The sequence below is a fragment of the Equus caballus genome, chromosome 18 (genome assembly GCF_041296265.1).
Source record: "Equus caballus isolate H_3958 breed thoroughbred chromosome 18, TB-T2T, whole genome shotgun sequence".
Classification (NCBI taxonomy): Eukaryota; Metazoa; Chordata; class Mammalia; order Perissodactyla; family Equidae; genus Equus; species Equus caballus.
The window spans coordinates 49,505,865-49,772,687 of NC_091701.1; the positions used below are offsets into that span (position 1 = coordinate 49,505,865).

Here is a 266,823-nt window from a genome sequence, read left to right on the forward strand (position 1 = left end):
TCTCTCCAGTCGGCTTCACGAGGGAAAAACACTGGATTGTGAAATTTCAGAAGCAGGTGGGAGCTTCAAGGCCATTCCACCCAGCAACTTCCAACCTAGGGTATATAGACTTTTCAAGAGCAGAAAAGGAGCTCTTTGAATTATTTTCAACATTTTTAAAAGCTGAATTGAAATGGCGTGCTTACTCTTTAATAGCATGAGCTAACACACTTGTCGATACCAATAGTCAGTTTATTTGTTAGTTCAACAAATTGGTTAAGCACCTACTAGGTGTTAGGTACTGAAAATACAGATATGAATAAGGTAGAGGAGCTGCTGGCCTACACAGAAAGTTACATTCTGTAAAACTTACAAACTTTTAGTCCATAAAAGATGGTGGCTAGGATGAAGAAAGAAAAGTAATCAGTGATGTGACACAGAAAAACAGAGAGTGGAAACTGCTTTAGGCAAAGTGCACAGGCAGGACCTCACTCAAACTGCTAACTCGTTTGACTTAATTAATAACAAATGGAAAGCAAAGTAATTGTTAGTCAATAAACACAGTCTTTTGATAAGTGATATTTTTCGAAGCATGAGCCACGTGGAATTAATAAAAGCGGTCTTCCTTTATGGAAGATTTTAAAACACTAATCTTAAATCCCTCATTTAAGAACACAAAAACCAGGCAACTTGTTGAGATCACATCACTAGTTTTTGGCCAACCTGGAATAAGACTTGGGTCTCCTCCTGCCTGGAGCAGGGCTCTTTCCATTACATCATGCTTCAAGTCACAGAGAGGGACCCTGGTTAGAGATGTGGCTCTGGATTGAAGCCTCCTGGCTCTGATTTTGGGCAGGCTGTTCTAACTCTGTGCCTCAGTTTCCCCCTCCATAAAATGGCTGTGCTAATAACAGTACCCTCTCAGGTTGTTGTACACATTAAATGAGATACTATGTGCAGAACCCTAAATGCAGAATATCATAAGGTAACTGCCCAGTAGACCAGCTATTAGGCCTGGGTTCCTGTGGAACCTGGTCTCACAAAGGCCAGAAACCCAAAGTGCTTTCCTGAGTGGCTCGCAGCAGCCCTGTTGGGTACACAAGCACTGTTAACTTTTAGGGATTAAGTGGCATGGAAAGAGTGGGGCTTCTCTACCTACATCCAGGGGAACTTTCAGTAATGCCTCATTTTTCTCTCAGTAATCTTTCTGGAACAGCATGAGGTTAACTCCTCAGATGTTTTTTAAACAGCATTTGACCATTCTATTCAATTAAGAGCTTCCATCAGTCCCAGGAGGTTAGAAGAAAAAAGTCAAAATATAAATTTAAATGGCACCTTATGGTGACCAGAGCAACATCACACTGTTGACCCCTCTGCACCACCCTGTGAGTGGGCAGGATAAGGATGTGCCCATGAGATGGGTCACCTTTCAAACTGGAGGCTCAGGATTCGATGGGAGGATTTCTTTCTTGCCTGAGCCTTTGACTTTTTTCCCCACTGATTTACTCACCTGACATTTATTCAGCACCTATTAAGCACCAGGTTCAATGGTGGGGGCTATGGATATAGGAGTGAAAGTTAGTCATTGTCCCTGAGACACTCATACAGGGTAGGAGAGAGAGAGAAGAAAAAGGATGATTAAAATATGCAGCAGGACTAAAACAGAGGTGAGCTTAGAAGGTCTGTGAGAGTGCAGCCAAAGGGCATGCATCCCGCTTGATTAAAGAAAGACCCACCCAGGAAATTACGAATAAGATTTAGGATGGAGTTAGCTGTCTGAGCTGTTGGACACCATCCATTTTGAGGCAGAGCTCAGAAAAGTCACTGGAACTTCCTTTCACATTTTTCTGCTTCTTGATTTTCCAGGAACGAGCGCCTTGCATGGTCGGCCTCAGCAGGAGGTGTGCCACTAATATTCAGCCTGTCCTGGTAGATTTATTTCTCCACAGACTAAATCAAAGCATTGGTTCATTATATATTTAAATGCTAATGACTTGTGTAAAGAAAAGGTTAATACTGGTTGGCACAGCTAGTCAGGGCTGGCTTGGTCCTTCACTGGGGGAGAAGCCAGCACCCAACTGGGGAAGGAGCCAGTCCAGCACAAGGAGGTCCCTCATGTGACCAGAGCCCTCTCCTCCAAGTGTTCTTGTTAAGTCGCATTAGTGTTAACAGAAGGTAACACAGTAACACACAGGGGCCGGAGCTGATTTATCTGCCTCAGTAGAACATGAGTCACTGAAGGCTTCCTTTGGACAGGAAGTTTTGATGAGAATGAGGAAAAGTTGTATACTAGGAAGCTGTTGGGCTGGAAAGGCCAGGTGGAACACGGGTGGAGAGGGAGTTCGGTCTGGGTGGGTTCTGTAGGACAACCTATGTTGGAACTCAGTGTGGCATACGATGCAGAGTGCAGACCGAGTTAGGGTCCTGGACCCGACACTTAATAGCTGTAAGACTCTGTACAAGTAATTTAACCTCTCTCACCTCAGTTTGCTCATCTGTAAAATGGGGATGATAATAATAATCCAGGTCATGGGGCGGTTTCGAGGATTAAATGAGTTAGTACCTGGAAAGCACTTAGAAGAGGTGTTGGCACATAGGAAACATTCAGTAAATACCTGCTATTATTATTGTTGCAACACAGTACAGGTCACTTAGAAGCAAGCCACAGAATTAAAAATGAAGGAAGTAAAGGCAAATTTTTCCTAGGTCATGATCTTGTGCCAAAGCATGTTGTATTACGCTTTATATTTTACAGCATCGTCCTGTCTATTGTCTCAGTTTTCTGATCTATAAAATGGTGAAAGTGGCACTTCCCATATAAGGCTTCAGGAGGGTTAAATGAGATGCTTCATCAAGTGCTCAGTAAACGTCAGCTGTTCCTATTTGGTGCTAATCCCTGGTACCTAGTAGATGCTCATTCAAACATTGTGGAGTGAATGAACAACTATTATCCTTGTGAGAGCTCTATGGAGTTTATTTTCTCCATTTTTTTTTTTTTTTTTTTTAGATAAAGAACTGAAGTTTAGAGAAACACAACAGCTTGTCTAAGGTCAGCCGGATAGTTAGGAAAGAGTCATGGCTCCAACTCTAGTTAATTTTCCAAGATACCAAAGCTGACTGCTAAACCAGGACTTGGTGGCCATTTGCTTAAGCTAGCAATATTGGTGGCTTGACAGTCTAAACACCACAGCCTCCACCCATTAGGAGAAGTAACTCACGTGGCCTTGAAAGGTGACTGGGGCATTTCCTGCTGGGTGGGGCTGAGTTGAGTTGTGGTTCCTGCCATCTTTTCATGGGAATTAGAAGGAAATACCATGCCTCAGGGATTTTCAAAGCCATTACCGGCAGCCTTCTAAAGCCATCTTGGAAAAACAAAAAACAAAAAAAGCCCCAGATGTCAGGTTGATGATTAAAAATTCACGTTTAAAATTTTATATGTGTTTTACCACAATTAAAAAATAAATTCAAGTTTAACTTTCCAAGAATGGAAAATCATGATTCATTTATTTTCCCTCTAGGTTCATTTGTTCTTTAATCAGAGACCACTCACGGGCCTGGCACGTATCACAAGTCAGCAGGACACCATTTGTTCTTCACAGGTGACTGCCTGCTCCTCCAGCCAGCCTCACTCTCTGGCGAGGGGCCCTTCATGTGCCTCAGGAAATTCAGTGCGGGCTCGGGGCCCCGTGAAAGTCTCCTGCAGCCCTGGATCTGTAGACGATCCCCCAACGGCAACTTTCAGCCCTGAAATTGACAGGCAGCCTTTCAGATACTTCAATAAAAGGATTTTCTAAAACACTTCTCTCTGATACTCACCTAGAGAGGACAGCATTTGAGAATAAAAATTATGATGCTATAACTGAATCTGCCTTCTTTGAAGCTGCTATAATGAGCTTAGAACTTACTGAAACAGCTGCCGTGAGTTTCAAATGAACTAAATTCCAGATGAAGACTGAAGTAGAGGTAAATCATTGAACCACAGCACTTAAAAGCTAGAGGAGAACTTAGAGATAACCTTTTCTGGCCCCTTCACTTTCCAGATAAAGCTGCTAATCTGGAGGAAGGTGAAACGACTTACCCACAGTCACATGGCCAGTTAGAGCTCCGCTTGCTCTGGGAGAAGCACGACTGGCAACCAGCCGTTTACACAAGGCCATTGGTGAGGGCCAAAGACAGACACATGGACTCCCTGCCCGAAGCCTTGGTACTACCGCCATAATGTGAGCAACCGTTTTCTGTGCTGCCAGCAAAGCCTCCATTGCCTCCACCGAATGTATCTGGTCCCTTTAAGGTTTGGAAAATATCAGCCAGGCACTTTGCCAAGAACAGCTCAAGGTTACTTATCTTCTAAAATGGAAGTACGGCTCTCAAATGCTTTATTCTTAGAAGTTTCCCCAAAATAAAAACATAAAAACTCAACAAATGAAGATGTAGAAGCAATACATACACAACTGCATGCTTGCAAATGGATCGCATCCTACCCGTCTTGCAGTAAAAGTCTCTTTAGTGTCAGGAAGCCTTGGGACTTTCCAAAGTCTACTATTCCCCTGGCCGCCGAAAGGCTTCCTGAGGTAACGACAGCCACAATGGGGCTAAGGAGAACTAACAAATAGAGCATAATGAAAGAGAAGTCCCACGGAGTTGAGTCTGGAAACACGGGAAGGGACTGAAGAAGAAATTCCTACATCAACTTGTTCTTTGTCAATGAAGGTCTGGGTGCTAGACACTGGGAATTTTGTGGACGGCCCTAGCCCTGGCTTGTTGAAATGTGGATCTGTCCCCCATGCTGGGACCTGAATATGTACTTTACCTTTCTCCGCCTTGGTTTCCCATCTTTCGTGTTCAGGGCTATTTATTGCTTTCCCATCGCCCTTAAAGGACAATAAAATGAGACTCAATATTTTATCATCTCTACTCTAGCCTCACTACAGGCAAGGTACGTGCATTCTCCCAAAGGGCTGGATAAAATCTTGACTACCCCCATAACATCTTTCACTAAAAAAAAATAAAATAAAAGATTAGGCACTTCTATTTAGATTTGTAGTTCCAACCCTGGCTGTACATTAAAATCACGTGAGGAGCTTTTAAAAACATGTTTCCTCTTTTTAAAAACACGTTTCCTCTTTTTAAAAACCTCTTCCCTTCCCCTCCACTTAATAATCACAGCTACCACGGATTGAAGGCTTGCTTTGAGCCAGGCATTGGGCTGCATCCGCTCTTTATATACCTTTCCACATTGGACTCACACAGCCAACCTCCCTGTTTTATAGAAGCAGCAGCTGAGGCTCAGAGATTAACGGCAGGAGGATGGTCTAGCCCCCGTGATGAAAGTAATTGGTTGCATAGTTGTTTTTGTTGACCTAAATAAAGAGGTAAACTAAGGCAAGCTCAAAAAGATAAGTTTATTTGGGAATAGCAGAAGAATTGCAATTCAGGACAAGCAAACTGTAGCAAGCTACAGGCAAGTCCGTTGAGGGTTTGGGGCAGGTTGTATTTATGGGCAGGGAATGTAAAGAGGTGAGAGCCCAGTTAGAGTCAGTTAAAAGTAAAAACAAACGGAGACCAGCCTCAAAAACTTTCCCAGCAGACGAAATCAGTCCAGTCACACAAACAAAGCTCCATTCAGCCCACTTTGTGAGACTAACCCGACCTAGGGCATCTCCCGTCCATGCCTCTGGCAAAACTTCACAAGTTGATATGAGGCAACGTCTGATCAACTCCCCATCATCCAAGAAAATTCCAACACTATCAGTTTTCTGTAAATCAGGCATTTACAGGAAATCCTTAAATTTTGTCATTCCGAGGGCACGTGCAAGAGATTCTTCATTTTATATCCTCCGGTTCCATTTTAGATTGAAATTCTTTCACATCATCTTCGCAAATGACTATCATTAGGCAACACTAGTTATCAGAGGAACAGGAATATGTGCCCTTTTCTCTGGTCTGCGTAAGCCAGGGACAGCATTCAATGACCGGCCATATTGTAGCTCAATGGGGCTCAATCTAATAGTTTCTAGAGACCTATATGATTTGTTTCCTATCACTTATTCCAGAATATCATGGACACAAACAAAGTAAATGCAGACGATTATTGATTTTCAAAGAAAATGTTCTGGATTTACTTCCCAGAAGGAGTGGTCCAGAATTGGTGTGACCAAAAGCACTTAAAACGACAAGGGGTCAGCAAGGCTGGTAACTTTCCAGAATTGACACTCCCAGGCACTTTTTTTTTGTGATCCACCCCTTGCAGTGGCTGTGGTGAGGGTCACTGGTGGTGCGAAGCAAGACTCTCCCACGCTGGCCTTCCTCCCCGGAGCGTTAGAGATCTTTCACAATACCAGCACATCCTGCTGCCTTTTAAGCTACATTTGTGGCCACCACATCCTGTCCTCTATGCTTTCAAGCCAAGTAGTATCCCATCTATCAACTTTAGACTGCTTGCTCTCCCCAAACACCTGTGTCTTTTCCTACCATCCCGTTTTTGCTGAGGCTGCCTCCCCTCGTCCTTGAACTCCTTTGCTGGCAAAATTCATCTTTCCAGGTCGAATCTGAAGATCTGTGATGAGCGTTGCTTGGTCTTCTGTTCTCCCACACCACATCTTAATGGGGTTGGTTTCCTCCACTAGACTATGGGCTCCCTGAGAGAATTGGCCACAGTAGTGGGTTGAAAAGCACCAGGTGGGTTTAAATTCTAGCCCTACCACTTACTAGCTGTGCGACTTTGGGAAAGGTATGAAACCACTCGGTGCCTCAACTGTAAAATGGGGATAATGGTACTTACCTCATAGGATTCTCATGAGGAGAAAAAGAGAAAAAACACAGGAAGAGCACAGAACTGAACCCGGCATGAGGTAAACATGCCACTATTATTATTTGTATCCCTGGTGCCTAGAAGACAGGGAAATAGGAATATTGAACTGAGTGTGATGGTGGCAATTTGTGAATGTGGATTATTTGGGTCCTGGGGGAAGAGATTCATGTGTGATGACTGGACAAGTACAATTGAAGGATCTGAGTATTTAACTTATTCAGGAAATTTTCAAACATACATGAGAAGAGGGAGAATAGTATAATGAACTTGTGTACGCAATGTCTAGCTTCAACGATTACTGATTGTGGCCGATCTTTCTGTACCTATATCCTGCTCCTCGCCCTTTCCCCAACACACACACACTGGGTTATTTCAAAGCAAATCACAGATGTAAAGAAAGCAATTTATACTTTTAAAGGAGCTTTCAAACAGGAAAAACATAATCATATATTTTCATTACTACTTGTGGCTTATGACCGAGATGAATGCAAAGGGGAAGGTTGAAGAGAGGCTGTGAGGTCGAGGGCAGCCCAGGGCTCCAAGCTGCAAGTCAAGGCTCTTTCCAGGACATCTGGGAAAGCTTGTGCATCTCCAACAGCTTCCCCAGAGCCCTCCCTCACCGAGAGCCTAACTAGTTCTTAAACATCTTTGAGCTAGCCCGAGATATTCCACCTCAAAAAGCAAATAATAGTGGTTTTTTCCCAATTCAGAGAAAGAATCAAGTTAATGGATGGAATTCTCAATTGAAAGTCTCACATATTTTCCTGAAACCCATGGCCTCTGCATCCATTTGTCTGCAACCGAGTGCTGGGAGACCACAGTGAATAAACAAATCAATAGTAAGAAAAAAAAAGATCAATGGGAAACCCCAGAAACAGCAACCAGTGTGATTTGACAGCTTGCTGTGGACACATCTGCCTGTGGTTGTGACTGCGTATTGTGCGGAATAATACATGCTCTACTAGTAAAACTGCTCTGCTTTATGTGATGAAATGATGAGCACCATCAGCTTTTCAGTCCTGTAATTAGCGACCCGTCTCTTGGGTGCTCCTCCACCTGGCAGAACTCCCCAACAGCTGCTCCAGCTGTAGAGAGCGAGGCAGGGACAGAACTGGGGCTGGCAGAGCCCACCAGGAGGGGCGACGTGTGTCTCTCACGCTCCAGTGCCCAAGTGCCAGCATATGGGAGAGGACGGGACACAGCAGCAGGCTTTCTGGTTCCTTTCTGGGGTAGACTCAGAAATGAAGCTAAGCAGGAAACTAATTCTCATAAAAGAAACTCCCCAGAATAATTTCTTATTGAGCTTAAGACCCAAGACAAATATCACAGCTGGAAATTACAACCCTTTCCAAGCACAGGTGATCTTGGCTCGCTTTTACTCCTGGTATTCACACTTTCTCTTGGCTCACATATCCCAGAGTTAGGACATCAGATACACCCCAGTAAAGCTCAAATCCCAGTTCTGAACAAAACCCTCTCCCGCTGTGACCATTCTTGCCGTCTTCAGTCTCAGCATGAGCAGCAGTGTGATCCCTCAGCAGTGGGTACTTATGCTAAACTCTGAAACACAATTAGATCCAAAATGGGGAACTGGGCTCAGGGCCTAGGATGTAAGGAAGGAAAAGGGGAAGTGGAAATTGACTTTGAAAGGCAATTAAGGGGGCTTCCTGCCCAGAGTTCAGGTGGGAACCTAAAGGAGCTTACTCTTCTCTCTGAGATCACCCCACTGGGTCAGTCAGGGCTGGGTGTGCTGTAAGTTCCTCCCCACCTCCCCGAACCCTGGGTATCCTTGGTACCCAGGTTGCCTCACATTCAAAGCCCCAAGCTCCGCACAGCAATATACAACTTATTCGTGACCTGGGCTTCAAAAGCACACAGAAGTCTGATAAAATACACATTTATTAGAAATTTTTCAGCAGCATCATTTCCATTTGCTTTTCTAATCAAAGTACATTTCAAAGTAATTACAATAAGCCTCAAAATATGAGCAAGAAATATTTTGAGAACTCAGGAATAAAATAATCAGTAGTATATGTTTCATCCATCCATCCATCCATTCATCCATTCATTCATTGTTTTAAAAATGTGCAATATTAGCACTGAGAGCCAGGAATGCTACTTAGCATGGAAACTGTATATTCCTGCCATGGTTCCCGTGGAGACTATACTGACTATTCAAGATAAGAGCTAGGCTCTACAGTATATTCTGATACAAATGTACAGATCTAGCCAAAAGACATAAAAAAGGCTCAATAAGAATGGTTTCCCTTTCTATTCATGTTCAACTTAGGAAATAAATAGTCATAATAACGATATTTTCACATACAGAAACAAAACTTAGTTGAGGCTTTCCTTAACCAGTGTTTGTTTTGCACCTTACTTTATGAAGACACAGATTTGGTTTTAGTAATTCAGCTACCGAGCTCCAGTTTCTAGGATAGGTGACCACCCGAGATGCCAAGGCAAGGAAGTAAATTGCCCTACAGCCCATCAAGCGAAAGGGTTCATTCGATTAAATACAAACTCTTTGCAGGATACTTGCACTTAATGACAGGGTATGTTCTCACAGACATTGCAAATAGCTATGTTGACTTGACAGCTAGAGAGAGAACACACAGGAAGCAGAGTGTAGTGTTTAGACAACACAAACATGCAGAAGAGTGAGACTGAATTGCTTTTCTACCTTCTGCATTATCTGAGGCATCTACAGTCAAATCCCAAAGTCTGTACAACACACAGTGCTCTCTATCAATATGCCTATTAACCGGGTTACATGAAAGAGTGAACATTAATTAAGTGCTGATGCGTAAAAATGGACCCAAGAGTGGGGCCTGGATCCCTTTCCTGGATAATTCTATAGGAGACATGAGTGGTGCCTCTTCTTCAGACACGGCTAAAGGCCCCAAGTCAACTCCTTTCCTCACTGGATCATTTACTGCAATGATCACCAACCAATTCAGCAGATTCTTTTATTAGCAAATTTAATGATGTGATAATCTTTCCAAAATTTACAAATGTACAATATATTTATAGCCTTACCTTCAGATATCTTCAGTGCAAAGATATACATATAGTACATGGTGATAATTATTTGTAAAAATATGAGACGGCATAATTAAAAAAAATAAAAAAGACACGCAAGGCATAGTTTCCACAGGCAGTTCCAGCTACAGGTGAACAGGGGAAAAATATTCTTTTTTTATTATAAAGTACTGAATGTTAACTTTTTTCCATCTGTTTGTAAAAAACATATGTGCAAAAGTGTGTTTCTAATTGTTCCCTAGCTTGCTGGCGTGGCTATACCTCAGAGTCTTCTCTAACAAGGTTTGCAGTGTCTTTAAAAGTGTCTTCCGTTGCAGTGTAGGTTGGAGCTGAGCTTCTTTTGGAAGGGATTTCGGCAGCGGGAGAAGGTGATGGCAGTGGGACGACAGCGGTGGGACCACTTTCTTTTTGGTCGTCGTCCATCTAGGACCACAACAAAACATGAATCAGCCATTTATTCCCCCAACAGGAATAGTTTTGCGTGAAGAAGACACATCTTTGCCACTTTGCTCAGAATAATCTGAGTGTATGTCCAATTTAACCAGGGAAGTTATTTCTAAGAAAGGATGCTGATGTCAAGAAAAAAATGTGAAAAATTACCTCTGCATAGATTGGATTTTCGAAATTGGTAGTTTGTTTTGGTTTTCGTTTGAAGATATTCCATTTTGTTGCCTAGATGAAAAAGGAGAAATAGAACACCTTCAGGAATGGAACTTTTTTTTTTTTCTGGTGAGGAAGATTTGCCCTGAGCTAACATCTGTTGCCAATCTTCCTCTTTTTGCTTGAGGAAGATTGTCTCTGAGCTAACATCTGTGCCAATCTTCCTCTATTTTGTATGTAGGATGCCGCCACAGCATGGCTTGATGAGTGGTGTATGGGTCCACACCTGGGATCCAAACCTGCGAACCCCAGGCTGCTGAAGCAGAGCACACAAACTTAACCACTACACCACCTGGCCAGCCCCCTACAGTTTTCTGATTTAATCTTCCCAACAATTCTGTGAGGGAGATGCTCTTATTATCTCTATTTTACAGATGAAGAAACTGAGTCACAGCAAAATTTTTATAACTAAATTGTAGGTAGAAGAGTAGGCAATGACTATAGGACTCAGGGGACGTAAACTGAAAAGTCCAAAGAGAAATCAACCTAGACTATGGTGGGTGGCTCCTCTCTTGCTGAAAAGTTGCTCATGGTGGCAGTGCTGGCCACAGCTCGGGCTGCCACATGGAAACCTTGCAGGAGACAAAGGCATACACAGTCTGCTCTAGCAGGTAGCTGAGAGAGCCCACATGTCTTCTGGGGTATCTCTTGCTCTGTGAGTAGGAGGCCAAGATGTAAAGGAGAGGGGAGTACACGCCTATAGGAGAAGTAGAAGAGGCCATTCTCTTTAACCTCTATTTAAGTGAGCACCGACTCTGTACATGGCCACCACCAAGAGGGCGATGAAGACATTCAGGTCAGAGCCCGGCCTCTGGAAGCTTATACTTGAATGGGAAAGGCCAAAACTCTTCAAAGTCATTGCTTCAGTATAGAATGACTACTTGCGGTTAAGCAGTTATTACTAAGAGAAATGGTGGTGACTCATCTTCTTGGGAAACCCAATGCATTTCAATGAGACTTTCGGAAAATGACAGAACTGAGTCACAGGAGTTTATCTTTTCACTTTGAGTCCTTTGAGTAGATTGACTGATGAAAGATACATTTGTGAGACTCCTTGGCACAGTAATGTCAACCAAGGGTGATCCTCACCGAGTGCGTCCACTGCTGTCAGCCACTCCTGCCGTTATCTCACTGCCCAGGAGGCAACAGACACAGCAAGATCCCTGGGTATCCAGGGAGGACAAACCTTAAGAAAGTCTCAGCCTTGAATGATTAAAAAAAGTAAGAACAAGAACCAACGTACTGCAAAGATGGAGGTGAGAAAGAAAGGGACTCTAAGTGGTGCAGATCTGTTCCCCTTTGAAAGTCTTTCAGCGTGCAGTTTGTTCCTGATGACTGCTGTTCAGGTCAGAGGTTGTGGCATCCCCACCACACTCCTCTTCCTGCTCAGCTGGGAGAGAGCCCTGTCTAGGCAAGAGCATCACTAGACTCCAGATGGACCAAGAAAAAAATGTCAAGAATATAAAATAAATCTGGCACTGCCTTGGAGTTGAGTCAGACTTGGGGAACCACAGACCTGACATTCAAGTATTCTAGTGTCTGTGGAAAATCAGTCCTCAAGATCCATTTTCTAATGTAGCTTAAATTAAAAAAATTCAGTCCCTTGAAAAATATGAAAGTGAAAATCCTTTCTAAGACAATATTCGTGTGTGTGCACGCACTCGTATGCATGATGGGAGAAGGGCTTACTAAATGGAATATGAAAGGTGGACAAAGAGACCTTTGGTATAAGATCTTCTTATTAGCATCTATTTAGTTCAACTTTTATTTTGACCCAAAAGAGCAGAACAGGAGGCCCTGAAAATCCAATATGACTTCCAAGGTAACTTTGCAGATGCCAATTCTGCTTATAGATTAGCAATGTGAGAAATGAGGATTGTATAGATGGTAAGATTTCTAACTACCCTTAGACATTTGTTGCTTTACATTACTTCACAGAAGGAGTCAAAGAACCCTAAACTGAGACATCTCAGATCCTACTGTTCTCAGCTGGGAGTGTGTGAGTGTGCAGGGGGATGGTTTCTGGGATCACAGTGCATCGGAGGAGACATTCCTGAATATTAACATGTGCTGCAATGCACAGGATACTTCTATACCACAAAGAACCGCCCTACCCAGTCTAGCACCCAGAGGTAAAATAGTTTTCCCAGAAGCAAACAGCTAGATCTGGAATAGCTTCATATGTGTCCATTAAAACTAGCTGTATATTATCCATCAATACAGTTTTATATCAATTTATTGAATTTCTCTCTGTAGACCAAATAGCCTACAAATTGCAAAGGGCCTGCAGTCATGGTAGAGAAGCTCCATCCAGTGGCCCTTTTTTCTTTTAATCTCCATTGTTAAACACTCTGCCTGGCACAATGAGGGCAACAACGGTTAAACGGTTAGATGGATGATGAACACACGGATTGATGGACAGAGGAAGAGCATATGAATTAGTGCCATCTAGTGGTGAACATAGGTAGCAACATTACAGCTAAGAAAAACATTATCTAAGGGAACAATGATGTACACAGTACAGAAATCACATTACACAGGGAAGGGAAAGGTCTTCTATGTGTATTCTTGACACAGTAAGCTCTTTATTCACATAAAATCATTCTTTCAAAGTAAACGCCTCTGGTGTGAAGAGGCTGCAGAAATCTGTTGCCCTTCTATTCCTCATGGTCCCCCATGTCACAAAGGACATCATTCCCATCACAATCTTAGAATGTAGCTTTGCTTTGTGGAAAGTTTTTCAATTTGTGATTTTTTTAAATTATCTTTATTAACTGCCTATGTATCTGGGGATCTGTGAGCCTATCAGGGTCTTTCCTAGTTTGCCGAGGATTAACAAACCCAGCAACTCCAAAGTCCTTTCCAAATCCCCTATCATTTCAGCAGTCAGCCAGTTACCTGAGTTCCATCAGCAGTTGGAGAAGCTGGCTGTGTGTCTGGAACTATCTCAGAAGGGTTTATGGGACTTCCATAGTTCCTGTTATCCACATTTCCGGATACAGTTACCTGTGCGCATATTGAAGGCTGTTATCCAGTTTTGAAATGATTTGGTAATAAATAAATTTGCTACAAAGTTTCTTATCAACTCTTTGGTCCTATTTACCACCTCGCTGTCTCACAGACATGGTCAGGCACCATTTTTACTGTAGGAGACCCACCTGGTGGCCCAGGACTAAACACCACTCCCATTTCCCCAAAATCAGGAGCACCAACCACTAAGTCATCTTTCTCATGCCTGAATCCTGGGAGGCAAAGGCACCCCCCACTGGTCACACTCTCACTTAGTAATAGCACATTCCACTGTGTTCTCTATTTCCCCTTACTCCCACTGTTGACCATATTTTTGGATAAAAGATACTCTGGTTGTATAGTGGCAGCCAAATCCTAGAACAGCATGAGTTATTCCTAAACTCACTGGCAAATTGAGAATCTTACCTCTGGATATTTAGAATAAAATTAGCAATTTCAGAGGACTGCTTAAAAGAGGTTGAATTTTTGAAAAAACAGGCGTAATGGAATAAATACTCTTCTAGACATTTTCTGTAACATTCATAGGATTCCAAGGTTCCCACTCGAGCCCAAATTACAATGGATATATAATTAATAAATTACAGAGTAGAAATTCACTCTTTTTCCTATATATCCTGAGAAATGCATCGTTAGGTGATTTCATCATTGTATGAACATCATAGAGTGTATTGAAGAAGAACAAAATTTGCCAGCCCCAAAACATATGTCTTTAACATGAAGATTATTTTAGGCTGATTATTTTTAAGAAACAAAAGACTCAGGAAGTTTTTCTTGTTACCTCCCCCTTAAGTGCCTAAAAGAATTAAGATAAAAACACCTGTCTCAGGAAGTAAGCTATCACCTTAGCACAACATGAACTAGATGGTGGACAGGGAGGAACCCAGACAGCTTGCTTATTGAGCTCCCTTCTGTGTTCTTCTGTTTCTGTGTGGCCAAACACTTGTTTTCCAAACATTTGCTCCTTTTCACCTACCTGTGAATTGCCTTCCTTTCCCTTTGAAGTCCCTGGCTCTCCCCACCCCCAACATCTTCTTTTCTCTTTAGCGGAGGACAGTATTTTTTTTTTTTGAGGAAGATTAGCACTGAGCTAACTACTGTCAATCCTTCTCTTTTCACTGAGGAAGACTGGCCCTGAGCTAACATCCACGCCCATCTTCCTCTACATTATACGTGGGATGCATACCACAGCATGGCTTTTGCCAAGCGGTGCCATGTCCACACGCGGGATCTGAATCGGCGAACCCCAGGCTGCCGAGAAGCAGAACATGTGAACTTAACTGCTGTGCCACCAGACTGGCCCCTGAGGATAGTATTTAAGGTGAGACTTTTGGCCATTTTGGTGAGTTATTCAATTTTCCTGAGTTTCTCCCATGTACACGTGTTATTAAACTTTTGTTTGTTTTTCTCCTGTTAATCTGTCTCATGTCAGTTTAATTCTTAGACCAGCCAAAAGAACCTAGAAGGGTAGAGGAAAATTTCTTCCTCTCCTGCAGGACTTACAGAAATCTAGATGGTACTGCCTACTACACATCTCGGCTATATGGTACTAATCTTATGAGACCAACATCATATCTGCGGTCCATCATTGACCAAAAGGTCATTATGCAGCACATGACTGTATTTTTACCATTCACCACTTCATTTCTTTTAGAACTTGGACATGTGTTTATATATATGGCCTCATTTTATTTCAAGTGAAAATGCCAAATAAAATGTCATATCTATTTCATCATGTGATTAAAGTTTTGCTATCTGAATATCAAAGGATCAGGCAAAATGCTTTCACGATTCAAATATTTCTGGTCCTAAGAAAGCCATTCATAAAATAAACACTTCTATCATATATTAAAATATGCCTTAGCATGTGAGTTCAAAGGAAGTTTAGGTGTTAGCAATGAAAGCGAATTTCAGTGAGGCTGTAGTTATTCCGGCAAAGGAAGTACAGGCCAACAGGTGACAGGCATGGGGAGTGGTGTTGGAGCTATTGATCCAGACCTAATGAAAGCTCTTTCCCTTCATCCCTTCTCCTCCTCATCTTCACGCTCCTCTCAAAGATGAGTGAGTAATAGGGCCGTACCAAAGGAAATACAGGTAACTGCCTATCAACTTCGGAGAACTTTCTACTTTTCTGAACAGTATGGGAAAGACTAGCATAGGGAGGTCACCTCAGATCACACCCTTATGATACCAACAAGAACCCAGAGAGTAGACCCACTCCCAAAAGTCTCTGCAGAATGACCTGATGATCATTTGCTCATTCATTTCACAAAGGTTTATGGAAAGCTTGTGCATACCAGGCACTGTGTTTGCCAAGCCTCTGAATGGACTCCTACCTCTTGCTCTGACCACTCGGAAGGAAAAGGCTCTTGGTCAGTGCCCCCAGAATGGTTGTCAAACCTCAACAACTGTGCAACAAAACAGGATTCTGATCATCTTCACGTCTCTTTTTCTTGGGTCTGTTACTGCAGAGAGTGAAGCTGAGGAATGGACCACTGTGTTTCCTTCCATTTGAGGGAAGGTGAGGAGGACCCTGAGAGGACATTATTCAATGGAACAAGATCCAGCAACAGCAGTACTTGAAGGAAAGGACTGCGTGATTCCTCACCTGAGTTGGCTGAACGACTTTGACAGCACTGTCCTTCTCCTTGGCTGTATACATTGGGTTTTCAAATATTATGGGCTGCTTCCCCATCTCCATAGCAAAGTGTTCACTCTGATGGGGAAAAAAAAGATCATAATGTACTGACCTGGTTCACACACAGAGCAACTTACCCCCCTCACACCTGGAGGTAAGCTAGGCACTATGCTAAATTTACCCAGAAAGAACGTGCAACAAAAAAAGCCAGCAGAGACCCAAGGCCTCCATATGGCAAACCATCATGTAAAATAACATGAATGCCCTCGTTCACTAGCACAAGAAAAGAGAAACACTCTTCCTATATTTGAGTTCTCCAAAATAAGTCACCTGGGGACTGGGGTTGGACAGAGAAAAGGATGTGATGGAAGAAGAGCAAAGAGAACAGGGAGGGGGGAAAGAAGAAAAAATGGATATTATTGTATTTTCAGGCAGGGGAAAAATGAAAGATTTGAGGGAAAAGCAAAATACTGAAAGCGATTCCCCAATACTGATTATAGAGACTATACATGTCTCCTCATAAGGTATCAATTTGGTCCTCACAGGAGGTATTATTATACCCACATTACAGATGGGAACAGTAGGGTCAGAGAGACCAAGCTCCATGCCTATTACTACATAATTAGAAGGTGCCAGAGTTGCTATTTGAACCAACCACTAACTCTAAAATCACTGTTTATTCCATCACTATCCATCAGGGGGAAAATAGATGAGACTAGTAAACACTTATTTTCATCCTCCTCCCTTTAAATATACAAAAAGTCACCAAATAAAAGCAGAATATTATGCACTCTCTCTCCTACTCCCTAAAAAAATAAGACTAATTTAAGATTCCAGTTAAACTTAAGACTGTTTATGATTCTAATTCAACAGTGTGGCTTCAAGCAGAGACAAATTTTAATTTTACTACTAATATTTTTAGATACGTTTCTGCAACAAATCTAATGTTTTCTAACTTTGTCTGTATAGTGAAGACTATTCTGAGAGGCATACAGTCTTTCGCTTTTTTTCTAGGTTAATTTTATTCTTAAAGTGTTTCTTTTATAAAACAGTAAAAATGGTAACGTTCAAATAGTCATTTTGAAGCCACACTCACCATCACCATTGATCTGTCAATAGCAGATTCAGGCCCAAAACCAGACACTCCAATATCCATGTTAACATCCGCCCCTGATCTGAAGGTCACTCCATTTCCATTTTCCGAGGATTTGACAAGACTGCTTAAGCTGCAAAGAAGTAAATGAAAGTCATTATTTTTTTAATAATCTTTTGCAATAGTACTCTTTCCTCCATATCGCTAAATCTTACTTAAATGAAATGCTCAATTCACACTCTGAATTTACACATCAAATATGGTGGTAAGTTCTCTTAGCCACCTGGAAGTGTTAAAGCACGTTCCCAAATGCTTGAGATCTAAGACAGGGCCAGTTTGGGACTTGCAGGAATAAAGTCTGGTCCATCCCACAGCCAGCTCTGTTCTCCAGTCTAACCTGAATGCCCACCAATAGGCACCAACCATTTGGACTATCAAACGTGCTTTGCACTCAGGCTTCAAAGAAGCACTTGATTAAGAAGTTGTGATTTGAAGGGACTGCTTTCAGTTCACTACTTTTTGTGTCTGCAGAATAGGTGAACTGTGTAGTGTGCTTTTTTTTTAACTTAAAAAAAAAAACTAAGTTATTCACATGGGCACATTACACAGGTTGCTAAAATCAATATTCTACATAATGAAACTGACCTTGGCAGCTTGGGCAGAGCAGGCAAAAGGGAGCCGGTTCTCCTATAGTGGAAAAAGGCTAACATTGCCAAAGCTCCAATTATGATGATCAGGATGACTGTCAACAGCACGGCCACCGCTGCCATTGAAGAGGGGGGGAAAAGCGAACATATCAACATGCAGAGAAGGAAAAGAGCCAACCGACTTAGCAGTAGAGGCTGGGGTCCACAACCATTCATTCTTCAAAGACTGGGTTAAACAGAACACAAACAGCATTCAATTTAGAGGCTATGAAGTATTTTCAGGTTGCTTATGTTCTCAAAACTTACTTGTTCCTGGAGGGACGCCTTTTGAAAGCCCTGCTTCACAATATTTTCCCATGTAGCCACTCAGACACCTGAAAATAAAAGAAGACTTGTTCACGAGCTGTCGCCTTCTGAGGCTTCTACTGCAATTTTGTAAGCACACCTTGAAGGAGAGAGAGGTTCGACTGAGTAAATTACACGTTGAACAGACAATGTATCCTGTATGACTTTTGTTTATTCCACCAAGAAATAAACAAGCAGAAAGAACAGTAATTTGACTTTGTGGAAATTCACTTTCAGTGGAGTAGCTGTGACGCCTACAGGGTCAGCCTCATCAAAGAAAACCTATTGATGTGTTCTCTAATCTATGGAATTCTGCCTTAGAGAGTAAAAATGGAAACCATGATTGTGTTCTTTCCTTTGATATGTTTTCATTAAATTTTTAAAAGACCTCCATTCATCTTGCTCTGTGATAAAGCTTTCTCAATAATTCTTTTCTTTCCAAATCGTAGGCCCAGTCTCTGCTCATCATGAGTGCCTCGTACTGAAGCAGCTCTGCTGCCAGCTGCTCTCCCACAATCCCATTGTAATTAACCATGCCAGGTGTGTAGGAAAATGCAGGTGCCGTTTCTCTAACTCCTTGCTCCCCAAAGCGTGGCCCACAATTCTGTGGCATCTCCCGGGACCTTGTCAGAAATGCAGAATCCCTGTGCGTGAGGTGGGCATTTGACCCAGATCTCAGGAGGTTCTTAGGCACATTATAGTTTGGGAAGTACTGCTTTAGTTCTCTATGGACTCCCCCAAGGGAGGGCAAGCTGGTTAAGATGTGAAAATTAGTGAACAGGCAAGGTTCCTGTACTTGTTTTTCTAGCTACTTTAAGGTCTTGAATTCCCCCAGAAGAGGCAAGGGCTACAGCTTGGACCTCAACATTTAGACTTACTTGCATTTGGGGAGGTCATTCTCATCAAAATAGCAATTTCCTCCGTGCATACACCTGCATGGGGGGGGCATCATGATGGGACTTTCGATGGCTGCAGAAAGGGAAAGCCATGCATGTGTTAGTCAGCCATACTCAGCAAAGCACCCATACCATGCAAACCTGCTTCAGACCCAGGGGAGTGGGGGAGGGGGTGGACGGGGAAAGGCCAGCTAATTAGTCTTCCTATCAAAACATTATCTTCCCCTTAAGTCAGATGAATTTCCTTATCAATAAGGTCTTGGAGAGTAACATCCATTTGGTGGAAAGATCGAGACAGTTTATAGCATCCCCCACCCCCAAAACAGTGGAGAGATGCTAGACTCTAGAACATACGTTAATAGTTAAAAGAAACTTGTGGTAAAGGAATCTCTTAGGACATTCACGTCCTCATTTGAAGCTGTCAGAATTCTCCGCTGTGAATCCAGTTAACATCAAGAATTCAATTTAGATGCACCTCAAACCTCAATTAAAGGCTCTGAAGCATCAGCGATCCCTCCATCAACAGACAGACACATAGATGCAGATACACAGATGCTTAGTGGACAGTCGGGTAGAGATCGCCTCATTTTTAAGTCCTACAAAACTGTGCTTGCTCTGGGTCCCTGCTCCAGCTCAGCCCCCACATACTCTCTGGATGTGCCTGAAGGGTCATTCGTGTTTCCATGTCTTACACCTAGAAGATGCTCAAAAAGTATTTATCCCGCCTGTGTTTATTCAAGGTGTTCGGATACGCTTCTAGCTCAGTCCCTCAACTTGAGTCTCTACTCAAAGTTCACTTGATCAAGGGGCCTTCCAGGAAATGTCTGTCTAAAAAGGCAACCGACTCCCACCCCACCCTCATCCCTCTTACCTGCTGTAGGTTTCTCCTCTTATTTTTACCACCTAATGTTATATATTTATTGGGTTCTCTATTTATTGTGCTACTAGAATATAAAAGCCCCACAAGAGCAGGGTATTTGTCTGTTTGCTCCCTTCTGTTATCTCCAGCACTTAGAACAGTGCCTAGCACATAGCAGGCACTTAATAAATACTTATCAAATTAATTGATTAATTGATATACCAAACCGAGACCGTATATGGAATGATTACCATCATTAACGTGCTTACTTTGGTTAATGTCTTTTTAAACAGAAATCTTAATATGATCCACTTGGCAAAAAATGTAAATGAGGAAGTAGATTAGATGACAACTTGCACAACACGTCTCCTTCAACATGAAATTGTAAACAAACGTCAGAACGATCCATCTACAGCACAGAACGAATCTCAAAAGCTTGAAATTGTCCTTTTGTTCAAAATATCGCTAGGTATTGTCATCTTGCCAATATTTCCCCCGTGGCGCTAGGATGAGAGTGGGGATAGGGGAAGGGAGGCGGAGGAAACAGTTTTTTATCCCCGATTTCATTCTCTAAACCTCCCAACTTTTCAGGCTGCCTGGGAAGTCAGAAAGTGGTGCCTTGTTTAACCACTTGCTCCACCTGGTGGTAGAAGGTGGTTAAGCCTCTTCATTTCTCTGTTAACTAAAACTGGGGGAAGGCTGCTAGTGAACCACAGGATGATTTTTTTTTTTTTTTAACGTGCTTATCAAGCATCGGATCCTAGTTAGGGACACTATTTATTCCCCATGGCTTATTAACTCCTTAATTTAAGAGTCACTGAAGAAAGGTCTTGCCAAGAATAGATCATCCACAGCATTTGGGATGAGAATTAAACCACTGCTTCCTTATTCCAGACCTCATCTCCCAACAGCATAAGGCACCTCCTGAAATGTGGCCCTTCTTCAGTTGTCAAAACTTTGAAATGAGCATGTGAGGAAAACATGAACTCCTCTAGCCCTCCCCTCTGTACTTCATAAGCCCCCCACCTCAGGAACCTGGTTCTCACCTCGAGGAACTCCTGATAAGGCTGAATGGATTCTGGGGTGACAGGAATCCAGTATGGGGAAGAGAAAGGAGGAAGAGCCCTTATAGAAAACTCATTCTTCAAAATGTCTTTACAAAACAACATAACAGATCTTAGCAAATAATTCCCAGAAAGCCCTGGAACACAAGATCTGTTTGGCCCCTCACTCAGCTCTGTGCATATTTCCCACATCTCTCCTCTCTCCTTCTAGCCATCCCCACTCTATTCTGTAAAGAACCCAGCAGGCAGGGCTCCTCAGGCTCCTGAAGAATGGGAAGCACAGGTAGGGAACTGACTGCAGAAGGCAGAGTAGCTCTCCCAGGCCCCATGGCTGCCCAGGCAGTGCTCCTACCTGCATTACACTCGGTGATGCTCCCCGCTATAAAGGTGGAGCCTTGGGGACAGGCACAGCTGTAGCCTCCAGGTCTCAGGAGGCAGAGGTGGCTGCAGACCTTTTTACAGCGGTTGGGTACTGGAAAGCAGATAAGAACAGTGGTTAGGTGCTGAGGAGGAAATGAAAACCCCCAACCAAGGATATGCCCATCAACTGAGCTGTGCACCGGCCAGGTGATAGGAGAGACCAGGCAGCATCCCAACACTCCTAAGCCATGTGCAGCTTGGACCTGGCTACTCACCCTCATTTAAACTACCGTCCCCTGCCACCCCACCAAGTGGCACAGTCTCTCCCTGTGCCTTCCATGCCACTCATTTTCTACTGGCATCGCTTATTTCCTCTATTGCCCTGGCAGGTTTGGAAGGTAGGTGTGTGTATGATTCACTGAATGACCTCAAAAACTAATCAGTGCTAAGCAATCTGAGATGGTTCAAAATACCAGCAAGAGCCCATTATTACATCAAGATTTGTCATTGCCCAAATTCGGATAGCTCATAATGTGTGGTCCCTCCAAAGCATACATTGGACGTGATTTCCAGTCCCACCTTCCAAGGAGAACTTTTCCTGGGCTTCAGTTTCCTAATTTTCAAGATAAGGGAATTTAGAGCTATGATTATCAGAATCACCTGGGAGCTATTCACAACTATTGATGCCCAGTCACAGAAATTCAGATTTAAATTGGCCTGGGATGAAGCTCAAGTATTACTGTTAAAAGCTCCTTAGGTAATTCTAGAGTCTTCTGAATTCTACCTTAGCATATATTATGATTTATCCAAGGAATAAATGATCTCTAAATTGCTTCCCACACTAACATTCTGTGATCCTGATACTCTGTCATCCAAAATATAACCATAGGCAAGGCATGGCTATAAAATAACGACAGATTCCAAAAGCCTCACTCCAAATCTGTGCCATTAACATTTCTTCAGCTCTCTAGAGCAGAGCTTTTCAAACTTCAATGTAATAAAAATCACCTGGGGAATCTGATTCAAAGGGCTAGGGTGGGGCCTGAGGGTCTGCATTTCTACCCATCTCCCATAGGATACTAGTGCTACTGGTCCACACTCTGAGTAGGACCTGGAGCAGGGATTCTCAAAATGTGGTCCCTGAACCAGCAACGTCAGCATCACCTGGGAAATTGTTGGAAGTGCAAATTCTTAGGCCACCTCAGGCCTGTTAAGGCAGAAGCCCTTCAGGTGGGAGCCAGCCATTTGTGTTCAACAAGCTCCTAGATGATTCTGATGTATCCTAAAAATTGAGAACTATTCGTCCAGAGTAAATGCTAATCTGCCACAGCTGGGCTGGGTCTAGGGCCTACACGGCATTCAGTACTTTCCAAAGGGGGCCCAGAGCATCAGCTGGCTGAGATGCTTTTCAGGGGATGTCTCCAGATCTTCCTCTGCCTGACTCCTAACCTGCTCTCTCTCCAGGGGCCAGAGGGGGCTCACCCGGTGTATTGTGCTCTCCCCTCCTGCCTTTAAAACTGCCAAGCATGAGAGCCACAGGAGCATTTAGGACACAAGACCTATTATATTGTGGAGTCCCGAGTGTTTTGGAGAGGGGGCTGGAGAATGGCAATCACTACCAGCAACATAAGGGAGAGAGGACCTAGAAAAGGTGTTTGCCGCCAGTATAACCCCCTGGGAATCTCAGCTCTGGGTTCCAACTAGCCAAGGCTGATCAGGGTCTCCGAGTATCAGTGGACTCAAGGGGACCTCAGGCTCCACCTTGGTTTCACAGAACAGGGATAGAAATGGAGGTGACTTGTCACACACGGCCAAAGAATTCAGTCTGGAACTAGGTATAATGATGATTGGAACAGAACAGAAAGACCCTGAGATTTGGGGTTGAATGGAATTAAATTTAAAAATCATGTCTGAGTTTAAAACTCATCCTGTGGTTGTGTGACTTAGGCACACGGGTTACTAAATCTCTCCTATCCACAGTTTCCTTATTTGTGAGAAGAGAACAAAACCTCTTTAAATAGTTTTGGAGAAGATTAATTGAAGTAACAGATGTCTGGGTTAACACTGAAGAGAGAACCTGACACAGAGGACTTAGTCCATTTCCTTCCCTCACTTCAAAAACTTCCCTTCCCTTTCAGCTTACTCCACACAACGGTGAAGGATGACTTAGAACACAGTTAACCTGATGAAGGAGGACTCAGAACTAAGAAAACGAGAAAGAAGGGAGGGGGCAGAAATGCATCTGACTGACAATTTTAAACTAAGGCTCACGTAGCTCAGGATAACTTGACGAGCCTGGGCCTTGCAAATGCAAGAGTGGGTAAGACTTCTGATGTCCATGAAACCCATTTTGTGACCTGTTAACCCAACTCACATTTTGCAGAGGTCTGATGACTGCTGGATTCTGGAGCCTAGAAGTACGTACCCATAACTCCAAACCCAATGAAGACTGAATTTTTTTTTTTGGCTGAGGAAGATTTGCCCTGAGCTAACATCTGTTGCCAATCTTCTTCTTTTTGTATGTGAGCTGCCACCACAGCATGGCCACTGACAGACAAGTGGTGTAGGTCCACGCCTGGAAACCGAACCTGGGCCACCAAAGTAGTGTGCACCAAACTTAACCACTAGGCCACTGGGGCTGGCCCAGGATTGAAATATTTTTACTTCATATCTGCTGGTACTGCACACAATTTCATTCACCCTCCAGTTTTATCTTTCTTTGGTCAAAATGGTTTAAATACACACACACCTCTTTCATGCACTGAGAGATCAGCAGATTATTATCCACTACCATTTTCCAACAATAGAGCCATTAATTTGAAAGAAGTTTTCCCCAGATAATAAGGAACATTGTCTTCCAAGGTTGGCGATTACCTGATTGATTATATCTGTACTGCTGAAAGATTCGAACTTGAGTGAGCCAAGGATTCACTACCAGCATTTTCTCTTTCTCATCTCGCCCAAATTTATCCTGCTTCCATACTTCTCCTTTATCCTTAGATATCCAGTATAACTCGCCCTCGAAGATATCCAGACTATAAGGGTTCACTGCTGCTTACCCCCAGGGGAAAAACAAAACAAAACAAGGTTATTGAAAAGAAAATACCCTAGCCCCACTTTTATGTCAAATGTCACTCTGCTTGAATTAATCCCTAATGCAACGCCTTGAAATCCCAGAAACATTCAGGAAGACTTTCTGTACATGTGACTGCGAAAGTGTCCTGCCTGGGAGATCAGGATGACAGAAATTACACTACTGGCTGACCTCAATTATAGTGGACTTCCTCAATTTCAAGTTGCTGATTTTATTTTATTTTTCATAAACAATTTGTATGGCAGAGATTTTGTTTTTTTCTTTGAACATAAGACACCACTTAGGAAACCTGCTATGTGCTGGATTGTTGCAGTTCTGCAGAGTCTAGATGAGAAAACAAAATGCTTCTCTCCTTCTAGACATTTCCAGTTGGACAAAATAAACTATCTAGCATATTAAAGACTAATGTGTCTAGAAGTGGCTAGACATGGATTACCATTGGCACACACGAGCGCCATCTCTGTCCAGGCAACCTCACAGGAAACTCAGTTATTTCAATATCTGCTGCTGAGAGCACTTAAAAAAAAAATTATGTAAAAAGAACAAAAAGGACTTAATTATTGCTAATGGGTCCATTTTAATTTAAATCAGCAGCTAGGAGTCCAGCAGAGTGGTTTCTAACAATATAAACCATTTTCTAAGATCAGGGATCCTTCTTGAGAAAATGGGCAAAGAGAATGGGAAATATATTAATCGATCATTTAATATATTAAATTCTAACCTGCATTTACAACGGTTCTCCTATCAGTCCCATCATGTTTCATGGTTTCAATAACGTTCTCCTTGAAGTCACTCCAGTAGATCTGGTCATTGTTCAAATAATCAATAGAAAGGCCAGTTGGCCAACCAAGGTCCTCTTTAACCAGGATGATCCGATGCTGCCCATCCATCCAGGCAGACTCGATTTTAGGCTCTTTGCCCCAGTCAGTCCAGTACATAAGCCTGTAACAGAAGGTTTTCCCATTGCAGCTTCATCTAGTGGAGCTTCTCCACTAAAGCAGAGCACGGACTTCCAACAGGGAAATCAGCTGGTTTTCACGGAGTCCTGGGTACTAAGTGATGCTGTTTTTACACTTTACAGAAGACAGGGAAAGAAAATGGGGAGCTGGTGCATCTGTGGTCTACCCTTTCTGAAAACTAGACTTCCTCAATAGAAATTGGCCAGCCCTGTCCAAGGATATACATTCAGACCCTTTAAAACATATAATTACAATTATTGAATGCCAATGTGTGGGAGGCAGTGTCCTGTGTTTGGGATGTAACAGAGAACAAAACAAAAATTCCTACTCTCGTAGAGGTAACATTCTAACTTTTTAAAAATGTATTATTTTTCACCCAGTTAATACTTATGTGTAGAAGAATCAAGTAGACCAAGGATTGCACCACTTCAAATACCTAGAAAGGACCAGGCAGGCAAGATAAACGAGTGGAGCAGAGCAGTTATGAACGTCGAGTGACGGGGAGAGCAAGGCTCTGTCTGAAAGGTCCAGGCAATAGTGCATCAAGGAAGGCATCCCTACCCAGTGTTATCAGTTCTCCTGATTTTTCAAGCCAAAAACACAGATATTTTTTAAAAAAATTTTAAATGTTAGCAACTAAGTAAAAAAAAAAATTTAAATAACTTAAAGCTCTGTATAGTTCAAGTCAAATATGTCTATGGGCCATTTTAGTCCACTAGCCACCACTTTATAGCCTCTAGTCCTAATCAGATATAGACCTAGACCTGATAGACCAAGAGGTCTATCCCTAAATTCCTAAATAGAATCCTTAAATTCTATTGAAAAATGCGTGAATTTTAGACAAGCTGGACTGTGGAAAAAATGTAGCCAGAGGACTTCCCCTCACACAGCATTGGTCTGAAGCCTAGTTGCTCCTAAATGATCTTTAGAGTATATTACAATTCTTAAAAATAGTCACAGAAACCACCCAAAAACAGTCCAAGAACAATTTGAGTAGAATGGGGAGAAAATAATGAAAGACATGTAATTTTTTGAGAATCCAGTGGAAAATATCTAGAACATTAAGATCCCTTCAAGTACTTACCCTAGTTTGGGATTCACAACCACTGCCGCTGGTTGATCCAGTTGGGTGGAAATCAGCCACTTTCTGTACCTTCCATCAAGTTTAGCCACCTCAATCCGTTGACTCTTGGCATCTGACCAGTAAATATGCCTGAATTTAGAGAGACAAAAATGTCTGAAAAGTCTGGACTGGTCACTTCTGGGAAGGAGGTTTGAAGATGAGAGCAGATACTTTGGCAGTTCTGGCCGGCAAGACAGCTACTCAAATACCAGTGATTGGAGCACAATCTCCCTCGCTCAGAAATGCCCCATGCCAAGGGGACATCTTTGGAAGGTTACAAGTGGAGGAATGAGGAATGGAGGAGACTCCTGCCTGATCAGGAAAAGCAGCTGAATCATCCAGGATCAGTAATGACGGTGGACCTCACATCTGGCATTATTATATGACACAGCCCTCCAAGTAGAAGTCTTAAGGCACTATTGGGTCAGCCCTTTAAATTCTGAATGCCCGTGAGTTGGCTTCCTCCTCAGCCAAGAGCCCCGTTGGAATCAACAGGAAGCTGGCATCCGTTCCAAGAATGAGTAGAAATAGCCTTTCAAAATAACAAGCTCAGCCAGGCCATCCTGCCCTTATTCCATCCCCAAGGCTGCAGGTCTCAGTCTCTCCCAAGCGGAAAGAGTTCCATCAGTTTCTAAATTCACTCATTCGTGAAGGCTGGGAGAGAGGTAAAACTTCAAACAAGAAGACAGATCTGCCATCGCCTGGTTGGTTTTCAGGAAGGAAGTGTTCAAGTCTAGAGTTTCAAGTTCTTGACTCTCTGAGGCCTTGTTTCCTGACAGAAAATGCTAAAATGAGTCTCCTGTTAGCCTGCGGGCACAGTGGGGACCTAATTAACTTCTTCAGAGAAGCTCAAGTTTTCCAGGAACACCAAACAAGTTTGTTAAAAGGTGAAAATTGATTTATACTGCCAAGACTCTGCATTCTCCCAGGGGGCAGCAGGCCCCTGAGCCTTCCCCCTCAAATGTTTTTCTATTATTAATTCATTTTCAAGGACATAGGCGATTCTATGAATGCTTGAGCTCTGATTCCAACCTAATGTAATCACTTTCTACAAATGTGACTCCAATGCAAGGCTCTTCCTTGAAGAAGGAGCTTACTGACTTTTCCTCATCAGTTTGTATTTCATGCATCTACTGATAAACCTACTTACGGTTCTTACTTAGGAATCATCCAAAATGTGTGGCTCTGGTCCCTGGGGATCTAGAAGGTCTAAAAAGAGCAGAATAGAGCCAACACCTCTACTAACAAAAAACCCGAAGATTAAACAGGAAAGTCAAATTTCCAATCGGTTCAGATGACATAGCCTGCTAAAAACACAAGATGTGGATTATTTCTCCCTGAAATAATTATCAGAGAGAAAATATTTCATCTCAACTGCTTTGCTGGGAGAACTGTGAGGCTGGCCCATTTCTTCACAAAATGAACAGTGCCACCATACTGAAAGTTAATTTTGGAATCCAGAACTCTGTTGGCAAAAATGCTCTCCTAGATATAACATAGATTCTTGACCTTGGTGCTTTCCCAAACTTTTCCATGGCACACAGAGAATATAGGAAATGATCATGTTTATATGACATGCTGGGGTAAGCAGAGATGGTTGCTGGGGCTAGAGCAAGACCAGGCAACACTCAGCTGCATCAGTGGCTGAGTATACCCATATCCAGGTCCAGCTTAATGCATATGCCCAAGCAAGCAGTAGGGAGCTCCAGCCAGGAAAATAGAACAGGCAAGAGGGGAATATGGCTAAACTAACCTTCCAACCCAGTCCACTGCTAATCCATCTGGCTGCGCTATGTATTTCAGGTCCAAGTTAACTTCCTGCACGATATTATTGTTTTCAGATTCGAAGTTGGGGATGTAGGCACGTTTGATAGCACCAAAATTAGAGCCATGTCCTAGCACAGTGTAATATACGACACCTGCAGAGACAAGAAACGCAGGTTAGCTTCACATCAAGAACATCAGGTAAGGGGGGAAGCGGGGTCTAATCAGGTGAAGTGCTGTACACATCTCTACCTTCTTATTGTTCCTATAATACTAATAATTCAATTACACCAATATGATCAAACTTCAAAACCAATCACACTTAAGCTATTAGCTACAAATGCTTCAATTTATAACTAATTGATACTGACTTAGTTGTCTCTATTTGAAGGTAATTTATTAAAATATATTTCAGCCAAGAGCCTATTTACTCTGTTTGGGATCAAGTTCTGGTTTCCAGCAATTCTACTTTTAGGAATTTATGCTTCAAGTACACTCAACTTGTGCAAAATGATACATACACGATGCCCACTACAGCAGTTTTTAAAAACCGAAACGTTATTAACAATGAAATGCCCATCCATAAGAAATAAGTTAAAGAAATAAACTGTGGCATATCCATGCAGTATAATACAGTGCAGTGCAAAAAGAATGAGGAAGCTCTTTACATCCTAACATAAAAATGTCTTCAATATATTGGTGAGAGAAAAAACGAGGATGCAGAACAGCGTGTATGGCATACTCCACTTTGTGTCTGAAAAGGGAGGGAGAATATATTTGTATGAACAGAATATGTATATATTTCCTTATAAATGAATAAACTATCTCTGGATAGTAACTGAATGGCTGGGTTCAGCAATGGGAAGGAGATGTTTCACTGTATATCCTGTTTTGTTTTTTTTAATATTGGACTATGTGAAGTATTATCTACTAAACCTTTTAAAAATGGAAACTAATTAGCCAAAAATTACAAAATAAAAAACTTTATAAAACAAACAAACAAACAAAAAGTTTTGGTTTCCGAAACAAAATGTATAGATAAACTAGGGGCAGGCTGTTGAGAATTTGAAACCATACACAATAACTGGCAATAAAGAAGCCAGAAGGATGAGAAGTCCTATTTTATGTACAGACTAAAGAATAGTGGACAGCAGGCATTTTTAAAAGCATAGGAAGACTGTGACTTTTAAGTAGTATACTTTCTTAGGTATATACCATTCTTGAAAAGCTTATTGTATTACATAACTAAGTGTGAAAACATAATAATAAATCTTACATTGCATAGTTATTGATAGTTTGCAAAAGCATTTTCACATCTTTTCTCTCTTTTGATCTTCAAAACAACTCTCAGAGGTAGGCAAGCAGAAAAAGATTACTGCTCCTATTTTCAGATAAGAAATGGAGATCCAGAGAATTGCTACAATTATTTAAGGTCATAAAGCTAGTGGATGAGGGAGACAGGCATAGAAGACAAGTTTTCTGATTCCTGCTCACTACCATCTTCTACATACCATTCAGAGCCATGAGATACTCAACGGCAAGCATTACTCAATTTTTCATTCATTGAACTAAATTTTTTGAGCACCCACCACATACACTGTACTAGATGTTGGGTCAGGTGCTGGGCACAAAGTCATAAATTAGACAGTCTCTAGTTCCAAAAAGCACATGGTTATGGGTAGGGAGAAAAATATGTGGACAACTAGCTGTAACTCAATGTAACACGTGCTTTAGTAAAAGCATGTATAAAGTGCTACAGGATCATGAGTGAGCAATCATGGGACTGTGCTGGGAGGCATTAAAGAAGATGTCACAGAGGAGGTGACATTTGAACTGGGTCTTTGAAGTTTGAGTAGAAATTTTCCAAGTGTACAATGGTGGCGATGAACAAGATGTGCATGAGCAAAGACAAGGAGATGAGCAAAAACAAAGGGAGAGGAGGTGGTCCCAAAAGGATAACCCCTGGAGACGGAAAAAGGTTTGGTGAGAAGTCAGGAAAGGTTGGCTGGAATCCATAGCCATGCTAAGGTGTCTGAAGCATGGTAGATAGGAGGGACTTCCTCTTCCACTCATGCAACAAAATTTACTCATTACAAAATAAATTCCCAAAGTTCAATATCTTATAATTCAATTAATATCAATGACAGATGCCAAAGTTCATACTCACTGAGATCTATGCCGTCGGGATCCCAGTCATAATCAATAGCCTGAATATGCTCCTCATCTTCAAGATAATCTGCGTACTTCTCAGATGAGAGATTATATTTTCGAATTCGCACATTTTCAGCCAGCAGGAACAAAGGAGGATTACCTGGAAACAAACAAAGGGAAGCTTTACTGTTTGAATTCTGGCTGAATTTTTTTTTTTTTTGGTATACAGTAGGATATAAAATAGCAGGAATCCTCTCCCTCTTTAAACAAAAATGAGTTTTTATAGGAGTCTGACAATCTCTGCTAATGAAGAGAGCTAACTATCCAACTGGGTTGCAAAATCCATAACTGTGGACATTCTCATCTCCATTTCAGGTGGAAAGCTAACATTTCTCTTAGGGATCTTCTCAGTTCTTTATTCTCTGTTGTCAGTGGGAAAAAGTTTAGAGCAAGGAAATGCTGAGACCCCTAGATAGCATCCTCTTTTCCGTTGATTTTTCTCTTTATTCACTGACAATAAAATAGACACGATTGTAGACATTCGGTCTCACAGTAGAAATGCAATATGTATAAGCTTACTAAAAGTATTCCAGAAAGTCTACATTCTTTACTCTGTCTTAATGACAGATTTTATGATTCTTAGAGCAGGTAATCAGCACCACGACCCAATTTAGCTTCTAGCTAATAACCAAAAACTGCTTGCTCTTGGTTTTTTAAAAATTTTTTTACTTAAAGCAGCTATGTAAATGGTGACTCATCCTGGGATGCATTATCTAGAATTATTTAAATTTAATTTACTTTCATAATGTCAATCAAATCCAATTTAAGTAGCTTTTGAAAGTTCATTTTATACATTTCTTCTATCTTGACATTATGTTTTATATGAATATTCTAATTTATTTCAGTTATCTTAGTTAAAAGATTTAAACCATTTTTAATTTGCGGCTTAATCACCAAGCCAACTGTTCAAATGCCTTTACCCTAGTTTTCACTCAGTGTCAAAAATGTTTGGACAGTAAAATATTTAAGTATGCCAATCAAATGTATGCTTTAAAAGTCCAATTTGTATGAAGAAACTGAACAGCTTTTTTACTCTTAATTTGAAAAATAAAATGCTATTTTCTTATCAAGTTCCTTAAACTCTAATACAAACTTAAAATTCAAATCTGTAAGATCATTAAGACCTATACATTTTAACTGAGATATGCTGGTTTAGGTTAGACCTCTGGAAATTTGGACTGTAAGACTTCTAATTTATAGTCTTTCTCTTTTGTCATTTCTATCTAATGCTAACTACTGCTTTCTATCAGGCCTGATTCTCAGATACTGGCATTAACTTAAAATGTAGAGCTAATGACTGAAGTTACGAATAAGCCAAGCTCTTTCTGTCTGTCATCAGTAGTCCATAAACGATATAAAAGAATATGTCAACAGCATCTTTGATTTGGCCCAATTGAGTGTGACTGTTGTTTGTGGCCCACCTTGGATTAGAGGGCCTCACACCTTGATGGCAGTGCAGTGGGAGCCAGAGGGATTCATCAACTGCCTTCCATTGACAACCAAACTATAGGCAAGTTTTCTTGTTTGAATCTTCTGGAGAGTGTCGTCTTGTCCACTTTCTGAAGTTTTTACCAAGGTGGACAAGAGGCTAAGGCCAGAATAATAAGCTCTATAACATCTAACTCTTGTTTTAATTCATATGTATTTGTTGGGGGATTGTAGTTATTGTTTTAATCTACCAGAGGAAGAGAAAGAGGAGACTGGATGAGTGTTGAAAGAAAAGTAACTGGTGAATTAAAAATAAGACTCTGAGAGTCTAAAGTTTGTTTTCCGGTATATTGTACTCCTCAGCATTTATTTCTCCGAAAGTCAATTAATCACGACATGAACCCATCATACCATCAGCTGCGCACCGTTTTCCATAGTCATCACCCATAGACTTGAAGCCTTGGGCACAGGAACATTCATAACTTCCTTTGGTATTGTGGCAGTTCTGGGGACAAACCCCAAATTGCTCACATTCGTTGATGTCTGTAGGCAAAATAAAACCAAATATGCAACATCTGCTTCCATCCATTCCTTAGAGACCCTGCTTCTATTTAAATCCACATTCATAAGCAATTAGGACCGAGAAGATTGCAGATGAAAATAAGCAATGATACCAACATTTGTGGAACACTTACCAACTTTCAGATACTGTTTCACATGCTTTTCATGTCTTTTCCTCATTTATTCTTCCAAAAAGATCCTATAAGGTATGGACTACTATTAAACCCTAAGTCCCAAAGCTGGTAAGCGATGAAGACAGAGTTTACACTGAAATAGTTTGACTCTGTACAACAGCAGAACAAGATTGCCCCTTTCAGGAAGCAGCTGTTGTGTTGTTGTTTGAAACCAATTCCCTTCTGCTAACTAGCTTCAGGAAGGGGAGTCATTGCTCTGGTTTTTCAACTGAGTTCTAAAGCTTCAGCTTCCAAAAGAACTGTTCCAGTCATCCGAGTATAGCACATAATGAGTTAGAAACAGTAAATTCAAATAATAAAAGACACTGAAAAGCATACTCATCACTTGCTCTCTTGATTAGATACCTTCTGACTCCATACCTTAGAACGCACTTACGTCTGACATAAGTAGATGCGTAATAAATATGTGTTGTTTAGCTTCAGATGAAGAAAGTTAGACTCGTGTTTGTTAAAAAAAAAATTCCATCTCACACATTGATACAATAAGCAGCCATCAGCACCGAGACCTTCATAAATCATATCAATTCCACAGACATTACAGATGATGGGCTATCTGCCCATTGCTCTGGGAGGCAGTGGTAACATAGCATGGAAAATAAGCAATTGGCATCCAAGTGTTTTGGTTTTTTTCATGACCCAAGAATTTAATGAGGAAAATAGATCTTGATACTTGCCATCATTGGTTATAGACATCAGGAATGTATAGCTAACAACCTCATTCAGAACTGATCATCACCCTCTAACATTAAATTACTGGTGTACCTGAGTATTTTAATGAACTAGAACCATGAGTTTAGCCCCATTAAGAGAATTAAACAGTGGTTTAATAAAAGCGAATGAGTGGAGAACCTAAAAAGTACAAGGTTCTCCTAACAGAAATTGGAGGAAATGTACTCTACCATCACAAGAGTTTCTGTCCAAAGTACTGGCTTTGAATCCAGGTCTACAGGTGCAGATAAATCCTCCTTCCTTTAATTGGGTACAATTATGTTCACATAGATTCTCAGCACATGATCTTTCTTTTCCTGTATCTGAAAAACAAAATTCCAGCATTACAAATGAAAGGTATAAACCAAGTCAGCCAAAAATACAGTCAGGTGGTGTATCAGAAGGAACACCTACCCACAGCCAACTATAGGAATTCTTGAGATGACCCCTTTCCATAACCCTATGTAGAGGATCAGGGGCCTCTCTATTCAGATATCTGGTAATGGCCTGAACGCCATTTACACAACTGTATGTAATGTTAGATCTTTAAGGCAATTTTCTCATTATACTCAGCACTGTCAGGCTCACCCTCAGAACATCCAATTCTGGACTCCAGGACTATGAAGCCAGAGGCTCTGTACAGCTGTCATCATCTGCTCCACTATCTTTAATACTAATCCTATTGTGTGTGTGTGTGTATGTGTGTGTGTGTGTGTGTGTGTGTGCACATAAAGGACAGTGATACAGGTTAGAACAAAGTAACAAATACGAGGAGACTATAAAGTTAAAGAAGAGTATAATTTGTCTGACACTGACCAACTGAGATGGATAGATAGATAGAGATAGAGATATAATCAAGTGTTGGCCACGTAATCGTAAGTCATACAACTGCTATTAGAACCATAAACTGGCATACCTGGAAAGGAATTTTGCAACAAGTACGTATCAAGGACTTTGAAAATATTCATACTCTTTTACCCAGTTATTCCGCGTTAATAAATTTTCCCTCAAGAAGGAATAAAAACTGTATGTTATAATTTATGTTTAAGGTATAACATTATTAATAATGAGAAAATTTTTGAAACATCTTGAATGTACATTTAACAATAGGAAATAAATTATGGTATACTGTATTTTATCAAATCTAAGATGCCACTGATGTACTATTTTTATGTAACACTAAAATAGAAAAACTTTAGGACTTACATACAACACGTTATCAATTGTAAGATGCATCCTGATTTCAGAGATGTTAAAATGTGAAAATAAATATGTATCTTAGAATCAATGTTATGATTATCTACATAATTAATTGCTGTGTAATCATTAAATTCATGGTCTCAAACAATACTTTAACATGGGAAATATCTAAAGTAAAAACGGAGAAAAAAGATTGTAACACTATTTAGTATAGAATATTTCTTTAAAATTTTTTTAAATATTAAGAAATATTTTTGCACATTTATGTGCAAAAAATACAACAGAAGTACACCAAACTTTAAGATTAGTTTTCACTTAGTGATGTGATTCAAGTGATTTTTACTTTTGAGTATTAATATATTTCCTGGATTTTATAACTTTTCTCATAAAAAAAATAATTCAACCAATAGTTTATTTTCGCAGAGCCCATATGAATGACCCTTGTTATCTCTGTTGTTCTGGTGTCCAGATGCTCCAGGGCAGACTTTTAATAGCTCAGACTCCACCCAGACACTTCATTTGCTCATCATTGCCCCAAGTTCTTGTCTCTGCCAATATCTGTCCAAACCATCTGCCTTTCATTCTTGTCATTCTTGTCAGTTTTCTTCTTTTATCCTGAGTCTCCATCTACCCCTAAACCTAGGTCTTACAGGAAAGCTGACAAAGATGAACATAGATAGCGAGTGATAATGGGGGTAGCGTTGGGGGTGGTGGTTATCTCCGTAAGGAATTCAAGCTTCATCTATCTCTCAAATGAAATATCCCTTGGTCACAGCCTTCTGAATATTTTAGCTAAAGAGACTGTGGTATCTCCTGGCTCAATTCTTTCAAATAAAAATATATTTATATCTATCTGTCTTCTACAGTAGGCAATGAGGTGAACTTAGTCACTTTTCAGGGTCTCTTAGGGTACAATGATGACAAAAGTATATGTAGTTTGGACTAAAAACACTGAGTTTCGAAAAAGAAAAATAACCACAAAATAAAGCACAATGACATTCAATGGAATGCTCCCCTTGCAGTTCATACTTCAAAGCCATATATGGCCCCATGGCCGAGTGGTTAAGTTCGCGCACTCCACTGCGGTGGCCCAGGGTTTCGCTGGTTCGGATCCTGGGCATGGACATGGTGCCACTCATCAGGCCACGTTGAGGCGGTGTCCCACGCACCACAGCTAGAAGGACCCACAACTAAAATATACAACTATATACTGGGGGGATTTAGGGAGAGAAAGCAGAAAGAAAAAAAAAGAAGATTGGCAAGAGTTGTTAGCTCAGGTGCCAATCTTTAAAAAAAAAAAAAAAAATCCATATACGTAAAAGCCTTATAATAAAGGTTTAGTCTGAGCTCTTAACAAGGACATATTGCTAAATAAGTCTATTAAGATTTTCTATTTCTTCTTGAGCCAGTTTCAGCATTTTGTCTTTCTAAGAATTTGACTATTTCACCTAAAGTGTCTAATTTGTTGGCATAAAGTTTCTCATAGCATTCTCTATCATCTTCTAACTTTCTGTAAGGTTGGTAATGACGTCTCCTATCATTACTCAATAAATGTGAACTATTTTTATTAACCTGAATAGCCTTGAGCCAGTCAAATAACCTCTCTGAGTCTCATGTGCGTAGTTAGGCTCTGTAATCTCCTCCCAGCTCTAAAATCTATAATATGATTAGAGGTCTCAGGAGGTAAAAATTTCTGGACCAAGTGCTCTGCTGAGTGAGGTGTACTCTTGTAAAGCAAGAGTCCTTAACAAGAGCAGAAACCACACAGTATTACGAGCTTCTTCCTCAAATTTGAGGACTTCTTTCGTTTGAAAACAATCAGCATTTTAATCCATATAACATCAGATTCCCTCAACCCAGAGATACTCTATTTATAAAAGAGACACTTTATATTCATTTTACGAAGAAAGAATAAGAACTACCAGAGAAACAGCAAGTCAATCACCTTTATAATCACATAAATCATATTTGCAATCTGAAGTTAACTTCTTTCCTTTATACCTCAATGCTGCTAGAAAAACAGTTAATATCTTTCCTTTCCTGATTTTAAAATATTTTTTAAAAAGCAAACATTTTTTAAAAAACAAACAACCTCAGTGATCCTGTTTAAAAGAAAAAGGAGAAGAAGGAGGAGGAAAAGGAAAAGAAAAGAAAGGCAAGTGGATTAGCAGCACCCAAGAATTGGTATTTTAAGTAAGAATTCTATGTCTCGGCCAAATTATTAGCCCACTGCAGTAAGACTGAAGTCCATATCACATTTCCACTTATCTGAAATGTGAATATCTGAAAAGAAATGCTGCTTCCATACCTAAATTAATGTCTGTGCTACTTGTTTCCTTTAAATAAACCCTGCTTTTAATTAAATGTAATTTGAATTAAAAAGCACTATAGTCAATTTTAAGCCTTTTAATTGGCATGGGCAGCTAAAAGACAAACCAATGTTTGACCCGAGCCCAACTTGGAAACACTCCAGACACCTGGAACCAATCATATATTAGTCTCTGGGCATCAGGACCCAAATCCACCATCCAGTTTTGCAAATCCTGTCATGTTCAAGCTTTTTAAATATTTAATTAACTCACTTTATTATGTCAAAAACTCCAAGCCTTGCTGAGAAAGTGTGTGAAATAAATGGCAAATCAATTCAATATGGCTGGGTATTCATCTTCCTTTGTAACCCACAGGAGAAAAGTTGCCGGGAAATCCCTGGGATGCCTCAGAAAAAAAGTGATTAAAGCCCAAGAAGTTGAAAGCACATGGAGCTAACTAAAGCAACTAAGTCACAGGCTCCTCGAGGTAAAAGAACTCCCTCCTTTTTCCTGTGAAGAGACTGAGGGCTAAAGACATCAGTACGCACCCAAAGTGGCACAGCTCGTGGCAGAGGAACTAGAGGCCAGCTCTCCCAGCCTGGAGTCACAGGACTGTTCAAATTCTGCCTCTGCCACTCTGTGTGACCTCAAGCAAGTTACTTGAGCTCTCTAAGATTTATTATTATAAAGATAGGCATAATAACAGTGATCCACTGGGGCTAAGCTGGGTGACAAATCAGATAACGTATGTGAAAGCATTTCATAGGAGCTATAAAGGACTATAAAGGTGTGAATTTTTAGCATGTCATTCCAACACTTCCATCACAGAATTGAGCTAGAATCATCCCTTGGTTATGTTCATCATCCTTTTCCTACACAAAGTCCCCCCTCTACTTTAAACATAAAAATAAATGTTCCTTCCAAGGTCCACTGTGACATTTCCATCCCTTAGACGCTCTTCCCCTAAGTGCCAAGGATACTGCATTTTGCTTAAGATGAAAAAATGTGCAGACTAATAGACAAAATACATAGCTTTAAGGTCCCAAGAGGCACCTAGTAAACTGAGAAGGGGATGTGCTCTGCAGCGAGGTAGGTGAGAGCTCAAATCCCGACTCAACCTCTTAATGGCAGAAAGACATGGCCAATATATTTAACCTCTAAGCCGGCTTCCTCACGTGTTTAAGAGAGAGCATGCATGCGAGAGAAAGAATACCTAACTCATAGGATCATTACAAGGATGAAATGAGATACCTTATGTAGTGTTTAGCACAACTTCTGGTATAGAATAAGTGCTCAATAACAGGTAGTTATTGGCTGGACTGCACTTCAGAGCACAAAATAAATTAAAGAGAAATATGTCATTATCAACTACGTTATGTTATTGCGTGCTGTCATTAGGTAAATCTGAGTCACTACAACAAAGTATGAACAAAGCATTTACTTACTGCAACCTGTTTCATCAAAATGGTCACCACAGTCATCAAAATCATCACACACCAGGTGCTGTGAAATGCAATGTCCATTGCTACACTTAAATTCATCTTCTTTACAAGGTCTAGGGGTCGGATCTGCACCTATAATTTAAGAACAAGTTAAAGTCAAACTTATTCTTCTGTGAAACAAGATGCTTCGCTCTGTGGCAGAGACACTTATTTCTCCCAAATAAGCCTGTGTTTCCCTGCATTATCCAGTCTCCCTTGCAGTTAGGTTGGGACCACGTGACTAGTTCTGTACAATGCATTATGAGTTGGAAGTGATATCGCAGGCTGAAGCAATTAAAAACCCACGTGCCTTCCTGCTTTGGCAACCTTGGAAGCCATGTGTTCAGGTGGCTGAGCTACAAGACGAAGGAGAGCTGTGCAAGCTGCATTGGCCTTCACATGAGTGATAAATAAGTCTCTGTTACATCACATCGCTGAGAGTTTGGAATTTGTTGGCAGCTAATATTAATTACCCTGGGTAATATATAAGTAGGGCACTTCCATAAGAAAACCTAAAACATTTGGCACTGGTTTCACAGTGAGGAGGCAAGTAATAAGGAAAGCGCTACTGGAGGCAGGAAAGACAGAGACCTGTGTTATGTAATGGCAAAGCATCTGGCAAAGCTTGGAAAAATTGGAAAGTAGACCACTTGCTTACCGAACTTCCAATCTAGGGAAAGAGACTGGAAAACAGAATGTTAGTAAGTGTGCATTGCTTGCCATTACCTGAGTTTGGCAAGATCTATAAGAAAGAGATAAGCTCAGGGAAGAACTGGTTGATTTACAAGTAGAAATTAAAGAAAATAAAGTCCATAAATTTGCAGCATGGGAAAAGCCAGTTGCATTTAGATCCCAAACAGTAAGAGTCGTGAGTTTAAAAGGCTTTGAGACACAAAGGCCCAGTAAAACCTCTTATTTGGATGAAATGACTGCCCATCAATTTTTCTAGATAGCCTGAATGTAACTGACAATCAGTTGAGACAAAGGTGCATGACGAACCGCCAGTCAGTATGCTTTTGAGAGTGAAAGCAGTACTATTAATAAAGCCACCAGGGCAACGGACATAAATCAGGACTGTCCTGGGACAACCTGTGTCACCTTATCCCAGTGGCATTTCAGAATTGCTGCAGACTGGTGATTGCAATGTCTCTAATTCTTTCTTCCCCCACGAGAATTATGCTTCCCCAGTTCTACCAATGTCTCCTGGGGTCAGGGGGCATAAATAAAGCTAGTCTATTAGTTTATGGGTCTCCAGACCAAGAGGAACCACATCTGGAACGGACGGCATGACTAATGCCTATGATCCAGAGTTCCAGATTTCAGTTACTGAATGGGACTATTAGTTACGTCCCTTGGGAAGGGGTTAAGGGTCTTCTAAGGATGGGAAGATAAGTGTAAGGAGATGTTTAGTGACACAAGGGTAAATTGTGGTAGAAATAATTGGTATTCACTATGTTTCCCAGTCTCCCTTACAGTTAGATTGGGGCCATGTGACTAGTTCCAACCAAAGGACTGTGACCTGGCGCAGCGTCTGTCACTTCCAGGCCCAGGAAGTTAAGAACCTGTGTGCCTTCTCCATTTCTCTCTTCTCCTGTCCCGGCAACCTTGAAGACTACGTGTTCCAGATGGCATAATTACAGGACAGAGGAGGGCTACCTGACCTTGATCAAACTTTACGTGAAGGAGAAATCAACCTCTGCTGTCTTAAGCCATTGAAATGTTACAGTTTGTCCATTGTGATGGCTAGGAGTGCTTTCTCTAACTAACATCCCGCTCCTTGGGAAGAATAAAAGTGTACTACCCCTTCTTTCCACTCTCAGATTTGACCACGTGCTACAATTGTCTTGCTCCATAAAAAAGATGAAATCTTGACATTTGTGACGACATGGACGGACCTTGACGGTATTATGCTAAGCAAAGTAAGTCAGACAGAGAAAGCCAAATGCCATCTGATTTCACTCATATGTGGAAGATAAACAAACAAACAAACACAGAGACGCAGAGAACAGACTAGTGGTTACCAGAGGGGAAGGGGACAGGGGGAGGGCAAAAGGGGTAAACCGCACATGTGTATGGAGAAAGATGGCAACTAGACTTTTGGTGGTGAACATGATGTAGTCTATGCAGAAGTCAAAATATAATGATTTACACCTGAAATTTATATAATGTTACAAGCCAGTGCTACCTCAATAAGAAAAACAAATACAAAAACAAAAAAATGGGTATTAAAAATGACAAATGCAATTCTATGCAACTTAAATTTTTTTTAAATATGTTTACAAGGCAATATGTATAATAGATTCCATATATACATATATCCCTAAATTGATATCATACACATGAAGATTTAAGGATGTAAATGTTAGCAGTATTTTCTCCAGGTGGTGAGATTTCAAATCAGTTTTTTATGTCTATCTGTATCACCTTCGTGTGTGTGTGTGTAAGCACATACAACCTTTTTCTAAATTTTTTTTTTTAAGATTGGCACCTCAGCTAATATCTATCGCCAATCTTCTTCTTTTTTAATTTTCTTTTTCTCCCCAAAGTCCCCCAGCACACGGGTGTATATTCTGATGTAGGTCCTTCTGGTTGTGCTGTGTGGGACACAGCCTCAGCATGGCCTGATGAGAGATGCCATGTCCCCGCCCAGGAACCGAATTGGTGAAACCCTGGGCCGTGGAAGCTGAGTGCGCAAACTTAACCGCTCGCCATGGGGCCAGAACCCTACCCTTTTTTAAATTAAAGAAAATTGTGTTTAAAAAATGGCATTAGTAACAGGGGAAATGGAAAGAGAGGAGGGGAAGGAGAAACCTGCTCAAATTTTTTTTTGAGGCTTTATTTCTGGGTTTTCATCCTTTTGTGCTATGCCTCAAATAAACCTATTAACAATGTTATATGAACTACAGTTTCATCTCCGACAAAAAGAAGGGGAGAGGGGTACAAACGTGAACACTGCAATAGTGTCAAAGACCTCCTGACACACAGCCCCCTCAGAGATGAGAGTTGGCCTTGAGCAGTCTAAGGCCACAACAATACAAGAGATGGAAAAGAGAAGATTCAGACATTTATCTAAATTTTCCCAGATAATATCCTTATGGGAAAAAAACGGGAATTGGAGTCAGGGAAAATAATTTTCCTAACAGACTCTTTCTGGGTAAATTCAATTGTCCAGAAAATTAATCAACTCTCTCCTTCAATGGACAGATTATAAAACATTCTCAAAATGGAAAAGCACAGATTTTTCAATATCTAAAACATTAAATGCAGCCTGTTTGAAACTTCTATCTTAAAATAATCCATCATTTTTCTCTTCTAGGAAATGAAAGTTCATTTTGAAGAAGGATATTAGACAAGCTCTGCTAACACCAGTGCTGCCTTACTTAGTGCGATCTTTTCATCTGGGCATTGAGAAGTTGACATCCCTAGGTTAACAATTAGTAACTCTAGGCTGAAGAGGGACCAAACCCCATCTTTGAAAATAAATAAACCATTAATTTGTAGAGTGACTCAACCAGTATGTAGTGTTTGTTTTCATTTTCTTAAGAGAAAAGAGGAAAGAAAAGCTTATTGAATGCTTAAACCAAGGCTAAAAATGGAGGAACCTGCCAACATCTGGCTCAAGTGAGATAGGAATAAGCAGGGAAGGGTTGCATCTGAGTCAATGTGTGTGTTTATAGAGTCTTGTAAAGAATTATGTCAGCAGAGATCTGCAGCCACAGGTACAGTGTGAGCCTCTATAGAACAAACTGTAATCCCAGAGGTCCATTTTGCAAACAGCAAACAATTTGGGGCCCTTAGTTTTCCCTTCTCCCTTTTGACTTTCGCTTACAGTTCTCCTTTTTCTCATCACTTCCATCTCCACAGTCATCGATTTGGTTACAGAGCTCATGACTATAAATACAGCGATTGTTGTCACACCGGAAACGGTTTGGTGATACACAGGTAACATTCACTGAAAGGAAAGATGGAAAAACAAAAGCACAAGTTAAGAGGAGAACATAAGTGTCAATATCTAAAACACTCACAAGCCAGTGCTAGGCTTGCTTCATTCATCCTTTCATTTGCTCATTTGATTAACCAATCCACAAATACATCTTGAGTATCTAGTACACACCACGGCACTGTGCTAGGCACCAGGTACAATGCAGAACAGGAAAGGTACAGTCCTTGTCCCCAGGGAACTTTCATTCTAGCAGAGAGGCAGACTTTGCAAATCAACCATTCAGTTACAACAGTAATATGAGCCACAAAGGAGATGTGCTATGAAAGCATCCACTGGGGGAGCCTGATGAAGATCTGGGGGAGGAGGGGTCAGAAGAGGCTTCACATGGGAAGATTCTGAGTCAGGAAGGAACATGGCAGGCATTTGGACCCAAATAAAGGTCTCTGTGGCTGACCACGGAATGAGGACAATGATGGCCATGAGGCTAGAGAGGATCATGAAGCTGGAGAAGCTGGCAGGACCACACATGGACTCTTATCCTAATAGCCAAAAGACCATTGTTTGTCCCTCTGACTGCAGTTGTCACTAAACCTCTAGAGCATAAGGTTTTACACCATGATGGACTTTCATTCCTGAATTCCCTCACCTCTTACATTTAAAGTTGATTTCTCACAATCAAACCCTGACTTACCTGTTGTCCAGAGTTAGATCTCTAGCTGATGCTTGTGCACCTGCAAGGAACCCAAGGGTAGAACCCAGCTCCCTTACTAGTTTGGTTCAGGGACCTGGTCCTCTATGCGTGTACCATGAATTTGGTAAACTGAACACACATACGTGTTCTTTCTTCTTCCACGTGGAGAACTTTAGCTGTTTGATTTTCCTTCTGCCTTTGCACCACACACAGGGAGCAAGAGGAGAGACTTGTAATGAGGTTGGTTGGAGTAAAAAAGTTAGATCCAAGAGCTGGTTGTTCAAAGTATTGTTTATAGGACTACTGCAAGAATTATTTGCTGTGAAAGGCAAGTGCAACATTATGAAACCGTGTTGGTCACTTTCTAATGTGGCTGTGTCTCTGCCTCTCCAAAGTTTAATTTTATTAGCTATAGGCACTTTGTCTTAGAGAGGGAAGCAACTTCCTGAGGACTTCTTTGAAAGTTACACTTGCTTAAGATATTTTTCAAGATGCCTCAAGTTAAGAACAAGACAAAACACGGTTAGTTCCTAACAAGAAAAGAGGTGGCAAGAAAAAGGTTGGGATGCCACTGTGAAAATATAATGTACGCTAATTAAAGTTCTCTGAAAGGAAGAAAATACTCTGATACAGTATTTTCTAGAGTCAAACCCCCAGGCTAAAAATGAGTAGCGATGAATCTAAGAAACAACGGAATAGGCGACGTGAACTTCAGAAGCAAATTGCAGCTGAGTCAGACTGAGAGATAATCAAGAGCTCCAGCAGGGATGGTTCTGGGGGTGATTTCTCCTGTGTTGAGGGCTTTTACTTACACAAAATTCTTAACCTTTAGCTTGCATCAGGACCACTTGGAGGACTTGTTAACACAGAGATTTCTGGGCCCCACTGCGAGAGATTCAGATTGGATAGGTCTGGGGTAGGCTCATGAATTTGCATTTCTAACAAGTTCTCAAGTGATACAGATTCAACCAGTAGAGCAATGACACTTTGAGAACTACATCCTAGTGTCTCTCCAATGACTCAAAGCATGTGGCTTTGATCAGGATCGAAACAAAACCCAATCAGTAGTTCTCAACCGGGAGACTAAATTGAAGCTAAGGAGCTTTTCCAATATATGTTTGTCCAGGTCCCATCCCTGGGGATTCTGGCTCATCACGTCTAAGCCTAGGGTGGGGCCAGGGCATGTGATTTGAAACACCTCTCCCCAAGTGGTTCTGATATATACCCAAATTGAGATTCACTGGTTAAAAAAAATAAATATGCATCATACAACAGAAGGGAATTAGATGGCCTTGAATTACAATGTAAAGGGAAGTGACTTTATAGATTAACTACTCTTGAAATTTCCTAAAGGTGTTCTAAGAAGCTGTAGGGGTTTGGAGGAGGTGCTTTGAGGAGCACGGAAAGTAGACCGGAGCAGGAGAAGTGCAACAGCTCTACCCCAGTCAGACCTCAACCACGACAGATCTGCCTCTATGCATGCACGTTGGATTTCCAAATAAGAGTTCTTTTGAACAAATTGTTTTCTAAGGCCATAAAATGTTTAAAACCATGGATGTTTGCCCAACTTTCCCATGTTCCAAAGAAAGAACTAAGCTAGAAGGCCAAGTAAAATCACAGTCATGCAGATCATGTGTCCAGTACTCAAAAAGTATACAAGTGCCCTACAGGATCACACGCTCCACATAAGAAACACAGATTTTGCCAGACAACGCTATTCCCATTCACTCTCTCTCTCTCCCACTTACAGCACAGATGAAGTTCTTCATCAGAGCCATCACCACAGTCGTCGTCCCCATCACATTTCCAAGATAACTGGACACAGACATGATTTTTACATTCAAATTCAGTAGCTGGGCAGTATGCACCATTGGGAAAGCGAGTGGCTGTTGGTGGGGAGAAAACATATTCAAATTATTAGAAAAAGTTACTAGTTTTGGAAAGCTAGCTAGCTTTCCATTTCTCCTTTATCACCTGCTCTTCCTTATTCATTCAGATGTAGTGTGGCCTTAAACTGTCTGAAATTCCGATGGAATATTTCTTAAGACAGTGGTCCAAGCTCAGTTTTCAATGACGTGAGTCATTCTGTGGATAGCACTGGACTTCCTCTTTATAGGCAAGTGCAACTCTTCAGCTGTATCAGCACTGGTTTTACCCATCATCCATTTATATAGACTCTTTAAAACCAGGTTTTAAGATGTGGCAACCATATCATCAATGATATCTGCCATGGATAATCATCAACAGTTAATATTTATTGAGTGATTCATAAAGATTAAAATGTGAATGATCATGTTGACTTTACATTTTTAAATAACTTTTCATATGCAATGATGCAATTCAGAAAACTTCTAATGCTGTAAATTCAGTACGTTCTAATACCCCATCCAAGTTCTTCATATCCCTATATTCATTGCTCAAATATCCTTCTTTTATCCACAATGTTTTTATCCAATTAATGATTTGCATAATAACTGATAATATACAAATACTTTGGTTAGTCCATATACTTAATATATTCTCTATGCACAATATTGTTAACGAAAAGCGCTTGAATGACTATTGTGAAATATATGGACATGGTGACTCAAATCTCGGGTGAACTGGTCATTATCAATGAATGCTGAAGAGAAAATACCTATGGCCTTTTAATCGAAGAAGTGGTGGCTGATGGGGGAGGTGGTTCAGATAAACAGTGCCACAGGTATCTAGCAACTTACGACAAGCGGCTTCATCAGAAGAATCAAAACAGTCGGCGAATCCATCACATTTCAGCTGATCAGGCATGCAGTGTCCACTATTACACTGAAAATACCCAGGATGGCAGGTTCTCATGTCTGAAGAGAAAAGATTGGCATTCTCAGAAGGCCTTTCCATTCTCAGACAGGCATTAGCTCCATGGAGTGTTGTAAGTACTCCATCACATTCCTGTCCACACCCCGTGACTGGCTCACAGCAAACCCACAACTTGTCGTTAGCGAGTAAATGAACTCTCAAAATTCACACCTTCCCTGTTAAGATATGGAGATGGAAGTACCTATTTCTCCACTATTAAATAATCTTTAGCTCTTAAGTTTTTCCTCAGAAATCTCAATCCCCCAACTTTGAATGTTTGCTGATTTTTCTCAGATCCAACCCTTAATCAGTCAAGAGTTATAAAAATTACTTGGAGTTTATGATTACTATTCTAATCCTGTGACCTCTACACCAGGGAGCTACTAGGGCCACTTTCTGGGGAATAGTAGGAAGAGCAATGTTTTTACTTTCTTTTGAAGGGCAATGCAGATTAAAGTCTGCTCCTAGGAAATCTTTAAGTTCAAATGAGATTTTTTAAAAATCTCTTGCTATTTTCCACTATTACTATTGATCTAGACTGCTATGAGTTAAAGATAAAGCATAGAAAATACAGAGCAGAAGGTACTGTTTAATGCTATGGTTTATATATTAAACAAATTACACAAAAATCACGTTACTCTAGAAAACCTTACAAACACAATTGAAGTACAAATATGCTGATCCTAGTACATGACTCTATGGAAAGCCTCTCAAAAAACTTCGACAGTTACCGCAATCCCGCTCATCTGAGTTGTCCCCACAGTCATCAAAATGGTCACAGATCTGTCGAGAGGGAATGCAGCTCTGATCACCACATCGAAACTCACTCTCTGTGCACTCTCGGGGGACTGAAAAGGAAAGCCACGTGGCCATCAGTGGGCACCAGGAATCATACACAGGAGACAGGCTTGTGAGTTAGCTTAAGTGCCCTCAGCACCCAACGCCCTCTTGTATCCCAGAGACCTGCTTGGGCAGGCTCTCCATCCTCCAAAAATAGACCTTCCACCTCAACTTTAAGTCTGTAAAGAATGGCCTTTATTAAGAGGTTTGTCCAAAGGTGATTTAATCTCAAGATAACTTGATTTCATGAAACTCTAGATAACCTCCTATAGGATTCAACATAAACTTTCTTATAAGCAATAAACTGCCAATTAGATTGCCCTTTTGTATAAGAAGTTTTTAGGTGATATTGGCAGGTGTAATCAGCATCCTGATTCTCTCAATTTTCTATTCTCTCATTTTTTACATCCAAAAGCTGACTAAAGTTAGAATGTATTTCTTTTTAGTCCCTCTGAATTTGACATATATCATGAGTCAATGATGTATGTTCAGGCCTAGGCCTCATTAAAGTTGTTTTCAAAATACACTCAATTATTCAGGACTAAGTATCTAACCTTTGACTGTCTTTCCAAGACCTCCCTGTCCAATTCCTTGTAGTCAGCACCTTCACTGGGAGAGAAGAACTAAAACCTGACCTGTCATTTGACCATTAGACCTCTTAAAATAGTCAGCTATTCCAGGAAGGATGACAATCCAAAATACAAGTTCTCTTTCATCTGCTATTAAGGCCATTTTGGGGCAAGAGCTTAAAAAGCAGGGTCTTTGGGTTAGCACCTTTCCTTTCTGTACTTCTCTTGGTCCTGATTTTCTGCTTCTATTCTATTTATTTTACTATATTTGCCCTTTATTGTAAGTCAGCTCAAGTTCTTTTTGGAAAAAAAAGTTGGGTGTAAACAAATTCAACAGACAAAAGACATACTTGGGCAAACATCTTCCTCCCAAAGCTTGATTATAAACATCTCAGAAGGAGATGCTTATGTCTTTAGTTAAAGAAAAAGTAGAAATGTACCAGTCAGCAGAAAGCAAGATGTCAAGTAGCTGTCGCCGTACCCTTTGAGGATGAATGGCATAGACAGTTGAACTAAGGACAAAGAGCAGACATCACAGCTCTGGGAGCACATAAGGATGAGAGAATCCTGAACTCACCACAGTCTTCCTCATCTGAGTGATCTCCACAGTCATTGTGCCCGTCACATTTCCAGCGAAGAGGGATGCAGCGGTGATTTTTACAGCGGAAATCTCCCACAGGGTTACACGTCATCTCCTCTGCAGAGTAGTCATTGCAAAGACTTCAGAAGCCAATGGTCAAGAAATACCAAAGTAGTACTGGCTTCCTTGTAAGACAGTCTGAGAATTATGCTACCATATTCTCAAAACTCCCAGAAAGAGGAATGCCAGCACTATTCACTGCCAAATTCCTCTTTTTGCTAACCTGAACCTATCCTAATGCTTGAAACTAGACCCACTCTCTTTTGTAGAAACTGTTCAAAAAATGAATTGGTATCTGGCTTGTAATTCACAACAAAGGCATAGAAAGGAAGTTAAGTGATGCCACCAGCGAATACAACATTTCCAACACATTGTCTTTAGCTGATTAGATTCAGTGTTATTATTAAAATAACATTATTTTCCTTACCTCTCTCCCAACTAAATCTAACACACATATTCATAGACGTTTTGATTTCAAGTTAGCGTATGCCTAATCTTGACAAATTCCATTAATTTGTTTGGCCTTTTATCCATAAATTCTTTCCTAGTTGCCAGAATGACTACAGCTGTCCAATAGATGATATGGAAAGTCAGAGAGACATTCAGAATATGAAAGTCTCCAAATAAAAAAATTCTGATTTTGAAATATTCTCTTTAGCAACAGACACCAAATCTTTTCTCTACTCCTCCTATCAATTTCTATCAGTCTATAAGATCAGACAAACAATTTAAACTTGTCAAGTATAAATAAGATTCTACCTTCGGGAGAAATTACACGTTCCTAATATCTTAATAATGTCTTCCCCACTATAGTATCCTTTGGGATGAGATTTTGGGTAAGATGATATAAATTAAACTCCCACAATAACGTGTAAAACGCTATAAAAATATAGCATAGTATTAGAAGAATCAATAGATGGCCCTTTTTCAGAGGTAAACAAAGAAAGATGACATGCAAATCCACTCTCATCCTCTAATAATGGCACTTGACACTTAAGTTTTCTTGTCCCTTCCCAACTCCCCTGCAGCCTCTCCTACCACAGCCTTGCTCATCACTGTTGTCCCTGCAGTCATTGAAACCATTGCACACAGCCCACTGTGGGATGCAGCGGTAGTTCGTTCTACAGCTGAATTCCGTATAGTTGTCACAGCGATGGGCAGCGCTCACTGAAAAGAGAAGAAGTAGCAAAGTCAGGACTAAAGCCTCAGTCCTGCCAGGAAATGCCACCAAAAGACATCTTTCCATTGTCATATTTAGCATGTGGTGCTGAGTAACAATTACCCTGTCACCAGCTAAATTGATTTTGGCAACATGTGTCTGTTTTAGGTGTGATCTGTTCACCAAGAGCAGAAAGATAGAGTCCTAAGTACTTTTCCTGGAAGATTGGCCCTGAGCTAACATCTATTGCCTCCTCCCTTTTTTTTTTTTTCCTTTTGTCCCCAAAGCCCCAGCACACAGTTGTATATCCTAGTTGCAGGTCATTCCAGTTTCTCTATGTGAGATGCTGCCACATCATGGCTTGATGAGCAGTGCATAGGTCTGCAACCAGGGTCCAAACTGGTGAACCCTGGGCCACCAAAATGTAGCATGTGAACTTAACACTCAATCACTGGGCTGGCTCCAATAGAGTCCTAAATTTTCTCACTATATCAGTACCACTCACTCATGTCGCAGTACAAAATTGGGGTGGGGGGTGCTGGGGGAGACTAGGTTTGAAGTAAAAAAAAACCTGGGTTGAAGTATCCGCTCTGCCACTAAACAGAAATGTGACCATGCACTTAAGGTGAGCCTCAGTTTTCTCATCTGTAAAATGGGAATTGGTAACACTCACCTTCCCTACCTGATAATGTTTCTCTGAGGCTCAAATGAGAAAGTACTAGATATACAAAATGTAAGTTCTTGTTGGCATATTCTGGACAGTTAGACATTCAATGTATCAAGAAAAGGAATCACCCACTTCAGAAAAAGGGTCTGGTTCAACCTACAAGCCATATAGCTATATGTTGCCTGCAGTGCCAGAGTTAGGAGGGAGAATCAAGAAGGAGTACCCCGTGGGGCTGAAGCAGAGGACTCCACATCCTCTCTCAGTCCACACAGAGGTTCTTTTTGTTTCCTGCTCCTGGTGAGGCCACGCTCCTCCCACAGGAACTTACTGCATTCCTGGATGGGCTCATCTGAGTAGTCTCCACAGTCATTGTCTACATCACACTTCCAGTTCTGAGGGATGCAGCGGCCATTGGCACACATAAAATAGCCCGGCTGGCAGATCCTCCTGGCACAGTGGGAACTGTCTTCATCTGAGTTATCCTCACAGTCGTTCTCTGAGTCACACTGCCAGGCTTCTGGGATGCAGCGTTTGTTGGCACACTGCCATTCATTGGACTCACACTGGTGATGCTCTGCAAGCAGGGTCATTTGGTTATCAGCCTCGAAGTTGTCAGGAACAGAAGCTCCTAATTTACACCAATCAATCCTGGAGAACTCGATGGTAATTTCTTTGTGGAGGATTTATGTCCTAATGCACTTTTATCGGCTAGTTAGCACATGGGCACTTATTCCTTTGACTATTACTGTCTCCTAAATTCTTAAATATCTTTTTCTTGCATGCAGTACTAGAGGATAAAAATTGAATCACTGATGGCCTACTAAATTCACCTTCTCCTGTCCCTTTTCTTCTAATGGACAATAGTTTCCAAACTTTGGTTTGTTGCTGTTGTTGATATGTTGTTTTTAGTTTGGAGGGTTTTTGGAGGGGAAGCTTTTTAAAAGTGGAAAAATAAGTAAATGCTACAAGAGAGAGTCTTTATTTAAAATGAGGGTGGGAAACCCTCATTTTGCCCTCAGCATTAGCTCTCAAGGAGGGTTCTATGTATCACATATGGTAAAGAACCACCAATATAGACAACTTATGATTTACCTCAACCATTTTCCTTGTAGAGACCTTAGAATTTCAAAAAATACTTTATAAAAATAGATATAGGATGAATTCTGAGTTTTCTCCTAGGACTTTGGATGGGTTTTTGGTTTACGATATTCAGGAATATACCCACAAAATAATGATTGTACACAATCAACTATAGAGGTGGGCAAAGAAGGCATAAAGCAATTCAACACACCACAAAGAATATGGTCTTCATCAGACCCATCAGGGCAGTCTTCGTGAGCATTGCACAGGAAGTGGGGGCTGGTACAGTTGCCATCCTTGCACTGGAACTGTCCTAACCGGCAGTAGCGCGGTGGGCAAATGGTGGGTTCATCAGAGCCATCTGAGCAATCTCTCTGCCCATCACATTTCCACCAGATAGGAATACACCTGCACAGAGAAAATAGAGCACTTCTCTTAGCGAAGCACTACGGGTAGAGAAGCAGGCAACAGCCATCTGGAAAGATGTCAAAACCGAACTCCAAGTAATGACATGCATGAGCTCTTTCACGGCCCTAGAAGAGGATCAATTAACCTTGGTTCCTGTGGTGTATTTTCAGAGAAAACATTAATAGATGAGACAGAACAAGTCTGTTAAGACCCAAATACATGCTGAAAAAATGCTTTGAATATGATGATAAAATTCCTGCCACAACAAACAGCGGCGTGTGTGTTTGGAGCCGTGGTTCTGGAAGCAGAGATTGGTTGGGACTGTCTGCTAAGGTGATATAAAAGAAACACTCATGTATTAGCTGGGAAGCAGAGGACACTCATGTTTGTTGAGAGCCTATGTGATAAGTGTATGCTAGATTCTTAATCTAAGATATCTATTTAATCATCAAAATAATCTGCCATTGAATCTTAGATGCTATGATTTGCATTAATGCCTCTCCCCACTCCACTCTGTGATTCATTCCCCTTAGTCATCAATGGCCTATGGCCATTGTTAGGGAAATAACCTGTGGCCATGTTTCATAGCAAACACAAATGATCAAAAGTAGATTTGAATGTGTACCTGGATCTCTGACATAGTAAGGAGCTATGCCAATATATGTGCGGAAAAGACAGAGAAATTCTATCACTCTTGAGGGCTATTTTTCAGTATACACTTACATACACTCTGGCCCTGACACTTAGAACAATTTGTTAAAAATTAAAAAAACACATGGTTTGCTTCCTCTCTAGAGATATAAAAACTTGCATACATAAGCATAACCATTTGGTTAACAAATTCCACCTATTCATGAAAAAATTATCTGAAGCTGGAGACTGAGAGTCTTGCTACATTCCAAATGAACCAAATTAATTAGCCAAAATCTTGGTTCATTGGAAAGCTCCCACCTCCTGAAGCCTTGAAGGTCTGTATGTCCAAGGGACAGAGAGGAATTGTGGAGAGAGAAGAGAGAACCTTACTTTTCATTGTTAGCACACAAGAATTGGGTGCTAGAGCACAGGGGCAGGCAGTGGGTTCTGTCATCCAGCCTGAGGGCTTGGAAGCTATCTGGACACTCACAGGTGAATCCCTTTCCTCCTGCTTTGATGAGGCAGAGATGCGAACAGCCACCATTGTTGGTACCACAAGGATTGTTCACTAGTGAAAGGAGAAGAAACAGATATGTTTATTCAGGTTACTAAGCACAAACGAGCTGATCACCCACCTCATCAAACTTATCACCTCTTTAAGAGTAAGAAAAATCCTAGTTTCATGCTTCTTCCAAGTCATAAATAGGACAGATGGTAGAGCTGTATAAGCAATCCTGTGCTTTGAGAAAACAGATGTATGTGCTGCCAGAAGTGAGGCATACCCACTTGTGTTTAGGGCTAAAAAAATAGCTGTTTCTCAAAGTCCTTAGAGAGGAGGTTGGAAACTTAGCTTACGTTCACGTGCCCAGAACCCAAGTTAAAGTTTTAATTTCCAGCAGATACTATATTCACTCATTTTAAGGATACAGGCAACAAAAGTATGGCCAAGAATGAGGAGGATGGACAAACTGAGCAATTCTCTGGGCTGCCACTTGGAGGGGAGGATTAATTGAATCCATCCTCTCCCCAAAGTGTACTCCAGACCTTTGCTAGATTACCTATAAATCATAAAATGGCTTTAATTGCATGAAAGGAAATAAAAGTTCACAAGCAAAAAAACACATTTCCTAACTTATGAAACACTGAAATGTGATCCTCTCAACATTATTACCTTCTAGAAAATGAAAATAACATATATTTAATATACAACACAATATCATATGCAAATAACATTTAATAAATCTTATACTGATTGTAATCTTCTTTTAAACATTTCTTTTAAATCAATCATTTCAATAGATTAATCTTAACATTAAGGAATGATTGTCAATCTCTTAGGTGTTATAATTTATTGTGGTTGTATAGGAAATCTCCTTATTTTTCAAAAGAGCTTTCTTATTTAGGGCTGAAATGTCATGATATTTTTAACTCACTTTAATATACTTCAGTCCTCCCACTAAAATAGATGAAGTAAATATAGAAACATGACAATTGTTAATTCTTATCAAAAAAAAAAAATAAAAAACCCAGACTGGTCTTTAAGAATAGAGCAAGCTTTAAGAAAAAGAAGAGTTATAAGCAGCCTTTCCCAGGAGTAGGAGAATGAACTCTAAAGATACTTCCATACCCTCAACTCTCAGCATATGTTTTGTAGAAAATATCAACAAGTAAAACCAATCCCTTTATAAATAATGACATTTATGCTTAAAAACACAAGAAAGGCATACGGAGAACCTAAAGCAACTGTGCCAAACTTCTGAATCGCCTACTCACCAATTGGCTGCCTATATGGATGATACACATGGATGTCAAATGGTTTATGTGTTGTGTTCACCAGCACCATCCTATCTGATCCATCATATTTGTTTCCCTTTTCAACTGTCCTTGTATTCCAATCTGTCCAATAAATAGTGTCTTCAAAAATGGTAATAGCAAAAGGGTGAGGCAGCATCCCATCATACACAGTGTGCCGATGGTTGCCCTCCAAATCAGAATACCTGAGGTAAGAGGAAGAAAGAGTTACTCAATGAAGATAATGCCTCTCCCCTAATGCCTTTAACGACAGATGAACTGACAAATCAATTAATACCATTCCACCTTCCAAAGGAAACTGAAGTTCAGATCCTCCCCAAAGTTCCTAGTCTTTAAATAAAATAAAAGCTAAACTTAACGTATATTTTGACTGAACAAAAGAAGTAAAAGTTTGCTTTAAAAAAGCGATGCTTAAAAGATAGGAATAGCCACAGGAGTTTAAACAATCACTAATTCCTAACCACAGCTGCTTTCCTGCAGATGGTTCAGCTGTCATAGGCTTATAACCTTTTACAACGATGTTTTCCATTCATCATCTTTTTGATATACTGGGATGAATCCCAAGTTACTGGAAGAAATCAGAGAATCACAATATAAAGCTGGAATTCTGCCTTCTCCTGAACACTTCTCAGAGGAGAAGCTGTTCTAGGAGATAGCTGAATTCTCAGTATAATCTGAGAGGAATATACTAGATGAGTCAAATTATAGGCCCGCAGGCTTAACTTTGCATACACTGGCAGCACATTTATTATTAATCATGCCCTGGGCACTATTGATGAATACTTCTCCAGGTGAATAAACCTCCAGAGGAAGTTCTCTGATTTCAAGATGGTACAAAGCATCCACAGCCAAATTTCCAGGTCCTCCTAGTTCCAACGTGTCATTCATTACTATGAGTCTATGTCAAATAATTGATATTTTAATATTTTTAAGTTTTGGAGCAGCCCCTAAAATTCAAACAGGAGGTAGAAGGAGCTAGCAACTAAGAAACTTGGTAATGTTAGCCATGCAATATTAAAAATATTTTCCAAAATATTATAATTTACAGTAACTTATAGAAGTCAGGAAAACCTGAAGACCTTCTTGGCCTCTGTTGATAAAACTGCAGGTAAATGACCAGAACTTAGTCACTATCTGCTTCTTTAAAAAAGTCATAGACCAGAAAGTAGTCTCGAGATCTTCCTTTTTGGTTCTTGCGTGATCCCGGTATAAAGATCTCAGACACACTTATTTTTGGTCAAGTGTAGAATCACAGGGCATAGCTACAAGGATTTATTTGCACATCCCAACAAGTACAAGAAATGGATTGGATGCTCTATAAAAATGTATTGCTTTACATAGTCTATGAAATCTATTTCTGAACATAGGCATTGCTACCCCTCCAACAGCTGATCAAGTCAACATGGCTACATGAAAATTAAAGTTTCATTCATTCTCAGATCACAGTGCCTGATACTATGCTTGGATTTTTATATGGTAACTTATTGCCTGAATTTTAAAATCCAGCTACACAAATAATCTATAACAGATTTTATCAAAAAGTGAACAGAATATTAACTAGCTAGAAAATTCCTTTTTGCTTCTAATGTGCCTTAAAACATTATCAATGCTGCCTATTTCATCAAACCTACTAAGCTTTCAAGACCAAGAACAATCTATAAGTCCTGAAGGACAACAAAAGTCCGACAAGAAAGTTGTTGAAGCTTCTTTGAATTCTTTGATGCGTCTATGAATTCAAAATAGGATTTTATGGAAAGCTAACTAAGCTCTATGATGTCCCTTCAAAGAGGGGATACATACACTGTAGGAAGGGCCAAGGATGTCACCACCTGAATATTACATTAAAATGGTACAAATAATCTGGAAGTAATATTCTACTTCTTCTGACCAAAGTTGGTCTCTACCTAAGAGTGAGTTAGCATCTGCTATGGTAAATTCTGCAAAGAGAACACTAAAGGATTGCCTTAGTATGTCAAATGAACCAGGACAAGTAAGTATTCCCAAAGCATCACATGCCAAAATCCTTATAACCTTCAATTTTCCAAAGTCTTCTTTCCTACTTACCCTAAACATATCTTAAAACTAACATCATACAACATGGTAACTATAGTTAATAATACTGTATTGTATATTTGAAAGTTGCTAAGAGAGTAGATCTTAAAAGCTCACATCACAAGAAAAAAATTGCAGCTGTGTGGTGATGGATGTTAACTAGACATACCGTGGTGATCATTTTGCAATATATATATATTAAATCATTACACTGTAAACCTGAAACTAATGCAATGTTATATGTCAATCATATCTCAATTTAAAAAGAAAAAAAAAAAACAACACTAAGATCATGAGGTAATTCCAAAAGGCTGAGCTCAAAACAGACGTTGGAGAGTAGCAGAGGCTGATGGCATAGCCGGGAGAAACAACCCAGTATCTTCTGCTTTCCAGGCCAGGGGTGGGAAGGAGTCCTCATCACATGTGTTAACTGGAAAGGATTCCGGGGAAGCGTCAGTTCAACAGAATAGGGCTCTGGGATTGATTAACAATGTCTGCCATGAGCATAGGAGGAGAGAGCACTAGCATGTGTGCCCAGTATTCCTTCTTTCTCAGTGGCATGTTCCCAAGAGAGCATAAGATTAGAGAACTTCAAAAATTTCTACACTGACTTTGGCAGCAAAATAAATTTAACAGAATGAAAGAAATTTCAAAGGCCTTTGAAATAGCTTTGCTGAATTAATGGCAATTCCATGCTTTTGAATGCAACAGGTTGTATATCTGGGTATTTTTTCATAAATAATTTCTTAGAAGACCTTACTGCAGACCAACTAGGCCATAACTAGCAGTGCCCCAAAATAAACATGTTCTAGTTGGTTAGTAATGTGTATTATCTTTTTTACAATGAGTATTTTTCATTGAACAGTATAATTTTTAACACACTTTTAAAAAATTATCCTATTACTAGAATGATTTAAATGCATTATCATATGAATAAATGTTAATACACTCTACTGCTACATAAAACGCTTCATTGTACTTATCAATAAATGCACCAAAGTATTTTAGGGAAAACCTTTTCAACACTTTTGCTCTTTTTCTTTTTTCAAATTCTAAAATCAATTAATCATATATTTGGGAGGGATGGGAAAAGTAAAGGGATAAAGAAATTAAGATGAGTTGAGCACTAAGCTGACTACCACAGGGGAGAGATTACTAGCTCCATTTTTGAGACCAAAAAAACAATAAGAAGTGAAAGTACCTGGATAAAAACCTAATCTGTATGATTTCAAAGTTCACGCTCTTTCTACTGCACCATACTATAGACCTCAGCGAACTGCCTATAAGCAGTGTCAGATAGAAGTGATCTTAGAGTGACTTCCAATACATAGGCCAGTTAGAAGCTGCATGGGAATAAAACACTGGCAACACAAGCCCTGGTGTTTGGAATCAACAGTTACCCAGTTTGTTTCATTCTTTTCTAGGTACGTACTCAATGTAACCCAGGTGAGCATCTGCCCAGTAGAGTAGATCATTGGTGTAATCAATAGTGATGCCATTGGGCCACACTATCTTGGTAGAGATAATCACAGACTTGTTGGTTCCATCCATGCCTACTCTCCCAATGTACGCTCGGCTAGCCCAGTCTGCCCAGTAGACATACCTGTTGGAGCAAACACAAAGGGTCAGTTCCTAAAGCCAAGAGAAGTCAGTAGCCAAAAGACATAATTCTTCTCCAATTAGAGAAACAGAGTTTACATTCTACAGAGACTCTGGGAAAGAAAAAAGAACTAATAGAAAATAATCTAAAAGAAGATGAGGTACAAGAAATCCTCAAGAATAAACATGATTAACTGGGGATTTCAGTAGATTTGACATGGAGAGTCCAGTAAAGGTGGGTTATTTTTTTTTAACCGTAATATTCTTTACATGCAGCCAAAACATGTGACTTGAAAGTGAAATGGTGTGTCATGGCAAAGAAAATAGAATAGCTGATGAATATCATTTGAACAAGCCATGTTTCTACCCATTATACTAAACCATTTAGCAGGTAGGAAAAGCAGAAGACAAATCCCAGCAAAATACTGGCCTTGAGATAACTACGTGAACAGCCTATTTGGTAACAAATGCAGAATTAGGGCAGTATAGAAGAGCCCAAGATTACAGGGAGACAATACCCATATTGAGGGTGAAGGACAATTCCTCTGGGATTTTCAAAGCACAAGGTGTTGTTGGCATCCACACAGTGCTCAGCCAGCTTGCGGCGGTATTGACCATTCAGCTCAGAGACAGACAGGCATTTCAGGTAGGTATCTAACCAATAAAGCTTTCTGAAATGGAGAACCAGAAGTTACCGATACAACCATTTTGCTTGTGAAATTGCATTTTTAGCCACCCAATTTCCTATGCAAGTTACTTTGGAATCACACCAACAGCTGTTAGAAGGTACTTCTCCCCAAGCAAACAAGGACAAGGGAAAATAGTTGACCTTCCTGCAATGGAAGATGCAAGAATGTGTGCTATAATTCCTACTTGAAAGTGATGCCACATAGGGAATTCTGGGGCCACACCTCACACAGGATTCTGGCTTTACTTTCTTCATGCAGCATAAGGCATCCTCCCTAGGCAATGCAAAGGCTTAGAGGAGCAGGGAAGGGGGAGTGAGAGCAATGAGTGTCATGAACTAGAGTTTAAATGGTCGAGTTGAGGAAACAGACTTGTCTGAATGTATCAGTGAGACTGCACAAAGAAACTGAATCACGGCATCCTTAGGATAGAGAAATCTTACTCCTCCCTGGCTCCACCAGACTAGGCTGGCAAAATGAGTTTCTTATCCTGTGCTAGGTTTTATTTAGTCAAACTTAAAAAGCTATAAAAATGTGTTAGAATCTCTCAGAAATTCCTACCTCAAGGATATTTCAGTTCTAAATATATTGCTAGTCAATAGGAGCCATTTATTTTCTCTAAGGCAGGGGTTCTTAATTGGGGTCCCTAACCTGACATCAGGGTAGCTTGGGCTTTGGGAGGTCTGTGAATCCTCTAAAACTGATGCAAAATTGTGTGAGCATAAAATGTGTTAAGTACTTTTATCCAGCAAGGGGTCCACAACTTTCACCAGAGACCTAAAGTGTCCATAACCTTCCAAAGAGTTCAATGCCTCTAGAATCTGAGTGTCATTTAGGCTCTGATAGTCAATTCCAACTGGAAGGAGAATGATTTCCCTTCCAAAAGGACCAAATGTCTCCTTGCAAAAGGTAAGCACTGATCCAACCATCCTGGGTGTCAGAATATTTAGCTTAGGACAGCAGCATCCTTATTAGGCTTGAGGATGAGGGAATGAGTATGCATAAATGTACAAGCCTTGCCAGTTCATTCAGCTGAGTAAATCCTGATGAATGAGATGGCCACAGTCTTGGATTCCATCAATGCAGAAGCAAAGAATAGCAATAATAATAGCAGCTATTTGTTGAATACTTACTAAATCTCAGACCCTAGGCTAAGGACTTTTTAAAACATTATATTATTTAAGATCACAACAAGTCTAGGAGCGGGTGCTATTATCATCCCTATTTTCCTGATGAAGCTGCTCAGGTCCTGAGGTTGTACAATTAGCAAGCAGGTAGAGCAGGAATTCAAGGTTGGCTACACCATAGGGCACGTCACTCTATTGAGCTTACTGCCAACTCATTAATTTCTCTTCATTCCACAGTCGAAAGACTGGCCTTGTCAGCAGACTCTTTTTAAGAGACACTCCATCCCCACTAATGGAAAAATTAAGAGGACTAAGAGTCAGCACAATCTTCCAACGTACATAACGGTGCTTTTAAAAACTAGTGTATCAAGAGTAAGGACTTTGGAAACAAAACACCCTTAGGTTAGCAGTGGCTATCTTTATTGATGTTGGGGAAATGTTTCCAATTTCAATGAAGTTAATATCTTAGAAATCTCCCCTACGCACTTAAATGTAACTGGGTGCTATTCTTCCTCTGTGTTTTAAGGAATGTTTAGCCTAGTTTTGCTCCTTCTTGAACATCTGAGAAAATACTTTGGTCATAGGATATTTTATCCTACCCTCAGCCTAGAGTTTCTTGCTCTAGCTTCCCCGCTACCACACATGTACCTAGTTCTCTCCTGTGGTCAAGAACATGCCTACATGGAGAGGAAAGTAGCTAAAATCCAGGGGAAAATATCATCCTACCAGTTTGAGGGAGAGAGGGCTGAATGACAATATCTCAGGGTTAAAATATTTTTTTCCCTGCATTGGAGCAAAGGATGGGGCAGGAACAGTACCATATTTAGTTCTCTTCCTGTAAATCATTAATCACTATGCTTTTTTACACCCAGTAGAGCCACTATAAATAAAATGCTCATATTCTCATAGTCAATATTTTATTCACTACTCAGCAGGCACTTATTGAGTCCCAGGGCAGGCCAGCTACTATTCAGGCAGAACTAGGAAGCAAACTTTCCACCTCCCCATTTTTGGATCTTTACTCTTAAGATGGTCAAATAGGGAAGCTGTGGAAGAGTCCTCTGTAGGTCTGGGCCGACTGCAGCAATAATATGTGGAGCACAAGTGCCTGCAGCTTCATGTCCTTTAACCACAAAGCCAACTACTTTATGCTGCCAAGTATCTGATAGATTCAATATTCAACAGCGATGTTAAGAGGTGTTGTTGATCTGGTAAAGTTCAATTAAAACACCACCTGCCACCTTAAAGACCCTCAGCTTCTAGAAGAACTATCTCAAAATAAAACAGCTTCAGTTTGGCTGTCCTTTATTGTATGACCAGCCCAGGCTGGGAATGACTAGCGTTGTAAGCAAGGCTGTGAACTCCAGGAAAGCAGGGGCTGAGTCTGTCTTGCTTACCTCTAGCCCCCACGTGCCTGGCACAGCCTGTAGGAGGCACTTAGCAAGCAGTTTTAAATGACTGAATGCACCAACGAATTCATGAATCACCCTTAAAATCATCTCTAGTTCACTGAATGGCCAGCAATAGCAGAGCTCTTTCCTCCTTTGTGATGCCCCCTCCCATAAAAATTATACCGTAAATTCTTAAAATCGCTAGATTTTAGATTCTGTGGTATCCTATTTGAATATTAGGTACACAGCAGGAAAAAAACATGCAGAAGCATTAAATATATCCACATATTAACTCAGGTTGAAAAGATCAATTCCCTGTTAAGAAGAAAACATGGTTAGAATATTTTTTAAAAAACAGAAAACTTTTTAACTTTTAAAAAGCTCTTTGGTGTTTTCTTACCTAGTAACCCAGTCTACAGCCAGACTTTCAGCAGCTGGTAGTCTATGGTTTATGACTGTCTCTCTGTTTGTTTTATTCAGAAACATTCTCTCAATGACTTTATTCTCTCTATCAATCCAGTACAGTCTCTTTTCTACTCGGTCAAAATCCAGGGCCACAGCATTGCCCAGTCCTTGCAAAATGAGGGAGTAATAATGGCCATCTGTAGTTAGATTTCTCAAATAGTAACGGTTGCTAAAAATGAGATAGGGCTCGATGTCACTGTTCTGCCGGCAGTTCTTTCCATTTGGTTCTCGAATGTAGCCCGGGGCACACTTACAGATGTAGGAGCCTATTACATTCTCACACTTCTGGCTACAGACAAAGGGTGTCTCTTTGCATTCATCAATATCATTACAAGTCCGCTTGTCAGACATAAGCTTGTAACCAGGATGACAAGAACAATAGAAACTGGTTAAAGTATCTGTGCAGTTTTGGTCGCAGCCACTGAGTGAAGCGTCATTGCACTCATTAATACCTGTAAGTTAAAGACAAGTATTAGAGAACCTAAAATGGCAGCAATGGCGGTCAGCCCCGTGGCATAGTGGTAAAGTTCATGTGCTCTGCTTCGGCAGGCCAGGTTTTGCAGGTCCAGATCCTGGGCATGGACCTAGTGCTGCTTGTCAAGCCATGCTGTGGCAGCATCCCACATGAAATAGAGGAGGATTGGCACAGATGTTAGCTCAGTGACAATCTTCCTCAAGCAAAAAGAAGAAGATTGGCAACAGATGTTAGCTCAGGGCCAATCTTCCTCATAAAAAAAACAAAAGCACTGAAAAACTAAAATGGCAGCAATGGATCCACGATAATGATCTATAGTCAGCACTTCCACTCTACATCATCAATCCTTAATGAATCATGCTGAAAGTAGACAGACAATAAGGGATTTCTAAAGGCCATAGATTACTCAAAAGTCACTGTTTTTCAAACTTTCTCCTCAACTTACTCTTTCACCAGTGGTTTGAATATCTAATAGAACTAACAAGCTTAAGTTTGACTTTGAATCCTATACCAGCCAATCTTCTTTTAAACAATAATTTAAAAAGTAAAATGGCAGGAGAGAGAAGGAAGAGCAGTACAAAGAGCGTGGCCAGTAATGTGCTGGTAAAACCGGTCTCTGGGGGAACAAAATGCTCTCACTGGTAGCATCTTCCATTTCAGTGGTGCAAATACACCATGACCAATTTCAGACTACCAGTGTGACATCACTGATCACAGATATACATTTGGCTCTCACAAAGTGGGATGAGCCATCCAGCACTCTACCTCTGGCTGGTTCTGTGACACATGGCCAAGCTCACCCAAAAACTATACACAGAGAGAAGAGAACACATTCTTACTAATTGTGTGTATTATAAATTCTACACTGGTTTGCTTGTGGAGGTTGGGGTGAGGGGGAGGTTAAAACTGTCCCCTTCAAACACCTGAGGATGAAAATGAAGAACAGGCGAAGGAATTCTAGCAGACGGACAGTCCAGGTAACAAGTCATTCCAAGCGTTCAAAGAGAATCAGCATTGTTTGCCTTGTTTAACAATGTTGTTAGGTACTGATGGCCTGAATATGCTCATCCTCCGTTCTCTGTAATGAACTGCCTAACTGACGAATTAGTCCAAAAATGTTTGTGTACTAACCTCATATACCAAGAAATCCTTGTCCTTTGGTAGACAAACAATAGTAATCTGGTAATTTTCTACTCAGAGGACAAACTGGAAAGTCATACAGAGTTGAGAATCCACAAGCAGTCTCCCGTTTTCCTTCTCCCAAATCTTCCGCATACTCACCACATCCTTTCTCGTCACTGTTGTCTAAACAGTCATCTAGGTGGTTGCAGACTTTCACCATCTCAATGCAGTTCCCGTTGTCACACTTGAACTGATGGGGGTGGCACGTGGTTTCTGGGGTGTGGCACAGGTGCTCCAGCTCATCAGAGTCATCTCCACAGTCATTTTCCCCATCGCAGGTGTAGACCTTATAAATGCAGATCCCATTCTGACAGGTAAACTGGTTCTCATTGCAGGTGGGGTAGGAGCATTCCCTCTCATCACTGTAGTCACCACAGTCATTGCGCCAGTCACATCTGTGTTAGGAGACCGAGTATCACTCTTGGAGAGGTTGACAACAAGTCTCAACTATCACCCACTTGGGGCTTTGCTTCCTCCTCCATCTACCTGAATGCCAGGTCGACTATTTCAATACCAAGATCATCACTGTCCTTAAGTCCTCTCTCCCCCAGAATCCTCTTCCACCCCACCAATCTCTAGCTCTAGATGAATCTAATATTTAGCATTCCATGCAACTTCCCCAGGTGTTGGTTGATACCATGGAAATGTGGGTCTAGAGCTATTAAAAATAATTGCATTCCTTTTTTTCCCCAGTTGATAAATTAATTAAATACAGCTTTTATAATTTTGTTGTTCATCAGATCTATTCATCGGATAATGAGACAGTTTATCAACACTGGCAATATCTTTGGTAGCCATATGATAGAAGTGCCCATACTCAAGTGGAAATTCATAGGGTAAGTACTATATATTATAAATGATAAGATTATTAGATGTGTCCTCCATGAACACATATCTTCCAATTGGAGTAATGTTTGCAGTAGCAGTCCTGTTCCTTCCCTTTTTCATTATAACACTCCTGCTACCTACCATGACATGTGAATGGTTACAGTGTTGAAAAGGATGGAAAACTAGTAGATTAGCATGGACAATCGGCAAAGGAAGGAGGCATTTCATAGTTCTAGGAGGTATTTGGGGACCTAACGTTCCCAGGCATCCTGAGGACATTCCTGAAATTCTGTGAGCCAGACTAGTCTTTCTTCTCTACATTATTCCAAGATCCCATGAAAGTCATGATTACTGAAGGGGGGGGGGGGGGAGGGCGGTCCTGCTAACAGTAACAGTACTCATCCTAAGTATAAAGGAGTCTTGGATGGGAACAACTAATGTTTGACAATTCGTAAAATAATTCACTACGGAAGGCATGGGAACTAGAGGCAGAGAATTAAAAAAACATTAAGATTTCAAAGTTGAATGTGGTCAATTTTACAACTGACCTGTGGTCAGTTCTTCTAATCAGCACTCCCACCCACAAACCTAGGGTACTTCCAATGTGATTTATACCAAAATGCATGCAAGTAACTGTAAAGAGAGCTGTGATCAAAGCAAGCTGGCTCAGCCCCATTTGGTCTCCAGATCATTTCCAAATGATTTGAGATACCAATGCTTTCTTTCCTCTAGTTTAGATTCAATCCAAGAGGAAAAAAAAGTCAATTAGGCAAGCAAATCACTAGGTTTTTAGACACAATTGCACGTCAGTATTCCAGCGAGCTGCTCACAACTCAGTCTTATCCAGGTTCTTCAGGAGCGTCAGTAATAAGCCCAGAGAGAAAAAGTCAATAGGAGAAATGACTCCTTGTACCATTCTATGAAATACAGGAGCACACATTCTGCCAAGCAAGCAAGAGGGTGCACATTAACAGCGCACTTAGTGGTGGCTACTGGCACTCCGGGCAAACAGAATTTGGAGTTATTTTAGACCCCATACCAGAAAAACAGTAATTTTTTCTCCTCTGTCATAAACCCTTGGCAAAAGCAATTCAGAAAGCTCACCGAAAAAAAGAAGAAGAGAGAGAAAGGAAATAAGGAAGGAAGAAAGGAAGGACAAGATGAATGAAATCCGTAAAAGTCTGGCAGGGCTGCAAGATCATAGTAATAATGTAGGCAGAGCTCAGAAAGCTCAGAAAGCTCAGAAAGGGAGTGAGATAACCTAGAGTCTGATCAAAATCAAGACCTGATATAATTCTATTCCCTAGATCCTATGTCTAGGTTTTCAGAATAAATCCGACTGATGGTATTAAATATTTACGTAATTCAGAAGAACCAAATTGCAGTACAAAGTAATAGAACTCTTGAGCAAGTAGGGAGAAAATACAGATAAAGATTTATTCCCTTCCACTTACAGAGAATAAAAATCTACAGATCACATCCATATCAGGTAAATATAGACTAAGCATATTTAAATGCAAGTTCACCACAAAAGGAGACAGCTCGGTCTCCCGAATGTCTTCAGGTTGTCAATACTCAAGCTACCACCTCTCATCAATGTCTACTTGGGCTTCATCAGGGGACGACTCATCCCACAGCAGTATATTTTCTAGACAATATTTATCTACTTCTTTAATCACTACTATTTTTTGGCCATAATGCCACATCCCTGCTCCTTTTGTAGCCTTCACAGGACATGATCTAGCCTTCTCTGACTTCCTCAGGACCACCGTCATGAACACATAGTTCTGTACCACACTATATGCCACCAGGACCTCAGGGCCTGTTGAGGAGCTGCCTGCCCCTACGCAAATGGCCCCAGAAGCTCTGCTGGCTGCTCTTGTGACGTCTTCCTATATCTTTTCCATCTCCTTCCCTAGCAGACTGTAAACTAACAGTTCTTGTTCTCTCCATATGTGTGTATGCCCTTTAACAGTCCTCGGCACATGCAATATCTCTTCTTATCTCCAGTTCCATGTATCCAAATGCCTCATACATATTAGGCATACCAAGAAGTCCTACTACATCAAACTCACCCTCCATCTTGAGCAGACTCCCTCCTGGACTCACTATTTGTGTTAATGTCCTCCTACTCTCCTATTCCATCAGGATTGAAACTTACATGTCATTTTCCTTCTCTATGGTCCCGAAATCCAAATTTGCTAAGTAGGGATAGTGAGAAGTTGGGGCACTAAAAAAGTATAAACTTTTTGAAATACTGCATGTGGAGAAAGTAATAAGAAATCAAACATACGAACAGACATTTTTCCAAAGAAGATATACAGATGGACAACAGGCACACGCAAAGATGTTCAACGTCACTAATTTATTAGGGAAATGCAAATCAAAACTACAATGAGATATCACCTCACATCCATCAGGATGGCTATAATTAACAGGATGAGAAACAATAAGTGTTGCACAGGATGTGGAGAAAAGGGAACCCTCATACACTGCTGATGAGAATGCAAACTGCTGCAGCCACTATGGAAAACAGTATGGAGATTTCTCAAAAAATTGAAAGTAGAAATACCACATGACCCAGCCAGCTGTCTCACTACTGGGTATTTATCCAAAGAACATGAAATCAACAGTACAAAGAGATCTATGCACTATGTTCACTGCAGCATTATTCACAGTAGCCAAGTCGTGGAAGCAACCCAAGTGCCCATCAACTGATGAATGGATGAAGAAGATGTGATATATATATATATATATATATATATATATACAATGGAATACTACCCAGCCATAAAAGAGACAAAATTGTCCCATTTGGAACAACATGGATGGACCTTGAGGGTATTATGTTAAGTGAAATAAGCCAGAAAGAGAAAGATAAACACCATATGATTTCTCTCATATGTAGAAGATAAACAAACACATGGATAAAGAGAACAGATTAGTGGTTACCAGAGAGGAAGAGGTGGGGGGGGGGGTTGGGGGGGAAGGGGTAAAGAGGCATGTATGTATGGTGATTGATAAAAACCAGATTATTGGTGGTGAGCATGATGCAGTCTATACAGAAACTGATACATAATAATGTACACCTGAAATTACACAGTGGGAAACAAAAAAAAAGAAATCAAACAGAATATCACAGGAGAGGTCCCCCAAAACTGGCAAGGTGTGAACTGAATCTGTTTGACCAATCAGTGTTCTTAGAATTTTAAAATTTGTTTCCAGCATTTAAAATCAGAATATTTCATATGAAAATCCAGATTTCCAATATCTCTCAAAAAAAGAACACTCTTGCATGATGCTGAGCAGCATTTGCATTTCTTATCTGGAGCATGCACTCTCAGTTCACCTGCCTTTCCTTGTGTCTCACTGACTCTGAGCCTAAGTGCCAAGCTCCATTTATCATCATCAAGTATGACGCTTGTTATTTTTCTTATAGCAGAGAGAAGTGAAGGATTTCTTGTACCCATGCCTCTACTCCAAGTGGAAAACTGAAAACTAAGAGGATCACTTGCTTCAACAAAGAATTTTCTTATATAATAAGCCCACTTCATTCATCTCCCTGGCCTTTTACGCAAGGTCACATTGTGCCTTTCATAAGTCCAAGGCACTTTTGCCTTCATGGGCCCCTTCCTCCATAAAAATATTTAAAACTATATTTAATGACTACACTGGTATAAAGGCAAATATATTAATATTAAATACTTTCTTTACCCTGAAGTTTCTTTTTCTTATTTAAAAAAAATCTAAACATTTTCATAAGCCACTAAAAGTACCATGGCACTAGGCACTGTGACCACCATGCCTAACAGATAAGTCCGCCCTGCCCCCATGGATATTTGAGGTTTTCTGGGAAATTTTTAAATCCCCAATTCACCTGTAAGAGTGTGGGACACACAGTCCATTGCTACAGGTGAACTCATTTTCAGAGCAAGACCTCCTGGTGCAATTCTGATGCTCATCATAGCCATCAGCACAATCTGCGTCGCCATCACAGACCCAAGATTGGGGTATGCACCTCCTGGATGGAGGTGTGCTATGTACACAGTGAAACTGAGAGCCGGAGCAGCTGCGATTCTCTGAAAGCAAAGCACACAAGAATCAGAAACATGAGAGCTCATCTACAGTCAAATTCATTCTGAACCATTATTTCTCTTGCTTTATGCTACTTAACAAAATGAGGGGAAAACAGGTAGACAAATTATGTTGCTATGGTAACAATAGATCATAATAAAAACACCAAAATTCCATTTCAATTGCTTTAGACCTTAGATTTTTTTTTCAAAAGGAAGAGATAAGCATTTTTGTTCACAAAGTATAATCACACAAACAATGTAAGATAGGCATTTTTATGCCAGTTCTACAGATGAGAAAATTGAAGCTCAAAATGGTTAACTAGACAGCTCAAAGTCATAGAAATTTCTAAAGAGCTAGGGCTTCAAATCTAGGGTTTTTTTCCTCCAAATTTAGTGCTTTTTCAACTACATTATAGCTATCACTTCAAGTAGAATTAGGGTATACAAGAGTTGTCAGAAACCATGACACTGTTAGGAAAGAGATGAGATGCTAATACATAACCATTAATGCCCGCAGAATAACAGAACAGATGTATTATTCAATCTCACTGTGAGTGTATGGGAGACAAAAGGAGGGAGGTCCTGGCGAGGGCCGGTGGGAGAAAGTACATGCTACAGTTCATGTTTGTGCAGCTGCCAACAACCCATTTTAAGGAATAGAGTATGTGTGGAGCTATGGCCCATCACCAAAGTCACAGATATATGAGATTAGATCAAATGCAAACATCAGGGAGCCATTGTTTTTTATTGTTCCACCATGGAAAGACGCTTCTAAGACACCTTAGCTAAGAGTTCCATGCTCTGTTGGTCTGTTTGTTCCATAATCCAATGAAAAGGCATAACCCTCCTCTCACCCCCTCCCCCAAATTAGGGGCCTAAAGTATTAGATGAAACTATGGGCACAGTTAATTACTACTCTGTTAAAGCTGCTATTAAGAGTGGCCAACTGAGATCTCGTCGTCTGCTCTGGAAAAGTAGAACATTATTTCCATTAGCTAAATGCAAGAGAAAAAGAATAAACATTAAAATCATTTCTTATCATTTTAAAGCATTTAAGCAAATGATAGCAAACAATTCCAGAGTGGAAAAATAAAGGTAGCATTCTATCCGTGTGCATTCAATTAAAGAGGAATCTGCCTGATAATCATACTCTCCAAAGGCAGAAAAGTAAATCGACTGAGTTTCCCCGGAATGTGACTCTGCTGAGGAATTAACTGGTTTCACTCACCACACTGGTGCCTTTCATCTTCATCACTCATGTCCCCACAGTCATTATCACCATCACAGATCCATTCTCTTTGGATGCACCTCCCACTGTCACACTTGAACTCATCGCTTAAGCATGTTGGTTCATCGTGCACTGAAAAAAAATTAAAAGCACTCTTGGTGAAGAGTGGTTTGCAGTCCAGAAATCTTGAGAGAGGCCTGCCATACATAGCCTGGGCTGTCTAGCAGACTGATTCAAATTCTTCAATCATATCCCTACATGTCCCTATTCAACTAATCAAGTTTTCTTAGGCCCACAAACCCAGGGACTCCTCAAAATTAGCCTAGGGGGAAAAGAAAATTTAACTATTAAAAATACAGCACAATGATATCAGTAAGGAGAAGCAGTACCTCTCATAAGCTGGTAAGAAAAGAGTATATATTGATACAGCCTTTTGAAGAGACATAGCCCCTTTGACACAGCAACACCATTTCTAGAAATCTAGTTCACAAGAATCTTCCCACACGTGCACAAAGAGTTTGTAAAAGGATGTTCATCCCTGTGTTATTTTGCGTAGTGAAACAACGGAAACAATCTAAATGTCCATCAGTTAGGAAAGGGATAAAAACACATGGAACATCCACACTTTAGAGTAATATTCAGTAATATTCAAAGGAATGAGGTAGATCTGTATTTGCTAACATGCTGACAAGACATTGTTAAGCTAAAAAAGAAGGGGGGTGGAGGGCAAATTGCAGGAAAAAATATATATATAGTAAGGTGTTTTAAAATCTACGTATCAGGATGTATAGATAAAGGTAAGAAGAATTCAAACCCACCCTTAATAGTGATTATCTCTGGGGAAGAGGAGATTGGAGAAAGGGCGAAGAAATAGGAATTATGCTTTTTTGTATATGTCTCATTATTTCTTTAAAACAATACATCTGCATTTTAAGAGAATGTATTCATATGTAGATTCTGTTTGTTTTTATTTAAATATGTCAGGCAGTTGGAACTAATTGCTCTCACTATGACTTTGGTTCCCATGGAAATCTTCATATTTTTAAAATTATGTAAAATAATGTGCATGGATATAGATTACAATTAGCAAAGGTAAATAGCAGCCTTCAAATACAAACAAGCACAACTGCCTCCAGGAACTGGAAGGTCCCGGGAAGTTTTTAGGAAACTCGGATGGCCATGGGACCTTACTTCAAAAGCTGGCACACAGACACAACAAGAAGAGGATGTGTGTCCATAATATGCCCCTCTTCCCCATGTCTATGATGATTCCAATCACTTTTGGATCCTCCTACAATGTTACGAGTTTGAACTCAGCCAAATTCAGAAATTCCAATTCAGAGTCAGTTAAAATTGAGTTCTACAAGCCAGGTACAGTATTAGGTGCATCACCAACATAATCTCATTTTATCAGCATCAATCAGCAACCTCCCTATCCTGGTCAGCAACCCACACAGTGCCCTGCACTAAGAGGTTCTTAATGAATGTCTGCTGAGTTGTTTCAGCATCTCAGCTGAAAGAAGGAGCAGGGAGAGGAAACACGCAGCAGTCATGACCCTAGTCTGTATCTGAAGTAGTTGGAAGAGGCTGTCTAGTTGCATCATAATGCTTTTCACGCTTGCTTACTCTCTTACCACAAGTAGAAGGTTCATCAGAGCCATCAGAACAATCTCTTTCTTGATCACAATACCAATGGATAGGAATACAGCGCCCAGAAGTGCACTGGAACTCAGTGCTGCTGCACGTCTGAGAGGCTGGAGGAGAGAAAGAACAAAAGCCATGAGCAAAGCACAAGCTGCTTCCCATCAGTATTAACAATCTGCCTATCTCTCTGAACTGTGTAATAGTTGCCAAGAAAGAAAGACTGAGCCTGGGACATGGGCTTATGTACAAGCTTTCCATAAGAGTATGGTAGAGAAAGAAGGCAGGCGATACTGCTCTAGTTTTCCAGAAGTTTTTTCTAGATTCCAGAAATCCAAAAATAAATTCTATTTGTTAGAAATGCCAAAGAAACATTTTTTGATGCATAAAATCACAAATTATGTGAAAGAAGACTTGGTTCTATGTTTTCTGCTATAACACAAAATTAAACAAATTCCATTGAAATAATAATTAAAAGCAAAAACAACAATATGGTCTGAGTTCACCCTATATACAACCTTTTAGCCATGCTACACCATAATTCTAGAGAGTTAGCAAAGTTCTGCTCTTATTTGTCCCTGTAATATATATGGGATCTTTATTTGAGTAAACGACTCTGCCTATGTGTGAACATTGATTCTTTTCTCACATAACCTTAAGAAGCTCTGGTCAGATGTGTTTTCTAAATTGTTATGTGGGTACAAACCAGAATCAAGTCTCTTAATTCTTCTGGTCTGCTAGGATCCCTTGCTTTGGCCCATGATATCTGACGACTTACCAGGGAAAATCTGGTAAGGAAGCAGAGGTGCCTGAAAGGTTCGCACTAGTTCCAATCTGCCTGTCCCTAGCTAATGGCTGTGTCCTGAATTCTGCTTCCTCTTGTTGCTGTTATTTCAACCAACTCCTGCCCTTGGACTGTAGCCTCACCTGGTGACAATTACTAAACTCTTAAATTACGCATCTATTTACACTAACAGTCTGAAAGTTATCAAGCTTAAGAAAGGCCTTTTAATTTCGATTATAATACAGGAAATAGTTTGATTGAACCAAATTGCTAAATATGAAATAAAAGTTTCTGAAATTCAAACAGACTAAAAAGATACAAAAATTCTTTCAGTTACTAACGGCTACCATAACCCTACTAAGAGTAAATATAAGGGCTTAATGTGCAAATTCTGCCTGGAGTTCCTGAAGACAAAAGGCCTTCAACTCTGAGAGAAATGGCTCTGCCATTGTGGAAGGTTAGGTATCAGAGCTGGTCTCTGGAAGAAATATTTGGATTCGGACATCCAGCCAAGGAACAGAGAAAAGGGGCTTCTTATGCCCCTTCAACCACATCCTAAATTAATGGCCTTCTCCATTTACTTACAAGGTCAACTTGAGATGACGAACTGAAATTAGCCCAAACACCCAGGCTGTATATCTTTGTATTAGCTCAAGACATGCAACCCTGGAACCACAGAAAGAGAGGTAGATTTATCTTACCACAGAAAATGGGACTTTCATCACTCATATCTCCACAGTCATTGTCTCCATCACACAAGTAAAGACGGGGAATACAAATATTTGTAGTCTGACATTTTATGTATCCAGGACGGCAAGTGCGATCAGCTTGAAAAAGACAACCAGATAAACATTGGGAACATACCCACCACATATATATCATAAAGAATGTCCATGCTAACAGATCTATTGCAGAACACAAACCACCAGAAGGAAGGCATTTTCAAAGCTATCACAGAAGCATGATCCATGACACTTATGTTACACCATAGATTCTATAGTAAAGAGATATTTCCAGCTAATACTGGGGGATGAAGGAGGGGAGTGAGGTTACTTTACGTTTAAATCACCTGTTTTCATTATTTAATAGTATCGACAAGAGTCCGACTCTTGGTTAAATAATCTATGACATATCCACACAATGGAGTAATATGTAGCTGTAAAAAGTAACGAAGAAGATCCCTATATGTTGATAAGGAAGAATGGTATGATCTCCAAGATATATTGTTAACAGCAGGAAAGCAAGATTCAAAACAGTAGGCTATCTTATGTGTAAGAAAAATGATGATATGAGTGTGTGTGTGTAGCAAGAGAGATGCTTATATCAAAAACAACAACTACAATGAAAAGATAAACTACTGAAAATTGTCACCCCTATGGGTAGATTCAGAATAGTATGGACAGAGCAGGGTGGAAAGGACAAGGATGAAAGACTTCTGTGACTGTACCTTGTCGCATAATTTTGACTATGGAACCATGTACATTATTTCATAGAAATAAAAACGGAAAAAGGAAAGTCATTCTAAAATTTGGAAATAGTAACAAATAAAGGTAACAGTAAATCAAGTTGATAACATAACCATACAGAGAAAAAAATTCAAATAATTCTAAAAACCAGTATTTTGACTGCCTATTCTTAGCAGGACATAATCCAAGAACAAGAAGGACCTAAAATCTTAAATTACATTTAGTAGATTTATCCGGGGCAGTACTATTTGTGTGGTTATTTTGAAATTATTATGGGCATTCTGAATTCACTGTAGAATAAAGCCAATAAGTAAATATGTCAACATCATTAGAAACCAAGATTTTAAGTATAACAGAAGAGACATGATTATAAAATCTAAGAAGCAAAAAACCTGTCATCTTAAATTAAAATGGGAAATACGACGTAATTTTTTTTCCTTAAAAATTGTATTTCCTAGGTCTATCCTCTAAAAAGGCCTAGAAGCAACAAAAACCATGTAGGAATGGTCACCCCAATACTGTGGTAATTTCTAAATATCACAAAAGGAATGAGGTTTCCTTGGATAAGTGGCTAATTCCAGGCCTGAGATAGGAAATATACAAGTCTGCACTATGGAAGACTAACCAGGGCCATGTTAGAATAACAGAAGAGCCAACTTAGCAGGGCAGCCACTGACCTAAGATAGGACAACTGAACACAAAAAAGAATAAATGACTTCACTGCATTAAAACACATCACATGTAAAAATCCATGGGTTTAATACAATTGTAAAAACAAAACAAAACAAAAACTTAGTGCTCATTGGTCACCAACGCATTACTCTGAAAACTGACAAAGGGAAAGTATCAAGCATTTATCCTGTAGAATTGTACTTCAGTGTAACAAATAGTTGATAAGGAAAATTTCTTCTTTATGGAACCTCAGCTAATAAATGTGGAAGGAATAACAGAATTTTAAAATGCCTATTTTGTAACCCTTAAAGAAATAATGGATTTATGAAACAACCATCCATGGATGCAAAAACCATTGCATTAAAGGTTGGTGGGGACCTCCTAAGGGAAGATTCAGGCTAACCTCTAAATGCAGTGATTAATTTCATCGTCACTTCAAGTGGAACAAACAAGCATAAGGTGCCTCATGTGCGATGTAACAAGAAACACACAGCTCCACCTATACTGTGCTCTCACCCAAAGAACTGAACCTAATGTAATCAAAACTCTACATCCAAATTCCAGTTAATAGGAAATAAGAGGAATAAAATAACAAATCAAATGGCTCAACTATGCAATTCGTCAAATCCAGAATGTGGGACATTCCACAGGACAAATCAATGGCATTAAAAATAAATAGTGAGGGGGCCGGCCCGGTGGCACAGCAGTTAAGTGTGCACGTTCCACTTCGGTGGCCCGGGGCGCTCGCCAGCTAGGATCCCGGGTGTGGACATGGCACCACTCAGCAAGCCATGCTGTAGTAGGCATCCCACATATAAAGTAGAGGAAGATGGGCACAGATGTTAGCTCAGGGCCAGTCTTCCTCAGCAAAAAGAGGATGATTGACAGCAGATGTTAGCTCAGGGCTGATCTTCCTCAAAATAAATAAATAAATAAATTAGTGAGGGGCCAGCTCAGTGGCACAGCAGTTAAGTGCGCACATTCCACTTCGGCAGCCCAGGGTTCACTGGTTCAGATCCCAGGTGCGGACACTGCACCACTCAGCAAGCCATTCTGTGGCAGGCATCCCACGTATAAAGTAGAGGAAGATGGGCATGGATGTCAGCTCAGGGGAAGTCTTCCTCAACAAAAAGAGGAGGATTGGCAGCAGATGTTAGCTCGGGGCTGATCTTCCTCAAATAAATAAATAGTGAGGGGGGGCCAGCCCTGAGGCTTAGTGGTTAAGTTCAGTGTGCTCCACTTTGGCAGCCCAGGTTCAGTTCCCAGGTGCAGATCTATACCACTTGGTGGTGGCCATGCTGTGGTGGTGACCTACATACAAATAAAGGAAAATTAGCACATATGTTAACTCAGGGTGAATTTTCCTCAACTGAAAGAGGAAGATTGGCAACAGATATTACCTCAGGGCGAATCTGCCTCAGGAAGAAAAAAAAAGTGGGCACTGTTGTGGCATCAAAAAGGTTACAGAGTTTTAACAACCAAAATCAGTGTATAGACCTTGTCTGAATCCTAATTTGAACAGACAACTGTAAAATGACATTTTGGGGATAAGTGAGAAAATTTGAATAGGGACTGAGTAGTCAAGGATATCAAATATGTATTGTTGATTTTGCTAGACATTATAATGACATGGTAGTTGTTTTTCAAAATGTCTTTATTGGTGATATGCATGTCTGGGAGTTGCTTTAAAATCCTCAGAAAAAAAGTTGAGGGAAATGGGTGAAACAGATTGACCACTTGTTGATAAATGTTGAGGCTGGGTGATGGATATAGTAAACTATTCTTTCTACTTTGGTGTATGTTTGAAATTTTCCATAAGAAATACTTCTTTTAAAAAGCATACCTAAATAAATATTGTGTATAACTCTACCTACAAAAGTGGCAGAGCAGGTAGATACATCCAAACTGAAAATATATTTGTACTTACGTTCTGCCCTTTTGTTTTCCCAAGATGCTAAAGTGCAAATGCCAGAAATTTTGGAAAAACAAATTAACTACAGGGCAATTTACCAGAAAAACTAAAGAGACAAATCTTTTCAGTCAACATTGTACTGTATAGCTTTTTGCACAACAAAGATTAACCACAACACATCTATGAAATAATTTTTGTCTGCAACTATTGTTAGAGCTTTAAAACAATTGAAAATTTTGTCAAATGAATTTTTAGTCTGGCAGATATATAAACCAAGGATAAAATATTTAAGGTTAAAATAGTCAATGGTTGTATGCATCCATAAATTCAGGTAAATAATTCAAATATTAGGTACAGTTGTTTTTAAAAATCATTTTGTAGAATGTATTAAAACAAAATTTATGTTTTAGATGAATACTTAGTTCTTTTTTCAGAAAGCCTTTCTTTCATATAAAAATTTCATCTCCCATGGTCTAAGACTTCCGACCCGAAAGCACAACAAATACTTAAGGTGAACTTACGGCAGTTTTTCTCGTCTGAGGTATCGTTATCGTGGCAGTTGTTTATGCCATTGCAGACAAACTGAAGAGGTATGCACCTTCTGTTACTGCAAGTAAATTCCGTGGTGGCGTTACAGTCCCTGAACAGGCACCCTGCCTCATCACTGTTGTCACCACAGTCATTGTAGTGATCACAGCGATAATGATATCGGACACATCGCCCATTGTCACAGGTGAAGGCTGTCAGAGGGCAGGTGTGAAACGCTAAGAAGAGGAAAGAACAGTGAAGAAACCTCTTGACTAAAGGATCACTCTAATTGCTAAAAAGATACAATCAAATAAAGTAGACACTTTGAGTTTACCTTCCAAGGCAAAAACAGCTGCAAAACGGACTGCTTGCAAAGTGAGACAACACTAAATTAGTTAGATTAAGCAAATATGTTGGATGCTTTTTTTGCAAATGAAGCATTTTAAGCAAATGAAAATGTCACTCCACTTCTCTATCATCTCAACCTAAAAGTTTACCTCAATCACAGAAAAGCATGAAAATATAATTTATTTGGGAAAAATAAAACTCTTAGCCCCTACACACTGTACTAGAAAAAGGTAACTAACCTCAGAACTTCCTGAGAAATGTCAGTATTTTACTCACCCTATTCTGATGGAAGCTGAATATTCGGAGAGATTTCAATAAAATTATTGAATTAATGATCCTTGAGCTATGAAGATTAATAAAATGCTAACAATCACTGATTGCAACCCCTAGCTCCATGCTAAGTCATACTTAGCATCACCAAGTGCCATGCTGTGTTTTTTATGTATTGTTTTCTCTTACTCCTCACAAGAATCCTAGTAATAGCTCCATTTTACATATGAGGTGTTTGAGGCTCAGAGAAGTTAAGTAACTTTCCCAGAGCTATACAGATTGTAAATGCCATAGCCAGGATTTGAATCCAGCACCTTTACTCTTAACCACTACAGAAGGGCTTCCTAATAAAGTATCATATGCTACTCCACAGCATATACATCAGCTTATATGTGATTTAACAGAAACGCAGTCTGGATTCTCAGAGTAAATGTTTTTCAGTTCTAACAAGATGCTTAGGAACAAATTTCAAACTTATTCATACACAGCAGGATTCTGTACCAAATACTCGGCATAAAGACATTGTTAGCTCCTAACAAAAAGCTCCAAGAGTCCAACTCACCACAGACACTTTCCAGCTCATCACTGCCATCACCACAGTCATTGTCGTTGTCGCATTTCCACTGCTCTGAGATGCAGTGCCCGTTGAGGCAGGTGAACTTGGAACTATCGCACCGCGTACCATTGTCCACGATGCAGTGCTTATTGTCGTTGGCCAGATACCACCGGCCCTCATGTGGACACTGGCACTCAGCACCATTTGGACCTGAAGAAGGGTAGGTGCAGAAAAAGAAAAAGATTTGTGGAGTGAACATTTTCTCCTCTAAAATAGCACTGGCAACAGCTCTGTATTAAATGTGCCATAAGACAAGCCATAGAAACTCTTCCCATCAACCTTTCAACTATATTCTGAGTCATTTTTCCATCAAAAAGAATAACCACCAATTTCTAATAAATGTGTCTAATTCACCCTAATCTTTAAACAACCGCCTCTCATCTACACGGAAACAATAGCCATGATTCTCCCTTCTCAGCAAAATCTGCAAAGCAATGATATCATATCAAAAGGCATATCTTCCTATGAACTTGTTGTTCTCTATAAAACACACTATGAAGCACATACTACATTCTAAAATATCATCAGAAATCTTTCAAGCTATAAATTGTACCTTCCAAGTGGAAGAATGAGATCCTTTTATAAGGAAGGTAAGCTCATTGACGGAATTTGTATTCAAGTCGTAAAGTGCGGTAGACAAACCCTCAACTTTCTTTCTACCTCCATCAAGCTTGAATTAAAAACGCCTTCATAAAAGGGCTCCATGTTGAATAGGAAATAAACCTGTCAGTCTTTCTCTCACTAGACAAACCCCCAAATCTATTTTATGAATTACTCTGAAATCAAGGAGAATTTGGATTCTTTTTTCTCCAGTTAGAGCTGAATATTCTTTCACCTTTTCCTAGCAGTTGTCATCATTATTGCTACTCTGCACGATTGTATCTTCATGGGCAATGCCTTACCTGGTGCACAAATATGGCTGCAGCCCCCATTAAACTCATCACAAGGATTACTGCACTGCCGTTGCTGGTCCTTCACAACAACACGAATACCCTCAGGCTCGAAGCTAAAACGTGTGGTCATTGCCATCTGACCTGACCCATCATATTTGTTAGCTCGGTAAACTTTTTTTGCAGAGAAGTCAGTCCAGTAAATATACTGGCCATAGAGAGTCAAGCCAAAAGGATGAAAGGTTGCGCTGACAATGACCTCACGTTCCAAGCCCGTTAGAGTGCTGCGTTCAATCTTCAGCCTAAAATGAAATTAAAAAAAAAATTGCTAGAATCCAGAAAGATTGAGTTCCTCAACTGGCAGCCCAATGCCTAGGCCTAACCATTGCTTTACATAAGCCCCCAACTTTCTTTTCAAGTGGAGCATATGACAGCAAAAACCAATATCTGGTTGGTGTAGTCACTGTAATAAACTCTTCTATTGATCCAGTCAAAGGCAATGCCATCAACAGCCCCTATATCTGGACATATGCCAACAAACACACATACAAAGCTGTTAGAGTCTCAATATGCATTTTAGAACCACTGGTGATGGGAGGTCTAACTTTGCTTATCAAACAATGGCCTATATAAATCATAGATTTCCAAATAGTAATATAGCCTATGAGTAATCCTACAAAAGAAACCAGGCTATCATTAGAAACAGGAGAGGAGCTGGCCCAGTGGTGCAGCGGTTAACTTTGCACGTTCCACTTCAGCGGCCCAGGGTTCGCCAGTTTGGATCCCAGGTGAGGACACAGCACTGCTTGGCAAGCCATGCTGTGGTAGGTGTCCCACATATAAAAAAAGTAGAGGAACATAGGCACAGATGTTAGCTCAGGGCCAGTCTTCCTCAGCAAAAAGAGGATGACTGACAGCAGATGTTAGCTCAGGGCTAATCTTCCTCAAAAAAAAAAAGAAAGAAAGAAACAGGAGAATATTATGAAATAATACATATAATGCATAGAACTCGGTCTTTAGAAAATGGTAGTTACTCAACAAAATATGAATTACTTTTCCCTTCCCATTTTCTTCATGACTTTTTTGGTTAGTAATTTACCAAGTACCTTGAGAAATTTACCTAAAATGATCCAAATTTAGACACAAAACATCATCGCTTTGTTTCAAATGAGAAAATAAAGAAAAGATGAGCTTCTTGGGTGCTCAGTGTCACAAGACCAAAATCATAAGATAATAAGCAAGAAAAGTTAAGATTCCTGACATGTAGACACCAGCCATAGCAAACAAAATCATTTCATCTCTTCAACTATTCCATTAGGATGATTGGAATGCGAGTAATTTCAGGGGTACTTGAATTAATATAAAACTAGAGTTGACAAAAATTTATAAGGAAAACATTATGAAATTGGCTGAGACCAAGCTGGCAGGAGAAAAAAGAATCTATTTGAGAAGATGACCAAAAGTCAAAGACTAAAAGAAAATGTTTTTACAAGACACTGAATACTTAAGTCCAGAGAAACCTTAACATCAGTGTACATTTAAAAGTCATTCACATTTTATGGTAGTTACATAGGGCCCACGGATTATAAATTGAATGATTATATTTGTAATTATAGTTGACATTAATTTATGTAGTAAAGCGTATTTAGATGCCCTTTAGTTTACAATTATTCAATTTCATGTTATAGATCAATTTTCACAGGTACATTCACCAAGCTAGAATATAGTTCCCAAAACTGTGATTCTACATTGTGGCCACATCTATATAGCATATTATATTTTTATGGCATTACGCAAATCCTTCTTTTTTGGAAGTGGGAAGAACTCTTCAACACCCACACAAATAACCAAAGACACATACAGACTGGCATCCGCCCAGTAGAGAAGGTCTTCCTCAGTGTCCAGAGCGAGTCCATTGGGCCAGACCAGGCTGCTGTTCACAATAGGTACCCGGAAGTTTCCTCCCAGTGTGGCTCTCTCAATTTTGGCATTAGTATCCCAGTCAGTCCAGTACATGTACCTAGTTATCCAAAAGGAGTCATAATTAATTCAGCACAAGGAACTTCATAATCCTTTTTACTTAAAGAAGAATGGCAGCATTCTTTAACTGCAAATTGACATTAACATGGCAGATGAAAGCCTACTCCATTCCTACCCACACAACTTGCCCATAAGGGATGTACTGAGTCAGAGCATTGATTCCCTAGTATGCTGCCAATCTTTCTAGCACCAACGGGAGTTCCTTCCCAGGTAAAGTCATTCATGCTCTTTCACCTTGAATCTGTAGCTACAGTGTTACAAGTCCATAAAACGTTGGCTCTCTATGAACATAAAATAATTTCCGGCCCCACTCCCTCCAGAAATAAGCAGACAGAAATATGATGAAAAGACCATTGCATACCCACGGCAAGGGTCTAACACAATTGCTCCTGGCTTTGAAACATGGGCTATCACGGTGCGCTTAGACCCATCCTCGGCCACAGAGTTAATTGTCTGGTTGGTGTAGTCACTGTAATAAATTCTTCTATTGATCCAGTCAAAGGCAATGCCATCAGCAGCCCCTATATCTGGACATATATCAACAAACACACATACAAAGGTGTTAGAGTCTCAATATGCATTTCAGAATCACTGGTTATCCACATGTGTTGATCCCTTTGTGTCTATTTCCAAGATAAACTGCACCTGGAGTGCACTTACCTGAAACAATGACAGTGGGAGAAACAATTCCTGAATTCAGGTTGACATAGGAAATCTGACTATGTCTAGGTGATAAGGAATGTGTGAAGTAGATTCTGTTATGTATGCTGTCATAATCCAGGTCCACAGCAATTCCTTCCACACTTATTGCTTGGAAAGGTGGGTTATGGTTTTCAGGGTCCAAGTATAAGCTTCTCAAGGAATCATCCATGGCAAACACAAGGAAATGTTCTGTTGGAATGGCACAGCTCTTGCCATCACTTTCCAGGGTCCCAAAGGCACAGCCACATTTTGGGGTGTGCAATTCAGGCAAAGCAAAGCAGAGATGGGAGCATCCACCATTATTTTCCAAGCAAGGGTTGTTGTTGACTGCTTCTGGTGACCGGGGCTGGACTCGCTTGTCAAAGATGGTCACATCTCTTAGCCAATTGATATTGTCCCTTATCACTGTTGGTAGCTCTGTGTTATCTGGTTCCTTGCTAGCTTTGAAGATTTTTTTTAAATTCCTGTCTACCCATATGATAGAATCTTCAAAAACAGTGATGGCATAAGGAGTTGGGTAACGACTGCCATAACGAATTACTTCAGATTCCTCTCCCTCAATATTGATCCTTGCAATCATATCTAAAGAATCATCAACCCAATAAATGTAGCCATTGTTATGGTCTACTGCCAAGCCCCGTGGTGTGACAATGCCCTCTGACACAAGCACAGTTCGATTGGTACAGTCAAGAAAAGAACGTTCAATCTTTGGGTTTTGTCCATAGTCAGCCCAGAATAGGTATCTGTTCTTGGGGTCTACAACAATATCCCTGGGCATATCCACTATGACTTTAAGGAGAACACGGCGGTAGGTGGTATTGATCCGCAGAACTTCTATCAGCGTTTCAGACAAAAAAGCATTGGTGAAATAAAGATTTCCTGCAGGAAAATGAAAGAGCATGCTGATGAGTGGAAAACCAAGAAGAAAAGAGAGGATGCCTTTTCAAATTCATAACAAAATATGTAAAGGTGGAAGTTTGGGTCAGTATATGTTGTCTTTTCCAAGATGATAAACAAATGTCTCAGTTTAGACTTATAAAAATATATATTTACTCTTAGGAACCAAAGAAATTGTTTCTTCAAATTTAAAGACAATATGCCTTTTTTCAGTCTCTAAAGCAGATTAGAATTCATAGCAAACATTTTACTGAAAGGTCTATTTTCCAGAATGTCCTTCCTCTCCTACCTGAATGTTTACCATCTAAATCTTCAAAAGACTCTAAATACACATTATCATGACATAACTTCTACTCCAACATGAGGAAAGGAGCAAAGAGGGAGAACTAGCAGCATCTCAGGTTATCGACATCATCAAATGCTCCTTGTGATTCGTATTAACATGAGGTCCTTCCCTAGTCTTTCTAATTAGTGTAGAGGTTTTCATCCCATGAACATTGTAAAGCCACTGAAACAGAAGTCCATTTGCCTTCGGGCATTAAAGAACAATGTAAATACTAGAATAAAAAGACCACAGTGCGAGGAGAAAATATTGAAAAGAGAATGATCCCATATTGATTCCATGTAGTCAAAAATCTGTTGTCAAACTATCAATGTACATCTATCAAGGTACATCTGTTTTGTTCCTATATCTAACTCAAAACTGCCTTAGAGAAATCAGGTCAACATGCAATACGTTACTGATCTCTTTTCATTACCTATCTCTAATTGCAACATATGTATATTCCAATCCTACAATCCAGGATTGGCAAACTTTTTCTGTAAAGGGCCAGATAGTAAATATTTTAGGCTTTGTAGAGCATACGGTTTCTTTCACAAGTACTCAACTCTGCCATTGTAACATGAAAACAATCATAGACAATACACAAACAAACGGGCATAGCTATGCACCAGTAGTACTCTACTCACAAAAACAGGCAGTAGGCTGCATTTGACCTAGGCCATAGACTGCTGACCCTGCTTTACCTACACCCTCAGAAATAATGTAGTAAATTTGTTAACGGGGATGGGATTTAGGGACCCAGTTAAAGCCTTATCTAACTATACTACCATACATACTATTTGCAATAAAATCTTATTATAGTACCGAGACTTTCATAATATAATTTAATATTTATATAATATTTACAAGTGATATCTACTTACCAAACTTGATAACACACAATGAAACCTATTTTTATATAATGGGATTATATTCTGAACTTTATAATATATTTAATACATTTGTTTCTCAGCATATCATCAAAAATGAGTGGTAATTCAAAATTAAGTGTGTGAATCAATATAACTAAATTAACGTAATATTGGATCAGGTCAAGCATTTCGATATAACTACAATAGAGAAAGTACCTAACACTCAAAAGTGATTTAGACATTAACAAGAGGAAGCAATTAAGAATTTAGCAACTAAAATTGCTGAGCTTGAAAATAAATGATTATCGCTTCATGGTTTACGTTATACTTTAATATCTCTTTCTCTTTGAAAATTTAGACATTTCCAATTTAGAAATTAGGTGCTAATCTAAGTGTGAAAAAGAACAACTCCATATAATTTAATGTTTCTAGTCATTTTGCCTACAGTTCTATGTTAATAATGGAAGAAAATAAGATAATCTATTATAAATCTGTCAACTGAAAATTTTATCATTAACTTAATAGACATATAGCTTAGTCTAAAAGCACAATTCAATTTATCTTAAATCTCAATATCTGTCTAGAAAAACAGATCTGTAGCATATATAATGTTATGCTAAACTTTCTGGCATAAAAATAAGATGATAGAGATGCAAACAAGAAAAAGCTTTTCAGTAAAATCACTCTACAGCTCACCTACCTGCCACCCAGTCCAGGGCAATACCCCGCACTCCATTTTCTCCTATCCCATGTGTAACGATGTTCATAAAAGCAGACCCATCTGGTTTGATTCTACGGATGGCATTATAATCTGCCACAGAGCTGCTAAAATCACACCAATAAATAAAACCAGAAGATACATCAACATCCACATGCAGTGCATTTCGTCCTGAAACATTTAAGAAAAAATCATTAAACAATGCTCTAGATGGAACTAGAACTTTTAAATGTCTGCCCTTCCTCTCAAACCTTCATTCTCAACCCCCTGCTCTGACCATGACTTCACTACAAAATAAAAATATTTGTTTCCCAGTTGAAACGAAAACACCTGCCCAGGAGAAATGGTTGATTATAGGTTTGGGGAGGGAAGATACGAGGTGAGCCTGGAACATTTTATTATACCAAAAAGCAAGAAAGCATTCAAACACTAACAGGATCGTGTCAAAAGAATAAAGGCAGCCATTTCAAAAAGTTCTTTCTGGCCAAAATGGGTCAACCAGATTACCAAAAGAGTAATTATGGTAAATGGTTACAACACATTGAATTAAAAAATAAAAACTTGAGTTCATGTGATAATAAATTATTTTTAAAGATAAACTTGGAAAGAAAGACAGCTCTCCTTTATAGAAGAATATTATCAATAAATGTAGAAGGAATGATAGAAGAAAATCACCATATTGCAATCCCCGATTAAATAATCATTTTAGACAAGGATCATCACTGGCTGCTCAAACCAATGGGTAAAAGGTATTTGGGGAACAAGATATTCACAGGGGGCCAAAGTGTGACCCCAAAGATTTCATACAAATTACAAAAAGAAAAATATACTGTTAAAAAGCAGAGATTTCACGGTGACCACCTTAACCAAGTGATCAAACTTAAACATCACTAAGACAGGGACAAGCTGACATTATGTCCTTCCTAATGAGATTCTGCATCAAGGACACAGCTTCATCCATGAAGTATTCTTGCCAAGTATGTTCAACCCCAATCCAATCAAGCAGTTAGACCTAACTTTCATTTTATGGGAAATTCAGGGTATAAACGGAATGACAGGTTAAATGACACCATAAGGAAATAATCAGACAAAATCCTCAATGTGAGATTCTGAAAGACCACAGTTGTGTCTCTTCAAAAATCAATATCATAACAAAAAACTGGGGCAACTACTACAGATTAAAAGAAACTAAAGAGACATTCCAAATACAATGCATGAATCTTGATTACATCTTGGACAGAACAAAACAATAGCTATAAAAAATATCCTGAGGCCAAGTGGAGAAATATGAATATATGTATTAGATGATAATACCCTTAGGAGCTGCATGCTAAAGTATATAGGGGTGAAGTGTCATGATATCTGCAATATATTTTCAAAAAGTTCATTAAAAATGTATGTATATACACACAAATACACTCCGAGAGATTGAGAGCTCAGATGTAGCAAAATGTTAACAATTGTTGAATCTAGGTGAAAGGTGTAAGGATGTTCCCTGTACCTTTCTTTGACCTTTTCTGCATTCGAAATTTTCCAAATGAAAGGGTGGGAGAAAAAAATTATTGACTTTATAATATCTTTACAAGATGGTAGCTTAGATCTTTCACTTTTTAAGATCAGAGAAGACAAAGACAATTCATGAGTACATGTGAATATGGTCATCAAGGAGGAGGGTGTGCGGTGCCAGAAGCACGCTCCTTTCACCATATGCAGCCCTGTCTCTTCCAACCATCTCTCCCACTCCTTCATTCCCTTCATCCTTTTTTCTCCCTTTTATTTCTGTCATCAACCTATGATACACTCCTTGTGATGCTAGTAAATGCTTAGTTCCTCCCATGGTTACACACACCTAGAAACCCCTTGGTTCATCCAGAAAGCAAGTGATCATTTTATATGTTCACAGTAGGCAAGCATAAAGTGCTGTAAAAATGTAGTTATTAAGGAGAGACTAATACCGTCAACTTATTTATTTTAACTCATCAAATATCTGTGAAAAAATCAGACTGTGGACTATTTCATTATTATTCTAAATAGTATACCCTCTACCCTACATCTCCATTAACTACTCTTTTGAACACCAACTCTGTAACACTTAGTGCAATCTCATGCTACACTCTATGTTGCTCTAGGCCTCTCATTCTCAATGTGGTCCATGCACCAGCAACAGCAGCATGACCTGGGAACTTGTTAGGAACGCAGATTTTCAAGACCTACTCCAGACTACTACATCAGAAAATGTGAGGACAGGGTCCAGATCTGTGTGTTAACAAGCCCTCCAATTCTGATACACACCAAAGTTTGACAACCACACAAGGCTGAGACACATTATTTAAAGGGAAAGACAAGCTTCATTATGTGCTGAATCCAAACATAGAGAAATGCTTTACAGCACCAAGGATTTCAACATGGCACCAGGTGGAGTCGAATCTTACTTATATTGGAGTTGACGTACCTTGGCCTGCCACTGGCACCATGGCTTCTGAATGATCTGACAAATCCAAGTTAAAGCCTCTGATTGCAGACAGCATCGAAACAACAATGAAAGACTCATATGGAGAGCAGGTCTGCTGATCAGGATTGAGTTTAAATCCAGTGGCACAGGCGCATGAGAACAGTCCTCCTGGTACAGGCAGGCAAATCTGCTGACAGGCATTTACGTTGTTGCTACAGCCATTTGAGGATTCGGCAGCATCTAAATGAAATCAAAATTAGTTTGCAATTTTTTCACTCCACCTACTTGCCACTCAGTCTCAAAGTTTTAAAATTGGGTCACCAAACAATTCATTGTAAAAATTAATCATAAAATATGGTATGTGAGTTAATAACCAAAAAACAATATTGAAGCAACTAGAGCTTATACTGTTAACACCATAAAGGTATTAAAATAGGACCACAACTATCATATAGCAATTAGAGAATGGAGCATCACTTGCTTTTATTCCATAAATCATGCAAGAATTAGAAGAATGAGGGAGGTCAGTATACAAACACTAATATATTTTTTTGCCCTCTTGACCTAAGTTCTGGCATTTAAAATTATATCAGTTTAAACACATGATCAACAACATGATGGACATTTGATTTAAGGTATGTTAAATAAGAATATGTAAAAGTTTTTTTCACAAGCAATAAAAATAAATACCAAATGACAAACCTAGGTTATAGGACAGCAAACAATATTCTTGATAATCTTTGTTTAGAAATTAAAAGCTATAAAATATGTCAAAACTATAAAAAATAAACTCTAAATCATAATGCTAACTTAAAGGGGCAAACCAAAAATTAGATTATCTCTGAAAAAACATGTGGAAAAAGGCAACACCTAAAAATATTCCTTTTAAGATTAAAAATTCTATCTGGCAAAATGCCTGTCCTTATGGAGATTACATTCTAATAAGCAATACAGACAATAAACAGCTAGATATGTCAGGAAGTACTGGGAAGCAAAAGCAAAGGAAAGAGTTTAAAGTGATGAGGAAAAAATGGGAATAAACTCACAGTGAAGTCAATCTGGCTTTTCAGATGCCAGGTTAGTCTTTGACACTCAGCCATGCTTCAGACATGGTTATTATTTTAAACATATTTTGGATAATTTCAATTTGCATGCAGTATATGTACATGGGTTTGTGTGTGGGCATGTGTTTATACACGTAAGTGTATAGACCTGAGAATATACATTGTAACAGCCATGAATGTGTATGTTTCAGTCGTAAACACTTACCACGTTTGTAATAAACTCGAAGTCCCCTCAGATGTGGAATATTATCTCTCAAGACTACTTTGTTGGCCCCAGTGTTCTTGTCAACTCTTTCAATGACCTCGTAGTGTTCATCAGTATAATAAAGAAAGGAACCATGGACAGCAATTCCCCAGGGGTGGGAAAGATAGTTAACCAGGATTGTTCGATCTGTACCATCCACATTTCCTCTTTCAATCTAAAAGATCAGAATGTTCGTTATTGACTGATTCATGGTAAAATAAGAGAAACATTTAAAACTAATATTCTCTCAATAATACTATTTCACATTTATATAGCATTCTATCATTTACAGAGATTTTTTTATAGCTATTTTCTGATTTGACAGTCACAACTACATGGAGCTGTAGGTCAGGCAATGTTCACTGATAATGAAGCTGGAGCTCAAATAAGTCAGTTAACTTCCTCAGGTAGCATGGTGAAGAAAAAGGGACTAAACCTCTTTAGTTCCTGCATGCGATATTCTGGTCCAAGGTACACATTTAATGCCTAACTGTGGGCCATTACACAGGAATTGACTGACCATGCCTGTAATATCATCCCCAACAATTTCTGCAATGGGGTTGGAAATGTGCTCCATACAAGCACAGAAGACAGGAAGACTGGACGGGGCAGAAGGTAGTTCTGCTCTATCAGAACAGGTAGTAAGCCTTACTCAAAATGACTGATAAACTGGAAAAGAACTCACAAGAATGAAGGTCCTAATGAAAAATGACAAGTCTACTTCTGGAAGAAAAACAAAATGTAGACACAGCTGGTTTGATTTCATTTCAAGAACTTGTCCCAAGTGCCTCCTCTGTGCCAGGATCTGAGCTGAATACAGAAGAGGTCTGACTCTCTGCCTCACTGGACAAGAGATCCCAGCAGGTATAACAGCAGGTTATGCCCTAGAAACTGACAGAAGTCCCAGAAGGCTAGAGCATAGGGAAGATAAGCTTGAGGGGAGCTGCTGAGGGAGTAAACAGGATCAGATTAGCTGACCAGGCTCAGCTGAAGTGTTTGGAGCTACTCCTCTAGGCTAGGGTTCTGGGGTGAGCAGTGATCAGACCTATTCGTTATAGTTTTATGAAGACAACATGTCTCTCTCATGAAAGCAGGGTTCAGTATCGAGGGCCATGGTCTAGTCAAGGCTAGAGAGAAGTGGCTCAGAACAGTAGAGGCAGCAGAAAAAGGCTGGGCCTGAGAAAAGAGGTAGAGGATGAAAGGCCAGGATTTTGTGATAATTAAAGAAGGACATAGTTACCAGAGCGAAGCAGAAATATGAGAGTTCTAGCCTAGGAGAACTCATAGAGGGTCACTCGGCTAACAAGCTCACAGATTCAGGAAGGCAGAGTAGATGTATAAATAAGAAGGGAGGGAGATGGAGAGTACTGTCTGGGACATGCTAAAGTGTATGGAGAAATGATACCGTGTGGCAAGAGCTTCCCCATCATTGCACACATGCATCAAAGTCTGCAAAGTGCTTTCACACATGTCACCACTTCAAAGTTTATCACCACTATAAGTACATATTAGGAGCGAAATCAGAACTTGTCGAGCTGATAATGAACTGAAAACCAAACCTACTGCACAATATTACAGAGAGCATCAATATCAAAGACAGATCTGAAATCACTACTGTTTAAAAATCAAGGAAGAGACTAGCACACATTCAATGCAACATCCAAAGCAATATTTTAATTGATGAATAATTATTATTGAGCACCTTCTTTGTGCCTAGTTCCAGCTTAGCTGCATAAGCACAGCGGTGAAGATAAATATTTCTGCAAATGAATGAAATTATATAGTTTCTGCTTCTTATTGCAGAATATGGTGAACTCAACCTTGGAGTTTAAAATCACCAGGAAAGGTAGTTTTCACGTACGCATCTACCATGTTAGGACATTAGAGAGTAATATGTAGCTACGAAGGGATGCTGAGCTCAGAAGCTTGCTATATAGAGGTTTTTTTAATCTCTACAATTGAGGAACCTAATGACCTTTTAAAGAAAAGCATTGAAATCATTAAAACATGAAAGAAATGGCTCTTAAAGGACAAATAAGAAATGAGGAAAGGAATTATTTTATCTTAAAGAAAAACAAAAGATAAAAAAAGTAATAAACAGTATTCTATTAGGAAGTATACATGTACTATAAAGAACTTGACTTCCACTCGGGCAAGATTTGCTCAAGGGAAAGAAGTTATTGGGAGAAAGGGCAATAAAACACTGAGACAAATTGCCAAGTAAGATTGTTCAAGAACCAATGCCAGATAACTCAAAACGATCAGCATCAGCTACACAAGCCCAGCAGTGAAGACCAATACACTAAAAGAATGCTCACAGGAGCCAGCCCAGTGGTGTAGTAGTTAAGTTCGTGTGCTCTGCTTCGGCAGCCTGGGGTTCCCAGGTTCAGATCCCAGGTGCAGACCTAACACCACTCGTCAAGCCACACTGTGGTGGCATCTCACATAAAATAGAGGAAGACTGGCACAGATGTTAGCTTAGTGACAATCTTCCTCAAGCAAAAAGAGGAAGATTGGCAACAAATGTTAGCTCAGGGCCAATCTTCCACAAAAAAAATAAAAACACAACAAAAAAAAGAGTGCTCCATACCACTCCCCTGCTGGTAACCGCCCAGTAGATTTTCTGTTCCTGGAGGTCAAGGGTGATAAACTCCACATGTTCAAGGTTCCCAGTGAAGAGAGTTTTTGAAGATGTGCCATCCATGTTCGCACTTGCAATCTTGGCAGGAACACCACTGTCAGTTCCTTGGTCTGACCAGTACAGTTTCCTACAACCATGAAAAACACGAGTATTTAATGAAACAGAAGATTTCATTCAATATTTAAAAGAAAAATGTGTATTTCTTGTCCTTCAGATGTGCACAATTCAATGGAGGAAGTCTGACATATCAATATCTTTCTACATACAATGTGGAGGAGTACTTAACCAGTGATCTATCAATGTCTGTATATTTCCTAGTTATTATTGGGGTAGAGGCCACTTAAAATAGTATCTAAAACACGAGGCTAGCATCTTCCATAGGTGGGTGCTCCTTTAGCTATCTCACCTCCTGCTACAGCCTCAATAGACAATCCTCTTAAACTCTTTTCCCCCAAGTCTTCAAACGCCTTAATTCCAAACATCTTTTTTTTGCACACCTCTCCCCCACCAATCCAATATACCCACCCCATGAACCTCACCTCCAACTCTAAACTTCTCTACCTCTAAGTTCTCAAACTCAGAAATTCTCTGCTTCAACCGAACTCTCCCATCTCTTCCCTGCTCCTATTTTATTTCTCCTATTGACCCTGTTCTTTGCCCTCAAAACTTGCCTGAGCTCCCAAACCTCCAGTCTCTCTAAGCCTGGACCTCATACCTAGCCATTTTGACAATATTGTTTATTCTCTTGACCTCCCATTGCACCTACCTTGCTAATTGCTAACGCTAAGTTCCTGCCGTTATTTTCTTTCTCCACTTCCATTCCAGGCTACGAAAAGTTTCTGGACAAAGTCACAAAACTCTTGTGAACTCTAAGTTCACTAAAAATTCATGCTACCTAACCTTAGCTGGGAAGTCTCATCCCTAGCTGAACCTGTTCTCCTAACCAGCCTCCCTGCCCCTGGCCTCTTCCCCTCCAATCCTGGCCAATCTTTCCGAAACACGGATTCGGTTCTATCACTCTCTCCCTCCAAATTCCCTATTGGCTCTTTATTTCTCAAAAGAATAAAGTACAATTCCTTAGCATGACATTGAAGTCCCTCCATGATTTGACAACAAATGACTTTAGCTGTCGTGTCTCCCACGTGGTCATCTGTCCCCTCCTCTAAGCCTCTGGTTCTAGCCGTCTACACAATCATGCTAAACACTGCCATGATTCTGCACATTCACTGCTCACTTGACCCCAAGTGCCACTCCCAGTTGTGACCCATTCTGCACCTACTGGAAGTCTTCTCATACCCTCAAGGTCCATCTCAAATGTTATCTACCCCCTTAAAGCTTCCCACATTCACTCAAAGTCAGAATGTATTGTTCATTCTTATAATGCTGTTTTAAAATGCCTGAGATTCTTGTTTGTAATTCATTTTAAGTGCAGTGTTATTAATTTGAAGAACATAGAACAAAACACAAATTATATCCTTCACATTAAATATAACTCAGAGTTATTTCTCTTTCTCACTGAGATCTATATTTTTCAAGTGTTGGCATATGAAATCAGAAAAGGTCCCAAGTTTGAAATCTTCCATTTTATCAGACCATAACATTGACAAGAATGGTGCTGGATAGAAGATGTCTGCCACGTATGAACACTCACCCATTAGCAGGATCAACAGTTATGCCAATTGGAAACCCAACTCCAAAAGCTGTCCCATCATTGGTAATCAGTGTTTTTCTGTATCTGACATTTCCTCGGAGTGTCAAAACCTATAGCATAAAATCACTTATTAGAACTGAGTTTTATAAGGGGAAAACGAAGAAAGCTGAGATGAAAAAGAACTTAAATACACAACAAATCAGGGATGAACTGGAAGGTTTGCGTGAAATTCAGATAATCCCTAATTGCACCTCAAGGCTATGAGGCAATCAGCTCAAGAGAAAAGGAGAATAAGAAAAGCAAAATCATCTCTCAAATTCCTATTTTCAATTCACCTAAGTTGCAAGAGAGGAAATTTATATGAATAAAAGAAAGATTCAAATGAGTGAACATAGAGAACCATTGCCTGAGAGAAATCACAAAAATGTCTTCAGAAAAAGATAAAAGAAAACTTCAGAAGACAAATGGGAGCCCCACAGCTTTCCTGCACTCCAGTGACTGGACCATAGCACCCAGTGGCCCATCAGTGAAAACCCAGTGGATCAAATGGTCCAAATTTACTCAAGAGTTACAGTGAGTTCTGTGCCAAGTTAACAGCCTGAATTAAAACACGTGAGTTCAAGTCCCTGCCTTGCCAGGTCTGACTGTGTGACCTGAGGCAAGTAAATTAACCTCTCTGAACTTAGTTTCTTTCTCAGTAAAATGTGGATGATAATGGCACCATCTGCACAGAGCTCACGGGACTGTGAGATAATACATGTAAAGCCTTCTGCACAATTGTGTTCAATAGATGTTTCCTTTTTCTTATTGATCCATTTATTGGGCACTTAGTATGTAGCAGGCATTATACTAAGCTTTATTGGATTTAATCCTCACAATAATTCTGTGAAATAGATACCATTATTATGCCCATATTACAGATAATGAAAAAGAGGTCTAGAGAGGTTTAGTGGCTTTCCCAATGTTATCCATTTTTAATTATTATTGCCATAATTGTTATAACCACAATGTTAACAGAAACCCTGAAACATCAAAGAGAAATATGGAATATTGGACTAGAAGCAGTTTCTCATAGGAACAAAGCTATTTTAACATGACCTTGAGACAATCAGAGGAGAAACTAGTAAAGAATTAGAAAATGCCTGTTGGTTTGAACAAAGGTTTTTCTATAAAGTTGCTTTTCAAAACAAATAGATTATTGTGTATCTGTGTTTATGTTTCCAACTCTGCCCCTCTCTCTGTCTCTATATGTGTTTTCTCTCTCTCTCTCTCACTTACACAGATAGACATACACAATACACACACACATACCCCACACCCTTCTTTTCTCCCTTACTCTCCTCTCTAAACTTTTCTCTCTCCTATCTGATATCTTTCTCTCCTACTCAGACTGGGATAATTTTTCTCTTTTCAATTTGCCTCTTTCTGCTGCAATTTCTCCCCTTTTCCTAGGCCTAAGGAACTCTTTGGTTCAAAGGAAAGTTCCTTTTCTTGTTTTTTAGAATATATCAGATTCTCTCTCACATAGCCATTCTGTGGGCTTCACTTTTCAGTTATAAAGTTGCTTTCAGTGAATGGGCACACAGCTACCCCTAGTGGAAAACCATTTCTTCAATGATCCTCTTTTATTTTCAAGTTGGAATTAAATGTGAGTTACTCTTATGCTGGAAGGGAGATTGCACAGGTAAACAGTAAGTGAACACTATTCCTGTGTTCTTAAGCAATCTAACATTCACCGGGAAGGGTCACAATTGGTGTCACCAAAGGAGAAAACCAATAAAAAACACTAAAAGGGCATTTTATCTTTGGATGATTATTCTCACAGGTCCTTTATGGATATTCTAACTATATTGATGATTTGAGGGAAACAGGACTCTGTATTAACAGGATACCTCAGTGTCAAGAAGCGCTTTCACTTACTGAGCTATTAACCCCATTTTACAGATATGGGAGCAGAGGCTCAGAGAAGTCAAATAATTTGTCCAAGTTCAAACACCCTGGAGTAGAGGAAATACAGTGCTGTCCCCAGTCGCAAAATACATTTTCAGATCTTAGGGTCTTTATTCAAGCGTTTTTCTCTGTCTGAGATGCCTTTTCCCTATTTCTTCATTTGGCAGAAATAAATATTGGTCATCCCTCAAGACGCAGCTCACAAATCCCTGCATATAAGAAGCCAGCCATTCTCCCTCCCGCCATTTTACCTCTGCCCCCAATCCCAAGGCACTTTATAGTCACTGCTTGTGTCACACTTATTATACTGGAGCAAAGATATTTATGTTTCTAGCTCTCAGATGTGTGAGCTTCTTAAAAGCATAAAAAATGGATATTTTTATGAATAATATTCTTCTTTAAATATCCAGGAGTAACCGTGAGACTGATTCATAGAAAGCATTTACTAGCGTTTGTTGAATGAATGAATAAATGAGCAAACAAGCCAGACTCAAAGCCAGGTCTTTGGACTCCAAAGCAAATTATCTTTCCTTTGTACCTCACTACATTGGGGCGCAATGACAAACGTTAGGTTTATGTGATTAAAGTGGCCTGACCAACACACACATATGCACACGCACACACTCAGTTACTCTTCAAGTGAAGTCTTTCCATTGTACTTGACACTGATGGAGGAGCATGTTTTCTGCTTTTGGAAAACTATCGGTCTAAAGGGAAGACCCCCATCTACAAAGCGAGAGACCAAGAGACGGAGCAGGAGCATCTAACGGTCATGTGGAATTAGGACAGCTCAGTTAGCGGGTGTGCATACTGGCAACATGCCTCTCATGAATGTTACCACTCCTGCCTGCCCTTGGGGATGTTGTGAGGACTGAAGGAGATGATGTTTGTGGAAGACCTTTGTAAACTGTAAAGCACCGTTCTGATGTTGGAATAAGCACCCCTCCTGTCGAATCTGCTCTAAATTTGCCACGTGACTGCTGTGTGCCTTTCTCATCTTCAGCATCTATCTTTCTGAATGCCCCAAAGAGAACCAACTTACTAGCTGCATGCCTCACCCTGAGCAGTGGATTGTCACTCTACAATCCCTCTCACAAGACCCTCCTTTTGCTTTAGGAATTTTCACTTTCCAAATTATTATCAATTAATAACCCCTTACATGTTTCAACCTTGTTGCAGAGTGGAGCAAACCAATACCAGTCAAGTTACTTCTGATTTACTTCATGTGATTTCATACCTGCACCCCATCTCAAATTTCTTCCGGGAATTAGAGTCAAAAGAACACTTATCACAAAGAGGAGATTATCAAAGGAATTAGACGCAAGTTTGTACTTTCTATTTCACTGTTAGAAAAACTACATTGGAGGGGTCAGCCCCGTGGCCGAGTGGTTAAATTCGCGCACTCCGCTTTGGCGGCCCAGGGTTTCGCTGGTTCAGATCCTGGCGTGGACATGGCACTGCTCATCAGGCCATGCGGAGGCGGCGTCCCACATGCCACAGCTAGAGGGACCCATAACTGAAATATACAACTACGTACTGGGGGGACAAACAGAAATAAAAAAAGGAAAAGAAAAACTGCATTGGAGCCATAGAAATATTTCCATCTTAGAACAGACGTAACCTATAAATTAGGTTTAGAACTGAAATAGCATTGAAGATTTGATGAGGAAAGATAGTGAAAATTCCCACTATAATCTTCCCTTTAAGCTGAATTTCTTACATAATTTTTTATTTGTGTTTTTATATCTTTTTATAAATTACCTATAATTATTTTATATGCATATGTTAGTATTGATAGTTAGAAGGAAACAAAATAGGGCAATAGAAAGTTCCAATAGTTTATAAGTTGGTTTTCTTCCTTAGCTTTAGAGATTTTGATACTTCTAATAAGTCTTCCTTTTGGCTTCCTGCTTAAAAATAATTTCAAAATCCATGAGAGCATTTCCTGAGAATAGATTTCGCATGAATCAGAAACCAGTGCTTGTGTAAATAGTATTATAGAATCATTACCTCAATTGATTGAGTTCCAGGATTGGTATAATATAAGTTTCTTGATATCCAGTCTAAAGCCAGGCTCATAGAAGACCCCAGCCTGGATAGAGGAACGAAGATTGTCCTGTTGGTACCATCTGTTTTCACTCTGTGAATTTCACCCTGGAAAGAAACACAAGGACAGGTGAGCTGTTTCAAGGCTTCTGTGTGAAAACACTTTCTTCACTGCAGCTACTGCCAGTTGCTGTGTTTCTTTAACACTCTTCACCTTTGGAGAAAAGGCAAAGGTTTGGCGCCATTGGGTGGGCTCATTGCGTATAATGGTAATGCCAGCAGCACTTTGAAAACACTGATAAGTGTGTCACAGGAGGACACAAGGATTTCCATTCAGGTTACCTCTGATATTGGCTACAGAGATTTCTTTCTTAACTACCACAGGGCAAAGAGTCATAAAATAACCTAAGTCACAGGTGTGAATCAAGAGGCCAGGAGTATATTTTACATAGACGTGGCAAGCAGTAAACACACAGACCTCTCCTCTCTTCCTCATTTGCATTCTCTTTGCCCCTTCCCCATCCTCACAGGTTTCTTCCCTAAAGGGTGAAGAAAGGGGCCCAATGCGAAGGCAGTTGGTGGAGTGTTCTTTTTATTCTGGAGGCAAAGATTCTGAATGAAGGCCCCAGTAGCCACATCAAATGCTTTCCTAAAAATTCCTTAGGGAACTACTGATTTTTGTCTTGAGTTATGATCATTTTTATGTTAGTCTAATATCTTCTACTAGTTTAAAACTCCTTAAGATCAAGCCTTGTTATTGTTTCTTCATGGCGTATATTCTGCAGTTGAAAGTAGCTAGTTCAGTGTAGGGCAAACAGCAAGCACTTAATAAATACTTGCTGAATGAATACCCAATAGCTTAAATGTGCTTATTATTCTAAAGCTTAAGAGTTTTCTGATCTTTGTTCCAGGCCAACCTCCCATTTATATCCCCCACTGAATCAAAAAACGTGATGGTAAATTAATTTCTGGACGATTTCTCTTTTATCCACCCAGCAAAAGTTTACCTATAAAAAGACAGCAGCATAGATAGGCTCTTGGAGAACAAGTCATATACTTTCAATGTTATTCAAAAAACTTACTGGATTCTCGACCCAATAGATGAATTGCTCTGAGTCATCAAATTCAACATCATAACCATTCATTATCCCTGCTATGGGAATCATAGCATCATTGCTCTTCACCTCAGGATTAAGGGAGATTCCAAAAATTATACTGTGTCTTACAACTATTAAGAAAGGTTCATCATCTGTGAAAATAGCAGAATATCAGTCAAAATCATATCCCACTATTCCCAGACATGGAAAGTAATGGAAGGCAGTGGATTATTACCATCTTATGGGATAAAATGCCACTGCAGCATTGCAGCAACAATATTTCAAACAATCCAGGGCCTTCTATGGGGTTTCAAGGAGTTGCTGGGTCATCAGACCTCCAACTCCACACACAATGATTCTGGGCTTTCCTAGGGCAGATTAGTATTTACCTTACTCTTCCTTAATTCCTTACTTACACCGATAAACCATCCATGTGCTAAGAGTCACAGTCAAGAAGTTCTTCCATTTCTACATGCAGACAAACCTCACTAACACTGAATAACTCACGGGGAGGAAAGTTGGATTTTGCAAAAGATATGAAAGAAAAATTATAGATTATTCTTGGTGAATGGCAGTTTTAAGTATGTTAAGAAAATAAAACAGCATTTCAAGGTATTGCCTAGTGTTTATTAGAGACTATAATATCTAAATAAATCCAATTTATAATCCCACCAATTGTTTTTTGACTAACGTCTGTCTTCCATACAAGATTCCAATTCCCAGAAGACAACGATTGTGTCTGATTTACTATTATGTCCCTGGAGTCTGGCATATAATAGTTGCCTAATAAATATTTGCTAACTAAATGAATGACCACATAAACGAATAAACAAATGGAAATATGTAAATAGTGTCTTCTAAATCTCACAAAGGTATCTGTACAATGTGACTTAAACATCCTCATAATATCTTGTTCAAACTATTAGTTCATTTAATAAGAGGTCCTTTTTCAAAGATAATCTTTACGCTAGCTTTTGTCCCCTTAACAAAAAAATCTAAAATAATGAAATTCAAAAGTGGGGATTTATTTTATAATTCCTCTCTGAGAAAAGGAAAACTTCCGAATGTGAGTTTTCTGTTATTAAGACACACATATGTAACATCTTAAGACAGAATATAAAACGATAAATCATTGCATAATTTTCACGAGCTTTCCATCACCAGCAGGATTATTTTGACACATTTTTCTTTACTTATTTTCACATCTCATTAGCTTTTCTTTATACCTGACATTTCTATTACTGAGAAATAACTCAGCATTTATTTACCTAGTACAAATTTGAAGTAAATTTTGCAACAATTAATGGTTTATATTTTACAAAATTCTACAATATATAGAATTTAGTCTTTCACAACAAGCCTGCAAAATTACTTTCAACTGAGGCCAACGAGATTTGCAGGGATTCCGTGACTTATGTGCCACACAGGATGCACCAGGCAAATATCACTTCACCTCATTTATCTCCTTGAAGTCTCATAACCCAGTTTGTTAGATACTTATCCCCCCTCCCCGCCCCACCAACTTTCAAATGAGGAAAGAAAAAATTAAGCAATTTGACCAAGATCACACAGCCAGGCCTCTTGGACACCAAAACCTATATTCTTTTTTTTTTTTTCTTTTTTTTATAAAGTTTTGTTGTTGTTGTTGTTGTTGTTGTTGTTTTTTAAGATTTTATTTTTTCCTTTTTCTCCCCAAAGCCCCCGGTACATAGTTGTATATTCTTAGTTGTGGGTTCTTCTAGTTGTGGTATGTGGGACGCTGCCTCAGCGTGGTCTGATGAGCAGTGCCATGTCCGCGCCCAGGATTCGAACCAACGAAACACTGGGCCGCCTGCAGCGCAGTGCGAGAACTTAACCACTCGGCCACGGGGCCAGCCCCGCAAAACCTATATTCTTAATCACTACTCTGCAACAAGTGTAGGCTGGGTACTACTGACTGAATATCAACCTACCACCCAATTCATTTGCTTTAACTGCACTAATAAAAACTGAAAACTATATTACGAGTTTCAGATGTACCTTGAAATTATATTGATATTTAATTATTTATTGATTATATGTTATAAATGCTCATTGGTTCCATAAAAACAAGAAATATTTCCTAGTTTCACAAGGGAAATTTTAAATTTTACTTACTCAAAACCTGATACTGCTCATTTTAATAGGTAATTTTCCTTTTGCTTAATTGGAGGAATTCTCAATCAAAGAACTGTTCAGGGCCTAAAAATCTCTGCATTTCTCATCTATCAAACAAGAGCCTTGGGGCCGGCCCCGTGGCCGAGTGGTTAAGTTTGCGCACTCCGCTTCAGTGGCCCAGGGTTTTGCCGGTTCCGATCCTGGGCGTGGACGTGGCAACGCTCATCAGGCCATGCTGAGGCGGCAGCCCACATGCCATAACTAGAAGGACCCACAACTAAAAATACACAACTATGTACCAGGGGGCTTTGGGGAGAAAAAGGAAAAATAAAATCTTAAAAACAACATGAGCTGATTCCTCCAAGGAGCTCTTCTCCTAAGCACTACTCAGCTCTACTCCTTCTCCAGCCATTACTCCTTCCTGGAGTTGTGTCACAGACCCTTTATCTGATCACCACCGGCATATCTGAGAGGGCTGACCACCAACGAATATTCGCGGGCAATGGACCAGAGGGTGGGGCATCATTTAATGCTGCACTGGCAGAAAAATGAGAGAGCCGAGGTGAAGGATGATGCGAGAAAAGCACTAGAAAGCACTAATAGGAGGGTGCATGAAAAGTTCTCTGTGAGAAACAAAAGAAGAAAAGTGATTTTATGACACTATAGACCTATAAATGAGCAAATGAGTGAAAAACACAGGCCTAGAGGAGCAAAAAAGGATATGGGAGGGCTTGTCATTCACTCAGCATTTACTGAGTGCCACTATGTGCCACAGGTAATAAGCATACATCAGTGAAGCCAGTGGAGCCTTTATCCAGTGGAACTTAGAGTCTAGAGGGCAAGACAAAATATCTGGGCCCTTAGGATTCCCGATGATAACAGCCGTAAAGGAGTAGGCACAGAAGCACCTGGGGTTGGATGGAAAGGAGTGCAGGAGGAGGTGGTAATTAAGCTGTCCTAAGTCAGTATGTCTCAGTCTTTTGAAATGAAAGATCATTACTTCATTTTTATTTTTCATGTCATGATCCCATTAAGATTAGTGTTAGCTGAGCAGAGCAGGGAAGAGATGACAGTCAGAAATTGGAAACACATCATAATTCAAGGGCGACATTTATGACTCCCAAACCTAGGTCCTCCTTAAGTTAGAACTTGAACAAACTGATCATCACTGCAAACTTGCTGAGAGTATGGGCAACGAGTGTTTTCTTCTTATATTTTTGTTTTTGAGGAAGATTAGCACTGAGCTAACTGCTGCCAATCCTCCTCTTTTTGCTGAGGAAGACTGGCACTGAGCTAACATCTGTGCCCATCTTCCTCTACTTTATATGTGGGATGCCTACCACAGCATGGCTTGCCAAGCAGTGCCATGTCCACATCCGGGATCCGAACCAGTGAACCCCAGGCCGCGGAGGCAGAACGTGCACACTTAACCTCTGTGCCACCGGGCTGGGGCCTGTTTTCTTCTTATTTTGCAGATAACCACTGAAGCAATTGCCTTGTGTCCCTCAGACTGAGTCCAAAACCTATTTTGGATTTGAGGTTTCTTATTTTAGGGGGTGCTGGGAAGATGGTTTGGTTTGAGTTTAGTTTGTTTATCTATTTGTTTTTGGCATGGTTGGGAACATATTTTCTAAAGGAAAAAAAATCCTACTTCATACAGAGAAAGCTCCCACTTTAAAATTTTATAATATAAAATTAGGAAAAATAGAAATATCCCATAATTCCCCTACTCAGCTGTAACCACTCTTGGCACTCGTGTGTGTTATCTTCCAGAATTTTTTAATGCATGGTTTTACATGGCTGATATTAGACTGTATCAGCTTTTTCACTTAACCTTGTCACATACATGCTTCCAAAGTTATTCCAGACACTTAGTAAACACTATTTTAAAGGCTACTGAACATGTAAATCAAGTAAAAAGTTTTCATCTATAAATGTTCACAAGTCTTCTAAGCTTCTTGTTGAAAAAAAATGTGCAACTATTTTTTAGTTCATATATATTGGCACTCAGTTACTCAACTGATGCTCAGAAACCAGTTGGGAAATACTGTAAAAGTACCACCTCAGGAAAGTCAGCCCATGGAAAAATCACTATTGGAATTATTTGTGACACATCAAAAGGCACTATTTAGAATTAACTCTTATCAATCACCACCAGATAGTAATATTGATTACACCAATCCCCAATGCACAGTCCAACAGTCTTTGTGTGGTGAAAGAATGCTTTGTATCCAAAATGTCTATAGCCCAGTTTAATCTTCTGCTGAAAGACTCTGAGGACACACTAAATTAAACAATGTCAACAAGGATTAGGTCCGTAATAAGTCTCTGAAGAAAAATGGTAAATGCCAATCCTTTTGTAAACATTACCAAATAATTAAAATCTTTCATCATGAAAGTATCATTGCAAAATATTACATGCTGAAGGAATTCAATTTTCAGTAAACCTTTATCTACATAATCTGTAAACACCGTAAATTTCCTGGATTGAGCATATATTTTCCATTTGAAAACTAAATTTCCTTCTAAATCAAGACTCTACTTTCTCTTACTTTAGGAATTATTTTATCATTAAACATTTAATTTTAACTTGTCTACAGCAATTTTTATCAGTATCAGAATACATTTACTCCACTGAGAAATGAAAGAAACTTGGGAGTTTAGAATAATTCATTAGATTTTTAAGCACAGGCGAGTGATTTTTTGGGTTTATTATACACCAAGTACATACTCCAGAAGAAATCTCTTTTTGGACTGACTACATCTTTTCCTCCCTTTCTTACTCCCTAATGTACTTAGTGTAACCCTCCATATACTCTTCAATCAACCCAGTAAAATATCTAGGATGAGATGAAGATTAAATTGCTCAAATTATCACTTATAATATTTCACACAGAGAAAACTTTCATTTTGAAAGTATCAGAACACTAAAGGTACTGAAATTGGAGTCAGAAGACCTAAGCTAGAACACTCATGGACTATTGGTTATGAGAATAAAACTTAGATAAGGAACCTGTTAAATGAAGCCATATACTAAGGTCAAGAATTTTTACTCCTTATGTGCAAAATTTGGAACATCCTATTATCATAGCTTGTCTAACTATAACGAGGTAAGAGAAAATGTGAGGTTAAAGATTATTGAATCACATGCATACATAATGTTAACTCCATATACAGAAAATATGTAACTGAAGTGCTCAATTAAATCAGCCCATAGAGCATGCACTCCACAGACACCTGCTGAATCAGAAAGAACACAGCACACAGTCAGCAAGTGCTTTAGAGCTTACATTGCTTCTCACAAACTATGGCAAGCTCCATAGGGCACACTTAAGGGGCACACTGTACCTCTCACGCATGTCGCAGAATCCTGAGAGAGACTCCATCCTGAAGGACAAACACAGGAGTAGAAGTGCGGCCCCTCTGAGGAAAGCAGACATAGATGGCTGCAGGGGGCAAAGGTACATGAATTTTCACCTGTAATAGAAAGAGAAGAAAACATTTGTGAATGGACAACCTCCCACATGAAACTGCACAGGAGGAAAGTATAAGGAAAATGTGGAATATTATTCAGCCATAACAAAGAAGGAATTCTTGCCATTTGCAACATGGGTGGACCTTGAGGGCATTATGCTAAGTGAAATAAGTCAGACAGAGAATGACAAACACAATATGATCTCACTTATGGGTGGAATTTTTTAAAAAATGAAGTCATAGAGAGAACAGATTGCTGGCTGCCAGAGGTGGAGGCTGGGGGTTAGGCGAAATGGATAAAAGTGGTCAAAAGGCTTGTACTTCCAATTACAAGAAACGTAATTTGTGGGGATGTAATGTACAGCATAGTGACATTAGTTAACAGCAACTGTATTATATATCCGAAAGTTGCTAAGAGAATAGATCTTAAAATTTCTCAACACAAAAAAACGAAAAGAAATTTGTAACTGTCTGTGGTAATTGGATGTTCACTAAACTTATTGTGGTAACCATTTCACAATATATACATATATCAAATCATTATGTTGTACATCTAAAACTAATACAATGTTATATGTCAATTACATCTCAATTTAAATAAATAAATAAATTTTTAGATGTGTAGTCATGCTGTTATTGTCCTCCCAGAGGCCCCTGGTATTTGGAAAGACAGTACGTAAAGTTACCTCTGTTGGTTTGGGGTTTTCCCTAAACTCCTTTACCCTTCTCTAGCATCATGCTTTCAACATAAAATTCATAAGAGGCATAAGGGGGAGGAGTGACTTGCCCAAGGTCACAGATTAATCCAGTCTATAACCGGATTATGAACAAACAGTCACTGAGTAATCTAGAGCTTAGTAATGGAAATACGATGCTAAATAAGATGTGTCTCCTTGCCTGACCTAAAAGAGATCTTTTTACATTAAATGAAACCAAGGTGTGTGTCCCCTATGTGACCTTGACATTTACCCACTGGTGTCCAAGTTTTGGATAGATGATAATCTTTCATTTTGCTGTTAATGACACCTTTGTGTGTCTCTGCTCCTTGAAAAAAGGGATCCTGTGTGTATACCAAGCTCACAGGACGTTCTACGGATCTGATACGTGCTTATTACATATACCTTGCTCGATTCATTAATCCTCTCATTCACTCAAAAAATATTAAGCCTTCACAATATACCAAATATCATTCTAAGCACTTGGAATACTGTATACACGAGGCAGATATTCTAACAAAAGGAGACAAAACTAAACTCATAAATTGTGTGATTTCACAATGTGATGGTAAAAAGCAAAAGAATTATGAGGGGGGAAGCTATTTTAAATGGAGTAGTCAAGGGCCACCCAGAAGCATTTGAGCAGAATTCAAAATGACATAAAGGAGCAACTCATGCAGACGTCTGGAGGAAGGATGTTCCAGGCAGAGGGAAGAGCTAGTGCAAAAGCTCAGAGGTGAGACATAGCCAGGTGTGCTTCTGGACCATAATGAAGGCCAATGTGGAAAGAGTAAGTGGGAGAACAGACCAGGGAGATAGCAGGGGCAGATTCTGAGGTGTGATGAGAAACCATTGCAGGGTTCTGAGAAGAGAAGATTAAGTGACTTATTTCCCCCTCCCACCAGAAAGAACACTACCAAGGCCAAATTTTTAAACCATCTAGCCACCCACACCATATATTCCAAGATGACTTGGAGTGGCCACAGCAGAGCACCTATAGGGCAATGGTGCTGTAATAAATGAGTCCTAAAAATAAGCTGCTTTAAACCTCAGAGTGGTAGTGGTAAAAGGATCTAAGGGACTACCCGGTCTATGCTATATTTGTCAGCTGAGGAAACTGAGACTCAGAGAAAAGTCACAGAGGCAGTAGCCAATTGCGGAATAAAATGACACACTTTAGGTCTGCTGTTGTTACATACGAGGTTTGAGTTTTCCATGGTAAATAAAAGAAATGGAAATGTTAAGACTGGGAATGGTTAGTAAAGAGGTAAGGAACATTTATTGCCCAAACAAACTGGTCCACAACAGTGTACATTTAGCATTCCCAGAATAAGTGTTTTCGAAGCTATTCCCAGGTAGGATGACTCTCTGTGTCACTTACTATGTGGTTGTTTCACTGGATGAACAGCAACAATCCCAAGGGGCTGGTAAACATTGTACATTATGACTGACTGGTTCCATCCATGCCACTTGTTGGCTTGAATAACCTGATGAGTAGCGCGGTCAGTCCAGTACACAGAATCTTCAAAGACAGTCAGGGCATAGGGGTGCCGCAGAATCTGTGAAGCAGGAGAGAACAATGAGACCTCGCCCAGAAATAAAAGCCAAGGTGACCAAAGTAGAAAAGGATATCTGCCCAAGGACATGGTTTCCTTTAGCATCTAATTATCTAATAAAGACTTAGGGAAGTCATTGTTCAAGAGGCATACAGAAAATATACTACTTGACCTGTACCCCACTCTACCACTCAGAATACTTTCACATACATGAATCATTTAGTCTTCATTTTTCCTCTGGAAAATTACACTGAGCATCCATTTTACAAATGAAGGGAAAACTGAAGCACAGAAAGTAAGGTGACTTATCTGGATCACCTATCTAGTTACAGGTTCCTCATCCCCTACTCCCAAACCCTAGCCCTCAGCCCATTATCACCACTCCTTATCCAGTGCTATTTCCGCCATCTTATTCTGCCACTCACTGATCCACATAAATCAATACAGCTTAGATGTCTATTTCCTGAAGGTAGGCAGGGCCTCCCAGAGTCTCTTCAAGCCACACAACCTTACACAACAGTAACAGCTCTTTGGTAAAAATACATATTTTCTATATTTTCCCATTTCACTTGTGAAAATAAACTCACCAGAATTTCCTGCATAAAAATACAAAATATATAACAGGCTATGATTTAATTGAGAAACGTAAATGTAACTAAATTTTCAATTTTTGCTTAACCTACTTTTTAAAGGTAGAGAAGCAAGAGATTAGCACATACAGATCAACTAAATCATACAAGCTATTAATCCTTCCTGGATGTGGCACAATCTGACCACAAACTAGAATAAAAATATTTATATTCTCTTAGTAATAAAAGATGGATTGGCCCTCACTCCTGTTAATATTTCCTGGATTGGCCTTATAATGTCTATCACACAAAAATTAATTTCTTAGTTTTCTTGTTACTCTATCTGCTTTCTACTAACTACTATCGTGCTTTTAGTTTAGTTTTCCTCACTACCAACTTACCAAATCACTGGCGATCACCTGCCTCCGATGCTGTCCATCATAATCACAAAAGTCTATGTAATCAAGATAGGCATCCATGAAGTAGAGCAGTCTGTTGGGGTAGTCAATTGTTAAGCCATTGGGCCAGAAAATCTTGTCCTGGACAATGACAGTGCGCAGACTGCCATCCATGCTGGCTCGCTCAATGCGAGGGTGATGTCCCCAGTCAGACCAGAACATCAGATGTTCACTGTGAAAAGAAACTAGTTAGAAATTGGAGGGGACATATTTCAATGTGGAAAATAACTGTCATTTTAAGTAATAGAACATCATGTTTATGCTCTGCTTAAGTAAATCATCTCCATTTCAGAATATATACACAGAGCTGATTAGTTCCTCTGTGTGTCACAAAATCAAACTGTAATCATAATGCAAACACAAGCCATCTGGGTGTTTTTATAATGTGCATAAAACATGTAGTACATTATGACATGGAAATGTCTCAACACAAATTCACATTTCTGTATGATCCACAAGAGCTGATCTAGAAAAAATCCATCTGCCCTTGTTTGTCTGCCCTATCATATTTAAGATAAGAGAGTCAATTTATTCATCATCAGAGATTCATCAAAAATTTCTCTGATGTTTAATACCCTACCACGTCTAGGAAGTCTGCATTGCATTGAACATAATTTCCCTAACTCACCATCCTGCAGGAAAGAATCTGTTAGAGAATCTAAATAAATTCAAGGAAAGAAGCCCTCAAAGCTTTCTAAGCACATAGGAGAATTTCTCTTTCTTCCTTTGAAGATCAGCAGGCAAAAGTTTTCTTCCTCACATGACGTAAAAGGGAGCTTTACTAAACAACACGAAATGAAGCAGGAAAATCTGGCTTTTTTGATGTATAACCATGAGGTATTCAAAGTTATAGCAAACTAGCCCATCTATGGAATATTACTCTATGTATTCATTAGAAGCTTAACTATATAATTCCAAAACAATCACTTCAATAATTGTATTGCCAAGCTAATAAATCCATGTGGTCTTAAAATAAAGTAAAAAATCAATTGCTTTTGTGTACTTTATGAAGAAGACTATTCAGAGAAAGGAAGGATAGCAACAACCGGTTGGATTCTTACCACTTTTAGAGAGATGTTTAAACAAGAGATCATTTCAAACTTTGTCACATGTGTATCAGCCACATAATGTTACCGTTATTTTTCCCTCATTATAACCGTGTCAAGGCAACATTAAAAAAAAAAGGTCATACCTAATTCTGGGATCTAATGCTAGTCCCCTTGGATTGGTTACGTTTTCACTAATCAGCACAGTCCTGTGGCTCCCATCCAGTTTACAGACCTCAATTGTTTCCAGAGCATAGTTTGTCCAGTAAAGATGGCGACCCACCCAATCTACCACAATGCTTTCAGTCATGGTGACACCACTGTCAAGAACCTAAGGACAAAAGTGAATAAGGAGTGAATTCTAAAGGGAATAGATGAAGGCAAACATGGAAATTATATGAAAATTTAGAATAAAGCATCTAACTTGTCCTATTATTGCTTGTGAGGATTAGAAAATGTTGTCTTCCCATGTGACTAACCACCAAATCAACAGTAGCGTTTTCCAGGAAAAATATGCAAGATTTTATATAATTGAATACTCTAGGATAACTCTACAATTGGGTTAGTGTGTAGTTTCATTTTGGTTTCAAAGTTTTGCAATTAAGCAAAAGCTTTACCCATTTGTTAAGCTGGCAACCCTATGAAAATTTATAATGTTCACATGCCAAAATTACTATCTTTATTGGTCAAGCAGCAACAATTACAAAATAAAGTTCTAAAGGGCAGAGGAAACATAACCATCGAGAGTCAAGAAACTGACTCTGGGAGATAGACTGAGAAACATAACTAAGTTAAAGCTAAGAAAAGCAACTCCTTAACTCCCCTGCACTTTTCCCTGCTCTCATCCACTAGAAAAAAAAAATGAAAAAGGGACCTCAGAGATTTTGTGAAGTCTCTGCATCATGTGACCAGGAATTCAGAATCATGGATCTGCCTTCAGAGGCCACATTTTTATCTGAAACACTCAGATTAGGAGTTATGAATATCCAGGCTTCTTCGGTGTGACGTGGCCAAGAGGGGAATATGAAACCACTGAGGACAGGGCCTTCTCTCACTGGTGAGGAATAGCAAATAGGCCCAAGACAGGGGAACAAGTCAAGCCAAAGGTCAGGAGAAATGTACTTACTACTTTTTTGTCTGTTCCATTTTGAAATGCACTCCAGATTTTACCCTGAGTTCCATCTGACCAGAAGACACGACCACTGACAGAATCAAAATCAATAGCTACAATATGAGAACCATCCTGGATAAGTGAATAGATATTGTGGACCTGGGAGGTGATATTGTCAGCAACAATTTGGTTCCGACTTGCCACAAGTAACAGCAGACTTTCGGATGCTGTCCAAGACGAAAATGCAAAAATGTCAATGATTTTGGGAGAAAACACAATTAAAGAGTCTCCTAAATATTTGATGTAATACTTTTGGTAATAGAATGAAGATGTAATTCCAAACTATAGTAATGGCAAAAACAAACAAAAATCTCTATAAGAACAATTTTAATCATTTCTTTGTTTATCATAACAGTTATCTGATTTTCATCAGTCTTTAAATTAAGCTTTGTCCAAAATATCTTTCCTCCTTGAATTATACTTCAGTGTTTGTCTAAATATTAATCTGGAGTGAACCATACTTGCATTCTTCCTGTTACTAGAGTTACTTTTATACCTTTGTTTATCTTCCTTCCTAGATTGTAGGTGTCTTTATAGCAGAAATCATGTCTTAAATATTTTTCTTTTCCCCCAGGCATCCAGCTGTGGCAGAGACTTCTAATTGTCCCCCAGGATCTCCTCTCCTCTTCTTCCTTTTTAATAATAAGCCATGCCAAGTTTTAACTTGGCACACAGCCATCCAGCTAGAGACATTTCTCTGCCTCCATTTCTGCCTGGAGTAACCATACGACTAAGTTCCAACCAACAGGCCGTGCGTAGAAATGACGTATCAAATTCCAGGTCCCATCCTTAAAAAGAAGCTTGCCTTCCACTTTCCCTTTCCCTTTCTTACTTTCTGAGGGAGGGCAAAGACTGGAGCAATAGCATTGGATCCCTACATGGAAGCTACACAATGAGGATAACAGATCAGCTTTACCCCCCGAATTATCTACCATCCAGACTCTTACTTGAAAAAACAGAAACTGTCTATTTTGTTTTAGCCTCCTTTATTTGGTCACTTTTAAAGCAGCTAAATCAATATCCTAATACACAGTAAAGTCACTTTCACATAGTAGAAACTGGATTAATATCAGTTGAATTGAATTCATTAAACATTATATAATGATTCTCAAATACAATATAGAAATTCTTTTTAAAATAATATAAAAACCATTTTGATATTATTTTAAATAATTTAAAAAATCATCTACCACCTGTATTTTTTAACCTCTATATTTATGTATATTAACTCATTTAATCCTCACAAGAAACTGAGATTTAAGGAGGTTACATAACCTATCCATGATTTGAGTCCATTTGACTCTTAACCAACATTGTCAAATGCCTACATGTGACATCTGATCTTAACCTCTAGGGTGTTCTGTTAAATTAGCTGGAGTTAGTTCACTTTCAAGTTCAGTCATTACCTGTAACTTTGCAGGTTCTCCCATCAGTGTCTAACATATATTCTTTATCACACCAGCACCGGAAAGAACCTCTCATATTGTAACAGTGCTGGCTACAATAGCCTGGAATCTCGCATTCATCTATGTCTTCACAGGTCTTAGAATCATTGGCAAGCAGGAATCCCAATGGACACAGGCATTGAGCCCCAAAGGGCCCTTGAATACACTGGTGTGTACAGCCAGCATTGGAATCTGAGCAGCTCTCCTGGTCTAGAATAAAGAAAGAGAATCATGGAAAAGTAAGGAATCTTTGCTTTTTTGGTTCACTCCATTGTGATATTTGTCAAACAGTCTCAGGCCACCTTGCACATAATTAATACCCAGGTAAGAGCTAAGAGCAACATCCACTTGGATGAGCTCTACAAGCTGTTCAGTGTCTGCTCTGATTTGCCTGAGGATCTCCTATCCTTCATATCCACAGGACTTGGACCACTTTTTTCACTGCATTCCTCTATTATAACTCCATTTAGTGAGATGAGAGAAACTTGGGGAAGTATTGTTGACATCAAGAAACATGACTGTCATTGATAAAACATACAAAAAGACCTAAATTACTTCGCACTTGCTTCCTGTCATTCTTCTACCTACACAGAAACAGAATATATGACTTTAACATTTAAGAGCAAGGGCTGGAAGGTCTATGAAAGTGAATAAATGGAAAGGGAAAGGCAATTGGAACATGAGACGGCATTGATCCACTAGAACGCCATCCTTCCTTACGTCAGGGACAAAACGGCAATGCCAGCTCATACGCCTGAGGATGTCTATTTCTACATTTGCTCTAAATTATTTACGAGAGTCATGATACAAAACATGCACTAGAAGGGGAAGTAAGTCAAAATGATTAGGACATTTTTGGCACAAACATAACACATATAAAATCGTAAGGATCTAAAATACTTTGCAATCATACCTGGCTGGGGTTCATCTGAGAGTGAGCATTGATTAAAAAGGAAAGAAAGAAAGGACAGTAATTAGGATTACATGCCAATCACAAGATTTTAATCACAGCACACACAAATCCCCGGACTTCATTTGTTTTGTGGCAAGTTCTGATTGAAATTAGAAAATATTAAAGTTAGAAAAACTTATGAGCACATTACCAACAGAACCAAATTTAATTTGACAATCTAACAGCCTCAAATTTTCTAAACAATGACATAAAAAGAAGTAAAAACACAGAACCAAGTGCAAAGGATTTAATGAGAAATATTATCCAGTGATGATTTATTTGAATTCCAGGATGATTATTCCTACACAGATTTGAATTCAGAGAGGAATTGAAATCCCTTCCTCAAAAGCTACATGGTGACTGTGACAATGGTGAGGCATAGCAGGCCACTGCTCAGAATGAATTTATGGCCAATAAACTGTGATCAGGAAACTTACTGCAAAGTGGGGACTCATCTGTCCCATTGGGGCAGTCAGAGATGCCATTACACACCGCACTCAGATTCACACAGACGCTATGTCCAGGGCACTGCCATTGCCCAACGGGACAGTGAAAGGCCTGAGTAGGGCAGTCCTTCTCATCACTCATATCCCTGCAGTCATTGTCCCCATCACAGAGCCACTCCTTGTAGACGCAGTTCCCATTGTCACAGAGGAAATGAGATGGAGGACAGGTTCTGGGGGAACAGCCCTGGTGCTCATCAGATCCAGAGATGCAGTCTCGGTGCCCATCACACTCCCAGCTCCCCGGGATGCAGGTACCGTCTGCTTGGCACTGAAATTCATCTGGGTGGCACATACCAGAAGGCCTGGTTGCTAAAAGAAAAGCATGGGGAAAATGGGCTTGCGAATGCAATTCATAATCTCTTTTATATAATTCCTCGGTTCAGAGGAAATGATTTTGGATCAATGGTAGATTTATAATAATGACTAGGACAAATACAATATTAAAATATAAAATGCAATAAGGTCTTCTCTATGTGGTACATAGAAATTTCAATATTTGTCTGATTTGTGGATATGACAACAAAGAAAACAGTACGCAAGACTCCTAAATAGAAGATAAGTTCCTGAGTCAAAAGAAAATTGTTTCCTGCATTTCTAATGTTCATTCTATTACAGATTAAATAATAAAATCTGTCTGTCTTTTTATTAAGAATCACCAGTGCAGGGCTGGCTCAGTGGCATAGTGGTTAAGTTCTCATGCTCTGCTTCAGTGGCCCGGGGTTTGCAGGTTCGGACCCCAGGCGCAGACCTAGCACCGGTCATCAAGCCACACTGTGGCGACATCCCACATAAAATAGAGGAAGACTGGCACAGAGGTTAGCTCAGGGCCAATCTTCCTCAAACAAAAAGAGAAAGACTGGCAACAGACGTTAGCTCAGGGCCAATCTTCCTCACACACACACACACACACACACACACACACACACACACACACACAAAAGAATCACCATAGCATTTCAACACAGCTTAAACAGCTTTGGTTACTTTGAATTAACGTGATTAACATCATCTGTTTGGATGTTACAATTTTCCCTCAAATGAATATACCCAATGAAACTCGCACACATTAAATAAACAAAAGTGAAAATAAATCTTTAAATCATTGCAAACTTTCCACTACTCATTGAGCAATACTTGAGAAATACATAAGAATCCTTCCCTATTTCACAGGGGTAAACCCAAACTGCCGCCCAGAAACCTCATCAGGCAACAGCAAGTTAGTGGCCATTGGCAGTGTAACTCCAGATCATCGCAGCAGCATTCCATGTTTTCAATGTGAAACAGGAAAATCAGTGATTAAGAATTTCTGAGTGCGGGGCCGGCTCCGTGGCCGAGTGGTTAAGTTCCATGGCCGAGTGATTAAGTTCACGCACTCCGCTGCAGCGGCCCAGGGTTCGGATCCTGGGCACGGACGTGGCACCGCTTGTCAGGCCACATTGAGGTGGCGTCCCACATCCCACAACTAGAAGGACCTGCAACTAAGATATACAACTGTGTACAGGGGCAGTTTGGGGAGATAAAGAAGAAAAAAAAAAAAAAAAGATTGGCAACAGTTGTTAGCCCAGGTGCCAATCTTTGAAAAAGAGGAAAAAAAAGAATTTCTGAGTGCTGTATAAACCTATAAAGTATGTAAGCATTTTATTTAACTTTTCTTTTTATGCATAGATTTAAACACTTCTGATTGGGGAGCAAAATTGATAGAAACCTACTTTTTATGATTCAAATATCATTATTCAAACAAATGACCACCTCTTGACATTTTTTACAAGTCTAAAATCTATTTAACACAAAAAGTGGGCAAGAATAAATCATACCCATTATAGACCTCCAGCCTGTGGAGATTATGGGTTCATCAGATTTATATCCTCCTTGAATCCTCAAGCTAGAAGGAATTTCTTTGCTCTGAACCTCCAAGAATTTTATCTGTATCATTTTTAAGGTCCTTGTAACTGTCTACCTTGCTTTAATTGTCTCCTACCTTCTCTAATTCTCTTACCAGACTCTAAGCACAAAAACCATGTATAGCATCTTAGCAGACGTTCAATAAATAATAACTAAAAAAATGAATTCATTAGTATCAATATCAAACACCATTCCATACCATAGCTATATTATGATTTGACCTCCCTACTTAGATTTTAAAGAAACCAGGGGCCGGCCCGGTGGCACAGTGGTTAGGTGCACACGCTCTGCTTCAGCGACCCGGGGTTCGCCAGTTCGGTGGATCCTGGGTGAGGACATGGCACCACTTGTCAAGCCATGCTGTGGCAGGCATCCCACATATAAAGTAGATGAAGGTGGACACTGAGATTAGCCAGGGCCAGTCTTCCTCAGCAAAAAAGAGGAGGTTTGGCAGTGGATACTGGCTTAGAGCTAATCTTCCTCAAAATAAACACATAAATAAAATTAAAAAGTAAAGAAACCATTAAAGTATCTTTATTATGGTAAGCCTCAAAAATGTGAAACCCACTAATTTGAAATGTCCCAGGAAAAACTAGTAGGGAGAACAAAAATATCTAAGAAATATTTAATCTACCTAAGAGACTATTTGAAAGTGCCCATGTATCCAATCACTTATTTCACATATTATAAATCATTATGTAGTAATAGCTGGTCAACTTTATTGCATGTTCCATACTGCATTCTTTTGAGAATACTTTGTAATTTAGGCTGTCTTCCTTCCAGTTTGAGTTAGAGAAAATTTGTGGTAATATCAATCCTAGTAAAAATGAAATGATTCCTTTACCTGAAACACGCTGGGTATATGGTACTTACAACAGTCTGTCTCATCAGAGTGATCAGTGCAGTCAAAAACACCATCACAGTGATACACGTTGCTAATACACCGATTCTCACTGGCACATTTGAACTGAGAAGCAGTACAATTAATAACTAAGAATGAAAGAGAAAAACATTAGAAGTTAGCTCAAGGAGAAAATGACTAAAACCGAGATTTTTCTAAATATGAATAAAAATAAAGCAATCCACTTACAACAAGCCTGCTCATCAGATCCATCAACACAGTCACTGTCCCCATCACAGACGAAAGATAGGTCAATACATCGATGCCCAGGGCAACGAAACTGGGTAGGTAGGCATGTCTCTGGAAGTTCTAATGTCACCCAAAAACAAAACCAAATAACAGTTTATTTCTTGTTCAACGTGTACCAGAGTTAAACTGAAAAATGCTAAGGAAATACGTAAGTTATCTCAGTTGTGCACGTGTTCAAAATTCCTTCAAATCAGCCACATTGCCAAAGTCAGCCAAGCAAGAGCACTCAAAGCTAGGACAGTTTTGGGAAACGGGAATAAAAAGATTACAGGGCAGAGTCAGAAACTGTAATACACCTTGAAAAATACACCACACTTAGAAAGTGAGCCTCACGGGCTTGGACAGGACTACACCACATAAATTCTATTAAGTCCATGACTCTACGCCAGAGCGAAGCAATGGAGCCCAACTAGGCAGCATGGTTGGCACGAGCCACATGCCTGGTAGCAGCAGTGTAGACAGAGATCATGATAACTGGATTTAATCCAAAGTCTAAGCAGAACAATTCTAAAATCCAGGGTCCTACCTTGCTCAAGAGATACAGCTTTAGAGCCAGATGTGTTGGCTGCCCCATCCACAACATGAAGTTATATTAAATACGGACTCATAGAATGTGAAAGCTTGAAGGAATCTTAAAGCTCATCTAATTCCAGAAGAAAAGTGACTTGCCTAGTCATGCAACTGAGATTAGAACTTAGTTCAGGGAACTTTCCTCCACCTTAAACTATTATTGCAGACATGAAAACAAACAACCTACAGGAAATCAGAACTGGCAAGATGAAAAGCAGGTGGGTAAGATTAACGGAAATTTAAGTGTTCTGTGCCTCTTTATTCTATTGCCTTTGTGCCTGTATAATAGGAAAAGAAAAACCAATAGCCATATGTCTAGATGTGTTTATATGATTTAGAAAAAAAAACAAATTTGTTTTAAATATCTGCATAGTTAGTTAAAGCATCTTTTTAAGTTTCTATCTGGATGTTAGACATCAGAGACAGTCTCTGTTTTGCTTCGACAAAACTCATTATTTAGGAGGACTCTAAGTTCCCCTGTCTTTGCTCTTATAGCATATCGATATAGGGATTGATAGACAGAATAGAAGTGGCTAAGATACGATGAAAATTGTGTAAGCCTTAGTGAGCAAGCCCTACTGATTGTTCAAATCTATTTAATAGGCTGACTTAGGAGAAATCAGTTCAAAACTTACCACAATCCTTTTCATCAGATCCATCCCCACAATCATTATCTGTGTCGCAGACCCAGTTCCTTGAGATACAGTGGTGGTTATCACAGGTGAAGGAGGATGCAGGGCAGGAAGTGGGGGTTTGGGTGGGGCAGTTCTGCTCATCACTGCCATCCACACAGTCAGCGTGTCTGTCACAGCGCCAGTGTCCAGGGATGCACTCTCCTCCGTGGCCACAGGTGAATGCTGAAGGTGAACAGGTGTTATCTACAACAGAAACAAATTGGTCATGAAGACACTTGTTTTTACAGCCTTTTAAATGAGTTCTTACTTTGTAAAGGCCTGATTCTTCTCCTTTTTCAATGGGAGCATTATACAAAATGGAAATGTGCAAGTCATTACATCATCATCATCATCATTGACTGGTATTTATTTAACAATTATCATAAAACAGGCAGTTTTCTGAGTGTTTTATATATTTCCTTCTCTCTTGCCCCTCCTAAGAATCCTGTTATGTACATACAATTATCTGCATTTTACAGACAAGGAAACCGAGGCTTTGAGAGTTTTAGGAATCTGCCCAAGATTCAAGCTCTCGTTGGTGTGATTCTAAGGCCCATCCTTTACTTCTAAGCTGTACTTCCTCCAATCACAATTTCAAACTCAGTTTACAGAAATCCTGAAAATACGTCATTTGAAAAATGCAAGTTGATAAAATATTCAGGCAAAAATCTGCACTTTTAGAAACAGAAAGATAATATTCAAAAGGAAGAAAATTTTAGAAATTTCAAAAAAAATGTACAAGTGGGCATTTCTATTTTCAAATCTATCACTCTTCTTTCTCTTCAAAAAGACAGGTTATTATTACTATTAATCTCATTTTAATAGAGATTTCTGAGATTTCAACTGTCCTCTATCTTTTTTTTTTAATGGAATACTTTTTTCTTCTGCAGTAGAATTGATTAAGCTCCAAACTTTACAGACTGGACTACCATCAAAAGAAAAATGTAAAGGTTAAAACCACCATTTCACCCCTAGTTCATTTCACACCAAAGAGGGAAAAAGGAATTTAGTCCACGAGATTTTGAAAAGGTGTTATTGCAAATATCTATTCTGTGATACTATTCTCTCAGATACTAAAGACTATATCCAGTTTATTTTGATTTGACTTTTTCGGGGACTTGACAAGATGTAATGACTGCATTGGTCCAAACAGACAATGTCAGAAAGAAATTTTATTGAAGATAGTCCAAATCAACACTAGAAATCCTTTGTAACATTATCTATGAATGGTATTTATTGTCTAGCTTTCTAACAGCCTTTGGAGTACGCAAACATCTGAAATTTTAAAAGATATTTTTTCCCATCGAGATAACCCAAGATTTTTTTTTTTAAAGCCCACCTCTCCCTGTTCTAGTCATCCCAGGAAGTATCTCCAGTGTATAAGCTACTTACTAGATGTGCCACATAGATGCTCATCACTGTTATCATGGCAGTCATCAACTCCATCACAGCGGTAGTAAGTAGGTACACATCTGCCATTGTTACAGGTAAAAGAAAAAGAGCCACAGTGCTCTATGGGTGGTTCATGGGAGGGGTCTTCCACACATGTCAAGTGATTAGAAGTCAGAGTCATTCCATAGGGGCAACCACAGACCCGCTGGAGATTTGGCACTGGGAAGCAGAAGTGGCTGCAGTCGCCATTCGGATGGGTGGGTCGATTACAGTAGTTAGAACCTGAAAAAGCAACGCCCTGAAATGGTGAGCTACGCATATTTCCATTAGGTTGATCACAGGTTTGGTTTGTGAAGAAAAATAAATGGAAAGGACATATTTCAGACCCAATACTAAAAGATAGCTTCCTCTTGGAAACCAACATGCCAAATATAACATTCGATTTAAATACAGAGAAGTGCTACAATGTGTTTTTCCCAACAACAGTTTTAGAGTTAGCAGAATTTAAGTCTTACACTATTAAACTATCTGAGTGACAGGAATATAAAATTTTCAGGAGCAATATATACTTTAAGGAGAAAAGGAGCCACCATATTAAATAAATACCTCCACGTAAAAGAACTTGGCAATCTCACTCACCAGTCTGGGTGTTAGCATCATATGATTTCACTTGCATTATCTTACTGATGCCACTTCGAATAACTGTCCTGTCTCCACCATCCGTTTTCCTGACTCGAACAATAGCACCCAATCTCCAGTCAGTAAAAAATAAGTAATCTATGAAGAAACACAGGTGATTAGTATTTTTCTCACAGCTCGCTTTTAAATCACTTGGGAAAATGCAATAGATTCGTAATGCTTCTTGCAAATGTGAGAAGCTTCTTCCATCAATATCTGTAATAGGTTTCTGCAATCATTTTCCATGACTTGTTACTCTCTAGAAATGACTCTTTAGAAGCCTATATATTTAATAATACTTGGTTCAGGCAAGCGTGTATGGAGTACTGTGATGGCATTTAATAGCAATTAGGTTTAGACTTTAGTGGTAAAAATAAAAATTTTAAAAATCTCAGGATTCTTCTGTAGAGCATTAGATGGTGTCTCATAAGACTGTGTTCTTATCCCAGCTAAAGCACTAACCTGCTGAAGTGCTCTTAGGCAAACACTTAACTGTGTGGGGGCTCATTTTTATAGTAAAATTAAGGAAATACACTAAATTACCTTTAAGTTCCCTTCCAGGTCAAACATTCCATATATGATCTCTTAATGAGAACCTTAAAAAAATTTTTATACTCAACTTTAATAAGAAGCTGTTGAGAAGGAAAAGTACAGATCCAGTCCAGAAAGGAACTTTCAGTATATGTTTGAGGATCAGGAAAACTATCCTCAGAAGTGTGCCTACACCTACAACCACAGCAATGTTCCATGAAGCTCAAAATAGTAAGATAGTTAAACAGTAAGATAGTTAGAATGAAAGATAGTTAGAATGTAAGAATCTAGACATTAAAAATTTAATCATGGTCCCTTTATACTAGCTACTGGAGCAGGAATGAAGACATATACAGAGTTTTCAAAAGAAAGAATTGAATCAAAGTAGATTATCTCTTTAACAACAGCTTAACTAACTAAAAATTCCAACTAACCAGAAAATGCCTAAGATGTCACACATTTTATCATTGGGCCAGTTTTCCTTATCTATGGTCTAATCAATGACTAATCAGTCACTCACTGAATCTTATCTAGACTGACTGGCAATCTCAGTCTCACCACTCACGAAGATATCTTACTAACCTTAAATAGATAAGGAGTTTAATAAACCTTTTAGTCCTGGGTGGTATGCAGACAGCCAAGCAGATGTAGCCTTTCATTAAGAAGATACATAATTTCCACGGTGTTGTGCAATAAAACAACTTTCCATAAGAAATTCATCATGAAGGGCAGTGTTGGAAGAAACAATTATTATTATTTTTGGAAGGTTGTGTTGCTCTCATGGGTGTGCGCTCAAATTTTTTTCATACTGATGAAACCAAAGATACTGAAACTGCATTTTTACCCAATCCCAAAACAGTCCAGCAAAGAGCAGAGAAAATTTAACATTCTTCTAATGTTCCAATGTGACAGCAAATAGTATGTGTCTGACATCATTAGTGAAAAGGGAGTGAATGAATTGGGGGAGGGGGATGAGTATAATTGACTCATCAAAAATCTCACAAGAGCATTTTTAAAATATTTTAAAATACCATGCACTCCTCCACAGATAAACAGAGAGCGGGATGAAATATGCACTATATTTACTAGCTATTCATTCCACACTATAAGCGTGTGAGAAAGTCTTTGATTTATAGTTAGTATCTAGTTTTTTAAAGCACTATGCTAATTATTCAGGGTAGGAGGTCTCAACCAGGGACACAACTATCACATGCACAGAGCCTTTGATGGATCACAAAATGGCAGCCCTCTAACTGGATTAACTATGGTTTGTCAAGGAGAACTGGGGTGGATTTCAGCCTCCCCTCATCCTCTTGGCCTGGCACTTTTATGCAGTGCACAAGCTATACAATCATTCACAGACACCCTGTTTTCAAGAATAAACAAACCACCTGTTTCATGGTGCCAGACTACATTCTTAATTCCAGTAACTCCACTGACAACAGCACGCTTACACTCAAGAGGGGAGTTGAGAGAAGGAAAACTGATATATTGGTGTGACGGTTGTTGCTGTAGTTTCCCAGAATTCCATGCTCCCAGCAATCTTTACTAGTAGCATTAAATTATTTGGAAAGGTTGATGAAAAAACAACTACATCTTGCTAGTCTTCATAAGCCATATCCTAACATTTCTATATAACAAAGATGATGTCAGTTACCCGACATTGTGACTAAAAAGTTTCAGAGACATCCAGTGAGTATAGAGTTGATGAATATGTATAATAGTTTTTCCACAAGGATTCTAACTAGGTTCTTGCAAACATCAGAGAACAAAACTCTGGGGCTGGCCAATGGCATAGTAGTTAAGTTCACATGCTCTGCTTCAGCAGCCCAGGGTCCACAGGTTTGGATCCCGGGTGCAGACCTAGCACTGCTTGTCAAGCCACGCTGTGGTGGCATCCCACATAAAATAGAGTAAGATTGGCACAGATGTTAGCTCAGCGACAATCTTCCTCAAGCAAAGAGAGGAGGATTGGCAAAAGATGTTAGCTGAGGGCCAATCTTCCTCACAAAAAAAAAAAAAGTTACAATAGTTACTGGAAACAGCTCTTGCTGTTTTATTCTTGAAAATGATGAAGGCAGTAACTTACTATTTCTTCCTGTGATATTTATATAACAGAAAATTTGGCATGTTCAATTGTATAATATGTGTAATCTACAAAGTACTATACCCATATAAGTTATTGATATTATTATTTAAAAATGTCTAAAACAAAAAAAATATTCTAATGGTCAAATATTCAGTCAACAAACCAAATGTTTTGCCTATACATAATAGCACCGTTTTAATTTTTTGTCTTCTAAAGTGACCAGCTTTTCTGGAATTGTGAGATTGCCAAATGAGGATGAATCTTTACTGTTACAACTTGCAAAGTATAAAAACAACACACACTTTTATTGCTTCAAAACATACCTTGAAAGACAGTAAGTCCAAATGGATGTGCCATCTGCGGTATATGGCCCAGGGCTCTTCTTTCTGAACCATCAAAGGTGCTGTGCTCAATTTTATCAAAAAAGGCATCTACCCAGTACAATCGTAAAGCACTAAAGTAATAAAATAGGGATCTGTTATTCAGAAACTAGCAAATTACCATTTACACTGAGGGCATTCAAAAAACAGTATGTTCAATGACACTTATTAAACAATGTTTTTAAAACTTAAATTATACTCATGAAAAAGTTTAAAGTTTGATGATCCCCCCCAGAAAGATATAGCTACTTTCAAGAAGTAATTTTCAATTAATTGTCTTAGAAAACTCGAAATGTTACCTTCAAGTTAGGAATTTTATTTTTCTCCCTATTAAATGAACATGTTCAGAATAATAGATAGTAATCTATGTTTAAAAAGTTAAATATATTTCTTCCTTTTATCTATCCTATAAACTACAAGGTTATTTACCCCGTTACCTTTTCCTATATTCCTAGATAGATAATCAATTTCTCGAGAACAATATCTTATACTTCAAAAATTCTCCCAGAGTGCACATAGACAACTATACATTTGTTGGTTAATTGACAAGGGCTTTCTATCCTCAACATGCCCCATGTAAAAATGACACATAACCTGCACTTCACCAATCCCTAGCCTACTTCTACTGGAGTTTGGGTCTTGCCTCCTCCATCTTGACCTTCCACGAGGTCCTACCATTCTACTTCTTCTAGCAATTTCCTCAGAATGTTCATGAATCCATTAGTTTTCATCCCAGTGGAAGCTAGCCAACCATGTTTGTGTTCTTTGTGTTCTTGTATCATTCTACATCCTTCTCCCATTGCCAACCAACAATGTAAAAATATCTGAAGGCAAGCAGTACCAGTTTCCTCACTCCTTCCTATTTCCACATATTGCCTCATGTCTTCCACAGTAAGTGGGAACTCAGCAATTTGGGATGATTCCTACTTACCCCCAATCAATGGCCAACCCATTGGGCCATCCAAGAGTAGTATTTACTATAGGTACAACGTTAGATCCATCACTCCAGGCTCTCAGAATTTTAGCAGGACGGTACCAATCAGAAAAGAATATATACCTAGAAAAAGAGGTAATAAATCAAAGATGTTAACACTGAGACAAACAACACGACTCAGAGAGGTTTAGCACAAACACAGATTCTCCAGAGACTTGCTGGAACTAATTTCATTTTCTGTATATGTTATTGGGCTTATACAGGAGAAAAAAAACCTGCTTATTAAGGAGATTTAGTGTACAACTGACATAATTTTTATTTATTTATTTTTTTGTGTGAGGAAGATTGGCCCTGAGCTAAGATCTGTTGCCAATCTTCCTCTATTTTGCACATGGGATGCCACCACAGCATGGCTTGATGAGTGGTGTGCAGGTCCGTGCCCAGGATCCAACCTGTGAACCTGGGGCCACCCAAGTGGAGCGCAAGAATTTAACCACTGGGCAGGCCCTGATATAATTTTTAACTAAAAGTTCAGTTATCAACATATAACCAAAGCAATAAATACAAATGCCATTAAAATGGGCATCCAAACCACAGGACCATCGTGTTGAACTTAGGACCTAAAACTATTGTCATCAAGTAGATTCATTAAAAAGACTCAGTTCAGGTTACATTTTAAATACTCCATGTTGTTCAAAGGAAATAATAAACTGTGAACAAGGAAACAGATTTTAATCCCTCTCTTTTTCTCTGGATCCACCAGATTGCTCTTTATTCATCTTCCACAAGGAGCTGAAAAATTTGCACTCAGCTTTACATCTTTGATGAAGAATGCATCCAAATCAACATAACTCTTAAACAATATCTTACCCGAGACATCTTTTTTATTCTGAGGAGTGACAAAAAGATAAGTCTAGGAAGAAAAAAAACTTCTCTTTCATATAAGCCTTAGGAACTAAAATTAGTCTTTTCCAAAAGGTAACTTTCTGAAATGTGACTTCATATTACTTTAAATGAAGGAGTCATTAGGAAACGAATTTTATGGCTTTTTAAAACCAAATCCCAAAGATTTAGCTTAAGATAAATTCATTAGAAAATCAACTATTTAACTGTCTATAGGGCAATAAAATTTCCTATCAATAATATCGTCAGTTTTAAAATGTTTCTTATATTATTTCACAAGGAGAAAAATAAAATATAAAATAAACACTCCAGAGGTAGCACACAGAGTTGTTAGACACACAGGCTTTGCAGTCAGACAGGCCCGGAATTCGAATACTAACTGTTGTTTAATAGCTGTGTGTCCTTGGGCAAGTTACTTTATCTCTCTGAGCCTCAGATTCATTATCTCTAAAACAGGTATTATATATACCTGGGTCACAAACTAACTTTTGGATTAGATGAGATTATATCTGTAAAGTGCTTACTATGTGTCCTCAGTGAATTGTTTTAGTGAATTACCAGTCATCTTTTTTTAATTACTATTCCATTCAAATACAACTACCTAGCTCAGACTTGTTCTAAATAAACATATTAGCTATTAAACATATTTAAATAAGGAAGGTAAGAACCTGAAAGGAACAGTGTGAACCATTCTGTCTCTTCTTGTCCAACGCTACCAATTATGGAACAGTTAAACAGAAAACTTTGTCTATGGTCTGAAAGACTTTTTATTCTGAAAACTACTGAACAAATTTGCTAAGCTTTATATCAACGTATTAAATCAAGGAAAGAATCTGAGTCTCTCCTGACAATTCTGCTGCATATTCATTCCTTCCCCACTGAATCTGTAGCACATGCTTTGGTCCTCTGCGATTGTGGAAAAAACCACACCCAGTGAAGACAGGGAAAGCTGAAACTAAGGAGAAAATTTTTTTTGAAGGAGAGAAAGTGGTTACTCAATCTTATGCTAAAGGGATAAAATTTAAGGTGATTTCAATTTGTGTAGTTCAATCTTCTATTTGCTGAACTTGCCAAATCCCTACGGCATTACTTTTCAATAATTTTAAAAGACGTGAACATACTCACCCAGCAATAGGATGAACCACGATTGATCGTGGGTTATTTACATTCTTGATTATTTCACGTCTCGATTTATCAGCCAGCCTCATGACACTGACACTCTTGTAGGAAGCCTCTGTCCAATAAAGATTCTTTGAAATCCAGTCAAAACTCAAACTTTCGACACCTTCCACCATGGACGCTGTGACAACTTCTCTTCCTATGAGTTAAAATATGGACACGGTTTAAACTCAGCTCACTTTATGAGACATACATTTTCCTGATACTACATATTTACATTTTGTGTCAGAATTAGAGCATATTTCATTAATACATGTGGAATTCTTTAAAAAATAAAACAACTGTAAACTGCTCAGCAACAACATCAGATAAACTTAGAATCTATCCATCCCCGCCAAAGTTTGGATCTCAAAGAATAGATATGATGCTGATAAATAGAACCAGGAGTGGTATGGCCTGGATTTACTCCCTTGTTCAACCTTCCAGAAAAAATTCTTATTGCAGAACATCTGAAGAAAAGATACCTGAGTTCACATACTCACAAACACCACCCACAGACAGCCCTGATAAGCTGACACCGCCAGGTACGACTAGGGGGTAGCTCTGAGCTCTGAGCTATTACGCCCAACCCTCTCAGCAGTCTTTCAGAGCCACAAAGTTGCCAAGTTTGGAAAAGACCAGCAAAGATGCTAGAAAGAAAATCAGAACTGGTACAGGAGAAAAAAAGATTACTTTCCTCGTTCTGAAATTTTTATGCCTTTTCGCCTCTTTTTTCTTTTTTCACTAAAGAAAATCTGAATCAGAGTATACAATCACACCTCTTTCTTTTGAAGTAAGAAAAACAATCCTAGTACTTTTTCCAGTCATTTATTCAGCAGATTGTAAAAATAAAGTCCTCTGTGTGCTGGATATCATACTAGATATTTAGGAAACATAACATTGCTAATAGTATTAACAATAATAGCTTATATTGAGCCCTTACTATGAGCCAGAAACTGGCCCAAGTACTTTCCATGGATTCGTCCATCCCCATGACAGCTCAACAAGTAGGTACTATTATCCTTATTTTACAGAGGAGGAAACTGAGTCATAGAGAGGTGAAGCATCTTGAAAGAAGTGTGGACACTGCCTTCAAGGTATTTATAATGAAGTAGGAAAAAGAGGAGGAGGTAATTAGGTCAAGAGTCAAAAATAAAAGAGTAATGGGTGCTGTGATGGAGGTATGCACAGGATGGGATGCGAGCAGATTCCGAATGGAGCATATGGCAAGTTTGAGCTGTGGAGAGGTTTCCCAAAGGAGGTAACAAATTGGGGGCTGTAGGAGAGCAAAGACTTGGAAGTGAGAGCAAGAGAGATTAAGAATTCTACATGTTCCAGAGCTTGGCTGAAGATTAATGAGTTAATGACAGAGGGTAAAAGAGTGGGAGAAGTTCAGGGGACCACTAGATTTCTGGGGGTGACGGGAGGGAGAGGAGGAAGAGGTGAGTGGTCATGCTAAGGCAAGACATCTGTGAGAAATGGTATAAAGGTGTCCATTTAGACATATTGGTTTTGAGGTGGTTGTGGGATATCCAGGTGAGAGATCCAAAAAGCACTTGGCACTATGGGTCTGAACCTCAGAGGGAGAGCTTGGATAGAGATTTTTTTTTTTTTTTTTTGAGGAAAATTAGCCCTGAGCTAACTACTGCCAGTCCTCCTCTTTTTTGCTGAGGAAGCCTGGCCCTGAGATAACATCCGTCCGTGCCCATCTTCCTCTACTTTATATGTGGGATGCCTACCACAGCATGGTGTGCCAAGTGGTGCCATGTCCACTCCCAGGATCCGAACCCGTGAACCCTGGGCCGCCGAGAAGCGAAACATGCGAACTTAACCGCTGCGTCACCAGGCCGGCCCCTGGATGAAGACTTTTATCATCACCTGCAAGAAGCCTTCCCTGATCTTTCCCTCATCCCCCTGGCTGAGAGGAAAACATTCAGGAAACGCTCTAAGTCTCCCCACACTAACATATAATTGCTATATAGATGGTAACCGAAGACATGGAAGGTACAAAATTATGTAGAATAAGAAAAGAGGACAATGTGGAACACTAGAGATGACAGTTATGTACAGGACAGGCAAATAAGAAAAGACCTCTTGGACCGGCCAGGTGGCGCAGCAGTTAAGTGCACACATTCCACTTTGGCAGCCCGGGGTTCACCGGTTCGGATCCCGGGTGCGGACATGGCCCCACTTGGCAAGCCATGCTGTGGTGGGCATCCCACATATAAAGTAGAGGAAGATGGGCACGGATGTTAGCTCAGGGCCAGTCTTCCTCAGCAAAAAGAGGAGTATTGGCAGCAGATGTTAGCTCAGGGCTAATCTTCCTCAAAAAAATAATAAATAAATAAACAAATAATAAAAAAAATAATAAAGTTTCCCTAATACAAATTAAAAAAAATGAAATTTAAAAAAAAAAAAAGAAAAGACCTCCAAGGAACACTAGAAAGAAAGGTTAAGAAATAGAAGGAAATCCAAAGGAGTGTGTTGTTATGGAAGAAAGCATTTAACAAGATGATCAAAGTGCCAAAGATAAGGACTAAAAGTTTATAACAAAGAGATTGGAGGTGACCAGGTGAGAGGTGTTTCATGTGACGTGGGCTGATTGCGTTGAGGTGAGGAATAAGTGAGAATGTGGAAGAAGGGACAGGAAAGTGCTGACCAACCTTTCAAGATGCTTGTCCATGAAATCAAGGAGAGAGGGCTGTAACTAGAGATGGACATGGAACGGAGGGTGGGTTGAATGTCTTTTAGGATGGGAGAGACTTGAGCATATCTGATGGGGAATATTCAGTAGAAATAGAGAAGTAGGAGAACAGAAAGGATAGAGCGAGTTCCCCGAGGAATTTTGACTTTAATTTGGTTTCTGACAACTCATTTTTTGCACAAGTACGCATTGACACAATATTCTCCCTCAAAAAACAGAGCAATGTAATACATTCCTCGCCAAAGCATAGAGTTTACCCACTGACAAGAAGAATTTATTAAAAGGCAACTTGCCCAGCATGTGGACGTGAAATTGACTAAAAGAACACGATGAGAGGGCTGGCCCCGTGGCCAACTGGTTAAGTTCACATGCTCCACTGCAGGCGGCCCAGTGTTTCGTTGGTTTGAATCCTGGGCGCAGACATGGCACTGCTCATCAAGCCACGCTGAGGCGGTGTCCCACATGCCACAACTAGAAGGACCCACAACAAAGAATATACAACTATGTACTGGGGGCTTTGGGGAGAAAAAGGTAAAAAATAAAATCTTTAAAAGAAAAGAAGAACATGATGAGAATTCCAGTTGCCAAAGCAGAAGGAAGCTGACCTGTGGAGGCGCCCACAGGAGACAGCCTGCATGTGGCTTAGAAACCCAATACTGCCTTTTGTGAGAGCGAAGACTGACTGGAGTTCTCCAAGCTCAGTGGACCTAATTCTAGACCTCAGAAAAGATGCACTCTGCAAAACAGCAGCTTGACCACACGTTTATCTCCTCTTCCCTCCAAACTCTATTAAAATGACAGTAAAAGAACAGCAGATGAGAGATTTCCACAAAGTTTGGAAGAGAAAGGGATGAGAAAAGCGGCAACTCTCTGAGGAGAGGGGAAGAGAAAGCTGCAAACTAAGTGCTGACAGAGGGGAGACCCACACCCACACATGCAGAAGCCTCAGCATATTTGCACACAGGCACCAGGCTCTGAAAAAGGCAGGGGCAAGGGACTAAGGGGTTTAGTTAGTTGTTATCAGGAGGGATTAGACTCCCAGGTCCCTCCCAGATCCTGAGCATCCCGGCCACTCCCCTCTATCTCCCTCCTCAAAGAGAGGAGAGATTTTCTTCTCTGGAGGAACTGAAGCAGACTGACTGTGGCCTCAGGACAAAATGCACAACTCAGGGGTAGGATGGACACAGAACTAAGTACAGGGGCATTCTGTGAATACTGATCTGGAGGGTTCTCCCTGTCCTCTGTTCAGCTCCCAGAATACAGACAACCAGCTACTCCCCTCTTATTCCCCACCCCAAGAAGGAGAATGGAAGCATCTATTAAGGAGATGTTGACTATCTCGAGAAAACATTTACTAATACTGACGTTTGGGAGCTCCCCAACAAAAAGGCTGCCTCATCCACTAAAATCCACCAGCTGACGAGATCCATTCATATCTACGGACGTTCAGCTTTTTATAGCTTTGCCCTTAATATCAAACAAGGGCCAGAGAAATTTGAAGAAAGCTTCCTTCATGAAAAAGAAAGTTGAAAACAAACCAAAAGTAAAAAGAAACCCAAAGGAAATGGAAACAGAGGAAGATTAATTTTTTAATGTAATTTATATCTTCATAGAAACAAGAAAAGATATTGAATTTATGAATCAAGAACAGGTTTTATGAAAAAAGAAATAATCATAGAACAAAGAAAGAGCTCTTCAAAATTGAATATATTACAAATAAAATAAAAAATTCAATAGAAAAGCAGAAAACTAAAATGACAAAAAATCTCACAAGAAAGTAGAACAAAATGATAGAGATGAAAACGAGGAAAGAAAAGATAAGAAAAAAATAGGTGATTAATCTAACATTTTACTGTTAAGAATTACAGAGAGAAGAGAAAAAACAGAGGCAAGAAAATCTCCCAGAATAGAAGGACATAAATCTCAAGATTAAAGGGATAACAAAAAGATTCTAAAAGTTTCCAGAAAGGAATGAACACAAAATAACATCAATAGCAACCAAAAAAAAGTCATATACATTGAAATGGTTCTCTGAAGGGCATAGCACTCTCAAAACTGGATACTAGAAGACAGTGGAGCAGTGTCTCCAAATTTCCAGAGTAAAATTACTTTCACCCTATACCCAGCCAAACAGTTAAGATGGAGGGCAAAATAAAAAGACTTTCCGACATTCCAAGACTCAAAAAATACACCCTCCTACTCCTTCTTCTTAAGCCACTATATAATGTGTTTCACCAAAATGAGGAAATAAATCTGGAAAGAGAAATAAACAATGTGCCAGAAAGTGGAGATCCAGCACAGGAAACAGGGAAAGGGAAGTCAAAAGACAAGGGCTGTGCACCAGATCTAGAGAGAAATGAGTCCCAACTGGAGCAGGAGACAGAAGTCTCCAGAGAAGAAACAAATTACAGAGTGTTTGCATTTGATAGATAGATAGATAGACAGGCATTTGATAGATCTGTTGGATCATTTGGGAAAAATATATAATAGCTATATAGAAAACTAAGCAAATGAAGATGGGGCAATTACTAACTCCAGAAGTAAATCAAAAATTACTCAAAAAATGTCATCGCAGAATAGTATTTGGCTTAGCAGTGAACAATATTTATATTTATATTAGGTTAATAATATATACACCTACTATTAATTTAATAAAAAAATTACAGTCTAGCTTTTTAGGGAGAATATGGGGAGAGAAGTTGGAGGAAAGGAATGTCAGAGAGCTAAATCTTTATCTATAACAAGGAAAAAAATGTCTAAAATGACAAATTGAGAAATAGTAATAGAACCAAAGTGTTTAGAAATATGAAGACAAATAATGGAAGAAACAGCTGAAAGAATGGAAGCAATTACCTTGGAGAGCAGGTCTGGGTTGGGGGCAGGGTGGAGCAGAGTAATATGGTTTTGCATTGATAACAGCTAAAATCATAGCTAACATTTACTGAATAGTTACTATTTTCCAGGCATTTTACATGTATTAACTTAAAATTCTCCCAACAACCTTATGAGCTATGTAGTACTTGTATTATTATTCCTATTTTACAGATTTAGGAACTGAGGGATAAAGAAATTAGGTAACTTCCCCAAGATTACAGAACTAGGAAATGGGAGAAGCCACGATTCAAAACTAGGCAGGCTAGCTCCTGAGCTGGACCTCTTAGTTGCTGTGTTATATTGGCTGCCAATATTTTTACAACTGCAGACTAGTCGGTTGTAAAAGGAAAGTACTGGATTATGCCATCATCCAATAAAGTACCCAATGGTAAAGTGTGACTGGCTATAATTTATCTTCCTGTGATGATTATGAAGATTTTAAAGGAATTCCAATCAATTAAAAACTTACAGTAAATGCATATTTACATGTAATTCATGTCTTTTAAAAAATTATTATTCTTCCAAGTCTAGCATTTAGGTATTCCAGCAACCCTAAAGAGAGGTCTTCCATTGGATCAATCTGGCTGCTTGAATATGAGGAACAGGCTCTAGTCAATTAATCCATTAAAGGCTTTCATACACTTGACACTCCTTTTATGGAGTGTTGACTCCTTGTATATGAATATTTGTCATTGTTAAAAACGCACTCTCATTTATAACTTATTTTGAAAATAAAGGAAAAGCATTTGCTTTAACTCAACTCATAAGAAAAGCAATAGATTTCTTTTCTCAATCTAAAAGTATTTAGCAAGCTTAGTAAAGGAGTCTGCTTACGAAGTGAATGCCAAGTTTTACTGAGCAAATTCTTACTATTATTATTGAAAACAGACAAAACATGCAAAAGCCATTCTTACCTGTGCCATCAATCTTTTGTTTAAAAATCATGTCTTTTGATGTATCTGAAAAAAAGATAGTGCTCTCCTGGGCATCAAAATCAATCCCAACAAAGGAAGAAGGATTTCCCGTCATCGGAACCATGACATCCTCCTGGGTGGAGAGGGTGAAGGGGATGCCACGAACAGCCACTTCCGATGAAAAGATCAGGAACTGCTTAACAGCTGGGGGAAAATTACACAGCACAGTCAGCACAGCAGGGTTCTTGCCCTGTTTGAATTCCATCCATAAAGCACATTTGATAATTCTGAAATAGAATTAAATCTGAAATAAATCTGTGGAAAACATAGTTAGAAATAATAGGAGGAAAGATAAACAGTTATGAAGGTGATTCAAGTATTACAATCTTACTTCTTCCTGAGAAGCTTAACCTTAAGACTGATTTATATAAAAGACAGTGTCCATATACTTAATTTCTTTTTTCTTTTTTTAAAGATTGGCACCTGAGCTAACAACTGTTGCCAATCTTGTTTTTTTAATATATTTTTATTTTTTCCCTCTTCTTCTCTCCAAAGTCCCCCAGTACATAGTTGTATATTCTAGTTGTGAGGGCCTCTGGTTGTGCTATGTGGGACGCTGCCTCAGCATGGCTTGTTGAGCGGTGCCATGTCTGCACCCAGGATCCAAACTGGCGAAACCCTGGGCCGCTGAAGTGGGGTGTGCGAACTTAACCACTCAGCCACGGAGCCGGCCCCAATAAACTTAATTTCTAAAGCAGTATTAACTGGACTGCATAGTAATTGCATCAAAATTCTCAAGTTGGATTAACTTTTGTATAGAGATCTATACAGAGAATCCTACTGCAGTTTTTGAAGTATTAAGATCAGTAAAAGAGAAGAATTAACAGCAACCAGTAAATTATTTAGGAAGACATAAAGAAGGGAAAAAAGGAAGGAAACAGGAAAGGAGTGATGTTTAAAATCAAAGAAGGAGACAGTGACAATGTGTCAAAAAGGGAAAGATGAAGGAGTTATACCCAAGACAAAGATAAAAATTGCAGAAGGAGTTTAAAAGTGAAATTATTTGATAACGTAGTGTTAATTTTTTAAGTGAGGGTGATTTTTATCCGAATCTAGGATGACCCACAAAGTTAACAATTCATCTGAGTTAGAATAAGACAATTTACATAGTAAGACAGAAGCAGCCAGAATTTGTCAAAAGTATTAAAAAGGAGAGTTGTCAATGTGAAAATAAGAGAAACAAATATCGTAGGAGTGGATTTCATCAACGGCTGAGGCTGAGGCAATAGCCTACTGATGAGTAGATGTGTAGGCAATCGAAGAGGAACAGGGGAAAAGTTTACGGTAAAGAATGAAACTCAGACCATAGAGGCAGAAATAAAGAGAAAGTCTGAACTGAAAAGAGAAAAACTAGACAAGGAAATGAGCCATGCCAATGCTTAGGAGTTTACTTTGGAGTATAGCAATACAGACAAGTGGGATCGAGATGTAATTATATGACTCAAAGGGCAAAAGTGGCAGTTTAGGAGAGGTCAATAAAAGTGATGGGAAGTGTTTCCTGGTAACATTAAGGCTTACATCTAAAGAGGAAAAGGTAAACACAGCACAAAAAAGAACTCAAAATTAAACTCTATGGAATTTCAAGAACACAGTTGGAAAAGGAGACACAGATTTCAGGAAGGAGACAAAGGGGAAAGGGAGACCAATTAAACAAAGTCCCAAAGGAGAGAAATTTATGTCTTCAAACACACCTCTGTATAAAGGCAGGGAGTGGTGCCTACTGATGAGGGCAGCTAGTGGGCTACCAAAAGCTTATTCCCAGTGAAGAAGCCAGACAGGCAGCTGGCCCCATCCAAGAACAGCACATACCCCTGTGCTGCCCGCCACAAAGTCAGTCCCAAACCAATTCCTTACCAACGCAGTGGCGTTCATCTGCATCCATGTCAAAGCCGAGTGAGCACTTGCAGCGGTAACCCAAACCATCATTATCTGTTCTGTGGCTGAGGACACAGATCTGTTCACAGCCCCCATTGTTATCTCCACATGGATTTCTAACTGGAGGAAAAAATGAACACGGTTCAATCTCAATTAGAAATGTTTAATCATCTAAGACGTGAAGCCACTTTGAGCCCTGTAGGGGTAATAGAATAATGGGTTTGAAACTCAGAGACATCATTACCAGTTGTTACTGTATAGGTCCACATCTGGCTGCACTGGCTCTCCCAATTTCATTGCAGCTCTCCCATCTACTCTCAAACTGGTGGTGGCAAAAAATAAGATGCCCACAACTGGATAATTTGGGGGGTTCCTTTTCCCCATAAATTATGCCAGACTCTGTCTGCTAACCTCAGTGATTAGAAAATAACCGAAAAACACTTTAGTGCTATTTTACCATTCGTAAGGTATAATAATTAATTATAACTCACTGGATGCTTACTATGCAAGTAAGCCAAATTATAATCAGTGACTCTAAGAGGTAAGTAATATTATCTCAATTTTGCAGAAGAGGAAACCCAGTCTCCTAAAAAGGAGACAACTTGCCCAACATTATTCAGCGGCTAAACAGCTAAACTAGGATTCAGATGCCACTCTGATTCCAAAACCCTACGTCTGCAATACAAACCAGTTTATACTTCCAAAAACCACCCTTGAAGCAGGGACCTCAGGAAACTCACTGGATACAAGGCTGCCACAGCCAAAAACGTTATATCCACTTTTGAAATTGTCTTCTTAGCCTTTGACTTACTCTTTTTTGTTTGTTTTTGTTTTTGCGGAAGATCAGCCGTGTAAAATAGTATTTTTACCTTCTCAGGTGGACTGATTTTGGGAAACAACAGCCAGATGTCATTCTCAGATAAATAATAGAAATAATTTGGATGATAAAATTGGGCAATATTTTTGGTCAAGGGCAGATGTGGATTTAGTAGCTCATGAACTGACTATTCCAAATAGAGATTTCCAAAATGTTTTCAGATACAGTATTCATTTTCGGATACAGTATGTTTCCCAAGGATGACTACGTTGAAGGATATTCATCTGAACGTATCAGTTCTAGTGGTTGGGTTTTTTTTCTTGAAAAGTCAACCTAATTACTCTATCGTTTTTCTACATCCTAAAGTCACACCCATCACTTAACATGACAGTTTTAAAGTGAAATCTGTCTTTCTCTGAATTACTGTTCACTAACAGTAAGCTTTCTACCAACATAGTCTAGTTTGCTGTATTTCTTTGATGCACAAGCAAATACAGAAAAGAGCCATACACAGTCCAGATAGTCATACAAACCAATAACAGGTGCCATACATATACAACAGAGATGAAGAAAAACATGGCTATGACACTACCTAAAATGAGCACTTAGGCATGTCATTTTCTTCTGGGCCTCAGTTTCCTCAACTATATTACAGGGTTGAATTAGGAGATTTTTTTCCCAGTAGAATGAGGATAGGTGCTTTGGTCTGGTTTCTTTGCCGTTCTAAACTTAGCATCTAGACAGGTTGGCACATCACAGATGCCAATAAATATCTGGTAAATACGTCTCTAAGTGCCCTGAAGATTTGGTATTTTAACTCTGAAATACATCAACTTCTCCAGAACGCCCATGATCTCCAGAGCCAATTTCAGAGGGTTTAACCCTCTAGATAATTCATCATACATTGGAGAATGCCACCAGATCTCATGAGATCTGTCATCACTAACTTCCTTAACTTTGAGAAAAGCTTTCGACCAAGGCCAGCACCAAGTAGGGTTTCCACTGCTCTGGGGCATACCATAGGGCTGCCTGAGAGGATGGTAAACGGTCACTCCAAAGGGCCTCAGGGAAGTCCGGTAGTAGGTTTCTGGGTTGGTCTCCGTGAACTTGTTTGCCTTCATTACAGCCATCTTTGTCCAATCGGTAAAGAACACATTGTCTTCAAACAAGCTTATTCCGAAGGGATGAGGAACAAGTGAGCCTCCATGAACTACTGTCTTCCTGTTACAAAAGATAAACAATATACAAATTTTTGCTTTACTTTAATTAAAGGTGGAATTTGTTCAAGTAAATGCCTGAAGAGGTAAGTAACTTCTTATTACAAACATAAAATATATAGAATACATTATAAGATGCAGGTATATTTTTATCTACATTTGATAAGAGGATTTTCATGTTGTCTCTTGGAAAAGATCCTTGAAACCTAAATTCCAGTCCCAGTCCTAGATTTTTTTGAAAATTACTGTCTCGCCTACTCCTCATTCTTTTCAGGTTCCCCAACATACAAAAGGGCTAAGGTGTGACATCTCATTTTGAAATCCATAGGCGAAAGAATGTAACAAGGGAGTGGCAGTCTGGTGGAAGATGGCTCCAACACTTACCTCACACTGAACCACTGAGTATTTCTCAACAATTAGGGAGCAGGACAGTGAGTGATAGAGTTCAACCCACAGCAAACACACAGACCTATTCCCAACGTCACTCTAGGGAGAGCAAAAAGCAGTGCTACACCACTATGGCTCTGCTTGATAAAATCGTCAAGCACCAACCCAATTACAAAATGGGCAGGGGACATGAACAGACATTTCTCCAAAGAAGATATACGGATGGCCAATAGACACATGAAAAGATGCTCATCATCACTAATCATCAGGGAAATGCAAATCAAAACTACACTAAGATATCACCTTACACCTGTTAGAATGGCAAAAATATCCAAAACCAAGAGTGACAAATGTTGGAGAGGCTGTGGAGAAGAAGGAACCCTCATACACTGTTGGTGGGAATGCAAACTGGTGCATCCACTATGGAAAACAGTATGGAGATTTCTCAAAAAGTTAAGAATAGAAATACCTTACGACCCAGCCATCCCACTACTGGGTATCTATCCTAAGAACCTGAAATCAGCACTTCCAAAAGTCCCATGCACCCCTATGTTCATCGCAGCATTATTCACAATAGCCAAGTCATGGAACCAACCTAAGTGCCCAGCAACTGATGATTGGATAAAGAAGATATGGTACATATATACAATGGAATACTACTTAGCCGTAAAAAAGGACAAAGTCGTCCCATTCACAACAACATGGATAGACCTTGAGGGTATTATGTTGAGTGAAATAAGCCAGACAGAGAAAGACGAACTCTGTATGACTCCACTCATAGGTGGTAATTAACATACGGACAAAGAGAACTGATCGGTGGTTACCAGGGGAAATGGGGGTGGGGGGAGGGCACTAGGGGTGAAGTGGTGTACCTACAACATGACTAATAATGATGTACAACTGTAATTTCACAAGGTTGTTAACTATCATAACCTTAATTTAAAAAAAAAAATCATCAAGCAAGCACAGCAGTCAAGTGCTCACGTTCTGCTGTGGCGGCCCAGGATTCGTCGGTTCTGATCCTGGGTGCGGACATGGCACCACTTTGCATGCCATGCTGTGGTAGGCGTCCCATGTATAAAGTAGAGGAAGATGGGCATGGATGTTAGCTCAGGGCCAGTCTTCCTCAGCAAAAAGAGGAGGATTGGCAGCAGTTAGCTCAGGGCTAATCTTCCTTAAAATAATTAATTAATTAATTAATTAAATAAAGGGGGCTGGCCCTGTGGCCAAGTGGTCAAGTTCACATGCTCTGCTGCAGTGACCCAGGGTTTCGCCAGTTCAAATCCTGGGTGTGGACGTGGTACCACTCATAAAGCCATGCTGAGGCAGCGTCCCACATGCCACAACTAGAAGGACCCACAAATGAAAATACACAACTATGTACTGGGGGACTTGAGGGAGAAAAAGGAAAAAGAAAATCTTTAAAAAAAAAATCGCCAAGTGATCATACTTGTAGTGGTGGCACAGAGTGCCCAGAGTTGCTTAAACAGAAGAAAACAGAAGTAGAAGGTGCTAAGCAGGGAGAAGAAGTCAACTGTGACTGCCATGACGACATCTACATAAACAATAGGCCACATGAAAAAAGTGAGGTGGAGCATGGTTCATAAGACAAAATTCATTTTTTTCTTTTGGTATAATAGAAAGACCTCAAAGAAAAATCTTAGTAGCCCCTGAAAACTAAAAAATACAATAGATCTGTAAGCTCTAAGAAAATACTTGAAGATACTAAAGCTTGAAACACACTAACGGTGAAAAAAACAAACAAACCTAAGGTGGCAAGTTAGCACACAATTTGACACTCAATAATGACATGGTACATTAAGATTAGAGAATGGTTTTCATTTTCAGTTAGCAAATTCCAGAACCCTGAATGCCGCCTGCTGCAAAGCAAGAGGCAATGACTTTATTTCAGCTATAATCATGAGCTTTAATATCTCTGACGTTTCTTCACAGCCAGCGAACCACTCACAGACTTTCCGAAATTCCATTTGTTTTTATCTTTTACATCCTACTTGAACTTTAGCATAAAAATATTTACACTATGTAATACAATGCCAAAACACCTGTGAAAGAGAAAAACATCCAGGCATTTATTTTCATTAAATTAATTCATATTCTCACTATGGGAACCAGTTTCAGTGGTAAAAAGTCATAGTCTTAATACCCAATCACTTCATTTAACCGAGGAGTGATTGTTATAAGAATATTGGGAGAAAGTTAAAAAGCTAAAAGAACGTGTTCTTTGGAAATGAACCATAAGGGATCCAGAGAAAAACAGAATCAGAAGTGAATGAAAATATGTGAATCATCTGGGAGTGGGGAAGGGGTTGGAGAATCTAAATCAAAGAACAAATGCTCTAGGTAATATTAATGAGTGTTATTATGGAACACAAGAAAAGTTAACAGAACTCAGAGCAGGTCACTTCACACACACATTAGGGCAAAAGTCATTCAATCTATAATGTCAACCAACAAAGCACCACTTTAATTCTGGTCCTTCGGTATCCCTCTCCGTAAATTTTATGTACTTTCCCTTAAATTATAAAGTTATAAAAAAAATACTTCTGGGGGCCAGCCTAGTGGCATAGCAGTTAAGTTTGCACATTCTGGTTCAGCGGCCTGGGGTTCACCGGTTCGGATCCCTGGTGTGGACCTACATATGCACTGCTTGTCGAGCCATGCTGTGGCAGGCGTCCCACATACAAAAAAGTAGAGAAGATGGGCACGGGTGTTAGCTCAGAACTAATCTTTCTCAAAAAAAAAAAAAAAAAATACTTCTGGGGCTAGCCTCTTGGCGAAGTAGTGCTTCACTTCCGTGGCCTGGGGTTCGCACAGCATCCCACATACAAGAACTAGAATGACCTAAATCTAGGATATACAGCTATGTACTGCGGCTTTGGGGAGAAAAAAGAAGAGGAAAATTGGCAACAGACGTTAGCCCCACCAATCTTCCTCACCAAAAAAAAGAAATACTTCTTACCTTTGAATCCCATCATAAGTAACAGTCTCAATGTAATCAAAACGGCAGTCAACCCAGTAAACACGCTTTGATACCATATCCAGAGTTATCCCAGCAGGCCATCCCAGCTTCGTTTTTACCAAGTCTTTACGGTTGGTGCCATCCATGAAAGCCCTTTCCACCTTAGGTCCCCCAGAAAGGCTCTCCCAATCTGAGAAAAATAAATAACTACAAAAGAAAAACAAAAGACAAAAGAGTCAGTTTTTCACAAGTTTACCTAGAAAATATTTTTTTAGATTGTGTGTTTGGATCAATGGAAATTTCCTCCAGTTCATTAGAGAACCATGGGGTATAAAAAAACAGAGAAATGAAAAAGTATTAAAAATCAGAGAGTGTGAGGGCCAATCATGAGAGTCAACAATTCCAAATAGCAACTATTAAAATGTACTAATATGGCAGCCTAAAAATTCATATCTACCTTCTTAACTTTCTCCCCTGTTCCTTGGCTCTGTCGTTTGCTTCTCTTTTTTACACCCAGGAAAACTTAACAAATACATTTTAAAACAAGCTACCAAGCCATCTCCCTCCTTAACTCCCTCATTCTAAGGCACTGTCTGGAGAACATAACCATCATTTTCAAAGATGGGCAGCTGATATCATGAAATAGAAATGAATAATCCCCATTCACCAATACTTAAATAGCCTCAGGTACATCCAATAGTCCTAAGACCCAACTGTGAAAATCTAGGAGAAAGCTGGTCTTCTGTAACTCTTCTCAAATGTGGAAATCAGGAAAATTTGAATTTACACCTGGAGAAAAGTTAGCATTATCAATCATGTTGGGTTGATTCACTCTGAACAACTCGTAATGAGGTATTAGCATTGACATCTCAATCCCAGTCTATAAAAAGAAATCGCTAAAAAGGATAGTTCCAATCTTCTTTCCCCTCTTTAAAAAACTTTACAGCTAATTTATGTTAGAGTAATCATCTTAATAATGGTGAAACAGAAGTAATGTTTAGTTGTAACAATATTATTAGATTGAGTCAGAACACAGAGTCCAATCTCTCAGCCAGGCAAATCTGGCAAACGCTAAGAATAAAATTCATATCCCAAAACACCACATATTCTTATACACCCATAGGTGTGTTTGGATTATATATCCTCAAATGGGATTATATTTAGCCAACTCCTTTAAGCGTCTGTGAATAGAGACATAAAATAAACATGAGTTCCAGGGGCCAGCCCAGCAGTGCAGTGGTTAAGTTCACACGTTCCGCTTCGGCGGGCCAGGGTTCACCAGTTCAGATCCCAGGTGTCGATCTACACATCACTTGTCAAGCTGTGCTGTGGCAGACGTCCCACATATAAAGTAGAGGAAAATGGGCACGGATATTAGCTCAGGGCCAGCCTTCCTCAGCAAAAAAAGAGAGGAAGATTTGTGGCAGACATTAGCTCAGGGCTAATCTTCCTCAAAAAAAAAAAGAAAGAAAAAATAAATAAACATGAGTTCCAGAGTATAGATCCTAAAAGAAATCAGGATTAACCTTCAATTAATCCCGTTGATGTTTTATGTATAAGGGGAGAGATAAAACTCCAAAAATACTGGAATCAGTATGTTTTCACATCACTTACCCAACAGTTGGGTCCAGGGCAATTCCTCTAGGATGCCCCAAGTTTTCAGTGATAAGGATAACCCGCTGGCTTCCATCCAAATTTACCATTTCTATGCAGTTGACCCTGGTCTCCACCAAATAAAGTTTATTATTAACCCAGTCCACAGCTAGATTCTCTGGATCATCGACAGAAACGTTAAGAACTTCTTGGATATGTAAACCATTAACGTCAACTGAGAAAACCTGAAAGAAAAACAAAAATGTTATACTTAAGCATAACTAACTGGGGCACTGTTTTCTTATGCTTCATTCAGTGTACCTATCTGTGCTGTATAAATCAGTCATCTGGACTAAAAAAAGAATTTCACTAAAGATTTGCTCTTTTTACATCTTGGGTTACTGGGAAAAAATGTTTCTTTAAAAGCATGTTAGGCAAATATAAAAAATTAGCTTTAAAAAAAGCCTGTAGTTTTAATTCTTAGTATTATCTAAAGTTTAATTTTAAAATGTGGATTTTTTTGGTGAAGGAGGTGGTGGTGGTTTGTTTTGATTTTTAGCTGTAATTAAATCAGAATTGCTGGGGCCAGCTCTGTGACCAAGTGGTTAAGTTTGCACGCTCCACTTCACTAGGCCAGGGTTTTGCTGGTTCGGATCCTGGGCGCAGACATGGCACTACTCGTCAGGCCACGTTGAGGCAGCGTCCCACATGCCACAACTAGAAGGACCCACAAGTAAAATATACAACTATGTACTGAGGGATTTGGGAAGAAAAAGCAGAAAAAAAAAAAGAAGAAGATTGGCAATAGTTGTTAGCTCAGGTGCCAATCTTTAAAAAAAAAAAATCACAATTGCTAATAATACAAACTCTCAATTTTTAAAAATTTTATGCATTATCACTTAACTGAATTAGAATTTTATCATGGTACAAGGAAATGCAAAAGGAAGAAATAAAACTCCATAACTGCTTAGGAGTCTCCAAAATGTGTTTTAAAAATCTCCATTGCATTACTCAAAGTCAAAATTAAATCCATCACACTTTCCAAATAAGACAGCATAATGAAATTTTGGCTGTTAAACAAAATACTGTCAATATTTGTTATCCAATCCTCAATTATGGTTCCACTTAGAAGATGCAGGTAAAATCTGATTTTTATCATCCAGGAAAGCAAAGTACTTTTTACATTTAAATGATCAAGTTTCAAAAATTACTAGCAAATATCTATCCAGTTTTGAAGGAATGTCTACTATTTCTTTTAATTAGGCTTTTGGACTCCATTTCGAATAAAATTAACATTTACTCAAGGCTAATCCATATAATAGACTGCTTTGTTTAATAGGGCACATGTAATAGTATAGCATGGAAAAGGTGCTGATTAACATACAATATCTCAAGGGCCTTTTTTGTTAGAAAACAAAGGAACTTTCCCCTCTACTCCCCCCAAAATGGAAAGCTATCAACACTTTGTGCTTGGGGTTCTATCAGCTCCCAAGCTACACTACTGAAATTTCTATTTACCTTATCTTGCACGGTGTCAGTCCAAAAGACTCTGTGCAGGTGATAGTGAAAATCCACACCCACAGCCACTCCATGATTTTGAGACTGTACTAGCATCTCAAAGGTCCTTCCATGAATATCACCAATTAGCAAATCCCGACCATTGGAGAAGATAACGGAGGCCTCCCCAGCTAAAGGTGAAGAAGGAAGGTATTATCACTCCTTCAAGTGAACAAAGATGATGAAATAGCTTATAGCTGATACACTTTCTGCTTTTTCAAATACTTCTTTCTATGTTTTCTTATTTGATTCTAAAATAAACTTCTGAGGCAGACATATAGCTGCCATTCTACTCATTTTACAGGTGGCCAAATTGATGCCCAAAGATTCTGAATGACGTAGCCAAAATCACAGTAACTTAGGAACAGAGTCTGCCAAGAATTAAGTGTCCTGACTGCTAGTCCAATGCACTTTCAATGGCACCGAGGAGAATATATCAGGTATTTTCAAGAATCTTGATGATATGGGCACCTTATCCAAGAGGCAATTTTATATTGTGTAAAACACAGATCACACTTTAAGGATTACTGGGAAATAAGTCTGGGAAAAACATCGCAATGGTGGATCCAAATCTGCTATACATATATAGTTACAAGCACACAAAATGAATAAGATTATTCATCACAGTCTTGTTTGCAATAGCAAAAGATAAGAAATGATATTAAAGTCCAACAGTAAGGGACTACTTAAATAAATTATATACACCCAAAAAATGGAATACTATGCCACTAAAAAAATAAAAAGAATGAGGAAGAGCTCTCTGCATTGACACAGACAGCTCTTGAAAATACACTATGTAACATTAGCAAGATGCAGAACTATGTGTATAGTTTACTACCATATATGTAAAAAAGAGTTGAATAATTGTATATTCTTATTTATGCATTTAACAACTGCTAGAATTGAAATAAACCATGATTACCCAAGGGAGAGGGGAAACGGAAACTGGGCAGAGACAGAGGGAGACATTTCACTATGTATCTTCTTGTCACTTAAAATTTTGAATATATGTATTATCTATTCAAAGATCAATAAATTTAATTGTTAAAAATCAGCTGTACCTAAAAGTTAGTACACAGCAAATCAGGTATTTCCACACGAAAACAACTAGAAAATGAGCCATTCATCAACCAGTGATCAGATAAGTTTCAGAAGGCCAGCAAAAGCACTTCAAAATCAAGTGTGCAAAAAACAATTGGAAAAAGGAATAAACTTGAGACCTTCTTACCCAGAAATGAATGGTGAGAAAAATGCTTTGGGGGGGCCCATCTTTTTTCACATATTTTCTCCATGACTTTTCTCTACTACAGTATTCTCAGATTAATTCCACAAAGCATCCCAGAATGAGGGCATTCTCACAAATTGTAACACAAATTTAGTAGGTCCATTTTGAACCATCCCTAAACTTTGCATAAATGATGCCAAAATTATTTCTATCGATTCTTGTCACCTATGTTTACGGTAGGCAAATTAATTAAAAGTTAAATACCCAAATAGGTCAAATTAGGCATAACATTTATTCCATGATTAAATGTGGTAGATGACAAAATAGCCCAGGCCCAAAGTGAACAAGCAACCAATAAAAGAAAACTATTAATAATGGTCATCATTAATACACATATTGGTCCCTAATAAAGCATAAAATTAACGTTGACCCATTCTTCCAGCAGCAGGTGCTCCTCCTGATTTGTTATGATAAAACCCTGCTATCTGCATAAATGCTGATATTTCTTTTATTATCTGCTATGGAAGGAGAATATTAGTCAGAAGCTTACAATTCAGAGATACAAGGGTCATTAATTTACTCACAAGAAGTGTTAGCTTTGCAATGCCGCTGATGCTCCAAGATATAGCCTTCTGCACAATGGCACTGGTGATGGCCAACTCGGTCTTCACACATCTGGTCACAAATTCCCCATATCTCGCAATCATCAAAATCTGCCCCATGGAAAAAAAAAATAACTGTAATCATGTTTACCAGCATTTCTTGAGCACTCTCTGAAAAAAATCTTGGACAAGCTGCACAGGAATATGGTGATGCCCATGTCTAAACAAGCACAGATTCTAAGCATACAATAAAAAATTCAGAACAGGCATCTTCACACCAGGAAAACCTAAGAGCACTTAAGCAGCTTTATAAAAATCGACATGAGGGATAACTTTAAAGAAGATGCACAAAACGGCTTCAATTCATAGCCCTGTGGTATTGCATCTCATTTATTACTGTTGATTTACAACAGATCTGAATTTTCGTGTAAACACTTCCCTCTAAAACTGTGCTTTCCCATACGGTAGCCACTAGCCCTCTGTGGCTTCTTAGATTTATATTTATATTAACTAAAATGAAATAAAATTAATAATTCAATTTCTCAGTCACATTTGCCACGTTTCAAGTACTCAATTGCCACATATGATTAGTGGTTACCATACTGGAGAGGGCAGAGACAGAACATTTCCATCACTGCAGAAAGTTCTGTTGGATAGTGCTACTTCAGAATAAAGTAGGACCTGCCAGAAGACACAAATCTGTGACGACAAGAAAGTATTTGGGAAGATCTATTTACCCAGCTGCCTTTCCTCTGATGTCAAAAAGTCATAACCAAAATTAAATTAAAATTATTTTTAAGACATGAAAAATGTCTTCTCTTCTGCTTATTCATTCACTTATTACTCATTCATTTAATGTGTTTATTCAAAGTCCAATACATTCAATACAATTGATGTATAAATAATACAATACTGGGAGAAAAGAACAACATAAGATATAGTCTTTCTTAAAGATTGTAAAGTTTAAGAGGTACAGAAATTGTCTTATCCTTGGTAGATTGGTACCAAATATTTTGTTTGACCCTCCAAGTTCACATCCATTCTTCACCTCCTTCACCCTGCTCTCTTCCCTGGGAAGAGGACCTCCACAGCCTATACTGACAGGATTCCCATGACTTCAGGCTAGCAAATTCCCAAGTAAATTATAATGCCTGAAACCACTGTACCCTCAGGTCTAGAATTCTCCAGAGATCTAGGATCTGATTACATTTGCAGCAAATGTAGGAGTTGTAAATTGGGTTCTACCACAACTGCTGGATGGCCCACCATCTCATGACTCCCCAACTAAAGAGTGCAAGAAAATCCTGGGATCAAGCTAATGGTTCCAGTTTTCCTCCAGACCAAGTATAACAACATGGGCCAGCATAACTTTCTTTCGAAGGACTGTGACTAGCCAAAGAAAAAAACCAATCAAATTTGGACATAAAAAGATAAAAGGACATGTGGGTGAAAATAAAAGGACTTCATTGATCTATCTCTTCCACGCCCTCACCTCACCTCAGCCTTGAGAAAGTGCCAACTAAGGCTTCGCCTCAGCAGGAATGAAAGTACAGGACATTCGCCCTCAAACTCCCAGAATGTCATGACCTCATTTTGAATGCAAGACCAATAAAACTACGCCTAAGGGTCTGGAGCCACCCTGGGAGCAGTAGTTCTGATGTTAAACAGAAGAAAACCAAAGGTGGGGAAGTCATAACTAGGAATTCTGGGGTGCAAATGCCCTTCCTATCACCTGGGCTACAAGTACTTTCAAGGTTTGAATGGGTGTATAAAATCACTGCCACTTTTAAGGACTGAATAAAATTATACTCTCCATTATGGGGAAAAATGAAGGCTAATTAATATCCATCATCAACCAAAGTGAAGACTAGAAAAAAGAAAGAAGACTTGAGGCTCTTCATGACGGTAGGAAAGGTAGAGGAAACTGTCTAACACACTGCTTTACAATACCCCCTCCCACTCCATTACCTTTTTCTGTTTTTCTTTCTTTTTTAATCTTTGTCCCCTCCTACCAACAACACTGCTTTGAAAATAATTCAAAAACCACTTTTTAGCTTAGACCCCCTCGGACTCCCTCTGAAGCATCTGGCTATGTGAAATCCCACCATGCTGAATGACCTTCCTGCCCTAACTCTGCACCACAATGTCATTCCGTCAACAAACAGCATGTCCTGTCAATCAGAAACAATAACCCCAGTAAACTGCTTCAGCATGCCACAGAGGCTCCACAGCCAGGTCAAGACTACCAGGGGCACATGAATGGTAGAAAGACACAAGATTTCGTGTCAGGATTATTCAATTTTATTCTTGATTACCACTGAGGCATTCACTGGGGAGCCATGTCTAAGATGATAAATGTTGCGTAGGTTTCCAACACCTGAAGCCTCTGAAATGAGTCAGTCATGCAGAGGATTAGAGCCATACAGAGAGTATTGGTTGAATTGAAATGCCTGAGAGAGCAAACCAAAACAATTCCCCTAAAAGCTCAGCTGAAACAAGTGTAACTGGTTTTATAATGTCATGTATTGAAATGGAGTTCTCCTTAGAAAAAGAGCAAAATCTAGCCTTCTTTGAAATCAGTGTGAAATAAATGTTAACCCGGCTTCAAAACTCAGGAGCGAATGATAGATTCTTGAAGGACAGAGAAGGTCACAGAAAAGGTCTCTGCAGATGTCAGGGGGCCTCACATTCACAAAGGCCCTCAAACATAGACTTTTGAGCTTATCTCTAAATGAGGTTATCTGTACTAAAGTCCCAAGCACATACCAAAGGGATTGAAAGATGCTCCTAATGGAACCAAAAACTAGTGTCCCAGTATCAGACCACACTACTTCCAGTGTGCTATGAAGTGAATGTGTTCTATAAATTCTGAAATTATCTCGTGCACAGAATAATACTGTAATTTTCTATATTACAATCACTAACAGGTTAAATGTAAAAACTTGTTATGATAGGGCTGGCCCCGTGGCTGAGTGGTTAAGTTCGCGCGCTCCGCTGCAGGCGGCCCAGTGTTTCGTTGGTTCGAATCCTGGGCGCGGACATGACACTGCTCATCAAACCACGCTGAGGCGGCGTCCCACATACCACAACTAGAAGGACCCACAAGGAAGAATATACAACTATGTACCGGGGGGGCTTTGGGGAGAAAAAGGAAAAAATAAAATCTTTAAAAAAATAAAAAATAAAAATAAAAATAAAAAAACTTGTTATGACAGTTTTTCATTTCTTATGGGCTGCAAAAAAATTTAAGTGGCCTAGACCTCTGACATATAAGAAGCTCTAGACACTTGGAAATATAACCCAAACCTCATCACAGATTTAGATATTAGAAAAGATGTTGGAAAATGTGCTACCTGGATTCCAGAGTGAAAAAAAAAAAGACTGAGACCAGGTTATGGGGCATCACAAGACTGAACTAGGGATTCTGAAAGAGTAAATCACTTTTACTGAAAAGACTTCATGGCCTATGGAGTTCCAGTGGCCAGGCAGCCCAGCCCCACCTCTTCTTTGGAGATTGAGAGAGAGAAAAAGAGAAAGCTGAGGTAATACTGAGAATGTGGCTTCTGGTATTTCTATGGGAATTCCTTTTCTACTAAAAGAAAGGGAAAATGCCTAGAGAACTAAAAGACTGGAAAAGGGATTGGCAGCAGGGTGGCAGTAAAAGGGAGTGGAGAAAGAAGGCTGACATTTGCCAAAGACAAAGGAGCAGCCTCACACCCACAGATGAGCACCGATCTGAGAAAAATGGGATGCTGCCCTTGCAGCGATGCCAGGAAGCACAGGCAGGGCTTTCAAAGTCAGAAAGCCACCTAACAAATGAAGCCATTCATGTGAAAAGTGTTTTTAAATTACCTGAATCTATTCCCAGTGTTATGATGATGATGATGACAATGATGATAAAACACAAAAAGTGTCCTGTAATCTCATTTAATGCCAGTTTCAGATCATAATGTTTTATTTCTAAAATGTTTTGAAATTTGGGGGCGTTCTTTTTTTATTAAAGGTTGGCTGACCTGAGCTAACATCTGTTGCCAATCTTCTTTTTTTCTCCTCCTCCTCCTCCCCCTCCTCCTTCTTCTCCCCAAAGCCCCCCAGTACATAGTTGTACATCTAGTTGTGAGTGCCTCTGGTTGTGCCATGTGGGACGCCACCTCAGCATTGCCTGACGAGCAGTACCATGTCCACATCCAGGATCCGAACCAGGAAACCCTGGGCCACCCAAGCAGAGCGTGCAAACTTAACCACTCTGCCATGCGGGCGGCCCCCAGGGGCGTTCTTAAATAATTCAGAGTTCTCTCTGAGTCTTTAGGATCTCTTGGGTTGACTTGCATAGAGCACTTGATCTTAACATGTCCTGTTGAATGTAGTTACTTAAGAGGAGCAATCTGATCATAGGCAAACGTTGGGACATGGTCATGATGTTAGAAACCTAAAATTACATACTTTGAACACCACAAAGACAACCTCAATTGGATCGCTTTACCAGGTAGAAAAATCCCGTTTTTCTTGGCATGTGACACATAAATGAGCCCCATTATTATAATTCTCAGTAACACTGAGATATAGACTTTCTCAAGAGATCCAAGTTTAATTCATAAACCAGAATTGATTTCTGGGATTAAAAGATTTACTGGCTATGGGTAGTAGCTATTAAGATAGACTATATTTAATGAAGTATAGTTAAGTTGAAAAGCATGAGCTCAGACTAAAGACTAAATAACTTCATTAGGTTTATCCAAATTCAATATTTGGGTCCAAATTATAATAATATTTTATAAATAATTTCAGAAGAAACACTTTTCTAAAACTATTTCTTATGTATGCCATGTTTACTTTTTTATCCAGAAAGCCCTGAAGAATCTCAAATTTCTAAGGATATCAAAAGAACACATATACACTGAGAAAATTCTGAATCATCTATCTTTTAGAGATCCATAAATGACCACCAAACTTAATTTTAATGAATCATTTCAGTTGCCTTCCAGATGCCTTTTCCCAACACAAGTAAAAGCAAAGTTTTTTTTTTAAACCTCTATGGTCACTTCCTGTTAATATGTCTGTTGTTCACCTATCAAAAATTAGAAAGAAGGAAAAAGAAATCAGAGAATTAAAAATTCATTGTTCAAATCATGAAAACCTGAAAATTGATGCTACTTGGCTATGTCTAATTGTTCCATCATAAGACCCCATCGTAATCATAGTGGGATGCAAAGCTGGCTCACATCAGAATCATATATTCCCCAGTGGGAGAAATAATTCTTACAATTCAGATAGGAGAGATGTGGGAAATATTTGGTGCGCTAGTGTCTAGTTCAAGTCCAGCCACTAGCTGGAAGCAACATGATAAGCTTTCGTTCTTCTTGAATATTAGCTTTACGTAGAGGTGAAAATCAGTGGGATTAACAACCAGCACAGCATAGCCACTAACTAGCCAATGTAGTCAGCTGAGCAGTGACCTGGTGATCCTCTGCTGTGTCAGGTTAGTTAATTGCTGGATCCTGGGGAGATTTGAACATCCTGGAGAAGAGCCAGGGTAGCAGGATAGGGTACTTGATGGGTTCAATAGCCGCATGGAAGTATTTCAGTATTTAACAACTAGTATGGCCATACCAACCCTGCTTCCAAATACTTAAAAAGAAAACACAAAAGACTACCCTCCATCATCGGGTAGTAGACAGGTATACATGTAGCTAGTAAACTCACTCATCACAGAACTCCTTTGCCTTGTGAATCTCACAAAAGCTTCTCAGAGTTAAAATTTTATATTGTCCAGGTTTTCTGTGAGGACTGTGTTGCTTCTTGTTACACAGACCGTCACTCCTATCCACAAGTACAAAGTCCTTGATGTCAGAGATCATGGAACCCTTCAGTGCCACAAGCATGTGATGAAAGACCAGGCGCTCCGACCTGTCACTTACCGACACAGTTACGAGTGCTGTTTTGGTCGACAATAAAACCTGAGGGACAATAACACATCCCTCCATGCGGTGACATGTGGCATTGGTACTCACAGCCCAAGAGAGGACACAAATTCACATCTAAACAAAGAAAAACACTTTGTTGAATGAATGGTGACCTGTAGATACGAGTGATTTACCTATAAAGTAAGAGCTTCTTTTTTCAAAAGTGAAAGCTAAGTAAACAGAGTAGAACCCCAGGAAGTTTGTCACCATTCAAGCCATACTGCAATATTATGCAATAAAAGCTCAACTCATATTTAAAAAAAGAAGTACTTCTAAAGTTATAACTGTACGCAAGCTGAAGTCATCCTAAGTGCTGTTTATGGAAAACTCAGGTCATAAGCCTATCTTTGTGTCTACCCAGTAGAAGGTGCCAAGAATTCCCAAGTGACTGGATTAAGAATAACACTAAAACTGTTAACCATGGCTAGCTTCAAGTGGTAGAATTTTCAGGTAACTATATTTTTTTCTTTCTGTTAATTTTTATTTTCTAACATTGTACTATGACTATATAGCTCTTGTTAATCTTTAAAGCTTTTTTGAAAGGGCTCCCAAATGAAATGGCAAAAGAAAAGTCATAGAAGTCTCTGCATATTTCAATATTGTAAGTTTTTCCAGAAAAAAAAAATCTTAGGGTTACAGTTACATGGCCACTTCTCGAGAACTACTACCTAACTTAGAGAGGGCACTATTGATGGAATCAAGGGCATAAACTGTATTCTCTTGCAGGATAGTCAGCTATCCACAGAGTTGATGGGTTGATGGTGGGAGAACATTCTACAGCCACAGAAAAAGGGGAAAAAAAGAAAAACTAACTCAAAGTATATATCATAGGAACTAGAATCTTCTTTTTTGAGTATAGGCAGACAAAGCCTTTTTCCCTAAGTATAAGGCAGGGAATAAAATCTCCCGAACACCTTTAGAGTCATCAAAATTGCCATTATTTCCATTAAAACCATTCTCCCTGGGAAGGGAGGGAGGAAGCCACAAAAATTTTGAAGCTCCTCTCATCATGAGATGAAGTCTATTTCCTCAGTCCATCGATTCTGGGCATGGACAAGTGACGTGTTTTGACCAATAAGAGAGTAAGCAAACATGAAATAAGCAGAGGCTTAAAAGAGTTTGTGCACTAGAGTTTGCCCTTTCTACCACTGTGTAAGCAAGCCTGGACCAGCCACAGCTTTTATTGCAACATCCTGACATGTGAGTGAGCCGGTCTAGACCAGAAGAACTACCTAGCCAACCCACAGAACTATGAGAAATAATACGTGTTTATTGGTTTAAATGGACTGTCTTGGTATAGTTCATTATGCAAACATCAACTGATACTCTCTGTATTTGAGAATCTGTTATAGAAAAACAGAAACTTTTTTTTTTCTTTTTGAGGAAGATTAGCCCAGAGCTAACATCTGACACCAATCCTCCTCTTTTCGCTGAGGAAGACTGGCCCTGAGAACATCTATGCCCATCTTCCTCTACTTTATATGTGGGACGCCTACCACAGCATGGCTTGCCAAGTGGTGCATAGATCCGCACCCGGGATCCGAACCCGCAAACCCCGGGCCGCTGAAGTGGAACATGTGCATTTAACCACTGCGCCACCAGGCTGGGCCCCAGAATCATCTTTATCTGAATGCTATCCAGATAAATTTCCATACTCACCACAATTTTGTCCTTGAGTGATGTTGCTTTCATCTTCTCCTGCTGGACAATCCAGAGTCCCATCACAAACTTTTCCAATTGGGATGCATTTTCCAGACCCTGGACAAGCCCATTCACCAGGGTAACATTTATGAATATGATGAGTACTGCTTTCTATGGGGAAAAACAAAAGAGAGAGTTACAGGCCATATGAGAGGTAGAGCCAGCTCTTTTTCAATCAACGGTTAAGAGAGGATATAGATCAGGTAGACAAGAGAAGTCTACAAATGACCTATAATTTACAATAAAATTGTGGTTTCTAACTCTATCACTGGCCTTTTATTGAGATTCCAAGGAGTGGCAAAATGGAATTATTTAAGTTCCACTCTTTGTAGGGCAGGCAATCCTCAGCCAGGTAATAAGAGTAAGATGCAGAAATGGGCTTGAATTTGATCAACAAACTAGATTCATAACTCCTAGGAGAAGACTCAGTTATTTAAATCATGAATGATATAACTAGGACTATCAAGGTCACGTCAAGATTCCTGAGTTTTTACTTTGTTTTTGTATTTTTTGGTTGTTTAATTCATTTTGTTTGTTTACTAAAACGTCAACAGTGTAAGAAAACCTATAACCCAAATGTAAGAAGAATACTTCCTGGAAGACGAAAACGTGACACCAGGGGATCTTCCCAGAACAAGTATCACTCTTATTATACCTGGGGCTGGAACAGTACAGGGAACTTGTTTTATGGTGTGGGTGTTAGTAATTTCTGAACTGTTGGAGGTACTGTTAATGATAACAGCAGAGTGAAGGGGATGGATATCATTGGCAATTTCCTTCTCACAGAATCTTTAAATACTTCCCTGCATAGCAGCCTCTCTTCTGACTACCCATCCCTAGCTCCCTCTCACATGTTCCCATGTGGCCTGTCTTCCACCTCTGGATGTCAGTGACTCATTTGGAAACCAGAATTTCAAAACAGAATGAAACTGAAATGTTACCAAAGTTCCAAATCATTTTTAAAGGTTATAAAGTCTAAGACAAATTATGTTTTTCCCTATTTTTCCTCCTTCCCAGCCTACTTCTTTCATAAGATAAATCTACTTAAAGTAAACAATCTTAAAGGGAAAAAGTCAGAGTGGGCTATAGAAGGGGGAGAGACTGTCCTACCTATTTGCCTTAATGATAGGAGGGAAGGGATTATAATTTATGCTATATTTGAGTTCTAGGTCTTTTTAGAAAAAGCTAGCGGAGACATTTGCTTCTTCTCCACCCACTAAGTCCCTTAAAACCCAGCCAATTCTGAGACTTGCTTGTCACACAGATAATTTCTTTTCTTTTTTTTTTTTTTTTTGAGGAAGGTTAGCCCTGAGCTAACAGCTGCCACCAATCCTCCTCTTTTTGCTGAGGAAGACTGGCCCTGAGCTAACATCCATGCCCATCTTCCTCTACTTTATACGTGGGAAGCCTACCACAGCATGTCTTGCCAAGCGGTGCCATGTCCGCACCCGGGATCCAAACCAGCGAACCCCAGGCCACAGCAGTGGAATGTGCAAACTTAACTACTGCACCACTGGGCTGGCCCCTCACACAGATAATTTCTAACAAGAAAAGTAGGAAAAACAAGTTCTGGCAGATACTTTAAGAAAATGCTTTTCAATCAGAATCTCTTCTCCTCCTTACCACATCCATCTTCATCTCCATTATCTGTACAGTCATCCTCTCCATCACAAACCCAGTCTTGACTAATGCAGTAGCCACTGGGGCAAGTGAACTCGTTGCCTCTGCAGGTCTGATAGGCTGGAAGAAAACAAGAGCTGCACTCCAAAGACACAAATCACTTGGAAAAAAACAAAGTGCTCACCTCACTGGCTAAACTGAGATTCTAGAAACTGAAATTTCTATGTCAATTTATCCCTTCAGTATATTGACAAAAGTGAAAAAAAGGAGGAAGTGAAAGAAAAAGAACAGGAGAAGAAACAGAAGATAAAAGCAGCTTTGGGTCCTGGAAACAAACTCAGGTGCCAGGCTGTGTTTCTCAAGATTAAAAATAATACAGTATTGCTATAGGTTGACACAGAACAGAGAATGCAGACTGATAATGCCAACGTCCAACATTCTCTTACTTTACCACAAACACTGTAATTGCTATCTAGAACCAAATGATTCTCAGTCACCTATTCCATGATGTCACACTCTCTTTAAATATGGCCACTGAAATAAGCCCAGGTGCCAGAAAGGAAATCAGGCATGGCTCATAGAAAATTAGGGTGATATTGAAAATATTTAACAATCCCTAAGGCATGGGGAACAACCAATCAAAAGAGGTGTGGAGAAAAATCATACATTCTAGTAAATAAATGACCACAAAAACCTGCCAACTTATTGGAATTAGCCTCTCACAGAGACTTCAAACTACATATTCCACCAAAGTGAGTCCAGAGGTGGCAACAACAAGAGAGAGGTGGTTGCACTGCAGACGACAGCATGGAAGGAAAATTAGAGTCAGAGTGAAAAAAAGTGGAGGCAACAAAAGGCACCTGCACCACACTGAAACTCTCTTGACCCTCCAATTTTAACATGCTAAGAATTTCAAAATAAAGAGGAGAGTTAGGACCACTGCTATTAGGGACCTTCTTATCCCTTTCAAGTCCTTCTCTCACTCTACTATCGAGGGTATCAGACTCATTCCCGAGGTACGGGTAATTTGAGAGTCCAATGATACAGTACACCCTGTATCCTTGTAGCCTAAGGAAAGAATGCAAACTGTCCATCAGCAACCCTTCAACGCTACACAGATCCTCAGGAGATAAAGGAGCCCAGGTCCAGCAACACTGCTGAGGTTCATGCCACGGGCCCTAAATAATCTTCTGGCTCCATCTGCCATCAGATAGTAACCCCTTTGTTTGAAAAGAGTGGTACATTGGTAGGAAAGGAAAAAAAAGCACTCCTAACAACATGACTCAGCATAAGGAAATCACCGTACTGCAAGAATTTTCATCACTGCCGTCTTCACAATCATGGTCATGGTCACAGAGGTAAGCATGAGGGATGCACTCCCCACTGCCACATTGAAACTCGTTCTGCGAGCATATCTTAGCTGGGACACAAGGTTAAGAAGAGAAAGAAAAGAGAGAATTTCAATTCCACTACAGCCATTTAATCTCATAAGAAGATTCTGTCTCAAGTTTAAAAAGAGATTCTGATTATGCAGTAGTATGCTGGTAAATGTTTAACAACCAGTTTTCCAGGAACAAAAAGGCCCTAACTTACAGTGTTTGCCAATTTCCATGGTGTAATTACTCCCACCATGACTGACTTCAAGCTACCCACATGAATTCACTGAACACAAACTTAAGAAGAACTGTGCATAATTGGCCATTATAAGCCAGCTTCAGCCCACCACTGCACATCCTGTGCACATTACTTACTGCAATTGTTCTCGTCAGAGGAGTCTCTGCAATCAGCTTTCCCATCACATACTTGACTAATGTTGTAGCAGGCTCCATTGGCACAAGTAAGCTGTGTACACGTTGGGTAATCTGAAAGAATGGAAATAGTACACAAACCTTAAATTAAGAGATTCCTTCAACAAATATTTCTTGAGTGACTACTAGACACTAGACACTAAATGCTGAGCGTATACTGGTAAACAAAAAAGAGACCTGGTCCCTGGCCTCATAGAGATTACAGTTGGATAGGGGAACGAAACATTAATCAAATAATGACACAAATAGCAAATAACAAACTGGATTGTGTGCCAATGGGGGAAGTATAGCGCACTGTAAGAGTGCATAGCAGGGGGGTCTGGGAGCCCAGGGAGGTCTCCCCTGAACAAGTGACCTGTGAGCTCAGAGCTGAAGAATGAGAAGGAATTTAACTTAGTTCAAAATGGAACCTTCTTTTACACAATACAGACAACATCGCAGGAAACTAGTGTCCCACCACACATGCTTTGGGAAATGAAGGGCCATTTGCTAGTGAGTTATCACAGGTGAACTTTTTAGTTAAAAAGCTTTTTAAAATATTTTGAGGGGCCAGGCCTGTGGCCTAGTGGTTAAGTTCAGGGCACTTTGCTTTGGTGGCCTGGGTCTGGTTCCTGGGCATGGACCTACACCACTCATCAGTGGCCATGCTGTGTTGGCAACCCACATACAAAATAGAGGAAGACTGCCACGGTTATTACCTCAGAGCAAATCTTCCTCAGAAAAAAAAAAAAACTGAACTTCTCTTTTATGGTCTTTTAATACCCTTTTTCTCACAAGTGTGATATCTTTCTTGGTCTGACTATTTCTTTTCATTAAAGATTGTTTTCATAATGATTCTCAGATTGTCTTCAGATTTCTTTTTATTAAAGGTATGTCTTAGCTAAGATCTCAAAGACCAGACAGCACAGTCCCACTTGGAGGCTCAATTCTGCATTTAAGAACCTAATTTGAGCTTTTACAGACATAGATACTTCAGATAAGTCTTTGGATAGTCCCAACGTTTCTTTCAAGGAGGAGCAGTGCACAAAATTCTGTGCTGAAACTGTATTAAACTTGTCCCATGTTAGCAACTTGCACTTTAAAAGAAGAGGAATTCTCAAATGATCTTTTTCCATTTTTTGTATAGTGAAGGAATAAGCACAAATATTCTCATCTCCAGCAGTTCAAAACTAGTCTATTAAGTGTCTTTAAATATCTAAATTGCCAAAGTTACATATAGGCAATCATATATTAAAATGGAAGGCATTTTAAAATTGCTGATTAAAATTTTTAATTTCTTCTTAATTTGATTTTATTTTTTAATGGTCTGAGAACCAGCCACTGCTTAGGGTTACTGCTGTCTTTTCATCATTGAGATGGTATGCATCGTAAATGTGCCTTGAAAGGCTCACACAAGTCTGTTTATTAATTCTCCTTTCAAGAGATGCAAGAGGCCAGTTGAGTCCGGTAAGCAGTTCCCTTCTGCTTGTGTGCAAGATAGCACCTAGAGTCAGTATGTTATCCAGCCTTTTAAGAGCATCAGCAAGCAGGAGAGAAATCTTAGAAAACTCAGCTCTTTGCAATAGATACCTGTCAGGAGGAAAATTTATTTGGGCTTAGACTGTGACTACCTCATTCAAGATGATTAATGTAGATATGAAGGATCTGGGGCAAATATGCTGGGTGGATCTTTTGCTGTCCCTGCAGTGCTTTTTTTTTTTTTTTTTTTTTTGAGGAAGATTAGCCCTGAGCTAACATCCACCACCAATCCTCCTCTTTTTGCTGAAGTAGACTGGCCCTGAGCTAACATCTGTGCCCATCTTCCTCTATTTTTTTGTATGTAGGACGCCTGCCACAGCACAGCTTATCAAGCTGCACATAGGTCCGTGCCCAGATTTGGGCCAGTGGACCCCGGCCACCGAAGTAGAGCGTGCGAACTTAACCCCTATGCCATGGGGTCGCCTGGACTCCATCCTGCTTTTTGAGAGCCAGTGCCATAAAACTGAAATGGGAAGAACTAAAACAGTATCTACTGACCTAACTAAAAGTTTACTGACACGGCTCATTCTCCCAAGAAACAACAAGGCCAGCTTGATGTCGTCAGGGAGAGTATTGGAATGGTCAGAGGTCAGCAGTTTGACACTCAGAATGAGGAACGAACAGCTTTCTTGTCTTCATCCACGTGATAATGAATCTCTCTCAGTCACCCCAGGACCTGCCTCAACCCTTGCACACTTTCTGGTCTCTTCTGTGCACAGCTAACCAGAGGCATACGCCCATAGGAACAACTGCACACAGAGCTCCCTGACTCCACTAAATACTGAAAATATTTGGAAATCTGTTTCCAAAAGTTTTTCCCCCTTTGTAGACCCACATAGAGGGAATGGGTCCAAATTGTTCATACTGAGCAAAGTAAGAAACGAGCAGATTCTATTTCCCTTAAAGATTTTAATTGTTAAAGATGTTAATTAATGAGTTTCAATCTACCCTAGGAAATAGGAAGTCACAATACTTTGAGATTCAGGGATATCTAAAATCTTATTTTTTCGTTTATTTGTGTAACCTTGTAAACTTTCTCCCATGGAGCAAATCCATCATGCAGCTAAAATGTCCTGCAGGATCTAAGTAAAGGGAAAGTATAATAAGAGAGGAGACAATACACAAGAACACCAGAGAAACTCATCCTTCTAAGTTTTGTCTTAGTGGAAAGATTGATGAGTAACTATTCACTAAGTCCCAGACCTCTAAAGTTTACCTGACAACAAAAATGAGAGAACACCTTGGCTCACACCACCTCTCCTCTCTCCCTTCCTTACTTTCTCCAAATTGCAAATGATACATGCACAGTTTTGTTACCCCCAAACTGGGAGTTTCCCCCAAATATACATATTAGATTGGTGCTCGAATATTTAAAAAAGGGGTCGGCTCTGTGGCCGAGTGGTTAAGTTGACACGCTCCGCTGCAGCGGCCCAGGGTTCGGATCCTGGGTGCGGACATGGCACCGCTCGTCAGGCCACGTTGAGGTGGTGTCCCACATCCCACAGCTAGAAGGACCTGCAACTAAGATATACAGCTATGTACGGGGGAGTTTGAGGAGATAAGGCAGAAAAAAAAAAAAGAAGATTGGCAACAGTTGTTAGCTCAGGTGCCAATCTCTAAGGAAAAAAAAAGAAAGAAAAGGAAGATTGGCAACAGTTGTTAGCTCAGGTGCCAATCTTTAAAAAAAAAAAAAAATTTTTTTCTCTGCTAATGATTTGGTTTGGAGCAAGAAAGCTCCATGCTTTGTTTACATGATCAAGGAGGATGTGGTTTGAGGACCTCGTAGACCTCCCAGAATGAAAATCATTCACAGCAGAGTAAGATACAAATAGTAGACACTACTCTTTATCATCGTGACAGGAAGGCCATTTTCAGAATTTGACAAAACAGCCAAAAGAACACAGAAAAGAAAAACTAGCTGATTATAAAGAAAGAAAAGTCATCTTAAAGGTAGATTATGAAACTTAAGCCAAGATTTAAAGGAAAGCAAGAAGTTTCTGATACAAGTCCTGCCCAAACACCTGGAACTTTCCCAGGTCCCAGAGCCATCCTTTCCAAGTTAATCTATGTGACTCTGGTTCCAAGGTAGGCTAATCCAGTCAAAGGAAGGATTTACCAGAAAAAGCTTACTAGTTTGGACACAAGCACTTAGTTGCAAGTACTACCCATAAAGTTAAATAAGCAATAACAATAATAATCATCAATGACATGTATTGAAAACTTTGTGCCAGAAACTTGTCTAAGTTACTCAGTATGTATGAACTCATTTCATCCTCTTAACAACCCTATGAGCTGGATACTACTATTACTCCCATTTTATAGATTTATATTTTCTAGATTTTATATATGTGCCTCTCAGAGGCACAGAGAGGTTAAGTAATTTGAACGAGGTCATACAACTGGTGAGGTGAAGAGCCAGAATTCAAATTCAAGCAATCTGGCTCCACAAAGCATGTTTCTAACTACTACAACAGATACAGCTACTGCTTATAGGCTTCAGATAAGTAATAAAAAGCAGCAAAAAAATTACAGAAGAAAGAATGAAATTGAATGAAAGGAAACAGAAAATTTTTAAAAGATAATATGAAAAGAAAGAGAACAAGTAACCCAGGGGAAAAAAAGGTTTCCTTTCTTCTATTCAGTTTCCTCTTCCACTTTGGGAAGTCTAGAGAAGTGAGGCCAACTTTAGATTTCAGTAATTTATGGCATATTCTACTAAGGACTTCAATCTGATACAATCTAGGAATTCCAGGAACCCTATGCTAGGAAACAGCTTTCCAGGACTCCCAGGACAACAAGAGAGTCAGCATCAAAAAAAAAAAAAACAAAACCAGACCACAAGTAGCAGGGGATCCACCACCTACACCTCAGTCAAACTCAAGTCCCTGAAAAGACTGCCACCAAGGGAATATACAGGGGGACATCGGAGAAGCATTTTCTGCCTCTTTCCAAAAATAATTTGAAGTACCTTTAACTAAAAAACATATACATAAGATTTATAAAATGAAAATAGCAATTCAGCACCTTGGAAAGAGAAAGTAAATATGGTCATCCCAGGAGCTGGGAGAATCAGACTAACGTCCAGTTTAGTCTGAGCAGGCTTTCAGGAAACTGCAGCCAAAAAAGGAAACATGTTAAGTTATTTAGTTTTTCTTATCGTGCTCTCTTTGAACTACTGGGTCTTAAGTCCCAAATCCCCATCCATGGTGACCTGATCTTAGACCTAAATTAGAAACGTGCCTGAGATGCCTGCTCCAAAGAATGTGGATCTCTAAGCCCTCCTTCTTGCCATACTCAGAAGTATCACCAAAATCTGCAAAGGAGGTAAAGACTGACGTAGCTTTAAATTCTTAAAAAATAATGAAAATCTCACATTAGCTCCACTATAGAAGTAATTGGGCAAGAAGATGGAAAATTGTGCATCAAACGCTCCGAGGAACAGTGCGAAGAAGGAAGATGGCTTCTCATGGGTGAACAAACTTCTGTGACGTGCACCAGACTTAGTGGTACTGGTTCTATATAGAAGGAGTTATGGCGCTCTATGTTTTTATTTAGGGCCACAGCACCTTGGTCTCATACTTGTCTCTTCCTTTTGGCTATCCCTAGTGACTCATCTGGGCAGAACAAACAGGCAATGTCCCATGGAGGAGACAGGAAGACTAGCTGCAGCCCAGAATCATGAGAGGGACGACCTTCGAATCACAACTAGAAATGGTGTGGCTCAGTCCCCCTGCTGGGAACCTGCCCCCAGATAATCGCGCACTCATCAGCAAACCACGGCTGGATGAATGCGAGTGTCCTAGAAGCCAGTTATTCTATAGAGCGCTGCCTTCCTCTTCTATTCAACATACATTTTTTGAAATCCACCTTCTTAGACACTGCGCTAAGAATTGGATAAAGTGATAAAATTACAAGTGAAGTAGAAATTCCCGGAGCTTTTTAATATTTTATTCAGCAAATAATTATTGCACACCTATAGGAGTGCAAGGTACTAGAGATAAGGTGATGAACTTCATGAAATCCCTGCTCTCGTGGAACTTACTTTATTTGGGATAGTGGAAGGATAGACATTAAAATAAATGTCACCTAGAAAAAAAATGTTATGGAAATATAGCAGGGTAGAATGCTAAAGAGTGACAGTGAGGAGTAACTCTTTGATAAGGTGACATTTGAACAAGAACTATTAGGTGTAGCAAAACCTAATGGTGGCATTGACAAACATTTCTTTCCAGAGATTGGTGGAGATGAAGGACTCTTTTCACTGAGTTCAAGAAAGAAAGAGAGGGAATGGAGACAGGAATTAAAGACAATTCTAAGTGACTTTGTTGTGAAAGGGAGCAGAGAAATTGGGCAATAGCTGAGAGGGCTCTTAGGGTCTTTGAAAAGATGAGAGATAGAATGTACTCGTATGATGGAGACTAAATAAGAAAGTTTTCTCTTTCCTCGAGGTTTCAGGGCTCTGAATCCTACCTTAATTGTAAGAATGCTAAAAAGGTATGTCTGTGATGTGATACGGAAGATGCAGCCAGTCTCTCTGCTTCTTTCTTACCTGAAGTAGAAAAAGGATAATAAGATCAAGCCTCACAGGGCAGCTTAAATGCGGAACCGAGTTTGAAGAACAATGTGTTCTCCATGTTTGACATGAGTCCAGAGAACAGTTTTTGCCAGCATGTTTATTTCCCTCCAACTGTTCCCTGGTTGGAGTTTCAGCAGTTAGACATATAAAGGAAAACGTGTAAATTCTAAAGTAAAGAAAGTCTGTAGAAATAAAACTTCAGGACAAAGCAGCCCCAGTTACAGGCAGACCAAATACTGCTGATTACCAGCAAGAAAGCCTTCATTGTAACAAGGATTTTACCCTTTCTGTGGCATTCCTAAGGAACAAAAGAGAAGTGCTGCAAACCAATCACAATTAGCAATAGTTTTACTCACACTAAAATCATTCTAATGTGGTATTTGATAAAAACAAAATAATCTGTTTACTTAACCGGGAAGAAAACGTACTATTTTTGAGCAACTGAAAGTCACTGCAATATATTAATTGAATGGCTCATAATTACTGCATTGTTCTGATGTTTATCTTAGACTCTGCATGAGTGGGTTTTCCTTGATGCTAATCCCATTAGAAGTAAAATGGACCGCAGTTTTGAATCTCTCTGTTCCTTAAAATAAGTTAAGTGACAACGTGTTTAATTACAGGTGCCGTTTTACTGATGTCCAGATTAAAGAGTAAAATAACTTAGAGAAAATGAGTTTTCACCTTTTTCACAGCTTTTAATATATATATTCAGAAATAGTTCTCAAATAGTAGAATAACTGAAAATAACTTATGCATATAGGAACACAGCAGACAAAAAGATAAAACATTAAGAAACATTCGTACTACACCAAATTTATTTCAAGGATAACCTTTTTATTGAGACCTTAGTACCCTTGCCTTTCCACCATCTCACCCGTTCTCTTCCCTCCCCTTTCTCTGTCCCCCCAGGAGGACTCTTACATATTATTCTTTGTTCTATAAAAGGAATGTCTGGAATGGACACAAGGTGCTCTATCTGGGAGCTCAACGTCTTGATCTTAGAAGCTTGAAAGGGCAGGGACTATAACATAGGAAGGGATCTGATCTGACAGGCAGGACTATGAAGTACAGAGTCAAGCTTCCTGCTCCTTTTGAATATTTGAGGAAAAGAATCAAGTCCTTGTTTGGAGCTTTTCCAACATCCATTACTATATTTAAGTGGTTTCTAGATGCTTCATGCATTAAGACCTGTACCTACAGACAATCTTATTTCTGAGAAATAGAAAAATAAAAGTCATATTCATAGGCTGATTCTAAGTTTGCCCATAAATAATGATTCCTATGCATCAGGACTGCAGAAATAATGGAATAATGAGTCATGTCTCATGAAAATGATTTCTGGGCAAGCCTTACTTAATCCTTCATCATGTGGGAACACTGTCACTTAAAACAACTAATAAACAGTTGCTATAGATCTGAAGTGACATGTAAAATAGTGAAGTACCTCTATGGCTAAATGGACCTCACTAACAATCTTCAATGGCTGCTAACATCACAAACAGAGAGACGGTTAAACATTGTGTGCCTCCTAATGCAAATACATACCTTTATATACAAAGTGTTGTTGCCCCTCTCCCCCACCCCCACATACAAATCCTTGCATCTGTTCAAGCCAGTAGACTAGTGCTATTCTCAGCTGGAGCAGGGGAGGGAGATTGTGCTCCTGGAGGACATTTGACATTGTGTGGAGACATTTTTGGTTGTCACAACTGGGAGGTGTTGCTGGCTTCTAATGGATAGAGACCAGGGATACTGTTGGATACTCTACAAAGCACCAGACAGCTCTCCACAATAAAGAATTATCTGGCCCCAAATGTCATTAGTACCAAGGTTGAGAAACCTTGCTCTAGATCTAGCTACCAATTTCCAGGAAATACAGGAAACAGGAGAACATGTTAAAGGACATCAGGGGATGCAATGAGCAAAACCCACACTGTAGGAAACTCCAGACAAGTGATGGTTCTTTCAACCAATAAATTGCAAGGGGTAAAAAAAAGAAATGGAAGGCAAACCTACACATTGAAAGACAGCAACCAATTCCAATGTATACATTTTATTTGGATTTTGATTTAAATGACACTAAAAATCCATAACAAGACAATTGGGGAATTTTTAAAACTGACACTATCTGATTATTTTAAATAACAGCTGTTGACTTTTTGGTGTGATCATGATATTCATATGTTATGTTATGTTTTAGTCCTTATATTTTAAGATAAATACTGAATTATTCAAAGGCAAAATTATATGATGTCTGGGATCTGCTTCAAAATAATGGGGAGAAGAATAAAAAGATATAGGTAAGACGAAATTAGCTAGGAAATGATAATTGATATAACTGAGTGATGAATACAAAGGGATTCATTATACAATTCACTGTGCTTCTGCTTATGTTTAAAGCCTTCCATAATAAAAAGCTTTAAACAATAATTTTTAAAAATAACAAAATAGTTAAGTAAGTTTCAGGCAAAAATAATTTGTAAACTTCCATTACTAAAGAAAGTATTCTGAGGGCATGGGCATAGGGTTTAGGCCTGTGTTAAAACCCTGGCTCCTCCAACCTTGCCTCTTGACAATCTTTATAATCTCTGGAAAGTGGAGAGAGTCATCATACCCACCTTGTAGTATTGATGTAAAAATTGCATGAGATACTGATGGGTGCCCCATGAATGGCAATTCCCTTCCCCACTTCTCACAAGAGCACCAAACAAAGAAGGAAAACAAAATGAGTGCAATCCTGCCCCCACCCCAACTACTTTGATCTAGGCCATTCATTTCTTTCTTGTACGAATTTGGCTGTGGCCAGGAGATCAAAGCACTAACAAGGAAGGATGAAGATTCTTTTCTTAACTTCCCCTGACTTATTAGATTTTTTCACTCTCCTCCATAAACAACACATAGCAATAAATAAACAAGGTAGTGACAAATAGGAAAGAATACTTCATTGTAAAACCCCCTTACATGTGTGAGATTCACTTTAGGGCCATGAACCCTGAAGGATTCATGACTTGTATGATTCCAGAAACAATGAGCTATAAATGTGGTTCTCTTTCCTAAACAAATCCTTGTTTCACCAATTACTTGTACTTAAAAAAAACAAAACCAAAAAAACACTTGATTAAAAATTCCTGCCCAGATATTTCATAAAGCTCACTTCCTTTCCTTCATTCCTTTCTATAACAGCTGCTTGCATGCTCATACCCTGCCAGCTTTTTTCCAGAAGTTCCACTGGCAGTCATGAGGCAGTTGTACTGGTGACTTTAGACTTGGCTGCAGAATGTTCACATGGAATAAATCCAAACAGTCTGTTTTGGCTGCCTTCTATTTTCCCAAAAGTAGCATTTCCTTCAGTCTCATTGCATTTGCAATAAAGCACTCATTTTTATCCACTTGTAAATTAGGAATAAAGACACAGGCTGTTGGCTGGTGGCACAGGCCTTTGGGTCTCTCTTAAACTTGTACAAGGTAAAACTTTCTCCTTCTGTAAATAAAGTCCTTCATGAAGACCAATCACTACACTTGGAACCAGAAAACAGGTTGAGCCCTGGCTCTGCCACACATTACACAACCTCTACCTTTTGCAGTTTTAGTTTCTTTATTCATAAGAAAGTATAATAACACCTGCTCTATGTCCTAATTGAGGAACCTAATGAGAATAACAACTGAAATTTATATAAGGCTTTGAAGTTTACAAAATATTGCAAAATATAATATATGATTTACCAGTATTATTAATCAAAAATATTTTCTTCACTTGCCACAATGAAGTATCTATTGTTTGCTTTACAAAGTACTGAAAGGAGAGTCCTTGAGTCATGGACCTTCTATTTTGTGACATCCAGACCCATAAGACCATCTCTAAAATTGACAGTACTAAGTCCAAATTATCTGCAAAATTTCCAAAGTGAAAGGAGATCCAAAACAGAGGCAACATAATCTCTCTCAAAAGAGAATATTTAAGTCAAAAATTATACCACAACAGAACTGTACCAGGAACTCTGCTAGGAAATGGAGCTACAAAGACAAATAGCACGGAATCCTCTCAAAGAAAAATAACATCCAAGGGAAGAAAGCACTGGAGAAGTGTAGTTTTTTAAAATAGACCATGTGATCATGGTGTGGATGCAGCATGAATCTGGACAAGTCTGGGCCCAGGTCTTTCCTGTTCACATAGACAAGCATTTCTTCCATTAAGAGTACAGTGTGAACAGGACAGTGAACAGAGTACAGTTTGAGCAGGACAGTACTGGAACAATTTGCTCATAACCAGTTTGTGTTAGCTCCCACACTAGGCATGGCACTATATTGCGAAGTGTAGCAAAGTACACAGAAGATGGCTCTTTCATCAAGAAGCATAAAATACATCATTTGGACCAAAGGAAGGAATTTGGAAACAGTCCAGAGAACTAAAACTAAATCAAAATGATCAAACAATAGGCAAAGTGTCCCATGAGAATAAGCCAAAATTTCAATCTTTAGTTGAGGACATAATAACTAAGAAATTTATGATCAAGACTTCTAAGGTATACGAAATCTGTCTACCGATTATTGGAATACTGGAATACTAAAATAACTCCTTGAAGTTTAAGAGCAAAGGAAAAGAAGTACCATTACTTAGCTCACAGGACACTTATGAAATGCAGTATACCAAAACAAACGTCAGGAAAAATGCATAAAAACTCAAGGGAGTTCTGGATAAATTCATAAATGATAGACTTATAAAGACTTTTAAGAGAAACTGGATTTTGGGGCATGTCTGAGACTTAAGACAGAGTTAGATGGACATTAGGACTGACACAGTAGAATAATTTCTTTATTCTTGTATTCTAACAATTTTATATAAATCTCAAGAGAGGCAGATTACTCTTTACTAATTTTTAAGAAGTACATCACACACCATAATTGCACTCTCTTTTTTGGTTATGGCAATACTTAAACATTATACATAGAATACTGTGATTTGTATGCCTTATCATGTGGTAATCAGGTACAAACTGATGTAGCATGCTGCCACTGTAGAGAAAGCCATTTTCAAAATGTAACAGTTTCCCAAAGGTAATCTGGAAAATATAGAGTCCATAAGAGCAGAAAAAATAATGAGACATTTGATCTACAAACTTAGCATAATAATGTAATAAAAGCTAAAATTGACCAAACTGGATTTTGTACTCAATGTATTCAATGACCTTTCAGGATTCTATGTTAATGTTAAAAGTTTCCTACTTCAAAAAATACAGAAACTTGATGTGCTAAGGCAGGACACAGTTAGTATGCCTTGCTGAAAATAGACTCCTATCAGAACATCACCTCTAATCCACAAAAGAATCTGCCAAGTGATTTCAATAACAAGAGGCATATTGTAAGCGTTTCTGTCCATCAACAAATCTAACAAATTGATTAAAATGCCAAAGGGACAAAGGTGAAACCAAATACAGTGCAAAGACTGAAAGGGACTCACGGCAGTCTCTCTCGTCAGTTCCGTCTGAGCAGTCTCTCGTGTGGTCACATCTGAATTCATTCGGGATACATTCACCACTGGAGCATGTGATCTGATCGCTTGAGCAGGTTGTCCCACCTGTGAAGGGGAAAAAATATGACTTTATAATTACTGCCAAGTGCAGACCAATCCACTGACATTTACCAAATATGAATGAAGAAATTTGAAAGCAAAGGCAGGTAGAGCATATATTGAATATAACGTTTACAGGGTCACAAGGTAGAGTACCCAGCTACCCCAAGGTGGAGAGCTTACAATGCAAAAGTAAAGGTATTATTATCAGGGTACTGTCAAAATGCCCATAGAATCATATCAACACTCAAGCACGTTAGTGTACACAATTATATCATCAACATGTGTTGAGAATATAATATAGATTGAAAACCTATATGGTAAAGAGAATGGATGAAATAAGAATTTTGCAGATACAGGTATTAATCAAGGATTGGTAAGGTCCCCTTCACTGAAATCTTTGTTTAAACAAGAAGAAAATATGCCAAAGGGTTAACAATGGTTATTTCTGAGTGGTAGGAATATGGGTGATTTTATTTTTTTCTTTAGAGTTTTCTCTATTATATAAACTTTCTATGTTGAACACTTGTCAATTTCATAAACAGAAAGAAAAAAATTTAAGCTAGCTTGATTTTATCCTATGTTGATTAGGGTAGGTGAAAGCAAGGCATCAGTAGTTTATCAAATTCGCCTCTGGATAAAACAGCTAAAATCAAATGAATTGATGTCACAAGCATCACATGAATGCTATTCTGTAAGTCTGAGACCGGAATTACCATGGGATTTTTTAATTGTCCACATAAAAAGAGAAGCAGTTGGGGAAAATTTGATCCACTAAAAAGTAATATAATCATCAAATGGAAGATGAAATTTTCCCCTGAATTTTTACGGAGTTTCCTAACTTTCACCACTTAGGTTCAGCAAAATTTGGCTTTCTGATGAAATTACATATCTGTTAAGGGATGTGCCATCTAAACTTAACAAGAAAAACTTTTCTAAAAGAAAAGTGGACAATGACAGCAATAGAGTTAGCAATTGAAATTTCAAACATAGAAAGACTACCATACGATAAGATGTAAAAAATTAACCATAATTACTACGCTTTTCCATGTTTAATTGACTACATCTTTCTTGTCACCTTGTTCCTTCTTCCTGTTTAACTAATAAAATGGTTTCATTATGAATGTGTCATGTAATTCTTGAATAGCAAATAAAATTTTCCCAGTCAGCCTATGTCTGACACTTTCAAAGTATGATTTCATATTTTCTCCCAGTACCTTATATCTGTGGGTTAAATTTTACTTCTATTAATAAACTTAGAATAGATCAACTTTTCTAAAAGTCACTTAAACATCTGAATTCTTCCCAAAGCAGAGACAGTATCTGAATAAAGTTAAAAAGATTACTACTTCCTCATTAAATTCCCATATAATTTATTAAGTATGTATTGCCAATTTCCACTTAAAATTAAAGAGCTTTCTTTTATTACTGAAGAGGCAAGTCATGAATAGTCCTAAACAAAGTATGAAAAGAAACTAAATCAAGTGACAATATTATTTTAATTATCTTGGCTTTCTTCTTAAATTCAAGCCCAAATCAATTCTATATATGTACTTAAGATTTCAAAGGGTGTATGAAGAAGCAATTAAAAGCTCATTCAAACATAGAGAAATGACAAATTAAAATTATATAGTTCCACCAACCAATCTAATGCTGGAATTCACTTATTCCTTTGATGCATAAACACCTATTATGGGCCTATCATGTGTCACAAAGTACACCAATGATGAGATTATAAAGATGAATAAGGCACAATCTTTACTTTCAAGGAGCACATATTTTTCTGAGGGAGACTTTAAGAAATAATGGAAAACGATAATGAAAGTGAATTGTAGGCACACAAGGAATTATAGAGGCATCAGGGAGAGGTGCCTAAGTCACTCTGGGATGAGAGTACGGACAAGGATAGCTTCCTTAAGGAGGTAACATCTCACTTGGGTCTTAAAGGAGAAGCAGCCATTAGCTAGGTCAAGAGGAAAGAAGGACTGTCTACCAACAAGCATTCAGGCAGCATGCACAGAGGTGAAAGGCTGGACACAGCATGGTATGCCCAAGGGATCTACAAGCACTGCTGTGGCCCCAAATGGACATCAAGGCGGGAATGGCAAGTGATAGACAAGGAAAAATAAGCACCAGTCACACCTTAGAAGCCACTGTAAACCATGTTAAGGAATCTGAACTTTCTCCCTCAAGTGGTGAGCTACCAAAGGGTTTTAGTTAGATCTTTCCAGCATCAGTGTCAGGGAGAAGCTGAGAAGGCACAAAACTAGATGCAGGGAGGCTAGCCCAGAGGCTGGTGCAGTCACCGGATGAGAGATGTTGGTAGTGATGGCATACATGGGAAAGAGATGAACTTTAGAGATGTTAGGCTGGAGTTTTGGTGATTTAACGTGGGCTGCAAAAGAGAGGAAAGAATCAAAAGAAACTTCCATCTTTCTAGCTTGGGTGCCTAGGGGATTGTGGTATCATTTTCATGCTACTTGAGTACATCTTTAACGTCACCTACAGCCAGCTTTTTTTCCATCCAATAAAATGCTTTCACTCTGAAATATGTTTCATGAAATTCTAAATTAACAGGGAAAACAGCCTCAATCTGCCTATTTCTGATAGTTTGAGACTGATTTTGTACTTTCTGCTAGTACTTTATAGTGGGTTAATTTTATTCCTATAATAAAGATAATACATGTAGACCAGCAAATATAGAAGAAAAAGGTCTATATTTTCCCCAATTCAAGGGGGAATATGATTAACTCCACTTGGGACACCTTGAGTTTGAGGAGTCTTGGAGTATCCAACAGGCAGTTGAATATACGAGACTGAAGTGTAGACAAGATGAATGAAGTCACTGCTCTTCACAGATTCACAGTCTAGCCCCATCCTGTTCCCACTGAGTATCCACTACCTGCAGGTCACCCCTCATTCCCCTGGGACCTTTGAGAGGCCAGCCAGAGAACGCCGTAGCCTAGACAGATTTCCTGTCAACAAGGATTTCTTCTTGCACCCTACTATGCCTAGCACTTTTCCTTCCTCCCTTTAGGACTTTCGAGCCACCATCCCCCATCTCCCTCTTTCAGATCTAGTGGTCTCCTTTTGCCACTCCACCTCAAATCCTGACACATAACTGGACCTTATTGGATATGTCAGCCTCCTGATTGGCTTTGAGTAGCTCCTGTCCATGCCTTCCTCAGGACTGCCATTTGTCACCATCACCACCCTCCACAGCCCTACATGGTGCTCAAAGATACCAACAAATGTTTTCTTTCTTTCTTGAGTGCCACATAATCTGAATTAAATACTGAGAACCTATCCCCTTTCCAAATCGCTGGGGTATATTTCTAATTCTTCAGCACATTCACTCTTTCAGTATCGTCCGACCCCTGAGTGAGATTGCTGGCATACGCTCCCTTGTCATTTAAGGCCCAACTCAGCATTTCTAAGGAATCATTACATTGTGTTTTGCAATTGTAACAGGTTATATGTTAGGTGTCCAAAGAGCCAAAAGAAAATTCCTCCATAAACACTCACGGCAATGCTGTTCGTCTGAGCCATCCTCACAGTCGTGCTCATCGTCACACACCCAGGAGTGGGGGATGCATAGCCCTTCACTCTGACACTTGAACTGGCCTGACTGGCAGGAGGAGGGAGCTAAAACAAACCAGAAAAGCACTCATGTCAAACATCCATCCTATGACATCAATAAGAAATGCTTAATTCAAAGGAATGTACATCAGCTCCTGCTCAATACATTTGATAGCAAATAGTAAACAACCCTATACCAGAGTCTGTGGACTCTAACCAGTGTTCACCATCAAATAATCTGAGTGATGTCATCACAACAAACTGATAATACATACAAAGTTATGACAAAAAGGTATTAAATTAAATTTATTTAAATAAAAATTAACTATGAGTTTTATTAAATTAGTTTAAATGTTTTGTAGTAACTAATCATAAAGCATCTTGATGAATTGGAAAACCCATGAGATCTGGAAAAGAAGGCCCAGAATCAAATAATTATTATTTCCACAATTTACTTGCTTTAGGATCTTTGGCAGGTTCTCCGAGCCTCAGTATGTGCATCATAAAATAGGGATTGTATTTATCTCATGGTTTGCTATAAAAAATAAGTTAAATAATGCATGTGAAGGTGCCATGTAATATTAGTTGCTATCACTATTGTCATTGGTATTGTTGTTATTATCATTGTTACAGGACATTGAAATGTAATAACAATCTCTGAAGAGTTGTTGGTATAACTGTTCATTTATTCCTTCATCCCAGAATACATTGTTCTTGGCTTTCTGGTCCTGGTATTTAATCTAAAATGAACTCAGTAAGCCCAGAGGAGGCAAATACATAGCACATGACCATGTCTCTACACATAGAACTACTCCCTTGCTTAAAGCGTGGTTCATAGACTAGCAGCATCAGCACCAGCTGGGAGCTTGTAGAAATGCAGAATCTCAAGTCCACCTCAAACATATGGAATCAAAATCTGCACTTTAACAAGCTCCCCAGGTGATCCATTTGTGCACAAAAGTTTGAGAAGCACTGTATAGGACCTATTCCCCACCTTTCTCTTATTTTCAAATACATCATTATCCAAACAATACACCAAAGTTTGTTCTGTTGTGCCATAGGATGGTCAACAATTCAAAACAAAATTAATTTTTCACCTGCTTTCTTGGTTTTTGGATGATAACCCTTGTCTGTTCACCTATCGGAATGAATGACATGGGGTAGTGTGATCGATCACCTACAGCAAGCTGGGAAGGCCATGTACGCAAGGGTTTAGATTCATGCACCAACTGGGAGGCCTTTAATAAATGACAACTTCTCCACACTTCCCAGTTTCCTAATCTGAAACCTACCTCAGAACTTTGTTCAGAGAATTAAATGAAGAAATATCTGTGAAATTGATTTTATAATTAGTTAAATTTGTGGTTGACAATATTATCATGTTTTTAACTATAACTTTTTTTAACATAAAACCACACTAGCCACTTCTCTGATCTCTTTATGGTAATTCACGCAAGTTCCACTACAGCCTTCGCATAAAAACAGACTCCTCCTTCATTTACAAATCACAGAAGTTCAGATAACATTACTTTTGTTTGCTCTTGTTGGTGCACAAAATTTCCGGAGTGAATAATTTGAAATAGTCCCTTACCAGCTTCAGAAAACTTCTCACAAATGTTTCCATATCAAAGTCATGGGGTAAGAGTAAGACAGAAACTGATGTGAGTTGAACCCTTCCTCAAAAGGGGCTGAAACAATTATTAATGCCATCAGTTCTCTATTCAACTGCAGAGATCTCAAAAGACTTAAGCCCAGCCCTGAATCTATCACTAACTGCACCACTCTTTCTCTTTGTGACAGCTGAAATCACCATGAAGCACTCATATTACTCAAAACAGACCTTTGCCTGGCCCCTCACTTACGGCAGCCAGTTTCATCCGAGTCATCCAGGCAGTCTTTCGTTCCATCACACCTCCAAGACGCAGGGATGCAATGTCCATTTTCACAGCGGAAATGCTCACTGTCGCATTCTGCAATCCCACGAGCAAAGAAAATCAGTTTAAAAACTCACCCATACAGATGTTTCACCAAAGAAATACAAATTTTTGATAAAAATAAAAACTTAATTAATTAGTAATCAAAGGAATGTAAATTATAAAATTAGGAAAATGTCTTTATAATGATTATATTCTCTGTTTTGGGGTTTGCAGGAAGAAGGTCATTTTCATACACAGCTGACTAGAGTGTACCTTGATGTAATCAACCTGGAAAGCAACTTCACAGCACATATATTGCCTTTTTTTTTTTTTGTTAGATCAAGCGCCCTGGGTTTGTTTCCTGGTTAAGGAACCACACCATCAAGTCAGTTGACCTACTGAAGTAGTTGCATGTTGCTGTGATGCTGAAAGCTATGTCACTGCTATTCAACTACCAGCAGGGTGACCCATGGTGGACAGGTTTCTGCGGAGCTTCCGGACTAAGACAGACCAGAAAGGACCCAGCCTCCTACATCCAAAAAAATGGGCATGAAGACCCCATGAATAGCAGCAGAGTGTTGTCTGATACAGCACCAGAAGGTGAGAGGATGGCACAAAAATCTCAGGCAGGATTCCACTCTGCTATACACAGGGTCACTAAGAGCCATAATCGACTCCATGGCACTAACAAATCTTGCTTCTTGAAAGTGCTTATTCTTTAACTTGGTACTTTTACTTCTAGGTATTTGTTCTCTGAGGAACTAACCAAAGAATTAGACAAAGATTTGTGCATTGAGATTTTCATCACAACATTATCTCTACTAAAGGAAATTGCAAAGCTCCTGGATGTCCAATAATAGGAAAAGGATTAAATTTTCTTATATCTATGTATTGACATATTAGGAACTCATTAAAATGATTATGAAGAACCTCTAAATGATTTGGAGAAATATTTATAATATAATGTAACAAAGACAAGAATGCAAAAGTTTACCTATAACAAAGTCATATATGGAGGGAAAAAAGCGTAGGAAAAAACCAGAATGTTAACAGTGATTATCTCTGATTGATAACATCATGAGTAACTTTTCACTTGTTTGTGCTTTTTTCAGTTCCCCACATTATATTGTTTTAAAGTGCCTTTTTATTCCTAAGTCATATACAGCAATTTATGGTCCCTCATTCTTAGATTCGGACCAATATTTTAGCTTTCTGTTTTTTAACTAATTTGTAAGATGCCAGGTCTGCAAGCTCATCTCTGCAAACAAATTTTTTTTAAAAAAAGTCAAAACAAACCAAAAAAAATCTCTACAGCTAAGCAGAGTGCACAAACTTGCCACATTCCCAAGCAGCAGTGACATGCCCTAGTGATGCCAGACAGAGAATATAACAAACAAGTTCATTTCATTCAACTAATATACCCTGCAATTTCCCTGAGTCTCCCCAAGGGACAAATTCAGCAGTTGGTTCCTCTGAGTTTCCCCAAATATCTGACCAGTGACCTCTCCATGCATTATGTGCCAAGTAGAAAATTTTTTTAAAGAGAGCAGCCAATGCCAGCCCAACTTGGAGAAGACTCAAAATTATTCTTTCACAAACTCAGAGTGGTAGAGGAGTAATTTGGGGGGATGGAAGAATAATTGAATTTTCCCCATGAATTTAAGTAATCATGCTAAATTACCCATTTCAATTTTGGGCTAATTAACCCAAAACTAGGTAAATATACAGATCAATTACCTACTTCTAAAATAAATAAACAATGTGCTATCCTGACTTGTGTAAATGCAGGCATATCACCAGCATGACATAAACATAGTTAAGTGATCTATTCCTAGGGGATATAGGCTACTTTGTTCATGGAATGTTCAAATCTGATTGTCTGGTAGTGACATCCTGATTTATAATGTATGCTGCAAATGGTCAGAAACTTCCCTTGGCTAAATGGTGGTACCGAGTGGTACAGGAATACGTACACCCAAATACCTTCTATAGACTAATGCATGATGGTGGTTGGTGGTGCAGGTCTGGGGTTGGTGGTGCAGGTCTCTTATCAACTACCTTTAAAACACAACAACCTCCCTTGCAAAAATGCCCCTAAGGAATGTACAAATTCACTCTGGAATCCCAGAACTTCTCATTGGATTTTGTTCTACAAAGCAATATTTCCATGGGAGATTAGGGGCTTTGGAGGTTTAGCTATTAACACAACATATATTAAATCACTTTTATCAATTAGGTCTATTGTTAGTAATCCAACATAAAACATTTGTAGGTTCAGTACATTTGTCTCCCTTAGTATCTAATAATTTCTAGTTGAAAAATTATAACAATCTAAAGGTCAGTCTACTTACAAAGAGTTTCATATTGCTATGGGAAAAAGGAAAGCATAAACTTAGAAACTGAGTATACAGAAGAAAATTTTTAGAACAATATGTTGCCTGTTTTTAATGCACATAATTAGTGCCATTTCTTAAGCAACTTTTACGACAAGTCAGATTTTGAGGTGGGTTTTTATTTTTGCTAAAATATGAAGTTAAACACATCATGAAAAGAACACAAAATAGACACCCAAAAGTCCCTGTTTAAAGCACTTCAAAGCCAATTATTTAAAATCACACACACAAAAAATGAAACTGAGAGCGGAAATTTTGAAATTAACTTGCTAATTAGCATTTTTCACATTTGATCTCCCAAATACTCAGTTATCTAAAGTAATCTACCAAACCCAGTTTATTCAATTTATCAACAGATCCATGATAATTCATTTGTCAAATTCACCTTTTCAATTTGAACTTCCATGCCTGTTATAACTCCCAAATGACTATTGTTTGGAAATATCTCTCCAGAAAAAACAAACTGGTACTCTATCATTGCTGGGTGGCCTTCTAGAAATCAATCAAAATGCTCCACTGGTTCCAGAAGCCTGTCAGTCATTCTATTATAAAGGCAATATGTGCTATTTAAAAACAAACTGCTAGTGAAAAGGTCTAGATAAGGTCTGATAACAATTGCAGGTGTCTCTGATTTCAATTGGTCTATATGCACTTTATTTTCTGTGTTCTGTTTTAAACAAGTAGCTTTCACTCACAACCCCTCCAAAGGTTACTAGATATTATCTACTCTTTATTGTTTAATAATTTAACGTTAAAAAAAGGGAGGGTGGATTTCACTGGAGCAAACCACAGAGTTTAAAGAAGAAAAAACATCTAAGTAGAGCAAAAGTTAACACTTTCTTCAACAAACGGTCTCTAAACATCCATATTCAACCAATCCAGTTTTAACCAAGAGGTAATTTTGCAAACAATAACTTTCAAAACTTTAAAATATTTTCCCTCTAATAAAAAACCAAGGAGGAAAACATTGTAATCCAGACTGAAATAAAAACCTTTTGTTAAGAACCAGGCAGCCATTGACAAGGAACCACTAGAACCAAATGGATACCCGACCTCCCCAGCACTAGCTCCTGCCATTCCCAAGAACCAAAATAGATGGTACCAAGATGAAAAAAAATACTCATATGGTGCTTGAATGACATGCACCATTCTAAGCACTTCCTCAACTTCAAGTCATTTAATCCTCGTAACAACCCTACGAGATAGATGCCATTAGTATGAACATTTTACAAATAAAGAAACTGAGGTACAAAGCAGTTCAGTAACTTGCCCAAGATCAAATAGCAAATATGAACAAAGCAATGATTTGAACCTGACAGTTCTGGTTCCAGCATCTGTGCTATATTGACTATTGTTCTATGTTCCCTTTCACCAAAAAGAAAATTTTATTCCAATAAACTCAGGAATGAATGTAAAAATTTGATTTTTTTTCCAAAGTTGCTATCAACACTAAGTGAACTCATTGATTGGGCTGGTGTGGAATCCATACCACACCATAAACTCATAGAATTCAATTGGAGAAGAAGAGTAATCTACTTAGCAACAAACAGTACACATAAAAACTCATGGGCTAAGGAGAATTTGCAACAATCAAAAGCAACACAAGGAAATGAAAAAAAGTTTTGATCTCTTCAAGAAAATTTATGTTAGACGTAGGGATAAACCTGTTTTCCAACCTTAGAGAGCCCCAAGCTGGAGAAAAACAAGAGTAATCCTTTCTTCATAAATAGCCATATCCCAAGCTTCCTGGTCTAAGCGGTGGACTAAGAATGTGTTAAGATAAGATATTAGAGCAACAGATAATGCCTAGAGAAGAAGTTGTTTGTTTGTTTTTCCAGGGCAGGGAACAGCACTGGATTGAGAACACCACTTCTGTGTCCTTTACAGCCTCTAGCACAGTACTGGGCACACGTGGGATAGTCAACACATATTCGTCAGATAATGAAGACTCCTCTTGGGGGCCAGCCCCGTGCCTGAGTGGTTAAGGTCACGCACTCCACTTTGGCAGCCCAGGGTTTTACTGGTTAGGAGCCTGGGCACAGACATGGCACTGCTCATCAGGCCATGGTGAGGTGGCATCCCAAATGCCACAACTAGAAGGACCCACAACTAAAATATACAACTAGGTACTGGGGGGATTTGGGGAGAAAAAGCAATAATAATAATAATAATACAAAGACTCCTCTTTGTACAATTCAGTTTGTTGGGAACATTATATATCAGAGATATATAAAACCATCAAGGCAAACAATGAGACTTTAGAGTTTACTATCTTAAATCCATAGAAAGAAAAATAAAATCTGGAATAATTTGAAATAAAAGGACTATCCAGAAGTTTAATAAAAGAAAAATATTGAGTTATATTAATAGCAGTTTTATTATTTTACCCTCTCCTTATAAAAGTTTCTTTTCCTGCTCATGAATTCTCTTCTAAGAAGAGAAAGGCAAGTCTTAGTCAATGGAACATTGTCCAAAGTCAACAGAGTAAGGTAATTTCTATGGCAAACCCTATTTCCTGCTGGATCTTAACATGTGCTGGTCCTTCCAGACACTTGGTCATCCTGAGGAGCTCCATGCTCTCTTGTTAAAAACTTGTAAAACTATGTGACATTTTAATAGTTCTACCTTTGCTGATCTCAAACAAACAAATAAATTTAAGAGGCAATTCCTTAATACAGTCATAATTTTTACTTCACTTTTTCTGTACTTTATTTTTACCCCCTTGTATCAATAGACATACTCCTGATGTTTATACGTTGGGTGATGGTTCACAACAATTCTCATACCTTATCCACACGAGCAAGGCCATTCACCTTCTGAAGATTTAGAATCACTTGATTCTTTCCAAAACTTTACACTGCAGCCATGACAGCCAAGCGTAACAAATTGTGTGGAAGACACTGCCCTGCCTAATGTCAACTGGTGGAATAGCCAAGGACTCAACTGATGGAACTGAAACAAGACATGCACAGCAAACCAACCTACTAGTCTCTTTCTGTGCAATATTTTAGCTGCCTGTTTTCACAACACATCACCAGATAGGTGGCAGGAATTCTTCTTTTTTCAACCCAGTTTTACAAGCCACTAAATCAACTGCTTTTTCCAAATTATTGTTTCAGAGCCCTGATGTTTTGATAGAGCAAAACAACATTAAGAGGACATTTCAAGAAATCAAAGACTTTGAGGCTTTTTTTAAGATTTTTTTAAGAATCTTTTTTTTTTAAGATTTTATTTTTCCTTTTTCTCCCCAAAGCCCCCTGGCATATAGTTGTATATTTTTAGTTGTGGGTCCGTCTAGTTGTGGCAAGTGGGATGCTGCCTCAGCGTGGCCTGACAAGCGGTGCCATGTCTGTGCCCAGGATTTGAACCGGCAAAACCCAAGGCCGCCAAAGCGGAGCACACGAACTTAACCACTCAGCCACGGGGCCAGTCCCTACAAAGCCAGTTGATGAGTGATCATGTATACACATCAGTAAGTATAATTAAAAAATAAAAATGACCAAAAGAATATGTCAGATTCACTAAAGCCACAAAAAAATCATATCTACTATGTGCAAAACATCGTTCTGGGGTTCATGAAAGAAACAAAGGAAGATAAGATATGGTCCTTTTTTTACAGAGCTTACAAACTTATTGGGGGAAATTTATCTATACATCACTATAAATTAGTCATGCAACAACAATAGCTGCTATTTATTGAGTATCTAATATGTGTCAGACAATATATAGATCTTTATATACATCCATTGGATCCCCTTAGAAAGGTATGAAGTGAGATTTATACCTATTTAATAGAAAGGGAAATTGAACCTCAGGGACATTGCTCAACTTCCCCAAGGCCACAGAGGCAGAATATGTCAAAGTCTGATTCCAAACCAGGACCCTGTTATAATTCCAGAGTCTATGCTCTTTTTCATCCCACTTCCCACAAAACAAACGACAGCTTTCATTTATCCAGAATTGACTATGTGCCAGCAGTATTTTCAATGTTTCCCATAGATTATCTCACTTGTCCTCACAACCACCCTGTGAGATGGTATTAATAGCTCCATGTCATAGATGAGGAACCTGAGTCTTGACCTACTCTCACAGCTAGTAGGTGGCGGATCAGGGATTCACGCCTGGGTAGTCTGACACCAAAGCTGTGCTATGTGACAGTAGATGATTTGGTTCCAAATAAGCAGCAGAGAGGATAAGAACCAACTAGTCTCAGGGAGAAAAAAATTAATACCACAGGCTGGAGCAATCAGAGAAGCCTTTGTGAAGGAGAACAAGACTGCACTGGGCCTTTGTGAATGAGCAGGATTAGGGTCCGTGAAGAGGAGGCACCAGACTTTGTGTAGGCCCCAAGCAATCTGAGAGAAGCCCAGCATGGGTGAGGGCCTAATGATCGGGCCTCCATGGCCCAAGCACAGGGAACCTCTCCTAAAGAGGTGGACAACAAAGCTGTGGAAATAGAGAATAAAGAGCCTTGAATGCCAGGCAAAGTGTGACATGATCAAATGGGTTGAGAGTGAGAAAACTTAGAGAACACTAGTACCGGTAACTGTGTTAAAACTCAAGATCGCTCTGGGTGGATGCAAGCCTGGGCTAGGATATTGACTTTGGCCATGAGAATGGCTGAGGGCTCCACTTTATTCTGCAGAACCCTGCCCAGAGCATGAGCTTGGTAAGCAGGCTGGTGGCTGGTTCACCAAAATGCTGCTAGCCGAGATGGGTCCCACTTTATAGCCCCTCCAGCTGCCCCAGAACTGATCCAAAGCAGCTCCACTTGCATGGCAAATGGCCAACAGGTTCCACAGGTGCCACCAAAAGGTATCCTACTGTATTTTCCCCATCGTCCTCTTCCAGCTGAATGTGTCTGAGCACCCAGACTTTAGAATTCAGTTAGCCCTCAAGATCGTCAGCTGATCTCAAAGATTGCTTAAGTATTTGCTTAATCATTTTTTAAACTGCCTTTTCAGTGATCAAAAGCCAGCAGAATCACGTGATGCACCAATTCTGAGAAGTGGGAAATTAAGGTTCCACCTTTTCTAACCGAGCTACTCCTCTCCATTTTCATTCAAACCCTAGTTACCTGCCTCTTCCCTTCCCCCAATCTCTTATATCCCACTTATTTTTCACTGACCCCCTCCTACCCCTAAAACGAGAGTGCCAATGAGCGCTGCAGAGCATTATAAATAAAACTACACTTCTCAGGGGTTCTCGAAGGACATGACTGGTATTTAGGGTGGGACCTCTTACCACCCCACTTATTTTTCATTGAGGACCTCCTACCCCAACAACCAGAGTGCCAATCAGCATGCAGAACATTATAAATAAAACCACACTTCTCGGGGGTTCCCAAGAGGACACAATTGGCATTTAGGGTGGGACAGTTATTCAACTGCCCTGGGCAAAGCAGAATGTATAGTGTTCCTGGCCCCCATATGTGGAATGCCAGTAGTGCCCATCCCCCAATCACTGTGACAACAAAAAAACACCCTCATACATGTCCAAACACCCCTTGAGAGTGGCGGTACCACCCCCAGTTGAGAGCAACTTAGAATCTCTAAGCAGCTTGGACATTCAGAGCTCAAAAAGTCTTAACCCACATGAAAGAGATCATCTAAGAAAACCCCTATAATAAATTCTTCCCTTCTAAAGATAATAAAATTTCTTAAACAGCAATCCCACTCCCTCCCACTCATCAATAAGAGGGCCTGGGATTGGGCAATATCACGCTGCAGCTGCTAGTACCAGCAACTTGAAATGAACTCCCCTGGGAGGGCGATAAAGAATCTAAGATCCAGGGAGGCCTGCTTTACCCTGGAATGCTCCCCGGTGCGTCCACGGGCTCACCCGTTCAAGGGTGGGGGGAGTCACACAGAAAAGAATAAGCCGAAAATCTGAAATCTTCACGCAGTTCTTCATGAACGTAAAGGATGGTTGCTATGAAAAATCAAGTCATAAACACACCTGATGTATGGTGCGACCTTTTCCCATCTGTATAATTCTCAGAACAAAAAGTAATTTCTTCAAACGTCCTCTCCCCACCCCTGCCAAGTACACTCAAACAAAATAAAAATATAAATTGACAATCACATAAGAGGCTGAAACACTCAAAAGAATCTCCAAGTTTTACCAAGAGCACTCAGCAACGAAAACTTCCTGCCAGCAGGTACCAAACACTGAAACTGTATTTGTATTAGTCTCTTCTGTGCTTCCCCAAATAATTCCTGCAGTGCTTTCTGTATCAGCTAAGTCACCGAGGTTCCTGCAGACGGACTCGCCCTCCACGTGGGAGAAAACTAAGCTCACAACCTTTGTCCCCACTCTCCCCAAGGGACTAGCTAGTTATCCACCTCTTTAATGGCCAAAGAGCTACACGTAGAGGATGCTGAAAAGAACACCAGCCAAACAGAAGAAAATTTAAGATGGTCCGCCCGCTCAGGTAAATAAGGACCCAGTGAATCAAACTACACAAGAAAAAAGTAAAACGCCCTTCAGCACTTAATGATTTAATATGCCTTGTCCAAAAACTATAAATCACCCTCATTTAGGAGCAGATTTCCAACCCCAACTGCCCAAAGTATTTCTTTATGGCTTATTGATTAGCAATATAAATCATCGGAAAATGGTTGAATGGAATCAAACAGTAAAAACGAAAATAGACACTTGTGAGAAATAAGTGACTATACACTTCTCCAGGCAGCTTTCCTGCCTACGGCTTAGAAATGGCATGATAGGCCCGCTCTCAACCCCAACGCAGTGTTTGTAGACAGCATCAAACCAGGGTTTTTCTGATTCAGTAGGTCCAAGTGTTGAACCATAAATCAAATTGATAGAGATGTGTTAAAGCTGCAAGCATCTCTACTATTTAGGCCATCCTTTTCTGGGAGGGTGTTGTGTTTTTTTTGCAGTAACATTGGTTTATAACATTATATAAATTTCTATGTGGGTCCTCTTAACAAGAAGATTAGATCACTAGGTCATCAACTGAACAATGGCTTGATACTGGAAATTATGACAATAGCAGCAACAGGAGAAGAAATTGACTCCCACCTGGTGGATTTGGTGATTCTCTATACTCATAGGCTAAATCATTTGAAACTACTTCGTGGCTGAACCATACAAATGCCTTGCTGTATTCTTTCTCCTTTACTCCATGTTATTTAGTTCTTGACTATCATAACACTTACACCAACAAGTTCTAAAGACATGAAAAGGGAAAGAAGAGGCAGAAATAGAGTAGAAGAAAGAGAAAGTGAGAGAGAGGAAAGGAGAGATGTCAAGGTTAAAAATCAGTGTCCAGATACCAAATTAATAAGACCCAGCATCTTGCACTCTAACCTCAGTTTGGTACACAATGGTAAATTATTCTTATTTAGCTAAACGTGTACATTTTCAGAAAGTAGAGATCAGGTATTTTATATATATTATATATTTTATATATTATATAACCTTATATAATATATACTTACATATTATATATGAACTAACTAATTATATATAATATACAAACATAATTTACTGTGAGGAAACCAATGCTTCCACATCAACAAGCAAGCCTGATGACAACTCTGATCAGGAATGTTGATGCCAATAATGGGCTCATTACATTGTTATTTACACAAATACTGAGCTGTATAAATAGTTCATTTGTTAGGAGACTCACTGAGGTGCACACATGCATGACTCAACCTTGATGATTTCACTATGGGCATGTATGCTTTCTGCCAACAAAGAATTTTCTTAAACTGTTAAGAAATATTGTGCAGCAAGAATGTGAAAAGATTTCCACCAGTAAGTTTAAAGCCTTTTTTGGGTAATAAGTACTGATAATTAATCATCTGGTAAACTGAAGTCAACACACTTAATAAAAATGGATTATGTCATTACCTTATTCAAAGACTGGTTTTGCTGATGTTTTACACAGTGTGTTTGTATTTTTTTCCTTCTAGTGACAATAATAGCTCAGGATTTTATAGCAGAAGCTCAAAATTCTCCCACCATGATGTGATATACGGAAAATAAAGAACAGTAGGAAGCAGATGAGATTAAGTGAAGAAGAAGAGTGATAAATACCATCATGATAATCTCTACCATGAATAGAGCATTATTCTAAACTGTGAGCTCCTAAGGCAGGAATAAATACCTCTGTAATCCCAGTGCCTAGCAGAGTACCTCCTAAAACTCAGATGACCCTCAATAAATGAACAATATAGATGCATTAAAAATATGGGTGAAGCCAAGATGATTTCCAAAAGATGGTAAAGTCTTCAGATCTTCATGATTTGTGAACTTTATAATGGATCCTACTGCTTAGCGTCACTGTTTCTTCCAATCTAATTAACAGCTCAAGAATCACCTTCCACGCTGACCTGGATGAGAGGCCAGGAAGACTCAAGAAGTCAACCCCAAATCCTTGGGAGCCTCTTTATATGTTCAGATCATTCTCTGCTAAATCAACAAAGGATGAGACCTCCCCATGTTATACAAAACATTACATTTATATGCAGCACTATATATGCAGCACTGGAGTGGAGAGAGTACTCTGTACCTCACTCCCCCCAAAAAAGGTTACAAGAAAACGTCTGAGTCCACAAATCAAAATTTGTAATTTTAATTAAAAGCAATTTGCTAACACACTATAATCATGATTTTAGTTTCCCTATACAGAGTCAAAGGTAAAGTTGATTTTGTTAACTTGGGAATCTATAAAATAGGATCTATTACATCTGCAAAGACTTTCATGGTAGAATGACACTAAACTTCCAGTGTCTCCTCTCCCATATTGATTCTAACAGATTGAGCAAAAGAACTTCAGAACATGCCTCACTAGCAGGTTATCTGTTACACAGGGAGTCCTTTGGCCCTGTTTTGTTGTGCCCGGGCTTCAACAGAATTTATAGGTCTCCAAATCACTTCCAGACTCTGTAAATGTCATTATCTTATGTTATAATGTGAGTATGATGACTTGGAGCAACTCATTAGCTTTCTGACACATAGTCCCAACAACACTGTATTGTTACCAACAGATATCCATGTGTAATGAAATGGTATTTGGGTTTCTGACTATAGATGGTGAATGTACAACATCCCAACATTAAGAGAAGCTCAAATAAAATTACAAATGTATCTGCAATGAAACAGAGACTGTACCACCCTCCTAAGCCTGCTTAGGTTTCCTATTTTCTTCTTTATGCATTTTCTATTTTCCTACAATAAGTATTTTTATTATTTTGTCTATTTTACATCATTCTATCTCAGGTGATCCTCTGGAGTTTTTATGTAGAATAAGTCTATAATTTTAGGGTCTGGCGCCCTGGTGTAGTGGTTCAGGTTAGCACACTCCATTCGGCAACCTGGGTTTATGGGTTCAGATCCCAGGCGTGGACCTACACCACCTGTCAGCCATGCTGTGGCAGCATCCCACATACAAAGTAGAGGAGGATTGGCACAGATGTAAGCTTAGGGCTAATCTTCTTCAAGCCAAAAAAGAGGAGGGTTGGCAACAGATGTTAGCTCAGGGAAAATCTTCCTCAGCAAGGAAAAAGGAAGAAAAATGAGTATAATTTCAATACCAAAAAAAAATTGATGGTAAATATAAAACCTTTCCCCAAGTTGACCTTAAATCATTATACTGAGACATGGTTACCTTTTCCAGTCATAAAAGCATTCATAGTGACCTCAGCTCATGCTTCAACAGACGGCATAGAATTAGGGACATAAAGAAATTCAGGATTTTAATCAACTGAAACTGAGCTAAAAAGCTTTCCATTTAGAAAATTCAGTAATTCTCCAGGTCCCAGGTTCAAAAGAACGAAATTTCAAATTCTCCTTAAAAATGCTAAGATATTCATTATTTCAGGTCTCTAAAATTTCTCTTACAGAAAAATGCTACAAATGCAAACATCTTCTTTGACCAAAATAATTTGTGATAATGCATTTACAATACATTCAAAGGAAAACTTTATATCTTTTCTGGATGAATGAGAATAGGATTTATTTAAACCTAGACATTCAACCTCTCCGCAAGGAGGAATAAAATATCCCATTGCCATGACCCCAGCCCCAGGCTTCCCTGGTAACGAAACAGAGACCTCACCACCCTCCTAAGTATTCTCCAGCTCACAGAGCAGATGTTCCAAACTCATTCAATCCAACAAAGACGTATTGAAGCTCTGACGGCCCATTTATCTGTGTGCTCTTAAGGAGGCAGAAGAACAAGTGTCAGGTCACTACTGTAAAGAGAACAAGCCCACAACAATTTGGCTGTCTTCAATCAAGCCAGTACACCATCCTCTCTCCTGCCAGAAACTACGTGAAGCCATTCTTCCCCGAGGAGGGTAACGTTCGCTCTGTTTCCTAAGAGCACGCAACACTCCACTAGGTTTGGTGGGCAAAGTTACAAAGAACTTAAAAAAAGGGAAAAGCAACTTAAACTTAAAAGGCTCTTCTGATAGTCCAGGAATGAGGCGATTCCAGCCTTATCTAGTTAAATGTCCCCACCTCTGCCTCATTTTCCCCACTCTGATCTAAAAATCCTTTCCTTCTCTCTCTCTGGGATCCGCACATTGCAGAGTTTTCATGGGCTCTCAACTCTGGCCCCTAAAATCTGCCCCCAAGTGAATTTACTCACACCAAAGTTTAAGTGATTTTCAAAGCCTTCCATGGGTATTCACACTTTCAGCAGAAAATAGGAAGTCCTCAAAGGAACAAGTTTTCTAATTGTGGCGTGTTAGGCATGCTCTAATGCCCACATACCTTCCTCATCAGCTTGATGAGGCAGATCTTAGCGGGACAGAGTATCTTATCAGGGTTCCTAATATCCTACTACATAGGCTGTGGTACATGTACAAGGCCATCCTTGCTGATGCAGAAACCTCATGGGCAGTCAGGTAGCATTTTTCCATAAAAGCACAGGCCAGTTAAAATACAGTCAAAGGGTTTCTCAGGAGAATTGGTGACATCTCTGGATCGGTGTAATGTGTCTTAGATTAATCCAGGCTGAAGAAAAATGCACTAACAAAATATTGCAACAGCAATGACTCCAAAGACCTCAAGAGAATCAAGTAAAGAATGAAAGTGATTTATTGAAACACTGTACTTTTGGTTCTTTTGTAAACTGAAACCACTTTCTCCTACTTTTTGTAACTCAAAAAGACCCTTTCACTGGGAACATGAGTCACCAACTCTACCCCACGTGGAATATATGTGTATATATGCTTGTAACACACACACGCATACCCATAAGGAAGACCAATGTTACAAAGCTTGCTGATCAAGAAATGGATTGCGATGTATTTCTAAAGGTGCACCTCAAATCAATGCATATCAAGTATAGACATCTTTATTTCCCTTCTTCCACACAGCCGAGTATGTCTAAAATCCAACAGCTTTTCCACAGAAGGTTAAGAGACGAAGTCTGAATAACCAGACAGCTCTATGCTCGATATACTACTTTAAAACTTGGGGAGGGGACGGGAGGCAGTGAGGAAGGTGAGGGAGGAAGGGAAGACTGCTTAGAAGCCAAGTAACTTTCCAGAGGTGAGCCCTGGAGTCACACGGCCTGGTTCAAACCCCCACTCCATCTCTTACTAACACTGTGGCGGGCGTGTTACTTAATTTCTATGCCTCAGTTTCCTCATCTAAAAGCGGGGATAATAAGGGTTCCTACTCATAAGGTTAAAATGAAGATAGAATAAGGAGTATGGGCCTGGCACACAGTAAGTGTTCAACAAATGTTAGTATTGTTACTATTTTTAGACAGGTGTTTTCTGATCCTTTAAACTGTATATATTATCTCCCTTTGAATTTTTCAATTTTTTTGGTTTCATATGTATTTGCTTATACTCTAGCATTCTATATTCATAATCTGCAACCCAGTCTGAGAATCGTTTTATTTTTTTTATTTCTTTTGTTTTTTTGAGGAAGATCAGCCCTGAGCTAACATCCTCCTCCTTTTGCTGAGGAAGACTGGCCCTGAGCTAACATCCATGCCCATCTTCTTCTACTTTATATGTGGGACGCCTGCCACAGCATGGTTTGATGAGCGGTGCCATGTCCGCACCCGGGATCCAAACCCACAGACCCCAGGCCACCAAAGCGGAATGTGCAAACTTAACTGCTCTGCCACCGGACCAGCCCTGAGAATCTTTTAAAATTAACCTATTTATATTGATAGCTTGCTTCCCAAAGAGTATACTTAATACAGAAATTTTAGTATTATCTTATTACTATTATCACTTTTATTTTAAATTATACTCTCTCCTTAACTATTTCTTATATTTGAGGTTCACAAGAAAAAAAAGTATATTCAAAATAAAACTGAACTAGAAAAATAGAACTTAATTCACAAAGATAGGCAAGTTTTCAGGCACACACCTATTCTATGCACTTTCAAAAATACACCACTACTTGGTGAAATAATTAACTCTTTGCCAGCTTATTTGTCTGGTTGATAATATCTCTGTTTTTAAGACATTTCAACAATTATATTCAGAGGTGTTTAAAACATTTCATAATAAAAAAGAATTCATGTTTAACTAAATAACATTAACCCATTGCCTAAACACAGATATCTTAGCCCAAAGAAGTTGACAGTGACAGTATTTGCTGAATTACTGAGTTAGATAATATGGAATTACTAAACTCTGATATTAGTGTCTGCAATCTAAGAATTCTCCTCACTTCACCCTAAGTGTGGAAAGTGCTTCTGACTCGATGACATTTTGAAAAAGGTCAAGCACGAAGGAAATAGAGGCCACATCTCACAAAAGGAAAAGTCCTGAACTTTTCAAAATGTAAACTGCTAACGGTATCACTATAGCAGCCATTAATTAAGCAAAGGAGATTCTGCTATAAAGAAACCAGAGAACAAGTAGTATTTCTAACCTCAAAATCAGAGATTCGTGGATGCATAATATGGTATCCATCTCTCCTATATAAGGTCAAAGGTTAAGAGAGAACTTAGAGTCAAATTCCAACATTCTTTTGGTGCATGCTACGTGCCTACGACTTCCTTCCTATCCCTTAGAGTCATTAAAAATAGGCTTTATCCTTCTATATGATGGTCCTCTGAATGTTTGGAGAGCTAGCCTTTGTTCCCCTGGTTCTTCTCTTCTCCAAAAGAAACATCGCCAGTTTTTCCATCATTCCTCCCATAGCATGCTTTCCAGTTCTCTCATCATCCTTGTTTCTCTCCTCCAAATTCAGTTCAAATTAACTGTCTCTCCCAAAACGTGGTCCTCAAAGCTGAACAAATGCTCAGAGTCACCTGACCATCTATGGCCAGGACCACAGTAGTCCACCTCAATATTCATTCCCCCATCCTCTTCAGAAAGAGAATCCCAATTTCATTCAGTGAGCAATGTGTTCAGCTAAAAGGCTACATTTCTCAGACTTCAGCTAAGTGTAGTCATGGGACTAAGTCTTGATCAGTGAGACAAAATGCAAACAGTAATGTGTAGGACTTCTCAGAAGTCTCCTTTAAAGAGAGAAGGCACCCCCTTCTTTTTCCTCCTCCATTCCCACTACCTAGCCGGGCACAGAGATGGGTCTGGCTCTAGCAACCGTTTTGGACAATGACATGAAGTTAGGGATGGAAACCATCAGCAGAGGATGGCGGAGCAGGAAGATAGGTGCCCAGATCCCTAATAATACCATGGAAATAACAAACCAGCCTTCTGCTGCTGGTTATGTAAAAGGAAAACAGACATTTATCTTGTCCAAGCCAAACAAAATCCTCTCTGCAAAGCAGTCCAGAGTAGACCACGCCTGTCACCTCCCCTAGGTGATGGAGTTGCTTCACTACCACTCATGGAGTTCTTTTAAGTTTCCACAAAACAAAGATTTTTGGAGTTCCTCCTTACACATGGCTCTATGCCAGACACAGGATACCAGAGGAGGCAGGCATAACGCTGACGTCAGGGGTCCTATTCTAGAGGAGGAGATAAAATGCATACAGAAGTAATTATAATTCACGGCATGATGATAGCTGCTGTAGAGAGGTTCAGATAACATTCAGTGGAGATCAAGAAAGGCCCTGTGGAGGAAGGCACATTTAAGCTACGATATACAAGTCTGAGGGGAGGGTATGCCTGGCAGAGGGAACAAACTGGAACTGGCACAGAGGTGGGAAAGTGTAAGGCCTGTCCAAGAAAGAGCCACATTCTTCATCCAGTGTCAGTGACATGCCTATAAATTACAAAGATCTTGCTTGAGGCAGATTCCCTTTTATTGGAAGCAAAAAACAAATCTGCAAGATCACGGCATCTTCTATGGAACACCAATTGTTTTGCCATCAAATGAGAGTCTCTCCCAATCCGTAAAGCCACTCTAATTCTAAACAAATGTCAAACATTTTCCATATTTTAAAAAACACTTGGAGGTGATACTTTGCCAATATTCTACCAAACTGTAAGAAATGTTTCCAAGAGGTAGATTGTAAGATTTAATAAACTATAAGTACACGGTGCAAAAGTGTTTCTCCTTTTCCTCTTATAATTGATTAATTTATTTTAGTAAATTGAGTATATGTTCAATAAAAGTTACAGAATCAAGGGAGTAAAGCATGTGGAAATAATAGAGCATTAGAGTTAAGCTTGCAAGATCCAGAACGAAACCCCCTATCCTGCCTCAGTTTGCTCATTTGTAAAATGGGGATAGTAATGGTATTTACCTCCCTGGACTTTCCTAAGGACTAAATGCTATAGCTATGGTGACTATATCCCAGGCATATAGTAAGTTTCAGTAAATGTCATCTCTTACTACCAGTATTATTTATTTTTGCCTCTTTGCTCACTCCCTATTAACCAAGAAGGGCCCTCAACAGAAAAACTATTGGCATTTGGTACTTGACAACTCCTTGTAGTGTGGAACTGTCCTGTGTATTGCAGCTGGCTTAGTATCCCTGTCCTCTTCCCTCCAAATGCTAGCAGTGACACTCAGGCATTGTGATAACCAAAAATATGCTCCTACACATTTCCAGATGCTCCCTAAGGGAGCTGTACCAAGTAGGAATCAATGAGCTAAACCAAAGAAAACATCATACGCCATGCCCAGATGATCAATAAGCTAGAACTTTTTCTGACAAGGGGATTCAAGAAAATACCATCAAGTATTTATTCTTGTAAGTAACATACATTACACTGAACAGACATATCTAATTTTCCCATAAATAAAACATAACTTACAAAACAAATAATGGGAATTATCAAAAATTGCAACAAGGAAATCCTTCCTCTACATTCCATGGTGACTCTCCCCCCTTCTCGTCACCTCCAGGTCCACAAGTTTATTTCGACCCTCGTCATCTGTCACTCAGATAATTACAGTAATTCTCTAATATAACTGGTTGATCTGCTTTTCATCATTGCAGCAAGCATTATCTTTATAAAATGGAAGTTTGGTCATTGCACTTCCCAGCTTATATTTCTTCAAAGGCACCAAACTGCTTAGCTTGACATGCAAAGTCCTCCACAGTCTCACCAGAGACCCCTCTCCCAACTCCGCCTCCTGCTGACACACCTGCCCTCGACACTCAGCTCAAATGGCAAATCAGGGCAGCTTTCTTTGGCTCTTGGCTCCCTCAGGCCTACTTGACTTCCTTACTCCCTTTCCTGTGCTCCTAAACCTCTATTATACACCTGGCACTTTGTAGCGCAATTGTTATTCATCTCTGTCTCCATTTCCGGGAACAATAGGCTCTCAATAAATGTTTGTAGAATAAATACATTAATGATAATATTAACCTCAGTTATTAACCAAATCTGGCTTGACAGCTTTCTCACCTGTTGAGCATCTCACAGACCTTTCTCTAGTTTCCTGAAATATTAGGAAACAATTATAAGAGGAAAAAAACACATTCTTGACTGTTATTCTTACATGTTCTGCCTAAAACCTCTCAAAAAGCTAAGTGTTCACCTTTGAATATACTCTTCCCTCTGGAAATCCTTCTTCTTGACCAGAGGACACACCTGACCTCTACCTGGACCCATGCTTCCATCATTCTTGTTCTCAGAGTCACAGAGATGTTATCAGTAAACTCTGCATAGGACCAAGTTTATAGGAAGCATGTAGAGGACACATGAAATGGAAACACTGGGTCCATCAAGAAGTTTGAAATTCCCTGTAACATGACATTTGGATCTATGCTTTCAAGACCCAAGAGGTGAAGGACCAAACACTCTTGGCTGTAGAAAGGCAAGTTACAAGGCCTGTCTTCTAATGCTTCTTTGTCTGATAGTTTTACCTCCTTAAAAAAGCTATATTTTGGGTCCAGCCTGGTGGCATAGTGGTTAAGTTCGCATGCTCCACTTTGGCAGCCCAGGGTTCATGAGTTCAGATCCTGGACGCAGACCTACACATCAAGCCACGCTGTGGTGGCATCCCACATACGAAATAGAGGAAGATTGCCACAGATGTTAGCTCAGCAACAATCTTCCTCAAGCAAAAAGAGGAAGATTGGCAACAAATGTTAGCTCAGGGCCAATCTTCCTCACCAACAAAAAAGCTATATTTTTTCCCCAGCAAAGTCTATGGATAGAGAACTTGACAAGTGGTTTCTTTATTTCAAAAGACCACAGCATGGTGGCTGCCCTGCTGCATTGACCTAACTGAGAACTGGTCAACTATGAATAACTTAGCAACAATTTCCCTGTGGGGCCAATGTTTACTGAACGCTCACCAAGTGCCAGGACCTTGCAAGTTCACAGTGTCCTTTAAATATTCCCAGAAACCTCTAGGGTAGAAATTACTAACACTCATTGTATATTGCAGGAAACTGAAGGTCAGATGGGTAAGCGGCCCAAGGATACACATCTAGAAAGTGACCGAGCTCAGTCTCCAAGCTCCAACACTAGGAAGTGTCCTAGCAGCAGACAGGGTTTGGCCACAGGTTAACTATGTCCAGGGAAGACCCTGGAGAAGGGGCAGTGCGGGCATGGCCAGAGAGCTTCAATAATAGGCAGAGCCCCAAGTTCTGCTTGGCAGCCAGACCTTTAAATTTATAGCACTGGCTTCAGCTCATTCCCACAATTTAGACTCCCTTCTATACCTTCAAGGAAACTGCAGGAATTTTCTCTTTATAAAATGTGAGTGAATTTAGCATAGAGTTTTTGCAAATATGTAAATATGCACTAACTCCTCGAAAGTTATTCAAGATGCCAAATATTCCTTCTTGAAGCAATCCTGAACAACCCCATATCGTTTGTACTACAATGCAAATCCCCTGAGTGTCCAGTGCCTTTCAGAAAATGCAATGACACATTTGAGAGCACGGGAGATGGTTTTGTAATGTTCTGGCTCACATGTTTCATTAGAGACCAAGACATAATAATAAACTCATGTAAGCAGGAGAGTATAAGGATTTTCGAGTATAAGGATTCTAAAAAGTAGCATTTTAGTTGTATACTTGTACGGTATTTTAAAATGGCAATCAACCTTTACACTCTAATGCAATCAATATTCCCCAACATTTTTATACATTCCCTCTAAATAGAGCCCCTAAAGTTTCCATTAAAGTTTACTTCTAGCTAAAAGCCAAATTCTGTTTCATTTTAGTATATCCTTCACTCAGTTTTAACTCAGAAAAATGAAAGAAAATAAAACATATTAAAATTGATAGTAAAAGCTTATCCTAGAGTGTTTCATCATTGCTTGCCACTCTCATTCTCCCTTAATGTTTTCATGGACACACTTACTTTTAAGTTTCATTTCAGTAAATCGTTCTTTCAAAATGTGCTGAGAGGAAGGAGCAAAGGTGTCCTTCAGCCTGACTTTTCCTTAAAACCACATGTTAAAAGTTACCGCAATTTGTTCCTCTCAACCTGTGGCTAGCTTAAGAGTTCTCATTTGTAAGAGTAAGGTTGGCAGGGAGGGAATAAGATGAGAAGGAGAAAATCTCTAATTTGTCATCAATAAAATAAATCAGGAAATAGCCTTTAATCTTAAGAGTACGATTTACTGATTTAGTCATTTATTTACAAAATTGATGGAAATTGTTAACAAGGAGTAAATTGATTTAAGTCACCTGATTACCACAGTTAATTAACCACACTGACTTAATCTTCTTTGAAAACATCAACTAATCATTTCCCAGGTGTCAAGGGGTAAATCGTTAAATAAAAAATAAACCTCTGTCCTCCTCTTAAGGGAGATTTCTCAAGTGTGTTTTCTTTGCAGATTCCGATCTAGCAAAGCCAAGTTTAGGGAACTTTTTTCTTATATGGCTATACTGAAAGAGCTGCCATCTTTCCAGAGTTTATTTTCTCCATTATAAAAAAGGAAAACCAGCCTTGCGAGCTTACCATCTGTGTCATTTTGAATTACTTCAAAAATGAGCTAGGAACACTTCTTGAATAAAAATGAACAAATGAAAGGCAATTGAGACTTTCATATGGGAAAGTGAGTTTTAAAAAAAAAGAATTTAAAAACTTTATTTGGAGGGTGTGACTACAAAAGAATAGCATGAGGGAATTTGGGGGTGGGGGTTGGTGATTGAACTATTTTAATCCTGATTGTGGTGGTAGTTACACAAATATAAACAGGTATTAAAATTTGTAGAACTATACACACCACAAAGTCAATATTAGCCTATGTTAATTTTTAAATAAAATAAAGTACTTCCTTAAAGCCAATACTCAAAGTCTGCCCTTATGAGAATTGTGAAATCTTACTCCCTTTTTTACAGATAGAAAAATTAAGACCAACCATTTGCCCTCCCCCACCTCAAAAAGGGGGAAAGAAGGCCTAAGAAAACCAGCACTGTAAGAGAAAATCAGAAAGAAGACATCCTACATGTCTCGTGTTGATCCAGTTCTCAATTAGTAGATGCACTGCTTCTTTGCAAGAAAAACAGAGCTAATTGTCTTTGATCTACTGGTGCACCCACAGTGCGAGAAGGTTCTGGAGGGAACCAAAGTCCCAGGTCACTGTGACAAATCACACTTAGACCTTCTGAAGGAAAGAGTGCTGGGGCCTTAATAAAACACCATGCCTCTTCCCTTTACTTTCTCATTCCCTCAATCACAGCAAAACGCTTGAAAATAAACCTGGATTAGAGTGGGATTTTGTTGCACATACTCACAATCAGCAACAACTATTAAAGACCTCTTTGATTTCCCCTACAGGGAAGTGAGAGCATTCAACACAAGATGCATCCTTCTTAGCTCAAGTCCCACCTAGCTCAAGTCCCATGTTTTCTCTTGTCTGCCCTGCTGAGTTTAATTATTTATAGCGAGAAGCATCCAACTGACACTATCTCCCAGTTAGTACATTCAATTTTTAAACTGTGCATTTTGTTTTTCACTAGAATCTCAGCTTCCAATGATTACTTAGCAAATTCTTTCAACACCTCACTGCACCAAATACTTGGGAAGAAGTAAATTTTTAGGTCAGAAGTGCACTGGAAAAGTAATTCAGAGTTTTGGTACATAAAAATTAACCATTTAGCAACTGAATTGGGAAATGTATGTATTTTACTTTATTCATTTGCAAATTTGTTTTTTATTACACGGTAACTAGGAAAAAAATACGATTTCCTATTAATAGTCATCATTATATAAGGTCTAGAAAAATTATAACTGCCATGTACATTAAATCCAAAAGCCTCCTCTCAGTCTTACCTGGCACAGATGGATCCACTAAGGAATGATTGATAGAGTCTTGCAACTTTGTTGTTTTTAGGGTTAACCTCTCCTTTGTTCTAACAATCCTATTTCAATCCAACTAACTAGAGGGAGGAGAGCCAGACTAGAAGGTAAGTTCTTTCTTTGAGGTCCATGACAGATTCACAACAGAAATTCTCCATAAAGCCAACCAAAGAAAAAGCACAAGCAAAATATCTTTTTTCCCCAGAAAAGCTAATTTAAGCAAAACAATTAAAGAGACGAAGTTGGCCCCCTTTCAAGACTACCTCTCACCTTCTGGTACCTTCTTCTCTTCTTTCGCCCCCATCAAAATATACCAGCTTGGGGTCTCATTCTCTCTGAACCTTGCTCTGAAAAAGGTTTACTGTGCATTACTATCTCAACTAACTACTTATCCTATAGGGTTAAACATTTCTGCACTTTAACCAGAGTTTCAGGGGAAAGCAATGTCATACTCTAAAGAATTGGCCCCACTGGTGACAGAGCAGACATATTTGGCTAGGGTGAGAGATGCTTTGAGCCCAAGAGACATTTCAGCACTTCCAACCCATAGGCAAATGACTCCCCCATCTCCAGAAGAGCAGCCCCCTCAGACGTAAGAGAAATTCAGTTCCACTTGATTGTTCATTACTTTCTTCTAGGACTCGGAATAAGAGAACTTAGTAGGAATTTTTCCATCAATATTAAACAACTACAGCCTTTAAAAATCTGTACATCACTGCCATCCCTAACGGGAAGTTAGAATAGAACTCTCTGATTGGGTAAGTGTCTTTTGAATTAAAAGACATGCAATTATAGAGAAGAGGACATTTCTGGATAATGGAATGGTAGAACAGGAGAAAGCCAGAAGGCAGAAATCATTCAGTAGCTAAAGAGTACAGAGGGAAAACTAGGTCAAAAGAGAAATGTACTCTTCTCAAGAGTATGCTGTTTTGGATAGGCCTATGTTGCAGGAATATCTCTATTCTTGGTTGTACCTAATTACATCATACCGGAGCACAAGGTCTCGATCAACATGTATTGAATGAATGAATGAATGAATGACTGCCAAAAGCAGCACAAAAATATCCAAGAGTTGGGTTGCAAAGGGACCACCTTCTGAAATGAGGTCACCTTATCATAATATGAGCCATTAAATGAGGCTTTGCTCGATTGTGTACAGAGGCACTATCTTCCACTTGCTTCTACTTATCCACGATAAGAACATGTAGGAATAGGGCTCTGGGTTCAAATCTTGGTCCCACCACATAGTAATTGGATGGATTTGGCAAATTACCTCACCTGTCTTTGCCATGGTCCTTTATCCATAAAATTGGGACTGTTAATGAAGAAGTAGGTAAACTAACACCTGTAGAACACTTAGGACAGTGTCAGGCACGTACAAAGCACTCCAAAAAAGTTTAGCCGTAATTATTTTAGTTCATTCTGACTTCTCTACCCATGTAACTGAGTCATTTCTCTGCTTCTAACTTATTTGGTCATGGTTGTGTATGGAGTCCTCAAAAGAATGGGATTTGAAATGAGAAAGATTGTGCCCAGGAGACAAGCGGCCAGGGGCATTTTTCAGCAGTCTGGGGCCCTCTTTGGTTGGGCCCATTTTTCCTCCATTCATCAGGAACAAGACCCATGAATGTCCTGACTTGACATGCGATGTTCTTTCCACCATAGTCCATGCTGCCTCCCTGAGTCGGGAAACCACTCCCCTTTTCAAAGAGGGGCTTTTGTCTGATCAAGGCTGTTTTCACTGTGCAGTGGTCTCAGACAGCTTTCTTTTGTGTTCTGTTTAAACAGAGAATGACAGTCCACCAACATAACGTCTAAAAACTTTGGCTTATCTTTTTGTAAAAGCTACTGTATCAAATCTGTCCTAGAAATAGCAGAATGACCCATTCTCCACGTACAGGGGATTCTCACAGGGTAACCAAGTGTCTGGGATACAAGTTAAAAAGACTGATATAGAATCAGCTACTCTCAAATGCATTGGGAATCACCAGCAGTTGGGGGGCATGGTGGGAGGGGTGGGCAGCCAGCAGAGGAAAAGGGAGAGTCAAATGGAGAGAAACAGTGTTGCTAAGCCACTTGTTTTGATAGAGACAGCAATTTTCTTTTTTCTCCATCAGGGCCTTGAAAGGGCCTCCAGGAGCCTGGGGGAATTAAGGGCTGGCAATCCCAGTGACATGGTGATGAGCTGGGGATGCCCCTTCCTAGCTTTAGCATCCATGGTGGCATCTATCCAACTATTCATTCAACTTTATATTTATTTATTTAGCCCTATTCTGGACACTAGGGATAAAGCAATGAAGAAAAGAGATTTTAAATCCCTGCCCTCGTGGAATTTACATCTTAGGGAAGAGAAGACACAGTAAATAAATAAGCAAACGAGTTATATACATTATGTCGGATGGTGATAAGTGCAATGGAGAAAGTAAATCAGGAAAGAATCAGAGAAGGCAACACTGAGAAGGCGACCTACAAACAAAGACCTGAGGCAGGAGAGGAAGCAAGTTAGGCACAATCCAGGGCAAGAGCATTCAGGAAGAGAGAAAACAAGCACAAACACCTTAAGGGGCTCACTATGTTGGGAAAAAAGCACGGATATCACAGAGCCTAGAGCACTGTGAATGGGGGAGAAGAGAAGATGTCAGGGAGGTGATGTGGAGGCCAGATGATTGAGATCTTGTAGACTATTATAAGGACTTGGACTACGACTCTATAAGATGGGAAGTGATGGTAGACCCAGAGATGGGCCACCTAGGTCCCCTTCAAGTAAGGACCAGCTGCAGAAAAGGACTTTTTACCTACACTCAGCTCTTTTGGGTTCCACTTCAGTTGTAGAAAGGCACCTTGCCCAAGGTCATGCCCTTCCCAGGGCAGGCTACATCTAATAACAGAGGAAGGCCATTTCAGCCTCACACAGAACACTCTCATGGACAACTCTTGCTCCAGAGTCCCCCACTAGGTTGACTGAGGCCTTATCAAAGTTCAACTTCTTCCTCTGTCCATTCCTGCTTCCTCCCCTTTCCTTTACAGACACTGATCTTAATAGATATTTTGCAGGCCAAACTCCATCTCAGTGTCTGTTTCTGAACAACCCAACTTGTGTGTGACAGAGCCACTGGTGTTTTTGAGCAGAGGAGTGACATGATCTGACTGATGTTCTAAAAGATTATTGAGAGTAGGCAGAAGGGAAGCAAGGTGATCAGTAAGGAAGCTATTGTAATAATCCAGGTAAGAGGTGATTGTGACTTGGATCAGTGTGGTAGCAGTGAAGATGGTGAAAAGTGATTGGATTCTAGATATACTTTGAAGATTAAAACAACGGAATTTTGTGATGGATTGGATGTAATGTATAAAAGAAAAACAAGAGTCAAAGCAGAGTCCAAGGTTTGGAGTCTGAGAAAAGATGGAGCAGCCATTTACTAAGATGGGGACGCCTATGTGGAAAGCAGATTTGGGGCATTGGTGGAGATCAGGAGCTCAGTTTTGGACATAAGTCTGAGATGACTATTGGACAGCCAGGTGGATATGTCAAATAAGCATTGGGTGTACGGGTCTGGAGTTTAGGGTATTGGTATAGATTAGATTCATAAATTTGGAAGTTGTCAGCATAGCCATGAGACAGAATGAGGATACCAAAGAAGTAGTGACATAGATGAAAAAAATCAGGTGGATAGACAGGAACAAGCATGAGTACCAAGGAGACGCCAGCAAAGAAGGAAGGAAACCAGGAGAATGTGGTTTTTTGGAAGCTAAATTAAGTGTTTCATGGAGGAAGGCAGGCTACACTATGTCCGATACTGGTGATCAGTTAAATAAGATGATAGCTTAGAATGGATCATTGGATTTAACAATGTGGAGGTCATCAGTGACCTTGGCAAAAGAAGTTATCTGCCAAGGGTGAAGGAAAAAACTTGAAAAGTGCAGATTCAACAAAAATTGGAGAAGAGTAATTACAGTGGATATAGATAAATCTTCCAAGGAATTTTGCTGTAGAGACGAATAGAGAAAACAGGTGATAGCTCAGAAGGAAATGTGGGAAAAGACAGGATTTTGTAAGAAAGGAGACAATCGGTGAAAGGGGAAAGAGAATGCAATCTAGAACATGAATGAACTTGTTGGACTAAAGAGCACGAAAAGTCCATCCAGAGTAAAAGAGCTGAGGCGCAGGTGATGATGGCTGAGTTACGGGAGTTTGTGCAGTTCTCTCCTGATTGCTTCTATTTTCACATTCATAAGAAATGTCACCTGAGCAGGTGGTGTTGGAGGTTTGAGGAAAAAGAAGATGTAAGGAAGTGGGAGAGTAAAGAGCCTGGCCAGGCAGTAGGTCCTACTCTTGAGATTAGTTTCATGAATTTAAAGTGAGTCCAGTCAGCATAGTTTTGTGTTTTTCTCCTGCCACATTTAGCACAGCAATGCAGATGTGGAGAATTAGATTTAACTAGGACTGAGGTTTTGCAGAGCACAACAGAGCAAGATAAAGCGGTCAGACTGCTGAGGGTGTAGGCAAGGAAGTGACATTAATGATGGGCCATAAAATATAAACTGAGGAAGTAAATAAATGAGGGATTTGAGGAACAGTGAAGAAGTTGTAGGTCCCACCGGGGTCAACAAAGAGTTAGGCTTAGGATATAAGGAAATGAGCTATAAGGTTTTCCAATACTCCCATTCCAACCATGGAATAGATGGCTGCTTTAGATGCCAGGAGGCTCTTTCAGGGATGCTCTGACATGAATCCCTGACTTGGGTGAGAAAGGATTAGAAGACTTCCAACAGTTGTTCAGTTCAAAGAATCTAAGGTTCTTAGAATGGGAGGAAGGTCTTCAAGGGTGTCCAGGGAAAGAGCAAATACAATTAAAACACAAACAGTGGCTATCGGGAGGGACTGTCACATTGTCCAGGAAAGGAGATGGCCAGAAATGGGGGCAGTACTTCACAGTACTCTCAGATGTAAAAGAGAGTTTTCCTCATTACTGTAGCTACCTTGCAGCATCCCCACCCAAATGAGAGAATAGATTTAACAGAGCATACTTAACTGCCACTGGAGGGAATTTGCAGTGGCAAGTTAGCTCATTTCTAGGTTTACACAACTAAAAACTGAGAGAGCTTACCCAGATCAGTTGTTCCCAAATTGTCCAACCCTCAGAATCACCTAGAAATTGTTTAAAAAAAAAAAAAAAACAGATTCCTATAACTCTTGATTTAGTAAGTGTGGATTATTGGCTTAAGAATCTGTATACTTTTTACAGCTCCCCGGGTGTCTTGATGGTATGCCATGTTGGGAGAGCTGGCTGACTTCTATCTAGGGTTCTTAAAATTATAGCATTCTATAAGTTGTGAAGAACTAATGCTTTTGAGAACATAAGTGAAATCTTCTCAAAGTTGAATTGTCCCTAGATATGATCAAGAAAACGTGTAGCCCCATTTGCCCTGGCAGCTATAACATAACAATATGGGAAGCCAGACTGAAAACAAAATTGAAACCTAGAGGGGAGCAGAGTCAAGGAAAACACAAAGAAAGAGAACTGGAGCCCTGACTGCACCTCACCTGAACCCCATTCTGCCTCAGAAGATTTTATTTACATGAGCCAATAAATACCCTTCATTGTTTAAGCCAGTCTGAGGTGGGTTTTCTGTTTCTTTTTTCTTGCAAGAAAAAGTATCCTCCACACTCTCCCCCACAGAAAAACTAAACTAGTGTGGGGCCAGCCCCAATGGCCTAGTGGTTAAGTTCAGCATGCTCTGCTTCAGCGGCCTGGGTTCGGTTCCAGGGTGCTGATCTACACCACTCGTCAATGGCCATGCTGCCATAGCAACCCACAGACAAAAAGATAGCTCAGGGCAAATCTTCCTCAGCAAAAAAAAACACTAAACTAGTATGGAAGTACATGCCAGCATTTTCTCCTCTCCCTTAGTGAGATTAAAATGTGAGTGAGATTGACATATTTCAGATAAAAATACTTCTATTTTTAAATTCAACCTTACTTGAGGATTTCCCTATGAAATAATTGATTTTAATTTTTCAGCCTTTGCTCAGAAAAGCTTCTCCTTGTTGATGAGATAAAAACCAAATAATTTGGCCCAAAGTGACAAGCAAATCTCTGACACTGTAAGACAGGATATTTTTATATGGGAATCCAAAAAAGTTTAGTATAACAGAATTGTAGCTACCGTCTTCCTCCCCTTCTTTAGGTTTCCACAACACTTATTGGACACTCAAATGTAGATACGTTGTTATTTAATGTGAATCAGTAGATCAGTGAATAAAGGCTTATTTTCAAAGTTACAAAGAATCTTCGTGCGTTATTGGCTGATGGTACATAAACTTAAGGAGACCTCTGGTATTGCTTACAAACTTGGATCTCAAGATCTGGACAATAAACAAGCCATTGTATCCATGGCAACAGTGGCTTAACTTTTCAACGCACAGAATGGTAATGACATTTCCTCCTTTCATTCATTTCTCACTGTTTCCAATAACCTTCAAGGTCAGGCCTGACTGAGGGGAATTACCAAAAGCCCGAGATTTCAACATGAATCTTCACATTGTCCAACCTGTCATTTTCTCAGAGAGACTTACATTTCCTTGTGTTATGTGTCAGCCCTGTCCTAAGTCAGAAATACCCTAATATAAAAGTTAACCATCTTACTTTCGGAACAATAATGTTTCCAGTTTCTCAGCACATCCTATTGGAAATAACACTTAAATTAGAGACCAGCAAAATAACCATCAGCATAGGGTGTATACATTTGGCATTTCTGAATTAATCCTGTGAGGAGTAAAAGACACCTGTTCTACTATTTATGGAAGAAGTCCCTCAGTTAAACACTAGGACTGTTAGATTTGCACCGAGATGCATTCTGTCTCCATAGAAGCATCTTAACGTCTCCAAACCCTTCTTCTCTCTTCTTTCTCTCAACCCCAATCTCACAGCCAAGGTCTAGTGCCTGAAAAAGGGACAAAGTCTTAGGAATATAAACAAGAGAGCACAGTTGTTGGAAAAGGAGCAAGGGCCTAGGATTCACAAAAAAATGAAATCATACAGTGCACTCAAGAGCTCCCATACTCTTATCTCTAAGCTAATTTCCAGAACTTTCCTGTCCATCACAAAAGTCTGCTCCAAATAAGAATCCTTTAGGCTACAAACAAACCTTCTAGCAGTCCTTCTTTCTCCTATTCCGCTTCTAAACTTTAATTTGCAACATGATCACATGAACACCACGCACCATGTCTTTTGCGGTAATGTCTCCAATACTTTTCCCCTTCAATTCATTGAGCTATCCCAAGACTGCGTGCTCTTGAGAAACTTCTACAGTTTTTCCAAGTCTGTCTTCATATATAAAATGAACATAACATTGGTTGGTTTTATCTGATAAGGTGTTCTAGACAACAACCCAGCATCTGTTCACCATTACCCTGGTAGCCTTACCCCAACTCCCCTCTGGGGTTCATCCTCAGTCCATGACTGCTGGGACTGAGCATGTGACCCAAGTGGAAGACATGGGCACACTTCATGACCCTGGATACAGTGACTGGTTCTCCAGTGAGCTTATGATCTAAGCAGAGCCCCTGAGATGCAGCTGAGACTTTTGCAGGGAACAATTAAGACAAAACCTCTTGCTTTTTCCAGTGGACATGACATGAAAGCATGTGGCTCCAGGAGCCACTAACTGCCATCTTATAACACCAGAGGAGAATACATCTGAGAACAAAGTCATGTCAGTGCCAGGAGATACAGAGAGAAACCAGATCAGCATGACACAGGCTGAACTCCCATTTTATATTAGGCTGAACCAAGTGAAATTGCCAATAGTTGATTATTTATGACCTAGAAAAATGGCAATTCCATATGGTTCAACTTAATAGCCGTATCTTTTCAATTATGTATTTCAATAAACTTCCTTTTTGGCGTTACGCAGTTTAACTTAGGGTTCTGTCATTCACAAACAGGAGTCCAGACCAATATGTAAGGTTGTTGTAGACACTAAAATGACATATCATCATGCACAGGTGCATCATTCAAAGGACCACTTGTAAAAAAAGAGATAAAGATACTGCAATATCTTCTCCTAAATTTCTAAAGAGTTAAATTCTTAAAGAGAGTAATAAAAATGGATAGAAATATATGAGACTTCACAGTCTATAAAACACTTCATACTCACCTAGTTTAATTGGCATAACTACCCCATGGGGTAGATATGTGCCCCTTTTATGGATAAAAAACTGATCCAGAACAGTTGAGTGTGTTGTACCGAATTTCCCAAAGAGTAAAGGGCAGAGCCAGGATTCAAAACCAGATCCTCTAAACCCAAAATCTCACACTCTTCCTACTTCGTGGCACAATGCTGAGATTATTAAAAAATTTCTTAGGAAACATTTGCACAGACCCGTAAGGAACACACAAAGCATCAAAGAAATGTCACCAACATTTCAAAACAACTACCAATCTGATCATCTTAAAGAAGTAGCCCAAAACCCTGAGGGTGAAACATGTGAAAGCTTTCTAATGTTGGTGAGATCCTGGACACAGTTACCAGGAACTGGAGAATGACTATGTCAGAATCTGAAATGCAAAGTTGCAGTTCATTTTAATTGTGAAATCTAGACTTCCCTTTTCAGTTCTCATCCTCCTTAACCTTCCTGTAATATTGATACTGACTCACCAGCACACCGTAGACACTTAATATTAGTAAATGTTTGTAGAATATGCCACAGTAGTGACAATTTTTAAGAACTCTTCAAGATCACAAAGTTAATACGATATGATATAACCATATGACATAACCCCCAAAGGCTCCATCAAACTCATTTTCCCCCTATTAGAACAGGGCTTCACAATTAGTACCGTGTTGGTAGTTCTATATCATGCAGTCAACCTTGAAAATCCCTTTCCTTTCCATTCAATAAACTTTTGTCAGCACCCTCTCTCTACTTTCTACATACCTTGTTCTAGCTACTAGAACTTAACAGAAACCTCAATGCCAATATTACAGTGTGTTTCTAGTCACACAGGAACTACATCTAGGTTCTGGATATCATTTCTAAAAGATGACGATGAAAATTTTTAATTAAACATTTTTTAAAACCTGACAGTGTTCTCAGAGTAGCTGCCTAGAGAAGACAGACAATGATTAACCATGACCTAATAATTACCTTGAATAAGACTAAAAACCTAGTCATGTAGCAGCCTACATTACAAAACCCAGAGATCTTCAGGAATGTGCTTTGATGGCCCAAAATTTTGAAAAATGAAGCCAGAGGGATGGTCTTTGGGAGATGGAGCACTGACATGGCATAAGCTCTGGACCAAGCAGAAAGCATATGGCACATGTTCTTATTAATCTATCATAGCATTACTCTTAGGCAGTCCTGGGACAACTGACGCATCCAATTTTTTAAGAAAATTCACCAAGGTCATCTGTTCATTATACTTTGCCTCATCTGATAAGTCAGGATCAACAGAAAAGGAATCTAGAACTCTCCTCAACCAAAAATGCTGGGGACATTCAAAGGACATTTATCTAAAAATGGTCACGTAGAAAGACTGGAGGAGGAGACTTTAGATTTTAGCTTTATCACAGGCCACAAGCCCTTAAGCAAGGCACTTAACCCCCCTTCCCAGTCACTCCTTCAGTCCCCCCACCCCTGCCTCCAGGCTTTAGTTACTTATCTATAAAATAATGCAAGTAGACCAGTTGATATCTAAAGTTTCCTCCAGCTGTAAAAGTCTAAGTTTCTGTTAAAACAGAACAGGCACATGATTGAGGGAGTTTAAGCAGAAGCCATAAAAACTGGTAAGGAAGACCTTCAAGCAGAGAAAGAGAAGTCAACTGCTGTGAAATAGAAGCAGAAGTGAGGTATCAGATGTGTGAAGGAACCATGTGTTGCATGTTTGCTGTTGGCCCCACAATCCTTTTAAACATATAAATTTCACTGGAAGATGTAATTGTCATAAAAGCTGACACTAAACCAAACTTTTATTGGATGAAAGACTATAAATTTGTTTAAGATCAATACCCTTTTCTCAAAAAACTTCAAATCACATCCTGGGATCTGGGAATTCCTCAAAGAAATGTTAGTGAAAATGCTTTAAGACTTTCCTATGTGCATTTGGAAATTGGAAATATGAATAGTAAGCCAAAGAATATGTTACTTTAAGTGTTGGTCAATATAATAAAAACAGCTACTAGTTTATAATCATTGTCTATATGCCTTACACCATGCTAAGCACTTTTATCTCTTTATGTTCATAAAATGCCATGGAATAGATTCTCTTATTACCATGTCAATTTTGCATATAAGTAATCTGAGCCATGCAAAGTTAAGTGACTTCCCCAAGGTCACACACCTAGAAAGTGGTAAAGACAATGCTGGAACCCAGACAGCTTGACTCTAGAGTTCAGACCCGGGGCCAGCCCAGTGGCACAGCGGTTAAGTGCACACATTCCACTTCAGTGGCCCAGGGTTCACTGGTCCAGATCCCAGGGGTGGACACGGCACCACTTGGCAAGCCATGCTGTGGCAGGCATCCCACGTATAAAGTAGAGGAAGATGGGAATGGATGTTAGCTCAGGGCCAGTCTTCCTCAGCTAAAAGAGGAGGATTGACAGCAGTTAGCTCAGGGCTAATCTTCCTAAAGAAAAAACAAAATAGAGTTCAGGCTCTCCCAAATTTTTTCTTAAAAAGCATTATACAAAATATGAGGAAAAAGCAAATAATTTTTAGCTATAGATATGCTATAATTTTTTTTAAAGACTAACCGTAAAACACTCAAAGTTCTTTTCCAATTTCTAATCATGCAAAGTTTGCAGTAAGATCTTACCTAAAATGTGGTGCTAAAATAAGGACATTTAAATTGTAATCATACTTACTTCATCAGTTAAGTCAGAATCCATATGACAGGAATCTAGAAATCTCCTTAACCTTCCAGCTGAGGATATTCCGAGGACACGTAGGTAAAAATGATCAAGAAGGAAGACGGGGAGTGAGAATACTTGGATTCAGGTCATAGAAACCTGAAGAGTTTCTGAAAAAGTATCCGCAGTTATGGAGCAGCAAGCAGATTTTACCTTATGTGGCAAAGACTTGCAAAATGCCCCTCAGCTTCTGTAGTAACCTCACGCATGCGTGGTAACTTAGGGAGCGTGACATTTTTAGTAGAAAAGAAAAGAGACAGAGAAACAGACAGAGAGAGAGCCACACACTACAGTGGTGATATTATAGCCTCTGGAGTCAGAATGTCGGATCTGCCTCCTAGCGCTGCCATTTTCTAGCAGTATAACCTTGGCAAGTTACTTAATTGCTCTGTGCCTTCATTTCCCGTTTGCAAAACAGGCAGAACAAGAGTACTTTCTGGGTCTGCCCGGAGGCCCAGCGGTTAAGTTCGCACGTTCAGCTTCCTCGGCCCAGGGTTCACCGGTTTGGATCCTGGGTGCTGACACGGCACCGCTTGGCAAGCCATGCTGTGGTAGGCGTCCCACATAGAAAGTAGAGGAAGATGGGCACGGATGTTAGCTCAGGGCCAGTCTTCCTCAGCAAAAAGAGGAGGGCTGGCAGCAGATGTTGGCTCAGGGCTAATCTTCCTAAAATAAATAAATAAAGTCATAAAAAAAAAAGAGTACTTTCTCCTTTTTTTCTGCTTTATTTCCCAAACCCCCCAGTACATAGTTGTATATCTTAGTTGCAGGTCCTTCTAGTTGTGGGATGTGGGACGCCACCTGAACGTGGCCTGATGAGCGGTGCCATGTCCGCGCCCAGGATCCGAACCCTGGGCCACTGCAGCAGATCGCGCGAACTTAACCACTCGGCCACGGAGCCAGCCCCAAGAGTACTTTCTTGAAAAGGAAATTATGAAGATTAGATGAGTTAATAAGTGTCAAGTACTTAGAAGAGGGCCTGCCACGTGTACAAATGTATGGTATGCTACAATTACTATACATGCTATTACTATGTATTATCAGAATGGAAGATGGATGGATGTGAACTACCGAGAAGATTAAGTACAGGTCATTCGGTGACTAAACCATCAATCCAGGGGAGAGAACACCTGTTTTGGTTGTATGGGGACAACCCAGGTCTGTCCCAGTTGAATCTGGACAAGATTTCCTTTTGCCAGGCACAGACAGGAACATATAGTAAATCCTGCGGCTATATTTAGGACACAAGATATATATAACCCTAAACGCTGGGGCAAACCCTCCACAATAATAATAAATCCTCTTTCTGTGTTACCAACACTGAGAAAAGGCGTTCAAAGGAAGAATTATTAATGGTCTCCCCCGCCCTCCCTCTCTTTCCAAAGATTTTTACAAGACCAGTGGGGTATGTTGGCGTTTCCGAACTTCTTCCCAGGAAGTCTGAAATGGGTACTGCTAGGAGTTGCAGTATAATTACTTAGCTGATTCCCTCTAAGGAGCTTACGCTAAGAACTGAGGAAAGAAGGCAGATTAACCATTTGAATACATGCCACGGCCCATCCACAAGCCCTCCTCTCTCTCCACCATAAATGGGGGCTTCTACAGTCCCCACCCGTCAACCCCAATATGTGATCCACGGAAATCAATGTATTGCTTTGGCTAATCCTTCAACAATAGGGGTTTCATTTTCATTGTAGGGCAATTAAGTTGTCCGACGAGAAGGAAGGAGCAGGAGGGGAAGGGGGGAGGCGGGACTCTTCCATCCCCACAGACAGATTAGTCCCTGTGGAGGCAGCAGCGTCCGCTCTGTCTGTCTGGTGGTCGGTCACACGCAGCTCCCGGCTGTTACCTAGCAACGCAAAGCCAGGGAGAGAGCTCGCCGGTTCCCCTGCCTCCTTCTCGCCCTTCCCATTCATCCCTGGTTTCTCGCGCTCTCTCTCTCTCTCTCTCTCTCTCTGTTTCTCTCTCTCTCTCCCCCACTACTTCTCCCCCCCCACGCGCTGCTGTCTTCAAGCTCTCTCCCCCCTCCTCTCCTTTTCTGCCTTTTCCTCTCTACTTGCTCGTCGTCTTCTCTCTCCTCTTTCCCTCTTCTTGTTTTTACTCTCTCCACTTCTTCCTCCCTCTCCTTCTCTACCTCTGTTTCTGTAAAGACGTAAACTCTCCGACAACTTGAGACAAGTTTAAAGAGCTTAATACCAGAAACTTTCTTCATCCGAGCCCTCAAAACTCTGGCCGCGCAGACGGGCTCCATTCATCAACACAAAAGCCCCCACCTCTCCGTTGGAAAAGAAAACCCTTCAAGAAAAGGCTCCACGACATCAGCCTCTCTCCCAGCCAATCCCACCTCCTAGCCTTATCTTGGCTCGTAAATGATCTGTACCAAGATGCGGTCTCTTGAGGGTCACCGCGGGACCAAGTTTCGCCGCTGAAGGGGGTGAGGGGGGTCGGGGGCTCCAGCCGGCAGTCCAGGGCGCGCGCCGGGATCTCCCCAGCTGGGCGCTGCAGGTGGAAAACTGCGCGCCGCGCCGAGGACCGCTCAGCCCCGGAGAGAAGAAAGCAGTGGGGGAACCCGGCTGCGCGCTCGCAGGGGAGAACCTCATTCTCCGGGTTCGAACTGCAAAGTTTTTCCGGAAGAGCCGGACAAACTGCCGTGGGAACAAAGACGGGGTCCCCGTAGTGTGCGCTGTCACCGAAACCGGAGGGGCTGCTTTCTCAAGTTTGCGGCTGCTTAGTTCCCGGGCGGACGAAGGAGGGGCGCTCCCGCTCGCCGGGCAACTTGAGCGCCCCAGGGGGAGCCGCTCCGGCGCTGCCGCCCTGCCCTGGCCCCTGCCGCGCCGCGCTCCCCTCCACCCGCCTGTGGACTCGACCCTGCCGCGGCGGCGAAGTCAGGCGCTCCGCGCGGAGTTCGGGCCGGCGGGCGCTTACCTTGGCCACTGGCCGGCGCCAGGCAGGCGGCGAAAGCCAGCAGCAGCGTGCACGCCGCCGCCGCCGCCCCGCGCTCCATCCCCGCGACGGTCCCGGGCCTCGGCCTCGCCGTTCCTTCCCCGGGAGGTGGGCGCGCGCCACACACACACCCGCAGCGCCTCTGCTCGCGAGCGCTCCTTTCGGCTCGCACCTCGCCGGGCTGCTAGTGGCAGAAAGCCGGGCCCGGCGCCCGAGGCATCCCGTTTTCTACCCGAGCCAGTCCCCACCCTCCAGACAGTGCATAAAGCCCTTTAGACCCGACCGCCCCGGAACTAGCATGCGGGAATCCAGCGGGGCAGGCCCCCTGCCGCCCGGCCCGCCCTCTGCACTTTGCAGCGAGGGAGGAGTGGGGACTCGAACACACCGCGCTCACACATGCACATTCCACACGCGCGCGCACCTACAGTCGTACTCACTCAGTCTCACACAGTCGCACACACTCTTCACTGTCACACAAACCGACACGCACAGTCTCACACGCTCGCTCACGTGCGCGCACACACAATCCTCAGTCACACGCGTGCGCGCCCTCCACAGTCACACTCACAGACACTGACACACACGTGCACGCACACTTCACAGTGACACAGTCATTCATAAGCGCACGCACACTTCTCATGGGCACACACTCACATGCTAACACTCACACGCGGGCACGCGCTGCCCCAGCCTCCCTGCAGGACTTGCCGCCTCATAGAAGTCGGCTAGGAGGTTCACAGAGAAATCAGACTTAGAAAAGAAAAATAAGAGAAGGAAGAGAAGGGGAGAAGTTAAGAGCCTGCTGGAGAGAGTTGTGACCATTCTCTAGTCTGAAACCCCTAGGCTCCCTCAGACACTCTGGTTTCCCCCCATAGAGTCGAGGCGCTGAGATGGGGTGCTCCATTTTCACAAGTTATGGAGAGAGTTGGGTCAACGTGGGGAGAGGGGGTTGGATCCTTGTTTAGCTTTTCTTAAGTACCACATCTACAGGTGGCACGGCCAGATTGCGCTTCTTACAAGTCTGTTCATTCCGAAGCAAAATGGAAAAGAATGAACGTCGTCTTGGTCTTGCTGGCGCCCCGTTACATGAAGGAGAAACGGACGGGGTTCAGAGAACCCCGCGGCTCCCTTCCTTGGGGCAGTGTTAAGCAGGCTGGCGGGGGGCTGGCCCCCAAAAGCACTGCAAGTGAACCTTACACTCACCCTCAGAGATTCGTCCTCAGCCGGTACGTGACACCAGAGCCAACAGAAAAAAAAAAAAAGACAGGGATGGTGCAACCTGTTCCCCGACCTTAGGAGCCCTGTGGCGAGGAGGGGATGTTTCTGGGCCTGGAGTCGCCCCAGAATCTCCTGTCCCGGGCCCTGGACTAACTCGGCACCGGCACCCCAGGCGCCAGGTCCTGGTCCACGAAGTCGGGCGCCCTTTCCCTCAGTCAGAGGGGCCAGCCCTGAATCCACGAAGTCCCCGGGCACGGTCCCTCCGCCTCGCCCGCCCTAGGGGCGAGAACCTGCCGGCTAATGTCACCCCTTCTCTCCACAGCACGGGTCGTCTCGGGCTCTGCTGAACCCCAACAATCTGGATCGCGTACCTTCGGTGGGCTTTAGCGGTTGGTGAAGCTTTGCGGGGGGCCAGAGCGGGATAGGTATTACTTTTAAAAGACAAAAAGAGAGAGACAGAAATAGACACAGGAAAAGAAAACGACTTAAAAAGAGTAGGGCTGCGAGGAAGGGCGGCAGAGATTTCGTGACTTTCTTTTCGAGATTTCTGCATTTGGAAATCCAGAATTCTCTGCTCTGATCAAAGTCACTGAAACGCGATTTGCCTCCCCGCAGGGTTTGGAGCTGTGCGGCGCGGAGGAGGAGGCAGGATTGGGGACCTGAGGGGCACGGGGGCTGGGAAGTGAGAGGGACGAGCCGGGTGGGAGGAGGGAAGCGGCGAGGGGGCGAGAAGCTGCACTTTAGTCTCCGCGGGTGATTTATGCCGGTTCCGGGCGGCCGGGGTGATGGTACGAGACCGCGCCGGGGTCAGGCCGTTCCGCCGCCGGCTGGGGCCGCGCTGCATAGTCAATGAGCGTCCCCGCACCGCCGAGTTACAAAGAGCCCCGGCCGGCGCAGGGGAGGCGCGCGGGGGGACCGCGTGCGCGGGAGGGGCTGCGTCCCTCCCAGTGCGCGCGTGGCGCGTGGAGATGCGGGAGGGTGAGCGCGGCCGGGTGTATTTGTGTGTGCGCGTGCGTGCGTGTGTGTCCTTTCACTGTAGCAGCCGGGGCTCCAAACATTCCTTTCTGCACTGAAGGGTTTTCCTCATTGTTGTTGTCTTTGTGCTCCAGTGTTGCCAACTTACTGGAATTCCTGACGTGGTTGCACAGCAGGGCTCAGGCTGACCGTAAGAGCCAGCTGCGTTTGTGTATGGGGCCGACCCTGCAGTTAATCCCAGAATAACGCCGGAGAAGGCAGAAAGAATGGAGGGAGAACGGGAGGGAGGGGAGCAGAGAGAGGGTGGGGACGGGGCATGAGGGACCACTAACGGAGCACAGTCCATCATTCCCAGCACTCTGTGTGTGAACTCACACATCCACACTTTTCCACCAGAAAACCTCATTTTCTCAATGCAGCTCCAACTCGTGCCGCTTCAAAACAGTCATCTTTTTCAGCCTGCCCCAAGCTCGTGTTTATCTCCCATATCTATACCTGAGAATTCTCGTTGCTAGATTTGGAGGATTGGATCTAAGGACCAGCATCTGGGAAAGCCCAGGTTAATGGAGTTGTGATTTAAGGCAGCATTGTTTCTATATAATGCAAAAGTGTAATTTCTTTATTTTCTACATTTCTCTCTGCATATATGCATATAAGACTTTACAGAGTAGTTAACCAAAAGAGACAGGAAAGTGCTGAAATTTATTCTAGTAAATTTATGTTAATTCACTTCCTTGATATATTTTTGACTTGTCTATATTATTTTACTTATGCATCTCAACACCAAATTACTGGAAATATTTTCAGAGCATTTGTTCCTGTCCTGAGCCAACTTCTGCTTCCTGCAGTGGGCATGAAGTTGTAAAATCTCCTTGAGTAAAATCCAACTTCAGTTTGCTATGAATCCGGGCCAGATTTGCCTCCTGAGTGCCATGGAGCCAACTGTTCACTGGACAGCTCTGATCCAATGTCCCTCAGACCACAAACTCAACATGATGGAACCTGAACCATAAAACCTCCGTGTTCTGTATCTCAGTAAGAGGCACCATCCACCCCAGAGGCCGGGGCCATAATTGTCCTTCTTGACTTATCCCCTGTAAGCAATCAATCATGAAATTCTGTTAAATCAGGTTCCTCAATTCACTCACTTCTCTCTCAAACCCACCCACTTCTCTCAACCTCATTGCCAGTAGCCACCAACCTCTCCCATCTGAATTATGGCAAGAGCCTTACAATGGGCTCCTTGCTGTCAGTGTTACCCTCTCCCATCTATCCACCTATTTTCTATTCTGCAAGCAGATGATCCAAAGTGATATTTCCATGAGACTAGTGCTTTCAAACAAAGGTCATTACCCATTGGAGGGTTATGAAATCAATTTAGTAGGTCAGACAGAATTATTTTGATATGAAATAGAACAGAATAGAAACTACAATAACGTTTATATGGAAAAGATATGCATTGTTTCACAAAACTTTTGTTTCAAATATAGATAGGTTGATATGCTGTCTCACCATGTAAAATATATTTCTTATTATGCATCTTGGGCAAAAAAGTTTGAGATCTCTCCCCGCAATCACTTATTAATTAAAAAGAGAAAATAGTAACTATAAGTGGAGACCCTGGCAGATGTTTTAATAGGACTTATTATTATTTAGGTATGTAAGGTCAACAGATGAGGAGACGACTGTCATTGAACAGATAGTTTATTATATTCACAGGTCCCAAGAGAGGGAATACAGGTCACACCTTTGGGGGCCACACAGAGAACCACTGGATTCTTCACTCAGAAAGAGAACGGGGGGATTGTGGGCAAGTGCCTTCTCTGTGATTTCTCTTGAAAGGAGCAGGCAGGCAGGGTAAACAGGCTGAGGATTGGCTAGTCTGCGTTTGAAAAGCACTCGCTGGGGAGAACTCCTGAGGAGGGAGGCAAGAGGTCAAAGCAAGGTGACTGAGGTATATTATCAGGTTGTCCAGAACAAGGTGTGTCCAGCATATGCATGAAGGGCAGATGTTAAAGCATCAAGATCACGGAAGATAGAAACATGGCAAAAACAGCAGATACCACCTGGTATTATGACAAAAATGCCTAACCTGAATCTAATCATGACAAAGCATCAAACAAACCCAAAGTGAAGGTCATTCTATAAAAGAATCAACTTGTATTCTTCAAAAAATGGCAAGGTCATGAAAGATAAAGAAAGGCTGAGGAACTTTTTAGAGATATGATGACTAAATTCAACAGTAGGGCCTTGGGTTGGACTGAGACGGGAAAAAATAGCTCTAAAGGACAATATTGGGAAAATCAGAGGCATTTCAATATGGACTATAGATTGGATAATAGTATCCTATAATGTTAAATCATCTGATATTGGTCAGGAAAGAGAATGTCCTTGTTCTTAGGAAACACATCCTGAAGTATTTAGGGGTATAGGAACATGATTTTGCAATTTATTCTCAAATTTTTTTTATTATTATTTTTTTCCTTTTTGTCCCCAAAGCCCTCCAGTACATAGTTGTATATTCTTCGTTGTGGGTCCTTCTAGTTGTGGCATGTGGGACGCTTGCCTCAGCATGGTTTCATGAGCAGTGCCATGTCCACGCCCAGGATTCGAACCAACGAAACACTGGGCCGCCTGCAGTGGAGCGTGCGAACTTAACCACTCAGCCACGGGGCCAGCCCCTCTCAAATATTGCAGAAAAAAAAATATGTACGTGTGTTTGTATTAGGAAGAGAGAGAGCAAATAAGCAAAGAGTATGTGGGAGTTTCTTGCACTTTTCAGTGAACTTGAAATTATGTTAAAATAAAATGATTCTTTTTTTGTTTGAGAAATTTTGCATTAAATCATAAGTTCCACAAGGATAGTTTCTCTCTTTTCTCTCAGTGTTTGCTCCTATTATTCCCTCTGTCTAGAACATTCTTCCCCTCCCAGTCCTTCATTTGGTTAACTCCTATTCAACTTTCCTGACTCATCTAAAATATCTCTTCTTCCAGGAAGCCTTCCTGAGACCCCATACTGACTTAGGAGGCCCGTCTATATGCCTTCATAGCTCTCTCTATTTCCTTCAGCCCAACTCTGTCACACTTGTTGTTTTCTCATGGCCTCCTCAAAGCTTCTCCCTCTGCTACCAGAATAATTGGGGCAGTCATGCTGACCATGTCAATCACTTGGTTATAACACTTCAATAGTTATCCCATTATTCCTGGAATAAAATGCAAAATTTTTAGCTTGGTCTACAAGCTCTTGCATGATGTAGTCCCTGGCCATCTCTTGAACCTCATGTGACAGTCCAGACACACTGGCCACTGCTTGGTTCCTCAAACATACTATTTGCTTCGCCAGTCTTGAAGATGAGATTCAAAGACCTAGGGGAGAGATAGGCAGAAGTTCATCTTGCTGCCTAAATTCCTGACTGTGCTCCAGGTCTAGTTCCTACTAGTGTATCCTTACAATAATCCTCCTTTGGCTTGAGCGAGCTTGAGCGGATCTCTGCCACTTGCAAAACAGAGCCAGACAGAAACTATTGAAAAAGTACCAAAAAGACATCATAAAGTATCTGACCTTCCAGGCAGGCCCAGTATGCCTCTAATGTAATAATGACTGCAATCTACAAGGGAACTTTATATTTAAGAATGCTCCTCCCCGCCTCCTTTTTTTTTTTTTTTTTTTTTACAACATTTTGACTTGCCAGCCTCCGAACCAGGTCCTGAGCCATGAGTCAGCTGCATGTTCCTGGTAGTTAGCCAGGGCCAGGAAAGCCACAGCAAGACCTAAAGGGACAACTAGGGCAGCAGCCATGTTTTCCAAACCAAAACTGGAGATGCCAGGTATAATATGACAAGGGAATCCTCCTGATTTGCAAATATAGTCACATGCAAAGTCTCAGCAGAGGTTTAAAGAAACAGTAGGGAATCTAACAAGTGTCACTGATTGAAAACAAGTTCAATAAAATTAGGACTTCCCTGAAAAATTTAGGACTTAAACACATGATGACAGGAAGCCCTGGGAGTCAGACGAGCCTAAGGCAGGCACAAATGTTCTGATCAGGCCAGTATCACAAGCGCCAGGGTGAAGAACCTGTGCAGGGGTACTTCACAGTGCACTGTGAGGAAAGCTAGGAGGACGTAGCAGGGTCAAAGTGGTCAGCCCCATTGCTTTTAAATTCTCCCTTAGGAGCAATTTCAGCAAGCAAAGGTCAGTGAAAACATCTGCCTGGATAATGACTCTTGAGAGCCAGAAGACCAATACAATTCCATCAGTCCCACAGTCCATCTCTTATCTCAGGGATTGTGAAAGGCTGGAGGTTGAAGAAAGGTATGTGATAAGGAGTAGTATATGCATGAAGAAAAGGCCTATATAAAGTCAGGAGCCATATATGATCTTTCAGGTGAAATCAATTAGGACAGTTATCTCAATATCACCATCTCATGTAAATCGAGTCTTCAATGTCCAAAAGTTTGGGGACCTGCTCCAGAATTCAACCAGCCTCCCCGTCAAAGGAGCTGCATCTGTCTTGTTCACTACCAAATCCCCAGAACCTGGCAGAGATCCTGATACATGAGAGGCCCTCAATAAATGTTTGGTGAATGAAGGAATGAAATAAAACAGCATAAACTCTGCATTTGGTTTCTGGCATTTCACCCAAATCAGACCTTACAAAATGCAGTTTATTCTGACGAGATCTGGAGATCTTGTATACTATGAGAAGCATCCTCAGGGTATTTCAGAGTTTTAGCTTCTCCTTGCCTTGAGGGCCTATAATTAACTTTGCAATCTGAGTCAAAAGGAGCAGTATTTCTCTAAGGTCCTGCAGGGACATGTGGCACTATTTGGAGACTTTTTTGGTTGTTGAGACTGGGGCATTCTACTGTCGTCTAGTGGGTAGAGACCGGGGATGCTGCTAAACATCCTACAATTAACATGACAACCCCTCACAACAAAGAATCATCCGCCCTCAAATTTCACTAGTTCAAGTTGAAGAAACCCTGAAATAGCACAATCAAATGGTTTGTGACAACAAAATCTTTAAGGATTTCAGACCTTTAGATCAAGAACAGAATCATAAAATCTATTTAAATACCACTTCTGCTAGCTTCGTCTTCCTATTAAGCAGACGATCCAGTGGGCAAAGGACTATAATGCCATAGATCAGAGTCCAGTGAAGAGAAACGGAAGTTAAGATGGGGCATGCCAAGAAGAATTTCAAAATGGAGAAGACGCACATCCATTCCTATGCTTGAGCGATGTTTAAGTAAAAGCAAACTAAACAGGAAAAGTACTTACTTCCCCTCTTCTCTCTGGTTGACCAACTGCTATTTTTCCCTCAAGCCTCAGCTCAAATATTTTCTCCTTTGTGGTAAAATCTCCTCCACCCCTCCCAGAGGGCCTCTTTCTCTTCTGTAATCCCATCCCCCATACGCTTACTTTCATTAGGGTTTTCACCGCATGGCATAAATTCTTTGATTACATTCCTATCTCCTCCAGTAAACTTGGTACTCCTCACAGTCTCTTTTTTCAGTAAACTTTGTAATTGTAGAATAAATTTACATAAAAATTGCAAAGAGAGTACCGAGAGCTCCCATATATCCCACACCCATTTTAGCAAATCATTAGCAACTTACATTAGTATGGTACCTTTGTAACAATTAATGAGCCATTACTGACATATTATATAAACTAAAGTCTATACCTTATTCAGATATCCTTGATTTTTACCTAATGTCCTTTTTCTGTTCCAGGATCCCATTCAGGATACCACATTACATTTTTTTTTTTTTTTTTTTTTGAGGAAGATTAGCCCTGAGCTAACATCTGCTGCCAATCCTCCTCTTTTGGCTGAGGAAGACTGGCCCTGAGCTAACATCTGTGCCCTTCTTCCTCTACTTTATACGTGGGACGCCTGCCACAGCATGGCTTGATGAGTGGTGCTAGGTCCGCACCCAGGATCCCAACTGGTGAAACCCCAGTCTGCCAAAGCATAGCACGCAAACTAACCACTCAGTCATGGGGCCAGCCCTAAGTTATGGTCTTTTAAAGGTTAATTACAGGGGCCAGCCCGGTGGCACAGTGGTTAAGTGTGCACATTCTGCTTCGGCGGCCCGGGGTTCACCAGTCCAGATCCCGGGTGTGGACATGGCACCGCTTGGCAAGCCATGCTGTGGTAGGCGTCCCACATATAAAGTAGAGGAAGATGGGCACAGATGTTAGCTCAGGGCCAGTCTTCCTCAGCAAAATGTGGAGGATTTTTTTTTTTTTGAGGAAGATGAACCCTGAGCTAACTGCTGCCAATCCTCCTCTTTTTGCTGAGGAAGACTGGCCCTGAGCTAACATCTGTGCCCATCTTCCTCTACTTTATATATGGGATGCCTACCACAGCATGGCGTCCCAAGCGGTGCCATGTCCACACCTGGGATCCGAACCAACGAACCCCAGGCCACCGAGAAGCGGACCGTGTGAACTTAACCACTGCGCCACCGGGCCAGCCCCAAATGTGGAGGATTGGCAGCAGATGTTAGCTCAGGGCTAATCTTCCTCAAAAAAAATTAAAAAGTAAGTAAATATAAAAGTTAATTGCAAAATGGAATCTGAAACCATGTCAATAAACTTTTCATCCTCAGTTATATTAAAGTCCATTGGTCTATCTTTCATTTTGAATGGATTTTGTAACGTCTTGCACTGGTCACTTGGAAAATATTAGTTCACTGTTATGCAGTTCTTCTAAAAGTTGATATATTTCACTATAGAATTTTTTTAAATCACATTGGTTAATATCACCACAAAATTCATCTAAAAAAAGTCTTTAGGTATTCCTAAGCTATCAAGCTCCCAGCGGCAGATATAAGTTTTCCAACATTCTAATTTTTAAATTGAAAGCATAATATGTTCTGTCTAATGATTGCAGGGCTCTCTATTGTTACAGGAACCTCTTTAGTAACAAATACATCACAAAAAGAATAACTCACGGGGGTGGCCAGTGGCATAGTGGTTAAGTCCTGGCACTCGGCTTCGGCAGCCCGGGGTTTGCTGGTTCAGATCGTAGGCACGATTATCAAGCCATGCTGTAACAGGCGTCCCACATGTAAAATAGAGGAAGATGGGCATGGATATTATTTCAGGGCCAATCTTCCTCAGCAAAAAGAGGAAGATCGGCAGCAGATGTTAGCTCAGGGCTAACCTTCCTGAAAAAAAAAAAAAGAATAACTCACTATGTTTGAATATATTGCAAGACAACATTTGGATGATATATCATAAATGGTATGAATAAAAATGTACCTAATTCTCTTCAGAATTTGTCCATTCTATTGACACAAAGATGATAACTTTAGGGGCCGGCTCCGTGGCCGAGTGGTTAAGTTCGCTAGCTCGCTGCGGCTGCCCAGGGTTGGGATCCTGGGTGCGGACATGGCACCGCTCGTCTGGCCACGTTGAGGCGGCGTCCTGCATCCCACAACTAGAAGGACCTGCAACTAAGATATACAACTATGTACGGGGGGTGGGGTTTGGGAAATAAAGCAGAAAAAGATTGGCAACAGTTTTTAGCCCAGGTGCCAATCCTTAAAAAAAAAAAAAAGAAGATTGGCAACAGTTGTTAGCCTAGGTGCTAATCTTTAAAAAAAAAAAAAAAAGATAACTTTATAAAACAATATTTAAGCCTAGAAATACAGTACCTCAACCTGAAAGGCAAATTAATCTAAATAGAACAAGTTTGTTAAATTATAGTAAAAATAAAAATACAACCTACCATTAATATGTTTGGGAAGGTGAGTATCAGAGGGACATTGACCCTGCTGCCATCTGGTTTCACTGACCAGGGTAATTGTAGATAAATAGAAAACTTTTTGACCAAGTAGCTCCAAGTAGCAGTCATTCTTTAAAACTAATTTACTATTTATGTGACTCTTTATAATCAAAATCCTTATTATTTCTCAAATTGGGAACGTAGGAGGTGCTTTTCAACACAGGTTTTAGAAGAGAGATCTGAAAATTCTTTTCTTCCAACGCAGCACCTTCCAGGGGCAGATAAAGATAAGGGTATTTTCCATACCTGAGTGCCTTCGCCTCTGTTGCCTCAGAGTTGGCTGATTTTCATCTGGCTTCCTGTCTTCTCTTACCTGTCATGGGAAGGTTTCTCTCTCTTGTCCTTTCCTGTTCATATAGTTGTTTCAACCAATAATTAGATAATTACCTCAGTTATAATAGGAGAGAAAGGGTGTTAGAACTAGGACTTTACAAATTAAAATTAAAAGAACAACTTTAGGGGCCAGCTCTGTGGCCAAGCGGTTAAGTTCGCGCACTCCGCTACAGCAGCCCAGGGTTCGGATCCTGGGCGCAGACATGGCACTGCTCGTCAGGCCACGTTGAGGCAGCGTCCCACATCCCACAACTAGAAGGACCTGCAACTAAGATATACAACTATGTACCGGCTGTTAGCCCAGGTGTCAATCCTTAAAAAAAAAACAAAACAACTTTACGTGCCTTCTTAAAACCCCTTACTTGTAAATTGACTCTAACTTAATTGCCATGTTACTTCAGTTATGAAAAACTTAAAGGATTAGCTTACTATAAATGTTAAATATTATTTTTATCTTTATAAAAATGTTTAAGAGATCAGTTTGCAGAGTAACATTTATTATATGCACTGTTCTGTTAAGCTGCATACGTGTGTGTATGTGTGTGTTGTGTTTATTGAGAAAGAGAGAGAAGACAGATGCATGAGATCAAGAGCAAGCTTGAACTCTGCTCCAAAAGAATGGTCACTGAAGCAGTAAGAGTGTCTACCTTCAAATGGTGGAATTTGGGATGATATTTGTTAACTTTTCTATATTGTTTAAAATATCTACAATGAACACATATTTATGAAAAGAGAAAAAAAATCAAGTTACTTTTATTGGCCATAGTATAGTTTCTGAAGTTTATTTGATTACCTATCTTACTCTTCGTAGCTTAAAAACATTAAGGAAACTTCCTAAAGTCACCAACCAACAAGTCACACAGCTAGAATCCAAATTCAGGTATACTGACTGCTAAACTGGGATCTTAGTATGTACTTACTGGGTTTTTGCTTCTTAGTTTTTTGTTTTCCTTTACACTGGAAGAGAAAATGCAGCAGAAATTGACTTTGCCAGGACTCTTAAGGAAGCTGAAGTAAGCTCTTTCTGCAAAGTCCCTGGGTTGGCATTTTATGATACCACGGATCTTCTCTTGAAAGACTCATAGAATTGACATTTTCTCCTTGAGATAATATCCTGTTTACCAATTTTCTGTCATTTTCCATAAGCCACAAGACCCTTCATTTGAATCCACCACTGAATCCGTCCACTGAATAGGATGCAAAATAGGGTACCTTAATGGAGGGAAAGGGTGAGAATATTCATTCTTTTTGTCACTGGCTAACAGATTGGCACTAGTCATCAGCAATAGTGAATGTAAAAATTGTGAATGGCAAAAATATGGGTTCTCAGTTTAGTTCTCATCAGGCTACAACTAGTCTTGGCACTGAAGTTCCTTTCCCCTCTTCACCTACTTTATGACTGATACGTGGCAGGCCCTCGTATTCTGACTCCGAAATTCATAGCAATAGCAAATGATAGTCACCAAGGGCCCTCACCAGCATGATATGACTAGTGATCCTTCAGAAACATACTGCTAATCAGGAGAACAATGATTGTTTGCATTGGTGATGTCAGAATGAGTAAAGAATCTGAGGTTTTTAGTAAGTTTGCTCAAGTGTTTTGTCTTGCATTCTACCTGTGTGTGCATTTTATATATTTTCCTGTGGTATAATTTATTTCTTTCAGGAAAAAAAAACCTTAACGATATCTTTATAGACACAAAGACATAGTTTTTCACAGAATACATAAATAAATCCTTAAAGCAAGCCGTGAAGGACTTTTCAGATGGTTAAAGTTGTTATGTCCCGCATTTAGCCTGTATACATTTACCAAATTCCTATATGCCAGGCACTGAAGTTAGAGAAATGAATAAAACTTTGTCCTCTTTTTTTAAGGAATTTAAGATCCAGAAAAGCAATACAACCTGATAAATATTATAATCAATGTATTCACAGAGTGTTATGACAGCACAAAGAAGGGCACACCAACAGTCCTTTGGGCAGGGTAGGGAGAGAATAAGGGTTGGAGAATAAAATAATCTATAAGCTGAATAGAAAAAGATAAGTAATTCATATGGTTGACAATGAGGAATAAGGAATGTAATAACAATCCTTTATTTAGGACATTATAGTTCTCAACAACCTTATGTGATAGGTATTTTTATCTACCCAAGTTTTCCTTATCATGTATTATTTTTATCCAAGTTCTTTCCAAATTGGAAAGGAAGAAGCAAAATTATCTCTATTCAAAGATGGCATGATCTTGTATGTGGAAAACCCTAAAGAATACACACACACACACACACACACACACACATACACACACAAACTATTAGAGCTAATAAATAAATTCAGGAAAGTTGCAAGATACAAAATCAACACACAAAAATCACTTGTATTTCTGTATACTAGTAATGAACAATCCAAAAAGGAAATTAAGAAAAAATTCCACTTACAATAGCATCAAAAAGAATAAAGTACTTAGGAATAACTTTAAACAAGGGGACAAAAGACTTGTACATTGAAAACTACAAAATATTACTGAAACAAATTTAAAAAGACATGAATAAATGGAAAGCCATCCCATGTTCATGGATTGGAAGACTTAATATTGTTAAGATGGCGATATCCCCAAAGTGATCCTCAGATTCCATGTTATCCTATCAAAATCCCAATGGCATTTTTTGCAGCAATGGAAAATTCAATTCTAACATTCATATGGAATTGCAATGGACCCCAAATAGCCAAAACAATCTTGAAAAAGAAGATCAAAGTTAGACAATTCAACTTCCTGACTTCAAAATGTACTACAAAGCCGCAGGAATCAAAACAGTGCACTGCTGGCATAAATAAAGACATACAGATCCATGGAAGATAATTGAGAGTCTACAAATAAACCCATACAGCTATGGTCAATTGGTTTTTGACAAGCACACCATAGCCATTCAAAGGGGAAAGAATAGTCTTTTCAACAAATGGTACTGGAACAACAGTGCATCTACATGAAAAATAATGAAGTTGAATCCCTGCCTCACACCACAAATAAAAATTAACTCTAAATGGAGCAAAGACTTAAGCTAAAACTATAAGACTGTTAGAAGAGAATATACGGCAAATCTCCACGACCTTGGATTTGGCAACGGTTTCTAAAATATGACACCAAGAGCACAAGCAACAAAGGAAAAGTTAGATAGGGGCCGGCCCAGTGGCACAGTGGTTAAGTGCACACATTCCGCTTCTCGGCAGCCCGAGGTTCACTAGTTTGAATCCCAGGTGCGGACATGGCACCGCTTGGCAAGCCATGCTGTAGTAGGCGTCCCACATATAAAGTAGAGGAAGATGGGCACAGATGTTAGCTCAGGGCCAGGCTTCCTCAGCAAAAAGAGGAGGACTGGCAGTAGTTAGCTCAGGGCTAATCTTCCTCAAAAAAAAAGAAAAAGAAAAAGAAAAGTTAGATAAATTGGACTTCATCAAAATTAAAAAACTTTCTGCATTAGAAAATGCAGTCAAGAGAGTAAAGAGACAGTCCACAGAATGGGAGAAAATATTTGCAAGTCATATGTCTGGTAAAACTTTCATATCCAGAATATATAAAGATTTCCTACAACTCAACAACAAAAAGACTAACAACTCAATTTAAAAATAAGCAAAGAATTGAATAGACATTTCTCCAAAGAAGATATTAAAATATCCAAAAACACATGAAAAGATGTCATTAGTCATTAGGATAATACAAATCAAAACTACAATGAGATACCACTTCGCCCACATTAGGATGGTCATAGTAATAAAAACCAGAAAATAGGAATGTAGAGAAAGCAGAACCTATATGCATTGATGGTTGGAAGGTAAAACAGTGTAGCTGCTGTGGAAAACAGTTTGGTGTTTTCTCAAAATGTTAAACATAGAGTTATAATATGACTCAACAATTCCACTCCTGGGTATATAACCAAAATAACTGAAAATAGGGACTCAAACAAACGCTTGTAGTCCAATGTTCACTTTAGGGTTATTCACAACAGCCAAAAGGTGGAAATAACCCAAGTGTCCATCAACAGATGAATGGATAAACAAAATGTGGTATATCCATACAATGGAATAGTTTTCAGCCATAAAAAGGAATGCAGTTTTGATATATGCTACAATATGGATGAACCTTGAAAACATTATGCTTAGTGAAATAAATCAGACACAAAAGGATAAATATTGTATGATTCCGCTTATATGAGGTACCTACAGTAGTCAAATTCATAGAGACAAAAGATACAATGGTGATTAGTAGGGTCTGTGGGGAGAGAGAAATGGAGAGTTATTTCTTAGTGGGTACAGAGTTTCTATTTGGAATGATGAAAAAATCTGGATAATGGTGATGGTTGAGTAATACTGTGAATGTATTTAACGCCACTAAATTGCACAATTAAAATTATGAAAATGGTAAATATTATGTTAAATGTATTTTACCACAATCAAAAAAATTCAAACAATAGGAGAAAAAGAAATGAAAGTCAACAATAGAAAGCCAGCTTTACCCTACCTTCTTTTTGTAGAAAATCTACTTGGTAATCAACATCAATTGAAAAGTACTTTCGGATCTTCTCATGTTTTTGTCCTCCTTAGGGGCTTCAGAATTTCTTGCTCTCTTTCTGCATACTGATACAAACCCTTACCCACTTTTCAAAAGCAAATGTGTAATGTAAAACATTTATACTCCAGATGAACTCAGGAGTTTTTGTAAACTTCCAGGTGAAGGGATTGCTACATTACTCCTTAGGCTCTTCAAGCGGCAACAGTATTTCAGTGGGTTGACTCTGCTCATGTAAAGTTGCACATCGAAATCTATCACTTTTTCATTGGTTCTCCAAACTTTCTTGTAGCTGAAAGAATAAAAGGATAAATGAAATGATCATAAACCACTCAAGTTTTCTGACTTTTTTCAGTGATGCAGGTGTGTCTTCCTTTTATTCCACATCAATTCAACAAATAACAATTAACTTGGCTATTGAAAGATTTTGTGGCAGGCGTTGAATGAGAGAGACACAAAGTTGTCTAACATGTGGTTCTTGTCCTCCAGGGACTAGCAATCTTGAATCTTGAGTTCAGCAAACTTCAGGTCAAATCCACCAGCTGCCTGTTTTTGTACAACTCACAAGCTAAGGATAGTATTTCACAATTTTATATGGTTAAAAAAATAAAAACAGGGCCAGCTCCATGGCCAAGTGGTTGAGTCCGCGCACTCCACTTTCATGGCCCAGGGTATCGCCGGTTCAGATCCTGGGTGTGGACATGGCACCACTCATCAGGCCGTGCTGAGGCGGCATCCTACATAGCACAACTAGAAGGACCCACAACTAAAAATACAAGCTATGTACCAGGGGCCTTTGGGGAGAAAAAGGAAAAATAAAATCTTTAAAAATCTTTAAAAAAAAAAAAAAAAGAAGAAGAAGAAAAAGAAGAGTATTTTGTGAAGTGAAAATTATGTGAAATTCTAATTTCAGTGTTCAAAAGTCAAGTTTCACTAGAATATGGCTATACTAATTCATTTGTGGATTGATTATGACTGCTTTCATGCTGCAACAGCAGAGCTGAGTAGTTATGACAGAGACCAGATAGTCCACACAGCCTAAATTATTTACTCTCTGACCATTTACAGAAAAGTTTGCCATCCTCTGATGGAGAAAGTGAAGTGAAATGCATATGGAAATAAGAGCAAACTGAGGCGGGATGGGGTAAACCCCATGTGAGTGGCACCCACCCAGCGTGGAGTGCCGCCAGACTGCAATGGAGAGCTGGGTGATCAAAGAAGGCATCATGAAAGAAGCTGCTTCCAGACTGGTCCTTGAAGGACAGCAAGGGTTTCAATAAGCAACAATTCAGAAAATTCTAAGCAAAGGAAAGAGTTTGCACAGAGAAAGGAGAAGGAAAAGTATAAGCCAGAAAAGACTTTGGGGATAAAACACCCCAACTTTATAATCAAGTAATTATTGGGAGCAAAGACTGTGAATAGCCAGTAGTTGCTCCCTCTTTATTACATGCTACAAATCATTAATGATCACAGACATCAAATTTTAAATATGGTAGCATTTTAATTCTTACTCAACTCTCTCATCTGGAATTCAGTGCATTGCAAGAACTGTTAAAGCAAAGTGTGTTAAAAAATTGTGTAATCTGAGAGAGAAGATTCATTTGGATTGGACTGGTCAATAGCCACACTACTGGTGATTTGAATAAGATGGACATGAACTTGTATGATTCTATTCTTCAGATGTGTCACTCTACCCAAAAAATGCCCCAGCATTTTGTAACTGTATTTTAATATGTCAAGTCTACATCTGCATGTCTGGTGGCTTAAAAGTCAGTTAATCAAAATGTGCTAGTCCCCAGAATTCCTGTACGATTGCCAAAGTAGATGAACTGTGTCAGTAATCCAAAGGTCCTGAGCCCGCTGGATTGATGGTCACTAAGTAGTGAATTTTTTACCCCTTTGCCAATGTGTTTTCTTACTTAGGAATCTTTCCAGAACATCATCTTTTAGGAAAAAGCAAAGTTCCAACCTTCGGACCTTAAGATGATTCAGGTAACTGTTTTACTTGATAAACCATGGGGAAGGTTAGAAAAGGAAATGTTTAGCTCTTGCTGCTGCCTTTGTACACATTCGAAGTGTAAGCGGCTTCATGGACAAGCTTGGCTGGGAAGCACTGCCAACCCCGGGGCTAGTAGCACTTCTCAGGGAAGCCTTGCTGGTGTTACAGAAAGAGGTTATTTTCAGCGAGTTCCCCTAGATGGTCCCAATAATAAAATAAAGCCAATAAGCCTATTACAGGCAACTTTCACCACAAAGGCTATATTGCCTGAGTTGAAATCTCAACTCTATTCAGTTCTTATTGACGGCTCCAGTATATGAGTCCTCTAGAAAATTGAGATGCCTGCTCTTCTCTTCCTGTCAAGGAGTCCTGGGTCCACTCTGTTAATGGCCGCATATTTTTCACTGTATAGCATAAACTTCCGTTTCCATGAACCCTCTTTTCTTACCACCATTCATCAGACCCCACTGAGATCCTTTACGAGATGTTAATGACTTCATCCTCAGAAAAGGCCTTCTCTTAATTTGCAAGAAGGATAAAAAGGCTAGAACTCTATTATCAGAGGTATCTATCTATTACTGGATAGTCAAGCTGGAGACCACCTGAACTGTATTATATTTACAACTGAGGTCCCCACAGCTGAGAGTGGGGCCACAGATAACCTTAGATCTTCGAAGGGTCCCCAAAGATCTGAAAGCCCTTGTTGACTAAAGATATTCCTCTAACTCAAGAACTGGGTATATGACTATTAGCATAAGAATCAGTGACAAAAGCCATTAACATTTACTACTCAAGAAGTCTCATAAAAACAAAGTTAAACGGGCAGGGAGTGGTGGCCGGAGCTTGTTGTTGAAGAATTATCTGTGAAAAGTCAGCTCTTTCAAAGGAGCTTCATTAAAGACTGAAGTTTTGTGCTATCAAAGATCTGATATAGTGTCTAATTTCAAACATCTTCAGTGAAATGGTTTGTTTTGTTTTTTGACTTACGAAATGTCGAGATCAACTGGGGTCAGTGGATTCATTTCAATGATAAGAGAAGCTCCTGAAAAGCAGTCTCACTTGCTTTGAAAGCTTTCTAGTACTGCACCAGAGTCAATTACAAATGACTAATTTGTGTCTTTTGGGCTGCTGTGGATTCATTAAGAAAAAGGATGCTATATTCTCTTTTTCCATTCAAGATATACAGCCAGGTCTTCATGTTTGAGTTTTGGGTTCCTTTGCCCCAGGAGAGATCGAAGTGTTTTGTGTGTTTTGTAAACTTTGTTTTGGGAAGGCTTAGTCCATGGAAGAAAATGATATGAAAGCTTCTACACTTTCAAGGAAAGGAGAGGGCTCCCTTGGACTCCCAAGTATTGTTGGATCCCTGCAAGACTGGGAGAAGAGAGGGGCAGGGCTCTATTAGGAAGGCTAGCCTCCACTAGGTTCCCTCCAGTGCCCTGGATTTGACAGAGGGGCTGGGCACAGGGATGCCTGTGGAGGACAAGAGCCTTGGGAATAATTATGAGGCTCTCCATGACCAAGCCTGCAGAAATTAGAGAGGACCTCTGTGAAGGATTTCTCTGTGTTCTATCTGGAGCCAAACACTGAAGGACCAGTATGTGACAGGGACATCACAGAGCAAGAGGAGTGGATTAATAATGGTGACCACTGTAGTTCAAAGTCCCAGCCCTCTCCATCCTGTCCATAAGGCCAGGGTTCTTGTGCATTCCAATGGCAGGTGAGTGATTTATATTCAATTGTTTATTGACCTTGGCAAACAGGAATTCAGAAATAGATTCAATTTTATTTCAAAAATCAAAACAATATGACAAGTTGCTATGGAAAAATTCATATCTGTTATGGATTCATTTACTCACCCATAAAGTAGGAATAATAATAACATCCATCTCAGAAGTTATTGGCTGACCAAATGAGATATACTGTGTAAGGTATGAAGTGCACTTCAAATGTTTCTTGCACTGTTACAGCTATCCGTGGACATGTTTAGCATAGACTTTTCTTCCCTTGCTGGAGAATTGAGAGAGTTGACTAACCACTTGCCCTGTCACCTCTCTCCTTTGTACTTAAATAAGTGAACCGGTTCATTGCAACTAGCAGAAATAGTTCTATGAATGTCAGGAATAGGAGATTAGTACTCCAGAGATAGACCTATGGCCAGGTTCTGCTCTTTTGAGAGTTATCTTCCTTTCTACCTTCTAACACCCAGTGCTAACAGAAGGCCATGGAGCAGAAGCTCATACTGATGTCCAGGCTCCACCCCAGACCAATTAAATCAGTCTCTGGGAGTAGAGACCGGGCACTGCTAATTTTTAAAATCTCCCAAGTGATTCTAATGTGCAGCCAGATGGGGAACCCTGACCTTGGGGATGCTATTGCTTAGACAATATTAAGAACTTTATAGATCTGTGCAGACAAGATAATTAAAGGAAGGGTTTGAAGGAGGTTGAATTTTTGGTCAATTATTGTAAGATTCCTGCTGGCCTTGTTAGGACTGTCTTTTGTAAAGTATGTACCTATGAAAGGGTTTTCTAGGTCAAGTCTATTTTTCCAGGCAAGGGAAATTGATTTAACCCTTTTCTGCACACAAAAAAGAAAAGATTCTTAATCCTTCTCTGTGTTTTTCTTCTCTTTTTTTTTTTTTTTTTTTTTAACATTTCTCTTCTTATCCACTCTAGAAACGACGTCTGAAGTTACAGTGACTTTTAAGCATGTCTATGGTGAACACAGAAATCTGGCCAAACAAGGTAGGAAACTTTGTTCAGCTTGAAAGTCACCACTGGGACTCTCTTGGAAGAATTCTATTGAAGGGGAAATGGTTTAAAATTCTGACTTGGAGGGACTGGCCCTGTGGCTAAGTGGTTAAAGTTCCATGTGCTCCGCTTCAGCTGCCTCGGTTCGAGTTTTCGGATCCCGGGTGTGGACCTACTCCACTCATTAGCCATGCTTGGAGGCATCCCACACACAAAAAGTAGAGGAAGATTGGTGCAAATGTTAGCTCAGGGCTAATCTTTCTCAAGCCAAAACAGAGGAGGATTGGCAAGGAATGTTAGCTCAGGGCAAATCTGCCTCACAAAAATAAATAAATAAATAAAATTCTGACTTGGAGACTAAGGGGGTAATCAGACAATATAGATCATATTTAGATGAGTGTCTAAAATATGCAAATGTACCACTCTTCTTGGAATTTTAGTAAATGTTCTGTAAACGATTTCTTAAAAGTAGCTAGGGGATTTCTTGATTCGCAAAACTTTTTGTATGGGAATAATCACTCTCTAATATCCCCTGCAACAACCCTGTGAGGGAGATGTTCTTAGCTCCACTTAACACAAAAGAAAGCAGCTTAAGAACATTTAAGCAATTTGCCCCAAGTTCCAAGATCTAGGAAATGGCAGAGCAGGGATTGGAGCCCATATCTGTCTGAACATAGTCAAGAGTCTAGTCTACGAAGCTCTAGCTGGGGTCATTCTAGCTTTCTGTACAACAGCACCAAAAATCTTTTGCTTCCTTCAAAGTCTTATCTAGCCCAACCCAATTCCTCCCTCAAACAGGGGTCCCAAACTCAAAGGCCTACAGAGCCCAGGCTGGTAAGGCAAATGAGTTAATATGGGTGTTATTTAAGAAAAAACCCAGGGGCCAGCCCACTGGCACAGTGGTTAAGTTCGCACGTTCCACTTTGGCAGCCCAGGGTTCACCGGCTCGGATCCCGGGGGTGGACATGGCACTGCTTGGCAAACCATGCTGCAGCAGGCGTCCCACATATAAAGTAGAGGAAGGTGGGCACGGATGTTAGCTCAGGGTCAGTCTTCCTCAGCAAAAAGAGGAGGATTGGCAGCAGATGTTAGCTCAGGGCTAATCTCCCTCAAAAAAAAAAAAAAGAAAAGAAAAACCCCACACGTTCTACAGCGTATAACTTAGCTACTGCTCAGCTTCAGCCAATTATTGTCCTGAGAGAAGTGAGTCCTAGTATTACCGACCCCTCATTTTGTAACAGAAACAAGAAATCTGGATTTTTGTGAGAAACACCCCAATTTTCAAATGTTGACAATAAACGTACTTGTTTTTAAAAGAACACTACATGGGACAACACTGAGCAGGCTAAACTAAGTGAGCCACAGTTTGGGGAGAAAAGGGAGACTCAATATTCTTGTCTTTTGATCACTGTTAAACATTAGTTGACTTAGGTACAAATAAATGACTTCCTAGACAACACAATAAGAGAAAGGAATAATACCCACAAGTCAGTGGTAGGAAAAAAATAGTCAGCTCATTAGTTAATCAAAGTCTCACTTATACATATACCATGACAATAAGCTTTGGTGAACTTAAATCAGATTTCATTCCTTGACAACATGGGTAAATGTATAAACATGCTGTGTACCAACTACTGAAAATATACATGTTATATGAAATTTATGCATATCTCCTCTGACAGAAAATTCATTGGAGTAAATTTAAACTAAATCAAAATCAACTAATTCCTTTATGGCAAAAGCTCTCTTATCTGCAGCCAGCCAGGGAAGCGTTATCAGGTTTGGAGGTGGTTTTTGTTTTCCCCAAGGAGTGACAACTTAAATGAGAAGCCCTCAGGTTGAATTACAGCAAAAAGAAAAAAATTCCTATTTTCTAAAATCTTTCTTTCACACTGACTCTCAGATCTCTGAACTAGAGATAGTGCTGGAATGTGGATGCAGACGGGAGTAGTGGTGCCGGACTCTTTTCAATGAATGTGCTTCTGAGCACACTGCTTTTTAAAGAAGTTTCCCAACATCACTCAGAGGAAAAAAATATTTATTTAATCTCTGGGCCTCAAAATAAGTATTGAACCAATATTTGTTGCTCCATTTCATTTACACCAGACATTCACATTAGTAACTATAGCATTTTCATTTGTCTCTTTGTTTTTGTTTTCTCCTCTTAGCTACACACAATTTTTTTTTTTAAGATTTTTTTTTTAATTTTTTTCCTTTTCCTCCCCAAAGCCCCCGGGTACATAGTTGTATATTCTTAGTTGTGGGTCCTTCTAGTTGTGGTACACACAATTTTTTAAATAGTGGCTGTGTTTGAAGCTTTGTAATTTGAATTATTTTGAATGCATCATTGCATTTGTAAAGACACAGCTTCCAAATAACATGTACTGCAAGATTGAAAGATCAAAACAGTGAAAGTACAGAACAAAATAAGTCTCAGAGACCCATTTTCTCTTTGAGTTTACATCTAGTACAATGATTTCATTCTCAAGTTGAGGAAGAATCACACCCCTTCTATCCAAATGCAACTTTGAAAGTCATTATTTCTTGTAATGCCCAACATGCAGCTTGATACATAATAAGTAGACCATACGTGGAATTGCTGAACTATAGGGGAAAGATTTTGTAAAATAAATGTTAAACAGCATTAAGTCAAAATGTTTGCTGTTTGAAATTCTGTCTGTTTTTGTTTACTCATGGGTGTCTTTGGTATAGCTTGAGATGCACAGGGCTGAGACCTAGGAGTTTCAACACACCTTTAGGAGGGAGCCAGAGAGTATGCTAAGTGAGATAAGCCAGACAGAGAAAGACAAATATTGCATGGTATCACTTATATGTGGAATCTAAAAAAAAGAGGCGAACTCACAAAAACAGAGAGTAGAAAAGTGGTTGCCAGGGGCTGCAGGGGTGGGGGAAATAGGGAGAAGTTGGTAAAAGAGTACAAACTTTCAGTTATAAGATTAATAAGGTCTGAGGATCTAATGTAAAGCATGGTGACCATAGTTGATAACACTGTATTGTGTAATTGAAATTTGCTAAGAGAATAGAATTTAAATGTTCTCACCAAAAAACAAAAAAAGAAATACGTGAGGTGATGGATTGTTTAATTACCTTGATGGTAGGCATCCTTTCACAATGTATGCGTATATCAAATCATCACATTGTACAGTTTAAATATCTTGCAATTTTACTTGTCAATTACACCTCAATAAAGCTGGGGGAAAAAGATTGGGAGCCAAAGGTAGTAAATGACTATATGAATGAAATTAAAATGTTGACAAGGGGGACTGGCCCCATGGCCAAGTAATTAAGTTCACGTGCTCTGCTTCAGGGGCCGGGGTTTCGCCGGTTAGGATCCTGGGCGCGGACACAGCACCGCTCATTAGGCCAGGCTGAGGCAGCGTCCCACATGTCACAACCAGAAGGACCCACAACTAGAACATACAACTATGTACTGGGGGGACTTTGGAGAGAAGAAAAAGAAAAAAAAATGTTGACAAGGATCTTGCCATTTCTGAATGTTTCAAACTATGTAAGGAGAGCATTTTTCATTGCTAAATATGATATATGTATTTTAAAAATTAACATTCTGGGGCCGGTGGCACAGCGGTTAAGTGTGCACATTCTGCTTTGGCAGCCCAGGGTTTGCTGGTTCAGATCCCGGGGATGGACATGGCAGTGCTTGGCAAGCCATGCTGTGGCAGATGTCCCACATATAAAGTAGAGGAAGATGGGCAAAGATGTTAGCTCAGGGCCAGTCTTCCTCAGCAAAAAGAGGAGGACTGGCAGCAGATGTTAGCTCAGGGCTAATCTTCCTCAAAAAAAAAAAAAAATTTAACATTTTTCTTATTTCAACCAGAAAAGGGAAAGCGAAATTGAAGGAATTTCCCCTACACTTCAAAAGGATTTTTTAGCAACTTTGGATACAAAGAAAAAGAGCAGCTTCATATGATGAGTTATCATATTAAAAAAAAAAAGTAGCTAATGAATGGGAATACAGAGACAACTATCACTATATTTCTAGAAAGCTGATAGTTATTTTACATAGAAAATGGTCTAGGTTTTCTACAATTAATTTAGATTTAAGAAGTCCAGAAAGCTGCAAGAATTGCACTTACTCTGGTGGGCCTATAAGAATGCCGTATTTTCCACAGTGATGCCTTAATTAGAACTTTTAAAGGCGAAAATCGTGGCAAAAGATCAAAGAATGAGAAATAGGTGGCAGGCCATAGCCAGTTCTACATCAACAGCTCTCAGCCACCTCCTCCTCCTATTTCTTGATAAAAACCCATTAATTCCCACTCCCTTCTGTGCTAACATTCATTTCAAGAGAAATATGCTTGGACCTGACTTGCACATGCCTTTCACACAGAGGAGCAGAAGTGTAGAAACAGGCAGAACATCTGAAATAGCTCTGCTCCACTCATGGCTGCGCATCTGGCCCTCTGCCCCTCCTCCACCCACGGACAGTGTCCTTGCAGGGCCGGGAGGAGGAATTATCAGCCCCTTTACTGCCTGAGGTGGAAAGATCAGATAAGGGCACATGAAAAGGTTATACAGTGGCCAAACAGCAGACAAGCATTTCTAACTCTGGGCTCATAGCAGTAATCAGAAACCTACAAACCCCTATATTTTTCCATACAATTTGGGCAAAAGAGGCCCATGGGGTAGATTTTTATCTGTGACATTTCTTAAATAAATTAGCTTATTTTGGTGAAACTGGACTTCCAGGAAATAAGGAAAGGACAAAGGTGGAGGGCTAAATATGAGCATTCTAAAATGTGAACCTCTGCCCTATCACTACCTGTTTCAATTCTTACTTTAATGTGGGTAAAACATAGTCCCTCAAACTCTTAATGTATAGATGGCACCTAGCCAATCTATATCCTTCTAAGTAAACTTTTTAAGTTAAAGAATAAAATATATAATCAATATACAAATCATTAAGTATGTAGTTAGATGAATTTTTCATAAATTAATCCATGTAGCCAGCACCAGATCAGGAAAGAAAACCTTACCGACATCCTGGAAACTCCCCCTCACGACCCTTTGGGTGACTCTCTTCCCCTAAGGGTAACTGCTATTCTGACATCTAACGAGATAGGTTCATTTTAGGAAGTATCTATTTTAATGCCATTGAACTGGGTCTTTTTAAATAGTACTTGGCTCCAGATAAAATCTGCAGATATGTATTGGACCAACCCAGCTATCCCAAGCACCCATTGTTTGACTACGCAGCTATGCTGAGTACTACACAATAAACATCATTTTGGAACAAAAGACCCCAGATTTAGTCCCTGCTCTGCCACTAATTAGTTGTAAGATCTAGAGGGAGTAACATCTCCATTTAACATTTCCTTAAATCTCTTTTTCTAAAGTAAGTACATTTAACTAGAAAAGGTATAAGTTCTCTTCTGAAAGAATATGCTTATCAAAATGGAAATATTAAGAATATATACTTTCAACTATGTATCATTTTCAAGTATATATATAATTGTATTTCAAATATAATTTCATATTCATATGAATATATTCAATCATATATAAATACATCATTCAATTATATATATAATTTATAGTTTTATACTGTATAAATACATAGAGAGTTTTATGAAATATTGTGCCTATTTACCTTCCTTCAAAGACAAATATTTATTACAGCATTATGACATTATGTATGCAGTAATAAGAGCATATCTGGGGTCCCTGCCTTCCTACTGTTTTCAGTCTTGCTCTGTCTAACTTAAAGAAATTAAATAGTGATTAATAGTGGAGAGAAAGAACCATGGGACTAAATACATATGGGTCATTAGATGACATTTCTTCCCGAAGAGACACAGAATTCAAGGAAATAGAGGATCTCTATGTAGAACTCTAACGTAGAGGAAGGTTTATCTGTAGCGTCCCAAGCCTGAACAATCTTTGCTTTTCCTCTACTCAGTGGGAACTCTTTCTCTTCCCCAAAGTGCCCTTCTCGCTCCCTATCAAAATCTGTTATTAAGATTAGTTTATTCTCCTTAATGTGTAAATGGTTGCCAAGGCTGAATGTTCTCTTTCACAGAAGTTTTTACACTTACGAAGACATTTTGATTTTAAGGAGCGAATTTCTAGCTACAGAATTTCATGTATCAGAATGTCAGGAGGACAAGATCTCTTTTAGACAAGGAACAACTAAAATCACCCTATTCATGTAACCACTAAAGCAACCTTGTCTCCTAATGTTAGTGGCCACTATTTATTGAGTGCTTACAATGGGCCAACATTGTGCCAAGCTCTTTACATAGATCATCTCTTTTATTTCCACAGGTAGTACCCTTATTATCAGTTTTATTTCACAGATGAAAAAACTATTAGTCCTTAGCCCAAGGGCATACAAGAGATGGCACTAAATCCCCTATTTGCCTTTCTGAAAGGCTAGTCAGACCCTGGGTTTGGCACCAGTTACCAGGCAAAGGCAAAAGTAGAAACTGGAGGCCAAAGTCTTCCAGAGCAGCTCCAGGAAGGGAACTCATTCTTCCGGAACATTGGTGGTGGAGGCCTGAGAGGCAAGGAAACACAACTATTCTTTTTTGTGCTGCTGGCACCTCCTGCCCTCCTCCTTTGCGTTGGACGCTTTCAGAAGCTGCATTAACGCTTTCAAGGCCCTGATAAGTTAAACAGCAGCAAGGTTCTAAAGGTGCATTGAAATACTGCTCCAGAAATCCTACAGATCAACCTACCGGGCTGCCCTAACTTAAAGTCATTCCTGACCAAGGTGTTATGGTAGCTTCTGAGGCCAAAGGGACATCAGCACAAATCAACAGCAGCGTCTGAACATGCTAACAGGGCATAATACATCCAACACTCGCCTCTAGACACAAGCGTCAACTGTTTCTCCTACCTCTCAGAAGGCAGTGCTGCAGAGTCACTCCAAAGGGGCCTGCTTTATACAATTTGTAGAATTATAAAGGGCCATTTACTAACCAAAGGGTCTAAATACTGCACTGACAAGGAGAACACAGCTTAGTAACAGGTATCCCCCAGCACTGAACCCACAGGGTATCTCTAATGATTTCAAGGGATAGGAAGAAATACTCTAAAAGTGCTCAAAACCAAATAAACTCAAAACCTAGATAGACAGCTTCCCATAGTGCTTGGGATGGGAGTGGATGTTGAAACTCAGCAGCAGAGTCCAGCAACTCCAAAAGGTTAGGAATCATTGGCAACCCGTTGAAGCTATATCTCAACACATGATGATTGCATTGGTTTTAGAAAGATTACTGGCATTTTCCCAGAATGGTTTCAATGTCAGTGCAACATAATGGAAGGGTAAATTTGGGGCCACAGCAACCCAAAATCAGAGACTCATTTGGGGCAGCCTTGTTTATAGGATGACATTTAAGTCTCAAACTACTAAATTCGAAGAAATGAAAATATGCTCAATCCAGTTCAATAGCTCAGAAAGTAATGAAATAAAGCTGCATTATTTTAACCCAAATGACAGGTTTTTAAAAAATGTTATTTGCAAATATCCAGTTTTATCTAATTTTATGGTATGCTCTCTTATGGACCCTTACAATGCTATGGTGTGTCTTAGGGGCCATGTTATGGTTGTGGCTTGGCTTAAGTGGACCACCAACTTCTAAGGAGATTTATCAGGGAGTGTAAGATAAACAGAAGTCAGAGGTATGTTCAGGATTGTTGGAGGGGTTTGGAAGGAGGAGGAGGAAAAAGGGCATCAAAGACTTGCAGACCATCAGAGGTGAGCATGTCCAACTTCTCTGCGTTCCATTTCCCCTAATCTAGATTGGCATGTCTGACCAAATTCTTGCCTCCGGTGCCACTTTTAAAATCCTAAGAGATGAGAACATCAGAGCACTATTTATTATCTTCAAAAACAGATGGTCTCAACTCAGTCTAAGGCAGATCTGTATTGACTGACATGAAGCAACTTCCAAAATATATTATTAAATGTAAAAAAAAAAAACAAACGTTTAAGAATGGCATGCATACTGTGCCATTTGTATATAAAAAAGGGAGAAGATATGTATACATAAGTGTTTGTATATACATAGAGTTTATCTAGATTCTAGAAGGATACATTAGAAAGAGGTAAAGATAAAGGTATCATGGAGCTGAGATGTCCCCCTACACTACACACCTTTTGTATTTGTACCTTTTTCTCAGTTTCAAAGGTAATCATGAAATAAAATGCACCATTTCACTAAGAGAGCCATATTTTCCAGGCCAATATTTGACTCCTGGGACCTTGAAATTTTACATAGTCAGAGAGTACTGTGCAGAAATGAAATCATCCAGTGATGTCTTTACGCAGCCACTCAAGCTTCACCCAAGAAGAATGTAAAAGTGCAAATGTCAGTCCATTTTTGTTAAAGCTGCTTCTTTTGCTGCTGTTTTTAGTCCTTCTTTTTCTCCTCAGATTTTCTGAAGATGAAAATCTTCACGGTGCTGAAAGAGAAATCACAAAGACTTTAAAAGAGCAAATGAGTTATTATGTTAGCTGTTAAATAAAATCGTTCCCCTAACTCTCCGGAGAGAGAATTACAAAGAAAAGCTGAAGTCATTTAAGATTTATTTCCCTTTCCTTAACTACTTGTGAATATGGATCAAGATTGACACCCAGTGGCCAAATTCAATCCTTTTTTTCACTGAAATTCCCTTTCTGTGTGATTAGCTATTTTCTAAAATTTCCCTTCATCTGTTTTAGATTGAAAATATTACTTAAATTTATGACTTGTTTACTGAAAGTGAATTGTATCTTATAAAGCCAGGTTAAATTAGTAAGTCTCGTTTCATACATAAGTGATGGGTTTATTTCTACATCCTCTTTGTCTGCATTTTTTACCTAAAATTAAAAAGCAATTTGCCTTCGGTTAACAAAACAATGTATTCAATTTCTAGTAAAACTAATGGAACAAATTGGAATTATGTAGCAAACCTAATTAGACAACAAAATATATCGTTAATTTCTCCTATTTCAAATAGCAAAATTACCTATTTCTGATAAGTTACTTCTAATAATTTAACATTTAATAATTTTGAAAACTTGAGGGTGATATAATTGTTCATGAAATATGCTAATTAGAGAACCCTATCAGAGTTTAATTTTACCTCTATTTAAAGAGAAGGAGGAAAAAAGGCACAAAATGTATAATTTTGTCGAATGACCTCTTATATGAGCACATTGGAAGTTTTGTGATGAGGTTCAAATGAAATATATTGTGGCATCCATTTTAATGGTTCTAAAGAAGAGAAAGAAATCTTTTGATGAAATTAATATTTTGGCAAATACATCTGATAAGTTTAACACAGATTACCAAACAAGAAAGTAGTGAATTTAAGAGCCGGAAAGATCAAAGTCCAAATTCTAACTAGATAATCTTGGGCAAGCCTCAGCATTTTACTAAATTTCAATTCCCTTGTCTATAAAATGGAGCTATTAAGCCTGCCTTGCAGGGCCATTGTGAGGATTTAATAAGATGCAAACTTAACATGCTTATCATGGTACCTGGCACATAATGATATAAACAGTAGCTATTATTATTATCAGAACACCAGAAAAAGCAAAGTTATGAAAGTCAACCCACATGAAGCAGACATCTCTTCTTTTTTTTTTTTTTTTTTTTTGAGGAAGACTGGCCCTGAGCTAACATCCGTGCCCATCTTCCTCTACTTTATATGTGGGACGCCTATCACAGCATGGCTTGCCAAGCGGTGCCGTGTCCACCCTTGGGATCCAGGCCGCTGAAGTGGAACGTGTGCACTTAACCACTGCACCACCAGGCCGGCCCCAGACATCTCCTCTTGAATCAACTTTCTAGTATCTGCTTTGATGTAAGAGAACAGTGGCCCCCGACAATCAAAAGTACAAATAGTCTAAGAAATCCAATAATCCAAATAAAACCTTTTACAACTGGGTTTCTATCATACAATATTTTTTATGGCTTCTTTACTTTCACAATCATTCTTTAATCAAAAAATTAAAATTAAATTGAAAATCAGGGCTCTCCAAACGTTTTGCTTTTTAGGAAAAAAACAAGATTAGTGCTTACCCCACAAATCTCCATATATGATGTATAGCAATTAATTTATTCATAAATCATATACATACTATTACACTATTTATTATAAAATACGCCCCCAAAATAGAAATTTTTAAAGTCTGAGATAAATATAAATCCAAGTGGAGACATCCTTTTCTGTTCCCCAGTGAAGTATCTTGCCCATGCCTGAGGGGGTACCCCTCACTCTGGAGGCCAACACCCTAACAGTTCTCTGACTTCTCACCAAGAAGAGGAAGAGAGACAAACTCACTAGTGATCTGGGAGCAGTGGAACCAGCAAGGGCTTTGAGGACCCCAATCCTGCATTGAAAACGCTCTCCCATTTATGGCTGGTGTAGCCTCAGGCAAGTCTCTGCATCTCTGAGCCTCAGGGTCTTCTTTCAAAGGAGAGTGATTATACCTACAAATGATACTGTCTGGAAAACACAGTGCTTGGAGCACAGTATCGTGATTACTCAGAGCTGAAAGAAGCTTTCTAAGGTCACTTAGGACACTAGGCTAGAATGACGCGGTCTCCCAGATTTTTTAAAAGGCCAGGAGACTTATCAACAGCCACATAGCTGGCTGCAGACAAATCCATAGTACATCCTGTTCTCTTTACTGAGCTCAGGCTACCTCAAAAAGGGCACTGTCGGGCCAGGTTTCCCTAGGACTGGGTATTTAAATTTTGCCATAAAATTTCCCATAAATTTTATTCTATGTGTAATCTACATAGAGATATAATGAAAAGTTACCCATATATTGTTATTATTATACAGCTTAAAAAAAATCCCACAAGTCACAGAGGAAAATATATCCTATTACCAGCACTAAAAATCCCTTCAATACATTTTATTTTTACATCTGTACAATGGGAAAAACTCCGGTCTGGAAGAAATGCTACGTAGATCCTAGTCCCAACTGTGACATAGACCATTCACTTGATTACACTATGCCTTGTTTTCCTTCTGTATTAAGCGGAAATGATAACACTCACACGTGTTACAACAATAGCATACAGTAATATAGGACAGTGAAAGGATTCTCGGTATAACAATCATTATTGCTAATGTCCTCTCTTCCCACAACAGTAAAATTGCCACACACACACACAAACACCCATTTGATAATTCAGTATCCTCCCAGACAAAAAGATCACTCCACCAGCCCACAAGTAAGTCCTACCAAGAAAAAGCACTGACATTTTCTGCCTTCTCTGGTTGCTCTTTTTGTCTTCTGATCCATCTAGGGGCTGGCCTCAGTCCAAGGCCCGTTCTGAGCCATGCCTTATCAGCAACCCCAGGTCTTCCAGCCTGTAGACAAGGTTTACAGTTTGCTATGGATGAGCTTTTCATTCCACGTATCCAGGTCACAGCCTTTCCTACCTGACCTCTCCCGGACCAAGACATCTCAGCCCTTAAGACCAAGCATCTGCCTTGGCTCACCTGTTTGGAGCTCCCGTCCTTTACTAGGTCTGATGTCCTAACCAATGAAGAATAGATGTCGTATTACAGGCCTACTCCCATGCTGGGTATCTACATACAGTGTTTCTAATCCTTACAACAACCTATGAAGGTTTCACTTTACAGTTATGGAAACCGATTCAGAGAGGTTAAGTAACTTGCTGAAGTTACACAACTAGGAAAGGGAAATGTCCAGATAACCATTTCAGTCTCGCTTCAGATCACATGCTCTTTCTAAAATATTTCACATCCTGATTCCCTACCTAGTTCCTGCCTAATCTACCCCTAGATTCTAGATCCTGTTCCCATGCCCTTGCAGGGGTCCTACCAGAAATCACTGGACTAGCATACGCCACCATCTCCTGCTTTTAGACTTACCTACTCACTGGAGCACATATTGGAGCCCACAGAAGCATTCTCTTACGCATGTTATTTACTAATTGCCTGACAAGCTCATATTGCTACACCCTTTAGGCCCAGAGTATTGTGTTGCATGGCTTCCCACCTGCACACTTTCATTTCACTCAACTCAGTCGCAGCTTCCTTCTGTTTCATGCCAGCTGATGTTCCTGAGGTCCCAACATGCTTCACATCTGAACCTGCCTTACTTTTTTTTTTTTTTTTTGAGGAAGATTAGCCCTGAGCTAACATCTGCTGCCAATCCTCCTCTTTTGGCTGAGGAAGACTGGCCCTGAGCTAACATCCATGCCCATCTTCCTCTACTTTATATGTGGGACACCTGCCACAGCATGGCTTGCCAAGCAGTGCTATGTCTGCACCCGGAATCCAAACCAGAACCCTGGGCCACCAAAGCGGAACATGTGCACTTAACCGCTGCACCACCAGGCCGGCCCCCTGAGCCTGCCTTACTTACAACACATACAGCAACTTATTATCTCCCTAGAATGACGACTTAAGGAACTGACAAATTATTCACTACTTTGGAAAATACCATATTTCATTTGGATGAATAATTGTGATTCACTATTAAAAAGAAAAAAACAGCGGACATTTAGACTTGTCTTTTAAATACAAAACAGTCATTTGAATTGAAAACATCTGTGAGTATTGAGAAAGCAAAAATCTTTTTAATCTCTATAGATACACAGGGATTAGAGTGGGATGGCACCCCCCCCCCCTTTTTAAAACTCAGGGACATTGACATAAAGCCTTAGTAGAGGCAATAATCCACGTGAAATTTTAATGAGCTCTCCCTAACTCTCCAAGTTCCGAGAAATAGAAAAAGCACTAAAATCACATTTTTATAGGTATTTGAAAAAGATATTTAGAAAGCATAAACGAACTATGATGTTCTGTGAGCCTTGCAGTCTTACCGATGAGGATGATGCCTAACGTTTGCTGCTGGTCATTTTACTGTAGAGTTAACGCCCTGATTCACAGGAAACATCCTGCACTTCTCACACTGCGGTGAACGAAGCTAGCTCCGAAGTTGGGGCTTTAGCCCTGATCCCAATTACATAAATTTAGGAATCAGTTTGCAAAATACAGACCAATAAGCAGAAGGTAGGCACGGGGCTCTTAACAAAGTGGCTTCAACTACTAGATCAAAAAATAAGGGGCCAGCCCCGTGGCTGAGTGGTTAAGTTCGTGGGCTCCGCTTCGGTGGCCCAGGGTTTCGCCAGTTCGGATCCTGGGCACAGACATGGCACCGCTCATCAGGCCATGCTGGCGCGGCGTCCCACATGCCACAACTAGAAGGATCCACAACTAATAATACACAACTATGTACTGGGGGGCTGTGGGGAGAAAAAGGAAAACTAAAATCTTTAAAATAAATAAATAAAATCTGAATGTGTTTCATATGAGGCAACTGTGCAAGAAATATTTAAACAACTATTATCAAGATTAGATGGGGTAACTCTGTTCCCACCACCAAGAACGTGTCCTGAGAAATGTGCCAGGCCCATATGACACCTTTGCTCTAGTTAGACTTCGGGGTGATTGCACACACAGCACTTTCTCTCTTCCTGTCTGGGGACCAAACAAGTATCAAAAGTTGGAATCTGTATGAGGCAGAAGGATTCAGTGAGGCCAGGTGGATGGGGAACCTTAGAACATGTTTATACTTCAACAAGTGACTGGGCTTCACTTTGGTTGGCATCGTTTTCTTCTGCATCAGAAACTGTAATGCCAAGTACTCTACCATATTTGTGAGGAATGGTAGCACATGACCCTGGCAGCACTTGTACAGCAGCCAAATTGCTAAGAGAATCTTAAAGGGTAGAGGTCAGAACTAATCAGTGTCAGGGGCCTAGCAAAGCAGCTAGAGTCTATTCAAAACTTCAGACTTCAAAGAAGACAAAGTTGGTTTCCACACAAGTTCCCATCAACGTTGACAAGGTCATGGATGTCAACCTGTGTCAGAACTTTTTCATGACTTGCTGCTATAATAATATTGTGTGTTTAGAGAAGATTTTCATGCCAAGGAACCACTCTGATTCTTTTAAATTTGCTACCAAAAACATCAGAAGTCTTGTAGTTAAATATAGAATTGATCTTTACATTTTCCTAAGCCTCTAACAGAGATATCTTGGCCAATGTCATCAGAAATGAATTCATTTTGGCTGCCCTGGAGCACAGGGAGGTACAAGTGGCCTTGCATATTATAATTTGATGTTGATGTTTTGGGTTTTTTGTGCTCCTATTGCCCCCTGGTTCATAAAGGGAAGGTGAGTAGAGGAAGTTGCTGAAGGATCCCATATTAGTTTTGATGTCATAGTTCTTGCCCCAGACACCTGCACATTCCTTGCCTTTTTATCTGTTGCCCACAGATAAGCAGCTACACAGCATAATCACCAAAACCACGGATTTTCCAAAGCAAATAACTAAGAAATTCTGATTAAAAACTCATAGTTCCATATCAAACCTCTACTACAATAATCACAGCTTCATGTCATTGGTTAACATCACACGGATTGCCAGACACTAATATTTTGACAACACACTGTTAAAAGATAATTTTCAGGGGCCCAGCCTAGTGGTGCAGTTGTTAAGTGAACACCTTCCACTTCAGGGCCTGGGGTTCCACAGTTTGGATCCTGGGTGCAGACATGGTACGTCTTGGTGAGCCATGCTGTGTTAGGCGTCCCACATATAAAGTAGAGGAAGATGGGGATGGATGTTAGCTCAGGGCCAGTCTTCTTCAGAAAAAAAAAAGAAGAAGAAGATTGGCAGCAGATGTTAGTTCAGAGCTGATCTTCCTCAAAAAAAAAAGATAATTTTCAACAAAAGATAAAATCGTGATTCTCACACAGATATAAAAATGAATGTATGTTAAAGATTTTACTTAACTCAGTGAGGAAACTGAGGAGGTGTTAACAACCAATTCAAGGGAGAAGTCAAAAAAACAAATTTACATGAAGTAAAGAAATGTTGAAATGAATGTGCAAATGGAGGCAAAACTAGCTTCTTCTATGGTGGGGGAGGGTAGTCAATTGAGCCTCTACTAGACAGGACAGAATTTGCATGTCTATAGACAAGCATTGTTTTATATTGCCATTAGTATCTACTGTTTTTAGAATTGTAAAAAGCTCCATAGAATCAGAGTCAGATAACATGGAAGTGTGTCCTCTAGATAGTACATAGTTTTTCATTGAAACACAAAATTGTCCTGACAACATCTATATTTATACCAAGGTGAGATTAAGGAATTAATGGATAGGTAACTTTTGTCCAAGTAAATAGTCTGGAAGAATAGTACAAATTATCAAAGATATTTCAAGGTGTGTGGCCAATAACACTTTCCTGGTTTCATATCATTAAAATGTCACTCCATGTTCAACAATAGTAATAAATACTGCTATGTGTCTAATGCTACATATAGTTGGTTCCAGAATGCTGATTGAACCATTTTATTCCATGTTCCTTGAGGAGCTATAGCCCAAAGCTATTTATTTGAGATGTTGTTCTATCTGCACCTAAACTTCACTCACTGTTTTTAACACCAGAGTAGGATCTGTAGAAATGAAAACAAAAAGATCTCCTGGTACCCTAATTGAGAGAATGATGGCTCTTACATACAATGCTCCAAGTTCATACGTGCACTTAGAACTGCCATGTTGATCAATAATGAAGGTCTTCCTATACTACCTCCTCTAGTACCATTTGGCTTTGATTTTACTTATTTTTATTTTATTTTATTTGGCTCCAACAATTGAGATCTCACAAGTCCACAAAGTGAAGCAAATAATAACTCCTCCCTAGTCACCACAATTGCTGAAAGGGAGTCAACCGATATTCCCACACCTGCTTGTATAACCCAGAGACAACCTTATAAATGGCACTCTCTCCCTTGGTACATTATAAGCCAAATGGAGACCAGCGGAAATATATGCCATGAGCCTGCCGAATATTGGGGTGAGGCAGAATAATACTTTTAAAAAATTAAACTGAGGCAGTTTTGGTCTCAAACCACCTAGTAATTCCTAGTTTCCTTGAGGTTTCCTACCTACCCAGCCTAGAACAAAGAAGCCAATCAAGTTGCTTCATCAGCTCACAGAAGATGCAGCAGCTTGAAAGCGAAAGCGAAGGGACTGAGTTGCAAATGCTTGAAAAAGTACAGCCATGGTTTTGTTCTGAATTGCAAGAGGATTTGACTTACAAGATCTCAGCCAAAGCATAAAGGACTATGCATAGAATTTTATATTAGCCATGGCAACAATACCATACTGAAAGCAAGGGCAGTTTTTAACCCCACAAGGAGGATAAAGACTGTCTAAATTGGGAGAAGGAGGGAAGTTCATATGCAAGTGAAGGATCAGCTCCTTGGTTCCCTCCTCCTTTCACCCTGGATGAAATTCAAGCAGTCCCGGACTTTTCCAGTCGTTCTCAGAAAATAAAAAGCCCAAATGGTCACATTGAGTTGCAAAGTCTCAATTCAGGAAAATGAAATTGTGCAATCTCAAATAATTATCAAAAAGTTGAATTTGATTTAACAGTTAAACTTCTTCACTCTTTCAACTGGGGTGTTTGTAGGCAAGTCAACCAACGAGTGGAACAGGATCCTGTTTCCCCACCCTAGGCTCCTATCCCTTCTCTCCTATCTCACTATCTCGCTAGCTGTGTTTTCTGACTCCTCAAAGTCAAAGCAGGAGGAAGAGAGAAGGGACAGGGGAGCAGGAGGGGAATAGGACAATAATTACTTGATTGGGTCTGTCATAAAACTGGCCTTGCCCTCTGGTCTGACAGATGTTTAAAGTTGGCTGTTTAACTTATAGTCCCTCTTGTGGGTCCCTTCAGAAATCCTCACTGGGAACCATTTTGTTTCTAATCCTCGTGGATGCATTTTCCTCTGCCTAGCTGCTCCATCTCAGCATTCCACAGTACATTCTCTCATCACTCAGTCCAGGCTTGGACAAGATTTAACAGAGCCCCAGGCCTGTTCTTTCTCCCAGTGACCACATCTGATAGAGGAAACACGCACATATCATTTGCTCCCATCTTGGATCAGCTGAATAGTCCACATTCCTGCTTTTTACATTTTCAGTCAAAAGTCAGACACCAGGCCGCACTGCCACCCTCTGTCCTGCAACTTCAGGAACCACATATCAAGATTTCTGAGGAACTCTTTTCACCAGGCTTGTGATGAGGGAAAAGGAGACAGCGAGAGCTCACAACAGAGCTCTCTTCAAAGACATCCTGTGTCCAATCCTCTCTTCCCATTTCCAGTCCTACCTTTAGAACTTTCATACGAGAAAGGTTTAGAAACTTCCCTTGAAATTTTACACATCTTCCTGAATGATCTCACAATCCTTTCTGCCATCTGGCATTTGTCATCTTGGGATGTCAGCCTAAACTTCCATTTACAGATCTTGCTACAAGTGTTTCTACTATTAGAGGAAAAAAGGACTCATGAATAAGGTAGACTCAGTTATAGAGACTAAAAGAAAGTTAAATGTTAACACACTAAGTTATGACTAAATGTTGGCCCAGCTTGATTCTTGTTTACCCTCACATGATACATGCATTTAATAGGAGAGAGTCCTAGAAAACTGGGGTCCCTGAAAAACCCAGTAGAAACAGAAAGCAGCTCTCTGGCCAAGAGAGGAAAAGCAATAGAGTGAAGAGGTAAACAAGTTGGCAATCACCTACAAAAAGGTCAAGTTTTCCCCTCCCTCATCAACATCAAAAACATTTGTGTAGGGTCTGGCCCAGTGGAGTAGTGGTTAAGTTTTCATGCTTCACTTCAGCAGCCCGGGGTTCGTAGGTTTGGATCTAGGGTGCAGACATAGCATTGCTTATCAAGCCACACTGTGGCAGCATCCCACATAAAACAGAGGAAGATTGGCATAGATGTTAGCTCAGCAACAATCTTCCTCAAGCAGAAAGAGGAAGATTGGCAATAGATGTTAGCTCAGGGCCAAGCTTCCTCATACACACAAAAACGTTTGTGTACCCATAGCTCTGCAACCCCTGAAAGATGTACATAGAGAGAATAATTTAGTCAGTTGATGGCTACTTGCTCAGTCTGTATCTTCAATGGATGCAAGAGATAAAAATGCTCACAGCCAAAGAGCAAAGACAGCAGAATCAGAAGCAACAGTGGAGAGAGACAATAGTTTGACTGGAGTGAACTTGAATGAAAATTCTGACTTACTAGATTAGCTGCTTGTTGGACATCTCAGGAAATGCTGGGTGACTGAGCACAAACTGAGTGTGCCCAAGGGCTTAAATACCCACCTATAAGAGGAGTTCAGTGGTATTATTTGCAAATTAGATAAATGAGTTGTATAGCTTGGAGTCACACAAGTTCTATGTGAAGTTAGCAGTATAATTGTTTGATATGGTTCCGTTTACTAATCTTCTTAACATAGCTTCCTGTCAGTATTACAAACACTGTTTCAGATGTCACCAAGAGTGCTAAGAAAGGGGAACAATGTCACCCAGCCAATATTCCATGAAAGCTGGGGAAACTCATGAAAGACTGTACAGAATAAGAGAATATTAGTATTTTCATTCTTTCACGTTCTTGTGGTTGTCTGTTAGAGTAACATACATGAAAGACAACTCCCAGGAAAGTATCAGAACGATAAGGACTGTCACAGGACGGCTTACTCATGACCTACCTATGTGTTTAAAAATTTTGCTTCTGCTCAACATAATCATCTCCCAGCCCAGCTTTCTTCCCCTAGAATCTGATAAATCTACTCTCTTTGATCCCTTCTATTTTTAGTTACTATCGCCATGCAGCAAATCACTCCAAAACTTAGCAGCTTAGAACAACCATTTTATTATGCTCATGAATTCTGTGGGTCAGGAATTTCAACAGGGTACAGCAAATATGACTCGCCTCTGTTCCATGATATTTGAGGCCTCAGATGGGAAGACTCAACAGCTGGGATTGACTCTACGGCAGAGGAGAAAAAGATGTGCTGGAACCATCAGGAGGCATATTTACTGATACGTCTTTAGGTAATGCTGCCTGTGAGCTGGGACCTTAGCTGAGGCTGAGCACCTGCATGTGGCATCTTGTGTGACCTGGATTTTCTCACAGCATGGCAACGTGGGAATTTTTTTTAATAGTCTATTAGCATTTTTTATTTAATTTTTTTTTTTGAGGAAGCTCAGCCCAGAGCTAACATCTGCCAATCCTCCTCTTTTTGCTGAGGAAGACTAGCCCTGAGCTAACATCTGTGCCCACCTTCCTCTACTTTTTATATGTGGGACGCCTGCCACAGCATGGCATGACAAGCAGTGCCATGTCCGCACCTGGGATCCGAACCAGCAAACCCTGGGCTGCCAAAGCAGAACGTGCACACTTAACTGCTACACCACCAGGCCGGCCCTTTTATTATTATTTTGCTGAGGAAGATTCACCCTGAGCTAATGTCTGTTGCCAAACTTCCTCTTTTTTATGTGTGAGTTGCCACCACAGCATGGCTGCCAATGAGTGGTGTAGGTACACGCCCAGGAACTGAACCTGGGCCACCGAAGCAGAACACGCCAAACTTAACCACTAGGCCACAGGGCTGGCCCGAGCATGGGAACTTACATGGTGGCTCAGGGTTTCAAAAGCTGAATCTACATCACCTGTCTGATCTAGCCTCAGAAGTCACACAGCATCACTTCTGCTGTATCTATTGGTCATTAAGTGAGTCATAAGCCAGCTGAGATTCAAAAGGAGAAGATATCTACCTCATCTCTTGATGGAAGTAGTGTCAAAGAAATTGCAGCCAATTTTTTTTTTTTTTTTTTGAGGAAGATTAGCCCTGAGCTAACTACTGCCAGTCCTCCTCTTTTTTGCTGAGGAAGTCTGGCCCTGAGCTAACATCTGTGCCCATCTTCCTCTACTTTATATGTGGGATGCCTACTACAGCATGGCGTGGCAAGCAGTCCCATATCTGTCCCCGGGATTCGAACTGGCAAAGCCCGGGCTGTTGAGAAGTGGAACGTGCGAACTTAACCACTGTGCCACTGGGCCGGCCCCAACAGCCAATTTTTTAAAACATAAATATAACAATGTCCTACAGGCATATCTCCCTTTTTGGTCATCCTTCCCCCATTTTGAGTTATCAAGCAATGTGAGGTAAGGCTTCTCTGAGATCTAGCACTCTGCTTTCTCCCCTTCTACCACCTCACCCGGCCAAGTACACACACAAGCTCATGAACATACATACACACCACAGTTATCAAGGAATTAATTATGCAAACAAATTTTCTTTGTTGTGTTTAAGATTCAGGAAAACTGTCAGAGTCAGTTTTAATTTTGGCTGCAAAATTTGCAAGAAAATCTTGAATTGCTCACCATCCACCTAAATTTAGCTTTCATTTTCACCTTTCAGAAAATATTAGTAAGCTTTCTATCAACTCTTTTACACCCATTGATTCAATTTTTTTAAACATAATTAACTTTCACTCTAGCCATTGTTTCATGATATACAATTATATAAGCAATGTTTCAAGGTAAATGTTCTTTCTGGTCCATAACAGAGAAATAAAATATTTAACCTATTAGCATTAAAATAATTCTTATCTTTTTTAAAAAGATAAATTCTTAATAGCCAAGCAAACAATGACTATTGCTAAGGAAGTTGAGAAAAACGTATTCACTTTGAAACATTTTTTCCTTAATCACAACTGTTGATAGAAAGCACTATATTGCTTAGAAACTCTACCATCCTTAAAGGAAAATTTCTTTTTCTGATCATGTTTTTGTTCCAGTTGAGAAACATTTATTCTACATCACACTTTGATACAATGGATGCATACAAATCATTCCAGTTTTCAGCAAGCCTTGTTTTGTGGCCTCTGGGCATATCATTTGCTGCTCCCTGATTATCAGCAGACCCAACACATTGGAGAATACCTACTCTGCCCACAAATCCACGAAAATGCAAAAAGAAAATATCTATAATTTATTTAGTAAATTCACCAAACTATTCTATGGTTGTTGTTACCAGATTATGCAAGGATAATCAAGGAATTTCAACAATGTTTCAGATTAATGAGATTTGACAGTGATAAACAGCATTGACAATAAAATGGAAGAAAGATAAAACGCTCCAGGGTTATCCAGGCTGACTTAGCCCAAGAGAATAAATCCATATCTCATAGGAGAGTTTACATTTATCAGGTTAGTTTAGAGGTAACTGATATAAAGCAGAATGTGAAGGCCATAAGAGAGATTCAGAGTGCTTTGGGGATTAAACGGCTAAAAGCACACAGGTTGGAGGAATCACGAAAGACCTCATAGAAGAAGTGGCTACACACAGACTTCCAAGAAACTGCTTAGGGTTCCACCCTTAAATATAAATGAATGTTCAAGATTTATTAGATATTTCTGGAAGACAACAACATGGAAGAGAGAGAGCAAAACAAGCAAACAATATGAAAAGAAAGGGAGAAAGAAAACTAAAAAATTCAAGGGGAGGGGAGGGAAAAGGAGTAACACATGACAGGAAAGAGAGAAAAATTTACAAACAAACAAAGAATAGCCTCAGAGAAACAAGAGAAGATGTACTCTGAAAAAAAGAATAGGTGCTATGAAAACAGATAATCCAAGAAGAGGAAAGAGCTCTTGGAAATTAACAATTTATGCATTAAAGTTTTTAAAAATTAAATAGAAGAGTTGGAAAATAAAGTCTTCCCAGAAAGTAGGAAAAAAGAGAGCAGGGGAATCAGGGGAAGATAAAAAATACAAAAAATAAGAAAATCAGATAATCTGTTCTGGTTATGGAATATCTGATAGTTCTGAGTGCCAGAAAGAGAAAAAAGACAAAATGAAAGAGTGATACTCTAAGAAATCATTCAAGAAAACCAGTGGAGCTGAAGGACACAAGTCTGTAGCCTGAAAGGACTCACCAGGTGACCCACTCCAAGGACATTAATTTCAAAAGTCCCACTGCAAAAGCACCATTATACGATTAGAGTATTAAGGATAATGTGAAAATCCTTTAAGTCTTCAGAAGACAGAATAAAAGATCACATAGAAATGAGACACACAGAAATGAAAATGGCCTTGAACTTCTCAATAATGACTCTAGGTGAAAGAGAAAAAAGATCAGAAGTCTTAAAAATTTTGAAAGATGGACATCAACATCATGGTGAAATGAGTTGTTCCACTTGTCTCTCCCCTCTATGTTATAATCAGTAGGACACTCATTGACCAACGAAAGATTCCCTACACAGCACACCAGAATGCCTGAGAGATCCAGAAATCTATCCATCTAAAGGTGGTGGGCTGGGCCACCAGGAAGCAGTGGAACTGGGGGAGCAGCCCCCTCCCCCTTCCATGGTAGAGGTGACTCCAACACCAGACTTCCCAGCAGCGGTGGCTGAACCCAAAATGCAGATATCTCCAGCAATTGCAGCGGTGCCCTGACCTGAGATTCCAAAAAGCACACCGTTGCCAGAGACTACAGGCTGCAGGATCAATAGCAGTGTTCATGGCTCAGTCTATCCCTCCCCTGAGCAACGGCAGAGGGCACCAGCAATCTAAGCCTTCTGGAAATGCAGCAGCATTCGTAGCTTAGCAGATACCACTCTTCCAGCAGTGGCAGGTAGCACCTGCAATCTGAGGCTTCAGGAGCCACAGCTGTACCCATGACCCAGCTCCCAGTGGCAGCACCCCCAACACCAGCTCTACCAGCAGCAGGGGATGCATACAACACCCCAGGCCCCTGGTAGAAGCACCAACAACATGTGAACCCAGCACCCCCAGCAGCAGTGCTACCAACACCCCCAGAAAACCTGGGAGCAGCAGCAGAGGTTGTGCACATGGCAGCAGCACCCAAGACTGTGAAGAGCCAGTGGAGGAACATGAGACCAGGGACACAGGGATGGTTCAACAGCTACAAATCAATCAATGTGATACCCCACGTCAACAAAATGAAGAATAAAAATCACATGATCATCTCAATAGATGCAGAGAAAGCATTTGACAAAATACAGCATCCATTTACGATAAATACTCTGAATAAAATGGGTATAGAAGGAAAGTACCTCAACATAATAGAGGCCATATATGAAAAACCCACAGCCAACATCATACTCAATGGTGAAAACTAAAAGCTATTTTTGCAAGAACAGGAACAAGGCAAGGATGCCCACTCTCACCACTCTTATTCAACATAGTATTGGAAGTCCTAGCCAGAGCAATTAGGCAAGAAAATGAAATAAAAGGGATCCAAATTGGAAAGGAAGAAGTAAAACTATCACTATTTGTGGATGAAGTGATTCTATTTATAGGAAATCTTAAAGAATCCACCAAAAAACTATTAGAAATAATTAACAAATACAGAAAAGTTTCAGGACACAAAATCAACATACAAAAACCAGTTGCATTTTTATATACTAACAATGAACTAGCAGAAAAAGAAATCAATGGGGCCGGCCCTGTGGCTGAGCGGTTAAGTTTAAGCACTCCACTTTCAGTGGCCCAGGGTTTCACCAGTTTGGATCCTGGGCATGGACACAGCACTGCTCATCAGGCCACGTTGAGGCGGTGTCCCACATGCCACAACTAGAAGGACGCGCAACTAAAAATATGCAACTATGTTCTGAGGGGATTGGGGGAGAAAAAGCAGGGGGAAAAAAAGAAGATTGGCAAGAGTTGTTAGCTCAGGTGCCAATCTTTAAAAAAAGAAAAAGAAAAGAAAAAGAAATCAACCAAGAATACAATCTCATTTATAATCACAACAAAAAGAATAAAATACGTAGGAATAAATTTAACCAAAGAGGTGAAAGAGCTGTGCACTGAAAACTATAACATATTACTGAAGGGAACTGAAGAAGACATAAAGAAGTGGAAAGATATTTCATGCTCATGGATTGGAAGAATTAACATAGTTAAAATGTCCACATTACCTAAAGCAATCTACAGATTCAATGTAATCCCAATCAGAATTCCAATGATGTTTTTCACAGAAATAGAACAAAGAATCCTAAAATTTATATGGAACAACAAAAGACCCTGAATAGCCAAGAGCAATCCTGAGACAAAAGGACAGAGCTGGAGGTATTACACTTCCTGATTTCAAAATATACTACAAAACTATAGTAATCAAAACGGCATGGTACTGGCACAAAAACAGACACGCAGATCAATGGAAGAGAATCGAGAGCCCAGAAATAAACCCACACATCTACAACAGCTAATTTTGACAAAAGAGCCAAGAATATACAATGAAGAAAGGAAAGTCTCTTCAATAAATGGTGTTGGAGAAACTGGACAGCTGCATGCAAAAAAATAAAAGTCCATCATTATCTTACACCATATACAAAAAATTAACTGAAAATGGACTAAAGACTTGCATGGAAGACCTGAAACCATATAACTCCTAAAAGAAAACGTAAGCAGTATCAATCTTAGCAGTATTTTTGAACATCATGTCTCCTCAGGCAAGGGAAACAAAAGAAAATATAAACAAATGGGACTACATCAAACTAAACAGACATTTTCCAAAGAAGACGTACAGATGGCCAATAGGCACATGAAAAGATGATCAACATGACTAATTAGGGAAATGTAAATCAAAAGTGCAATGAGATCTCACCTCACACTCAGAATGGCTATTACTATAAGGACAAGAAACAATAGGTGTTAGAGAGGATGTGGAGAAAAAGGAACCCTCATATACTGCTGATGGAAATGTAAATTGGTGCAGCTTCTCTGGAAAACATTACGGAGATTTCTCAAAAAATTAAAACTAGAAATGTCAGAGGCCAGCCCAGTGACACAGCAGTCAAGTTTGCATGTTCCACTTTGGCGGCCTGGGGTTTGCCAGTTCAGATCCTGGGTGCGGACCTAACACCACTTGTCCAGCCATGCTGTGGCAGGCATCCCACATAAAATAGAGGAAGATGGGCACAGATGCTAGCTCAGGGCAAATCTTCCTCAAAAAAAAAAAAAAAATAGAAATGCCATACAATCCAGCTATTCTAGGTATTTATCCAAAGAACATGAAAACACTAATTTGAAAAGGTATATACACCCCTATGTTCATCACAGCATTATTCATAATAGCCAAGACTTGGAAGCAACCTAAATGCCCACCAGTGGGTGAATGGATAAAGAAGATGTGGTATTTATACAATGGAATACTACTCAGCCACAAAAAAGGTGAAATTGTGCCATTTGTGACAACTTGGATGGACCTTGAGGATATTATGCTAAGTGAAATAAGTCAGACGGAGAAAGAGATAAGTATGACTTCATTCATATGTGGAAGATAAACAAACACACACATAGATATGGAGACCAGATCTGTGGTTACCAGAGGGGAAGGGAGTGGGAGGGGGTCAAAAGTGGTAAAACAGCACATGTGTACGGTGAGAGATGGCAACTAGACTTTTGGTAGTGAACACAATGCAGTCTATACAGAAATCAAAATATGATGTGCACCTGAAATTTATATAATGTTACAAAGCAATGTGACTTCAATAAAGTACATACATTTTAAAAAATCTTTGAAAGATAATGACTTTCAACCTAGAATTTCAACCTAGAAAATTATACCTGGTCAAGCTTTAGAGTAGACTAAAAGCATTTGCAGACACACAAAAGCTAAACAAATTTACTTCGTTTCTTAGAAAGCTAATGTGCATCCAGCAAAATAAACAAATGGATCAAGAAAAAGAGAAATCATGGATTCAAAAAAAACAGTGTGTCTAATTTAAGAATAAGTCAAATAGTCGCAGGATGACAGCTGACCTAGAGAATAACCAGCCTAGAGTGATCCCAGAGGGCTCTGGGAGGAAAGCTCCCAGAAAAATGAATGAAGTTAATAAACTATCTAACTTGCTCAGCATTTGAGAAACTACTGAGAGGAGTTTGTCAAGTCTCATGGAAAAAATTAAGGATAAGTACTGAAAAGTATGCAAGTAAAACAAATGTGGCAATCATCAGTTCCAGGAAAAGCAAGCACAAGACTTATAAAAGCAAGGAAATTAGATCATAATACACTATTTGGCTCATGAGTGAACAATATTTATACAGTATGATGTTATCCATAACTACCAAGTGAACCAAAAATTATGATATAATTCTATTATGAGGCTGGAGTGTTGTTGCCTACCCCACATTCCTTCCCTCCCTCTCCCACTTTCCGCTACCTGGATTTTGTTCAGGTATTTACCATTTTCGGTCTGGCAATGTGCTTTAGGGGAGGCTGATACCAACACAGCGCCAGAGGTTAAATCTAATTAGTCCCAATCATGACAATCCCATTCTCTTTAGTTGTGGTAGTTCTAGGAAGAGGCATAGACGCAAGTCTGTTGAGGGCTTCTTACACAGAAATACAAGGAAGAATCAGTCTCCTCTTCTTCCTCTGGATATGTGGAAAAGACAACTAAATTTGCTGCCATCATCTAGCAATCATGAGGGCAGTCAACCTGAAGACAAAGTCAACACCCCAAGGATAGCTGCTCAAAGATCAAAAGTACCCAGGTTTTGATGATGCCACAGAATTATGCAACCTTGAGAGATACTATTTCAGATGTATGTTAAATAAAGATAGTAAATTTCCTTCTTAGGCCAGTAGAGTCAAGGTTTTCTGTAATCCTCACTTGAAAGCATTCTGTTTTGGAGGTCTTTTCGGTGGAGGGTTGGCGGGGGTGGGGGTGGGGGTGAGGGCGTAGCCTAGCAGTCAGAGTGGTAAATTGTTAAATCCACATCTACCATAACAGAGCATATGTAACTTACTCTCTAAAATTGCTAAATCAAGATAGAGCAGTATAAATCCCAAATTTAAAAACATAGAAATGACGTTTTTCACAGAAATAGAACAAAGAATCCTAAAATTTATACGAAACAACAAAAGACCCTGAATAGCCAAGAGCAATCCTGAGAAAAAAGACCAAAGCTGGAGGTATCACATTCCCCGATTCCAAAATATACTGAAAAGCTATAGTAATCAAAACAGCATGGTACTGGCAGAAAACAAACACCTAGATCAATGGAAAAGAATTGAGAGCCCCAGAAATAAACCCACACATCTATGGACAGCTAATTTTTGACAAGGGAGCCAAGAACATACAAGGGAGAAAGGAAAGTTTCTTCAATAAATGGTGCTGGGAAAACTGGACAGCCACATGCAAAGGAATGAAAGTAGACCATTATCTTACACCACACATAAAAATCAACTGAAAATGGATTAAAGATTTGCATGGAAGACCCTGAAACCATGAAACTTCCAGAAGAAAACATAGGCAGTATGCTCTTCAACATCAGTCTTAGCAGCATATTTTCAAACACCATATCTGACCAGGAAAGGAAAACAAAAGAAAAAACAAACAAATGGACTACATCAAACTAAAAAGCTTCTGCACAGCAAAGGAAACCATCAACAAAACGAAAGACAACCTAACAATTGGGAGAAGATATTTCCAAACCGTACATCTGATAAGGGGTTAATATCCAAAATATATGAAGAACTCATACATCTCAACACCAAAGAAACAAACAACCCAATTGAAAAATGGGCAAAAGATCTGAACAGACATTTTTCCAAAGAAGATACATAGATGGCCAACAGGCACCTGGATAGATGTTCAACATTACTAACTATTAGGGAAATGCAAATCAAAACTACAACGAGATATCACCTTACACCTGTCAGAATGGCTATAATTAACAAGACAAGAAATAACAAGTGTTGGAGAGGATGTGAAAGAAAGGGAACCCTCGTGCACTGCTGGTGGAAGTGTAAACTGCTAAAGCCACTATGGAAGACAGTGGGGAGATTCCTCAAAAAATTAAGAATAGAACTACCATATAATGCAGTTATTCCACTGCTGGGTATTTAGCCAATGAACATGAAAACAAGAATACATAAAGAGGTATGCATTCCTATGTTCACTGTGGCATTAGTCACCATAGCGAAGACTTGGAAACAACCTAAGTGCCCATCAAGGGACAAATGGATGAAGAATATACGGTATATATACACAATGGAATACTACTCAGCCATAAAAAAGATGAAATCGTGCCATTTGTGACAACATAGATGGACCTTGAGGGTATTATGCTAATTGAAATAAACCAGAGGGAGAAAGTCAAACCCCATATGAGCTCACTCCTAGACTCGGATAAACACCCTGTTACACATCTTTATAACACTCTACCCTTATCACGACAGTTATCAAATAATTATTTCTGAAATGAATTATTTCATGTCTGTCTCTCCCACTAGATAATAAGTACCAGGAGTCACACATTGTGTGTATTTTGTTCAGTTTTACAGTATCCAGCACGATGCATGGCATATTGTACATGGTCAATAAATATTTGATGAATAATTGAAAAAAAAGGAAAACGATTTGTAAACATGTTAAAAGATGTTCGGCCTCATTGATAGATAAAGAAATAAAAATGAAAACATCAATGAAATATTATTTTATTCTTATCAAGTTGAAAAGTTCAAAAAATGTGATAACACACTGTGTTGTTGCCAAGAGTGAAGTATGATAGGTGGTCCCTAGTGGGTGTGCTGTTGGTTGGCAGGCTCTTTGAAACAAACTTAGGAAAATATTTCAAGACTTAAATGTTAATTTGACCAACGTTAATTTGTCAAAAATCCTTCCACCCAACAATTTCACATCTAAAATTTATTCTACTCTTATACTCTCATTTATATTCAGACACATGTACAAGGATGTTCATGATTTTGCTTAAAAAGAAAAAGAATCCTAGAATCATACAATAAAGAAAAAGTTAAATAAATTATTGGTACAGCCATATAATAAACTACAACACAGCAGTAAAAGAATGAGTTAGAGATATATACATATACTGATTTAAAAAAATATGCAAGAGAAATAAGAGAAGAAAATAAAATACAACATAATGTTTATATTATATTCACCTTTATAGTTGTTGCAGTTTTTAAAGGGTATATACATGCCTATAGGGCATATCTGGGAACATATATAAGAAACAGGGAACAGAAGTTGCTTCCAGTGGGGGAAGATGGGAAAATTGGAATCTGGGACAGAAGAAAGACTTTCTTTTTACTCTATACCTTTTGTACTGTTCAAATTTTTTAGCATATGCATTAACACATTTTTTAATAGAACAGCTTGTTTAAAAATCTAATTCTTGAAGGAATATTTTTCTAGACCAGATGAATAGACTTTCTGCTTAGATTTTTTTCTTTTAATCAATTTGCAATTGTAAATATGTAAGATGACTAAATTCTGATTCAGATTATTTTGGAGATGCTCTCCTTAATGTACATTTATTATATGTCTCTGCTTAGAATAAAAGTCTCCCTTATATAGCTAATAATTTTTTCTAAACAGAGAAAGGTAATAAATGTCTACTAAGGAGAGTCTCTCTAAAGTAGCTATAACATATATATATATATAGCATATATATACACATATATATAGTATATATATTATATAGCATATAAGTACTTTCATTGAATGTACAAGGTACATTTCTCTTCTGAAGTGGCAGCCATATTCATTCATTCATTCATAAGAATAAATCTAATTTAATTTCTATGGCCATGCATGTTATGAGAATTATATATTTTATGAAATAAATTCCAATGAGTTTTACCCTTAACGTTATTAAGAAAAATAAGACTTATGTGAGACAGTTGCAACTATTGGCTAGTTGATGCCCTGTCATAGCTGAGGATGTAATTTTACCCGACTACAAGTCAAAACATGCATAGCATGGGAGAGCATATCTCACATGCCTGGAATCCTAGTGAGAGAACTGCCAAACATCATATGCATTCACTAAAATCCTGCCACCTTGAATGGGGCGCTCAGAGTCTAAGTACACCTGAGTCAGAGAACTGTCCTGAAGAATATGGAAACTTGTTATCAAAATAACATAACCTGGCATCACAAGTTTTCTATCAAGTAAGAAAACGGCAACTCATTGAGACATTTCTGGCTACCTCCACTTTGAGTAATTAGTTTTGAAATAGAAGTTAAAAGGTCAACGATATTTTAATAAGATCACTAATTTTGCAAGAAGAATGCTTTTATCTAGTTTGACTAATGTATAAAGTGCTGTAGCAGTTTATTTTTAGGTTGTAATATATCACCTAAATAATAATAACATTATAATTCCAATATAAATGACTATTAACCTAATTATAACTTTATATTGACATTAGTTGTAAAAAATATAATTTTTTAAACATTTTTTAAATGCTTAGAAATTTAGAAACTTTCGACCAGGCTGAAAAGGCACAGAGCAAAGGTTGATTCTGCCATAATGTCAGTCTGCTCAAAAATGAAAAACAAGTACCTTAAATTAAAATGTCTTTGGGGAGCAGAGTGATGAGATAAATTTTGTTTAAGGGTACAAACTTGCAAAGAGTGGTAAATAAGCCATAGAAATCTAATGCAGAGTATAATGAATAGTGTACTACAATCATCAAACTTGCTAAGAGACTAAAACTTAATTATCCCAACCACTAAAAAGAAAGAATAATTATGTAATGTGATACAGGTGCTAAATATCACTACAACAGCAATCGTATTACGATACCTAAGTGTATCAAATTAACACACTGTACACCTTAAATTTACACAATGCTATATGTCAAATATATTCAATAAAAAATAAATTTTAAAAAATTCAGAAAAGTCAGTAATCATTTTGCAGTACACACATATATTTTTTAAAAGTCTTACTATGTCTACAGTTAACTCATTTTAGACAGACAAATTTTTTAAGTGGAACTGAAACAATGATATTCATGTAAATAAATGGATAAATATTAACGTGCTAGGAAATTCAATTATCTTCTTAAGTAAGTAGGGTTAAAAAAAATCTACTTCCTTAAAAATATCCACCTTCTTTCTGAAAATTATTAAGGCATGAATAGTCTTACAATTTCTTCAACTCAAATCGAATACTTTTAAAAGTAAATCTTAGATCAGAGGAGATAAATTAAAAGGCCACAGTATATATTCTGTCCTACACAACTGTTCTCAGTCACACAACCAGGAACCTGGTACTGGAACAAGCCAGTGGCCAGCAGAGGCTGCTAAAAGCCGTCACACGATCACGTGACATAATATTTTACAGATTTTCAAGTAGACTCCAATGGTGGCCACACATATAAATCCAGTGAAAAATGACCTACGCTGTCACCAGTGTGGGGCTGCAGGGCCTGTGAGTGTGAAGTAAACCACAGACGGAAGCTCGTTGGTGAGTTGGTGAGTTTGTGGAGTGACACAGACCAGGCAGAGCATAAGCATCCTGCCTGATAAACAGTGTCCTGAAATACTTGGAGCAAACGCTGTTCCTGGCCTTAGGCTCCTCGAGGGACGAACTCTTTCCCAGCCTTCTCACCCCTAGCCTCCGGCAGGAGAAGTGGTATCTGATGACATTTCAGAAGCCACACTTTTTTCTGGATAGTCAACCAAGAAAGAGTTTCTTATGAAAACATGATCGGGGCTCTGCCCCTGCCTCAGGGCTCTAGTGGTCCCCCAGCCCTTTCTCAGTCTGCGAACTGCCCACCCAACTCCAGTGTGTCTCCCGACCCCATCCTGCCACTTCCCAGGTTCTTCACTCCAGAAGGGTAGGGTTTGCTGAAAGGCTTGGCAGCACCTCCACATCTCCAGGCTGGCCCTGGATCCCCCTCTGGGGCTGAGAGAAAGGGCTTCCCATGGAAGCTGTGGAAATCAGGGAAAGCTGAGGCACGTCTTCCAGGCCACCATGGCATGGTGAGGCATGGGACAGAATGGAAGGGCTGGGGAAGAAACCTGGAGCAACCCCCAGAGGGAGGGAGAAGGGGCCAAGAAAGGCCCCTTTAGGAGATTTCCTTCTGTGCCTAAAAGGAGTGGAGTTGCCAGATGATACTCCTGGAGCTGGAGGTGGAGACCCTGCCAAGGTTCCTGAGGTTCCTGGATCCTCATCCTAGATATCCTTCTACAGCTGCTGGGTCAGTGCTGGGGGTTCTAGGCTGTGCATGGGGGATGGGGGGGGGGAGGTAGGCACTCCTAGAAGAAAGTCCTAAAGTTGTGTGCTTCCCTAATGCACCGAGACATCCCTCCGTGTTAGGTTTCTCTGTGCGGTATAGACAATAATTTTGGTTATCAGGGATGCCTGAAATAGCATACTCCTCCAGAAAAGCTGTTTACTCTGTCACACGTGCTGCAGCAAGCCTTTGGCTCTGGAAAAACTAGGCCACTCTTCTCTATTTAGTGATGAGTATGTAACCTAAACCCTTTTACAACATTACAAGCCAGGGAGTCGGAATAGCCTCTGGAGGTTGGTTAGAGAGGGATGTGGCTGCAGGAATGGGAGGAGAGGATCAGAGACAGTGTTGTGCATGAACAGAAACATCAGGGTGAAGCTGCTGAGGATCCCTAGCAAGGTCCAGGAGCCTGTTTATCAAAACTTACATATTTTTCCAAGGGTCCAAGAGAAAGTTCTGCATACTAAGAATCTCATTGGCTCTTCAAGGATACAACCATTTGAAAGACACTTCCAAATGCTAGATCGCATGGGATTATCAGTCAATGAGGACGGGCGCTAGCAAATGACCAGTGTCCAGAATCTCGTTTGTCAGGTCTTAGGCTCATAACTGCAAAACTGGGACAGGCCAAGGCCAGAATTTTTCTTGGTCAGGGAGACTTTCAGGTCCTTTTGAGGAATGTCTTCTTCACAACAGATGCTGTGATAAACCTATGTTGAAAGCGGGGTTCTATCCTTTCTGTGCTTATTTCATTCCAAGCAAAACCATTTCTGGTGCTTGATAAGGGCTTAATACTGAGTAACACATCAGACATTGACATTCTTTATTTTAAGGTGCTTTCCTGTCCAAAATAAATTAAAAGAGATGTGTTTTATTTTAGCCAGCAAGAGGAATATAGCCATTAACTGACTTTTTGTGAAAAACTACTGGACTAAAGCTACAGGCTTAGCCCAGCAGAAGCTAAATTAGAATCTTTTTTTTTTTTTTTTTTGAGGAAAATTAGCCCTGAGCTATCATCTGCTGCCAATCCTCCTCTTTTTGCTGAGGAAGACTGGACTGAGCTAACATCCATGCCCATCTTCCTCTACTTTATATGTGGGACGCTTGCCATAGCATGGCTTGACAAGCAGTGCGTAGGTCCACACCTAGGATCCAAACTGGTAAACCCTGGGTCATCGAAGTAAAACGTGCCAACTTAACCACTGCGCCACTGGGCCAGCCCCTAGAATCTTGAATTAGAGTTGGAGAATAATAAATTTAGACAATTATATCACTCAGGGAACCAGAAACCACACCAGGTGTTTCAACAGAGAATTTAATATAGGGAATTGGTTCAACAGATCTTGGAAGACTGAAAAAGCAAAAAGGGAAGTCTGAAGCAATATAGAGACAGTAACTGTCAGGAAGCAGCTGTCACCCCTAAGGCTGGGGGAACAAAGGGAAGAGGCTGGAGTCATTAAAACTTAAAAACTCAAAGGAGGGGCCCCATAGATCTGGACTCACATCTCTGAGGAGAAGGTACTACTTACCTGGTACTGGTGCCTTTGAAGTTCTGGGAATGTGATAAAATGCTGAAAACTGGAACCAACTGCTATTCTTTGTATAAGATCCAAAATAATACACCAATTATGGTTTGACTGGTCAATTCACCACAAGAAAGGAATGGATTCAGAAGCAATATCTGTAAGAGGACAACCATTTTTTGCACAAAAGTAAAGCCTGCAAAAATGGCAGGAGACTTAAAACTCTACAATAAAAAGACAAATAACCCAAGAAAAAATGGATTCACATAGACGTTCCTTTGAAAGGAGATATACAAATGGACAATAAGCACATGAAAAGATGCTCAAAATCATTGCCATCAAGGAAATACAAATCAAAACCACAATGACATACCACCGTACCCACTAAGATGGCTGTAATAAAAATTTTTCTGGAAAAAGGACAGGAACAAGCATTGGTGAGGATGTGGAGAAATCGAAATCCTCATGTATTGCTGGTGGGAATGTAAAATAGTGCAGCTGCTATAGAAAACAGTTTGGCAATTCCTCAATAAGTTAGACACAGAGTTACCTTATGATCCAGCCATTGGGATCCTGAAAACATTTGGGAATTAGTGGTGATCATTGCATAACTCTGTGAATATACCAAAAGTCACTAAACTGTATACTTTTAAAGGGTGAATTTTATGGGATGTGGACTAAGTCTCAACTTAAAATTTTTTAAAAAATAACTGGAGAGAGAAAAGACAAGAAAAATCGTAGAAAAAAAATAGGGGCAGTTTTTTGAGCAAGATAATACTAGACCATGTATATAAATTTGTCTCCTGTTTCTGGAACATTCTATTCAATACCCTCCCTGATCAAAGTGCATTTTGACTTTGGCATTTGCCATTAAAATCTGACTGACTAATCAAGCCCTCAAAAGAAACAGTAAAACAGTACATAGAGTACTTTCACGATTCACCTCTGGCTCACCCATGCAAGAATGCAAGGACAGAAACCTGTAAACCTTTGTGTCCCAGTGTTCTCCAACCTGTGATCGTGGCTCCTGTGATCTGTGGTCCCTGCTGGTTGGAAAGGGGCACCCAACTTTCCATCAGATTCCTCCTATACCCTACCTGGCACTTGCGCACCAATCCTGGACTCCTACAAGACTCCCACCAGGCCCAGGAAAGACCCCAGTAGCAGATGAATTAGTAACTACTCAACTACCCTACTTGGTGCCCACATTCTACTCCCATCACTCCATAGAATCCTTATCACATATCCTGCCTTGGCTAGAAGAGGACCTGAAACCCAGAGGAGGTAGTGACATCTCAAATGTAGATTTGGCATATTTTAGACACCAATTAGTCTTGCAAACGCTTTCGTCTCAGGGTTTTCCCCCATCCATCTCTTCTCTTCTTTTACCACTGCTTCTTCCAAGTTTATGCCTAGATTGTTGTAATTGTCCCTAGTTTTCTGCTTATAATCTCTCTCATTTCTCATTATCCTGCACACAAATATCAAATAACTTTCCTGAAACATTTTCTCCTTGTCACTTCTCTGAAATCCTTCAATGCCTCCCCACTGTCAATTGAATATTAATGAAATTTAACTTGCGAACCTGGTTTTAGAGGCCTTTATATCTAGTTCCAATCTCTCTTTCCAGATTTACACAAACTCCCAATTTGATTACACACAGCTCTCTACACTCACCCTAAGATAGCCCATTTCCATGTTTTTATATATGCCTTCTCCTCAGTTTCTAATTCTCTCTCCATCACCATCTATAAAAATTCTTCAAGGTCTTCAAGACCTATTCTTCAAGGCTTAGGTCAAATCTTAGCTTTTCCAAGAAGCCTTGATTAACTAGCTGAGTTTAACCTCTCTCCCTGAAACCATCATTATTTTCCCTACCATTTGGCCCTCACCACCCACTACATTGTAACGTCATCACTTCTGACCTCCCCAGCTCCAGGCTAAACTTCAGGAGGACAATGGAGGTTTGGATGCCCTGAAGCGCTGGTCAAATTCAGACTACAGATCCATTCTACACAGTGATTTTAAAACATTCAGATAGTTGTCAACATTTAAAAATTGAGAGATTTCTCATAAAAAGCTGGGTTTCCTGCTTCTCTTGAAAATTCAGTTCACATTGGACTGAATTCAATTCGCACTGGACATGTACTCCTGCTTAGAAGATGCTGAGGCTGAGTGGCGGTCAACTCTTTAAGATGGGGCCTGTGTTCTCCAGTACACCCAAATTCTCATCTTTTATAATTTAAACCTCTTTCATACCCTGGAGGCATTTGAGTTTATGGTCTCTGCTTCTAACATCTCTACAAAGTAAGGGATGCATGGATGGATGGATGGATGGATGATGGATGGATGGACGGAAGGAAGGAAGGATAAACAAAGAAACTACTCTAATGTGGCAAAATTCACATCCTCCACATATCATCCTGCTGTCAAGGGAGCTCGACACTGAATTGTCACAGCTGCCCACTCTCTCACTCTGCTCTTTTCTTGTCCCAGATCATGTTCAGAAAAATTCTGCTCGAAGCCTGAGTGGAGAAAAGAGGTATTTCTTTTTAATAAAAACTTTCTATTTTCCCCTCTCAGAACTTATAATGAGGGGCCAGTCCAGTGGCGCAGCTGTTAATTGGCAAGTTCCACTTCGGAGGCCCAGGCTTCGCTGGTTTGGATCCCGGGTGCAGACCTACGTACTGCTTGGCAAGCCATGCTGTGGCAGGCGTCCCATATATACAATAGAGGAAGATGACCACGGGTGTTAGCTCAGGGCCAGTCTTCCTCAGCAAAAAGAGGAGGATTGGCAGCAGATGTTAACTCAGGGCTAATCTTCCTCAAAAAAAGAAAGGAAGAACTTATAATAAGTGTGAGGCGGCAATCAAGATTTAAAAAAAAAAATCGTTCCTATACCTCTGTGTCTGAAACTGGGAAAGTAAAAACTCAAGAGGGATCCATGCAAGTCACAGCCTTTGCTTTGATGTGCCCCTTGGTGACCCACACTGAGGCAACACATGGCTGTGGGTCCCTATTGTTAGAGTAAATGTGACCTTCCTTACACAGGGGGATTGTGGTTTTGATAGATTGAAAGGACCCCATGGGCAGCCAGGGATCAGCATAAAGGGTGAAAAGGTGAACAATAAATATGCCAGTGCATTAACACAATTAGGTTTATAAAAAAGGCACTGGAGCAAAATGGAACATCGGGGGTTTACAAAAGCAGCTGATGTGTTCTGTGTTTCAGAGATGGATTTATGGCTAATTAACTGTCCAGGACCATTCTAACTCCTGTACATAGGAAAACATGAGCTGAGACAAAGAGTGATTGATTTTAGTGGGAAAGTCCTGTATTGTGAAACGAGAGAGAAAGGGAGGACAGTGTAAGGCAATTATCTGGAAGTATTGAGTTTGCACAGCTTCGATGTGGACTCAGGATTTGTCAAGAGACTGGGTTTTGTTGCTGCTGCTATTGTTCTTATTACTGTTGTTTTAAAGTATCTTGTAGTAAGGTAACAGTTATATCTGTCATGGAAAGATGGCTATCACATGATTTACCAGAACCTTTTGAAGTTACTGGCATTGTAACCCAATAAGAGCAGGTATTAATCAACTCTCATTGTATAGAGATTATCACGCTATCACTACAAGAGAGAAAAGAAGAGCTTTTGGCTTTAACAGTAATTACTTTTTCCACATTTAGAGTTTCATCTGGATTTCAGGGGCACTGAGAAAGTGCCCATAATAGGAATGGTTACTATGATATTTTGAAAATATAAATAATTTCTGTTCAAACATTCTGTGTCCTGAAATAAATCCTTTCCATATGCATCCACTTTCCTAGCCTTGAAACACATTCAAACCAAGAGTGTGTATACTACTAATGAATATCAGTCTAATACCAAATATCTACATTTAAAGTCAGACCTAAGCACAGACAATAACAACAGGAGTGGTCATCTCTCTGGTTCTCTCTTTCCTCCACTCTCTCCAAAGACCAATTGCTCTGACTTTGGTCACCCACTACCTCCTTCCAGAAAAGCTTCTAAGAGAGGTGAGTTCTCTGAGAATATAACCAGAGGAAAACGAGGAGCTAAAGTCTAATAACAGAGAAGACATAGAAAATAGAACATAGAGGGGGCAGTCTATCAAGAGGGAAAACAGGTTGCATGAAGTTTAAATTGGTAGAGAATAGTTAAGATTAAAGATAAACAAATAGCTTGATTTTTGGAAAGGGAAAAACTGGATTCTAGATTCTGTTGATTAGCTGATATCAAGCTCTAGAAAATATAAAGTGCCTTAAACATACAGTTGGTTAGTCCTTAGAAAAGAACCTGGATTAACTCAGAGCAAGTTTCACAAATGAACCTCTTCTTCATTTCTGATAGGATGTCTACATTGATACATCACTGATGTAAGTTAGGGATTTCTTTTTTTTTTTAAGATTTTATTTTTCCTTTTTCTCCCCAAAGCCCCCCAGTACATGGTTGTATATTTTAGTTGTGAGTCCTTCTAGTTGTGGCATGTGGGACACCACCTCAGCGTGGTCTGATGAGCAGTGCCATGCCTGTGCCCAGGATTCAAACCGGTGAAACCCTGGGCCACCAAAGCAGAGCACGCGAACTTAACCACTTGGCCACGGGGCCAGCCCTAAGTTAGGGATTTCAAAAAGTCATGTGACAAAGTCTTTCATGATAGCCTGGTAGGCAAAATGGAGAAACCAAGGCAATATGATAGCACAGATAAGACTGACAACCTTATGATGACAGGAATTGTCATTGACTTGTTCATTGTTATATCTTCTCTATGCATCACAGCGCCTGACCCAGGCTCAAAAAATTTGTGTTGATTTAGTAAAGTTAGGCATATTCACTGATGATTGAAGAGCAATACCCAAAGCACATTGTTTTCCGGACCTCTGTCAACAGATTTTATTTTATTTGCCTCCATATTTCCAGAGCATTAGAAAGTACCTGGCATATAGTAGGCACTTAATAAAATGTGATGAATGAATGAATAAACTGACAGGTCTTTTATAACATTCTTACAAGGTTCTTTTCTTAGTCTTAACCTAGTCAATATTTTAATCAAATGACTTGGTTGAAGACATATTAAAAAAAAAGATTAACAGTTATTGCAATTATACACATTAAAACAATGAATAGATGAAATACAATGAAAGGAACATAGGTCAATACTAATATGACAAAATTTAATATCACTAAATGTACATTCAAAAAGTGTACAAATGAAGGATGGGAGGGTTCCAAGCATAAAATAATTTCTTTTTATAAAGATATGACAGTCATCAAGACCTGAGCCACACAGCTATAAAATCTAGACAGAACACATGGAGCGCTTATTTGAGAACACTGAGAAGGAAGAGATAGCAGGAAGATTTGGGAAGAAGATCAGAATTGGAAGTATCACCAAACCAGCACTGAGTTTCCCCTTCTATTCCCTCGTATCTCTGGCTTGGACTCCAGGCAGCCTGAAACTGAGAAACAGCACTCAGAAGTGGAAAGAGAGTGCTCCAGAAGAAGTCCTCCAGGTCTGGCTCAAGGAGTAAAAAGGAGATTCCTAACACTCAGCAAGAAAAAAGAAATTCACCACTTTCCTTTGTTCACTGTTCTGTCATGCCCCAGAACCCAGACAATCCCATGGCAACAGTGGCAGCAATGACAGTGGTGGCAGCAGAGGTGGCAGGTGCCTAAAACTATGAGGTATCAAACGTTTCCCTCCTATCAGAGGAAGTGTGTTCCCCCAAAGTAAGGCAAACTCCCATTGTTTTTTTCCCTCTCTCTCCTCCTGCCCCTTGATCCTGGACACACATGCAATCATAGGAAGTGTGAAACTAAAGACCCAACTTTTTGGCTGGAAGATCAGAAAGGGGAGCTCCAGGGAACTGGGAAATTCTGTAGCGATCACAGAGAGAGAGGAGCTAGGAGAAGCAACCCAGTAAAGTAATTGATGGACGTCTGGGCTCATCCTTGAGTGGCACATGCATGATCTGACACTGAACAGCATACCATAGACTGAAAATTGAAATATGGATAGACTACTGCTCAGCTCCTCAGCTGGCCCTTGGGTGACACAGACACGAGACAGATCCAAATAGCACGACTAAGACTTTACGAATTGAACTGACATTGGAATCACAACCCACAGTGGGTTAGTGAGGAATTACAACCTGCATCCAACTGGGTACTCAAAGTTAATGATATGTCTACTTGTTCTATTGATTACTGAAAGGGAGGGATTGAAGTCTCCGCCTATAGTTGTGAATTTGTCTATTGCTCCTTCCAATTTTGTCCGTTTTTACTTCATGTATTTTAAAGCTTTGTTGTTAGGCATGTACACGTTTAAGATTGTTATGTGTTCTTGGTGAATTGACTCCTTTTCTTTATGTAATGTTCTTCCTTTCTGTTAGAATGGATGAAAACCAAGATTCAACTATATGTAATCTGTCTACAAGACACTCATTTCAAATATCAGACATATGTAGGTTAACAGTAAAAGGATGGATAAAGATAGACCATGAAAGCACTAACACACACACACACACAAAAAGTAAGAGTGGCTACCTAATAGCAAAGTAGAATTCAGAGCAAAGATGACCATCAGGAAAAAAAGGGGCCTTCCGGGGCAGGCCCGGTGGTGCAGTGGTTAAGTGCGCATGTTCCTCTTTGGCGGCCTGGGGTTCGCCATTTCGGATCCCAGGTGCAGACACGGCACCGCTTGGCAAGCTATGCTGTGGTAGGCATCCCACATATAACATAGAGGAAGATGGGCACGGATATTAGGTCAGGGCCAGTCTTCCTCAGCAAAAAAGAGGAGGATTGGCAGCAGATGTTAGCTCAGGGCTAATCTTCCTTAAAAAAAGAAAGAGATCTCTCATAAAGAAAAACGGATCTCCAAGAACATGTAACAATCCTAAATGAGTATATACCTAACAAAAAAGTTTTAAAATTTATGCAGCAAAAACTGATAAAACTGAAGGAGAAATGAAAAAATCCACAGTTACAGTTGGAAATTTCAACTCACCTCTTTCAGTAATCAATAGAATAAGTAGACAGAAAATCAGCAAGGATATGGAACTGAACAACACCATCAAAGAACTGGATCTAATTGACATTTATAGAACATTCCACTCAACGATATAATACATGCTTTTCATATGCACATGGAATATTCATTAAGAAAGTGCATATACTGGGTTATAAAATAAACCACACCAAATGTAAAAGAATTGAAATCATACACAGTTCTCTGACCACAAAGGAATTAAACTAAAAATCAGTAACAGCAAGAAAAAAAAGTTTCAAACACATGGAAATTAAACAATACACTTCTAAATAATCCATGAATCAAAGAGGAAGTCTCAAGGGAAATCAGAAAATATTTTGAACTGAGCAAAAATTTAAATATAACATACAGGGGCCGACCCCATGGCCGAGTGGTTAAGTTCTCATGCTCCACTTCACGGCTCAGGGTTTCACCGGTTCAGATCCTGGGCGTGAACATGGCACTGCTCATCAGGCCATGCTGAGGAGGCGTCCCACATGCCACAACTGGAAGGACCCACAACTAAAATATGCAACTGTGTACTGGGGGGATTTGAGGATAAAAAGCAAAAAAAAAAAAAAAACAAGATCGGCAACAGTTGTTAGCTCAGGTGCCAATCTTTAAAAAAAAAAAAGAGTCCAGAATTAAAATCACATCTTAATTTTGACAAAGATGCAAAGGCATTTCAATGGAGAAAGGATAGTTTTTTCT

General features: G+C 39.8%; 1 protein-coding gene across 1 annotated transcript; it reads right to left on the bottom strand.

The window, feature by feature from the left end:
* Nucleotides 1-8,671: 8,671 nt before the first annotated feature.
* Nucleotides 8,672-206,294, bottom strand: LRP2 (LDL receptor related protein 2). The gene is made up of 79 exons (XM_005601570.4): nucleotides 205,977-206,294; nucleotides 170,057-170,164; nucleotides 168,141-168,260; nucleotides 164,505-164,621; nucleotides 152,893-153,003; nucleotides 152,448-152,561; nucleotides 151,145-151,261; nucleotides 149,480-149,632; nucleotides 147,776-147,895; nucleotides 141,840-141,968; nucleotides 139,992-140,161; nucleotides 138,495-138,718; nucleotides 136,881-137,087; nucleotides 133,315-133,517; nucleotides 131,459-131,599; nucleotides 129,545-129,748; nucleotides 123,020-123,212; nucleotides 120,989-121,114; nucleotides 120,001-120,131; nucleotides 117,019-117,156; nucleotides 116,380-116,661; nucleotides 114,949-115,191; nucleotides 113,684-113,803; nucleotides 113,467-113,583; nucleotides 110,623-111,000; nucleotides 109,195-109,443; nucleotides 107,744-107,955; nucleotides 106,764-106,948; nucleotides 105,515-105,743; nucleotides 104,370-104,547; nucleotides 102,147-102,275; nucleotides 96,648-96,814; nucleotides 95,530-95,673; nucleotides 91,570-91,679; nucleotides 89,868-90,045; nucleotides 87,239-87,452; nucleotides 85,970-86,209; nucleotides 83,500-83,688; nucleotides 80,667-81,587; nucleotides 80,368-80,533; nucleotides 79,828-79,986; nucleotides 77,979-78,268; nucleotides 77,023-77,226; nucleotides 75,836-76,078; nucleotides 71,966-72,091; nucleotides 70,474-70,593; nucleotides 68,840-68,971; nucleotides 67,413-67,614; nucleotides 62,807-63,102; nucleotides 60,986-61,502; nucleotides 57,900-58,052; nucleotides 57,215-57,385; nucleotides 53,692-53,915; nucleotides 52,309-52,486; nucleotides 51,089-51,285; nucleotides 50,126-50,371; nucleotides 49,010-49,138; nucleotides 47,909-48,028; nucleotides 46,654-46,770; nucleotides 45,808-45,924; nucleotides 44,836-44,973; nucleotides 42,283-42,405; nucleotides 38,418-38,546; nucleotides 33,655-33,786; nucleotides 32,412-32,543; nucleotides 30,529-30,672; nucleotides 28,351-28,516; nucleotides 26,559-26,687; nucleotides 25,237-25,457; nucleotides 24,296-24,472; nucleotides 21,414-21,533; nucleotides 19,121-19,211; nucleotides 18,204-18,271; nucleotides 17,896-18,013; nucleotides 17,254-17,383; nucleotides 16,128-16,235; nucleotides 13,391-13,498; nucleotides 10,433-10,504; nucleotides 8,672-10,255 (listed from the first exon to the last, which is right to left on the bottom strand). The coding sequence occupies exons 1-79, from the start codon at nucleotides 206,053-206,055 to the stop codon at nucleotides 10,088-10,090; spliced, it is 13,971 nt and encodes a 4,656-aa protein (XP_005601627.2). The 5' UTR covers nucleotides 206,056-206,294; the 3' UTR covers nucleotides 8,672-10,087.
* Nucleotides 206,295-266,823: the final 60,529 nt, after the last annotated feature.

Excerpts from the sequence above, each read along its gene's own strand:
- LRP2 (XM_005601570.4), bottom strand. The coding sequence starts at position 206,055 with ATGGAGCGCGGGGCGGCGGCGGCGGCGTGCACGCTGCTGCTGGCTTTC. Across the intron at positions 46,771-47,908 it reads CTCAGATGAGGAAGACTGTG|TCCCCCGAGAGTGCACAGAG; the intron begins GTGAGTTCAGGA and ends TTTCCTTTTCAG. Across the intron at positions 10,256-10,432 it reads AAAATCCAATCTATGCAGAG|ATGGACGACGACCAAAAAGA; the intron begins GTAATTTTTCAC and ends TTGTGGTCCTAG.